The 260,476-nt window shown below is 44.8% G+C and overlaps 4 protein-coding genes and 1 pseudogene across 11 annotated transcripts; 3 read left to right on the forward strand and 2 right to left on the reverse strand.

The window, feature by feature from the left end:
- Window positions 1-1,893: 1,893 nt before the first annotated feature.
- Window positions 1,894-53,502, reverse strand: LOC146021192 (radial spoke head 10 homolog B-like; annotated as a pseudogene). The gene is made up of 9 exons (XR_014450869.1): window positions 53,445-53,502; window positions 52,886-53,131; window positions 51,190-51,265; window positions 51,044-51,112; window positions 49,937-50,110; window positions 49,593-49,808; window positions 43,619-43,825; window positions 30,975-31,116; window positions 1,894-3,240 (listed from the first exon to the last, which is right to left on the reverse strand). The product of XR_014450869.1 is annotated as a radial spoke head 10 homolog B-like (transcript).
- A 120-nt stretch (window positions 53,503-53,622) lies between these two features.
- EIF2AK1 (eukaryotic translation initiation factor 2 alpha kinase 1) lies at window positions 53,623-94,476 on the forward strand. 3 transcript variants are annotated; one of them, XM_083153197.1, is made up of 15 exons: window positions 53,624-53,925; window positions 67,188-67,343; window positions 69,145-69,281; window positions 71,833-71,870; window positions 72,306-72,405; window positions 74,204-74,284; window positions 75,087-75,186; window positions 76,211-76,268; window positions 77,534-77,888; window positions 84,190-84,298; window positions 86,858-86,964; window positions 88,413-88,530; window positions 90,038-90,117; window positions 91,933-92,166; window positions 93,773-94,476. In XM_083153197.1, exons 1-15 carry the CDS (start codon window positions 53,820-53,822, stop codon window positions 93,893-93,895), a joined length of 1,902 nt encoding a protein of 633 aa, XP_083009323.1. In that variant the 5' UTR covers window positions 53,624-53,819; the 3' UTR covers window positions 93,896-94,476. The 3 variants fall into 3 exon arrangements, with proteins under 3 accessions (XP_083009325.1, XP_083009323.1, XP_083009324.1); XM_083153198.1 differs by having other exon boundaries at window positions 53,625-53,925; window positions 93,776-94,476; XM_083153199.1 differs by lacking the exons at window positions 71,833-71,870; window positions 72,306-72,405 and having other exon boundaries at window positions 53,623-53,925.
- Window positions 94,477-100,972: 6,496 nt separating this feature from the next.
- Window positions 100,973-107,531, reverse strand: AIMP2 (aminoacyl tRNA synthetase complex interacting multifunctional protein 2). Of its 2 annotated transcripts, none has more exons than XM_083153202.1 (4): window positions 107,353-107,531; window positions 103,241-103,447; window positions 102,281-102,512; window positions 100,973-101,570 (listed from the first exon to the last, which is right to left on the reverse strand). In XM_083153202.1, the coding sequence occupies exons 1-4, from the start codon at window positions 107,395-107,397 to the stop codon at window positions 101,185-101,187; spliced, it is 870 nt and encodes a 289-aa protein (XP_083009328.1). In that variant the 5' UTR covers window positions 107,398-107,531; the 3' UTR covers window positions 100,973-101,184. The 2 variants fall into 2 exon arrangements, with proteins under 2 accessions (XP_083009328.1, XP_083009327.1); XM_083153201.1 differs by having other exon boundaries at window positions 107,284-107,529.
- A 354-nt stretch (window positions 107,532-107,885) lies between these two features.
- On the forward strand, window positions 107,886-157,223 carry PMS2 (PMS1 homolog 2, mismatch repair system component). The gene is made up of 15 exons (XM_083153200.1): window positions 107,886-108,126; window positions 109,965-110,104; window positions 113,724-113,810; window positions 116,222-116,324; window positions 116,961-117,144; window positions 118,652-118,822; window positions 131,061-131,158; window positions 131,622-131,721; window positions 133,129-133,213; window positions 137,845-137,997; window positions 146,014-146,818; window positions 150,792-150,959; window positions 152,322-152,422; window positions 153,513-153,682; window positions 156,603-157,223. The coding sequence occupies exons 1-15, from the start codon at window positions 108,113-108,115 to the stop codon at window positions 156,738-156,740; spliced, it is 2,517 nt and encodes an 838-aa protein (XP_083009326.1). The 5' UTR covers window positions 107,886-108,112; the 3' UTR covers window positions 156,741-157,223.
- Window positions 157,224-161,663: 4,440 nt separating this feature from the next.
- On the forward strand, window positions 161,664-208,499 carry USP42 (ubiquitin specific peptidase 42). Of its 4 annotated transcripts, none has more exons than XM_083153203.1 (16): window positions 161,664-161,795; window positions 163,172-163,274; window positions 165,398-165,607; window positions 167,490-167,600; window positions 174,827-174,929; window positions 182,075-182,139; window positions 184,325-184,395; window positions 188,086-188,168; window positions 190,353-190,464; window positions 192,007-192,147; window positions 198,197-198,297; window positions 199,511-199,643; window positions 200,465-200,923; window positions 201,326-201,366; window positions 202,103-203,047; window positions 206,496-208,499. In XM_083153203.1, exons 2-16 carry the CDS (start codon window positions 163,181-163,183, stop codon window positions 206,509-206,511), a joined length of 2,685 nt encoding a protein of 894 aa, XP_083009329.1. In that variant the 5' UTR covers window positions 161,664-161,795; window positions 163,172-163,180; the 3' UTR covers window positions 206,512-208,499. The 4 variants fall into 4 exon arrangements, with proteins under 4 accessions (XP_083009329.1, XP_083009330.1, XP_083009332.1 ...); XM_083153204.1 differs by having other exon boundaries at window positions 200,468-200,923; XM_083153206.1 differs by lacking the exons at window positions 161,664-161,795; window positions 163,172-163,274 and adding an exon at window positions 166,055-166,331 and having other exon boundaries at window positions 165,471-165,607.
- Window positions 208,500-260,476: the final 51,977 nt, after the last annotated feature.

Here is a 260,476-nt window from a genome sequence, read left to right on the forward strand (position 1 = left end):
ACCTGTTAAAACCATATTCAATTGTTCTTTAGCCAAATTGATTTTCAATATTTTTGTTTCTATCTCTGCATGACTATTTTGTAAACTGTCAATATCCATGTTATGTTCAGTCCTCAATAACAAACTTTAATAATAAAAAAAAAAGGAAGAAGGGGTTTTCGGATGCCGTTATTAAAACTATGATTAAGGCAAGGAAGCCGGTGTCTTTGGCCAATTACTATAGGGTATGGAAAACATACATTAGGTGGTGTGAGAGACAAAGAGCTCACACTTCCAGGTTGAAGATTTCCAGGTTACTGTCATTTTTGCAGGATGGATTTTCTTCTGGACTGAGTCTACAGTTGTTGAAAGTGCAGAGTTCGGCATTGTCCATTTTCTTTCAAAAGAAGGTGGCATTACTGACTTTTCTTCAAGGGGTCATGAGATTAAAACCCCCTTCTAAACAGCCGGTGGCTCCATGGGATTTGTCTCTGGTGCTGGCGGTTTTTCAAAAACATCCTTTTGAACTGTTGAGGTCGGCTGATTTAAAAATTTCTCACGTGGAAATTAGTTTTCTTACTGGCTTTCACCTCGGCTAGGCTAGTTTCAGAGTTGGGAGCATCATCTTGTAAGACTCAATTTTTGATTTTTCATGCGGATAGGGTTGTATGGAGTACAGTCCCTAAATTTTTGCCTAAAGTTGTCTCTTCATTTAAACCAAGAAATTGTCCTTACGATATTCAGTCCTCCGGAGGATTCTAGGAAAAGGGACAAACAAAGGAATTTGGATGTTCGCGCTTTGCGCATTTATGTGGACAGGGTGAAGGATTTCCGTTAGACGGATTCTTTGTTCATCTTGTTTGATGTACACAAAAGAGGCTGGCCTGCTTCGAAACAGACCATTGCTACGTGGTTGAGGTCAGTTATCGCATTTGCATACATTAAAGTTGGAAGACCAGTTCCTGCTAGGATAAACACTCATACCACCAGGTCGGTTGCAGCCTCTTGGGCGGTGCACCATGGAGCTACAGCGGAGCAAGTATGCAGGGTGGCCACTTGGTCATCTCTTCACACTTTTATCAAATTCTACAGGTTCCATGAGTTCGCGTCTCATCACGCAGTGATGAGAACTGCAAACCTGAGCGTACCCTCCCAAAGGACCTGCTCTTGAACGTCCCAATGTGAGCTGTCACCAGGACAATTGAAAAGAAAAAAGGGATTTTTGTAAGAACTTACTGTTTGAATCCTTTTCTCTGATATTGTCCTGGTGACACCGCGATCCCTCCCTTCTGCTCAGTAAGTAAGACCATTTCATGTGTTGTCTTGTTATATTGGTTATGTTTAAAATGTTATTGTGCAGGCGTTGTACTGAGTTTATGTATCCTAGTGTGCTCGTGAAGTTGAGCATTGTGGGATTCCGATGGGAGGAGCCTACCTCTCAAAGTTTTAGCGTGGGTGCCTGGCTCCGATGGACCCTCCTACATCCCAATGTGAGCTATGTCACCAGGACAATATCAGAGAAAAGGATTCGAATGGTAAGTTTTTACAAAAAAACTTTTCTTCTGACTGTCTCCTTGGGCCAACTCTCTTTCACTCCTCCTTCGCTCTCTATTACTCAATGTGCCCTATAACTGATTTTGAAAAGGGAGGAGGGGGGGCAAAAATATTGTGCCTAGGGATGGCCTGACCTCTAAATCTTGACCTGCCTCTCCTTGTACAATGCAACCCCACAGCCGCCCTGCGCTCTCCCCAGTCGGACTCAGCCCCGTGTACACAGCAGAGCTGCTTCTGAAGAATAGGCCCCACTTCCTGGAGGCCTGGTGCGGGCTGGCCAATCTAGGGGTGCTTGATGCCAGCTACATCTAAAGAGGACCCCTGCGGTACAGAATGCAGTGCTGTGGGGGGGGGGGGGGGTCACTGAGGCTCACTCTCCTGGACTTCTAATGTCTGAGGAGGGAAGGCAGCTGGTGTAAGGTATGTGCCATGCTGGCAGGGAAGGGGAGAGGAGGCGGATGTGCCATGCAGGAGATGAAAGAGAATAGGCTGCTATAGCACTGTAGGTAAGGAGAGCACTTGTGTAGCATAATATAATAGGCATTATGGTGTGTGGTATGATATGTATTGGGCACTACGGTGTGTGGTGTAAAGTGAATTGGTACTATTATGTGGCCACACCCCTTCCCCACAAAGCCATGCCCTAAATTATATGTACCTTTCTTTGTTAGTGGGCAAATTGATACTCCTCCCCCCCCCCCCCCCCTTCCTTCCCAGACCCACATGTGCCATGCTGGGGATAATGGGAGAGAAGGTTTTATTCCATTGGGACTCAGAAAAGGTCAGGTAGGACCCCAATTTTTCTAAGTGAGGGTTCCCAGGGACCCACTATTTTTGGGTTTTCACGATCACTGGAAGCCCTCTCTAACCACCCCTCTAACTCTCTTTCCCCGACACCCTCTTTGCCTCTCAATCTTATCAGAAGCATAATATGTCACAATCCAGAACGAGTGGAATAGGACCCCATGTTTGTAATGAGCACAAGGAAAAAGGATCTCAATCTATTGAAGAAAAAGATAACGGCGCCTGTGATATAGGTTGGTCCTCAAAAGCAGCTGCTAGGTTATGGGGATAGTCAATCCCTATGAGATAAAACATGGAAAAATATATAATGATAGCAGCGCTTAGCTACAATGCATACAAACTACACAACAAGTATAATGAAAATTTTATGTAAGAAAAATTGTTTAAAACATACACATGAAATGAATTAATGATGGCTGATTGACAAGCTTCCTCTCAGGATAAGTTATGAAATTGCTCAAATAGGTCTTTCCTGTCTGGTGACTAAATTCTGACCTGCCGTCTGCTCAGGAGGGAGATAGGACACAGCGGCGTGTCCTAGCTCATCTCTTGCCTGTCTAAGCCACCTCCTCTCAGCATATATATCAGAGATATCTTTCTCCCTCCCCCTTCACCTGCGGACTGGTTGCTGGGGATCCACTGCTGACCTGTCTCATGGAGCTGTCGCTGTGTGCGGCTTCGCTGTGCCCGGGTCTCGACAGTGAGACTTGATACTGCAGCCGCGTGAGGTAAGCCCAACTCCTTGCCGCTTCCTCTCTTCCCGTAACTGCCGGAGATCCTCTGCTCTACCCGGCGGTGGGGACGCGGTGGGAAGTTATATGTACAGCGGCTGCTCCACTATTTGCTGCAGCTATGTGCGCTTCCTCCTGCACATCGGCGGCTGCTGGCTCTGGGTGTCTGCCTCTGAGGTAAAACAACGAATACAGTATGAAGAATAAATGCTAAGCCACTCCATATACTTTGCTTTTAACTGTACATGTTTGTATCTCTTCTGCATTTACGAGCAATCTTTTTATATCCTCTTTGCTGCAAATATCTGAATTTTTTTTTCCTTTCCTTCCTCCTCCTTTGTACAACAATTCCAACTTTAATACTTTAGAGGATTGATCCGCATTTATTGTATTGTATTTTTAAAGTGTCCATTTATATAAAATAAATATTTTTTAATCTGTATATATTTATACTACTCTTTTTATATTTATTACTATAGTCGCCGGTTTTAAATACTTTTTACTATATATAATGTCCTGGGACGGCACTCCCCAGATGAATGCAGGCAAGCTCTCCCCCCTAGGGAGTAAGACGGGAACCGGTGCGCTCCGTGCTAGCTATGCTAGCAGCCAGAAATATATACACATATACACAGATGGGGAGGCGGCGGCACTCGATTGTGAAACATGCACCTTGATAAAGGGACCTAGCTGTCTCGAAACGTTGGTAAATCTGCCTGCTGTGTCTTTATTCAAGTGCCCCTGCCTCCCCATCTGCATATTATTTACTTTGGCTCCTAAATTTTTGTCCTGGCTCCTAAATTTTAGAAAAATTTGTCAAGCCCTGGCTTATGTGTAAGTTGCTATAATGCGCAGAAACAGTCCTCAGTCTCAAGCCCTGTACACACGCTTAGATTTGATGTTAGATTCGATTTCCTATTAGATCTGGCATTAGATCATCCCATTCGATTTGGCATTAGATCTGTACTTTTGCATTCGATTCGATTTCACAATGTAGGCACAATGTACTCATTTGATTTACTGGATCGAATTTGAGATTTCCTTGGCTGCACAGTAGATTTTTCTATTCGATTTTGAGAAAACGGGAGCGCGCATCGAATTGATCAAAAACTGGGAAAAATCTAAGCGTGTGTACAGGGCTGCTTGGTCTTGGCTAGTAAACTATAATCTGCACCACAGCAGTCTGTGATAATGTCTAATGGGCCCCACACGCAGGGTGACATTCAGGCATTTTCTGAGCAATTTGACTAAATCACTCAGAAAACGCATGTAAACCACTTCGTGTAGACCCCCCTCCCCCACTCGCGGCACCCAGATCCCTTACCCTCATTAAACTCACCCTGGTTGTGGCCGTGGCTAGCCAATCACAGCTTGCTGTGTCATTGCCACGCCCCCTAGAGCTGGCTGTATTAGCCTGCCCCAGACAGGAGGCAGCCAGTCCGACAGCGGAGGAGCAGAGAAGAGCTCCAGAAGAACAAGCCCTGGGAGGTGGCAGCCATGCAAAAGAGCTCAAAAGGCCGCAGCACCCAGGTGAAGAACACAGATGAAGAAGCTGAAGCCCTGGGAAGCAGTGGCCATGCAAAAGAGCTTAAAAGGCTGCTGCCCCAGGTGAAGACTCTGCAGAAGACCTGGGGGGCATAGGTTCCCCTGGGTGTAGACAATGTGCAGTTTCATAAAATATTTTAAAACCTGTGTTTTTATTTGAATATTTCCTTTACAGGGGGCTATAGGTGCTGGTGGGCCTTTAATGCCCCACATGCTGGTACCTGTGGTTCTCCCAAGTACCAGCATGTGGGGCAGGCTTGCTGGGACCTGTAGTCCTACTGTAAAAAAAACCAGCTATCAACCCTGCGAGGGATAGTCCCAGGCTTCAGGTCTGGGGTGCCCTGGAGAAGGGGACTCCCCCTCCCCCAAAACTCCTGGCCTGGGCTGACTAGTTAGGGTGGGTAATGTTTTGTGCCAGGGGACCCCATCAAACTTATCTCCTGGCTATGGCATTACACCTGCTTGTGGAGCCGGATGCTAGTCCCCAAAATATGTGTGACCCTCACTCATTTTGTCCCCATATTTTGGGAACCAGGGCCGGCTCAAAAGTCAGTTTCTTGAGTATAGGCAGACTTTGGTATTAGAGAATCCAGGTCTGGCTCAGAGCGGTAATGCACATGAGGGGGACCCCACACCAATTTTTTTTACATTATTTATTTTTGTATTATAGACATCCCCCATGCATTATTCAAACCCATTTAAATTTGAAGACTTTGTTTATTCCCCTGATGTTGCCTAAACACTTTCTGTGACAGGTTTTAAATCTCTCACAGACTCTCCCATTATTAATCTCTGGCACAAATCTCTCCGTGTGTAGGGCCCTTTAGAGAGAACTCTGGGATAGTATGATGGGTTTTTCTACATGTGGCCAATGTAATAGAAAGTTATTGTGGACAGTTTGATACTGGGTCATTGTGCTTGGACTGTCACATCAGGTCTTGTGTTGCATTAAGGGACTTGGCCATGGCCCTGCTCTGGTAGAACCCACATGTGCACAGGCTTTGGGGTGATTGGTCTCAGCACGTAAGTCTGGGATGAAAACTTTACAATTACTTGCCAATTGTACAGATGCAGAGGGGGAGATCACTGAGGCCGTGCATATTGCTGTTGGCTATGAGCATTGGTAGCATGCGGCTGCTTCAGCTGTTGCCTTCCGCCAGCCGTGGATTCCAGCTCCCATATTTTGCTGTGCTTGCATGATGCCAGAATTCTGCTGGCCGGAATGCTGTTGTCTTTAAATTGATAACAGGCATCTTGAAGGGCGCTAAATCATAGGACTCCCATCTGCAGATGTATTGGCGCATGGTGCTGGGTGTACAGGCAGCCTATGTATTGGTGCTGGGTCTACAGGCAGCCTATGTATTGGCGCATTGTGCTGGGTGTACAGGCAGCAGATGTATTGGCGCATCGTGCTGGGTGTACAGGCAGCAGATGTATTGGCGCATGGTGCTGGGTGTACAGGCAGCAGATGTATTGGCGCTGGGTGTACAGGCAGCAGATGTATTGGTGCATTGTGATGGGTGTGCAGGCAGCAGATGTATTGGTGCTGGGTGTACAGGCAGCAGATGTATTGGTGCTGGCTGTACAGGCAGCAGATGTATTGGCGCATTGTGCTGGGTGTACAGGCAGCAGATGTATTGGCGCATGGTGCTGGGTGTACAGGCAGCAGACGTATTGGTGCATGGTGCTGGGTGTACAGGCAGCAGATGTATTGGCGCATGGTGCTGGGTGTACAGGCAGCAGACGTATTGGCGCATGGTGCTGGGTGTACAGGCAGCAGATGTATTGGCGCATGGTGCTGGGTGTACAGGCAGCAGACGTATTGGCGCATGGTGCTGGGTGTACAGGCAGCAGATGTATTGGTGCATTGTGCTGGGTGTACAGGCAGCAGACGTATTGGTGCATGGTGCTGGGTGTACAGGCAGCAGATGTATTGGCGCATGGTGCTGGGTGTACAGGCAGCAGACGTATTGGTGCATGGTGCTGGGTGTACAGGCAGCAGATGTATTGGCGCATGGTGCTGGGTGTACAGGCAGCAGACGTATTGGCGCATGGTGCTGGGTGTACAGGCAGCAGATGTATTGGTGCATTGTGCTGGGTGTACAGGCAGCAGATGTATTGGTGCATCGTGCTGGGTGTACAGGCAGCAGATGTATTGGCGCATGGTGCTGGGTGTACAGGCAGCAGATGTATTGGCGCTGGGTGTACAGGCAGCAGATGTATTGGTGCATTGTGATGGGTGTGCAGGCAGCAGATGTATTGGTGCTGGGTGTACAGGCAGCAGATGTATTGGTGCTGGGTGTACAGGCAGCAGATGTATTGGTGTTGGGTGTACAGGCAGCAGATGTATTGGCGCATTGTGCTGGGTGTACAGGCAGCAGATGTATTGGCGCATGGTGCTGGGTGTACAGGCAGCAGACGTATTGGTGCATGGTGCTGGGTGTACAGGCAGCAGATGTATTGGCGCATGGTGCTGGGTGTACAGGCAGCAGACTTATTGGCGCATGGTGCTGGGTGTACAGGCAGCAGATGTATTGGTGCATTGTGCTGGGTGTACAGGCAGCAGATGTATTGGTGCATCGTGCTGGGTGTACAGGCAGTAGATGTATTGGCGCATGGTGCTGGGTGTGCAGGCAGCAGATGTATTGGTGCTGGGTGTACAGGCAGCAGATGTATTGGTGCATTGTGCTGGGTGTACAGGCAGCAGATGTATTGGTGCATCGTGCTGGGTGTACAGGCAGTAGATGTATTGGCGCATCGTGCTGGGTATGCAGGCAGCAGATGTATTGGTGCTGGGTGTACAGGCAGCAGATGTATTGGTGCATCGTGCTGGGTGTACAGGCAGCAGATGTATTGGCGCATGGTGCTGGGTGTACAGGCAGCAGATGTATTGGCGCATTGTGCTGGGTGTACAGGCAGCAGATGTATTGGCGCATTGTGCTGGGTGTACAGGCAGCAGATGTATTGGTGCATTGTGCTGGGTGTACAGGCAGACTGCAAAAGACACAGATACAAGAATGAATCCTGCTCCAGTTTTAAAGTTTAAAATTTATCATACAAGAGACCCTCTTCACTCCACATTATATATATATATAAATTTATTTACAGTTTCTTATATAGCGCAGCATATTCCGTTGCGCAATATATATTCGAAGGAGCAATGCCTTATAATTCAATTTGAAAGTGCTACCCACTGTCCTAAAATACCCATACAAGAATAGTAAGTAGAGATATGGGTGCACTGAAAGTCCTGTAATACTAAATAAAATGTAACTTTTAAAATGAAATGATTCTGATTGACTCGCTAAGCAGTGAGAATTCGCTGCATGACGAGTCTTCCAACGCTGACTGCCATAATCCACTCATCCCCGCCGCTTTGCGAATGGATGTTTTGCATTAACATCCATTCGTAGGGTAGCTTAACTACCATGGCTGCCAACCATCTAATTACTTTTTCCCCTGCTCGCAAACCAAAGTCAATCTGGACTGACCTAGACTTGCGGCATTTGGGTCCGAGTATGGGGAGGTGGCTAATGTACTGTGACATCAGCTGCCCACCCCCAGAAGGCAAGTGCCTGTCTGCATTTCCTGGGCCCATCCATAAGGACCTAACATCTATGAGACCGTAAAGTTCCTTAAGGCTGGGCTCGACAAACTCCGGGAGCCAGGTCGCCATGGTGACCAGATTTTCCTTCCCGGCGACCAGATACTGTGGGTGCTGTGGCCTGCTGATGAGATAGGTCATAGGACGTGGCAGTGCCGCTACGCTCCTTTTATAACATTGTAGCCCACATACCCATTGTTACTGGTCCAGCGGACAATAGTAGCCCCTTCGTAGGTGAACTCCTCGTGGCATGTGGGTAGGAGATCCTTCTGAGCAACATTCTGCACTCAGATGCTGGGGTCTGCCACACGCTGTGAAGCCACCCCCCCCCCCCAATTTCCGTAAGCCGATGATGTCTTCTGAACCTCCAGCCAGCACACTCGCCTGCAGAAGCACCCGGAGGATGATGACGAGGTGCAAGGGCAGGCGGCTCGCTATTGCGGAGGTCCCTGCTGCTGGCGAATAGCATCAAGCGGTGATGTGTCATCCATGACCGTGCTGGCAGAGGGGCCGGGCAGTAGAGGTAGCGCTTGTCTTGCAGTATGGAAGGCTTGTGCTCTGCATGGAAGATGGGCACCGTAGACGGAGGGGCCTGGTAGCCCAGTAATCCCAGGGAGCTTGCCAGATAAGGTTGCAGAAGATGAATGCGTGCCGGGCATCGGCGGTGGGAGGCTCTCTCCTCCTGCACCCCTACTGGAGAAGGTGAGCGGGGAGAGACACAATGCGTGCCGTTGAGGTTGTCCCATCCCTGGCTTTTCTCTGCTTGTTTCATGGCAGATGGTGCCCCTGCTCTGTGCACAATGCATCGGCCAATGAGACCCTGGAGGGCAAGGGGTGACCAGGCAGAAGCTGCCCACAGGGGGCAGGGTGGAAGGAGGGTGCCCAGAAAGGGGATAATTATTAAGGGACAATGTGAGAAAGGGATCAGGTTGTAGAAGGGTACCCAGAAAGTAGGGATAATCATTAGGGAAGACCAACCAGTAGGGACAATCATTTAACAATGTATGCAGGGAACACAGAAAGAGGGATCAGGTGCAGGAGAGAGTCCAGAAAGTAAGGAAAGTTATTTGGGCAATGGATGCAGTGTGGCAGCGTCCCTCTGGCACAACTGGATGTCATCAATGCAGTGATGGGGAAGTGATGTATAGTTCGGGAGATTTAGTCCCACCGTGGCTGGTTTCCTGGCAGTGGGTCATCTGTAGCTGCGCCCTGTCTGCCGCCGGAGTCGGGGTGAGCGCCCTGTGCACAGCCGGTGTTAGTAGCCTGAGTCCATCATGCGCTGCTGCTGTCATTCTCCTGGCTGCGGCCACTACCAGCCCTCATATGCCACTCTCACAGTGCGGCAGTCACAGCTGTGGAACCCAGCGCCATCACAACAGCCTCCATGAGTACACTGTATGGCGGTCTGCCTTTTTAAATCCTCCCCTGGCCAATACTCCCTAGTTGTCAAACAAGCAATTATTAATGTCGGTAACAGGATAGGCAATGTCAACTAAATTATTGAGATAAGCTATAAATGATGCATTTCTAGAATGAAGCACATTTTTTTTGGGGGGGGGGGGGGTGATTTAGTGTTTTAGTGTGTCTGGCTCCTACACTTTCATGCTGGCTCCTAGATTTTAGAGAAATTTGTCGAGCCCTGCCTTATGGTGTAGGGAAAATAGCAGTATCACTATAAAGCTGGCCTATTTCCCATCACCATAACGACCTAACATCTATGGGTCCTTATGGTGAAGGGAAATAGCATACATAAAGTAAGGCTGGCTAAATACCCTTCACCATAAAATAGCATTATTACTAGAAAGCTGGCCTATTCCCCTTCACCATAACCACATTACATCTATGGGACCATAAAGGTCCTTACGGTGAAGGAAAAATAGCATTATCACTGTAAAGCTGGCGTATTCTGCTTCACCATAAGGACTTAACATCCTTTGGTCCATAATGTTCTTATGGCGAAGGGAATATAGCATTATCACTGTAAAGCTGGCTATATGCCCTTCACCATAAGGTCTTAACATCTTTTGGTCCATAATATCCTTATGGTGAAGGGAATATAGCATTATCACTGTAAAGCTGGCTATATGCCCTTCACCATAAGGTCTTAACATCTTTTGGTCCATAATATCCTTATGGCGAAGGGAATATAGCATTATCACTGTAAAGCTGGCTATATGCCCTTCACCATAAGGTCTTAACATCTTTTGGCTCATAATATCCTTATGGCGAAGGGAATATAGCATTATCACTGTAAAGCTGGCTATATGCCCTTCACCATAAGGTCTTAACATCTTTTGGTCCATAATATCCTTATGGCGAAGGGAATATAGCATTATCACTGTAAATCTGGCTATATGCCCTTCACCATAAGGTCTTAACTTCTTTTGGTCCATAATATCCTTATGGCGAAGGGAATATAGCATTATCACTGTAAAGCTGGCTATATGCCCTTCACCATAAGGTCTTAACATCTTTTGGTCCATAATATCCTTATGGCGAAGGGAATATAGCATTATCACTGTAAAGCTGGCTATATACCCTTCACCATAAGGACTTAACATCCTTTGGTCCATAATGTTCTTATGGCGAAGGGAATATAGCATTATCACTGTAAAGCTGGCTATATGCCCTTCACCATAAGGTTTTAAAATCCTTTGGTCCATAATATCCTTATGGCGAAGGGAATATAGCATTATCACTGTAAAGCTGACTATATGCCCTTCACCATAAGGTCTTAACATCTTTTGGTCCATAATATCCTTATGGCGAAGGGAATATAGCATTATCACTGTAAAGCTGGCTATATGCCCTTCACCATAAGGTCTTAACATCTTTTGGCTCATAATATCCTTATGGCGAAGGGAATATAGCATTATCACTGTAAAGCTGGCTATATGCCCTTCACCATAAGGTCTTAACATCTTTTGGTCCATAATATCCTTATGGCGAAGGGAATATAGCATTATCACTGTAAAGCTGGCTATATGCCCTTCACCATAAGGTCTTAACATCTTTTGGTCCATAATATCCTTATGGCGAAGGAAATATAGCATTATCACTGTAAAGCTGGCTATATGCCCTTCACCATAAGGTCTTAACATCTTTTGGCTCATAATATCCTTATGGCGAAGGGAATATAGCATTATCTTTATAGAGCTGGCTAATTTCCCTTCGTATGCAGGATCTGACCACTAGGGGCATAAAAGTCCTTACGGTGAAGAAGCCTCGTAGGCGAAACACGTGTACAGCCGCCCCCCACGTCAGCCAGAGAACCAGCAGTGGGACAACTCAGGATCGGTTCCCCAGTCAAGAAGCTCCATACCCGGACACTCACGCCAGGAGCTTACAGCCCGCCATTGCGGCTCATCACTCCGGGATTTTACAGCCGGCATCCGCACATACGGAAGCCTCCCAGCAAGCCACCGCCTGCAGAAGTTCCAACTCACCTGCCGGAGACATAGCAGGTTCAGGTACGGGAGCAACCTCAGACCAGCGTCTGAGCCTTGCTCCGCACTGATACGTCTGTGTGACAGTATTACCCATGTGGGACAAACTACTAATATCAGCTTTGAAGTGATATGCTACATTACTAACTACCATTTACTGTTACAATGTATATCCACTATACCGTTTTGTATCAAGTTATCTAAATCGTGCTAACGGATACAGTTGTGTTCTTCTGTATATGATTACTTCTAAAATCAGCACTGAAGGGATATACCGCACTATTTATTACCACGTGCTAGGATATTAATGGAAAACAAAATTCAACGATCTTGCTCTGTGTATCTACCTGCAGATAATCTCCACATGTGCAGAGGTTTTTCATCCCAATTAGCTATCTGCAGAAATCAGTAGATTGTGACTACAGATACCAACCTTCCATTGTTATTGTACCTCAAATAGACAGGTGTATGCAAACTTACCATCAGGTTGACTAACTTCTATATTGTATGCAAGTGGTAAATTCATTGTATGCCTTATCTGATATATCCCACATCACGTTACCTACCGCTGGGTTGCCGTGCTATTCCAATTGCGGGCACAGTCACAATTATATAATTACTATTGTAAAACCATTTCGGGTTCCATAAGCAGTTGACTGGAGCCGTTGTTTGTGACCCGAGTCCCCACTGAGTATACCACCATACCTCACTGGTCTGCCCAACATCCTTCCGAACTTGGAAGCCAAGCAGTGAAGGGCCTGGACAGTAATCGGGTGGGTGACCCCTGGTGAAGTCCAGGTGTGGTATCATTTTCTGTGGGGTCCCGGTGTCACTACAATAGCGGCATTGGAGCCGCCTACTGCCTTGTGTTCCTGATAAAATCAGCCATTTGAGCCAAAAAATTGTACCTGCACGACGTGGGGCAGCGAATCCCCTTAAAAAAATATTTTCCATTTTCTGGGGATCTAACTCATTTTGCAGCCTACGATCACTCTGGTTTATATATCTGAGATGATGAAATGCAATAAATGATATACAAAAGTGTGATTTAAATTTTCTTTATTTTTCGTTTTTGAAATATAATTTCCTCTGCCTCCGCCATGGCAGCCATCATGAATGGGTTTCTCCCTGCTGGGTAGTGCTTTTGGAAAGGAAAAAAAGACCTCTGGCTCCTATAAGAAGACTCCTCCTCCATACACCAGTGTCTTTTTTTCCTTTCCGGGTAGTGCATGTGTGTGGACACCAGCTCACCTCAGGCTGCAGACTGTCGCTCCCGGCAGCTGCTTTGGCTTCATGCAGGGGAGAAGGAGAGCTTAGGCTCTGATTATGCCGAAGGCGGGCCCCATGGGGTAGCTGTGCGGCGGCGTCCAGGGGAGCGAGGTACTAAGCCATGCAGTATTGTTTGCCGGCACGCGCTCCCCTGCCCTAGCTCTGTGCTAAGGGCGGGCGCCGGGTAGTGCGCGTAACGTGTACTCAGAGGAAGCGCGTCATTAGGGCGCGACTTCCGGTACGCGTCAGGGATATAGCCGTAGCGGCGGTTGTCAGTGTCACGCTGATCTGAGGTCTGGGAGCGCGAACACCTGCTGCAGGGGACGCTAGCTTCTTAGATTTTGGACTGGTCAAGCGTGGCGAAATCTGCGCGGACACGGAGGTGAGTTGTATCTTGCAGCTGAATTATGCCTTAAGTTACTGATTGTGGCAGTACTTCATTAGACGTGACTGTGTGTTTTAGGGAAGCGCACTACCAATTATGGAGGAAGACAGGCAGTCGGGCGCAAAAACTGGGTGAGCAATGTGCGGGTGTAAGGGTGTCCACACGGTGTTGTGTTAAATAGTTCTCAGTGACTGGTTGATGTCATTGTAGATCGGAGTCTAGCAAGGATAAAGGGAAAAGCAAGCAGAAGAAATCTGTGCAAAGCAAATGTACATCATGTGACAAGACGCTGCCGGACAAACACGTGGGGGCTGTATGTGAAGGCTGTAAGGCGTCTCAGCTGTTTCCCCCGGCTCAAATGGCGAGCCTGGTACAAATGTTGAAAACGGCCCTAGCTGATACGTTTGCACCTAAAGAGGATATGGGCAAAACGCCCATTAAACGGAAAAGTTATGTGCTAAATGAGGACATAGAGGATACAGCGGGTCAGTCGGCCGGTGCTAGTATGCTTGGAGGCGACTTAGATGATGAAGAGGAGGATGATCCAGGGCAGGATAGGTCGGACTCAGACTTTAATGCCGACATGGTTGACAACCTTCTGGTCCGGATTTATAAAGCATTAAATATTGAGGACAAGATGTGAGTTTGCAGGAAATGCTGGTACTTGTTTCCTAGCACGGCCACAATCGTGAGTAATCGTGTCCCTTACTTAAGGGACACGATTACCCACGATGGACCCGATTTCTTTTGAAATCAGGTCCATTTTGCCGGCTAGGATAAAATATCGGGGGCATCGCGTCGGTCGGGACCATTAACATTGGTCCCGACGCGACCGACGCGATGCCCCCGATATTTCCATAGACTTCAATGTTAAAAAATATTTTAACATTGAAATCTTGTCGGGAAAGGTAAAATATCGGGGGCATCGCGTCGGTCGGGACCATTAACATTGGTCCCGACGCGATGCGACGCGATGCCCCCGATTTTTGCATAGGATTCAATGTAAAAAAAATTTTTAACATTGAAATGGTGTAAAAATGTCAAAAAATGTGAAATGGGTCCATATGACCCATTTCACATTATAGATGTTGTGAGGGTACGAGTTCCTCAATCACTCAGACACCGAGCAGATGAAACCAAAATATGGTTTATTTTTATCACAGCACACGAAAGTAGATGAAGACAGGAAAAAGAGTCAAATGTAGCATATAAACGTTATCGGGTAGCAGTCCAATGGCAGTCCTTGTAGCAGCAGTTCCAAAGCACAAAACTATCACTTAATCCACACAGCAGTGATAGCCGAAACCTGTGTAAATCCACACAACACAGACGCTCCACACCAGAGCTTGGTAGGATGCCCCCTTCCCGGGCAAACGATGTGTTCCACAAGATCCAGTGAAGGGTAGGACCCCTGAGACCGGATTGCGACTAACAAACTGAGCTGGCAGGTGTACAAGTCATTTTAAAAACTTCCAATTTCCCACGCTTCTCCATACCATCAGTGGGCTTGCACTCAATCCCTATTGGTGGATTCAAGTCAGGTTTATCCCCCCTCCCAGGTACTGCTGCTGCCCATCTGCTTCTGCCCCCTGCTGGGGTCGGTTCCAGAAAGTCTGGAAGTAGCCAAGATATGCATAGCAGAGTCAACACAAGATATAAAACACAGTCTGATTACATTATGTGGTGGTCACCCCCTGTGGACAACCCTCCTGTTGATAGTAGGGGAATTTGATCACCCCCTGTGGTGATTGTCCTTCAGCTATCCCCCTCATGTAAACAGCAGGAACAATAATCGGCTGATTACATTATGGGCTGATCACCCCCTGTGGTGGCCGGTTCCACAAAGTCTGCTAGAGCCCAGAGGTTTGCAAAGAATTGTAAACCCCCCTGTGGAGATTGCCCCTCAGCTTCCACCCTCCTGTGATAGCAGGAACAAAAGTATGGTAATGGGACATAACCTTTTGGTGACTTATTTCCTGGGTATTTCCTGGCAGACCATATTAGGGCGAGAGCGATCTGATCTGGAACTACACACACATATAGGGAGTATATAGACATATATGGAGAACAAGAGGGTACCGACGGACTAAAATAGTACATTAATTACTACACCTAATAAAATATAGTAATTACAGATTTACAGTGAATCTGATAACCTCACATTCCTTCCCCTACTATTGTAGTCCCGGTACCCAGCTGTTCAGGAACCAATAACAACCTGGAATAGCGGGATGCAGAGCCGAGAATCTGGGGTTTGGATATACCACCTGAGTCCCACAGGGTGACATCATACCAAACCCATCTTGTAAAAGGCGGCTGGTTTGCAGAACCAGCAAGGGCATGATTACAGTCTAAGTCATACATTGGAACTAACAAGGGCTGTAGCAATTCCTCTTCTTCGGATTCTGGGTACCCCCCCTCTGCAACATTGTAACCTACTAATACTTTTGCCTCGGGCACAATGGGGCAGGGACCACTTTCCACCTCCCCCTCTTGCCCAAGGAACAGGGGCCAAACAGCAGGCCAATATAGGGGCTCTGGCCCTGGCACTTCCACCACCCCGTCATGTCCTTCCTCCCCCAAACCCAAACTAGGGGCATGGCAAATTTCAGTCCAGCATTTGGTCTCAATGTCCAGGGCTGAGGAGGGACCCTCCATCACAAACAATTCCGCTGGTGGCTGCAGGACAGGCTGTGTCAGCTCTGTCCCCTTAAAAGCCAGATGCTCACCTGCAGCTACTTCTGCGCACACCTCCTTCTCCGCGATAGCCTCCTTCCCCAGCTGAGTATGCTGGGCAGCCCGAAACACGACGTCATCTGTGACTGGTGGGCTGGTGGTCTGGATGTTGTCGAACACTCCTCTAACCACGGCGATCTCTTCTTGGACGCAGTCCTCATAGATCCCCTGGCAGCAGGATAATAACTCTTCATCTTCCATCTCAGCAAAAGGGAAGCTGTAGTGCAGCTCCTCCTGAATAACCTCTTTCACTTTGGGGATAACCTCCCCCTGCAGAGAACACTGAGCAGCTTCCTCCCTAGGATGGGGGAGAAGCAATTGCAAACGGTGCCTTTCATCACGCCCCCTGCGACACTGATCTTGCCATGCTGGGGTATCCAGGAGCCCCCGATCAATCGCCTCTTCCTCTGCCACCACGAAGCACTCCTCCAGACACTGCAATTGTTCCCACACACTCAACTGTGCACCGAAATGGAGAATCCATGCTCGGTAATCAGCAAATGCATTTGTAGGATCTCCCTGATCGTGAAGGATCTGCTGAAGGATTTCCCCGCGAGTGCAGGATTGGATGGGTATACCTCGCAGCTGACCTTCTGCTATCAGCTCCTCCATACTCATTTCTTCAAGGGCAGTTAGGGGCCCCCCTGACAACGACCCTTCTCTTGCGGTAACAATTAATTCTGTGGCAGACCCCTCGGTTGTCTGCCCAGATTGCAGTAGCCCCCTTCTAGACCTTTCCTCTGGTTCTATCTGGGGCATCAATTTATTCTGGACTTGTCCTTCAGCCTCAGAATATTGTCCTCTTTGTAGCATCTGGGTAACTGTAGCAATCACTTCCTCTGTAAATTCTACAAACTCTGGCTCTCCTAGCAGATTCCAAGAAGTGGCCTCACCTTTACAGTGCAGGAATGCATCCCCCAGGTAACACACTTTGTCCTGTATGCTGGATACTCTCCACCCGCTGACCATCTGCTGAGCGTCTTCCCAGTACTTCCAGATATACTGCATTTTACTGACAATAAATAACAGATTCGGCTTCCCAGCCTGCCGATACACTGAAGAACCTCCATCCCTGAGCTCCTCTGCTCCTTCCCTTGGAAACATTTTCCCTTTCACAGGACTGACACCTGCTCACTTGCAGAACTTCACCTTATTGCATTTTCCGTTTCCTTACATACGGTCTGATCCTCTGTTCTCTGCGCTTTCTGTGCTCGATGGTTGGTGTCTGAATGATCCCACTGCTGCCACCAAATGTGAGGGTACGAGTTCCTCAATCACTCAGACACCGAGCAGATGAAACCAAAATATGGTTTATTTTTATCACAGCACACGAAAGTAGATGAAGACAGGAAAAAGAGTCAAATGTAGCATATAAACGTTATCGGGTAGCAGTCCAATGGCAGTCCTTGTAGCAGCAGTTCCAAAGCACAAAACTATCACTTAATCCACACAGCAGTGATAGCCGAAACCTGTGTAAATCCACACAACACAGACGCTCCACACCAGAGCTTGGTAGGATGCCCCCTTCCCGGGCAAACGATGTGTTCCACAAGATCCAGTGAAGGGTAGGACCCCTGAGACCGGATTGCGACTAACAAACTGAGCTGGCAGGTGTACAAGTCATTTTAAAAACTTCCAATTTCCCACGCTTCTCCATACCATCAGTGGGCTTGCACTCAATCCCTATTGGTGGATTCAAGTCAGGTTTATCCCCCCTCCCAGGTACTGCTGCTGCCCATCTGCTTCTGCCCCCTGCTGGGGTCGGTTCCAGAAAGTCTGGAAGTAGCCAAGATATGCATAGCAGAGTCAACACAAGATATAAAACACAGTCTGATTACATTATGTGGTGGTCACCCCCTGTGGACAACCCTCCTGTTGATAGTAGGGGAATTTGATCACCCCCTGTGGTGATTGTCCTTCAGCTATCCCCCTCATGTAAACAGCAGGAACAATAATCGGCTGATTACATTATGGGCTGATCACCCCCTGTGGTGGCCGGTTCCACAAAGTCTGCTAGAGCCCAGAGGTTTGCAAAGAATTGTAAACCCCCCTGTGGAGATTGCCCCTCAGCTTCCACCCTCCTGTGATAGCAGGAACAAAAGTATGGTAATGGGACATAACCTTTTGGTGACTTATTTCCTGGGTATTTCCTGGCAGACCATATTAGGGCGAGAGCGATCTGATCTGGAACTACACACACATATAGGGAGTATATAGACATATATGGAGAACAAGAGGGTACCGACGGACTAAAATAGTACATTAATTACTACACCTAATAAAATATAGTAATTACAGATTTACAGTGAATCTGATAACCTCACAGATGTCCCCGTCGTCGCCCCACGATAGACGCCAACCCGAAGCGTGGCGAGCGCAGCGAGCCCGCGAGGGGCGGCGGTACGCGTCCTCCGACCTTTTCATGCCCTACTATCCACTAGGGCGTGGAGTGAGAATAGAATAGTGTGGCGAGCGCAGCGAGCCACCGAGCCCGAAGCGTGGCGAGCGCAGCGTGCCCCGCGAGGGGACGCGGATACCTTCACAGTTATACGCGTCCCCTTGCGGGCTTCACAGGTGTCCGTGGCGACGCGGACACCTGTGAAGCCCGCGAAGGGACGCGTTTACCTGTGAAGGTATCCGCGTCCCCTCGCCACGCTTCGGGCTCGGTGGCTCGCTGCGCTCGCCACACTATTCTATTCTCACTCCACGCCCTAGTGGATAGTAGGGCATAAAAAGGTCGGAGGACGCGTACCGCCGCCCCTCGCGGGCTCGCTGCGCTCGCCACGCTTCGGGTATGCGTCTATCGTGGGCTGCTGTTTACGCGCTTCAATTTGGGGGGGTTGGGAATTTTTTTCATTGAATACAATGTTAAATTGGGTCCCAGGGACCCAATTTACATTGGATTCCAAGGAAAAAATCGGGTCAAAAATCGGTCGGTCGCGTCGATCGCATCGCATGCGACCAAATCGCATGCGATGCGATCGACCCGATTTTTTTCAGCACGACCACCCCGATCTTAATCGGTGTGGCCGTGCTAGGAAACAAGTACCGAAATGCTTTTTAAGGATAGGAAACAGAAAACTAAAACGTTTCCCTTGTCACAAACTCTGAGGGACATAATAACCGAAGAATGGAAACAGCCAGACAAAAGAGTGGCTATTCCGGGGAAGGTTAACAAAATGTACCCTTTTGACAAGACGCAGGTACTATCATGGGAGGAGGCACCTAAAATAGATGCTGCGGTGGCGAGGCTGTCGAAAAAGACGACATTACCACTAGAAGAGGCCAACGCCTTTAAAGATCCAATGGATCGTAAGATTGAGCTGGGCCTAAGGAAGCAACATTTAATTTCAGGGGCTTCCCTGAAAGCAGCGTCAGCAATGGCAGTAACATCCAGAATAGTAAGAGGCTGGTGCCAGCAACTAGAAGGAGATATTCTGGATGACCTTGCAAGTTCGGAACTGTTGAAAATTGTACAAGATGTACAGCTGGCAGTGGAGTTTGTTTGCGAAGCATCTATGGATGCGGTAAGGCTGGCGGCCAGAGCAGGGGCAGCAACAGCCGCGACAAGAAGGGCACTATGGTTAAAACCATGGGCAGCGGACGTTCAGTCCAAGAATAAACTCCTGTCCATGCCGTTCCAAGGGGACTATTTGTTTGGCAAACAATTGGACGAACTAGTGGCTAAGATATCAGGGGGGAAGTCGGTCTGGCTTCCTCAGGATAAGGGAGGCAGAAGAGTACCTCCGGCCAAGTTCGGAAGATTTCAGCCTCAAGACTACAGAGAGTCACGGGCATATAGACCAGGAAGGCCCTATAGAAGGGGATCCTGGGTCTCAAGGGGCAATTTTCGTGCCCAAAGAAATAGAGATAAATTCTCCTCCAAAAAGGAGGCACAGTGACGTCGGGTCACAGACAGTGGGGGCCAGACTGCTGAAATTTGCAAGCGTTTGGTCCGGGACCACCGGAGACAGGTGGGTCCAAGAGGTAGTATCCTCCGGGTACAAAGTGGAGTTCAACAAAGTTCCCGGAGAGTTTTTTGTTCATTCTCCAATTCCCAAAAACAGGGAAGAGAGAAAAGCCTTATTAGCAAGTTTGCAAGAGATGCTGGAACAAGAAGTAATCAGCATTGTTCCAGAGGGTCAGGAATTTCGGGGATGTTTTTCCCGTTTCTTTTTAGTAAAAAAAGCGACAGGGGGATTTCGGACCATACTAGATCTGAGACGACTCAATCAGTTCATAGAGGTAAAATCCTTCAAAATGGACAGTATCAAATCAGTGATACTAGATTTAAGTCAAAAGGACTTTATGACGTCGATAGATCTCAAAGACGCCTATTTGCACGTCCCAATCTGCATAAGCCATCGAAAGTATCTGAGGTTCAGGCTGATGGGTACAAGTTATCAATTCAACGCCCTACCATTTGGGCTGGCGACATCTCCGAGAACATTCTCCAAGGTGCTGGTCGTGCTGGTAGCAGCACTAAGACAGAGCGGGATAAGATTAATTCCTTACCTCGACGACATTCTAATAGTCGCAGACTCCAAGGAGAAGGCCCAAGAGCACACAGACAGGGTGGTGCAGTGCCTGGTACAACACGGTTGGTTGATAAATTACAAAAAGAGCCAGTTGATTCCTGCCCAAGAAATAACATACCTAGGGGTAGTAGTCAATACAAAGGAGCAAAAAATTTCCTTAACAGAAGTCAGAAGAAAAAAACTGATCCACCAAGTAAAAAACCTGCAAAGAAGACGCGTTGTATCCTCACGAGGCTGCATGGAGGTGCTAGGCCTAATGGCATCAGCTATAGAGGTTGTCCCTTGGGCAAGGTTCCATACAAGGAAACTACAGAACTGCTTTCTTCTGCAATGGAACAAAAACTCAAAGGACTTGTCCCAAAGAATAGTCCTGTCCACAAAGGCCAGACAGGACTTAGACTGGTGGGCAGCAGAAGACAGGTTGGTGGCAGGAAGATACTTCGGCACGGAGCGGCAGGTTACACTAACCACGGACGCAGGGAAACAGGCTGGGGAGCAACCTTCAATCATCAGGTGGCTCAAGGAAAGTGGCAGCAAGATTGGAGGGAAGCTCACTCCAACCTGAGGGAAATGGAGGCAGTGGTCAGAGCATGCAGGTGGTTTCAAAGTCAACTACAAGGGACAGAACTAATCGTGAGGACCGACAACCAGGCGGTAGTGGCCTATGTGAATCGGCAAGGAGGTACGCGAAGCAGAGCATTGATGGAGGTGGCCGCCAAACTGTTCGAGTGGGCGGAAGGCCGGGTTCTGAGCATCACTGCAGTATATCTGGCAGGAAAAGAAAATGTGGTGGCCGACCAATTAAGCAGAATAGAATGCCTGCCAGGAGAATGGGGTCTCAACCAAATGGTATTCGAGAGCCTGGTGGAAAGATGGGGACGTCCGCAGGTAGACCTTATGGCGACGGCAGAAAACAAAAAAGAACCCAGGTTTTTTGCCAGGTTCTGGGAGCCGCTGGCGGAACAAGTAGACGCACTGTCAGTGCCCTGGAACATAGAGAGGGCTTATGTTTTTCCCCCAATACCAATAATTCAGAGGCTATTGAGGAAACTGCAGAGAGAGCAGATCGAAGTAATAACGATCCTGCCATATTGGCCTCGCAGAGCATGGTTCAATACAGTACAGAAGTTGGCAGTAGACGATCCGTGGAGACTACCTTCGACCAAGGATCTACTAGTACAAGGAGAGGTATTCAAGGAGCAGCCGGAATCGTGGAAACTGACGGCTTGGTTGCTGAAATCGGAAGTCTGAAAGCAAAGGGGTTCAGTGAAGGAGTAGTGGATACCTTGCTTAAGGCAAGAAAGCCGGTAACCACGAAAATATATTATAGAGTGTGGAAAAAGTATGCTTTTTGGGCGAAGGAAAATAGTAAGAATCCTCGTAGTGTGGTCACCGTACTTTCCTTCCTACAAGAAGGTCTGCGAATGAATCTCTCCCCAAGTACTCTGAAAGTGCAAGTCTCGGCTATATCATGCATCTTGGATTGGGACATAGCCAAGAACAGATATGTACAAAGGTTCATGCAGGCAGTAAAAAGAATTAAACCAAGGGTAAGAAGTCCGATACCCTCATGGGACTTGAACCTGGTGCTAGGGGTGCTAACAGAATCACCGTTTGAGCCACTACAAGAGGTGGCCTTGAAATTTCTGTCATGGAAAGTATTATTTCTAGTGGCCATGACCTCAGCTCGTAGAGTATCAGAACTCCAAGCACTGTGGATAAAGGAGCCGTACTTCAAAATATATACAGATAAAGTAGTCTTAAGGACAAATCCAATGTTTGTACCTAAGGTGGCGTCAGATTTTCATATCAATCAGGAGATCATATTGCCTACGTTCTGTACAAATCCGACAAATAGTAAAGAAAGCAGGTTACATTGCCTGGACTTGGTCAGAGCCCTGTCCATTTACAAGCAAAGGACGGCTGAATTTCGTAAAGCCGACAATTTATTTATATTGTCAGAAGGAGAAAGAAAGGGGCAAAGAGCCTCTAAACAAACCCTATCGAGGTGGATTAGAAGTTGTGTTCGACAAGCATATGTCATAAGGCAGCAGGAGCCACCTGAAGGGTTTAAAGCGCACTCAACGCGATCAATGGCGTCATCGTGGGCAGAGAAAGGATCTGCATCACTGACAGAGATTTGCAAGGCTGCAGGGTGGTCCTCAGCCCACACGTTTACAAAACATTACAGGGTGGACGTCTGGTCCTCTGCAGATGCCAAGTTTGGGAGGAAGATCCTGAGCGCGGCAGTAAACTAGGAAGTGAAGAAACGTTCCTCTTTGAGTTATAAATTATGTGGCCGGTGGCCTGTTCTTATGTTATACGTGAGTATACCCTCCCTATGAAATACAGTACTGCTTGGGCATGACCCATTCATGATGGCTGCCATGGCGGAGGCAGAGGAAATACCGGGTTATTACCTGGTAATGGGTTTTCCTCTACTCCGCCATGGCAGCGGTATTTCCCACCCTTAAAAAAAAAAAAAAAATGTGTTCAAAAAGGGGTGTGTTACGTGGAATAATGATGTCCGTTTGTTTTAAAGCTGAAGAAATGTAAAGACACTGGTGTATGGAGGAGGAGTCTTCTTATAGGAGCCAGAGGTCTTTTTTTCCTTTCCAAAAGCACTACCCAGCAGGGAGAAACCCATTCATGATGGCTGCCATGGCGGAGTAGAGGAAAACCCATTACCAGGTAATAACCCGGTATATCTTATTATATTACAGTATATATAATCACACGACAAAACCTAACTAAAACAATTTAACATATCCTTTCATTGCGCCACTTCCTTTTAAAGAGTTTAGAAATAAAAGCTAAGTTTTAAATTAATTCCACAACCTACAATTTAAATATTGATTAATAACTAAAGAGTGCGCCCACAAAGCGTTTACTGTCTTTTGCTTTGTTTCTCTGCGAAGACAAAAAAACTCCTCTTTCGGTGAAGGGGAATAAGCCTGCTCTGTAGTGATTTAGCTATTTTCCCTTCACCATAAGGATCACCTCTTTTCCACGAAGGGCATATAGACACAACCATGCTAATATCGGGTCTCCTCTCCGGGCTTCTCCCGGAGAGGAGTACACAAAAGTCTGCAAGTATGCAGTAGAGATGATCCTGGGAACAAAGCATGGGCACCATTTCTCTGATCTATGCGTACATAGTAGACTCTGGCACAATGCCAGTGCCTACTGCATTGCCAGAGTCAAAGAAGCCTGATCGGAGGTTGCACAATATATACAATGACAATAGTAAATCAGTTTTCTACAGTTTGTTTACTGTATACTGTTTCCTGACTCAGCCTCACATCTGTGCAAACTACCATCAGTTCCATTCTGATTATCCACAAGCTACCATCCATACCTGTATTCTGTCTGCATCCGGTCCTGCTATCACCAGAGTTCCGCCAGATCCTGGACTACAGTGAAAACTCAGATCAAGCCTAGCTATACCCCGCCAAGTTCTGCCACTTGATACTCCAAGAAAAGCTTCACCTTGTTACGATCCGCTTCCAGCGGATCGGTGTTATGTACCATTCACATTTTCTGTGTGTTCTCCCTGGGTTTATCTCAGCCTGTGTGTGTGTGTGTACTCGCTAGTGACATCCAGTGGTCAGCCTGGGCCATTGCAGGTTACTTTCAGTACTTTGTGTTCTGGACTCAGGTGTCTTGATTAGGCTCCTAGCCTGCAGTGCACACCTTCAGGCTATGTGTAATCAGCACCACATTGTGCTCTCTATATAAACCCTCTGGTTGTTCAGTCCCGTGCCGGTTATAGCTTGTACCTCAGGGTCTCAAGTGTTCCTGGTTCCTGCTTACCCACTGCTCCTGGTTCCTGTGTCCAGTCATCCTGCATCCTGTCATTGATTCCCAGCTGTGTCCTCCATCCAGTCTCCTGTTCTCCCGGTGTCCGTGTGTCATCCTTTATCCGTCTCCCGGTCCCTGCAGCTCCTGTTGGTCTTTGTGGGATTCCTTCTCCAGATATTGATATCCCTCGGTTCCAGATAAGTTGGGAAGATTCCCCCTCTTTGTCTCCGTACTATCATTTGCTTACTGTGTCAGCGTATAGTGTATTGTTACACCTGTCAGCGGTTCTTAGTGTGTCCGCATATCGTGTATTGTTACACCCGTCAGCGGTTCTTAGTGTGTCAGCATATCGTGTATTGTTACACCCGTCAGCAGTTCTTAGTGTGTCAGCATATCGTGTATTGTTACACCCGTCAGCAGTTCTTAGTGTGTCAGCATACTGTGTATGGTTACACCTGTTAAGCATTAGCACAGCGGGTTCCTGTTTAGAGTGCTATCCACTGGCACCCCTCTCCGCAGGGCAGGGTGGTTCTCGCCTCTTTGTTTGTAGATAGGTTTCCCCTTGTTCATCACTGGCCTTGGCGTGTGTGTTGTCCTAACATAAGACCAGGTGGCATCGAGGTGGGAGCCTGACTAACGGGCTCCCACGAACGCGGCTATTATTGGTGAAGCCTAGCACCCCGCACACACACGTCAACTCCATCTGGGTTCAACGGAGTCAGGTTGGCGAGGCTGCCCTGGTCCTGTCTCTATCTCCTTCCAGCCAGTGTCACGTGGTGTCTCGCCAGACAGCGTGGCACAGGAGATCCTAACATTATAACCGGCCATACAGCACTCTGGAGCTGAGTTCTGCCCTCTCAGTCCAGAGATTTCAAGCCGTGTCAGCTTTTTGCCCGTGTCAGCTTTTTGCCCGTGTCAGCTTTTTGCCCGTGTCAGCTTTTTCTTGTGTCAGTTTTTTTCTTGCTGGTGTATAAACTTGCATGGCCATATCATGCAGGCCATGCAAGAGTCATTAGCGGCTCTAAATTTGGCATTCAATGCCGTAAAACCTGGGCAGTGGGAGATTTTGCAGCAGTCTCTTCTGCAGCTGCAAAGACTCATCACTGATATTTTTCTGATCCTCCCAGAGGTCACTGGGGTTTGTTCAGCCCCTAATGAGGCCCTGCCTAGGGAAGTATTAGGCAGCAAGTCCTCAGACCCAGAGGGTCAGGTAAAGCATAGAAGTTATCTACGACCGAAGCTTCCGTTAGAGGAGCGTCAGCGGCGTAGAAACCTTAACCTATGCTTATACTGTGGAGATTCTGGCCACTTCTTGCAGACGTGTGGCTTGCGTAATTCCGGTGGTGCCGTCAGGGTATCTCCTCTGGCCAGGTCTGAGCAGGTTGTCAGATCTAAGCCTGTCTCCACTGTGGCAGAGGAGCTCTCTGCCGAGTCTCCCAGTAAAAGCACTCTGCCTTTTTCTACTGGTTCCAGTGCTGATGTTTTATTGACCAGGGAGTCAGAGTTGCAAACCCTTGAAGGGAAAACCCAGGTGGTTGACTCAGATACCGGGGGCCCGCTGAGCCAGTCTGATGCCGGGGGCCCGCCGAGCCGGTCTGATGCCGGTGGCCCGCCGAGCCGGTCAGAGGCCGGTGGCCCGCCGAGCCGGTCAGAGGCCGGTGGCCCGCCGAGCCGGTCAGAGGCCGGTGGCCCGCCGAGCCGGTCAGAGGCCGGTGGCCCGCCGAGCCGGTCAGAGGCCGGGGGCCCGCCGAGCCAGTCAGAGGCCGGGGGCCCGGAGGCCGCAGCCCCGAGTGGGGGCCCGGAGGCCGCAGCCCCGAGTGGGGGCCCGGAGGCCGCAGCCCCGAGCGGGGGCCCGGAGGCCGCAGCCCCGAGCGGGGGCCCGGAGGCCGCAGCCCCGAGCGGGGGCCCGGAGGCCGCAGCCCCGAGCGGGGGCCCGGAGGCCGCAGCCCCGAGCGGGGGCCCGGAGGCCGCAGCCCCAGAAGGGGTTCAAGTTGGTGTCACCCCAGAAGGGGTTCAAGTTGGTGTCACCCCAGAAGGGGTTCAAGTTGGTGTCACCCCAGAAGGGGTTCAAGTTGGTGTCACCCCAGAAGGGGTTCAAGTTGGTGTCACCCCAGAAGGGGTTCAAGTTGGTGTCACCCCAGAAGGGGTTCAAGCCTGTGTCGCCCCAGAAGGGGTTCAAGCCTGTGTCGCCCCAGAGGGGGTTCAAGCCTGTGTCGCCCCAGAGGGGGTTCAAGCCTGTGTCGCCCCAGAGGGGGTTCAAGCCTGTGTCGCCCCAGAAGGGGTTCAAGCCTGTGTCGCCCCAGAGGGGGTTCAAGCCTGTGTCGCCCCAGAGGGGGTTCAAGCCTGTGTCGCCCCAGAGGGGGTTCAAGCCTGTGTCGCCCCAGAGGGGGTTCAAGCCTGTGTCGCCCCAGAGGGGGTTCAAGCCTGTGTCGCCCCAGAGGGGGTTCAAGCCTGTGTCGCCCCAGAGGGGGTTCAAGCCTGTGTCGCCCCAGAGGGGGTTCAAGCCTGTGTCGCCCCAGGGGGGGTTCAAGCCTGTGTCGCCCCAGAGGGGGTTCAAGCCTGTGTCGCCCCAGAGGGGGTTCAAGCCTGTGTCGCCCCAGAGGGGGTTCAAGCCTGTGTCGCCCCAGAGGGGGTTCAGGCCTGTGTCGCCCCAGAGGGGGTTCAGGCCTGTGTCGCCCCAGAGGGGGTTCAAGCCTGTGTCGCCCCAGAGGGGGTTCAAGCCTGTGTCGCCCCAGAGGGGGTTCAGGCCTGTGTCGCCCCAGGGGGGGTTCAAGCCTGTGTCGCCCCAGGGGGGGTTCAAGCCTGTGTCGCCCCAGAGGGGGTTCAAGCCTGTGTCGCCTCAGAGGGGGTTCAAGCCTGTGTCTCCCCAGAGGGGGTTCAAGTCTGTGTCTCCCCAGAGGGGGTTCAAGCCGGTGTCGCCCCAGATGGGGACGCTGTCCATCTAGTCCCTAAGAGGGATTCTGATTGTCCTGTCTCTGAACAGAGTTCCAGCCATGTCGGTAACATGGAGAGACCATCTGTTGGTCTTTTTGTTGTTGCCCAGCCAGAGTTTCACTATAGTGCTGCCCACTTAGAAGTGCATCACAGTGGTGATCAGCCAGAGACTCATCATAGTGCTGCCCAACCAGAAAGACCATCAGACTTGGAAGAGGTCATAACCTCTAAGGGGGTCCCTAAAGTCTCAGCCTCAAGGGCCATAATTCCAGCTATACAGTCCAGTCAGTTAGCGGATAATGAAGTTACTGTTGATGCTTTGAACGATATCTCTACATCTATAGTTTTTGATGGGGACCTAACCCAATTTGTTGCGCTCACTGAATTTTTTGTCACTATTTTGGAGTCCAGACCTTTTTTAGGTATCACTTCAGATAATGTGGTGCTCTATTTAATTTATTGCTTCAGAGGTGAACCTTTCAAATGGGCGTCCAAGTTTATTGAATCTGAGGATCCCATTCTTAAGAATCTCCCAGCATTCAGTGATGCTGTATTGAAAAAATTTGGTCCCAATAAAAGTGGTTCACCTGCCTCTGGACTGACCATCTTCTCTGCAGAGACTCCATCATGCACAGGAAAGACAGTACAAAAGTCCCAGCCCATAGCTATGGTCGCTGGGTGTGCTCGTTTTAACAGGAATGCCCCTGGAATCTTAGCTTTTACACCAGTGGAATCCAGGCTTGATTCTGTCTTGAATTCAGAGATCGATGGTTGTCCAGTGTCTTGTCCAGTGTCTACTCAATCTGTCAAGAGTCCTGCCTATGTTCAGTCTTGCGATACTACTTCTTCTCCAGTGCCAAATGTTACCAAGATTGAAACCATAATCCTTCCCTTAGATGCGGACTCCAACTCAGATTACAACTCTGAAATCGATGAAATGTCTTTAGTTGAGGGTACCGTTAGTTCAGACAATATTTTTGGTATTACTGTGTTTACTCCCAGGCAACCTGGGAAGAAGAAGAAGAAGAAGTCTTGTCGGAGACATTGAGTCTGTTTTTGTTCTTGGTTCCCCTTGATCAAGCTGGGGTGTCCGGAGTCCACCTTTTTTAGGGGGGGATACTGTTACGATCCGCTTCCAGCGGATCGGTGTTATGTACCATTCACATTTTCTGTGTGTTCTCCCTGGGTTTATCTCAGCCTGTGTGTGTGTGTGTACTCGCTAGTGACATCCAGTGGTCAGCCTGGGCCATTGCAGGTTACTTTCAGTACTTTGTGTTCTGGACTCAGGTGTCTTGATTAGGCTCCTAGCCTGCAGTGCACACCTTCAGGCTATGTGTAATCAGCACCACATTGTGCTCTCTATATAAACCCTCTGGTTGTTCAGTCCCGTGCCGGTTATAGCTTGTACCTCAGGGTCTCAAGTGTTCCTGGTTCCTGCTTACCCACTGCTCCTGGTTCCTGTGTCCAGTCATCCTGCATCCTGTCATTGATTCCCAGCTGTGTCCTCCATCCAGTCTCCTGTTCTCCCGGTGTCCGTGTGTCATCCTTTATCCGTCTCCCGGTCCCTGCAGCTCCTGTTGGTCTTTGTGGGATTCCTTCTCCAGATATTGATATCCCTCGGTTCCAGATAAGTTGGGAAGATTCCCCCTCTTTGTCTCCGTACTATCATTTGCTTACTGTGTCAGCGTATAGTGTATTGTTACACCTGTCAGCGGTTCTTAGTGTGTCCGCATATCGTGTATTGTTACACCCGTCAGCGGTTCTTAGTGTGTCAGCATATCGTGTATTGTTACACCCGTCAGCAGTTCTTAGTGTGTCAGCATATCGTGTATTGTTACACCCGTCAGCAGTTCTTAGTGTGTCAGCATACTGTGTATGGTTACACCTGTTAAGCATTAGCACAGCGGGTTCCTGTTTAGAGTGCTATCCACTGGCACCCCTCTCCGCAGGGCAGGGTGGTTCTCGCCTCTTTGTTTGTAGATAGGTTTCCCCTTGTTCATCACTGGCCTTGGCGTGTGTGTTGTCCTAACATAAGACCAGGTGGCATCGAGGTGGGAGCCTGACTAACGGGCTCCCACGAACGCGGCTATTATTGGTGAAGCCTAGCACCCCGCACACACACGTCAACTCCATCTGGGTTCAACGGAGTCAGGTTGGCGAGGCTGCCCTGGTCCTGTCTCTATCTCCTTCCAGCCAGTGTCACGTGGTGTCTCGCCAGACAGCGTGGCACAGGAGATCCTAACACACCTAAGCAAGTTTTCCTCACACTTGGTGTCCCTTCAACTGATTCAAGAGCAGAAGGAGGCCCGGGTGGCTTGGTGCCACAATATGCTGGCCAGGTTTCATAGCGGTTGCTCAAATTCTGTCTGAGAGATCACCAGTGGGGATGAATTCTGGATCTACAGTTCCTACCCCAGACCAAACAGCAGTCGACTCAGTGGACCCCAGTTGGAGGTGCGCCACAACATTATTCCAGCGTGATCACAGTGTGGCTGAGCAGATGCTTTTGTGGCCAAGACTAGTCAAATAACTAGTGTACCACTCATACAGCAGCGCTGGCAGATATTTCCAGATGCCATTCAAGAACTCTCACTTTTTGTGCCCTTCTCCATCATGACAATGCACCTGCACACAAATCCAGGAACGTGGTGGATTTTCTGTATCATAAACACATCCAGGAGTGTGGATATCTGTCATACAGTCCAAGCCTGGACCCCTGCGACTTTTTTGTGTTTCCGAAAATCAAGCACAAGAGGCATCCTTTTGAATCATTGGAAACTGCAGCGGAGACCGTCATACAGCATGTAGATGCAGTGCTGCCGAGAGAACTGCTGGGCCCTGGTATCATTTTTGGGTGTGTGGCCTAATAGCGGTATGTGTGGCCATATCCCCCTTGGGGGGGAATCACACAAGAAAACCCTGTGTAGAGATACAGAGCAGGGGACAACCTGTCCATCATCCAGGGCAATATGAGTGTGGATTGCCATCAGTGTGTGATCACTCCCCCCTTTACCTGCACAGCAAAGAGTAGAAACTCAGCAGCAGCAGCAGCCTCTCTGCAGCCCCAGCACACTACAGTGTGTGCTGTGCTGACTGCATGAGAGCTCAGAATGGTGCTGCTCCTGCTTACCGGAAAGGGGGAAGGTGCAGTGGACCAGGGCCCCTCCATTGGGCCTGGGTAATTAGTACCTGCTCCCCCTCTCTCGACAGCCATGCGCAGAAGACATACCTGTTTTAGACTGGTCCAGCTGGTTCACTTAGTAGTTGGAGCGCATGCAACTTTGCACAGACTCTGGTGAATACAGATGTGTCTCACAGCACGTGACTCACGCTATTCATTAACTTCACTGAGGCTGGCGGGTGTTGTGAATATATACTAAATGCAGTATACTACTATAGAATGCCTCAGTATGCCGCAAAGATGCACCTGAACTTATCTGTAATTTGGGCCTTGGGCCTGATTCAGAGCTGATTGCAAATGCAAAATCTCTCTCAAATGGACAAGAATCATGTGCGCTGCAGGTGGGGCAGATGTAACATGTGCAGAGAGAGTTCTATTTAAAGAAGTATCTCTAGAAAACACTGTGTTATTTAAGAAATGCTTAAAACTGCGTATAAATCTGCTGTACTTCCAATCCAGCTTTTTACCTCCAAAAGCTGGACTCTGGGTCCGAATTCCACTCAGATCTGGGGTATTCACTCTGTCATATTTAAAATTTGGATATTCAGATATTCGATCTTCCACAAATTCACCAACATAGATCTTTCCATTCTTAAAAATAAACTTGCCCTAAAAATCACAAAGAAAAAGGAAATGATTATGGGAGAAATTTACTAAGAATACGACTACGAAAAATTGTATTCATATTCTTAATACAAATGGCTACGACTGCATACGGCTGTTTTAGCCGTATGCAAATTCGTATTCCCGGAGGAAAATTTACTAATCAGTCGTATTTGACTGATTCGTATTTTCCAATGGCGTATCCCTTCGTATTTTAGCCATATCGGCTTCAGTGTAAAAAAATTAATTAAATAAATAAATAATTTAACCGGTCCCAAGCTCACAGAGCCAGTCCTGGTTGTAAAAAAATCAGGGAGCAATTTGTGTAGGGTTCCCCTTCTTTTTTACAACCAGCACCAGGCCCAGGCCGGTCCTGGTTTCTAAGATACGGGGGGACAAAACGAGTAGGGATCCCCCGTAGTTTAAGAACCAGCACCAGGACCAACCAGCCAGCAGGGTAATGCCACAGCCGGGGGGGAGACTTTTTCTACAAGTCCCCCAGGCCAAGGCATTCATCCCCCTGACCGATCAGCCTGGGGGAGTGGGGACCCCCCCAATGAGGGGTCCACCCCTCCAGAATTACCCTACCCAGGCTGATACACCTGGAGTGGTGGGCATCGGGCTGATAAAATGGGTAAAAATAGAATGAACCTATTGTATATTGCTGTGAAACTATGAGTCTCAGCAAACTTCCCCCGCATGCATGGACTTGGAGAACCACAAGTCCCAGCATGCTGGCATTAAAGGGCCCACTGGAACTTGTAGTTCCACAGCAAGACAAATAGTTAAAAAAACACTCAGATACATAAGAAAAATAAAGCTTTACTTACCTATCTTGAGCCTGTAGGTAGCTGTCATCCATCCATCCATCGGTGCCTCCGCTCCTGAAGAAATCCAAGGTGTACCTGTGGAAGGAAACCATACTTACCAGGGTCCACCGGCGTAGATCTCGTCCTCTTCGTTCCAGTAGAAACCCCCGGGGAGAAGAAAAATAACAAACCGCTGAAACCTGAACCAAGACAGACTTTGGAGGAGCAGCCGGAGGAAGTTTGTTTGCCTTTGGTGGCTCCTCCTCCCGAATGCCGCTAAATTATTTATTTTTCAATTGTTTACACAGTAAAGCCTGCACGTCTCTGACTGCTCCGTGCAGGCTTCTACCAAATACGCCAGGAAAATAAAGTGTATTGGTGTGTTTGGCCGGCAATTAGCGGCCGTTTACTGCTAATTAGCGGCCGTTTTTTCAAATAGTGATTCCTATTCGTATTTTATTAATGGCGTATCCATTCGTATGTATATTTACAAATATGAATGTGCGATCAATACGAATTTACGTATTTTCAGGATAATAAATTTTTCAGCTATATTTAGCTTAGTAAATTCCCCCCTATATATTTATCTACTATCATATCCTTAAGGTGTCCATAGCATAGGTGTCCGATAGCACCCGCACGTTTTGTACTAAATTGCATCGTATCGGATTGCACGTGTGCATTTTGCATTTGTGTGCAATTTGATCACATACTTTTTGTACAGCACATACTGTTTTGTACTGCGCGATGCAATGCCCGCGGGAGCGCGCATCGCATTGCACACTGCTATCGCACCGTGTATGGGGACCTTGAGCCTCTCACTGTTAATGTATTATAGCCTGGTAAGAAGGCGTTAAGTCTAATTAAGAACACAGACTATGGACAACCATGATTCTGGTGTTTAGTGTTCTTTTAACACTCATGCATGCCTGATGAATGATATTCCCTGGAGACTCCAGAATTGTGTGATGTTCTCCGGGGTCCCAGGGTGAGTAGACCAGTCTCCAGGATTCCACCTGTTTCCTCAGTGATAACACTAAAGCCCCTCACACACGGTGCGATTTACTTTCTATTCAATCCCGATTTGATCCCAATCGAATTGCACAGCGCTGCATACACATTCGATGTAGACTATATTGTACAGATCTGTACTATATAGTCTTGCCTGCACGGTCTATTTTTCTATTCGATTTCGATGCCGCGCATCGGGATTGAATCGAAATCAAATGCGTTCAATTTTGATCAAAATCGCATAGAAAAATAGACTACATCGAACCATGTGTACGCACCCTATTACATCTCTCTCTCTCAATCTAATCCTAGTTACCAGACAATATTGCTATTAAATACAGATTATGGGTCTGATTCTGGGGGGGGGGATTTAAAATGTGCAGGGAAACTTAAATGTGAGAGGGGCGTGACCAAACTCTAAACAAAATTGCATTAAAAAATAAAGCTAACCAGCATTGGTGGGATTCATGCAAAAGCAGCCAGTATTTACCTTGCTGGTAAGCATAATAAAAGTATTTGCAGTCATTGCAGCATGGTTTATCCATGTGCACAGATACCTGCTCTTTTTGCTTTACTTACACCTCAATCAGGCTCTGACTGTAACAAAATTGGGATAATGGTCCTCATTCAGCTTGTGCCGCAAAATACAGAAAATCAATATTCACTACCCCCACAACGCTCTGTCACCACACCAATAATGCCTCGTCGCCGTCCCATCACCGCCACCTGCATTTTTTGCAATGTGACCATGGTCTTAGAGCCAGCAGGTGGCGGTGACAGGATGGCAACCTGGCATTATCGGGGTGATGACAGAGCATTGTATGGGCACATTCTAGGCAACACATGCATGTCTGCCCCATTTGCGGAGCGTACTGCGGCAGTTGCATGTTGTCCACAAGAGATGGCAGCCCAAAGGATGGCTTTGCAGCTAGACAGGGCAGCCAGGGGGCTACCTTCAAACTGAGTGGCCCATTTATCATTGGCCAAGATCACATTGCAGAATATGATCACATCGGCGGGATGTATCAACTGGCACCTTCAGGGACCAAAGCCTGCCCCTGCGATGTGCCGGGGCACAGCGCCTATTTCTAGCAAGGGTTCTGGGGGAACCCTCTGCCAGCTTCAAATGCAAAGCGTAGCACATGGGCTATAATGGGCTACCACTATCTTCAGATGGCGGCAGCTGCGGAGGTCAGGGGGGTGGAGAGGGGCAGGGGCGACCATCGAAAGATGTAGGTGTTCCCCGTGTTAATGGCGATTATATATGACCAAAGAAACAATAAGTGAAAAGCGTAGGTTACGTATTATGTCCGTAACCTGCGTACCCTTTATATATAGCTACGTGCGAACAAAACGTAGCGCAGCGTAGCGTACCTTTATTGTGTATTATACACAAAATAACCAATACCTTAATAAAAGATCCTTTCGCAGTACTCTGACTCTAATCTGCGAATATACCTTTAAGGACAGTGTCCGCAATATACCTTATCGCTAAAATGCGAATAACGGACACAACCACAGTATAGAAGTAAGGAGATAGGAACTCCGTAAAAATATGTATTTAAGTCCCTAATGGACAAAAGGGGGTTACAGGAATAGAAAATACAGGTATAACAAGTAATACAATAGACTAACAATGAATATAATAATCAGGCTCTACTAAGGGAAGAAAACAGATACAGGATACAATCATAATCAGCCACATTACATAAAAGGGGAATACGAATTTTACCTTCAGGGGAAATAGCGCAGCGCAGTCCGGTCAGAGCTCACTATGTTCAGGTTTGAACATAGTCCGGTCAATGGTCAGGGAAAGGAAGATGTGCCGAAGTGACCGAGGCCGCCCTGGGTCACCTATCTCATAGGGTCAGAAGGGGGAGGTCAAAGGCCATTCCTATTGGTCAGGGTTCGTATGTCAAGTCCTCTGTGATTGGGGCAAAGTAATCCAACTGGTTTGCAAAGGTGCAGGAGGAAGGTGAACTTTGGAGTCCTTTGTTCTGTTGGTATCGTCGTCAGGGGTTGTAAATAGCAGTGAGAACCGGTTTTAATAGATTCCTTTGTTACACACTTTTTAACAGAAACTGTCTTTCACATGTGGATTTTGTCCATAACTATCGGACCGTATGGATTGTGATTTATTCGCAATGACCGGAATACTGCGCATAAGAAACGGAACGTAACGGTACTAAACATTATACAGACGGATGTATGCAATGCTAACTAAGCTATGTGTGGCGTTCTAAACCTTTAACTATATTTTATTTAGTGTCAGTATGTTCTTATGAATTTATGTGTAATAGTATGGCTGCGCTTCTGGTCCACTTTGTCACACAGACTCGGGTATGGAAACTTTATTTGCGCAACTCTGCGAACCAAAATGGCGGCCATACTATCCTAAAATGGCGTGTATGCAACTCGACTTTAACAGTCCACCCTTTAACAGTAAATATAAAACTGTTACAGTACAAACATTTTACATAACAATACAGAAATTCATAATCCCAACAGAGAAATTGGGATCCGTGAATTAAACATATAAGGGGAGTAAACCATCTGCTCTTTGGCCGATCCTGGATCATGGATAAATGATGGGTCGCATTTATCGAACAATCTACTCAGGGTGACGAAGGATAATGTACAAATCTTGGGATAAAAATAAAAACAGGGGAGGTTACACTATATACAATTGTTTTTCAGATATGGCATCCTTTGGTAGGTATGGTTTGTGACAACAGACCCTTGAACTCTTTGTTGTCTCTCTTTTTGGTATGCTTTTAAGTATGATGGTATTATCACTATCAAACATCCGGTCCTGGGTAATGTGTCAAGTTTATAGATTCTACCTTGACCTAAACTGGGACGGGTAACACACTCTCAGAACTCTGTATCGTCTGTCCAATGCCTGGCAGCAGTGCGGCGGCGGTATCCTTGATTTTGAAGATAAGAACGGATAGTGGGGGGGGGGGAGACAAGAATAGGACCCACAACAATAGAGAAAACTGAGAAAGGAAAAAAAATTGTTAGTGATCCTTCCAACCTGTTACCAGTGGGGTGTGTCACAGTCCCTTTTGTAGCTTGTACAGGTTGCTTGACCTTAGCTGCTCTCCAGTCCTCCCGAAATGGTGCCTCTTAGCGATTTCTTTCTTTCGCCCTCGAGTGTAAGGACCTTCTGGGTTTCTGGTCTTTTGGCAGTAGGACGAACGTACCCGAATCTCTCTCTCTGCGACTTTGTTATTGAGGTAGTGCTGGTCAACAAGACTTGGGGTGGTTCTTTCCAAAGGTCTATCAAGCAACCTGTATATGGCAAAGCAGGGGAAACAACAACATCTCTTGGTTCATGGTTATGACAGTTCACAATAGGTGTCAACAAAGTCCTTTTGCTGCAGTTTTCCAGGTGTGGATACATCACTTGCATTACTTTTTTCCGTGGTGAGGTCTGGGATCTCCTTGTGGGATTACCATAACGTGTGGCTGCCCGCCAAGCAATGTTTCGATGGGGACAAATGAGGTGGAGTTCTGAGAGTGATTCTACTACTACAAAAAGAGATTGTGGGGTGTACCATCAGTCCCTACAAGGTACACACATGACTTAAAATCTTTCATATAAACTTGCATACTCAGGGGTGTTTCTGGGCTGCCATATCTATACACACAAACGTCAACACATATATATATATATATATATATATATATATATATATATATATAAAAATAAGTAAATAAATAACTAGAATGCTTCTAGAGTGGACTGTACAAAGCCAATTTTGTATTACCTGCAGAGGATCCTGCTGGAGAAGGGATGTGGAGATGGCTCTGTGGGAACAGCCGTTGCAGTTTCTTTCCCCCAGACAAGTAAGGCATGATCCTGTCGTCTTACCTGTCTGTGGGCACACCAGTAATTTCGGACTAATTTTCCACATACCTTCCCTGTCAAGACAAGTCAGGCCATGGGCTATCTCTGCCCTGACAGTTTGGCATGTTCTCAGAGTCACTGGCTTTCCTTGTCCATCTTTCTTCTCCTGTCCACATCCCTTCGGCTTCCAGACTGCTTCTCCTGCAGGGGACACAAATCTTGTATTTCTATGTGAATACACTGACATTTACAGGGGGAACACAAACATTATCCGCAGAGCGCATGGCTCACCCAGCTGCCTTGCCAGCATGTTCATTATCAAGTGACACTGAATCCTTATCGAAGGTGTGGGCTTTACACTTGATAACAGCCACTCTGTCCGGCAGCTGTGTGACTGTCAGGAATCTTTTAAACTTACAACGCTTGCGCCACTGGAGTGCCAGCTACTGAAACAAAACATCTCTGAGGCGCCATAGGGCCTAAGATCTTCTGCATTACCCCAACAAACGTACTTGGAGTCGGCATGAATATTGGCTGTTTTTCTCTCAGCCCGCAGTACTACTAATGAGACTGCTGTTGCTGAGTGAGACGTCCAATGGGTTCAGCCTCTACTATGCCTTTTCCATCTATTATGGTATAGCCAGTGTACAATTTTCCCCTCTCGGTGTTGTGGAAAGAACGAGGGAGAGAGAGAAAAAAAATGAATTACCTCTTCCAATGGGTTGTTACCACCCTTTGGGGGCATGCTGCAAAGGTCTGATTCAAACATGTCATGCAATCATATTCGTCTCGGCTCCCACTAAATTCCACCATTCCAGCAACCTCAGCACCAATCCACCCTTTGTGCCTTGGAGGGCACACCTGGTAAGAGTGTTGCTGGGTTTACAATATTACCCATTTTACTGGTAACATTTATAGAATTCATCAATGCAAGTTCCCATTTAGTGAACTTGGCTGATGAATATTTTTCCACATGTTTAGGCAGAATTTTAGGAGTGTCCAGACTATATGAGGAGCATAAACAGTTAGAACACACCCCAACACCACATTCTCAGTTTTGTTTACCAGTAGTGCTATGGCAACTACACTGTGTAGACAAGTAGGAAGTGCTCAAGTAATAGGGTTTAATTGTACACTGCAGTACGACATTGGTCAGGCTGGCATCACCAGGTTTCTTACGTCACTATATCTGTCGCCCCCTCAGCAGGTCTACTATTCTAAATCACATGGTCTCTTGTGTCAGTCATACCCATGGCAAAAGGCTGTAATCAGGCCTGTTTCTTCTTCTTTACTATCCACATCTGTCTGTGAAGACATGGGTTTTGTGATTGCACCTATTTATATGTAAATGCGTTTTACAACCCTTTTCATTCTGTTGAAGGGGAATGCTTTGTGCACTACTTGGACTGCTTTTCACAAGATGGTGGCTGTGGTTGCCCTGGGTAACATAAAGAGCAATGCTTAAAGTTACTGGGACTTTGTTCAAGATTTACTGAAAAATATATATATTGACTACTCGCTTTATGGGGTACCGCATATTCAAAATAGGTATTTCTCTGCTGGGAGTGCGACAGATTTTTCGAACTATTTTTCTATGATTTGTGGGTTTATGGTTACTAATGTGTCCCAGATTCCCCCCCCCCCCTTGTTCAGGCGCAACCGCAATCCGTCCTGAGATACCTTATGTCCTGCCTCAGGAGGATACACCAGAAGTTGTCTATCGCCATCTGCTGGTGTTGTGGATGAGGAAAGGACATAACAATAGATCATTAACCCATTGTATTGGTATTTACCCATTGGTGGGCCGTAAGGACAGTGTGCGATCTTGCAAGACCCGGGGGAGGGGCTTGGTGGCTCTCTGAGGTTTCTGGAACAGAAGAGTAGGGGAAGGAGAAAAAAATTGGAAAAAGAGAGAGAGAAAAACTCAAAAAGGGTAGAAAATATTAATGACAGTAATGTGTACATTTATTTTCAACAGGAATTTTTCTTTTATTTTGATGACACCAGGATTTAGCACTATGGGGGAATTGGCTCTCAACTATTTGGTTCTTACCCTTTTCAACTCCTGTTCTGATTTGTAAGCCCTCCCTTTCTTTCTCTTTCCCAGTGTGAATGTAACTATGGGCTGTGTCTAGGGGTATTTAGCTAAAAGTTCTCTTTTGGGAACCTTGTTATTTCACTGGGTATTTTTCCAGCTCAACCTCAGATTTCAAATGGTGAAGCTGTACTTTGGGGCGCTATACTTTCTGTTTTTAACAGGGTTTCTATTGAAGCTATTGTTGCCATTGATCCTGTGTCCTTCCCATCTTTAGTTCAAAGGGAACTCGTATTTGTGCTGTAGTTTTTTAGCTACCTTAGATGGGTTAAAAAAAAAAATCTATAACAGTACAGTGCAGCATTAGTCATGGGGGTATATCTAACAATTTTGCATCTAGTTCGTGCATACTGATCCTGTTGTCTCTAAGTTATGAATTCTCTGGAGTCCAGTAGCAGACATAACTTATATTTCAAGGTAGTTCTGTAATTTGAAGGTCAATCGTAGCCGCTGCAGTCAATAAGACAGAGCATTTGATATGTAAGGGCCCGATTATGATCTCTATTTGTTTTACCAATGGGTAATGCTGCACCTTTCCTGTTACCCCAATCGTAACTGCTAATTGCTTGGCACAACCTAGACCAGGAGGGAATGTTATTAATGGGTTTGATACCAAAAAAAACTTTTACATTTAAACCATTCCACTTACCCATATCTGAGCGTGTCCACGTATTGTGCATGTCACTATCCTTTACAAGCATTACCTCATCCCTGTCTCCCCGTCCACAAGGAGGTTCCACTGTGTGCAGAGGGTGGATCTGTATCTCCCCTGCACCATTGGACAACATCCCAGGAACAACTATCTCTGTGCTGTGTTGTGTGTACTTACCTGTGTCTCCAATCGTGTTCCTGGCATCAGCCATCTCCTCGACCAGAATGGCAGCAGCAGCTTGGGCTGTCTCAGCCTCTCTCTCCTTTCCGCTAGCTTCGCAAGGGATGGCTGATGTCAGGAATCCCCCCTGTGGATCTGTATCTTGCTTATAGGGGGTAAAAACAGTACACAAGTTATTCATTTTCAGGTTAGTTTTGGTTTCACTTCGGACTTAAATTGTTCCCCTTTTTTTTATATTGGTGAGTGGAAACATTCGTATTCCTGTGGCTGATTACACTTGCATCTGACAGATTGTACTTTCCTTCTGCCACAATTTAAGAATTTCTATGTGCTTCACTCTCTTCTTACGACTGGAAAGTAGACATATTTCATCTTTTACTGCCGATAAGATTTCTGGATCAAAGCTACCACTGGGAAATTCTAACTTGCTGCCTTGTGTCATTTTTCTCCATTTCTTTTTGTAAACAACTGCTCGTTCACTGTGCTCCAACACATTATGGAAGCCGCCGACCCTTTGGGTCGACTAGATTCCTCCCTAACTGACTCGGTATCTCTGTGTGACCCGTTATTACCCATAATTACAGGAATAAACGTTCACAGCTAGTAGATACCGGTGGGTTATTACTTGTCTGAGAGCTCCCCAAACACTCACTTCTCAGCTTCCTAGAACAGTCCCACAATCAAGCGGGTGCGAAGGCTACGAGGTATGATACTCAATCACCAAGTCTTTCAACTAGCAGCGAACTTCTAGTCAACTTGCAAGGTGCGGCCTAATTTTTCCAGGGCACAACAAACTTGTTTTCCTGTACCCCCAAAAACTGTTTTTTTCTAAATCAGCTAATCGGATCACTGGGTTCCGATTTAGCTTCTTGTACCCTCCTAGTGGATCAAAATAGGTAGTTCCACTGAAGGGGCAGTTCCTATGGGCACGTCGTCACGTGCACCCTGTCCTAACTGGACTGTCCTACACTGGACTACACTGCGCTTGAGTCATGCCGTCACACACCCGTTCGCCTCAGTTATGTTTCACACTGGGCGCTAGTTACACCTTGGTCTTATGCTTAAATTTGAAATATTTCTGTACAGAAAATCTTCCCAGGCTGGTAGCTTTTCACTAGATACTTATGCAGGTATAAATCCCTTATAAAAGGCTATAGGAATCTATTAAAATAATGCTTGAGTTGCTTGTTTTTGGAAAATGAACAAAAAGAAAAAAAAAATATTTTCTTTTATTAATCACCGCCGTATCCACAGTATATTACTATACTGTTTAAATAAAGCTAGTGGTTTAATACTGTTCACCTTTGAGTTCCTATGTGTGCTGCATGTGCAGTGCCAATGAACAGCCACGTGTGTACGTGCGTTGTTCACAGGCCGCCGATGAATCGGCCACCCACGTGTTCTATAGTGTATTTGCAAGGTTGCGCTCGAGTTTCGCTATATGCAGTAATTGCACCTAAATGTGGAATAAATCCCTTAACTTCGTCCGAAAGTTACGTATCAAGATGCGAAATAAATCCCGCACTTAATCCGTAAATCACGTACAAAGATGCGAAAATTTCCCGATATGGGCACGTGAGCGCGCACCTTGCGTAATACACAATAGACACTTTACGTTACAGTAAAAGGCCCAGAACTTATCGCCACGTGGCGGAGTCCCTGGCCTTGCAGTAACTAACACTAAAAGTTTATAGTTTTGCACAGAGGTGATCCTCTATGTACTATAATAAAACACAGGCTTTTGTCTCCACGTGTGCGAACTTTATCGCGTGTGGCACATATACTGTAATAAACAAGCAACTCAGGACACTATACCCCGTTAAACTACTTGTGGCAGGCAGAAGTACAGTTTACTAAACACTTAATATATGCTTTAAAACACGTGGCTTAATGTTTCACTTATTGTACTTCGGGTTCAACGCTAGCACTTCTTGAACCCCGCACCGCCGCGGACCTGGCCTATCCAGCAATGGATAATAAATACTTCCACCCTTTTGCTGGTATAGGTCAAGCCGCGCGCCTGGTACTGAGTTCCAGAATGTGAAACGGCCAGACGATGCCCCCAATTGTTAATGGCGATTAAATATGACCAAAGAAACAATAAGTGAAAAGCGTAGGTTACGTATTATGTCCGTAACCTGCGTACCCTTTATACCTAGCTACGTGCGAACAAAACGTAGCGCAGCGTAGCGTACCTTTATTGTGTTTTATACACAAAATAACCAATACCTTATTGAGAGATCCTTTCGCAGTACTCTGACTCTAATCTGCGAATATACCTTTTAAGGACAGTGTCCGCAATATACCTTATCGCTAAAATGCGAATAACGGACACAACCACAGTATAGAAGTAAGGAGATAGGAACTCCGTAAAAAGATGTATTTAAGTCCCTAATGGACAAAAGGGGGTTACAGGAATAGAAAATACAGGTATAACAAGTAATACAATAGACTAACAATGAATATAATAATCAGGCTCTACTAAGGGAAGAAAACAGATACAGGATACAATCATAATCAGCCACATTACATAAAAGGGGAATACGAATGTTACCTTCAGGGGAAATAGCGCAGCGCAGTCTGGTCGGAGCTCACTATGTTCAGGTTTGAACATAGTCTGGTCAATGGTCAGGGAAAGGAAGATGTGCCGAAGTGACCGAGGCCGCCCTGGGTCACCTATCTCATAGGGTCAGAAGGGGGAGGTCAAAGGCCATTCCTATTGGTCAGGGTTCGTATGTCAAGTCCTCTGTGATTGGGGCAAAGTAATCCAACTGGTTTGCAAAGGTGCAGGGGGAAGGTGAACTTTGGAGTCCTTTGTTCTGTTGGTATCGTCGTCAGGGGTTGTAAATAGCAGTGAGAACCGGTTTTAATAGATTCCTTTGTTACACACTTTTTAACAGAAACTGTCTTTCACATGTGGATTTTGTCCATAACTATCGGACCGTATGGATTGCGATTTATTCGCAATGACCGGAATACTGCGCATAAGAAACGGAACGTAACGGTACTAAACATTATACAGACGGATGTATGCAATGCTAACTAAGCTATGTGTGGCGTTCTAAACCTTTAACTATATTTTATTTAGTGTCAGTATGTTCTTATGAATTTATGTGTAATAGTATGGCTGCACTTCTGGTCCACTTTGTCACACAGACTCGGGTATGGAAACTTTATTTGCGCAACTCTGCGAACCAAAATGGCGGCCATACTATCCTAAAATGGCGTGTATGCAACTCGACTTTAACACCCGCAACATGCGAATGGATGTTAATGCTAAACAACCATTCAGGCTGAGTGGGAACACACACTGCGAGGGGGGGGGGGGGCAGACAGCCCGGCATTCGCCAGGAGGGGTTTGGTGGACTCGCAAGGCTGCAAATTCGTAGCCTTGCGCATCAACCAGAATAACCCCCAAAGTCTGCAGGGGGGTGGGGGGCTGACTTCACATGCAAGGGGATGTGTCTTCTTAACACATTCCCTCACATGGTTGGGAAAACGGCAGCAGCGGGGGGTGTATTCGGCGGGGTGGCGTCACGAGGACTCGGTAAGCAGGTTTATATAATATCCTCTAGCTGCACCTCCTTAGGAATCAAGTGAGATTCCAGTAAATCTGATGAGTAACTAATGAATTAGTAAATATGTTTTATTTTTAGTTGAGAGTGAGAGACGGGTAAAATGTACAGGCACATACATCAATTAAAAAATGTATATGTTCAAGCTAATGAATTAATTAAAATGACAAATCTGGCAAAGTTTCTTTATCAGCAGTCTCCTCCATGGCCTATAGAGGATCCCGTACCTTTGCTGATGCAGCTGGTCATGTGACTTTGGCTGTACCTCCTGATTACATTCAGAGCTTATCAATTACAACAAACATCTAAATATGCTTCAATGACATCACTCACCAGGCCATGCTTTTTATTATTTTTCCACTCTCCATCGTACATTGCACCATTAGCATAGTAATACCGGCCTTGTCCATGACGTACCCCATCTACAAAGCTCCCAACGTATTCATTTCTTAAGGAGTACTGTGAGCCAATCACTCTTTTTAGGAACCAAGTGTGAGTCCCGAGACCATTCTGGTTGAAACAAAGAAGCACAATACATATTACAACCATTTATCTAGGTCTCTTATACAAGCTTATTAGCTATCCTAACTTACTAGTGGAAGCCATCAGAAGCAGGCCCTCTAGAATTGGACAAATAGCTAAGTGAATAGAGTATCTTACTGCAGTGCCACAGGCGATGGGTTCAAATCCTGGGTATGTTAGCATTTTGAAATGTAATAAAGGACAGAGTGACTGAATAAGAAATAGCTCTCATGAATGAAGGGGGGAAAAGGAGGCTTCAAAGAAGAGTGAAGCTACAAGTGAAAGTAAATAAAACAGATACAGCATGGCGAAAATACTATGTGTACTGAATTCAACACATTATAAGATACATCTGACTCAACATACGCACAAAAGCAAAATTTGGTATTATGGGGGACATTTACCAAAATGGATTCGAAGAAAAAAAATGTATTCGTAGGGAGAAATACACCTTTTTTTTACGAATTTGTATTTTCGGGATTTACAATCCCAAAAATACAACAATTCGTAGTCCTAAAGATGGAACATTCGTATTTGTAGTTACAAATACGAATGCCCTACACCATCGATAGGATACGACAGAAATCACCATTCAAAAGAATGGTGGTTCCTGATGTACTAAGCAGCCGTACTGATAATACAGCTGCTTAGTGGTGTAAAACACCCACGCAAATACGACAGGAAAATAGAACACCATTTTCCTGTTCTATTTGCGTTTTAGCCTGCACGGATCAGTCAGATCCGTGCAGGCTGCAGTGTAAAAAAATAGAAAAAATAAATAAATAAATAAAAAAACCGGCGTGGGGTCCCCCCCACAGCCGAAACCAGCACCAGGCTGAAGGAGCCGGGGCCGGTAATTAAAAATCAGGGAACCCGACAAATAGGGGTTCCCCGATTTTTAACAACCAGCCCCAGGCTCCAGGTCCGGGGCTGGTTCCCAAAATACAGGGGACAAAATGACTAGGGGTCCCCCGTATTTTAAGAACCAGGCAAAACCAGCCAGCAGGGTAATGTCACAGCCGGGGGACACTTATAATATAAGGTCCCGCGGCCAAAACATTAACCCTACCGACCAGTCAGCCTGGCCAGGGGCCCTGGGGGAGTGGGGACCCCCCCAATGAAGGGGTCCCCCCCCTCCAGGACTTACCTGACCAGGCTGAAGCCTGGTGCTGTCCTCGATGCCCCTGGGCGGTGGGCATCGAGCTGATAAATAGTGTAAAAAAATAGATAAACTATTGTTTTTTACTGTGGAACTACAAGTGCCAGCAAGCCTCCCCAGCAAGCTGGGACTTGGAGAACCACAAGTCCCAGCCTGCTGGGCATTAAAGGGCCCGCTGGCACTTGTAGTTCCACAGTTAAAAGAATAGTGCACAAAACACACTGACACACATTTAAAATAAAACTTTAATACACACATTACACACATACTAATACTTACCTATCTTCTTCCCGTAGGTAGCCCTGGTCCTGATGTCCTCCGGTCCTGTGTCGGCGTTCCTCTTCATGTCGACGTCCCTGTCGGCGATGGCATCCGGTGTCCGGGTCCGACGAAATCCATGGAGGAAGCTGTGGAAGGAAACCATACTCACCTGTCCCAGCGCGACGTAGTCCAGGTAAGGGTCTTTGCAAAAAAACAAACCGACACCCCGAATCCAGCCGGACAGAAAGCCGCACGGTGTTTACATCGTGCGGCTCCGCCTCCCGAATGCCGCTATTGGCCGCCTTGCGGCCTAGCGGCTCCTGATTGGCCGCTAGGCCGCAAGGCGGCCAATAGCGGCATTCGGGAGGCGGAGCCGCACGATGTAAACACCGTGCGGCTCTCTGTCCGGCTGGATTCGGGGTGTTGGTTTGTTTTTTTGCAAAGACCCTTACCCATACTTGCCGACTTCTCTTGTGCCCTTTCCGGGAGAGCCTGCAGCAAGTTACAAAAAGTAGGGGGCGTGGACATCGAGCGTGATGTAAATGGGGCGGGGCTAACCAAATTACATTTCGAGTCACATTTTAAATCCTTCCTCCTCGCTCGACGCTTACTCCCTGCAGCTTTATAAAAATAATAGTTTCCTTTCCTCCTGCACCCTCATCATTATTCCTCTCCCCCCTCCCTATTGCTTCATAAATATGATATAAAGCAGTGGGGAGGGGGGAGAGGAACAATTTTGATGAAGCTGCGCTGCTGCAGCAGCAGCGTGGTGGAGGTCTGAAGGGGGAGGGAGACAGAGCCTAAGGAACGTTAGTAAATAAAACAGCAGGGACGCCAGGGAGCTGAGTGGGAGAAGCAGAAGGCAGCACCGTAGCAGTCAACCTCTAGCTTACTCACCATCTCTTCTGTGGTGCTGCCTTCTACTGCTCGTCTGCTCCTGCTCCCAAGGCTGCCCCGTACTGTGCTGCTGCTGCGGCCAGCGATACCACAGCACAGAATCCCCGCCGGCATTATTAGGACAGCCGCGCAACGTCAGTCATCCTCTACTACACTTTGTGACTTGCGCATGCGCAGTCACTGGTTTTCGCCAAGTAGCTGAAAAAACGGGAGGATCCTATATATTCCCGGGAGACCGGGAGAAAGGACCAAAAAGCGTGACCCTCCCGCTGAATGCGGGAGGGTTGGCAAGTATGCCCTTACCTGGACTACGTCGCGCTGGGACAGGTGAGTATGGTTTCCTTCCACAGCTTCCTCCATGGATTTCGTCGGACCCGGACACCGGACGCCATCACCGACAGGGACGTCGACTTCAAGAAGGACGTCGACATGAAGAGGAACGCCGACACAGGACCGGAGGACATCAGGACCAGGGCTACCATTCTGACCATTGCTCCCCTGTGCGAACTGAGTTACGTGGGAACGACAAAGCAATTCAAGTGTTGCTCAGTTCGGCAGCACACAGCCGGCGATGCTGACATTACTGTTATGTTAATAATTAGTTAAAGAAACGCAGAAATATATACAACAGCATACAGCTCCTGATATCCCCCATAACAGCGGAGATCACCAGGAAACTGCGCAAATAAGTAACTTAGTGGTGGTGTAGAAACCTAGATATGATTGGGAGCAGCTGCTGTCTTTCCCTGTAAACATTCACTGTTGAATCATGTCACCAATGCATGTAGGGGCGTAGGGATTCAAATACAAAATATAGCCATACCAAGGATGAGGGCGAAGGAAATTACTCCATGCTAGAGCAGATGCTATAACGCATGACATGATTAGTGATACCACCAACAGGCCTACTTACTAAAACATAGGGCAAGTATTCTATCACAGAGATAAAACTGTATACTGCCCTGATGTATTTATTATGTCAGCAGAAAAATACAGGTGGGAATGAGTATGAATTTACATACTGTACCACTTCAATAGGTCAGTCAGAGGCGTATTTACATATATATATATATATATATATATATATATATATATATATATATATATATATATATATATGTGACAAGGAACCCCATACACTGGATAAGATGACGTCTTGGTCTTTATTTTGTAGCAGGTTAACAGCATAGGCAAGAACGGGTACAGCATTGCAGCATACAGGTGTCACAGCATAGTTCAAACTCCTCACAATGGGGGTTATTCTAGTCCATTCTTTCTGACAAAATCCTTCTTAGATGGACAAAACTATGTGCACTGCGGGTGGGGCAGATGTAACTTGTGCAGAGAGAATTAGATTTGGGTCAGTATTTTCCCTGCACAGAAACAAAAAAACTCACCAAATCTAATTCTCTCTGCACATGTTACATCTGCCCCCCTGCAGTGCACATGGTTTTGTCCATCTAAGAAGAATTTTGTCAGAAAGAATGAACTAGAATAAACCCCAATGTTCCATTGGTCCCTACCGTAGCCCACACCACCAGCGGCTATTCCACCATAAGGGACATTGACAATCTGCCCTGAAAACACTCATATCAGGAAAGCACAGGTGCTGCTAATCAACCCAAACCTGATCACATAAGTTTTCATGCCACTACTGCTGTTACTCTAAAACAGTGGTTCCCAACCTGGGGTACTAGTACCCCTGGGGGTACTCTGCAGACCAGTTGGGGGTACTTGAAAATAATATTGGTAATGGCGGATGATGAAAAGGTCTTTTGATGGCTGAAGAAAACCCATTGCCATGGAGACAAACCATGTTGTGTCATATGCCTGACCAACAATCCACTGGGAGCTTCCCACGCTGCCCTCAGACATCAGCAGTCATCTGCCCAGCACTGACAAAGGTGGAGGAAGCAGCGGCATTAATCCTACCGGTGTTAGCGGGAATCCTGGAGATAATACACAACCAGTGTCTAGACACAGAAGGGCATGATTCCTGGCTGTGTACTACTCCTCCGCTCCTCCTTAATATAAGGACATGCATAAGGATCCGCATACCGCTAAGTACTGTCCATATTTCAAAATGAAAGGGGGTACTTATCAATGAAAAGCCTAATCAAGGGGTACGGGAGAAAAAAAAGGTTGGGAACCACTGCTGTAAAACCTTAATGTGGAGGTATACTGTCCCTGCCACCCTATATATAAACGTGCGTGCGCACACAATGTGGCAAAGACAACATATCTCCACATAAGAGTAATGTGGGGGATCCAGACCAGGTTTTGGAGTAGTAGCAGAAACAGGGTTGTGTAATCAGCAGCACCTGTGATCTCCTGATGAAAGTGTTTCCAGGGCAAAGGGTAAATGGTCTTAATGGTGAATTAGCTGCACAAGCGATAGGCCTGGGTGTGGGCTATGATAGGGACCACTGGACCATTTGCAAGAGTCTGTTATATGCTGTGATTACCTGTATACTGCTGCCTGTAACAACGCTTGCCTGTGGAATCTATTGCTATTCCAAGGCTGTGGGGTACACAGCATTTTTTCTCTCCACCTCTATTTCTGTCAGTTATTCTAGTCAATAAATCTATGGTTATTTGAAGTTCTGCCCAGCGTGCGCAAATGGGAGGTCCGACTGGAGCCTCAACCCCCTACTATGTCTTCTGGGATCCAATGTTACCACTTTATGAAGTTTTCTTCCAAATTCATCCAAAGAAAACCCAGCAGAGGCTCCATAGGTCACACTCTGCTCAGTGCATTCTAATATGAGGTCTGACCAGGACCCTGACCCATTAGTATGTCTTCTGGGTTCCAATGTTACCACACATGCTTCCTGGGTCAATGTTCTTCCAGACACATTCCGCCCTTAGGTCCATCTGGGACCCCAACCCCCCTAAAACCTTGCCAGGATCCAACGGGACCACCTTGTGTTGGTTCACTTTAATGGGCAGCAGGGATCGTGTAATTGAGAGCATTACTGCCTCACAGCACTGAGGTCATGGGTTCAATTCCCACCATGGCCCTAACTGTGCGTGGGTATCCTCCGGGTACTCCGGTTTCCTCCCAAAATCCAAAAATATACTGGTAGGTTAATTGGCTCCTAAAAAAATGTATCTAGAATGTCTGTGTGTGCGTGTACATGTGGTAGGGAACATAGATTGTAAGCTCCACTGGGGCAGGGAATGTTCAAAAGCACTGCAGAAAAACTGTAAATAAATAATAAAATCCACTATGCAAAAATCCAATCATGAAAACACGGTAAGTAAGGACATGTTTGTGGGTTGAAGGCAGCATTTTAAGTTTCAGTTAAAAAAAATGTATTAAAAATAAAATGCTCAGAAAAGTTAGTGATGTGTAATATAGTCCTAGGAGTCTGTTGTCAGAAACTAGACAGGATAGCACCACATAGAGTACGTACCAGATAGCACCACATAGAGTACGTACCAGATAGCACCACATAGAGTACGTACCAGATAGCACCACATAGAGTAAGTACCAGATAGCACCACATAGAGTAAGTACCAGATAGCACCACATAGAGTACGTACCATATAGCACCACATAGAGTACGTACCAGTTAGCACCACATAGAGTACGTACCACTGCACTCCCCATCCTTCCTTGGTCTTATGTTTCCACTCCCCCTCATACCACAATGTTTTTTCAGCATTGTAGAAGATGGTACCCTGCAATGATATGTCGTGTTATAGGCAAGAACATCCATCCACATAGCCTGCCAACCTAATTAAGCCTCATTATATTTTTACTAATTAGATTATTTTTTATTCATAAAGTAGACTAAGTTACAATGTACCTTTCCATGTCTTATGCCCTTGTACCATTCTCCTACATATGAAACATTGTGATCACTAGCCACATAGATGCCAGTGCCATGTCTGAGTCCCTTATACACCTGTCCTTCATAGCGACTGCCGTTTGGCCATGTATATACACCATATCCCATTGGACAGTTCATGGAAAATTCTCCCTGGAGCCAAAAGAATCAAATAGAAAGAAACATATTAGATTGACTTCGATTTCCAGTTTACCATGTATTCCTCAATTACTATGGGAAACCATTATTCATATAAAAGGTCAACAACATTTAAATGAACCCATCATAGCCAATGTTCTGAATATAACTAACATTTCTAATAAATTATTCCGTAGACAAGTCAATTGTGGAAAACAAATATTTTAGAGAGTACACACAACACCCTTCTGTTACACACCTGACCTCTTCCATTGTGCCAAGAATTGCGCCAATCAGAGTGGGTGGTCGTGACACAGCCCAGTCCAGTCCTGTTGTTGGCTGTGGGCATTACATAAAGAATACAGTTCGTGCCAGTGTTTGGAATGGCATTGCAGCTCTGCCTTCATTCCCTAAGCTACCACTATGTCATCCCAGTGGTAAGGGCTGAGATATTTTATTTACAATGGAATATAGTTGACCTTTACTAGTTCTAATGCAGTTCTCATTGAGTTTTATACATTGGCCAGCCAGCGCATTACTGTGGTATAAGGCTAGAACTGCTCTTAACCGCTATGGGGGAAATATAAGTGTTGTTTACACTGGTGGATGCTAGATGGCTACCAACGAGGCAACTCAAGTTTATGTTGTTCCATTTTTTAGCAGGTTGTTAACTAGAAGAGAGAGAGGTCAGACTATGTATGAGACCGAGGGGGTACTCAATCCCAGATTCCGACTGTTGGGATGGAATTATTGTTGTTTGGGTAACTAACCATCTTCATTACAATTGAATGCTGGTTCATTACTTTTTTCATGAAGTGAGGAGCTAAGTGCTTCTATATCTGTATATATCTCTTATATAGTAAAAAGCTAGAACTCAAATACAGACCATAGGAATGCAGATACGCTCTATAAAATATTTCAACAATATCAAAAGATCACAGGTTTTACCTCATACTTCAGCCCATCTGTCTAAGTGTATGTTCCTTTTCCATGTATAAAGCCTTCAGAAAAGATGCCCTGGAAATGAGGAATCGATTACACAGATTTTCTAGGCAAATACATGGAAATAAAATAATATATGCAAATAAACTCACTCTGTAAACATTTCCATCTTTGTAATAAGCAACACCTTCCCCTTCATATAAGCCATTCACCAATTCCCCTTCATACCTACAAAACAAGAGAGAAACCCATTAACACGGAAACATAATGTACACTGTCACGATCCGAGCTGTCAGACAGACTTTCTTACCGGCTAAGTGCCTCCGCAGGTTCAGCTTGCGGTCCAGATGTCATCTCTGCCGGCCTCCTGTCTCCCAGTGACAGTCCCCAGTGCACGGCAATCCACCTGTCCGCCGCCATTGCTCCCAGTATCCAGCATGGTGTGCACAAACACACTTTCCCGCCATAGCAGACATGGGGGCTGCCATGTTCTTCCCAGTCACATGTCTGTGCTGTCCAATCCTGTTGGTTCTGATCTCCCTGTCATACTTCCTCGGCCAATCCTGGCCACCCAGTGGGGATAAGTATGCTGGGAGCGCTCAGAACCATTGCTAGTGCTTCAGTTGTCTCCAGTGTATGGTCAGCTGTCCTTGTCTCTGTACAAGTGTATTCTCTGCTGGTGTTGTCTTCCATGCTGCAGTGTGTTCCAGGTTGTTCCATCTCCTGTGAAGTCCAGGTTATTCCACCGCCTGTGATCCTGCCTCTTAGCCCAACGACCAAGCCTAGCTCCGGGACTCTGGTCCTTCCGATGCTCCAGCATCATCCACCATCGATGTTTCATCGCTAGTCCGATATTCCGGATCTCCTGCTTCCGTCCGTCATTCCGGACCCACAGTCATCTCCCGTCCGTCATTCTGGACCCACAGTCTCCTTCCATATCCGATACCCGAATCCGATGTTCCCACATCATCCTCGATAGTCCGATATTCCGGATCTCCAAGCCAAGCTTCCGTCCGTCATTCCGGACCCACAGTCAAGCTCAAGTCTTCCGTCCGTCATTCCGGACCCACAGTCTTCACATCCGATGTTCCACCATCGATCCTACATCACATTACATCTGTAAAGTATTGCAATCTGCATGAACTCTGTTATTTCTCCTGCATACTTTACTGTCTGTTTATATTACAACCATCTGCAAATAAACTCCGGTTGTATTTTACCTCTGACTGCTTATTGGCTCTGGGTGCACTGTCGCGCACTCCATGCGCAAGGGTCCTCTCCAACCTCCCCGGTCCAGGTCCCCACCAGAGGTCTCAGTCTCGTCGACTAAGCCCCCTGGTGTGACATACACTAGGAAATATAGACAATACTGTAGCTATATGCGCATCGTTAAGGAATGGGGTGTGTACATTAGCCACTATGCAGAAGGCATGTCCAAACTGTGGCCCTCCAGCTTTTGTGAAACTACACATCCCAGGATGCCTTGCCATAGTTTTAGCATTCCCTAATAGCAAAACTGTGGCAAGGCATGATGGGACTTGTAATTTCACAACAGCTGAAGGACCATAGTTTGAACATGCCTGCATTATACAAATGGCCATAAGCATTTGAATATAAGCTGTATGCACTGTAAAGACAAATGTTCATTTACAGTGGATTGGATCAGTCAACACGGTCAAAACTACTTTTGCAAGAAAAAGAAATGTTCCAAACAAAATAAAAATAGATCCTAAATAACCCTTTATATAAAAAAGCACCTACAAATATGCATAAATGATGATGATGTGATAGGGACTATAGAATAATTACAAGTACTTATTTATAATCAATATAAATGTGTGCACTTACTTCTGAACAATGAGCTGATTCAGCACTGGTTCCTCTAAAGACTCTGTAGCGACAAATGTGACCAGAGGCTTCTCCTCTATCACAGGTTCCGTAAAAGGAGTCATGATAATGGATGGCGAAGCTGGTTCTTCAGTAGAGATTACAGACACAGATGACAATTTGGAGCTGGTATCCTCACAGAATTCCCCTGTCATCTTCTCTGTCTTCTTTGCATCTTTTTTCTTAGATTTCCCCATATCCAGAGCTCTTATGTAACAAAAAAGTCACAAAACAATATTTACAAATCACTTGAAACATATTACTGTAACCATAAACAACAGATGTTGTAGCAGTAATACATTAAGGGCACCATTACAAGTTATTACAAATCTCGACACAATTATAACATATGGGGTTGTATCAAACCTTCTGAAGAGATCAGATAAGGTTGCACGTAGCTTCTAGCTATCACTTATCTAGTACATTCTAAAATAATACAACAGATTGACTGCTCTGATTATCAGGCTTGATTCCCGTCCCCTATGTTGTGTGAATAACCAGCAATAACAGCTTTCATTACCATTAAACTCTCCTAGTTGAAAAACTTAAAAAAAGTTCAGCGTCCCGGAAATGTCACCGTTACCTAGGCAACGACTACCCATGTGATGCTTTTTCACCTATGGCGTCCGTTTCGCCATATTGTGGCTGGCGTACGTCAAAATAATCCGTCAGTGTTTTCCTTGGTTGTCCGGATGGCGAACGTCACTTCTGTCGCTCTGGCTAGCTCTGCGCGTTGTCTATGGTGCGCTGTGGAAGTTGCTTGCTGGATGACCGTAGTAGCGGGGTCGGGTTGTGTTGGCTGCTGGTAGTAGATCCACTCCCCCCCCCGACCTGCACTAATTTTGTGCAGTTGGAGCTGGACTGAAGCCTGTGGCCCTCGGGGTGCCCCCCTCCCATGTCTGAGAGCCAGGGACCCCTATTTCCCAGTCAGGCTATCATGAAGAAGGGCGAGAAGATCCCCATTTTTGACTACCCAGATGAGTCCGAAATGGAGTTAGACGGTGAGTCCTTGCAGAGTAGTTATTGCACAGCAATGTGCCGTATGGTCGCTGCAGAGGAATTGTGACTGCTGGGCCCGCAGCCAGCACAGGGAGGTGTATGGGGTGACAGGTTGGACCTGGTGGTGGACAGCTGTTAGGGCAGTGGAGTGGTAGTAATATTACAGTGTTATTCATAAGTGGTGATCTATGTATGTATGTATGTATGTATGTATGTATGGGGATGGCACGGTACATTCAGCTCTGCTTTATATACATTATAATGTATAAGGGATCACACCCCCTGTACTGTATTTGTTAGGTATGCTCAGTACACCCAACCTGTCTCTGCTGTGCATGCCCTGTGCCTGTATATGGTAAAGGTGTTTGCACTGGATTAGTATGTTTTTTTAAGTACCCCAGTCACGGCTGGAGCTGCTCAGATTGACGTATCGGAGTAGGCGACCGGTGGGTCCGTGACGTACCAATTGCTATTTTTTATTATTATTATAATTATTATTATATTACTAGACATTATCTGATAACATTTATAAATACTGATGTAAATATGTTTTTTTTTGTAGCCTAAAACATTTCAATAGTAGTTCATAGCTGGATGTATGTTTGAAAATATCACAATGGTTTATTGTACATAGTTGCTGCGGGAATAAACTTGTTTCTTGCTTCCATTATTTAATTGTTTGTGCGCCCAACTCCCGCTGGCTGTGAGATCCTAATTCGTGTGCCCAGTTGCACTGCGTTCGCATTGTGCATGTGTCAAGGTGCCGCTGCGCACAAATACTGGTTTGCAGGAATATATGACCTGTAAACTGGATTTGTTCTAGGGAACAGGATTGCCACCTAGCAACAGCAGGTGGGTTAGGCAGCAAGCCTCCCGAATTTGCTGAGGGAGGGTTTAGCGAGATGATAAGGTTTTCTACAGGTGATAAAAAGTTGTGAGATATTATCTCTAACTGGTGCCGTTAAGGTAAGGTAAGCCACTAAGCATGAGGGTACACCTATATTAGGCTCTGTGGGATCTTCTGTGATATCGAATTCCACTATTGGGGTATTAAAGGAAGATATTTTTGTATGTCCCTTCAGGATGATATGGTATCCCGTTGAGGTTCGTGACAGCCATGGGTCTGAGATGTGGATGAGGGTTAGTTCAGCCCCTCTTGCTGCTATAGCCAAGGCTAGTAAGGATGATAATGATATCAGTTTACTTTACTGTAAATTATCTGTTTCCTGGTAGGCCAAGAAACATAAGATTGGCTCAATGTCCCAGGTATTGGAATTTTTAGCTATAATGGGCCTGGAGAGGTGGATACATCGGAGTAAGTGGAGGAAAAGTTTATCTGTTAGGTTAGGGATCATAATGGCCAAAGCTGAACCGTATTACCTTATGGTAGCTTAGGCTAGCCCTGATTGGTATTTGAATGCTAGAAAATCCAAGAATAGATGGAGTGGTGAACCCAGAGTGTTAGAATTATGTTGGCATCTCCAGAGATCAAATTCTTTAATGATCGCACAGTATTTGGCTCTAGTGCGGGGGCTAAAGGCAGCATTAATTATCGCTCTTCTGGGTTATGCTAGGGCATGGCCGGTTAGAAACCCAGTAATATTTCCATCCATATGCACTGGGGAAGGGTCTCTAGTATGTCTGGAGTTCCCTGGAAGCATTCCCTGGATAGTCCCAGGGGAATCATGGGGCCTATCCGTAATTGGTTGACTAGAGGAAATCACACTCTGGATGGCCAAACAGGGTATACCAACACTATGTGGGGTACCCGGTCTTCCCTAATTTTCTGAAGGACTTTCAGGAGGAGGGCTGGAGGAGGAAAGGCAAACGGGTGAGGCAGATATGTCCAAGGGAAGGACATCGCATCCATGCTCCACACCCCTTCGGTCCATATCCTGGATACGAAGCGTGGAGTTTGGGCATTTGTAGGGCTGGCGAAGAGATCTATTTCTAGATTTCCGAGGGACTCTATTATTTTTTGGAAAAGTTGGCTTTTTTAGTGCCACTGAGTCAAGGGAAATTGTTTGGTTGACCTGGGATGTAGGATGCCACCAGGATAATATCCCTCTGGGTTGCCCATTCCCAAATCTCTAGGGCTTCTCTGCAGAGGGAAATAGATTTTGTGCCTCCCATTCTGTTTATGTAAGACACCGCTGTCAAGTTTAGTGTTCACTCTAGAAGTGACAGCGGGCAGGGCGCCGAACCGGGCAGGCCGACGGCACAGCTGGGGGCTTGCCCGGGCCGTCGACGCCATGAAGGGGGCTTGCCCGGGCGGTCGACGCCATGAAGGGGGCTTGCCCGGGCGGTCGACGCCATGAAGGGGGCTTGCCCGGGCCGTCGACGCCATGAAGGGGGCTTGCCCGGGCCGTCGACGCCATGAAGGGGGCTTGCCCGGGCCGTCGACGCCATGAAGGGGGCTTGCCCGGGCCGTCGACGCCATGAAGGGGGCTTGCCCGGGCCGTCGACGCCATGAAGGGGGCTTGCCCGGGCCGTCGACGCCATGAAGGGGGCTTGCCCGGGCCGTCGACGCCATGAAGGGGGCTTGCCCGGGCCGTCGACGCCATGAAGGGGGCTTGCCCGGGCCGTCGACGCCATGAAGGGGGCTTGCCCGGGCCGTCAACGCCATGAAAGGGGCGTGCCCGGGCCGCCACCGTCATGAAAGAGGCCACTGTGCTGCCGGGGAAGCGCCGGGCATCGCCGTCTGCGGCAACGCTGGGCTTCCCCATGAGGCTGTTTTAGCTGGGTGCTTCGAGAGGGGCAGGGCGCATTTTGCCCTTTAAAAATCGGGCAGGGCGCAGCGCACCGCTAAAACAGCCTAGCGGGAACACTAGAGTTGTCTAGACATAGCTGTATACAAGTATTCATTATGTGTTTGGGAACTAGGGCTTTCAAAGCTAGTTTCGCTGCCCATAATTCTAAGATGTTTATAAACAACTAAGCTTTTTCAGCCAACCAGACTCCTTTGACTGCTGTCTCTTGTGAGAAGCCTCCCCATCCTGTTAGAGATGCATCTGTGGTTATTGTAATTGATGGTGGGGGATCTATGAGGGAGGAGGAATAGGAAGACTGTTCCATTGAGATAATTCTGTCCAAGTATATATATTGTGCATGGATTAGTGATCTGGGGAGACCCTGTATCTCTCTGCACAAATGGGGGACATGTCGAAAGCCTGGGGAAATGGCGATCATCTTGCAGATGATTGTCGCTAAATCCCATTGGGTTAGCCTGCGTTTGTTTATAATGTTCTGTGTGTAGGTTTGTGCGTCTAACCATTTCTCTGGAGGTACCTCGAGGGAGAAAGAATGGGTATCCAGATTGAACCCCAGAAATGTTAGAATTTTGGTTGGGTTGAGGATGGACTTATGAGTGTTTAGAGTGAAGCCCAAGGTGGATAGCAGGGAAATAGCTAGGTTTCTGTGTTTTAGAATGGTATCAATGTCCTGGTGCATCAGTAATATATTGTCTAGGTAGATGATGCTCTGCTGACGCAGGTGGGATATTAATGTTTGATCTGTTACCGAAGTCTCCAGTCTGGGCTCTTCTTGTGCCGTGAAATTCTCAGGATGGACCTGTGGCTCTCGAAGTCTAGCCCCCTTGGGGAATAGGCCTTTTAAACTGCTTGTTCCCTTTTTTGAGGTCAGAAAAGGATTTGCAGGATTTACGGGCTTTTTGCCATATTTTTATTTTTTTTTATAAATTGGGGACCAAAAAGGTTGGCGTTATCTAGGTTTGAGGTTACTTTTATCCCTATTATTGCGCTAATTATCAACAGGGTGCACAGATGGCTGAATCAACACTACACACAATATTTTAAAAAGTTGTTTTTTTATTTAAAGTTAATATAATAAATGAAAAAATAATAATTACCAAGCTGCTTATAACAGAATCAATATATAGTTTAATAATATTACCAATGTAAAATAAATGCATATATCCTCATAAATTCCGCTCTTATATATCAGGTGGCCACCTGTAAATCTATATGACTGATCTTAAAAAATGATAGTTTTGATTTGTAATAAAAAGTCTGAATAATATAGAAATCAAGTAAAAAATATATATATTTGAAAAAAAATGGACCCCGGGATGGTTCTCCTCCAATTTTATATATGAGGGAAAGATGTCCACTGGTAGGTTGGAATGGATTTAATATCCAAGTGCCATTGTGGCTATTTAGTAGATATGCAAGTGAAGACTCCACACAGAATTATACTCACGGACTCCACTTGAAATGTGCGTGTGTTGAATGGGAGCAGTGCAGGGAGACGGGTGGGCTATTCCGTGTAGATTCCACTGCCCTCCTTTCTACTACCTGCACGTCGCTGGGAGATGCGGTGCCGGGAAAGAGACCACTCTGAGTCCAGCGGTATGTTATCTGTCCGGATCAGCCGCATCTCTCACATGCGGCGTGTAGTGGTCTCACTTCCAGCAACTTGCTAATACCTGTAAGGCAAACAGGTCCGCGTCCCTCACCAGCTGCTCCACTGTCCGAGGTGATTGAACCAGTCTGTGTGTTGGAGGGGATTCGTTCCGTGCGTCTATTGTTGTAGACAAGTGATGGAGCGGAAACGTGGAAATAGCAAATGGACTTTCAAAAAGAGTGTGTCCTGATCCCCAGGGGTGCCGGATCCTCTAACGCGTTTCGCTCAGGTATGAGCTTTTTCAAAGAGTATCCATATTGCAGGCTGTCTGCCCTAATATACCCAGCACCTTATTGGGATCACAATCCTATTGGATCAAATTCTTTCACACATCTGTTGTATATGTCTAATCAGTCAAAATCCTGTGCACAACACATTCAAAAGCACGTTCTAATTGCGAGCGATATTTACATAGGTAAATTTCTTTAGAAAAAGTGTTAAGGCCCATACACACTTGAAGATTTTCATTTCAAAAGACTTTGCCAAAATCTTTGATAGCTATATCTTTCACCAAAGTAGTGCGTACACACTGAGCTATTTTCCCCAAAGAGCGAGAGATTTTCAGGAGGCGAAAGACTTTGCTGAAAATCTTTCATTATAAATGGGCTGGGTTTGAATTTCAAGGGTTCCATATATATACAGTATATCGGTGGCAGTGGGCATATAAATATATAAACATTGGTGGGCAGTGTTGGCACTAATGTATGCATTGCTGGCACAGACCAGCAATATATACGTTACCGCCAACACTGCCCACCAATGTTTATATATTTATATGCCCACTGCCACAAATGTATATTTATTTAAATGACCCCCCCATGGGCCCCTGGAGCGACTCGGAGGCCATCACCGCATCACCCTCCAGCCCCTTCCCTCCCTCGGAGAGATGTTTCCGCATAATTTCCCTGTGGAGCAACGCGGCAACCCCCCCCCCAGTGGAGTGGGTAAGCGCCAAAGCGCCCTCCCTCCCCGCCTGGGGCACCCCGTGCCCTACACTATCCATGGCTGTCCCCAGCAGATAGCGACGCACACAGCTGCCCACCAATGTATTTAAATGCACCAACAATATATTATAATATATAATATATATATATATATATATATATATGGGATGCAGTTAAGATCCCGGTGGTCGAGATCCCGGCGTTCAGAATCCCGACCGCCGAAATCCCGACATATTCTCCCTTCGGGGGTGTCCACGACACCCCTGGAGGAAGAATAATTTAGTGTGCCGAGCGTAGCGAGGCACCGGGCCCGCAAGGGGGGGCAATCCACGTCCCCCCCTTGTCGGGATTTCGGCGGTCGGGATTCTGAACGCCGGGATCCCGACCGCCGGGATTCAATACTGAATCTATATATATATATATATATATATATATATATATATATATATATATATATATATATATATATATATATATATATATATATATATATATTATAGGTGCATTTAATGAACACATTGGTGGCAGTGGGCACAATAATATAAACATTGGTGGCCAGCAGGGTGTTAGCACGGAGCAGTGCTGTCTGCTCCGTGTGTTTAGCCAGGCTGGGGGCGGGGCTAGCCTGGCCGGGGAGCAGGGCTCTGCAGCAGCAGCATCCATCCAGCCGGCCAGCCAGACGGAGCACAGGGTGAGTATGACAGGCGAGGGGGCGAGGGGGCGGGGGGCGGTCCGCCGGGCTGAAAGTGGTTAATCTTTCAGCCCGGCAGGCGTACACACACGGCGATGATGGATGGAAAACCATCCATCATCGCCACATCTGCTGGTAAAACCAGCAGATGACCCACTTTCCTAGCGATGATGCGGGAGCGCGCATCATCGCTAGTCGGCAATCTCCGGGGCATACACACTGGGCGATTTTCGGACGAAAATTGCTCAAAACGGCTGTTTTGAGCGATTTTCAGCTGAAAATCGTTAAGTGTGTATGGGCCTTTAATGGGCACATGTATCCCCAAACATACACATCTTTATCCAGGAGAGATTAAATGAGAACAGAATAATAATAATAAAAATAACCAAACTTTGCCTTCTATATAATATAAAATATATAATAAAATATATACAAATGCAATTCGGTATTTGCTGCGGTTCGAACTCCCCGCCTCAGAACTATAAGCTATACACTTTACCTCTGCACTAGACCGACAGTCCAATCATTGTACTGCTTGCAGGGCATACTTATGACAGAATTTTTCAAAACATTTTTTGGATCAGTGGTCCGTGTTCTTAATAGCAGATGTATTTATCTCAGAATTATCACGCAAATGACTCAAAATCTATGCTATCATTGAGACCCTGTGGAGCCAGGGTTCCCAATTGAAACATCCAAAATGCTTCTTTGTTGCACAGTGTCCTAAATCTATCTCCTCCTCTTGGTGTGTTACCGATATGTTGAATTCCAACAAACCTGAGACCTTCAAGTTCGCCTTTATGGGTTTCTGCGAAATGTCTAGAGTTTATCTAGGTTTGAGAATTCTAGCAACTTTGGAGCGAAGTCTGCTAGGCCTGTGGTAGTGAGCCATCTGGATCTACGGGTATTAGTGACATGATTAAATGTCTGGCTTATAATACGCATTGCTATGCTAATGATTTAAGTAAAGCATGTTTGGATGCTACCAGTAAATCTAGGGAGACGCTAGATTCCCCTTCTCTTTCTGCTTTGTCCAATATGTATAAAAGGGGGCCAACTTACTTTTACGGTCAGTGGGATCTCTTTTTGCCTACTATGGATGCTAAAGCTGGGTCGATACCAGGCGCAAATAGAGTGGGTACATCTGGTAGCCACGCATTAGAGCGCAACACTAGCTCATCTTCTTTAATCAGTGTTGCCCTAAATGCTAGCTGGGCAAACTTTTGTACCTCAGATTTGTGTTTTAGTGCCCAGTGAGTGGCATATAGCTTTGGTGGAGGGGTTTTACCCGCAAGGGCCACTCTAGCCATTTGTATGGCACTATATTCGCCACGCTGAAAAGAAGTTGATGTTCTGGTTACTTCTTCTGACTCCCAATCCACTGAGGGTGGTAGACTATGGGGTAGATGTATGAAGCAGTACTAAGGGAGGAGAAGTGATAACGTGCCTGGCACTTTATCACCGGCCAATCAGCTTCTGACTGTTAAGTTACAGGCTGGGTTTAAAACAGGACAGTTAGGTCGGTGATAAAGTACCAGGCACTTTATCACTTCTCCTCTCTTATCACCGCTTCATACAACTACCCCTATGTTTCCTATGGGAATGATGTGGCTGTTTGATAGGTGACCCTCTGTACTGGGAGCGGGTACCTTCAGGCTGCCTGCTACTTGATGTGGCGCTGGAGCTGTGCAGGGAGAGGTAAGTGAAATTTCTTCACGTTTCTCACTCTCAGCAAATTCGTGAGGCTTGCTGCCTAACCCACCGACTGTTGCTTGGGGGGAAGCCTTCCGAGGAACGAAGAAGAATGCTTCCGTAAAGGGATGACAGAAAGGGACCATTTGAGGATGTTAGCGGGAATTGGTTGGAAAAAATGCAGACGTGTCTTTGCTGTTCTCAGGGCATGCATCTGACATCAGCATAAAAACATGACATCTGCGTTGTTATTGTTACAGCCAGTCTGCATAGCCATAGACCTACTTGAGCGATTAAAGTTTCCTGTTCTTGTTTATAGGGTGTATCAATACCGATATAAATACTGTGTCCGTTAACCTTTTACTCCTAGCTACGTGCGAACAAAGCGTAGCGAACCTTACTTATTATACACGCTAAACAGATACCTATAATTTGGTATCCCTTCGCAGTAATTAGTACCCAAAACAGTGTACACCTTTTTAAGGACAATGGCCGTATAACACCTTTGTCGCTATATGCGAATAAGAGTCAAGACAAGGGATTAACTCAAAGTAAGGAGATAGAGTCTCCAAATAATGTATTTAGTCCCTAGCGGACAGCAGGGGGGTACAGAAAGAAGGAACACAGTATAACACGTGATACAGTTAGTTTAACAATACTAAATATGCATTAAACGCTACTAGGGGAAAGAAAACAGATACAGAATACAATCAGCCATAATAATATAAGTAAACAAAAAGGAATGCAACCGTTGACTGTCTCATCTAAAATGCGCAGCGCAGTCCGGTCGAACTCGCTAGGTTCAAATAGAACTTAGCCCGGTCAGGATGGAGGGAAAGAAGCAGTGACGAAGTGACCGAGCCAGCTCAGGGATTGCTACCTTTATAATGTTCAAACAAAGGGGGGTCAAAGGGGATTTCCCTTGGTCAAGAGTTCAAACGTTAGGTCCTCGTGGATTGGAGCAAAGGGAATGAACTTAAAGTGGATTGGTGCAGGGGGAGTGTACTTTGGTGTCCTTTGTCTGTTGGCATCGTCATAGGGGTCGTAAATCAACCACAAGAACCGGTTACGACTGGATCCTTTGTCTTCCTCAGTTCATATGGAAAAAGTACATGGTTTATGGATTTGTCCGTAATAATCAAACCTTTGGACTTGCGAACGTTTAGCTACGACCGGAGTGCTGCGCATGGGACACGGAACATAATGATACTAAACATGTACATAAACAGTTGCGTAATGTGGGTTGTGCATAGGGATGCCAATCCCGGGGCATTTTTTCAATCCCGGATTCCGGGATTGAAAAATGCTCAATCCCGGGATTCTCGGGATCCCGGGATTGGCATCCCTAAAAGAAAAACACACCCTGTCCACCCCTATATGGGTGGGCAGGTGCGTGGCAGCCGGGCGCGGGGCAGAGCAGCGCTGCGGGGGTGCAGATTTACTTACAGGCTGGCGAGAGCGGGGCAGACAGCGGCGCTGCGGTGATGCTTGCCTGCCTCCAGGCAGGTAGCGCTGGCACCAGAAGCAGGAGGGGAGGCTAGGTGTCGGCCGGGAGCGGTCCTCTGTAGCAGGACGCTGGCCTGCGCAGCGTGACGGTCAGAGGTCACGCTGCGCAGGCCGCACGCCGGGGTCGGGAACAGCCGGGCAGCTTCTGAGCGGGTGCTCAGAAGCTGCCCGACATTAGACTGCGCATGCGCAGTCTAATCCCAAAATCCCGGGATTGGATACTCAAATCCCGGACATTTTGGGGCCAAATCCCGGGATCCCGCCGATCCCGATCCCGGGATTGGCCACCCTAGTTGTGCACTAAACCTCTAATTAATTATATTTTATTTTGTGTCAAGAGTGGGATATGAATTTATGTGTATTAGTATGGCGGCGCTTAAGGTTCGCTTCGCTACACAGAACTTGGGTATTATACTTTATTTGCGCAACTCTGCGAACCAAAATGGCGGCCATACTATTCTAAAATGGCGTGTATGCAATTCGACTTCAACAGGTGCATATGCAAGAGAGTTACTCTAAATGAATTCTCTCTTCAATTAATATAAGGTAAAGAAAATAAATAAACAACCTTGGGTTTATAATGTAGCGGAATTATGTGTTAAAGAAGGATCCCAGAGTTTGGAACAGCTGCCAGCTGATGTAATAACCTTTGCAGAATGTGAAATCCAGACTGGAAGTCAGCTAAAGAGAAGTAATATGCCAGACACATGCAGTGAGCAGATAACCTTTATCTGCAGGACTTGGACCAGACATTGATCAAGAACCACCCAGTTTTGGGCTGATCCCTGTGGGTGTAAATATTACAAAACTTTAAAAAAAAAATAATAATAATTTAAAGATAACTTCTTGATTCGGAGGACACGAAGCATATATTATGCAAGGGCTTTGTTGTCATCAAGCATATAATATGCAAGGGATCACTACACAGGTGTAATTCTTAAATTAATTGAAAAAATAGTATTTATAGCTAAGGGCTGACAGGGGCAGATGTATCAAGCTTCGAAAGTGATAAAATGGAGGGTGAGAAACAGCCAGCCAATCAAATCCTACCTGTCATGTACCTGCCATGTCACCCAGCCTGTGACATGGCAGGTAGGAGCTGCTTCTGTACTGTTTCCTGGCATTGTTTGTGTGCTGTATTTCCCACAGAAGGTAATGCTGGGTACACACTAGAAGATCCTGGATCCTGGCTGACTGTAGAACAGACAGTACAATATGGGGGGTCCCTGCGGCGGATGGGAATCCGCTGCTAGTTCCCATATTCCGCAGGGACCCTGCTGCCGACCCCGCTATGGTGCTGCCGCTGCCAGGATCTACGACGGCGAGCAGCGGGTGAGTCCCAGGGGGGTAGTCTGTGGGAGCACCCACCGGACAAAAAGTAAATTGGTGCCCTTGCTTCCAGTTATACAATATGTTGGTAAACAGAAGTGAATCATGTTCCTCACTACATAAATGGACCTAAGGATAAAATTTATTCCCAATTCATTTAATTTAATATTTTTTTCTGAAACTCTCAGTAGCAAACTTTTTTTGCCTAGGGGTGCCGTGAAAAATATTATGATACTGTAGGGTGCCGTGATTCAAAAAGTTTGGGAACCACTGGCATATTGTTTGAAAGCGAGGACCTTTTTCAAATGAGGTTGTATTCTGCCAATATGGCATTTAGTGCCCCCCGACTTCATATCGAAAACATAAGTCATTTAAAGAGGAGACTTGCCTGTTTCAAAGATTGGTGCCTTGAAATGTTTGGAAGCCAGGGTGATCTTTGCCCATTTCTGGACTGCCTCAGATTTCTGCAGTGAATATTGTCTGGAGATCACCCTGAACGAGGGGGCCCTCAACTTTCTGTGTACCACTATGAAGGATGTAAGCCACTTGAAACCACCTGTCATCCCCTACATAATAGAAAAACATTTTCTGGACTGCAGTGGAGGTTAGGGTGCTCAGGTTTAATATATATACCAATCCTTAAATAAAAAGTAGTGGTAAGTTACTTTATGTTAAAAATGTGAATAATGAAAATGGAGTATTATAACAGCTATATTATACGTAACTCCTTTAAAACATTTAATAAAACATGTGCTCCCCACACACTTGGTTTCTAAAATGCTTTCACCTGCAACATATCCCCAACGTCCTCTTTTTTTTATTTTTCGTCTAAATCTAACATCTTAGAATTCAACTACCCTGCTGGAATGTACTTGCGGGGCGGTTTGCCACACCACCTTCGCGAGGTTCCTTTTCTCTTTTTTAATAAAAAATATTGGATCACTATTTGGTAAGCCAAATTATCACTAATTTGTAAATGCCAAAGTATTATACTTGTCATTTATATGTGATTCATTTAATAAACAGTGTTAAAAAAAAAAAAAAAAAAATGTGAATAATGGATATGGATGCGGTGACTAATTATATAATATATATAATAAATGACTGGATAAGAACAGTTTAAAATGTAAAAATATGGTCAGGATTCAATGTGCGAATAAATATATAAGTAGATAATTGTATAAAAAGTAAAGTTACATTTATTTAAACACGGTTAAAAAGACATTGGGTGCCTAAAAATACAATTTATAAAACAATCATAAAGACAAGTGTAGTAATTTTATTTATTTACAGTTTCTTATATAGCGCAGCATATTCCGTTGCGCTTTACAATTGAAAACAACAGTGATTTAACAAACTGGGTAGATAAAAACCGACATGGAGGTAGGAGGGCCCTGCTCTATAGTAATGAGCTTATCTTTTAAGTAGTAGGCAGGAGGCAATGGGTTACCAATGCGTTTCGTCAATCTGACTTCAGAATTGCAACCAGAAACCCCCCCACCTGCATTTGCCTGTGACTTGCACCATTATCCAGTTACATGTATATTCATTAAATATAATACAAATAAGTCTATTGTAAAAATGTTGTCTTCTATTCTGTACCTGTTTTACCCTGGTCCGTCACAACAGGAGCCATTTTATAAGATAGATATACCACTCTTGGGTGTGTGGATGCCTTTGACAGCACACCTAGGAGTGGTTTAGCTATTGTCATAACTGCAAAAGCTATTGTAATATTTCAAATATTGGTGGCTTTAACCCTTTGAGTGCCAACATCTTTGAGAGATATTAAAATTATTCTCTAAAAATGCCAGCGTCGCTCACATTTGTTATATAAATTCAAATAAAAAATGTTGTGTAAAAAAAGGTGGTACTCTTTACCTAGCACGGCGCCCATCGCGGGCATTGAATGCACTTAAAAATCGGGTGCGATGCGATGCCCGCGATTTCCCATAGGGAACAATGTTAAATTTCTCAATTGACCCGATTTTTCTGTTCAATGCCTCAATTGACCCGATTTTTCCATAGGAAACAATGTTAAATGGCCCACAGAGGCCAAATAGGCACCCTAAAGTGTGAAATGGCCCCCACAATTGTTAACGCCACCCCACGATCAACGTGAACCCGAAGCATGGCGAGCGCAACGAGCCCGCGAGGGGCGGCGGTGCGCGTCCTACGACCTTTTCATACCCCCACTATCCACGTCGGCGTGGAGTTGAGAATAGAATAGTGTGGCGAGCCACCGAGCCCGAAGCGTGGCGAGCGGACGCGGATACCTGTGAAGCCCGCGAAGGGACGCGTTTACCTGTGAAGGTATCCGCGTCCCCTCGCGGGGCTCGCTGCGCTCGCCACGCTTCGGGCTCGGTGGCTCGCTGCGCTCGCCACACTATTCTATTCTCAACTCCACGCCGACGTGGATAGTGGGGGTATGAAAAGGTCGTAGGACCCAATTTTCACTCCTATTTCAACAACTTCACTTGGCACTCAAAGGGTTAAAAGATAGAGAATATGAGCCTATTAAATTTCAAACTCGATAAAAAAAAAACCTCTGAGGCGCACTGTATACGGATTTATCCGTATTATACAGCTTAGAATGTTCTAATTCTGGAATTCCTGTTAGTGTTTTTGCTATGTGCTAATTGTTTCATTTGTGCAAATTATACTTTTTTTTCCTCCGTAGAATCTGATTCCCCATCTGATCTTCAAGTGGTAAATGGCATACGGCGGTTCCCAAATGTGAGCACAGTCCCCAACCAGCTACTGCTTGTGTCTTTGGTAGAACATCTCTGTCACGTTCACGAGGAAAACCCTCACCGCTCCAAGCTTCTGTTCAGACGTAAGTGTATGTCATTGGATGAATGCCAATATGCTGTAGTGTCCAACACTGCGCAGTATTACCACACACAAATACACAAGAAAAATTTAACTCCTATTATAAAATGTAGTTCCGTTATGTAACTGCATGTTTAATGGTTCCACGTTGCAGTCTGCTCTCATTATGGTTTAACACAAGCTTAATACACACTAGGCGACTTTGAGCTGAAAGCAGATCAGTTTCATCGTTTGAGTTGCTTCCCGTTTCAATGCAGCTCAGTGTTTATGGGCAGTCGGTGAGCGCTGATCTGCGCTACCGCGGGCGGCCGCCGTTTGTCTGCTGTTTTTACCAGCTGACCGAACGGCTTTCCATAGCAAACTGCTATGGAAAGCCGTTCACGGTGAGAAAAATTGCTCTGTGTGTATGCATGAAGCAATTTTCAGCCCAGCGTTCATTGCTATCCATACACGCTGGGCAAAATCGCCCAGTGTGTTTTGACCTTTAGTGGGGGATTCATTCCTTTCCCATGTACATTTCATTTATCTGAAATGCTTCACTAAAATGTAATCCTGACCTTAAATATCTTTTAGAATTGAAACTCCGCCCATAGATATTGGTGTGCCCATATATTTTTTCCCAGCACCTCAGTTTTGCTCTGATAAATGACAAGAGTTTATTATAAATGATTTTGATGAGCACTGTTTACAGAGCTGGATTAACCCCTTCAGTGGCAATCCCGAGAATTTTTCGGGCTGTGCCTCAGTGCCCAGTCTGGCAAGCCTGGTAAATTCTTGGGATTGCCACGGTTTACAGCCGGGCAGCGCTGCGGAGTTCAATCACTGAACTCAGGCAGCTTCAGCGCTGCCTGGCTCCCTCCTCCTCCCCCATCCCCTCCGGGTTTTGTATGAAGTCCCCGGCGCCGGCTGCCGGGGACAGGGACGCGGTGCGGGGGCGCAGGTCCGGGCAGCTGCTGATTGACAGTGCAGCGGCGCTGCCCAGTCCCAGGGAGGCAGTGGTGTTTTTTTTTAAGGGAGCGCTCCCCATAAAAAACTCGCCCAGTGGGGAGCGCTCCAAAAAAATGCCTCATGGGACTGGTGCTGGCAATATTAAAGGAACTATTATGAAAAGCAGAGGGGGTGTGGCCAATGCTGTATGGGTGTGGCCAGTGACATGTACACATTTTGATCCTGTATCAATGTCTCCCTAAACAGTAGAAATACAATTCAATACTTCTGGTTTGTGGCCAACCATGTGGTCAGCTGCTGGCTGGTGATCATCCTGTTGTCATGACGATGAGCCTATTTTAATTTGGAGGCCTGGAGCTTCATCGGCCCCATTGTTAATCCGGCTCTAATGTTGAGTACTATAAAGTGTGCACCTGCATTTCCTTTTTTTTCTGGGTTGATGAACACTGCTGCTCAGCCCTACAATGGTACATACATCTAGCATCAGTACGCGTTGCAGCATGAACCACCTCATCCTGTGTAACCCTGCTAAATCATTTTTTTTTTTTTTAAATGTGTTGTATTCTCAGTGGAATGTGACTAAGCATTAATAATAATGATAAATAATGTGATATGACACTTGGATATTGTGCAGATTCAGAGACTCAGTCTTGCATGTCATATATCAAACCAGCCAGTCTCATGTGCCCTAGCTGCATTGCGTTGTGACTAAGACGCATTTCTTTTTTATTTTAAAAAGAGGCAAAATGATGACCGCAGCTAGACGTGACTACAGCAAAGATGTATGAGCACATATTTGTTGTTGATGAAAAAACAGTTTGGAAGCTCCCCCATTAATTGGTCCAATCTCTTCCCAGTGCTCTGTCAGACCTTCACCAGAATGGGCCTCCTGTCTCAATTTGCCTTCAATGACGAGTTCAGCTCAGTGAGACTCCAGCACAGGACGGCTATAATAGAACTGATGAATGCTGCTCAACGGCACATGCATACAAAGGTATGTGACCACCTTATACCCCTTTTCCACATGATTGTGTATCAACACAGAATTCTCCCTGGTCCAGTCACTTGGGAAGCTATCAGCCTTTTACATAGGAAGGAACTATGGGGTTGATTTATTAAGCTCGGACCGGCACTCCAATATAAGCAAAGATGTCTATAGACTGGGGTGCTGCATGTAGCGACATGCAGAGGGGGTAAATCACAGCACTCGCACAGATTCCATAAGAAGACTCCACACAGGGATAGAGTCAAAGAGTCGACGTTTTGGATTTTATTCCTTTTTCAAGACCACAAATAAATATATATATATATATATATATATATATATACATGTGTGTATTTGTTATCCGGAACTCTCTTCAACAGAGCAACTTCCCTGGTGCCTTACTCTTGATGTAGACGTATATATTACAATCCACGGACCTCTAGCAGGGTCCCAAAGACTCAGACGGCACTCAGTTGGCTTTTTGGTGAAAAACGTATATTTGTAAAAATGACATATCCATACTTTATCAACGTTTCAGGTAAGTGGCTGTCCTTTCCTCAGGACACATGAATACGCAGGAATAAGGTGAATGAGTTCTGCACAGCACTTCTGCACCTTATTCAGGCGTCCTGATGAAAAGACAGCCACTTACTTGAAACGTTGATAAAGTATGGATATGTCTTTTTTTTTTAAACCCAATTTATTTGAAGTTTGTCAAAATTATAACATGAAAGACAAATAAATGGATACATTTTACAATTGAGAAATCACATGTGGTTAGCTGTAGTAACTCCGCGTTACGACACCTGACATCGTAGTACAGTACACCAATGTCAGTTCCAATCATACAGGTGAGATTAGATCAAAGGAAGTCCCCTTTCCGGCAATTTCCATTTTAGTGAGCCCACTAGCCCTGGCTCTGGGGGTAACTCCGGTAGTATGATGTCTTCAAGTGTTGTGTCACCTCAGTCCAAGGGTGAATAGGTGAGAGATGTAGAACAAGACATGGGTCCTGATAACAGGGTTAGTGGAGTACTATCAAATCTTGAATCAAATATAAATCTATCTCACAGCGATTCCATGTATAACTAATAACAAACTAATTTAAGTAATAAAGGTGGAGGGGGGGGGGGGGAGCAGGGGGAGAAAAGGTAAACAAACGGGAGACAAGACAACTAGAGAATCCTCTAGAGAAGTCCTTACGTAGGTCTGGGTCTTAAGTGATCTGATGTAGCATAAATCAGATGGTGTTCTCAAAGATGTTTTGTATGGACAGCTGCATATCATTATCTAGTGTTTGTATGTAAATTTCCCATTTAGCTTAGAAGCGCACAACTCCTTTCTCAATATCGCATAATGCTGCCTGCCGCTCATATATATATCTATTATCCAGGTGTGCCCGGCACTCAGACCCCCGAGGGTTAACTGGCTCAGTTGCCTTCTGCACAAGCAAGCTGCTTGTCACGTATAGCAGGCAATTTGTTGACATTACGTTACATGATTATTGATCATGTACCTGCCAGCATACGTGGTGGGAACCGATCACGAAAGTTGCTGCAAATCGAATCCAAATATATTGCCTCATCTTTGATGTGTATCGCCATTACAGTATCAGCTTCTTTATGTATACTTCGTTATATTGGTGTTACTAATTGATTTGCTATTTAAATACATTACCTTTCTGCCATATGTTTTTAAATAAAGTTTTTATTGTATGGAGGCGTCCGCGGTTACTATGGCTCCGGTGGGAGAGGGGATGACGTCACTAATTGGGCACCCTCCTTCCGCTGTTGAGCCGGCGTGCCGGGACGCACATACAGCACGGTGTGGGGTATAAAGGTGAGATTCTTGTTTGTGCATATTGTTATTGCCTGAAGATGATGTGAATATTAAAGACATCGAAACATTGCATCACTTGCGCCTCCTGTGAATTATATTCGAGTGCCGCCTAACACTGTGTACCTGTGGAGCTCCTGCACGGGGATCTCCTTTTGGAAGGCACCGCGCATTTATGCCTATTGTACTGGAGTGCTACCCCCTTCCAAGGGATATATATCGCTATATCCAGGTGTGCCTGGCGCTCAGACCCCCGAGGGTTAACTGGCTCAGTTGCCTTCTGCACAAGCAAGCTGCTTGTCACGTATAGACCTCTGGAAACTGCAGCGGCACTCTGAGACTCGATAAAGGTGGACAAAAGTGTAGTTTAATGGTCTACATGTTTCAGGGCAACTTTCCCGTCTTCAGGACAACCAAATAGTGAACACACAGTGAAATAAATACCCCAACAAAAACTTACCCCACCCGCCGGCATTCCCGCGTTTCCAGAGCCGCCTCCCATCATCTCCGTTCGCCGGATATCAGTGCTCCGGAAGTGACTGCGCTGACCCCGGCGGTTGTCAGGGCAACCAGAGGACTTCTTTTTTTCTAGGCTCCCTTTGTGTAAACCTTTTGCATGTACTTTAGTATTGGACTTAATAACTGATTTGTCCAGGATTTTTTATTTTTTTTGTAAAACTTCATTTAGGGGTATTTAATGCCTGTGTTTTGGCCATTTCTACAGGAATTAACCAATGGCGATTTAAACCTACATTTGAACAGGTAAGTGCTTTTGGTAGGACATGTCTGTCCGTGAATGTAACTAAGGGTGCCCATACACTTATGCGATCTCTCCGAGGGGAGAAGTCGCATAACCTCTCCCTTGAACTGCCCAGCAGCTTCCAGGGCGGTGTACCGGATGCAGTCCTTTTGCGTACAATGTATCGTATGCGATCCGAACCAAGCCTGCTGGAGGCTGCCAGACCCGAGAAATCTTCAGTGCAGCCTGTGCGATCTATGACTCCGATGCAATGCGCACGGGCCCGCGGAACGGATGTCAAACACATGCGATTTTGTCACTTTTCATTCCATTTCTCGGACCAATGCGTCGGATTTGGATGAAAAAGGGCTAAAATCATACTAGTGTATGGGGGCCTTTAGATACATACAGCATTGTAGAATCTCTCAGCTACCTACCAGTAAATCTCTATCCCTCAGGGCAAAGGATATGCTTGCTGAGGCTCAGACTTCCCGGTACCTAAATGAATTTGAAGAAATTGCCCAGCTTGGTAAAGGAGGGTATGGTAAAGTGTACAAGGTAACCTTTACTGTTGTATAATAGCACAGCAGCATACTGTATAGCTTGATAACAAACCTGTATTGAGTTACATTGGTGACTGTTCTGTAATTTCTCTTCTTAAGTTGCATAGAAAGCACACAGGTCACTTTCTATGCTCCGATGTTATCCGCTCGTGCTGCTATGACAGAATTGCATCTAATGTATAAACAGTTTCTGTAAACCAGGGAAGAGGTTGTATAATATCACAGCAGCATTCACCTTGGCATTGATTCAGATACGGTTGCAAGGCAAAGTTGTACATTGCACATGGGCCGGACCCATACTGTTCATGTGCGGTACTGTCCTGCATCGTCGGCTGTTTGATGGCCCCTCTGGTTTGTTGCAGTGCCAAGGCCATGGTCTTTGTCTTCTCATGGAAATTTCCTATCTTCCGTGATGGAGCTGTTGCTTTTGGTCTGTGTAACCTCATGTGTCACTGGTGTAGCAGCTGACCTGCTGCATTCCCATATTTCAGCATCGCTGCTGCTTCCAAGCAAACCGCAGCAGTGATGCTCTTTCCAGCAACATCTGAATCAACCCCCTTATGCCACAGACTGGTTATATATGGCAAGATAATGTTATTGGGGAACAGTATATTTGACCTGAGCCATCAGCATGGAAGAGGATTCCGTATGTTCTGCATTTCCTCCTATGTGAGCTCTTACGAACAGGGCCCTCTCTCCTCATGTGTTTTTCTTACAATATATATTTCTCTGCCACCCTGGTAATTGATTCGGCATCCTGTCCCCTGGTGCATCTCTCCTTATTTACCATGTAATTGTCCTAAATTGTGTTGTATTGTCATTCGTTATTTGTTTTATTTGCTCATTTATGTATTGTTAGGCGTTGCGGAACCCTTGTGGCGCCATATAAATAAAAGAAAATGATAATGTGGTTTCATCAGATTTATATTTGTCCCAAACCCTCAGAACTATTTTTTGTCTTTATTTATTCATGTGAGGGTCAAGCTTTTAGCCATGCGGCTCCGACTATATGAAACTCACTCCAGTTCGAGAGGCCCCCACTCTAGAATCATTCAAAAACAGACTCCAGACTTTCCTGTTAACTCATCATTTCTGTAATTGCATGAAGTATCTCTATGCCCCCTGTAGTTTTTGAAAAGCTTTTCTGTACTTCAATGTTCCTCTACTGTATTACATTAATTCTATCTGTTAAGCGCCCTGAGTCCTATTGGATAAAGAGCGCTAGATAAATAACATTATTCTTGTTTCTGTGTCTATTTTCTTTCTGCCTGACTAGCTGACTAGATAACTTATGGCAGGCATATGCATACAGGGAGGTCGGACGTGATCGTATGTACAGACCGTCCGACCTCCCTGATCCGGTCCGATGCGCACGGGACCGCGCATCAGATCGGATCAAATGTCACATACCTACGATTTTGGGCCGATTTCATCCGATTATCGGCACAAAGTGCCGAAATCGGATGAAATCGTCCCAAAATCGCATAGTGTATGGGGGCCTTTAGAAACGGAGCATTGATATCTCTTTGTCTATAGCCCCGGGCTATGCGTGATACCATTCATAGCTATAGCCCACAGGGAAAGCTAGTGCTTGCACTGGCTTTCCTGCTAGATCGCAGGGCTTTGCATATAAACATAAGCACTTCGCTTAACAAAAGACCCGGGTCGCCCTGTATCGTACGGGGCTTAAGATATTATATCAATTCCAATTGTAAATCACAAAAGAATATGCTGCGCTATATAACAAATGGTATTGTATTGCAAAATGATTGTATTTTATACTTTTTCTATAGGTCAGAAACAAACTTGATGGACAATTCTACGCAATCAAAAGAATTCTTATTAAAAAAGTTTCCAGGAAAGATTGCAAGAAGGTACGTTTCTGCAGGATTCTCCCTTCAGTGTGGGACTGCTGTCAGTCTGTAATCATATCTAGATACAGTACATGCATGATATTTTACCACTTGCCTGGCATAGATGCATTGCTTGGACTGCACCAGGCTGCGTTTACTGACCTGGTTGCATACATAGCAACCAGTCAGAAATGTAAAGTGGGCATTTGCTGGAAGATTGTCCTCTAATCACAGGGCATCCCTGCACTCGCCCCAAGTGTCCGATCACTGCTGAGCGAGCGGCATGGCCGGACCCTTTCCCCCACCTGATGACGGCACAGAGGAACAGCCTTCTGGGAAATCTAAATAAACCCTTTATCTCAGTCCCCTGGTCTGTACCCTGGGCGGGTGCTCCGAGGAGCAGATGCCTGTAGGTTGCACCCAAAGCTTGGAGGCATAATAATGGTATTTTTGGTTCCTGACCTATACAAGAAGAACATTATATGAGATGGTCTTTTCATATAGGGGTCTTCCTGTATAGGGCGGGAACCAAAATAAAACCATTATTATGCCTCCAAGCTTTGGGTGCAGGCACGTCATCTGCCCATATCATTTGTTAGCTAATGTTATCCCCCAAAAAATATATGGACTTAATTAATCCTCCTGACCTTTACACCGTAAATCTGAGACTCGCCGATCAATGTGCTCCTTTAATAACTCAGGGCAGTAGCCTATAGGAATCGTTCCAATTTACATTTTGATTATGTTGTTGTTGTGGTTACCGCATATTGGTGATATCCGCTTGTGTATAATATAGGTAATGCTGTTGTTGCTCTTGTCACAGGTACTTCGTGAAGTTAAGGTCCTGGCTGGGTTACAGCACCCTAATATTGTTGGGTACAATACAGCTTGGATGGAGCATGTACAACCTCCAAATTCTAAATGTATGTGCAAATATATTTTTATTTTATTTCTCCCACGAACTGACACCACAAATGTTACATACTTGGGGCCTAATTCAGATTGTATCACAAAGCACATTTGTCTCTAGTGGAAAAAACTGTGTGCACTGCAGATGAAGCAAATGTAACGTGCAGAGATTTACATTTGGGTGGGGTTTTACTTCAAAGTGAGATCTATATTGCAGTGTAAGAATAAAGCAGCCAGTATTTACCCTGCACAGAAACAAAATAACTCGCCCAAATCTCTATCTGCACATGTTACAATTGCCCCACTTGCATGGTTGTGTCCAGTAGAGAAAAATTGTGCTTTGTTATCCAGTCTAACATAGGCCCTTGGTGCGAAAACAATGTCATTGTCCTGCAGTCACACAGAAGATTTGATTCTTTTCTTCTGTCCCCTTCTACATGGCCTGATAAATTGGGTGTTCTATGGCTGTTTTAGCTTAATATTACGGTTTAGGACCTTATTCTGGTGGCTTGCAGCTACATCTACCGAGTTGTAGTAAGCTGAGCATGGACTGCAGCGATAATGTACATCTTGATGTATCTCCAATAGATTTGAATGGGTCTCCTCCTTTTCTATCCACCCATAAAATGGCTGTGTCTAGACTGTTGGAAGAGACCATCTCCATAGAGCATTTGTTTTGAGTTGTCTACACCCAGAATGGGGTTGGAGTTGGGTGCCCAATACCAGTAATGATGACCGCAGACTGAAAAAGTAGGGCCATGTGCGTACATTGACTTATATAGTCACTGACGCAAAATGTCCTCATACCCAATGCGATCATAAACAGGCTTTTATTCTGTCTATTCTAAAATAAATAATCTGTTGGTAGGTACAGGTATTTTATTACGGAGATATGTCTACTTGGCATTACAAACCATGCTTACTATTACCTGTACACCTCCAAGTACATTTAATTTATTTGATAGAACTCTTCATTTTAAATAATGTTATTAATTACCCATTGCCTTGTATAACATGCATCATTTCTGGTTTTGCTAGGTAAGCCTAATCTCATATTACAAGCTATTAAAGGTTTTTCCAGCAACAAGTCTGAGGAGTAAGTATTGCACCACACGATGGTATCTGCTCATAATTATACCATGTCCCTCTCCTAGTACAATTACACCCATCAGCCATAACATTATAGTGTTCACACCCGAGCTGGGGCAGGGCACTGCGTTGTGGAGAGACTATGTCTGCTTATCCACCCTGTTCGTCACACTAGGGGGCATGCCCCCTTACTATGAGAAGATGGATGCGGTCATCTATTAGAATGAACTTAGGTCTACAGTCATTAGGTCGACCCCACTAGGTCGACTGGCAGGAAGGTCGACCTGACTTAAGGTCGACATGGGCCAAGGTCGACATGACTTAAGGTCGAATTTGCATAAAGGTCGACATGAGGAAGGTCGACATGGGTTTTTCACTGTTTTTTGAGCCGACATGTGCCGACAGGCGGTATTTCATGCCCTACCATCCACTAGGGCGTGGTGGGAGAATAAAATAGTGTGCCGAGCGCAGCGAGGCACCGTGCCCGAAGCATTGCGAGCGAAGCGAGCGTTGCGAGGGTCCGATTCTCATTGCCAACTGCGTCCATGTCGACTGTGTCGACATTCGGATAAAAAAACAGTGAAAAACCCATGTCGACATTATGACCAGTCGACCTTCCTCATGTCGACCTTTATGCAAATTCGACCTTAAGTCATGTCGACCTTGGCCCATGTCGACCTTAAGTCAGGTCGACCTTCCTTCCAGTCGACCTAGTGGGGTCGACCTAATGACTGTAGACCTAAATGCAGTCTGACGAATGATCCTATTCCGCCTTGCTCATGATATCTGTTCTCAATAACTGCTGCCAGTGGGTGGGGACTGCACAGGGCTGACTGCTTGAGCTGGGTGCAATGATAAGTGCAGTGCACATTTTGCCATTTAAAAACTGGGCAGGGTGACGTTCCCTGCAAAACCAAATTAACATGAATACTGCATTAGTAACGGCATGTCTGTTGGGTGTATGTGTTCCTTCTTTTTACCCTTTATGGTTTCTTTTTTTGTCTCTCCATAAATAAGAACTTGATATAGACGATCTTGGCTCTTTAGTTACGTTTCAGGGATTACAACCTTGGTGCTTGCACCTTTTTATAGACTCCTATATTGGTGGAGGACTATTCTTGCTTCTTATTAAGGGCTTCATATATTCGTCTATAATGTTCTTGCGATTGAACGTCTCCTAAATTGCGATTGAACGTCTCCTAAATGCTCATTTTATTGTTAGGCTATTTTTTTGCCATAACAGTTACTGAATATTTCCTTTTTCTTTTATAGAAGTATGAAGGCTATAAAAGGTGTGGAGAGCAGCGGTGGTTCCATTGTATTTGCTGACTCCGCAGAGGGGAATCATCCTGTCTCAGAGAGCATTCATTTGTCTTCCATTGAAAAGAAATATGAGTGCAAAATGAAGAGCGTTAGCATGTCTGACATTAACCCGCGTCGAAAAAAGGACTCAAACGCCAACATCCGGTCTAGCTCGAGTGTTTGCCATAGACGTGATGTGCCCAAAGAATTCTGTCCCAGGGACCAGTGTCCATTCAGTTCTGAAGACCACATGGATGATGCCACTGATTCATCATGTGATGAGGAGTGCCCTGAGAAGGATCTCTGTTTACATCGACATTTTGAGGTGTGAGGAAACGTACCAGATAACTGATGACATCGCTGCTTTCAGAGTAAAATAATATGTATATAGTATACACTACAGTTCAAAAGATTGGAGTCACTCAGACAATTTTGTGTTTTTCATGAAAACTCCCATTTATTGAATGAATAGAACATATAGTCAAGACATTGGCAAGGTTATAAATAATGATTATTATTTAGCTTCTTGAGATTCGCTCTTCAGGCCGAACACTTCCAATTCAGGGCGTTACCCTTTGGTCTGTCTACAGCCCCCAGAGTGTTAACAAAGGTGATGGTGGTTATGGCAGCATACCTTCACCAGCAGGGGGTCTGAAGGATTACATACTTTTTTCGACTAGCCTATCCCTCCTCCTAACCTCTTTTGATCCTCTTATCCTGCCTCCGTTCCCCTCCGTTCCTACTTATCCTATTGTTTTTCGTTCGTCCACCCACCTATTTTTAGTATGTTAACTCTTATGAGTAGGGCCCTCCTTCCTCACGTACTCACCCTACCTCTTTACCTCACCTGTGCTCCTGTCCTGTTCTTCCCTTCCTCTACTTCATCTTTAGTCTCCTTGACAATTTTGACACCTACTTCTGAACTGATGCTGATTTTAGTTCTACCAGCTATACCCCCATTTATACTGTATTTTTCAACACACCCTGTACGTTACCTCGTCATTTTTTTTTTGTTTGCTATGTACGGCGCTGCGGACACTTTGCGGCGCCATATAAATAAACGTACTACTACTACTACTACTGGATGACCTGCTGCTGTTAGCCAATTCCCCAGACCAGCTTCAATGTCATACAGCTGGCAATCACTCTTCTACTATCTTCACCAGAGAGCGCTTCTGGAGTCTCGGTCACAGAGTGTTTTCCTGCTGGAGGACAAGGTCCGTTCCCTCCAAAAGAAGATTCAGGTTTTTTTTTAAGTCCACGCAAGGTGTCTATTCACAAGTGCATAACCATCCTGGGCTCCATGGTGGCTTTGTTTGATATGGTGGAATAATTCCATTCGTGCCCACTCGTGTTGCAAACTCTGTCAGTAAAAGTGAGACCATGCTCGTCTCATAAGTCAGATGATCATTCTGTCTTAGGATGTTCGCCTCTCCCTCACATAGTGATTAAACACAACCAGCTTATCCCAAGATCATTCGTTTTTGATCCCAACCTTGATCATGATTACCACGGATGCCAATCTAAGGGGCTGGGGGGCAGTCTGCAACTCAATCCTTTCAGGGTCGCTGGACGCCTCAAGAAAGTAGTCTTCCCATCAATGTACTGGAATTAAGGGCAGTTCTTCAGGCTCTCCGGAGTGCGAGTTCCCTCATCTACAGTTGCCCGGTCAAACTACAATCTGACAATGCCACAGCCATGATGTACATCAACAGATAGCGCGGAACATGAAGCCGGGGAGCAATGCTGGAAGTCATCTATATCTTCAGGTGGGTAGAGAAACATATCCCATTCGCCAGGACATCAATGCGGGCGAATGAGAACTGCATCCAAACGTGTGCACTTGGCTGACGTCTCAGTGGAGGGTGCTGGACATAGATCTGTTGGCGTCCAGGCACAACTTCAAGTTTCCTATTTACGGCTCAAGAACCAGAGATCCCGTGGCCTTTCTGATAGGCTCCATGGCTGTTTGCCCTCGTCTATGAATTTGCTCCGTTTCAACTTCTGCTTTGTCAGCGGGAGGAACGATGATCCTGGTGGCCACAGATTGGCCACGTCGAGGGTGGTACGTAGATGCTTGGAGCCTATCCGTAGCATCTCCACTGAGACTGCCTCTATTACCAGATCTTATCTACCAGGGTCCGTTCCTTCACCCGGATCTGAGCCGCCTGGCTTTCGCGGGATGGCTCTACAAATATCCCTCTTGAGAGATAAGGGTTTCTCTTCAGAAGCCATTCAAATGATGCTTCATGCCAGGAAACCTTCAGCACGAATTTACTACTGGAAGACATATTTCTCTTGGTGTTCTACCAGAGGATTCCAGTCAAAAAAATGTTGCCTTTCTCACCTACTGTGAAACTGCGTTTTCTTCAAGCGGGCCTCGATTTTGGGTTTGCATGCCTAAGGTCTCTAAATTTCACCTTCACCAGGAGATTGTAGTTCCCTCTTTTCCTGGGGCCTCTGAAGCTGAGCCTTCTTTTGATGTGGTCTGGATTTATGTACGCATTAATAAGACGACTCGTAAATCGGACTATATGTTATCAATGATGTTAGTAAGCAGGGCTAGCCCACTTCCAAACAATCCTTCGCGAGATGGCTTAGGTTGACTGTACTTCAAGCTTACCTTTCTGCGTAACTCACTCCTCCGGGGGGAGTTACGGCACATTCTACCAGGTCTGTGGTACTTCCTGGGCAGCTGGTTGAGGCACCTCGGCTAAACAGCTCTGTAGGGTGGCTACTTGGTCCTCCACCTAGACCTTTTTTCAAATTTTACGCCTTTGATACCTTTGCATCGGTGGATGCACAGTTTGGTAGACGTGTCCTTACCGCAGTCCAGGAGTGCCTCCCACCCTTGAGGGGACAGCTTTAGGACGTCCCAGCATGAACTCCTGTATCCTCTACTGGATGAAAAAGAAAATAGGATTTATGGTCTTACCTTGATAAATCCTTTTATTTGAGTCCGTAGGGAATGATTGCGGATTTTTCTATGTAGGGAAGTGGCTCTGCTCCTACCTTGGGCTTCCTAACAAAATTGGTGACCCAGGGTCTTGGTGTGGGGTATAGGGGAGAGGGGAGGCAGGGACCATAAATCCTCTTTTTGTCCTTCAAACTTTGCTTTACTTAAAGAGTGCTCATTGTGCAGCAATTACAGCTTTGCTGGCCTTTGGCATTTTAGCTGTTCATTTATTGAGGTAATCTGGAGAAATGTCACACCACACTTCCTAAAGCCTCTCCCACAAGTGATGGGCACTTCTTGCGTACAATACGGTCAAGCTGCTCCCACAACAGCTCAATGGGGTTGAGATTTGGTGAATGCGCTGGCCACTCCATTACAGACAGAATATCAGCTGCCTGCTTCTTTCCTAAATAGTTCTTGCGTAATTTGGAGGTGTGCTTTGGGTCATTGTCCTATTGTAGGAGGAAATTGGCTCCAATTAAGCGCTGTCCACAGGGTATGGCACAGTGATAGCCTTCCTTATTCAAAATCCCTTTAACCTTGTACAAATCTCACACTTTACCAGCCCCAGACCATTAAATTACCTTCAACATGCTTGACAAATGGCGTTAGGCAGTCTTCCAGCATCTTTTCACTTGTTCTGTGTCTCACAAATGTTCTTCTCTGTGATTCAAACACCTCAAACTTTGATTTGTCTGTCCATAACACTTTTTTCCAATCGGGTGTGGTATAGGGGTCCGACAGTCATTATCCCGACAGCATGGCGAGCGCAAAAAAGCCCCTTGCGGGCACGGTGGCTCGCTACGCAAGCCACCTATTCTATGCTCCCTCTATGGGGGTCGTGGACCCCCACGAGGGAAAATAGCCGACGGCCGTCGGTATCCCGACGTCGGGTGAATGCCTGTCAGGATCCCGACTGTTGGGACCCCGTCCGGCACCCTTTCCAATCTTCCTCCGTCCAATTTCTGTGTTCTTTTGGCCATATTGATCTTTTCCTTTTATTGGCCAGTCTCAGATACGGCTTTTTCTTTGCCACTCTGCCTAGAAGGCCAGCATCCTGGAGTTGCCTCTTCACTGTAGATGCAGTTTGTGCCTGTAGTAGTAAAAACAGGGCAGCTTGGAGTTGATAGCAGTGGTGTTTTGCGGGTACCATTTAATGAAGCTGCCAGTGAGACATCTATTTATCAAACTAGAGACTCTAATGTACTTGTCTTCTTGCTCAGTTGTGCAGAGGGGCCTTCTACTTCTTTCTACTCTGGTTAGAGCCTGTTTGTGCTGTTCTCTGAAGGGTTTAGTACACACCGTTGTAGAAAATGTTTAGTTTCTTAGCAATTTCTCACATGTAATAGCCTTCATTTCGAAGAACAAGCATAGACTATCGAGTTTAACAGGAAAGTTCTATTTTTCTGCGCATTTTGAGATTATGATCGAACTCACAAATATGATGCCAGGGAGGGAGGCCAGTTTTATAGCTTCTCTAATGAGCAAACACATTTACAGCTGTGCTAACATAATTGCACAGGTTTTTTTTTTATTTATTAGTCTTCCAACGCGATTAGCAAACACAATGTACCGTTAGAACACTGGAGTATTGGTTGCTGTATATGGGACTCTATCAGTGCTATTTTTGTAGGAAAATAGGTTCAGGAACTGTGGGCGGGGCAGATGTGGGTGGAGCTACTAAAGGGGCGGGGTATCAATTGTTGTGGCTGTGAGAGGAGAGGGTTCGTTCGGCTGTCAGAGGGAAGGGAGGTTAGGTAGGCTGCAGGGGGGTGTTCGGTTAGATTTAGCAGCACATCCAGCCTCTTCTCCCACTATTGCCAGCAGCAAAGAATTCCTTATGTACAAACACTCAGAGCTACTAAAATTTGACCAATGCCCCTGATACTATGCCGCACACCATAATGCCCCTGCACAATATGCTGCACACTGTAATGCCCGACACATTATGCCACACACCGGCATTTCTCTGAAACATGATGCAGCACACCACAATGCCTATGATATTATGCTGCACACTGTAATGCCCCTGATACATTATGCCACCAATTGCAATGCCCCTCACACCTAATACATACCTCCCAACTTTTGCAGTGGAGAAAGGAAAACTATATGTGCGTGTGGTTAATGCTCGTTGCCAAGGGGGGTTAATTTCCGTTGCCAGGGGTTAATGCTCATTGCCAAGGGGTTAATATGTGCCCGGCCACCGGCCCATCAGTTGCCCCTGCCTTACCCTGCACATAGAGACAGACGCTAGAAGTAATTTTTCACTTCCAGCGTCTGACAGGAAGCACAGCTCTGCAGCGTTACCAGGAAGTTGCAGAGCTGTGCTTCCTGTCAGACACTAGAGGTGAACTATGACTTCTAGCGTCTGTCTCACTGTGTGCAGGGGCAGCTGACGGGCGGGTGGCCGGACACGCAGCGGCACATCAGTGGGGCAGGCCGCGGAGGTCCCGGAACGCCGTTCCTGATGAGGTCATTTAGCAAAAGAGCTTTAGGACCGGCGTTCCGGCACAAAAATAGCCCTGGACTCTATACACCTATGTAGATATTCTATGAAAAAACACACGTTTGCAGCTAGTATAGTCAGTACCACCTAAACAATAGATACAGTCGATTACTGGTTAATTTAATGTTATCTTAATTGAAAAAACAAAACAAAAAAACCCTGCTTTTCTACTTAAAAATAAAAAAGGAAATTTCTGTGCCCCCAAACTTTTCAACAGTAGTGTACACATACTTGTGCTTTACAGGATTGCTTCTGCGTTTGGAGCAAAATTAAAAGGAGCAAGTAACTTTGCACATTGCTGTGGGACAGATATAATGTGCTAAGAGGTGTAGATGTGAGATGGACCAAACTGAAATCTAAATTATAATGTAAAAATAAAGCTGTCCAGCATTGGCAGACTACATGCAGAAACAGCCAGTATTTACCCTGCAGCCCAATGTCAAGGGACCCCATTTCACTGCAAGTCCTACTCTAACACCCAGCCATGGGTGGTATTCAGTGCTCTAACGGCGAGCTAGGATGGTGAGTAGTATTGATAGCTCGCTGTCAGAGTATTCAACTGCCCCCCCCCCCCCCTTCACTCCCTGGTTATTTTCAGCAAGGTGGAAACGGCGAGTGTGCCCATTAAAACGCCACAAAATGCAGCGGACTCTGCTATCACATGTCTTGCTGCAGCCCTGGGAGTGCTGGCTATATCTATCTCTGTGTTTCCACCTGAGTGATCGTGTCCTGACGAAGGCTGCGTACACTGGCCGAAATGTTAACAACCTCTTTATGCCTTGAACAATAAATGGATTACTCCATTACTAAGTCCCTGGTGAGCACCTTCATCAATACATTGACTACATCTGGATGCATCGCATTGGGTGAGCAACCTACGCAGTTTCCATACTATTTCTGAGTTCCAACCTGTTCTATAATATATATAGACCGGTAACCCTAGTGTCTGCCTGTGTGAGAGGGAATAAAGAGAGTACGCTCTGCTAGAGCAGGGACTGATGGAGGAATATTCTCTGGAAAGCACTGTGTCATGTGTTCTTTACTCGCATACTTTTTAGTTCAGTTGTCAGGCAGAACATTTATCTAATTGCTGGAAATACCATACAGTTTGTGTTCCACACTGCTAGAGACAACTCACAATGATGTGTTTGCTTTCCACAGATTCAGTATCACTTAATGTTGTACATACAGATGAAACTATGTGAGAAGTCCTTGTGGGACTGGATTGACGAGCGAAATGATCGTTACAGAAAAGGGAGAGATTCTTCAAGTATGTTTCTGACTTCTTTTTTTGTTTTTTTGTTAAATGAAGTGTACTTTTTATGAAAGGCCCTTATACTTAAGGTGCATACACACGGAACGATTTGAAGGACATTGTGGGCGTTCCCAATTGATGGCAACAACCAATCGTTCAAATCGTTCCATGGATCGTTAATGATGCGCATACCAACCGATCGTTAATGATGGTCTATGATCTTCCCTGCCTGCAGAAAGATCATAGACCAATCTTTTGTGAAGTGTATGAAATTGTTCTGTGTGTATGCACGATGTATGATTTGATACACTCATGAACAATGTCAGGACGCTTCTGGCATTATTCCTTATGTGTGCACCTTTAGTAAAGGCAGCATCCTGTCCTTGTAAAGACTTTCTGTAATGTCGCTAGCATAAACCACGCACCAATGTAATAGACCATGATTTGAAGAAGTTGGTGCAATTCCTGTGAGTCGCTATATTTAAAACACCATTTAGGTTGAGGGCCAAACGAACCTGCTTTTAATTATCTGGTGACTCTCACTGGAATTGGCCTGGTTCTCCTTGCATATCAGTTTGACTTTAGAGCACATACACTACAGTGCTGGGGATCAGGTAGGAGAATCAAGTATAGTACAGACTTTGGGGGTTATTCTGGTTCACTCGCGACGACAAATTCCTTTTTAAATGGACAAAATCATGTGCACTGCATGGGGGGGCAGATGTAACGTGCAGAGAGAATTAGATTTGGTTGAGTTATTTTGTTTCTGTGCAGGGTAAATACTGGCTGCTTTATTTTTACACTGCAATATAGATCTCACTTTGAAGTAAAACCCCACCAAAATCTAATTCTTTTTGCACAGGTTACATCTGCCCCACCTGCAGTGCACATGGTTTTATCCATTTGAGAAGGAATTTGCCTTTGCAAGTGAACTAGAATAAGGGCCTTTATGTGGCCTTTACATCTAAGGAAGAACTCACAATGATACACAAGCATAGGGGATGTCCTAAATGAATGGGCAACAGGATTTGGTAGGGGAGCCGGCATCGGCGGCTGGCCTCACTAGTGATGTCTTCCTTCATGCAGGGCCAAGGGTGGATGTTGGTTACGACGTGCGGAAGTCAACATAGTACATACACACTGGAAAATTTTGAAGGAGTTGTTTGTTTCGATCCGTTAAAAAATATAATCTTGTGTGTAATGTAATGGACCATACACACAGGACGATTATTGCCTATTTTCTAAGCGCTCTGTCCAGATCGCTCAGAAATGAAGCGCAAACTGCTTTGTGTTTTCACAATAGGTACACACGAAGTAGTTTGTGCTTCATTTCTGATGTATCTCCATCTCAGATCTTTAGTACATAGAGTTAGAATCTAGATAGATCACCTAGCAGGGTTTTTATTTTTTATATATATATATATATATATATATATATATATATATATATATATATATATATATATATATATATATATATATATATATATATATATATATATATATATATATATATTTAGCGAAACGGCTTAGCGAAACGGCTTAGCACACATTACTGTGTGTGTATGGGCGATCTAGACTATAGGCAAGTTCAAGGGAAATCGCCTAGTCTAAAGCGCTTCGCTCACATCGCTAAGCACACATCTCACAGACTCATTTTTGAATTATTATTATTATTATATAAATACAAACTTACTGTACCCAAAGAGAAAACTTTTTTCAATAAAGCACAGCAGATGATGAGCATATATACATTTTAATCAATATTTCAAATACATAAACACAACAATGCTGCTTACACCCAATAGAAGTATACACTATGAACCTTATTCTCCACATACAAAGCTGTGTATTGTAAGGTGTAAATGTCACCCAAACATCCCCCCCCCCCCCCCCAGTAAGACACCTCTCTGGTGTCTTACTGTACATCTACGAGCGCCCTGTTATGGGCGCATTATCATGGGAACTCTCAGCGGTTTAATGGGGATGCCCATGAAATGCTGTGCCGACGCGCGGGGGAGCGAATAAACCAGAATAACACCCTATGTTGGCTCAACCAATATTTATGAGAATTCAGATGTCAGTCCTTTTAGTAACCAGTTCTGGTATTGGGGATACTCTGTTTGCTACGGACTGACCATAAAGCCTTATGAAGAAATCTCAAATAAACCTATTTTGTAGCATGGAGTCACAGCCTTATAGTCTGCTGAGCATGGAAATCTCATTCTTTGCCCGTTCAGAGGCGTGACTGTACACCAGATTGCAAAGGCATGAAGTCGCAGGTGTGACTGCGGCAAAAGTTGCACACACATACGTGTATGAATCCATCTCAGAATCAGTCCCTATTCCTGTGCTGAGGAGTGTCCAATTGTAGCCCATGCCACCCTGCCACACAGGCTGCGATGACTCTTTGCCATCACAATAATTAGGATAAGGATTAGGGTGGCAATGTTATTACATGGTCTTCTCTAGCTACATTTCCTGGTGGACCCCTCGTAAGAAAGTGAAGACCCGTCTGTAATTGCTGGTGAGCGTTCTCTTGTATACCATTCATTGCTTCTCTCCTGTTCACAGGGTGCTTTGAGTTTGTTGATGTCCGATGTGCCCTGGGCATATTCTATCAGCTCTTGGAAGGCGTACGATACATCCATTCAATGGGTCTCCTTCATAGAGATCTAAAGGTAGACTTTTTATTAAACAGAGACTTTTTTTAAGAAACTTCACACATTGGGGCGATTCAGACTTGAACGCAGGTCAGCCGTAATTAGATACGCATTGCATGTATGAGTCACATATCTATGAGACTGAAGAACGCAAAAACCCATAAAGATGCGCTAGAAACAATATATAGAATAAAATAAAGATATTTATTATACTATAATTCACTGGCCAGTGAGAAGGAAAAAATGCACAACATTATAGCAAATACATAAAAAATTGACATAAAATATAAAAAAACAGAGGGGGAGCCTCTCCACAGATGGAATATGGAGAGTGACTAGGGCGCCAGGACAACTCACCATGTATTGTTCCACTGTATGGGGAGAGGTTCCTTCCTCTGAAAACAACACCAACGCGTTTCAACAAAAGTCTTTTTCAAGGTGTAAAAATAATTAATTAGATCATCATATATATAATATTTAGAAGGTATCTGTGTAAAAAATGTGACACAACTAAATGTAAGTGCCAATCCCAGATGTTATGTATAAGGGTTGTTGTTTTTCCAATTAAGTTTTATTCCTCTGGGGGGTGGATATGAAGATGTTGAAGTCCACTATAAGAGAGGCATGTGCCCTCTAAATTATGGTCTGGCCAGACATGATATAAAAACAAAATGATCGGAGCGTTCTCCCTGTACCTGCGATAATGAGCCGGATTTGGGGTCCCTTGTAGCTGTATTCAGAAAAGAGTCCCGATCTATATATTCTTTAGAGACCTGACTCCTTTATAAAAAATAAAAAAAAATCAATGGTCCCAGGATGAGGCAGCTATATGCAGGTAACAGAGGGTGGAACCTCCTGTACTCCGGAGATGATCAAAGGAATGGAAGAAAAATGCTCAAATGATGCGTTTCCCCGTCTCCGTGGGGACTCGGCGGCTTCCTCAGATATTGAGCTGTGTATTTGCATTTCTGGGAAATAGGCATTTTCTATATAGACGCCGCTGGAACCTGCTGCAAATACTTTTTGTATACATTATTAAAGGGTATATAAACACAGAAGTATATATGGTCTACACCAAAAATAATTAATAGTGTGTCTTTGGAGGTTTAGCGCTGATATAATTTTTTTATCTATGAGACTGAACTGCTCTACCTATATGCTTTTTCATTGCCGCCATCATTATCTATGCACACTTGCACTGTCCCAATTCCTTAGTGTTGGAGATCTGCTCTCTGCACTTTGCCTATGTGCGAGCATCATATTACCAGCCTGTTCTGTTCTTTCAGCCACAAATGCTCACATTATGGAAACATGTAGGATATATCTGCAAAACTGACTTGGGTCCAACGTTTTTCTCAGTAATACCCGTTCACACATTGATCTCTAGTGTGCATTGACTTTTAAAACATCTGTTCAGTGATTAAATACGGTCACGCGAGTCCTCAGTGAGCTTTTATTTTTTATAGCCAAGAAATATTTTCCTCCAAGGACCAGACCTCCATGTACGCATTGGGGATTTTGGACTTGCCTGTCACGATATTCTACAGACCTCAGACTCCTGGTTAAATAAGGATGGGACCAATGGTGAGTGTGTATACAACTAAAACAATTTAGCAAACTATGGGCCTGATTCAAGTCCCGATGGTCTTACAGCATTAATTACAAAGTGCTTATATTCTGTACATGTCAAGTACGTCCTTACCTTACATTGTCAGAAGCCCCGCCTCTGTTTTGTGGGAGTGCTGTGGCCGAGAACAAATGATTTTATGGCATCTTGATAGGACCTTCGATGACCAGTCTGCATGACTTCATGGGTCACTCAGCGAGCCATTGGAGTAGCAGGTGATCCGATGTTGCTTCCTTGGCCATGGCAATGGATCACAAATGCATCTACTTATACCAGACGCCTCCTGCAGCATTACCGTATATAAGCATCGCTGCTGCTTACTTGCTATTTCCTTCCACATTTGAATCTGGTTCTTTATAACACTTACTCTTATATATTACACCTTTATAAAATACATACGTATGTGATTTTATATAATGGAGACCCTGACATTGTGCCTTAACAATGTGTTTATAAAATGAATATAGACTGGCTACAAATTGTGTAACTATTAATAAAGTGGAATTAGGCGCAGCAGAATGTTTTTTTTACAGGGCTCTACATTGGGATTTGGAGATGAGGCTGAGTTGCTGTTTCATGCTATTTGTTCCTCACTCCTGTTATTGGGTCTGTCTAGCCATTATAGGAACCCTAAATCAAATATAAATATAGTATTTGAGGGTGCTACATGTCAAAATGGATCGGATGTAGCTCAAATTTGGCTTTCCTGAAGGTCCCTGTTTTCATGACATCACTCTTCCTTCAATTATGCAATAGATTGTCCTTTAATAAAACTACACCTATGTGCACTGACCTTGATTTAATGTTTTGTTTTAGGGAAAATACTTTTAGTTTGGCCATGTTACATTCTGAGAATGTGTCTGATGTCCCCGTGCAATACTATACGATAGGCGGCACCACAGATACCGTTCACTATATCAGCAGTGCCACAAAGCTAGCGATCCGCAGGAAACATATTGTTCTGGGACCACACCAAAGATCCAGTCACTGACGATATCATCAGATTTGTCTGTATGTTCAGACAAACTGAGTTATCGTTATCAATCCGTGGGGATGGGGGGGTTTAATTAACAATATAGTGGGTACACACTAAACAATATGCAAAGTGCTATCGTTAACGATATTGTTATTGTACATATCGATCACGGAAATCATATAGTGCAGGGATTCTATTATTCTGTCCTCAGGACCCCACACAGTTCATGCTTTCCAGATCACCCGGCAGGTCACAGGTGCATCCATTGCTCATTGACACATTGTTTAAAGATCCACAGCTGTAGCTAATTATTTCACTTTTGATTCTGTGAGAAGACCTATAAGACATGCACTGTGTGGGGTCATGAGGACCGAGTTTGAGAACCTGTGGTATAGTGTGTACCAACATTGTTACTCATTTTACTGTATTATTACTGTATCATATGCTTGGCTCTGTTTATTACACAAATGTATCCTTTTCGTATGTAGACTCAACACACACTTCTGGAGTGGGTACCTGTTTGTATGCCGCACAGGAACAGTTACAAGGATCACACTATGATTTTAAGGTACATGGCAAACAATATTTTATCTGAATGAAAGATACTGACATTACTTTTAAATCTGGATATATAAAGTAAAGAGCCCCATACATCAGCAATTAATTGTGACAATTTTCAGATATGGAGATGATTGCCACAATTAATTTTAGATGTGTGGGCTCCCCCTTTTGGCAATCCCAATCAAAATCGCCAATCAATTGCTTAATCGGGTTTTTAAACATGTTTAATAATCTGGTATTATCTGCAGATCTTTTTTATATGTGTGGGCATTCCCAATTCGTCTTCTTCATCTATTTACATTATGAACAGCAATCGATTGGGCAATTTCCAGATATGAAGATGCAATCTTTAGATGGAAAAATCTGCCGATCACTGAAATAAATCTGTAATGTGTGGGCAAAGTCAGATAGATTGTAAAATCCATTTATCTGGCCAAAAAATCCCTGTATCTGGAAATCCATAAATTGTGATTGCTGATGTATGGGGCCCATAATGTGACATTTTCCCTGAATGTGACATACATTACATTTGATTCAATTCCTGTTAGTTAAACCTTAATCCCCTTGAGTGGTTGGTTTTCCTGGGGCCGGACAAACCTTACCAGGGAAAGTTTGTCCTGCCCCAGAAATACTCAACACTGAAGGTGTACTGGCAGCCACTACTGCCTTCTAAAGCAGCCCCTGCTCCCCTGGGGCTGCTGCTTCTGGCTTCGGCTGTTTGCGGGAGTTCGGGGCCATTTGGGTGTTCAGCCATTCATGTGTTCAAGTGCCCGAACACACAAGGGCTACCAAGTGGCCCCGAGCTTCCCCGAGCGGCGCGGGGGAAGGATCAGCAGCTGGGTGGAAACCGGTGTACGATCAATGTTGAGTGGTGGTGGGGGGATCGCGGTGTGGACCAGCTGGTGGGGGGGGGGGGGGGGGGGGGGGGGAGCGCTGGTGCTGCACACCTGGCATGCCCGGAAATTTTCCGGGAGAGCCTGCTAATGTAGAGCAACTCAGCCCGGAAAACTTCTGGGAATAACACGGAAACGGTTAAAACAGATACTTCTAGAATTTGACGGCAGATAAGAACCACTTAGCCCATCTAGTCTGCCCCTTTTTTTAAACATGTTACCTCAAACCATATTTGATCCTTATTTTTTTGTAAGGATATCAATATGCTTATCCCAAGCATGTTTAAATTGTACTACTGTATTTGCGTCTACCACCTCTGATGGTAGGCTATTCCACTTATCTACTACTCTTTCTGTGAAATAATTCTTCCTCACATTTCCCCTGAATCTTCCTCCCTCTAGTTTCAGTGCATGTCCTCATGTTCTGTTGCTCCTCTTCCTGTGAAGAATGTCTCCCACCTGTACCTTGTTAAAACCCTTGATATATTTGAAAGTTTCTATCATGTCCCCCCTTTCCCTTCTCTGCTCTAAAGTATACATATTAAGATCTTTTAGTCTTTCCTGGTACGTTTTGTGATGTAGGCCATGCACCATTTTAGTTGCTCTTCTTTGTTCAGTCTCTAATGTATTTATATCCTTCTGGAGATATGGCCTCCAGAACTGAACACAATACTCTAGGTGAGGTTGTACCAATGACCTATACAGTGGCATTATTACTTCTTTCTTTCTACTGCTGATACCTCTCCCTATGCAACCAAGCATCTGACTTGCCTTCTTCATTGCTTTGTACATTGCCTACCTGCTTTTAAGTCCCCTGAAATAGTGACACCTAGATCCCTCTCTTCCTCAGTAGTTTCCATTATAGTGCCATTTATACTATATTGAGTCATTGACTTAGCTAATAATAATTCCACATGTCTCTTTTGCAGTCTGATATGTACAGTGTTGGTGTAATATTACTGGAACTCTTTCAACCATTCTGGACTGAGATGGAAAGGAATGAGGTTCTGACGTCACTAAGCAGCGGCATCATCCCAGAAGTCTTTCAAACTCAGTGGCCGGTGCAAAGCAAATACATTAAGTTATTGGTCAGTGCGGACTGTGCAATACGACCATCTGCTGACCAAATGCTGAGAAGTGAACTCTTTCATCAGAGGGAAGATGTGAGTATTGTGGCTGTATTTGTATCCCAAACATTGGTCCTCAGGGCACACCAAAAGTACAGGGTTAAGGATTGCCATACCTGAGCACAGGTGACTTAATTAGTACCGGTCTGTGCTCAAACAAGGATATTTTGAAAACCTGGACTGTTAGTGCACCTTGATGACCGAAGGAGACAATATTTTACATAGGTCATACTCCTGGAGAACTGCAGATGGAAGAAGATATATTTAAAACATTCTATACAGAAATAGTTTCACTAGTATCCAAATAGATGGGATTGGATGGCTCAGGCACATGGCTGGCAGTATTTGTATAGTCCTTATTAAATCTTCTGGCAAGTCACCTCTCCCAGGTCCCTTGCTCTTAGTGTAGAGGTTTGGGCAAGCTCTTAAGGTGCATACACACTGTACAATTTTTTTGACCAAGTTTTTTTGACCAATTTTGTTCATTTCGGCCATTCTGAACGAAACTGGTCAAAATATCTTTCAGTGCGTTTGCGTCGAAAGACAAATGATGATGCGCATACCCGCCAGTTGTTCATCAACTGTGCATGCAGCTCAATTTGGATATCTTTCAAAAAGAGCCTATAAACTGTAGCTAGTTCTTTCGTCTGTCGTCAACATCTTTCGTCCAGGACACTGGGTTCAAGGGAATTGTCTTTCCACAAAATTGGTCAAAAAAATTGTACAGTGTGTATGCACCTTTACCCTATACATTACCCCAGTGGTTCTGCAGTGTGATCCACAAGACCCCAAACTGTTTTCCAGGTCACTGAGTGTGTGCACAGTTGTAGTCATTACTCACTGACCCATTTTAAAAGATGCACAGATTGAACTAACTATTTCACTTGTGATTCTGTGAAGAGACCTGGGAAACGTACTATATCCTGAGGACAATGTTTGATAACCTATGTTGGGATCCCAACCAATGTCATCAGAGCACTCTAGTAGTTCAGGTTTTTAATGCTGAACATACTTGAGCACAGGTGACTTAATTTGTACCTCAGTTATTTTGATTTAACCATCTGTGCTCAAGCATGGATATCACTAAACACTGGACTGTTGTATGTATATTCGTTCTCACCCCTGATGTGAAGTACCGCCACTGACCTTTAGAGGCCACTCGACAGACCAAATTAATCCTTTGTGTGCTAAAAGATGTCATAATAGAATGTGAAAAGACTTTAAGCAGGGACACTAATCTGTTTCAAACTTGCTTAGAGAGAGAGAGAGAGAGACAAAGAGCTGTGAAGATAGATTGGAGGTAGGTGAAGAGTTTGTGGGCTAAAAACTGTCACTGCTCAAAGTGAAAGTTCATTGCAGAAGCCGTCGTTTTGACGGGCCTTTAACTAGTCCGGTATAAAATATACATGTTTGGTTCATCCATGTATTTAAACAAGCGAAGTGAACTCTTTGAACAAATGGTTTGATCTGAGTGTTTGAGGATTGGTAAATAGTAAAGTGTTAAGGAATGTGTTCAACAATACTATAGTGAGTGTGGACGTATGGTGACATATGAACACTCATTTTTGTATGACTATCCATAAGATAAATGATTGTTTTATCATTGCCTAAGCATTGTAATCTAAGATTTATATTTTACCAGCAGGTAATACAGGAGCTCCAGCAAAAAGTTCTTAATTTGGAAGAGGAAAATGAGAGGCTGAAGAAGAGCTTACAGTTATTACAAGGACAAACATCAAGCAAAGAGGAGCCAGATCTATATTAAATTTATCATCAACAGATGCGTAGATGATGATCACCAAAGAATATACTGCAGATTGTAAAATAACAGATATTAAACTATGTACAGGTTGAGTATCCCTTATCCAAATATCCGTTATCCAAATTAATCCGAAAACCGTAGTCTCCAAAATGTACCTTTTTTATTTTTTATTTGTTGCTAAAAACCTCCTGGCTACATCTGTAACTGGCACTACTGGGGAAATAACATAGAACTGGCAATAAATATGTGCAAGGACATGATTGCTTGGCATTCACATTCAGTGCCTGAGATAGTAGATACACTTTGTTTCATATTTTAAAACCTTGTTTCATGCACAAATAAAATATATTTATGTGTTTTATGTGTTGTTGCAACGTAAATGCAAGATACCTCATTCAAATATAAAAATATTCCAAAATACGGAATAATCCGTTACCCAAAATTCTTCTGGTCCCAGGCATTTTGGATAAGGGATACTCAACCTGTATAAATATACACGGTTTCTGAATTCATTACAAAACTATGCTGAAAGTAATTCTGCATAGATTTACATTCTAATAAAGTTTCTAATGGTCCAAGATTGATCCCTGAATACATGCTATTTTACAGTGTCAGCCATTAAGGATTCTCTGATTATTGGAAGCAGGTAGACCCCAGTGACGGAGCCACCGTGCAGCAGACCCCGCAGTGGTTTGGAGGAGCGAGCGCCAGCGGGGTCTGTGCCAGGCGCCGGCACCTATTGCAGTGGCAGGCTGGGCAGGGGGCCTGCCCCTCAGGCAGTTGTAATTATGCAGCAACAGGCCGCCTCCCACCTGCTAGCGGTGTGTACAAATAGCTGACAGCCGGCTGTTATGTCAGGCTGCTTCACAGTGCACTCAAGCTGCTGTCCTGTCCAGCATCATTCAGTATGAGAAGGTGCTGCTGAGCGCTGGCAGATCCGGATAGGGACACCATAAGGGAGGTACAGAATTTACTGCAGGGACAAATAATGAGAACTCTACCTACCCTGGAAAGGCCCTTTCACAGACCGGTTCCGCCCTCAGGACCCCCCAGCACTAGGTCAGCTCTCTGTCTCTCCGTGCTGTGCAGTAGCCCCGCCCACAACTCTCTTCCTCCTGAAACTTCAGTTCTTCCTCCCTGCTAATACTGGCCCTGCACAGGAGAAGGCTGGGCCTGGCACTCTGCCTGCCAGCTGCGGAGCACAACACAGAGATACCACCTGTCCCCTGCAGCATCTTTCATTATATCCCTATCTTCTGCAGTCTCTATCTCCTAATCCTTTGCTGTCTCTCTCCCTGTCCCCTGCAGTCTCTCTCGCTCTCCACATTCGCTGCAGTCTCCCTTGCTCTCCATATCCCCTGCAGTGTCTTTCACCCTCTGCATCTTACACTCTTTATGTCTCTTGCAGTCTCTTTCCCTCTCTCTGCATCCCCAGAAGTCTATTTTGCCCTCTCTGCATCCCCAGAAGTCTCTCTTGCTCTCTCTGTATCCCCAGAAGTCTCTCTTGCTCTCTCTGCATCCGCTACAGTCTATTTCCCTCTTTCCGCATCCACTGTGATCTTTCAGTCTCTCCTCGTCACCTATGGTCTCTTTCGCTCTCTTTGTGCCCCATATGGTCTTGCTCTCTCCACGTCCCTTGCTGTCTCTCATTCTCTCTGAGTTCCCTGATTTCTCTCTCGCTCTGCATCCCCTGCGGTCTCTCTGCATCCCCTGCAGTCTCTATCTCTCCCTGTCGTCTGCAGTCTCGCTCTGTCCATGTGTCCTGTGGTATTGCTCTGTCCATGTCTCTTGCGGTCTCTGTTGCACTATCCCTGTTCGCTGTATTCTCACTCTCTCTCTCTGTTCCCTCTGCTCAGCGACCATATTGCCAGCGATTTATGCCCGTGTGTACAAAGCTTTACTCCTGTGATCTCTCCCGCTGTCTCCCTGCCCCCCTGCGGTCTCCATCACTGTCTCATGTGGTGTCTCCAGTTATCTCCAATTCACCTGCGGTCTCTTTTGCTATATTCCTATCCCCTGTAGTCTCTCTCATTATCATCCTTTCCCCAGCAGTTTCTTCCACTACATCCTCGGTTTCCCAGAATCCTACCTGTTTCTGACCTGCTGTTCTCGACACACAACTTCCCCTCGTCATTGGAATTGGCGGGGCCACTGCAGGACTGTAGAGCCCAGTTTTTTTATTTTGTAAATAAAGCAACCCCAAAGGTGTGTACACACAGTGTGAAAGTCGAACTGCGTTTGGCCACTTTTGATCCCGATGTGCGGCAGCACGGTATCGGAATTGAAAGTAGAAATAGACTGTGCAGCATCGTCCCTCCTTCTCTGCCAGACGATTGCCAACGCGCGCGCGTGTATGTATATATATATATATATATACATATACACAAACAAGTGGCATATAGACTCAGGGGCATTATGGTGTGCAGCATATAGTGTACGGGACATTACAGTGTGTGGTTTAAGTGGCATTACAGTTTAGGTCATATAGTGTCATGGGCATTACAGTGTGTCATATTGTGAAATTGGCATTGCGATGTGTGCAATAATGTGTAATGGACATTATGGTGTTTGGCATAATGGTTAAGGAACATTACGATAGGTAACATTGTAAAATGGGCATTGCAGTGTGTGGCATATTGTGTAATGGGCATTACGGTGTGTAAAAAAATTTGGAGGGTGCGCCCTCCCGTTTTCACCCCCTAATGGTTGCTGGTCGGAGGAGCATGCTCCTCCGACCAGCGACTTCCCCTGCCTCTTCTACCGGCAGTGTCACATTTTCATCAGCGACCATCTCTGGTCACTGATGAAAACGGGACACTGAGCAATGATTGCTGGGCAGTATATGGCCAGCGATCATATTGCTCCATGTCTACACAGCTAAAGTCCCGGGTTGCGGCACAATAACCCAGGATTTATAGGTCTGTGGAAAAGGGGTATTCTTTAAATATGTTCACAAATTAATGAACTAGATTTTCATAAGGAGTTGAAAGTCCAGTTCATTATTATATGATACAGGGCCTTAATCAGCGTGGATCGCAAGAGCATAATCTTTCTCTAATGGACAAAACCATGCTGCACTGCTGATGTAACATGTGCAGAGAGAGTTAGATTTGGGTGAGGTGCATTCTAACTGAAAACTAAATTGCAGGGTAAGAATAAAGTAGCCAGTATTTACTCTGCACAGAAACAAAATAACTATGCACATTGTCTGTTACATTTGTCCCACTTGCAGTGCAACATGATTTTATACATTAGAGAAAGATTGTGCTTTTGTGAACCATGCTGAATCAGGCCCCTAGTCAACTGGTTCCCTTGAATTCCTGGTCAAATCTGCCTTCAGACTGTAATCGTCCAAACGACCAATGTTATGTCATCACTGGCCACGTCCAGGTGTATGCTGTCGTCCACTATATCCTTAGGTTGAGCTGCATGTATGGATGATCAGCTGTTGTCGCTGACCCATGGCAGCACACATAGATTCGATAAGAATCTTCTCTTCACAATAAATTGATCATAATATTGCATAGTGCATACCCAGCTTAAGAGATTCAGCTATTCTTGATATATATATAATCACGTGTCAGCAGTGTTTTGTTACACACGATTTGCTGGCTTCGAGAGTGAAACGACATCTCTTTTACACATACAGAAACACAGAGGCAATCACAAGGTAGCAGACTAGCTTTCAAAACCTTTGCTTTGAGCGGGCTTCGCTAGTATTTACATAACCACCTAAATGTGTCAGTGTAAAATATATTTTGTGCAAATTTATGCAGCCTCTATGAACAGGTTTCAAATTAAAACCTATTTTAATGACTCAAAATCAGTCTAGTGCCTTAATGGCTAACCTTGACAGATGTTGTTGAACTACACATCCCAGCATGCTCTACTACAGTTTTCCTAGTTGGTCATGCTAAAACGGATGCAGGGCATGCTGGGATGCGTAGTTCAACATCATCTGGAGTGTCAAGGTTAGCCATCAAGGGTCTAGTGACTGCTATTCGATGTAACCCACCCAATATCTGGTCCTGAGAATAGACTCAAATTGACCTAACTGTACCTGTCCTGCAGCTCCACACTGTAGTATTACTTTAAGTCTTGTAGTTTGCTCCTCCCCACTCTATACCTCATAACACTAATTTTAGATTAACAACAACAAGTAATGAGCACTAAGAACCCAAAAATAAATCAATTACACCTGCTAACTATGCAGGATAACCAATCCCTAAAGACAAGAAAAAGACACTAACAGTCGCGCTAGGAACCGATGCACTAAAATAATTAAGAAGATATTACTAATCAAAAGATCAAGTGATCTTTGATAAAGCCGCCGATAGACACAAGCGGGGAAACGCGTCAGTTCTCACTTGCCTTATCCATCCAGTGTCCGGCTTGCACACGGGAGTTTGGACTACCAACTTTGACCGGAGCAAACTACAAGCTAAGGTACTCTGGCTGTCTCTCAGCTGCATACAGCCGCATTTAATAACACTCCCTCATTGGACTTATTGGCTCATCATGCCAAGAAATTGAAAAACTAGTGGATTGTACTGCTGGGACTGTGAACAGAAAAACAATTGGTGTCCCTCACCAGGGAAGATAACAACACCCCCACCAGTTCCATTTTTTATCCATTTGTTCTTACATGCACACACAATTTTTCTGTATATTGTATCGGCCGGTACACTTTTTGTTTTTAAATATTATGTAATTAAATTATATGTATCTAACATGTTTTTATTTGCATTGAGAAATTAACATAACTTTATTTTTCTACTATTCATATGACTGGCATGTATTATTAATTTATTCCTATTTTGATTAGTAATATCTTATTCATTTAATAATCATTTTAGTGCATCGGTTCCTAGCGCTACTGTTAGTGTCTTTTTCCAATTTTAGATTAGTTTTGTGCAGGTTCACAGAGGGCTTCGCTCGCCACCTGATTACTAAAGGCAACCGGTGGTGGCGTGGATAGTGAAGGAGCAAACTCCCCAGCCTTGCTCCTCCCCCTGGGTGTGGAAGGTCCTTTAGCCCACTACAATTTAGTATCTACCATATACAAAGGGATTAGTGTGCACTTATGCTGCTTTCAGACTGCAAAATTGGCTTTGACCAGGTATTTTAAAACGTTTCTAAAAACGGGTCTGCCAGCTCAAACCCCTTTGACACCGCATGTCTTGAAACAGTATTTCAGTTCCGTTTTTGTCCTTAAACGGTATTTCAATGCAGTTTTTGTTCCTTCACAATTCCAAACCCGTTTTAACCCATAGAAAACAGTGGAGGAAAAGAAAACGGGGCTGAAACGGGTAGGAACCTGTTTTATTGCCGTTTAGAAATACCAGTTCAATAGAACCGGTAAATTCACACTGTACAAATTACAGTTTTAAAACGGTAAAATAACGGGTAAAAAGTGCGGTCTGAAAGGGCATTATGGGATCATAATTAAATGGAGGTCTTTATATGTTTTAATGCCAATTTTGCTTAGGGATGGTAAATAGAACCACTCTCATTCTGTAGTCAGCAGCCATCAGTCCATGTCATTCCCCATGTAACATGTGTAATTGTCTTAACAAAATGTGCTGAAGATATAGTGCATAGGTTTCAAGTTCTACGAAATATGCATAACTATTAAATGCTCCAATTCTAGCCCATTGGTATTCCTTTTATGCAGATTAGAGCAGTCATTCCTTTTAGCATGTGACTCCAAATACGCATCTGTGTATATACTCCAGGGTCCCTTAGTGGATGAAGGAGAAATGCTCCATGCCAACTAGACATTTTTGGGTAACTTCCAAACCAATATGGGCTGTTAACATGAAGTATGTTGAACTACTGACAAACTGTCCCTGGTGGTCTAATGGTCTTACCTACTACTGGCAGTATGTGACAGTTACATCTGGGTCAGAGCTCTGAGGGATCAGAAGTTTTGGTACTTGTGTATCATCACGGGGCCCAAGTTTCTTACGTACGGCACCGTAGGAATATCGCATTGCATGGGCCATTTTAACGGCCGTGCGATGCGATCCGATTTTCCTATGTAATTTTTTCACCCTTAGCCCCAGGGGATCGCATCACACCTCCCGCATATATAGGGTGTACAATGCCATTACATTATGTATGACATACAATGTGGTTTTAGGCACCCCCCCCCCCACTATCCACGCAATCCCAAAGCGTGGCGTGCAGCGGCGGCACGCGTCCTCTGACCTTTTCATACCCCTACTATCCATGTCGGTGTGGAGTTGATTTTATATAGTGTGGCAAGCGCCACGAGGGGACGCGGATTACTTTACATGTATTCCGCGTTGCGCTCGCCATGTTTCAGGCTGGGTGGCTTGCCACACTATATAAAATCAACTCCACGCCGACGTGGATAGTAGGGGTATGAAAAGGTCGTAGGACGCATTCCGCCTGCACTCGCCACGCTTCGGGGTGGCGTGGATAGTGGGGGGGGGGGGGGTGCCTAAAACCTCATTGTATACCTAATGGCATTGTACACCCTATACAATATAAATAAGAGAGCACTGAATACATTACATAGGAAAATCGGATCTCATCGCATGGCCCTTAAAATGCCCCATGCGATGCAATTTCCCTACGCAGAATAGCCCACTAAGCAAATAGCTTAGTGGGCGCCGTGAGAATACATAAGTACCGAAGTTTTTTCTAAATATCCCCCCCCCCCTCCCCTCCCATAATCCTCCCCATATTGCCTAAGGGGCAGATTAGATTGGCAAAGTGGTTCTGAACAGCATTTAACTGCTGTATTCCTAGGTTTACCCTAAGACAGGCATGCCCAAACTATGGCCCTCCAGCTGTGGGTAAACTACGAGTTCCATCATGCCTTGCCACAGGTTTGCTATTAGGGAATGCTAAAACTATTACAAGGCATGATGGCATGTGTAGTTTCACAACAGCTGGAGGGCTATAGTTTGGACATGCCGGGTATAATATCCTAACTGTCTGCATTCTCAGAATGTTAACAAGGAAACTGGATTCCCTCTTTCAGAACACATCCGTAACCACGTTTTATTACTATTTGTATTTGGAACAGTCTTTTAGAAATTAACAAGAAAGCTTTGCAAAACAGTCTTTATTCTATGTCTGATGTACCATAACAATTGCCATTTTATAAAATGGTTTATCACAATACAGAGATCGGCTGCATTAGAGCAGAGCGTGACGCACACACGTCCCCTGTAAGAAAAGCCTGCTGCTTGTCATACCTCTATGGCACTGTGCTACATTACACACAGCTCCGATACCCCACAATTGTGCACTGTATTTTATTACTTTAATAATGTCAGCACCGCATTAAAGGAGACGAGATTTTCACAAGATTTCATCCATTTTTGGACATTTGCCGGGATGGCGGTGGTGTTACCAGATTGCTGAATGGCACACCAACTGACTATATCTGCTACGGTTAGTTCAGAGCCGACCAGCCAGTGGGACTTTCCGAGTGCAGAGTTCATCGCCCTCAAAACAGCAGCTCTCTCCTTATTACTCCCTTCCCTAAACTGAAATAGGGCGGTATCCACCCAGCTGTCAATCAACGTAGCAGTGACTGCGTTATACACATTTCCCAACAATGAGAACAGGAACCTGGCTATATTGCCTTCACCCTCTATTGGACACATGTTTTGAATGCTGAATTTCATCTGTGGCTTAGGCACTGAAATAGAAAGGATAAAAATCTTTAACGCACAAAATAACTTTGTTAAGGAGAACGTGGTCATTGACAAGATACAATGGTGCTGCACGTACAGACGACAGAGGGGATAGTTAACGACCCAAGGGAGCAAGCATCGTTAATGATATAGTGCGTACACGTTAGCTAATATGCATGAAAAGGTTTGACTTTAAAACAAGTTGGATCTGTTTTGTCGGAAACTGCCGCAGATTATCAAATTATTGCCCTTCTTCACTGGCACTGACACTTTTCGACACTCAACAGGCAGAACATTGAATTCCGTCAAGCAGAGCGGTAACGGCACGGGATTCCGACTTTTGAAATGTTCAGACAGTGAGAAACCCGGATTGAATACCGCCCTTAGTGAGAAAGTAAATCCACACTAACATTAAAGAGGAAACCAGTTATTTTCCAGTTTCCAACCGCTAACATTTGCATATATTTCTACTGACATGCTGCTTTAAGTAAAATGGGGATAGCCTATTATCCCAGATGCCACTTTGGTCGATATCACGATGAACGACCAATGGTCATTATTGCAGTTTTCAATTAGCGTACGATTTAGGGCAAAGGTTACAGTATTTACCAGAATGTGTCTGGGTTATGACCGCTGTCGTTATTTTGACAGTTTTGTCAGCATCCTGACTGCTAGGATCCTGTACCTTACCCCCAGTATCACCCTTCTCACCTACCGTCTTTCCAGATGAGGGTAAATCCAAGCTGATAGTCCTGCCGGGACTTCTTATTGACCTGATCACCGAAGCATTTCAGCAGTGGCTCTGGAATGTGGGTGACAGAGGAATGTGTGTGCACCGCAGACAGCACCTGGTACTGTTCACACAGCAGATTGTGTAGGATCAGCAGAGAAAGTGGCGGCACAGTGGGATTTGCATTGATAACAATATCTCTCAGCGCACCGTAGTCCTGAATGGGAGAAAGGATTATAAGACTGTTACAATTAACCCTCGACTACTATATATTACAGCTTTGCTTTATCAAGTTGGTAAAAATAATCTTACCCATCTAAAAGAAAAATTTGGCTTATAGATGGGAGACCATTTCCCAGCTGAGGTTGCAACAACCAAATAAGCAATAATACCACGGTCATCAAGGAGAGATTAGCCATAAAGCAATCAATGTAAAGAGAAAATACAATTCTAAATGTTCTATTAATAATATCAGAGCGCATCTGTAATACTCTTTAATATGGGAGCAAACTGAGTGCTGAGAGACTAGAGACCAGCATCATACAACGCTATCCTTATATTATCCCAGAAGACCATGTAACGAAGGCAATAGCATAGGCTCCTCCTTGCAGATATCAAACTGTATGTGGTTCAGCTATAGAGCTGGACAGAGCGTTCTAATGTAGACAGCCATATCTGTGGCCAAGCTGACCAGAGGGGAAGACACTCTGGTGGCTGAATCCTTCTGCGTGTGGTCATTCTTATGTAGCCTGTATTAAGAGTTCTAAGGACATGTGGATAATTAGCAGTAGAGCCTGGATCAACCCCATGCTCAAATTCTATACCCAGTTTCCCATCACCACCCATTGTCTACAGTTGTTAGTGTGCCATCGTTCTGTGACAAGCTGACAGTAGCCAATAGAGTGTATTGCACATGTATGTAAATTGTGGGCAGTATTAATTTACCTTTCCAAGTATAGAGTCCAGGTCTGCCTTACAGGAGGCTGGAGCAGCCCTCTCATCTGCCTGAATGATGTCGGTCACATCGAGATCTGCATCCGGAGTCTGGATCATCTTAGAGAGACCATCAACCGCAGCCTTGAGTTCATACAGTCGTTTTAAAATGTCTTCTTGTCTGGACTCAAAAGCCTGAAGTGTTGGGTCTGCTTCTTCCTGTGGTATAAATACAGCATCATTAGGGCTGCCGGTCCATCTTTCTTAGACAGAAACACACAAAAAAGGGGGTTGTAGTCACAAACTACTCCAAACCAACACATTTTTTTTGTTGTTGTTTTTTTTGTCTTCTGTTCATCAAGAGTTTCAAATGCTTCGGATGAACCTGCACATGTTGTGTGGTTAGCTTTTTCTTAAGTACAGATATGCCCCAATAACCTATTGCTGCAGTCACATCTGCTGCGCATGCCAGGTCCCAGGAGACTCTGCCTACACCAGGAATCTCATTTTGTGAAGATAAGTACCTTTGTCGCAAGGTAGGAAAACGGCTTTCAAGAGACTACACTGATTAATCCAGGGCCAAGTTGGAATCTCTATATAACGTGCCAACATGCAGCAGCCGTGGCAAAGTTCCATTGTTTCTCATAGTCACACAGACTAAAGCTGGGTACACATATGTACAATTTCCTTTTTCTTGCGACCGTTCGATCGACCGAATACACGTTCGGCCGTCCAAAACATACGACCGTTCTGCGCGTACACATATGTACAATTTTACTTGCGACGTCCGATGTACTCCCGTCCAAACAATCGCAAGAAGAAGTATATGAGAGACCCTGTAACCCTTTGCCTGCTGTTTTAACTAATGTGTGTATAATGCCTCACTGCCCAACACTTTAGAGGCATCACTTTAAGACATTAATCAATGTTGAAGTTTTAATAGTGTGTTATGGTGCCCTGAAAAGAGCTTCCAGCACACTCTATTAAAACTTCAACATTGATTAATGTCTTAAAGTGATGCCTCTAAAGTGTTGGGCAGTGAGGCATTATACACACATTAGTTAAAACAGCAGGCAAAGGGTTACAGGGTCTCTCATAATGCAGCATACCACCATGCTTTGTCAAACTGTCAAGCATATCGATCGAACATGCGTACACACTTCACTTTTGTTCCGATATGGAGCCGTCCTGTCGGATGAAATATTAAGCAGCAAAGAACCTTCGACCGACCGACCGTGGACGACCAAGAGCGTTTTTGGCCGTTTATCGGTCGCACAGCAGCAATTGGGACAGCGTACACACCTATACAATCGAACGGCCGTTTGCCCCCAGATTGGAAGAACGGCCCGACGATTGTATATATGTGTACCCAGCTTAAGTTACATATCTAATTAATCAGTGCAGTCTTGTGAAGTGCTTTTGTTGCATTGCGATTACTGTAAGTAGCGCATGCATGCAGAAAAAAAACACGTGGTGGGGCTCACTCCTGCAAGGCATGTCACGCCATATGGCATATTGAGACTAGGTTATGAGGACACCTCTGATTTTGCAATTTTCCTCATCATATCCACTTTTTAAAAATCTTTATTATAATAATAATGATGATGATGGATCTATGCATTGGCTTATGTTCTTGTCAGCTGTTGGTTATTTGTATGGCCAGTGTAAAAATACCAAATCAGAGGTTTTCTTAACCCTTTGAGTGCCAAGTGAATGTCAAAATTGGTGTGAAAATTGCCAAGAAAACATTTTTCTTTATCATAATGACCTATATATAAATTTTTTTTTTTTTTTTTTTTTTTTTTAACACAATATTTTTTTTATTTCAATTTATAATACAAATGTGAGAGATGCTGGAATTTTTAGCCAATATTTGGCACAGCTCTCACTGAGGTGTTGGCAATCAAAGGGTTAAAATACACCAGTTAGCTGCACACTGTGCATTCGGCCATGTTGTTGAGATCCAATATCCACAGGAATGTAGCATATCTGTCAGTGTCAGGGTCTGCACGCTCATGAATATTAGCCCCTTTGCAAAGAGGAGTGTCTACACGTAGAGCAGACAACAGTTGGGAATTACAAAAATGTGCACAAAACAATTTAAGATGTCACAATAAAAATAAAGTCATACAACTAAATAAGGCCGACATAGAAATGTAAAGCGTATGAAAAAGGTATCATACTAGTTCTCAGGAAATGAATACCATATACTATATCTGGCTATGCACAACATGCTAGATTACAGAACCTCAACATTGCCATTTCTTCTGTGCCTTTTTATAGGGTGTGAGGGTAAAGTAGAGGATGCTGGCAATCAGAAAGTGCTGCCTTTCCGACTGCACATCATCAGCAATTGAATAACCAGTTAAAGTATAAATATGGGCTTCCTAAATACACAGAAATGGTTCAAAACTCATCTACAACCTTATTTATGGTTTCTGAGCTTTATAAATACTTCATTAAGCTAGCTGCTGCAGATTGTAATTGCCATTAGTAATATTGCACCCATTACAGCCCCTAATTTACCCATAATAACTATCAGGAATGCATTTAAATCCAGTCACAACATGAAAATTATTTGCCCGTGGCGGTCAACTCTCCCCTACGCTCAACAGGTGGATGCTGAAAACAATTTAGGTTTAAAAACATTAGAATGGCAAATAATGAGCCAATGGCACCAGCATTATAACAGACAAACATTAAAAAAAAAAAAAAAGTTTAGTTCCAAAGTATATGTGAACTAATTCAGGGTATTTTGGGGTTGCCAAGTAAAAAAAAAAGAAAAAAAAAAAAACTTCTTGGGTACTTGTTTCCAAGCATGGCGCCACCGATTTTGATCTTATGTTATCGGGTTGCATCGCATGCGCCCAGATCGCATGCGATGCAACCCGATTTTTCATTGTACAGCCACCATGATGGCTGATTACTGTGTTAAATGCCCCCCCAGACCCGATTTTTAATTGTACACCCACCCTGATGGGTAATTACTATGTGAAATGCCCCCTCATTGTTAACGCCACCCCAGTATCAACGGCAACCCGAAGCGCGGCTAGCGCATCGGTACGCATCCTCCGACCTTTTCATACCCCCACTATCCACGTCGGCGCGGAGTTGACTTTATATAGTGTGGCGAGCGCAGTGAGCCACCGAGCCCGAATGGCGTGGCAAGCGCAGCGAGCCCCGCGAGGGGACGCGGATTACTTCACATGTATTCCGCGTCCCCTTGCCACGCTTGGGGCTCGGTGGCTCGGTACACTATCTAGAATAAACTCCACGCCGACGTGGATAGTGGGGGTATGAAAAGGTCAGAGGACACGTACCGCTGCGCTCGCCACGCTTCGGGTTGGCGTTGATAGCTGGGTGGCGTTTACAATGGGGGGGGGGGGGGGGCATTTAGCATAATTACCCATCAGGGTGGGTGTACAATTAAAAATCGGGTGTGTGGGTGCATTTAACATTGTAATCAGCCATCAGGGAGGCAGTACAATGTTAAATTTGGTCTAATCGCGACGCATCATATGCCATTGTAATGGCATACAATGCGACGCGATTTTAAAATTGTATAAGAACGTCTTAAAAGCCGATATCGGTCTGATCAGGTCCCATCGCATACCTTAACTAATGGTATGCGATGGGACCCGACGGGCTCCGTGCTTTTTCTTCAAATTTTCAAATGCAAAGTAAAAAAATAAAAATGAAGTTAAAATAAATAATTCATGAGCTGAGATATGCGGTGGCACAAGTAATGCCAGGGTGAAGGCATCACAGTGCAGATATCAAAGGTGATGCTTCAGTCATAATAAATTATGTGTTTCCAAAACATCAGGTTTGGATGCTTCTTTCTCCCATGTTTACAACAAGCATACATACAGTACCATTAAACAAAGACCCATATTTGGTTTCCCCACATTAAATAAAGTGACCCTTATATGGAATGGGGCAGCTGCTAAAACGAGTCCACATGGGAAATGCATGCAGAAATAACCAGTATGGAGACGTCACATAAATAGCATGTAAGAAAGGCTAGGCCAAGGCTGATGACTGGGCGCAGTTACCTGCTCATGGTGTGCGGAGATGGGCTGGTGCAGGTTGGGCACCCTGTACATGCAGCTGGGTAAATCTACCTGCATATCCCCGCTGCTATACGGCTGCACCTTGTACATCAGCATGCCTGCGGCGACACTACTACAGCATACACCAGTCCACACGCGTACAGTCACACACAGACCCCGGGACGGTGCTGGAGAGCTGACGTCATCCTATGCGGAGAATTCATGCGTCTCTGTGGGCAGCTCTCTTGCGTTTTACCTATTCAGGAACTGAACGGCGGCCATACTTGCTTTGGGCTATGCTGCCCTTCTTTTTAACCATGCTGGCAAAAATTTTACAGTGATGCTTGTAATAATTTCTACGTCATATATGCTACGTTGTGAAATGAATGTGCCGATTGCTGTTAGTGTTTTTTATTATGTACATTAAAATATATATATATATATATATTTATTATTATTATTATTATTATTAATAATAATGCGTGCATTTCTCTATTATGTAGCTACAAGCTGTTCTCGTAGTGGAAATGTGGCCATACCATAGCAAGTACAACATGTTCTGTAAATTTTGTGCTAAAATTAATTTTGCCCTAATCAAATATGGCGGCAATAGCTTTGAATGAAGTTAGTCCGGTTTGGCTGGAACTGGAAGCTGAATGAGCGGTGCAGTAATGCAGCATGTGTCAGAGTCTGACCTGAAGAAGTAGTCACGTCAGTCTGGGTGCAAAGGAAACGAAGGAGTGGCGGGAGTCTGTGCGGAGTAACGTGCTGCATTAATATACAGTGAATACCATCTTCTCATGCAGCACAGGCTGCCTGCCAGCTATGTACTATGGAGCCAGCCTGGTGAGTTACACATCTTACTAGCTGTCAAACTACAGGCTGTAGGAATCTTGCATTTCCTAATCTTACCTAATGTGAATGATTAGTGCATCATATAATATAAATCAACTTAAGTTTAGAGTATGGGTTCACTAAAAAATGTTGCAAAGTGAAGGTGCATACACACTATATGCTTCATGAGCAATATCGTTAGTGTTTAACATCGAACTTCAAGGAGAACGAACGTGCAAACACAGTGAACGATATCGTACAGTGATGTCATCCTGACAGGGCACCGAACATGGTATAGTGGTGTAACAATCTAGTGCGTACACACTAGACAATATATACAGATAACTATATCGTTCTGCATATCATTAAAAAGTTTTCTGCAGAATGCGTTCAAATATAGAAGTGTTACTAGTTTATGAAGGTTAGGTTGGTGTACCTCATTTTGGTACTTGTGAGTTATCTGGGCGCCCGATTTTTTGATTGTATGCCTTAAGTTATAGCATACAATCAGATGCGATGCGATATCGCATCGCATCGCATGCGACCATCGGATGCGATGACCCGATTTTTCCATAGGAATCAATGTTAAAATGATTCCTATGGAAAAAGGGGTCCTTTTCATACCCCTACTATCCAAGTGGGCATGGAGTTGGATATAAACCTGTGGCGAGCGTAGCGAGCCACCGAGCCCGAAGCGTGGCGAGCGTAGCGAGCCCCGCGAGGGGACGGTATTCTGTGTCCCCTCGCGGGGCTCGCTACGCTCGCCACGCTTCGGGCTCGGTGGCTCGCTACGCTCGCCACAGGTTTATATCCAACTCCATGCCCACTTGGATAGTAGGGGTATGAAAAGAACCCCTTTTTCCCATTGAATTCCATGTTAAAATGGACTCAGTCCATTTTAACATTGATTCCTATGGAAAAATCGGGTCATCGCATCGCATCCGATGGTCGCATGCGATGCGATGCGATGTGCCCGATCCGACCCGATTTAGAAATCGGGCGCCCAGATAACTCACAAGTACCCTCATTTTTTATTTAGTTAATCGATGAAAGAAGGTAAAGTGTAATACCTGGATGTGGTCACTAGGTTGACATGGTCATTCGGTCGACAGGAGTTTTTCACTCTTTTTTTTTTTTTTTTTGTGAGAAAAGTGGTTCTTCATAGTTTACTATCCAAGCATAGAGTGAGAATATATTAGTGTGCCGAGCGCAGAGAGTCACCATGCTCGAAGAATGGCGAGCCATGTGAGGGGACACGGTACACTTATGTCTACTTAAGTAGACATATACACACAAAAAAACATGGAAAAGTCATGTCGACTTATCCATGTGTTGGTCTGATGACTGTCGACTCTATGACCCATACCCATAATAACAAAGCAGCAGGTCTTTTAAACCAGTAGTTCTCAGCCTAGATCTTCAAGGACCCCCAACAGTGCACGTTTTCTAGGTCACCCAGCAGGTGCACTCATTATTCACTGACACATTTTAAAAGATCCTCACGTGGAATTATTTCACTTGTGATTCTGTGAGGAGACCTGGAAAACATGACCTGTTGGTACTTGACAGGTAGTTTTAAACTAAAGTGTGCCAATGTAGGAAGGAGCTGGGGACTGCAAGTGGGGCCTGGAAAGGCTGCTTGCATCCCCAGCACCACCTGTCACCCATTACTGATATAATTGGTTACATTGTTTCTGCTATACAGATTATTCCGGAATCAAAGCCCTATGCAGGTTACTGCATAAGTAACGATTTTCTTTTCTTATAGTTTATGATTTCAGTGCTCTGGTAAAATATATATATATATTATTACATATATTGTAATTGTAGTTTATTTGACTCCTTTTCAGCACTGAAGCAGCTAAAGCGATAAAGCCGATTGATCGCAAGTCTGTCCATCAGATCTGCTCTGGTCAGGTGGTGTTGAGTCTCGCTACTGCAGTGAAAGAGCTACTGGAGAACAGCATTGATGCTGGAGCCACGAGTATTGGTAAGGGGTTTTAGGATGGAATTTTAAAATCAATCTGATTGCAGACCCAAGATGCGCACTGTTATCACGGGTATGGGTCACAAGGTCGACAGAACCTATGACCGCATCCCATTGAATGCATCTCTTATGGGGCGTACACAGATTTTGAGCTGTTGTCTAAAGGTCCATACACACTGGGCGACTATGCCCAGTGTGTATGGACATCGATGATCGCATGCATCGCTGGGGAGAAAGCTGCTCAGTGCATACACACTGAGCGGCTTTTCCACTGCTTGACGCCGACGGAGGGGGGAGGACGGCTTTGCATAGGGTAGTGCTATACAAAGCCGTTCTTAAAGCCGCTCATCTGCTGGTGTTACCAAGCAGATGAACGTCTTTTCCGGCGATGATGTGGGAGCGCGCAGCAGCGATCATCCCCAAGGCATACACACCGAGCAGCTTTCCCCGTGCTCAGCGCCGACGGAGGGGGGAGGACGGCTTTGCATAGCACAGAGCTATGCAAAGCCGCTCATCTGCTGGTCTTTCCCGGCGATGATGAGGGAGCGCGCAGCAGCAATTAAATGCTGTTTTTCAGGCTTCCTTGAAAAAAGTTCACTAATTCCCCTCTGCCGTTTCTACCTTTTTAATATGGGGAGGGGGGGGGGGGGTGCAGGCAGGCAAGCAATCAATCGGCATTGGCGAAAACATTACGAAAATCAGATGGAAAAAACATTTATCTTCAGTGAATTTGCTTTACGAGGTGGTTTTCGACCATGCCGGATTTTTCAACCAGTCAAAAAATCGGCACAGGTATTGAATAGGACGACTACAGTTCACCCTAAAAAATGTCTGACTATTGCCAATTCTTTTTTGCCTGGTGAAAAGTACAGCGATAATTGAATAGCATCTTAAACCTTCATTAAATTGGCTTCATTGAAAGCTGGTGTTGCGTTCTGAGAATGTACCGCTCTGATTTTCTGCTTAGAATAAAAACCTGGAACCAACTTATTTTTCATATTACCCCTAATTATGAAAAAGTACATACTGTGTGACAGTGCCATGATCCCAAGAATATGGAGGCACTGAATTTACAATTCGGCTGTAAACCATTCTATTTTAAAAACAAGTCAGCAATAAGGCAATTCATATTTTCTTCATCTGTATGTTTCAAAAATAAAATATTTTAGCTTGCTCCTATAGTATCTTATTTTGTTACCTTGGTTTTTTATTCCCTCTTAAAAGATCTCTAAACCTGAAATTTATACTGTAAAGGTCATCTAGAAAGCAGAAATTTAGTGGTAACCTAGAAAAGTCTGTTAGGTGTTGCATCTCCACTATATTACAGACAGCTGAAACTGTAATCACGCCTTTAGAGCAGTGCCCCGATGGAAGTGAAGAATGCAGTCATTTGAGCTGCTGTGACATAATTAGCCCTGCTTCCATTTGTGAATCCACAAAGTGCTTTTCTGCAATAAAAAACAAGCTGAGATATCAGTCACTCTGTGCTCTACCCTATGTTACAGAAGCACCTCCACCTTATCATGTTGGCATATTACTCAGATGTGAAAGAGAACACATTGCTCTATTATGTGATGTGTATGTTGTTCCGCCCAGCAATTCACAGTGACAGCTGTCAATGGGAAACAGTGGCTTTAGTTGTTCTGTAAAGTAGATTTGTCGCCACCGAAAGTGGAACAAACATGCTGATCTCCCAAAGAACAAATGATTGCTTGAAAATAAATAAATATATATATATATATATATATATATATATATATATATATATATATATATATATATATATATAGAAGAAGAGATAGATGTGCGCTCTGTATGTTTCACCACTTTAGTACATTAGCAATCATGCATTGGTACATAAAAGAAGTTTTTTATTATAAATTTCATCACAATAAAAGAGTGTCAGTAAAAGGCTTATACAAAGTTTGGTTCACTTTTCAAATTCAGATCACAGTTTTGTTCAAATAAGTAGCATCAGATCCAACTTCATGATGTGTATAATTTCTTAGGATGCGAGAACCCTACGCGTTTTGTCCCTTTAGGACTTCATCAGGGGTAAAATAAGGATCCAATCTGAATTATATCGTGAAGACTAATTACTTCCGGTAATGAGGATAGATTTGTGAAGGGTTACTGACCACGTTCAGATAAAATCTCTGTCCTGCAGAGGTATGGGACTTCAAAAAGTCCAATTTTCGCTGATAATAGTGAAACTGTCCTGCAGAGATATGGGACTTCAAAAAGTCCAATTTTCGCTGATAATAAAGAAACTGCTCTACCACAGAGGTCACTCCCACGTATGTGTGGATAAAAAACAAATAGTAGTGAACATCCAACTTCTGTGGGTATGCAGCCTCGCTGGGTGAACCAAACTTTGTATAAGCCTTTTACTGACACTCTTTTATTGTGATGAAATTTATAATAAAAAACTTCTTTTATGTACCAATGCATGATTGCTAATGTACTAAAGTGGTGAAACATACAGAGCGCACATCTATCTCTTCTTCTTCTATCTATCCCACCTGGTACCTACATTTAACAGCTAGGTACGGTAGAAGTGCTGCTCACTAACCAGCGCAGAAAAAGGACCACACTCCCCCCCCATTTTCTATCTATATATATATATATATATATATATATATATATTTTACAGTTTTCCAATGGAATAAAACAAGCAGAATTGTGGCTCTAATAGTACAATCCATAAATCAAGGAAACTTTGGAATGTGAGACAAGTTGACTTTGATCTTCTATAGCAGGGGTAGGGAACCTCAGGCCCGGGGGTCGTATGCTGCCCCCGTAGCCGGCCTGAGTGGCCTGGCCACCTGGCCGGGGACTTTGCGGGGAGTACAAGGGAATTATCGAGAGAGGTCGGTAGTTCTCGCGAGATTCCTCTTAATCAACAGCAGTCGGAGACTGTCAGTCCTATTCAGCGGCAGCTGCCAGACCGTGGGACGGCTGCGGCAGGACAATTTGTAAGAGAAATTTTTACATATGACCCCAGAAGGATTTTTGCCCCATACAAACGGCCCTTGGCACAAAAAAAGGTTCCCCACCCCTGTTCTATAGCAATGTATAGTTTCCACAGTCTTCCTGTGCCAGTGGGACAGGGTTGGCACATCATGCGTCTGTCCTGTTACTAACATTTTGAAGCTCAGAATGGGGTGTAACCTTTTTCTATTTCAAACTTAAGGAGTCTACACTCAGAACGCTCAGCACACAGCAATGTATCAGCGCTGAGCGATCTGTCAGGGCCAGTGTTCTTCGGTGAGAACACTGGCCCTGCCCGGCGATTTAACTAGATTTATCCAGCATGTTGGATATTAATCTGCGGGGAATAGCATTGCGCGGGTCTTCGCATTGCTTTCACTATGGCCTCTACACGCAGAGTGATATTGGGGCATTTTCTAAGCGATCTAGTGAAAATGCCCTGAACTCACCCCATATGTAGGCCCGATAACTTGGACATGCATGAGAAGTTTGATCAGTAATACTCTGTGCTGCTGTTTATAATTTGAAAATTCCCTCTCGTCTCTACTTGCCTATGTGTGTCCAGCTTTAAAGAAGGAATAGTTCAACTTCCAGAGATGTTGTTTCATTTTTCTTATTTTTGGTCCTTTAGATATAAGACTGAAGGAGTTTGGGGCAGAACTCATAGAAGTGTCTGACAATGGATGTGGGGTAGAGGAACATAACTTTGAAGGCTTAAGTAAGTAGAAGGTTCTGAATAAATGTGAATGAGATCACAGCATTGCACACTGCCAGCTTTGTTGTGAGTGTGTAAGAATTCTTTCTGTGATATTTATTACCCGATATGGGATTTTGGACTACAATATATGCATGCTGTCAAAGCCACCATATGTTACCAGGTTTGCTCAATGGATTTAATACTGCACTGCAGCCTTCTGCTTGCTTTACCATAGCTAGGTATGCTAAGGAATTTTCTTGATGGAATCCCATAAAACAAAAGCAAGTGATGCTACTGGTATAATGGAGAGTTCATCTGAAATCAAAGAAATTCACATCGCACAAACAACCCGGGTTGATGTGCGGTGTGAAAGGGTCTTTTGAAATTACCCAGGTCCAGCAACCCGGCATTCCGACCTTGGTTAAAAGAAGGGTTGCTGGGCAGTGTTAATGGGTAACCCAGGTCAAGCAACCCGGGTCCAGTTCACACTATAGGAAGGAGGCAGCGTCAATGCTGGATTGTTACCGGGACGGGGCTGTGTCCAAATATTGGTGTGACCCGGGATTTGCGATGTGAAAGGGGTATAATGCATTGCCCATTCAGTTTGCTGGTTTGTTCATACTCTACTGCACCTTTACTAGATGCATGGCTTTTCCATCAGACTTTATTCGGGTGTGGATTGAAAGGATTTACAGTGTCTGGTTAGACAGCAAATAGGTTGAAAGGTCTACAGGAGTATTTCAAATTTTTTGGGTGTAAATGTTGACATCCGTAGACATGAACCCCCAATTGGTGTAACATGTACCCTCGTATGGCTTGCTTTGCTCGTCATGCTTCGGCCTGGTACCCTGCTTCACTCGGCACACTTTACCATTCCCAGTTTTAATCCACGTGGATCATAAAGTATGAATGGTTGTGAAAAACTCATGTCGCCCTGTCCATGTGTCGACATTTTTCATGTCAACCTTTGGACCATTTCTACCTTTTGCATGTCAACCTTTTGGTGTGGACCTATTGACTGTTTACCTAGACACTGTAGACCTTTTAACCACTGTGCTTTCTGGAACACTGGTCTTGGATGTGACACATGTAAGGGTATATTCAATACAACATGGCGAACTATGACGGTGAGCAGTGCCCATAGCTCGCGGGTCAGTATTGACACCCCCCCTTCACTTGCCGTTTCCTCCTCGCTGGTGTTTTTCAGTGTGGAGGAAGCGACGTGTGCGGCCGTCCAAATGGCGAGGCTGGCCGCTATATGCAGCGGGCTTGTTGTATTAGCAACAAACCTTGCCGTTTGGGGGAGAGGATGGCGAGGATTTCCCTGGAGCATAGAATAGGGCGAGGGGGTTAGTCGGCGAGGATAGCTTGTTTTTCGGTGATCCTAGCCGAATGCAAGCCACCCTCGCCGCAGAAACCCCCTCATCGGCAGCATTGAATACCGCCCATACAGTGGTGCCCAGTGTACACAGAATGGCTTTGTGCATTTAAATGAAGTCACGGACATAACAAAGCTGACATTTCTAAAATGGCCGGCAAGATATGTTTGATATATGTTGTTCTATCTAATCCCAATATAAATTTCTGAATCATAAAACCATGTCTATTGCTGACTGCATTATTCCCAGCTTGGGCCTGATTCTGGATGACCCGGTAAGCTGCGCATATTGCAGCTTACCGAGCACCAGTGAGCCCGCCCGCCCGCCAAATCGCCCATGGGAACGACCAGCGTTTTTATGGGGATGCCCCATAAACTTTTGTGAATCATAGTACCCTAGAGCAACGGTTCTCAAACTGGGAGTCCTGACCCAGTGCATCATGACCATCTCCACTTGGGGTTGCTGACCATCAGGCTGATGACTCTAATCTCTGAATGATCCAAGGAGTCTGAAAAATCAGATGAATTGTCTGAGTTGTTCCTCATTTTGTGCCTCCACAACGCTGCCATGCATGTGCCGTCTGCTGACCACACGTGTGTGGAAACCATTCTATGGTAACTTGCTGGGGTCCTGTCATATGTTTTATTGTCTAATGGGGTCCCAGAGCAAAATAGTTTGAGACCCCTGCCATAGAGTATCAGAATTTTTTCACGGCACCCCATGGCTGGAATTTTCGTATTGAGAAGTTTTAAATTAAGTAAATTGCCTTTTATGGGTCCTCCTTGGGTTTAATTATGTGGTGAGGGATAAGATTTACTTCTGTTTGTGCACATATTTTGTGATTGGAAGCCACAAGCTCCAGTTTTGTCTATTGCATTGACCAGAAATAATTTGAATTGATTCTTGACCTCCAACTCAGGGCACCCCTTAAAGTGTCCCGAGGCACCCCAGGGTGACCTGGCATGCAGTTTGGGAACCACTGTTACAGTATATCCTATGATAGTGTGTTTTGATTAATAAGCTATAATTCATGGTTTACTGTTTGCCTTTTAGCCCTAAAACATCATACATCCAAGTTGCAAGATTTCTCTGACCTGATTAGCGTGGAAACATTTGGATTTCGGGGAGAAGCTTTAAGTTCATTGTGTGCTTTAAGGTAAGATTAAGTATGTGTTGCTGTATTCTCAGTGTTCTATTGACTGCTTGATGTTGAGAATATCAAGGGCATTTTTATTTTGGCATACTTTTATTTCTTATTCATACTGCTTTCAGACCGCAAATGCAGGGTCAACCGGGACTTTTAAACGCTTCAGTCCTGGTGCGACCCTGCATGTGCATGACGCCATGTGGGGGCGCGGCGGAGCGTCGGCACATCATCGGCGGTGGGGGAGGAGGCAACGCTTAGAGCTGGCGCTGCTTGAAGCGCTGCCTCCTCCATAGTGGAAATGGGAAACGGGTGGCTCAACCCGTTTAACCCATTCACACTGCACAGCTACACGGCAACGAACCCATAAGAACTCTGCTTTTTCCTGGTTCGGATTTCAGTGTTGCTACCGGTTAGCTGTAACCGGTAACCCATTTCACATCGCACTAATTACCGGATCGAACCGGCAAGAAACCTGCTTATACCCGGTAATTAGCTGCAATGTAAAAGGGGTATTACTGTACTATATTTTCTGTGCATATGTTGTAGTAGTGAAGAAATGTTTGTATAAAGTTTGATGTATTTCTGTAAAACAAGTAACTGACTATTTAAAGTGACATTTTAGTTTTTGTTTGCTCTATCCTGCAGCGATTTGTCAATTTTCACCTGCCATAAGTCAGCTAAAGTGGGTACCCGATTGGTGTTTGATCATAATGGAAGAATCCTTCAGAAATCTCCACTCCCCCGACAGCAGGGAACAACAGTCAGTGTGCAACAGCTCTTCTATACCCTGCCGGTGCGGCACAAAGAGTTCCAGCGAAACACCAAGAAGGTATGTTGCTGGGAATCGGCACAGACTCTGAACCTATTGTAATAGCATGCAATTTGCGGAGCGATTCTGGCAAGAGTCCTGAAACCAACCTGGTTTTGTCCTTAAACAAATTGCCTCTTTAAATCTAATGATTGTTTCGCTGGAATCGTGCACAGGTTACTGCAAGTCACTGGCTATAACATTTGGCCCCAAGCCAGAAAAGAGACAAGTTATTGAGCTGCCGTCCGTTTCCAATTTCAGACGGTCAGCCCTGGGAAATGAAGTATGAAGCTCACAATGGGGCATATGTACTTTATTGAACATATCTTCTGCCTTCAGTGTGCCCAGAAAACACATTCAAAGGCCTAATTTTCTGCAAAGCTTTGCATTGATGCCCAAAACTCCTGCGACTGCCCGTACTGCAGATAATATGGGCACTTTGATTGGTGCCACAGCATCATCGCAACACATGCCTGCTGCGGTCAGTGCATGTGCAATCCTGAAACCATCGGTCAAGTGCAACCAAATAGGGACTGAATTTGCCCCTTAACGCAAATTTAAGTTTACAGATCCAGACTAAGTCAAAAGTATGGAAAATCCTTATTTTAAATGTCGTGACATAGTGCAGTACCCCTGGGTCACTCCTCCCAATTAATAATAATGTATTTATAGGTTTTTAAATAGGAAATTACAGCCTTTGAAGATGTCATTATTCACGTGATTTCCTATAAAAAAAAAAAACAGAAAAAATTGGTTAAATGATAACATGTAGTGTGTATTTTTTAGGGGAAGTTTATGGGAGAGGCAACTTGTATATACACAATTACATATCATTATAGAGACACATTAATGTACCCCAACATACTCTAAACACTTTAATTTCCTGATATACAATTACTGGTTATAATTTTCCCCTCACTGATTGTACCTGCGCCCTGTGCTGTGCCAGATCATACGGAGGGGGCGGGGCCACAGTCACAGGGAATTACAGCCATGCCTATCCTCAGGTTGTTCAAGGCACTGTAAGGTCTGTGGTGTGCAAGACTGAATCATCCTGAGGTGGCACTGCAGTAGTGATTCCGTGTAAATGTATAGGACAGCGGCAGTGCTCTGATCGCACTCCCCTAGTTATTGCCCTGACAACATCTAACAGCCTTCAGTACCTTGCTTATGGCCAATAACGGCCTTCCACACTTTTTTCTATTTATAGATGTTTTATTATTTGGGGGTTCAGTGTGACTTCTCATCTTTCATGGACTTCACATCGGACACACACTGCAGAATTAATGTGTGTGTGACTTGTAATATCTATACAAAAAGAGCATGTCTACTGAAATTATATTGCAGACAATTAAATCAACCCCATGGTATATATATATATATATATATATATATATATATATATATATATATATATATATATATATATATATATATATATATATATATATATATATATATATATATATATATATATATATATTAAGATATATAATAAGCCTCCTGATTTTTCTTTTTTCATTTGAAGGAATTTGCAAAAATGGTGCAGGTTTTACAGGCGTACTGTGTCATTTCAACGGGGGTTCGTATAAACTGCACCAATCAGGTGGGCCAAGGGAAGAAAACTCCTGTGGTTTGCTCAAGTGGCACTTCAAGTAACATGAAGGAGAACATAGGTGCTGTGTTTGGACAGAAACAGGTATTTTTCTCTATGGTCCGCTTTAGCTCCATGAACTGGCAATAATAAAATATAGGTCCTATACATCTTGAAGTATTGCCCTTAAAATGAGCTTACTCCCATCCTATCTGTTCATGTTGGCAATAACAGTGAAATATTCCATATGTACTGCACTGGGAACCAGTTGTGGCTCCTTTATAAATAAAATGTGTAATACCCTGCTAGCAATATATTAGTGTTGATTCTAGCACCCGCTATCTTTGAAAACCCATGTAGTTCCTGTTCCCTGCCTGGGATGTCGCTGTCTGCTGTGGTGTTTCTAGCACAGGTCTAGTTTGCATATCAGTGCTGATATACAGAACACACTGTGCTAGAAGCACTACAGCAGACAGCGACACCCCAGGCAGGGAAAAGGAACTGCATGGGTTTTCAAGGATAGCGGGTGCTAGAATGAACACTAATATATTACGCCTGTCACTGTGAATTCAGTCATCAGTGCGGTGTGGAGAACAGGGGCTGTGCTATAGCAGATTGGAAGAGCTGACAGCTAATGAAATAATGAAAAAAAAAACACCTCCAAGCGCTGGGAACCCCACTCAGTAATTATTTAAAAAGAGAAAGCTAGACTCCACTGCGCTCCCAGGAATCTGCAGCCCGGTATGTATCCAAGGAGCACCACTCCTGTACACAAAGTACAATAATTAAACAAAAGGGATAAAAACCCGGCGCTGATTCCAATGGATTTTTCTTATGTGTGTGATTCGTATCACTGAGTGTTGGTCCCTATGTGCACATAATGTTTTCTGTACACCGTCTTAAATGATAATAGGCTTTCTGCTGTCAACTGGAGATAACTGTACTGTCCTGGGAACCAGTCCCTAATTGCCCATAAAGGCATCTTTCTTAGCAGCCCTTATTTTCATATATTAAAACAGGATACTTCAATTGGTAAAGAAACTGGCCTGGGAATAGTTCCCTATATTCACGTAGCAGGGTCTTTTGTGGGTCCTCCCAAACAGGATGCGTGTTCAGTAATTGTACAAGTACATGTAAAAAAGATGAGGAGCTGATATCAGGTATGGCCAATATTTAGTATAATCAAATCCGTCTCACCCGGAATGAGCAGGAAAGATGTCACCAATGTTCTGGGTAGATATTGAACTTATTTTGAATTACATTAATTTAATATTATAAACAACCTGAACTTTAAAAGTACTTCTATATGGTACAATCAATAGTTGTCATGCACATATAAATGGATTCTCTATAGGTATATGCAAATTAGAATCCAACATTCTTTATAACTTTATGTAAATTATGCATAAATATTTATTTAAGGGGGGTAGGTGTATAATTAGATGACAGTGAAAACTAAATGGTCATGAGACAAGTCTGAATTGAGTCCTCCTGGAACCAAGGTCCTCAATTTGTAAATGGTCCTCATCTCTAATTTTGCCAAAGTGGTATCCCTATCTCTGATCCTCCAATGCCCCTGTGCTAATTTGATATTCAAATTTGCAAAGGTGCATTGGAGGAGTGGAGATAGGATACCACTTTGGCAAAATTAGAGAAAAGGACCATTTACGAAATGAGGACCTTGGTTCCACGAGTTATTTCTGGTGGTAGTTCTGGTTGTATGCACAGAGGATAAGTATCAGTCCCACACCTGGTAGCGTGTGATGGGGAACAGAGCAGGACCCCCCAGCAGCATATATGGTGGTCAGTTGCGGGATGTTCAGCATATATTGTGGTGGCAGCCTGGACCTTTCTGTCGCCGTATCGTGCAGATCAAAAAGCAGGCAGTACGTCGCTGGGTAGTCAGCCACAGGCGTGATTGGTGTTCAGCGTTGCCTTGTCAGACAATCAGTCACATGTGGAAAAGGTGTTCAGTGCCAACACAATCACCAGGCAGCTCCGTCACAATGGTGCTTTGACCAGGTTGCTCAGGAGGAGATTGAGGTTCAGGGGTTGGTTGCTAAATGTCCAGTGGACAGACAGAGGTGAGTGCAGTAGCCCTTAACCCCTTCCTGACGCAGCATGTTTTTGCCTTCCTGACAGAGCCCTTTTTTTCAAATCTGACATGTATCACTTAAGTGGGGATAACTTTTTTTTGCTTTTACTTATCCCAGTGATTTTGAGATTGTTTTCTCGTGACACATTGTACTTCAAGTTAGTGGTAAATTTGGGTCGATACAGTCTGTGTTTTTTTGTGAAAAATGTCGTAAAAAAATGGAAAATTTAGCAATTTTCAAAATGTTAAATTTTCTGCTTGTGAGACAAATAATCATACCACTCAAAATAGTTAATAACTAACATAGACCATATGTCTACTTTATGTTTCCATCATTATTTCAGCCTCCTTTTAATTTTTTTGGACACTAGGAGGCTTAAAATATGAATAGCAAATTCTCAAATTTTCAAGAAAATTTCAAACACTGATTTTTTTAGGGACCAGTTCAGTTCTGATGTGACTTTGAGGGACTTGTATGTGAGACACCCCCATAAATGATGCCATTTCAAACACTGCACCCCTCACAGTATTCAAAACAGCATTTTGGAAGTTTGTTAACCCTTTAGGTGTTTCACAGGAATTAAAACAAAGTGTAGGTGAAATTTCAAAATTTCATTTTTTTTGCAGATTTGCAATTTTAATACATTTTTCTAAGGAACACAGTAGATTTGACTAGAGAAATGTGACTAAAAATTGATTCCCCCAATTCTTTTGTTTTCATAAATATCCTATATGTGGCCCTAGTGTGCACGTTGACCAAACCACAGGCTTCATAATAGAAGGAGCACCTACTTGATTTTGGAGCCTCCTTTTTATGAGATTATTTTTTAGGCACCATGTAGGTTTCTAGGCACCATAAGATGCTAAAAGTTAGGAACCCCCCCACAAGTGACCCCATTTTGCAAACTACACCCCTCAGGGAATTCATCTAGGGGTATAGTGTACATTTCAAACCCCCAGGGGATTCACCAATTGTGGTACAACTGGTGAGTGGAAATGAAAAATTACATTTTTTACACAAAAATGCAGTTCTGGCTCAAAATTTTTCATTTTCACAAGGAATGAAGGAGACAAAGCACCCCAAAATCTGTGCCCCAATTTCTCCCGAGTACGGCAATGCCTCACATGTGACCAAAAAATACCATTTTGGTGCATGGCAGGACTCAGAAGGGAAGGAGTGATTTTTGGATTTTGCAGCTCAGATTCTGGTGAAATGTTGGTGGGTGCTATGTCGCATTAGCAAGACCCCCAAAGCACCAATACAGTGGAACCCCCCACAAGTGACCCCATTTTGCAAACTACACCCCTCAGGGAATTCATCTAGGGGTATAGTGTACATTTCAAACCCCCAGGGGTTTCACCAATTGTGGTACAACTGGGCAGTGAAAATGAAAAATTAATTTTTTTACACAAAAATGCAGTTCTGGCTCCAAATTTTTCATTTTCACAAGGAATGAAGGAGACAAAGCACCCCAAAATCTGTGCCCCAATTTCTCCCGAGTACGGCAATGCCTCACATATGACCACAAAATACCATTTGGGTGCATGGCAGGACTCAGAAGGGAAGGAGTGATTTTTGGATTTTGCAGCTCAGATTCTGGTGGAATGTTGGTGGGTGCTATGTCGCATTAGCAAGACCCCCGAAGCACCAATACAGTGGAACCCCCCCACAAGTGACCCCATTTTGCAAACTACACCCCTCAGGGAATTCATCTAGGGGTATAGTGTACATTTCAAACCCCCAGGGGTTTCACCAATTGTGGTACAACTGGGCAGTGAAAATGAAAAATTTAATTTTTTACACAAAAATGCAGTTCTGGCTCAAAATTTTTCATTTTCACAAGGAATGAAGGAGACAAAGCACCCCAAAATCTGTGCCCCAATTTCTCCCGAGTACGACAATGCTTCATGTGTGACCAAAAAATGGCAGGACTCAGAAGGGAAGGAGTGATATTTGGATTTTGCAGCACAGATTCTGGTGGAATGTTGGTGGGTGCTATGTCGCATTAGCAAGACCCCCGAAGCACCAATACAGTGGAACCCCCCCACAAGTGACCCCATTTTGCAAACTACACCCCTCAGGGAATTCATCTAGGGGTATAGTGTACATTTCAAACCCCCAGGGGTTTCACCAATTGTGGTACAACTGGACAGTGAAAATGAAAAATTAATTTTTTTACACAAAAATGCAGTTCTGGCTCCAAATTTTTCATTTTCACAAGGAATGAAGGAGACAAAGCACCCCAAAATCTGTGCCCCAATTTCTCCCGAGTACGGCAATGCCTCACATGTGACCAAAAAATACCATTTGGGTGCATGGCAGGACTCAGAAGGGAAGGAGTGATTTTTGGATTTTGCAGCTCAGATTCTGGTGGAATGTTGGAGGGTGCTATGTTGCATTAGCAAGACCCCCAAAGCACCAATACAGTGGAACCCCCCCACAAGTGACCCCATTTTGCAAACTACACCCCTCAGGGAATTCATCTAGGGGTATAGTGTACATTTCAAACCCCCAGGGGTTTCACCAATTGTGGTACAACTGGGCAGTGAAAATGAAAAATAATTTTTTTTACACAAAAATGCAGTTCTGGCTCCAAATTTTTCATTTTCACAAGGAATGAAGGAGACAAAGCACCCCAAAATCTGTGCCCCAATTTCTCCCGAGTACGGCAATGCCTCACATATGACCAAAAAATACCATTTGGGTGCATGGCAGGACTCAGAAGGGAAGGAGTGATTTTTGGATTTTGCAGCTCAGATTCTGGTGGAATGTTGGTGGGTGCTATGTCGCATTAGCAAGACCCCCGAAGCACCAATACAGTGGAACCCCCCCACAAGTGACCCCATTTTGCAAACTACACCCCTCAGGGAATTCATCTAGGGGTATAGTGTACATTTCAAACCCCCAGGGGTTTCACCAATTGTGGTACAACTGGGCAGTGAAAATGAAAAATAATTTTTTTTACACAAAAATGCAGTTCTGGCTCCAAATTTTTCATTTTCACAAGGAATGAAGGAGACAAAGCACCCCAAAATCTGTGCCCCAATTTCTCCCGAGTACGGCAATGCCTCACATATGACCAAAAAATACCATTTGGGTGCATGGCAGGACTCAGAAGGGAAGGAGTGATTTTTGGATTTTGCAGCTCAGATTCTGGTGGAATGTTGGTGGGTGCTATGTCGCATTAGCAAGACCCCCGAAGCACCAATACAGTGGAACCCCCCACAAGTGACCCCATTTTGCAAACTACACCCCTCAGGGAATTCATCTAGGGGTATAGTGTACATTTCAAACCCCCAGGGGTTTCACCAATTGTGGTACAACTGGGCAGTGAAAATGAAAAATAATTTTTTTTACACAAAAATGCAGTTCTGGCTCCAAATTTTTCATTTTCACAAGGAATGAAGGAGACAAAGCACCCCAAAATCTGTGCCCCAATTTCTCCCGAGTACGGCAATGCCTCACATATGACCAAAAAATACCATTTGGGTGCATGGCAGGACTCAGAAGGGAAGGAGTGATTTTTGGATTTTGCAGCTCAGATTCTGGTGGAATGTTGGTGGGTGCTATGTCGCATTAGCAAGACCCCCGAAGCACCAATACAGTGGAACCCCCCACAAGTGACCCCATTTTGCAAACTACACCCCTCAGGGAATTCATCTAGGGGTATAGTGTACATTTCAAACCCCCAGGGGTTTCACCAATTTTGATACAACTGGGCTGTGCAAATGAAATTTTACATTTTTTACACAAAAATGCAGTTCTGGCTCAAAAATTTTTATTTTCACAAGGAATGAAGGAGACAAAGCACCCCAAAATCTGTGCCCCAATTTCTCCCGAGTACGGCAATGCCTCACATGTGACCAAAAAATACCATTTGGGTGCATGGCAGGACTCAGAAGGGAAGGAGTGATTTTTGGATTTTGCAGCTCAGATTCTGGTGGAATGTTGGTGGGTGCTATGTCGCATTAGCAAGACCCCCAAAGCACCAATACAGTGGAACCCCCCCACAAGTGACCCCATTTTGCAAACTACACCCCTCAGGGAATTCATCTAGGGGTATAGTGTACATTTCAAACCCCCAGGGGTTTCACCAATTGTGGTACAACTGGGCAGTGAAAATGAAAAATTTAATTTTTTACACAAAAATGCAGTTCTGGCTCAAAATTTTTCATTTTCACAAGGAATGAAGGAGACAAAGCACCCCAAAATCTGTGCCCCAATTTCTCCCGAGTACGACAATGCCTCATGTGTGACCAAAAAATGGCAGGACTCAGAAGGGAAGGAGTGATATTTGGATTTTGCAGCACAGATTCTGGTGGAATGTTGGTGGGTGCTATGTCGCATTAGCAAGACCCCCGCAGCACCAATACAGTGGAACCCCCCCACAAGTGACCCCATTTTGCAAACTACACCCCTCAGGGAATTCATCTAGGGGTATAGTGTACATTTCAAACCCCCAGGGGTTTTACCAATTTTGATACAACTGGGCTGTGCAAATGAAAAATTACATTTTTTACACAAAAATGCAGTTCTGGCTCAAAATTTTTAATTTTCACAAGGAATGAAGGAGACAAAGCACCCCAAAATCTGTGCCCCAATTTCTCCCGAGTATGGCAATGCCTCATATGTGACCAAAAAATACCAGTTGGGTGCATGGCAGGACTCAGAAGGGAAGGAGTGATTTTTGGATTTTGCAGCTCAGATTCTGGTGGAATGAATGGTGGGTGCTATGTGGCATTAGCAAGACCCCCGAAGCACGGTGAAATGATGAACCTAATAATCCATAGATGTGTGGTATATTTTAAAACACTCCTTTATACATAGGCCGGGTTTGTCGGGGCAAGTTTCACAGTGGAAAATAGTATCCTTTCATATTCCCTTTTTATAGCAAACTTTGCACCTTTTTTGTGTCCTGCCCTTTCTTGCAGTGGAGGGGATTTCGTTAGGAAAATGCTGCCCTGGTACAATACGGGGGCCAGTACTAGAAGTACTGGGGCCCTCTGCCTGCTGGTTCCCAAATATTAGGCCCTTTATGACTTCCTCTTGAAAGTGCATAAATGTCCCCCTCTGGCTGGTAGAACGGAATAGCACGTAAGCGTTATACAGTGCCATCTGGATGATATACACGGCCAGCTTCTTGTACCAGATTTTTGTTTTCCGCAGGGGACTGTACGGCTTCAGTACCTGATCTGAAAGATCCACTCCGCCCATGTACTTATTGTAATCTAAGATACAATTAGGTTTTGAGGTGTGGGTACTGGTACCTCGTACAGGGATGGTGGTGGTACTGTCTCCATGAATTGTTGTCAGTATAAGGACATCCCTCTTGTCCTTATATTTGACCAACAACATATTTTCGGTGGATTGTGCCCTGCTTTCACCCCTTCTCAGTACTTGGGCAATGTGCGTTTTTGGGAGGCCTCTTTGGTTCTTGCGCACAGTACCGCAAGCTGCTGTACCTCTTGAACCAAGGGCCTTAAACAGGGGGATGCTAGTGTAAAAGTTATCCACATAGAGGTGATAACCCTTATCCAGGAAGGGGTGCACTAAATCCCAGACAATCTTTCCACTAACACCTACGAGGGAGGGGGGGCATTCTGGCGGTTCAATTCTTGAATCCTTCCCTTCATATACCCTAAACCTGTGGGTGTACCCTGAGGTGCTTTCACACAGCTTATACATTTTTATGCCATACCTTGGAATTTAACCCTTCCTTTAAAATGTATAAGGGACTCGTCGATACAAATACATTTTTCAGGGATGTACATCTCTGCAAATTTGGCACTGAAATGATCAATGACCGGCCTGACTTTGAATAGCCGGTCAAAGGTGGGATCATCTCTGGGTGGGCACTGTGCATTATCGGTGTAATGTAAAAATTTAAGGATTGTCTCAAAACGAGTCCGAGTCATGGCCATACGGTAAAATGGGGTGCTGTACAGAACATCTGTACTCCAATATTGCCTAATTTCTGGCTTTTTTACTATGCCCATATGTAACACCAGACCCCAAAACGTCATCATCTCTACTGCATCTACAGGGGTCCACCTAGCAAATGATGACGTGGGGTTTTGAGCAATAAACTGCTGGGCATATAAATTACTTTGGTCCACCATTAAATTTATAAAATCATCAGAGAAAAATAATTTGAAAAAGTCAATTTCTCTGAGACCTGTTGAATCAAATTGGATTCCTGGGATGGCCGAAAACTCAGGAACCTGGGGCTCAAAATTGTCTGGTGGTGGGGTCCATACGGGATCAATCATTTGGGGGGGGGGGTCTCAGCTGCTCTACGGGGGCGTCTTTGAGGGGGTCCCTCATCACTAGAGGAGGAAGAGGAGCTTAAGACGAATCCTTCAAATTCCCCGCTTGCATCACTGGCTGTGTCAGAGTCAGAGGCAAGCATGGCATATGCCTCCTCCGCTGAATACATTCTTCTGGATGACTGGGATGACATTTAGGATGACATTTGGGATGCCATTTTTATTTTTGTGTTTCTGTAAGTGTAATGTTTCAACACGTGTATAGTGTAGGGGGGGTACAAACTTTATTTCAACACGGGGGTATGTAGTGTGTAGTGTGTATGTAGTGCAGAAAAAAAAATACTTTATACAGGAATTTGATCCCAATAAAAAAAAAAAAAAATTGAAGGGGTTAAAAAAAAAAAAAAGGTCCTGCGCCAAAAATTGAGCACAGATGTTGGTCAGTAACGTCCGTCACTGAACAGCGCTCAAAGGCAACAGGACACCCACAAAAGCAACGTGGGTGTAAAAACAATTTAAAAAAAAATAAACCACAGCACTCTCCAAAAAAAAAACAATTTAAAAAAACTGCAGAAAAAAAATTATATCAACCCTGTGCCTAAAATTCTGTTCAGTGATGTACGTCACTGATCAGCGGCCACAGGACACCCACAAAAGCAACGTGGGTGTAATAAACCACAGCACTCTCCAAAAAAAAAACAATTAAAAAAAACTGCAGAAAAAAAATTATATAAACCCTGTGCCAAAAATGCTGTTCAGTGATGTACGTCACTGATCAGCGGCCACAGGACACCCACAAAAGCAACGTGGGTGTAAAAACAAAACCCCACTGCACTCTCCCAAAAAAAAAAAAAACTGCAGATCAGTGATGCAGTGATGCAACACTGATTAGCAGTGAGGGGCAGCAGGCACACAACTGTGGGTGCAACCTGACAGGGTATATATATAAAAAAAAAAACCTGGACCCCCAAAAAGTTGCTGATCTAAATTAATTTAAACTGATCAGCACAAAAGGGGGGGCAGCAGTCAGTTGCACAGGCAGCACAACCTTTGGTGCAACTGACAGGTATATATATAAAAAAAAAAAAAAAAAGTTGCTGATCAGCACAGATATACTGATCAGCACAAAAGGGGTGCAGCAGACACAAAATATAGCACTCTCTGTCACTATCTCTCACTATCTCTCACGATCTGTGACTCTATGACACTGCAGCAGCAGCACACAGGAAATCACAAGATCCAGGAAGCATCCAGCTGCTGGCAGCACGCTACCAGCGGTGATCAGCGGTGATCAGGTAAGTATCAGGCAAGGTTCAGGTATGTATAGCACGACAGAGTGGCCGGTGACCGCTCTGCACGCAATTCCAGACCGGAATGGCATCTGCAGCGCAGTCACCGTTAGTTTAAATGACGCGCCTTGGCTGTGATTGGTCCGTCGGTCCGACGGACCAATCACAGCCTTGGGGGCAGGTGGGGTGAGGTGTGGTCATCACCGGTGACCCCCTCATGCCCCCTCACACCCGACGGTGATTGACACCTGTGTTACCGAGCGTCTGATTCGCCGGTAACACAGGAAAACGCTGCGACTGGCTGTTCACATTGAACAGCCAATCACAGCGATCGCCGACGGGGGGAGGCATCGCCGCCCCCCCTGGGCATGCAGGGACATGTCTGCTGTCAGGGACAGTAGACATGTTTAAACTGTCACCGCGTCTATAGACGCGGGGACAGTTTAAAGTCATGACGTATATATACGTCATGTGTCGGGAAGTACATCCCGGCCATGACGTATATATACGTCAAATGTCGGGAAGGGGTTAATGCGTTTAGTCACGATTAACGTGCCTTTTTCAAAAGGAGTGGCTCCTGTTCGTATTTGCCGTAATTTATACTTGTAAAGTAGGAGGGATTTAACAGGTGTATTGAAGTCCATTGAATTGGAGGGCGACCTCCGTGGCTATAGATTAAATGTTAAGTCCAATGGGGCAGTGTGATTTCAGAGTACAGTCCTAATAGTTTCAAAGACTCTATGGGGTCGATCCTGTTACACCTGAAGGGTGCGGATGATTCGTGAGTGCAAACCAATCACGACACTAGGCACACTTTACGGCCGGCCGAATTCGCTGAAAAGTGCTCGCACCTCCATAGGGGTGCGAGCAATTTTCAGTGAATTCGGTCCTGTGAAGGGTGCGAGTTAGGCTTAATTCGGATGCCGTTTTCAGTGTTAAGATGGCACCCGAAAGGCAACTCGCACCCTTCGGGTGTAATAAGATCGACCCCTGTATTTTAGAGTTTATTTAAAAAGAACAGAACTTGCAGCATACTGAGAGACAACATAACAAGCATTGTAGTTACAGAAATTAGTTCAGAGAGGAGTCCTACAGATACAATTATTTGTTACAAAGAGCTAACTTCTTCATTGTACATGCGCATACATAATCGGCTGAGAGCAGGCTGATCATTCCTGCATAGTACTTGTGTCTATACGGAAAAAGATATATTTAAAAATGTATGTCAGGGGGAATTTGTTATTAATTATGGTACTTATGTATTAGCAGGGTGCCCAATTAGCATACGTACAGCACCGTAGGGAAATCGCAACCCATGCGATTTTTTTTGCATGCAATGCGATTTTCCTATGTAATTTATTCACTGCTCTCTGTCCTTGGGCGGTGCGATTCCATTTAATGTAGTATACACTTGTATGACATACAATGGGATTTAGGCACCTCCCCACTATCCACACCACCCGAAGCGTGGCGAGCGGCGGCGGAACGTGTTCTCCCAACCTTTTCATACCCCCACTATCCAGATCGGTGTGGAGTTGATTTTATATAAAACCCGAAGTGTGGCGAGCGGACGCGGAATACATGTAATGTACTCTGCGTCCTCGCGGGGCTCGCTGCGCTCGCCACGCTTCAGGGAGGCGTGGATAGTGGGGGGTGCCTAAATCCCATTGTATGTCATACAAGTGTATACTAAATTAAATGGCATCGCACCCTATAAAATCACACACGATTTCATGTGCGGTGCGTTGCATGCAATGCGCTGCGATTTTCTTACGCAGAGTCGCCCACTAAGCTATTTGCTTGGTGGGCGCCCTGCAAAAGTTCCTTAATTATTTATTTATCTATAAAAGAGAATATATAAGCCGCCCCGAGCATGCTTTGCGAGCCTACTTTCACATTTGGACGCCCAGAGTTTTTCTGGGTGCACCCACCGTTTCTGTGGGGTTTCCCCCGGAAATGCTGGGCATCCCCATGCTTCAGCCCCTGCACGACCCTTGTCCTCAACGCTGTGTGCAAACTTCTCAGCGAGTCTAATACTCATCGAAGGCATCTGCACATGCTTATTTTTGCCAATACTCATGAGCAGACCCGCACCATCGGACCCCGCTTCAGGGATTCCAATATTTTGGGGCACTACCCATATTTATTGTAGTGCCTGCCACATAACCTGCCGGAAATCTTAACGGGAACCGTGTTGTTATTTCCATCTGTTACAGTATCCCTTATCCAAAATGCATGGGACCACAAGCGTTTTGGATAAGGGATTTTTTCGGACTTTGGAATATATATATTTTCTTCCCATACTGGTCCCCTGGAGGTGCCCCAATGGTCCTCTGGCGTCCACAGCGGCCTTCAGGATCCTCTTCAGCAGCATGTCCAGTCCCAGGGGTGCATTGCACAATGCATCCCTGGGACGAGATGCCACTGAAGAGGATCCCGGAGGCCGCCGTGGACTTCGAGGGACAAGGTAAGTATGAAAAAAGGGAGGGGGGCAAAAAAAAACAACGAAATATTCTGAAAAACCACGGTTCGGAATATTTCTATTTTTAGACTACACGGATAAGGGAGACCCGACCTGTATTTTATTGTTGAGATTGTCATTGTACAGTACTACTTGGAAATCCATCTGCCAATAGCTGCGTGTCCTAATAAAGGCAAATCTAATATTCTGATTGGTCTCTCTCCCTGCCAGCTGCAGAGTTTGGTTCCATTCATTCAGGTTCCTCCTAGTGAAAGTGTTTGTGAAGAGTATGGACTGAGCCATGCGGACTTGCCCGAAGGTTTCTATACGTAAGTATTGCTGCCTCCCACTTTTTAAGATGCCATTAAAGTTTTCAATCATTTATGTGCGTTACAAGGAGCAAAATGCCAAGTTCCATGCCCACAGCAGTCACTTGTCTAGTTATTGTCTGTTTTTATGTATGATAATAAAAAATTTTTTTGCCATAGTTTTTGTATCCCACAGGAGAAATTGACAAAAGATACTTTAATTGTAGAATAATGGGTGCAAGCACTGGCTGAAGACCTCTGCATAGATGAATCTGTGATCACTAGACAGAACCAAGTGAAATGCTTCAGGCTCTGGTTTTATTGTGTTCCCTTTTACACAGCAGTGTGCCAGAAGTGTGATAAAGCTGCATTCAGTGTGCACATATGTATACATTTGTTGCCCTATCACAATACCAGCAATGATCTTTGATGTACTGTATATTAGTAGCCCAACTCGTCTGAACTGTAATGATCTTCATTCCAGCATTACAGGATATGTATCCCGATCTGACCATGGTGTGGGAAGAAGTGTGACAGACAGACAATTTTACTTCATCAACCAGCGTCCTTGTGATCCCTCTAAGGTAACCTGCTTTCATGTGATTCAGCTTGTTTGTTAGCCATGTTCTCTGAAAGCTTCATGTCACGTCATGTTTAGCTCGGCTTAGTAGAAGAAACCTTGCCCTCTAGGTTCAGATCAGGTTGGAGGTACCATTAAATGCTTCTAACAGAAGCAGTAGAACAAATGTACAGTATTCGTGTTCATTCTAGCTCCCGCCATATTTGAAAACCCATGCAGTTCCACTTCCCTGACTGGGGTGTCGCTGTCTGCTGTTGTGCTTCTCGCACAGTGTGGTCTGTATATCAGCAGTGATATGCAAACCAGACCTGTGATAGAAACACCACAGCAGACAGCGACACCCCAGGCAGGGGAGAGGAACTGCATGGGTTTTCAAATATGGCGGGAGCTAGAATGAACATTAGTATTAATGCAGAAGGAGGCATCTTATACAATCGACGCATCCTGCTTGTATTAGTGCTTGCTGCGTCCTAATACACAGCATTGGATCACCTGTGATACCTTCAGTTGCGCAAACCGGCCATCTCAGATCCAACATAGTGGCCAGGAAATCTCTATCTTTTAAGACCTTACCACTGCCTAAATACGGAGATGAAGGTCAATCACTGAGAGTCTGCAGCCATATTGCATCCGTTGTCACAGACCTGTACTGCACGTGCACAGTATGGTTCTGGCGCATGCACAAAGCAACAAACATCAGTACTATGGGCCCTATTCTGGTTGACTCACTCGGGCGGAATTTACACCCCTGTGAGTCATCCAGAACTCACGCTGCGAATGGTGGTACGCCCACCCCCTTCGTATACCAGGTTCCTTCGCTCAGCATGCCAATGGATGTTTTACATAAACATCCCTTCTCATGCCAGTGGGAACCTCCCACATCTTTCAATGGTCAACGACCATGGAATGATGCTGACAGCACACGCATATGTAAGGGAGGCCCAGACCACTCGTAAATACGGGAATTGGGCGGGCAGCTGACATCCGGTTATGATGCGTCACGAACGCATTTGCATGTGTACGCCCAGCATTTTCATGGGAACGCCCATGAAACGCAGGGCGTTCACATATGCTAATGAGCATGCCCGGCACCCCACGCCCCTCTCCAACCTTTGCTTGAAAGGCAGGTAGCGTGCACTCGGTGAACAGATTAAGTGCAGAGTTTGCACGCGCCGATGTATGCACATGCACTGACAATGCTGCTGCGCATACGCAAAACATCAGTCCACCTTGCAAATGCGTGCAAGAGCGAGTCAACCAGAATAAGGGCCTATGTGCAGCTCCTCCGTTCACACCTAAATCCGGCACAATATGCAGTTGATTCCTTTCTCCATTTATGTATTTGATATCCTTTTAGTTATGTTTTGATCAGCGGGGTCTAATATTACCATGTCTTTTTGCTTTCTGAAAGGTTTCTAAGATTGTCAATGAGGTGTATCATTCGTTCAACAGGCATCAGTACCCGTTTGTGGTTCTCAATATGTGCGTCAATTCCGGTGAGTTATTAATCCATGGAAGCTCCAATTATCAGTGGTTTCCCATGCTGTTCTGCTTAATCTGCAGTTATTCATTGATCAAAGACTATTTAAGCACAAATAAACGAATGTAAGGGCAATAATTTATGGATTGGTTTTGTTACGAGCCCGTGGCACATGTCATGTTTCCATCCAATAGAACTGTTAATAATAGTGTTAAATGATACCAAAGTAAATAACTTGTGCATCAGCTGGGGGCAAGCCACTCCTTTCCTGGAGCATGGAGGTTTTGTAGGCGACACATACATGACTGCATTACCAGGGGCATTGATAGTAGGATACAGGCAATGGGGCAGATGTGTTAAACCTGGTGAAGTGATAAAGTGGAAGGTGATAGCCGGGCCGGCAACAAAATTTTTGGGGCCCCATACACAGATATCTCTCAGGGCCCTCCCCCCCCCCCCCCTCCTTTGTTGGAACATAAACTGGACACACTGCGACCTGCGTTCTTTCCCACTGATGTGCTCTCTCAACCCACGGCTTGTGCTCTATCACACTGGCGCACTCCCTTACCCTGCGCTATATACTGTAACAACAACGCACTCCCTTACCCTGCGCCATATACTGTAACAACAACACACTCCCTTACCCTGCGCTATATACTGTAACAACAACGCACTCCCTTACCCTGCGCTCTATCACACCAACGCAATCCCTAACCCTACGGTCTGCGTTTTATCACACTACCGAGCTCCTCCACCCCATGGCTTACACTCTCTATCACACTGACTCACTCCCTCGCCCTGCAGCCTGCGCAATATCACACTGATGCCCTCCCTCACACTGCGGCCTGTGCGTTAACACACCGATGCCCTCCCTCTGCGGTCTGCATTCTATCATACTGTCACACTCCCTCACCGTGCGCTCTATCATACTGACACACTCCCTCACCCTGCAGCCTGCGCTCTATCACACTGACACACTCCCTCACCCTGTGACTTGTGCTATATCACACTGACGCACCTGCTGCCTGCGCTATGTCACACTGACGCCCTCCCTCACCGTGCAGCCTGCGCTATATCACACTGTTGCCATCCCTCACCCTGCACTATATCACACTGACGCTCCCTCACCCTGCAGCCTGCATTCTATCAAACTGACGCTCTCCCTCACCCTACAATCTGCGCTCTATCACACTGACGCACTCCTTCACACTGTGACCTGCACTCTATCCTACTGATGCCCTTCCTCACCCTGCGGCCTGTGTTCTATCACTCCAATGCATTCTCTCCCCCTACGCTCTATCACACTGAGGCACTCCCTTAGCCCATGGCCTATGCTCTATCACATGAAAGTGGTTCGTAACCCTCCCTACCCCTGCAGCCTAATCCTTACCTTTTTGTATCCTGCACCCTAACCCACCCTGCATACAGTATACACACACTAAGCACTTACTTACTCTCTGTGTGGCCCTGGATTGTCAGCAGCTTCATCTCCCTTTTGGACAGGCTCAGCACAGCAGGAGCCTGAGATCTGTGTAGCCCCACCCCCTGCAGTGACCCATGTGGCTTCGGCCCTTTTCCCCCCCGAGTGTGTGTGTGGGGGAGTGGTTGAGTGGCAGGACCAGGCCAGCCAGGCTTCTGATCCTAGGCTTTTGCTGGACATCAGAGCGAGGGGATGGGGAGGGAAGGGGGACTGTGACTGAGCGGTATGGACGTCTGAGCGGGGGTCTGTCGGGCCTTGGGGCCCTTCAGGGCGCCAGGCCCAGGGCAGCTGTCCCCCCCCTTGACATCCCCCCCCCCCTGTTGCCGTGCCTGGGCGATAGCATACCAGCCAATCAGCCCCTAACTGTCAAGTTACTGACCGTTGCCGGATAAATGCAGCTTGTGCTTGTTTGTCGTACCAAATTCACAGCCATGGCGTGTAATCACCACGCTGCCACGCACGCTGTGTAAACTCAATGAGCCGCGGGAGCGAATTAGACACATGGCTTCAAGATCGCACCAATCGCCCCCGGGAGTTGCATGTGGTGATTGCTACGGCAATGATAAGTGTGGCTCTATCTGTAGGAGCTGATTGGCTGGGTCATTATCACCTTCCACTTTATCACTTCAATGGGCTCATTAAATTTTCCCAATGTGCGCTATGTCCTGTGGACAACAAGCATTGACCCAAAATGCAATGTTAAGCAAAGACAAAAGGTCTCTGCTTAACACATTAATGAACCTGTTTATATATTTAGATATCTCGTTTTACTTACTTTCGTTTTTATAATTAATTTTTCATTGGGGCTTGGCACATCACATCACATCACATTACATCAAAAATGCAGAATCCAATGCAGTGATATTCAAGACCGTAGTTGTGTCAGTTACTGGAAGGAACTGTGTAGACACTGAAACAATTTTAAATATGGACATAAAAGAATACTGCAGACAAACTAAACCATTATGTACACTGTACCATATAAAAAAACCACAGCCATTATTGCATTGGAGGGTTTGTGTATGCCTGGGAAGACTTCAATGCGGAAGAGTACCCTGGGCTCCATGTCTGGATGTAATTAAGGTGTTTAAAGTAGTACATTAGTAAAAAGCAGGAATGGTAGTCCAGGGGATTTATTTTAAGCACATCAATCCTACTAAACCATGTGATGACCACACCACCTAAAGAGGTCCTTCTTTACAGACAAAAAGGATTCTGGGATATTTATATGTAAAGATATTCATGTATGAAGAAAACAAACAGATCTTTTATTTGCATTGTTTTCCATGCAAGCTTGTAAATGGATTTCAGTAGGTCCAGATGAGATGTGGACGGAGAATGAGCATAGTTTCTTATACCGTGAGATATTCCCATACACAGAAAGATTATTGAAGAGGTTTGGCAGTGCTGTGTGGAGAGATGACAGAAAAATAAGAATAAAAGGACTTTACATTTATTTAGGGCTATCCGAACACCAGTGACATCCAGGGAAAGGCAAGTTATAGTGGCCAGGTTTCCCGTAAGTCTGGAACCATAGGCAAAATGACCTGTTCACAAAATGTGTTCAATTTATCTTCCATTAACTGTAATGCATGATCCACGACACGAATAAGGGTGTCTTGAGTAGCTTAACGATATCACTCAGGGTTAAGAAGTAACTGTAAAAAAGAAAAAAAAATGATTTAGCCTATGGTTCCAGACTTAGGGGACACCCTGTAGAACTAAAGCAAGGATTAGGGGTGCATCACTATCTAGTATCATTGGCCATAGAGGGGCTCATAGACAATACTATTAGCTGACATTCTAGCAGAAGGGGTGCAATACAGAGCTTGATTGACTTTGCAAAAGGAGCCATCATAACTGTAGGGGAAAAGGGTTTCTAGAATAAAAGATCAGTTGATCTTGACGAAGACTTTCTCCGTTTAAAGCTAAACCAACAGAGCAAGTGTCTTGGTGTCCTTAGTGGAGTCTATGCTGCTGACACGTCTGGTTGTCTCATGCCTGTATGCCAGGAATAAAATCTACAGAATTGTTGAGGAAGGATTGAGTATAGTTTCTAACATTGGTAATAAGAGCAATCCATCACTGGTCTCTCACTGAGACACTATAGTAGGGATTTTGATACTATCTAGGCCAGGGGTGGCCAAACCGGTTCTCAAGATCTACTAGAGGTCCATGTTTTCCAAGTCACCTTGCTGGTGCACAGCTGTACTCATTACTAACTGTCACATTTTCAAACCTGCTGCATTCATTCCTACTATAGATCCACAGGTTGCCTGAAATACATGAACTGTTGGTAGATTTTGAGGACCGGTTTAGCCACCTCTGATCTAGGCTATTTGAAAAGGTTGAAGAATAGAGACTGTGGCTGTCACCCAATGGGAGTAAAAAGCCAGGTAGTCAATGGTGGCATCCCAAAATACAACACAAGTATCATGCATGCAACCAGGGGCGTAACTATAGCACCGCAGCCCCCGCCACCGCGGGGGGGCGCTGTGCTATGGGGGCGCCGGGGGCTGCGGTGCTATAGTTAAACCCCCCCTCAATCCCCCGCAGACTTACCTATCGTGCTGGTCCCGGCGGCTCCGTTCTTCTGCTGAGGACCACCACAAAATGGCCGCCCCCATATAGCGCACAGTTCTCTGAAACTGTCTGCTGTATGGGGGCGGCCATTTTCTGGTGGTCCTCAGCAGAAGAACGGAGCCGCCGGGACCAGCGCGATAGGTAAGGCTGTGGGGGATTGAGGGGGGGTTTGCATGGGCGGCGGGGTAGGGGTGCTCGGCGGCGGGGTAGGGGTGCTCGACGGGGGGGCGCCCAAAACGTAGCTACGCCACTGCATGCAACAAATGATATACACATGCACATTTGAAGTACTAAAACAAGATTTGGTGGCCACACCGTTGAGCTTCACTGTTGTACAGTCAGCAAGCTCTGTTGTTCAGTACAGATGCTGACAGACTTCTCTTGTCCTTCATCAACCGATTGACATGATGGGATTTTACCACTATGTGTGTACTGTTTCTTTACATTTATTTCTGACTCCCATATTCTATTTTTTTGTTTTTTGAAACACTCTCTGAAAACTACAAGTTGTGTACTCCATTTGCATATAGAGAGTTGAAATTTGGGAATTATTGCATTTTTAAAATAACTGTATTTGTTTGCAGAATGTGTTGATATCAATGTGACACCAGACAAGAGACAGATATTGCTACAGGAAGAGAAGCTGTTACTGGCGGTACTAAAGACCTCCCTTACTACTATGTACAGCACAGGTGGAAACAAGTTACACATAAATCAAGTGCTGGCTGATGTCAAAGGTATGGAAGTGCTGTTATGTCCTGCATATATCTTCATACAGAGACAGTGTGCAGTCATGGAGTGCTTAAGTGTTGTAGAGACAAAGGTCCTGATGGAGATTTGAATGGAACCCAGCCACAGATGTAACACCCTGCTAAGCAATATATTACGCCTGTCACAGTGTGTATTCCCAGCAGCCTCGGGAGCTGCTTAAGAGGTTAGGAGAAGGTCACATGACCAGTGTCTGGTGGTCCATTTAAAAAGGGGGCAGACTAGATGGGCCAAGTGGTTCTTAACTGCCATCAAAGTCTATGTTTCTTTGTAAGGCGAGTGTCAGTTGATGGAGTCATGTACAGTACAAGGCCCAGTGCGTATTTTCAGAGCAGGCGCTGTCTGTGAGGAGCCTGTCCTGAGGTAATGGTTGCTACACAGGTGGCACCGCATTGCTTACATGGAAATACATGACTATATTTGCTTGCATGGAGTTGTACTCCATCATCATCATCATCATCATTACTGTCCTGGATGATATTGGGCATATTTATACTTTTATATGACTGACGCAGGTCTATGGACACGCCCTCTCTGAGTGTTACATGCATTATAGTGCTTTGTCACAACTTGGTTATGCTGCTACAGTGGGGGTGTACGACGTCTCATTCCTGAAACATGCTCCGTGTGGAACCAGGCATATGTTCTGCATCGGCACCTTAACTGTCCTGGGTTTAGTTTAAAGAACAAGTAAACTAATCCACACCCGCTTGTGACCCATTGGTCAGGTCAGAAGCGGGTGTGGATTAGCTTGCAGACCATATCTAGGTCGACAGTCAATAATTCAACACAAAAGGTTAACATTTTTTTTGTGTCCATCAACCCCTGAGCATGTGGACCAACAAATAGTGTACCACTATGGTCGCCATACTTCATAGTCCATGTGGATGGTAAAGCATGAAAAAGCCCCCCCCCCAAAAATGGAAAGAAAATTGTGAAAAAATCATGTCGACCTTGTGCATGTTGATCTTTGTCAAGGTCAACCTAGACATTGTCTGGGAACCATCTGGATAGTGTCGGAAGCATGGTGTCTCTGACAACCTGAAATCTCACTCTTCTCCTTTACATAACATGTTGGATGAGTTGGGATAATTGGATACAAGGAACAAAGGATATGACCAAGGAAGACTTTGCTAAGGGCACATACACAGTTCCTCTGTCATCGGCCAAGCAGTGTCGTCTATGTGTGATACAGTATTTGCTCACTTTGATGATGGTATTTCTAGCGCAATGAGGAACGTGCGTGCGCCCGGATGATTACTCTAGTTTATGTGACCTGTCCGTTGTGCTTCCATATCGGTAACAATCTATCCATTTGTAAATTGCTGATTTAATCTATCTTGTTTCTGCTCTCAATGCCACCTACTGTATTCTATTTTAATTTCTGCCAGGCAACATGAATAATTATATCTTGTACTCCGGCAAAGTACAAGCATTCTTCATCACACAATAAGAGTCTTATGCAATCTGAATATTCATAAAATAAATGCCCTCTTAGCCTCTTCCCACGGAATGTGTGCCCTGTATCTGACTTACATTAATTAGTTCTATTCTTTACTGGAATCCTGGTTGCATATTTATATCATACATGGTCTGTCTGTTTTTTAAGCCGCCTCTTGTATTTTGCAGTTACATAATTATTTATGGCACTGCAGTGACTTGCAGGTACTGCGAGATTTCCTCTGTACGTCTGCCTGTGATCACTGAGGAATAGTGCCTGGCAGTTAATGTTGCTACAATCACTACATATAGCCTACTGCATTAAAACATGTCCAAAAGAGGGGCATAAATGTGCTCCACTATACCCAGCGAGAATTCGGATCTTTGACGGTTTATCTTTCAAGTACTTATTATCTTCCCGTGACGCTGAGGCCTACCTCCGGGAGCTGTTAGGGACTTCTCGCACTTCCTCTCATATGTCCGATTGTGACTGATTTATATTTTTTATTGTGTCGGTATTAAGTTCTTACTAGTACGCTGTTACACATATATCTTACTATTAAGGGCAGCTGACCCTAGGAGTCAGTCTTCTCATATGTTTACACGACCTACTGCCCTTCTCATATGTTTCGGAAGTATAGTTATACTCTGGTGCAGCTTGTTTCCCCCTTGCCCCCTCACTACCTCATTCTTTGCCAACAGACTCTGGGCCTTATTCTTTTTCACTCTTTCTGACACAATCCTTCTTAGATGGACAAAACCATGTGCACTGCAGGTGGAGTAGATGTTACTTGTGCAGAGAGAATTCGATTTGGGTGGGGTTTTACTTCAAAGTGAGATCTATATTGCAGTGTAAAAATAATAAAATAAAAATAATTGTGTACACCTGTACACCTGAAGGTTGGGACTCCTTCAACTTAGAGTAGCACCCCGCCCACCTGATCTGAACATTAGTTTACCAGTTTGGTCCCTGGTAGCTGCAGACTGCAAACTGAGGGCACAATGAAGGTAAGACCTAAAAATGTACACTAATTGCTAGTCTTGGAGATGGATTTGGGGCGCGGCTCCCCTTGGGTTGGTGTAACCGAGTTGCTTTCAGGGTGGCACACCCTAACATTTATTTAGCACTATTTATTTTCACTAATATTATACTTCCTAGCACTACACTTTTTAACCTCTAGCTCCTGCTTCTTTCTTATTAACACACATTTATAGCTTAGTTTTTCACTTGTTTGCTGCCCTGGGGTGACTGGCTTATGCTGGCCTTTTTGGGGTTCTGCGCCCCAGATTCTTAGGGCAGTATTCAATGAGCATTTTGGCGATGTGCAGCGAATCCTGTTTAGGATTCGCTGCACATTCGCCACTGCTCGCTGCGTTCCGGAGCCTGGCCGGCTCCAGTATTCAACGAGTCAGGGGCTCGCTGCCCCTGACTGGCGAATTTTAACTCCTGCGGCAACGCCACAGGGAGCCAGGGGACGGCAGCAGGCAGGGAGATGGAAGTCTCCTTGCCTGCCCCAGAACGTTTGTGGGGGGGAGGTGGGCTCCCCGGGTGCCAGGCAGCACAGGCTGCCCCCCGGGGGTGCCAGCAGGGGACCGGGTATATTCACTACACCCGATCATTCATATGTAATGATCGGGTGCAGTAAATATATGAATATCTAATGAGCGGCTCGGCTCCGGCCCCCTGCTGGCTGGTCTGTGTAAAAAAAAAAAAATATATATATATATATATTTACAATTAAATATATATTCATGTGCTTACAGCACATGAATAAAAATAGCATGCCCCTCCTCAGAATAAAATTCCTGACTTTTTGACACCAAATGTAAAAAACAAAACACTTTATTTTAAAAGTTCACATTCCACTTCACCATAAAAAGATAGCGATTGCTACTCGGTGAATCATGGCGAAAAAAACCTTGAAATGTATTAGCCATCTGGTCATTGAATAGGGTGATTCACCGTTTTAGTCAAAAATTCGCCTTACAGCACAAAATCGCCATAAAAACATGGCGAATCAGCCTCATTGAATACCGCCCTTAGTATTAGGGACCCACCAGAACAGAGGTTACCGTGAAGCTGGTTGGTGGGCAAATATTTCTTGGCCAATGAATATACCAAGAACCTCTATTATTGATTGATTTTGATTAATAATATGGAGTGTGCATCTGCACCACATGTCTTTCTTTGTGTCATATGTTATATGAAACGCAACTATTTTTTTGTATGATGGTTTATGCTCCGAATGTATATTCCAGCATTTCTATTTGAAAATACTAGGGCAGATGTATTAAGCCTTAACAAGAGATAAATGCAAGGGTGATAAAGAGAGATAAATGTCCAGCCAATCAGCTCCTTACTGACTTTTTTCAAACGCAGCCTGTAACATGGCAGTTAGTAGGTGACTGGCTGGACGTTTATCTCTCTTTATCACCCTTGTATTTATCTCTTGTTAAGGATTAATACATCTGCCCCAGTGTCTCTATTTCTACACATGCCTATTATTCTTGTTGATGATCTTAATCTGATTTCCTCATCAATATTGGATAGACAAATTCCAAATAGAAATAGATGCAAAATACCCAAGTTTGGTGTCCAGGCCCTATCCTCTAAATTACAATTACTAGATATCTGGAGAGTACTCCAGTAAGTATAGAAGCACTTTTCGTCAAAATGACCGGTACCACGCCCCCTTCACGCCCTCTTCCCCACCCCCTTTTAGTCCCATTTGATATAAAATGCGGCATAAAATTATATAAGATGATACATTTTTATATTAAAAGATCATAGAGATAAATAGAATGTTGCGCATCGTCGTACGTCAAAACAAGCGGATGAAAGAAGGATATTACACGGTACTAAATCCGGGTAGTTATTGCGGTATTGATTATTGTTTGTCACACCAGGGGGCTTAGTCGACAAGACTGAGACCTCTGGTGGGGACCTGGACCGGTACCTGAACCGGGGAGGTTGGAGAGGACCCTTGCGCATGAACTGCGCGACAGTGCACCCAGAGCCAATAAGCAGTCAAAGGTAAAATACAACCAGATTTAGTATGCAGAAGGTTGTAACGGTACAGGCAGTAAAGTATGCAGGAGTAATGACAGTTCATGCAGATTGCAATACTTTACAGATGTGATGAATGGTATCGATGGTGGAACATCGGATCCGGATATCGGATATGGAAGCTGTGGGTCCGGAGTGACGGACGGAAAGCTGGAGCTTGACTGTGGGTCCGGAATGACGGACGGAAGCTGGACTGGAGATCCGGAATATCGGACTAACGATGATGATGTGGGAACATCGATGGTGGATGATGCTGGAGCATCGGAGGACCAGAGTCCCGGAGCTAGGCTTGGTCGCTGGGCTGAAGAGGCAGGCTCACAGGTGATGGAATAACCTGGACTTCACAGGAGATGGAATAACCTGGAATACACTGCAGCATGGAAGACAACACCAGCAGAGAAATACACTTGCACGGAGACAAGGACAGCTGACCATACACTGGAGACAACTGAAGCACTAGCAATGGTTCTGAGAGCTCCCAGCATACTTATCCCCACTGGGTGGCCAGGATTGGCCGAGGAAGTATGACAGGGAGATCAGAACCAACAGGATTGGACAGCACAGACATGTGACTGGGAAGAACATGGCAGCTATGGCGGGAAAGTGTGTTTGTGCACACCATGCTGGATACTGGGAGCAATGGCGGCGGACAGGTGGATTGCCGTGCACTGGGGACTGGCGCCGTGAAACTACACAAGTACCAAAATCGCAAAAGTCAAAATATCTAATTTTATGACATGTCACCCATCATTTCTGATACTGTTTTTTAGGATTTATATGGTATGTATAAATCCTACTTTTATTATTGTGAACATTCTAATTGCAACACTTTCTGCTGAAAAAGAAGTTTAAAGAACTTTAAAAAATGAACCTTTTGCAGGACATGTGACCCATTATGTACTATACAGTGGACTTTGGTATCTGTTGTTAAATGGCATTCTCTGAATGTAAATTGTGCCAGTGAGTGAGTCATTTAGTGTGTGGCAAATCCTGTAATTTGATGTATTTATAGTTCATAGGAAGAGGTTATAGTAACTAATGTCCCTGGAATTGGGAGGAAAATGCAGATACCTGAACGTTAGAGAGCCACTCTCTATAAATGTTTGTGATACCCCCTTAATGTAACATCTTGTAATGATATATATGGGGCATCACTGTGCATATAACACTGAAATTCATAGGGATATACAGGTATCCCTCACAGAGGGATTATTGAGGGGCGGAGTTATACATAGCAGTGTGTGTGATCTGTGTCTGAGGAGAGAGGCGGAGTGATTTAGGCCTAGGGTGAAGAGTCTCCTGAGGTAACAGAGCAGTGAGAATCGAGTGCCGCACTATGTGTAAGCTCACCTCATGCTGAGCTGAGTGGAGCAGATTCCATGACTTCCTCTGTTTCCTCCCCTTGGAGTTAGCCATTAGCAGACTGTAGAGAATCCCCTGATGACGCCCCTCTAATTGACAGCTGAGCCTGTAAGGAGAAGAGAGAGAGATCGGTTAGCAGCTAACAGTGTTGTATTTGGAGGACAGGTCCTGTGAATTAACTTGACTGCACCCCGTATAAAAATAAATAAATATATATATATATATATATTATATTCTCTATCAGTATAAACAGTCTGCAACTAACCTAGGAAAGCAAATTCCAGTATACAACCTAAATCTGGGACATCTCCAAGACTGCTGCAAATCCAATCGAAGCGCACTCACCATCTAATGATTTTGTCATTGGTTGCTGTCTGTGTGTAACCTAGAACCTACTCTGACTGTTTGATAGAAACAGGCTGATCGAGGCTAGAGCTGATGTCCCAGACCTTCCCTGAAAACACTTGAGAGCGCTATCGTTTTTCCTGAAACTCCAAGAAAACAGCCAGTAAACTCCCAAAAAACGGGGACTTCCTGTCAATTAATTTGTGAACAGTTAACGCTAGATTTTGTTGCTGTTTGGGCTTGCGCATGTGTGCTGCAATCCGTACACACGCGCCATCTTTCAACAATCGTCTGCTTTGTAAATTTAAGCCATAGCGATCACGTCTGAAACGTGGGGTTTATCTTTTAAAAACCGGTAGTGTGTATGCTCAATGTTAACAAAGCATGCACTCACACATCGTTAATGACCCCCTCCATCGACTGAACATGCAAAGCAATTTTGGCTATACAGCCGAAGACCTGTATGTTCAGTGTCGGCAGGTGATGTCACTGAACAATATCGTTTACCGATATCTTTCAGTCTTTATGAGCAATATTATTCAGGGTCACCTAGCGTTTATGGGACTTAATAGATTTGAGCCAGTGAGCATTGTCTTAATTAACTGGTATCACTTAGCTCAGGCTTGTCTAAACTATGGCCCTCCAGCTGTTGTGAAACTACAAGTCCCATCATGCCTTGCCACAGTTTGTACACCCCTTTAAAAATATGATCCTGCCACAAACATCACAAGTAAAGAAAAAAATCTTTTTCACTCACCGCCATAGAAAAAAAATGTCTTCTTTAATCGTGATGTTCGTGACCTGATCATATGTGTTTTAGAAGATACAGAGATGATCTGCTACTTTTGTGGAATGGCAGCTTTGATTAATTTCACAATATATATACATGCATGCAACATAGATTCTTGTATGGAGCCGAAAATTAGCAATCACCTACCATCAAATCTCTGCCTTGAGAAGCGAACCTGTGTAGATAATAGGTAAAGGTGTCCATACATTAGTGTGATTTGGCCCAATTTCACACAATTCCGATGGATAGGCCCGAGAAATCTGGCAAATCGCATTTGTTTTTGATCCGCTCCCATCTGAGGCGCGGTCCCATGTCCATCGGATCTGAGCCCCTAGAGGACAAGTGCTTCACATAGGATCTGTCTGATCAGACAGCTTCCGGCGGCACTTGCTGGAATCGCATGCGATATATCTCATGCGATCCTGCTGCCCGAAAGGTCCTGGGGCATCTCAAGGGAGATCGGCTGGCTCTACACTGCTGCGTATGGGCACCTTAACTGATGTGAATTGTTATAGATGTGTGTATATAGAGCCTTATGGTGTGTACACACGGGGCGATATGCCGTGCTACGCGAGATCGCATCAGGACTCGCATCGCATGGCGGGGCACAATTTAGACTATATAGTGCAGATCTGCACTATCTAGTCTTGCCTGCCCTCTCTATTTCACTGCCGATTTTGCGCTGCGATATGGCTTCTGATGTTCACTATATCGGCAACATCGGAAGCCATATCTTACCGTCTGTACACACATTACATGTACCTTACTTCGTACACTTTGCGCTGCAATATGAGCAGTAACTTCATAGCAACATTGGATAATACAAATCTGCAGTAACAACCAGGCGTGTGCATTCTGTTAAGCAGAAGTCAGATACGTATTGCTATGAATGACAGCAGATTTAGTAAAGTTGTACCTTGGTATTGTGACAAATCTAGATATATGCCTGTCTAAAGCATCATTTATCTTTATTTACTGTAGGTTATGTCAGAAAATTAAGTGCAGAAGCATCAGATGGTCCTAACAACTTAGAACAACCCAATATATTGGACAGGGGGGCACTTTCTGTATTTAGACTGCGAGAGGCCTACTCCATCAGCCAGAGGACTGCAGGCAGCTCCCCGCATACACAGACTGACCGAACGCAGAGCTCTTCCCCCAGTCAAAGGAAACTCCAGTCATACTTTAACCTTTCACCAAAAGTTCTACAATCTAAAACTGTGTTAAATGTAAGTGGTGAAGCAGAAGAGCCTGGAACACAGGACTACGGTGATGATATTCATGTGGAAAATGACTGTGATTCTGGCAGGGGTACGGTTACCACCTCAGACATTACAGCATCAGACTGTTTTGGCACTCCAGACTTCTCCAGCCGCATCAGTAGTGAAAGTATCACAAGCTCGCCAGACACATTGATGAAAACTGATGAAGTGGAGTCCTTTAAGGCTTTCGATCCTCCATATATAGAAACGGAGGTGGAATCTGAACATCCTGACATAAATGGAATTCTAAACAGTGATCCGGCTCCACGTTGTAAGCGGTTTAAAACACGGGAAGAAAAGCCGACAGATGGACAGTTACTACCCGGTACAGTAGATACACCTGTCAAACTTGTCAAGAAAACGGTGCCATTAAACTTCTCGATGTGTCGCCTGGCTAAGCAGTTGGAAAAATTAAAGCAGCAAAGGCAGAAGAAGGAGGAATTGGAAAAGTTCCGGAGGTTCCGAGCAAAGATCAGTCCGGGGGAAAATCAGGCAGCAGAAGCTGAGCTTAACAAAGAGATCAGGTACTTTATTTGTTGTTTAATTCCGGTGTTTATATATAGTACATTTTTTGTTTATTTTAAGAACAACCCCCTCTTACACCCAGGGTTGTTACTTTTTAACTTGGTTCTTGACCCTCATCTTAGTCTGCTGTATTCTTAAATTTCTATCCATGGAATAACATTTGATAGGTAAAGGTCACCACTCTTTCAAATGACCTACTCCTTTATATATGAAACCCTCCTCATGCCCTACAATTTCTATTTGATAATCTCCACTTTCATAGTAAATAGGATAAGTCTTTAGCCATATTTATGATACTACTTTTTTGTATACGTGACTGCATTATTCGCTCTTTTTCTATTCTTGCAATAGGTCTTGTCCCCTTTCTCCACTCAGCTCAGTCCACACTTTCCCAAGTTTATTTGGATAATCCTTGATGGTGATGTCTGCCTGGACGGTTTGTCTGCGTCTTTTAATAAAAGTCGCGCTCTCTGATACTCGGATTCCCCCGTTCCTCTCTAATCCTGCCTTTCAAGTTAGTGTTGCCTCATATCCTCCTTTTGGGCAACTACGGGTCTTACTCTTTTTGTTCTATTTTTCTCATCTCCAAACTTTGACAGTGTCCAGGTGCTAGCTTAGTTTGAGTTACACTCCACCCATACATTTACCATTTCTTGGTCCTTCTTTACTCCTACTCAGTTTTTGCTTCCTTTTCTTTTGCTGACTTGTCAAACAGTCTAGACTCCTTACTAAGTCGTCCATTTCCAAGTAGTGAAATGAGTTCCTTATTTTATTGCTTCCTACATACTACTTTTGATTTTTCTGAGATTGCTACAGGACTGTCTAATTGGATGTTCCCTATCTTCTCTTTAGAACATTTGTTTCATCTATTCCTGTAAGGTTTTGACAACCATCTACTATAGGGAGAAATACCATTGTGCCAGCTCCTATAGGGAGATATACGAGTGTTGTTATTTGTCTCCTCATCTTCATCGTACCATGCCTCTTGGACCCTGGGGATTGTCTAAAATGTGGGCAAATGGAGGCTTCTTTTCTACATGTGGGATTATCTCCTTATGGAATAGTTCTGGCGTCTCGTTCAGGACTATGCAAATACTCACTCGTCTGCCTTATACGTGCAATGCGTCTGCCTTACTCCTGAACAGAAAGTTTTCGAAATATTTGACCTAACTTTAAAACTGACCTACTGTGGCTATTGGAAACTTTTCTAAATAATCTCGGTTTAGAACGCAAATGTATTTAGCAATACAGGTGGAGTATCCCTTATCGTAAATGCTCGGTACCAGAAACATTTTGGATAACAGATTATTCCATATTTTGGAATATTTTTATATTTGAATGAGGTATCTTGCATTTATGTTGTAGAAACACATGGAATACACACACATTTTATTTGTGCATGAAACAAGGTTTTAAAACATGAAACAAAGTTTGTGTATAATCTCAAACACTAAATTTGAATGCCAAGCAATCATATTCTTACACATATTTAGTGCCAGTTACATATCATGTCCCCAGTAGTGCCAGTTACATATCATGTCCCCAATAGTGCCAGTTACATGTCATGTCCCCCGGTAGTGCCTGTTACATGTCATGTCCCCGGTAGTGCCAGTTACATGGCATGTCCCCCGGTAGTGCCAGTTACATGGCATGTCCCCGGTAGTGCCAGTTACATGGCATGTCCCCGGTAGTGCCAGTTACATGGCATGTCCCCGGTAGTGCCAGTTACATGGCATGTCCCCGGTAGTGCCAGTTACATGGCATGTCCCCAATAGTGCCAGTTACATATCATGTCCCCAGTAGTGCCAGATACATATCATGTCCCCAGTAGTGCCAGATACATATCATGTCCCCGGTAGTGCCAGATACATATCATGTCCCCGGTAGTGCCAGATACATATCATGTCCCCGGTAGTGCCAGTTACATATCATGTCCCCCGGTAGTGCCAGTTACATATCATGTCCCCCGGTAGTGCCAGTTACATATCATGTCCCCGGTAGTGCCAGTTACATGTCATGTCCCCGGTAGTGCCAGTTACATGTCATATATCCAGCAGTGCCAGTTACAGTTGTGCCCAGTAGTGCCAGTTACAGATGTACACAGTAGTGCCAGTTTTATATCCTGTCCCCAGCAGTGCCAGTTACAGATGTACCAAGTAGGTTTTTAGCAACAACAAAAAATATGTTCTGGAAACTATGGTTTTGGAATAATTTGCATAAAAGATACTCAACCTGTACTCATACAGGATGGCCTTCCTTCTTTTTAATCTCTTTGTTTACAAATTTATATTTTGGTTTTCCGCATGGACTGGGTCGAGGCTTCCCTCCAAAAGGAATGATGGTAATTTCTTGGTATTTGGAAAAGATTTGTTTCTTTCCTGTTCTGTCTGACTCTGAATAGTCACCAAATGCCCTATTTCCAGTCTACTGATTGGTATTTCAGATAGAAACTTTCAAATATATCAAGGGTTTTAACAAGGTACAGGTGGGAGACATTCTTCACAGGAAGAGGAGCAACAGAACACGAGGACATGCACTGAAACTAGAGGGAGAAAGATTCCGGGGAAATGTGAGGAAGAATTACTTCACAGAAAGGGTAGTGGATAAGTGGAATAGCCTCCCATCAGAGGTGGTAGACGCAAATACAGTAGTACAATTTAAACATGCTTGGGATAGGCATATTGATATCCTTACAAAAAAATAAGGATCAAATATGGTTTGAGGTAACATGATTAAAAAAGGGGCAGACTAGATGGGCCAAGTGGTTCTTATCTGCCGTCAAATTCTATGTTTCTATGTATAAACTAGATAATGTATTCATGTCCTTCCTGGATACGGTGATGCTTCCTTTCTCATAGACTACTCCCCTCAAATATAACTAGATAGGTGTATAAACAATTTGTTTGTTAATTATTTACATTGCAATCAAGCGCTATGGTTAAGTGACAAATACAATTTGAATAAATCGTTGTCAATAGTGCCCCTCTATTATTATTTTTTGGGTGAGACCCTCACCCCAACTCCCCCTCCACAACAACTATTTGTGGCTCCTTATGGTAAAATCTTGTAGTCGAGATGTTGTGAACCCATACTGTAATACTACTGGGGAGGCGGGGTTAGCCACTACTGAGAGAGAACCTCTTTAAGTGGAGCTAAATAAATGCCAGTGAGTAGGTATGGTGATGTTGGAATAGCATATTATAGAAATATAGCCTTGTATGGTAGAATATCTCCAGCATGGTGTTCTGAATTGCTGGAGAAAAGGCACGACAGCAAAGATCAGCTTCCACTAAAATTGTATGGAACGTAAAAGTGCTTTCATTTTATACTAAATTATTGCAGTGAACTATCAGTGTACCAAAAAATCCAAGGCAGTATACTCAGGGCTATTTTTCTGCAGGCTCCAGCAGGAACTGAGGCCCTTATTCTAGTTCACTCTTTCTGACAAAATATTTCTTAGATGGACAAAACCATGTGCACTGCAGGGGGGCAGGTGTAAAACCCCACCCAAATCTAATTATCTCTGCACAAGTAGTTACTTGTGCAGAGATAATTAGATTTGGGTGGGGTTTTACACCTGCCTCACCTGCAGTGCACATGGTTTTGTCCATCTAAGAAATATTTTGTCAGAAAGAGTGAACTAGAATAAGGGCCTCAGTTCCTGCTGGAGCCTGCAGAAAAATAGCCCTGAGTATACTGTATATCAGGCATTCCCAACCACGGTCCTCAAGGCACACCAACAGTGCAGGTTTTAGTGATATCCAGGCTTCAGCACAGATGTTTTAATCAGAATCACTCAGGTACTAATTAAGTCACCTGTGCTCAAGCCTGGATATCTACAAAACCTGCACTGTTGGTGAGCCTTGAGGACCGTGCTTGAGAATGCCTGCTGTATATGCACATACATTTAAATAAGGGTACAGTGTATACATATAAATATAGCACCATCATTTTCTCTTCTCTGACTTACAGCAAAGACATGTTTGCAGAAATGGAAATTATTGGTCAGTTTAATCTGGGTTTCATAATAACTAAATTGGATTCTGACCTCTTCATTATTGACCAGCATGCAACTGATGAGAAGTATAACTTTGAGATGTTACAACAGAACACCGTTCTACAAGGACAGAGGCTTATCATGTAAGTGGAAAACTTGCAGACTCTCTGGGTCTCCAACTTGCGCCATTATGTGTATATGTAATGCATATAGTCCCTTCTATGGTTAAGACGTGTTTTGCCAATAACCAATAAATACATATTGGATATACAGGTGTGTCCTTGTAAACTATTGTCAATGGTAGCATCAAGCATCCTTTCTCTGTATCAAGTATGTTTTCAAGGTTTTTTTGCATGCTTTTGCTCATTTTAATTGCAAGGCAATGCAACAAAACTGCTTCATAAGACTGCACTGATTAATTTAAGATGCGACTGAGTCTGGACCTGGGCTTTGAGAGGGGCTGTTTGATGCAACTGCAGCAATGTTTTATACTGACACATTTGTGAGCAGTGCTATGACATGGCGGCAGCACGCCAAGTTCCTATGTGCTTTGTCTGCGACTTTTGTACATATGTAAAACTATTTGTCATTGAAGTCGCAGCCTGTCCTCTCTGGTACAGAATGTGTTTTATTCACACCATAGATGCAGCTCAAACATTATATCTGAAGGTCTCTATGCAACCCCACTAGGTGCAGTACACTCAATCCACATGGTGTATTGAGGCTAGGTGTATCAGCACACAACAGTATAAACAACAACAAAACCAAATTCCAGTAGCAAAACTATAGTGGATGCAGGGTAGTCTGCAGGGGTGAGTTTAGTAGGACCAGGCAATTCTCTGTAACAAACTTTTTCCTTGGGGGGGAAACCATTTAAAGCAGGGATAGCCAACTCCATCCCATGAGAGCTACCAAGAGTTCACGTTTTCCAGGTCTCCTCACAGAATCACAAGTTAAGTAATTATCTCTACCTGTGGATCTTTTGTGATTTGTTAGTGAGTAAAGAGTGCACCTGTGCGCCTGCTAGGTGATCTGGAAAACATGTTGGTAGCTCTAGAGGACTGGAGTTAGCTACCCCTGATTTAAATAGTACAGGTGAAGTACTTGCTATAATTTGATGGAAAAGCTGGTTAGTTAATACTGTCTTTTCCCCCTCTCCTGTTTAGACTGCGCCCCGTTAACTTTTATTGTTTTTTTTTTTTACACATTTTTGTATGCATAATGAAAAACATAACATGTACAGTTTTTGCAACATACTTATCATACTAACCAGGAAAATAGGGGAACAGAGATGGAAAGGGGGTGTCACCATCGCAATGGACAAACTTATGTTGGTAGTAAAGAATTTAAAAGGAGTCTCCTACCAATCGGATCTCAACATGTGTCCTGGTTAGGGAGAGATGCAGGGGGCTATACAATGTTGTTTTTAGTTTTGCTCGTTTGAACATACAGTAGTTGCTGTCTCTTGAAAAACTTCCCTTATTTTTATCGCACTGTTATCCCAGGCCTCAGAAACTGAACTTAACTGCTGTCAGTGAAATTGTTCTGATGGACAACCTAGAAATATTCAAGAAAAACGGCTTTGATTTTACCATTGATGAAAACGGTACGTGTGATGATACTAAAAGCGGGATTGATTTTGCTTCTCGTTTTTACCAGTTTAAAGGCATTTCAGTAAATTATTTGTAGAAGCAGAAAATTATTAATTTTGTTTTACCCCTCCTTTTGTAATAAGACTTCTCTCTTTAAGGTATTCACAAAAAAACAACCTTTTAATGAACCATGGGCATAAATAAAATTTGTGTCACTTCTTAGTTCATTGTAAATAGGATATAGGGAAATTATAGGCACTTCACTGGGTTGTACCTCAAAATTGAAAAGATGCATAAAAAAAAACTTACAACTTTATGGGTCAGCCTTCAAACTTTGCAATGAATATGCATCTTCAATAGCACAGCTAACCCATGCACACACAGCCTTAACCTATGCATACAATTTGGCAATCTAGATTCTGGAGTCTTGAAAGGAAGAATTTAAAGGACTGCAGGGTCGTGTTTGTTTCATTGTATGAAGTGGTGCTCAATAGTGGTGCTCAATAGATTGTTGCAATTTTAAATGACAACATTGAAAATCTGAAAACTTGGCGCCGTGCGTCTGAGTCCCCTTGCGGGCTCGGTGGCTCGCTACGCTCGCCACGCTATTTAAAATCAACTCCATGCCAACATGGATAGTGGAGGTATGAACTATCCATGTTGGCATGGAGTTAAGTTACTTTTTTGGACATATTTCGTGGCGAGCGTACACCCAGAAGTAGCACGGCGCCGTGAAACTACACAAGTACCAAGATTTTCACTAACAATTTTAAGCTTGAAACAATTGTGAATGGTACTTCCTGGGTAGTATAGTTAGTCGATTTCTGCAGAATGGGGAATCAATTCACAATCCACGTAAAAGGGTACAGGGTGAACAGATGAGACATTACCATAGTAGTTACAATCCTGAATGGTCTAAATGGCAATAGTCTGAGACATTGGGGTGGCGTAGTAGTTCTTCTCCCGAATGATAGTTAATATACTCTAAATTATTAATTATTGTAAGGGACAGCTTGACAGCTTTGTATGGCAGGTAGGTAACACTGTATAAGTACATGGGCTGTGTGACCTAACGGACTGTAACTTGCTATTTCTGTTTTTCAGCTCCCATTATGGAAAGAGTTAAGTTAGTCTCTTTACCAACAAGCAAGAATTGGACATTTGGTCAGCAAGATATAGAAGAACTCATCTTTATGCTCAGTGACTCCCCGGGAGTTATGTGCAGGCCCTCCCGAGTAAGGCAAATGTTTGCCTCAAGGGCTTGCAGGAAATCTGTAAGTACAATACGTTGTCTCTTCAACCTAACTTGCTCTAAGTAACCTGCGCACAGAATCTGTATGAGCAATATTGTCCATCATTCATTTAGCATAACAATCAGCACACTTAAAGAATAAGTGGTCTATGTAGAATGCATTGGAGTGATATAAAGTACCAGCCAGTCAGTTCCTAAATCATTTTCAGCAAGTGCTGGGCCAAGGTGCAAAAAACGATTTTAATACCATGGTCCCAAGGATGGGAATAATCAGCCTTGGCTGAATGCAAGCTTTGTGCCCAACACGTCCTGCCCAAGCAAAACCCACCACAGAAACCCGCCCCTCATCTCCACTCCGGCGGTCGTACACCGGAGCTCCCCTGCCCCAGTTGCCATTTACAGCAGACAGTGAGCAGGTGGCAGGCTTGGGAATGTTCGCGACTGCTCGGGGGGACTCAGGCGCCCGAACTCCCGAGCGTTCCCGAGTCCCCCCAAGCCGCGGTGAACAGCCCTGAGCCTGCCGTCTGCTCACTGCAACTAATGGCGGCATGGGAGCTCTGGCGTACGATCCCAGAGAGGAGGGGCAAGGGGAAGTGGCAGGAGGGGGAGCTACCACTGTGGGGGGTGCCCGAAGAGGTGATGTGCATGTGGTGCACTGCAGGCACCACTGGCGCACACCTTCATATTTGGGGTATGCCTGGAAATTTTCTGGGACAGCCCGCTGCGTCAGCACACTGAAGTGGTTAAGCCTGATAAAGTGATAAATTGGAAGGTGATAATGCACCAGCCAATCAGCGGTGTTTGAAAAAAAAATACAGTTAGGAGCTGATTGGTTTGCACTTTAGCACTTTACTACACTTAATGTATCTGCCCGAATAAGTTCTATCAAACTAATAGCACCACCTGTGACTGAGACAGAATCAGTAGGGTTAGCATTATGAACTTCCAGACATGCAATGAAGTCAGTCATTACTGTCATAGGCTCTTCCCCAGAGTAAGGACCTTTATACTAGCTGTGCCTGCTGAATGTGTGTCCTGTCTGGTCATTAGGCTGCTACCTAGAACTACAGTATAAAATCTAAAAGAATCTTTCCTCCGCCAGTCTGGAATTTGGATCTGTGCCCTTTCTCCAGGCATCCTAAAACAGGAAAAACAGGGATGCAACACAGTCACACAAATTGATCTGACCTTCATAACTATACTCAATCATGTAATTGCAGTCATTTTACACTATAAAGAATTTTTCTTTAAAATAACGGTGAGGGCTGAATGAAGTCATATGAGTAACAAGCGAGTGAAGTGAAGATGTACTTAGTTCCTTATGCCAGAAAAGGAAGGACCTCCTAGGGTAGAAACCCCATTTCTACAGGAGCTTCAGGTAGAAGAAAGATGGATTGTGAGAATCCTGGCGCTTCCCTAGGTTCTGCCTACTATATACACACCGACGTCTTATCACCATGACCTGAAGTAGAAGCTTTAACCCCTTGAGTGGTGGGTGTTGCTGGGGCAGGACATACCTACCAGGGCAGGTTTGTCCTGCCCCAGCAAAACCCACCACAGATCATTAGGAGCCCCCCTCACCTTCGCTCCGGCGTTAGTATGTCGGAGCTCCCCAGCTGCCGCTGCCCCAGCCGCCTGTCAATCATCACACAGGCGGCAGGCTCGGGGATGTTTTGCGACGGCTCGGGAGGACTTGGGCGCCTGAGTGCTCACGAGCCGCTCCGAACATCCCCGAGCCTGCCGCCTACGTCACTGCTGCAAAATGACAGTCGGCTGGTGGCTAGAGGCTGGGGGAGCGGCAGGGGTTAGAAGAGCTCAGGCGTACGATCGCCGGAGCACAGGTGATTGGGGGGGGGGGCTCGGGGATGTGACCGGGGGGCTCAAGAGGTGGTGCGCCAGTGGTGCACACCTGGACACCACTGGCGCGCACCTATTTCATATTTGTGGTATGCCTGGAAATTTTCCGGGACAGCCCGCTGCGGTGGCACCGGGCATACCACCCAAGGGGTTAATAAAAGGCACAATTGAAGCATACAGTACTGTCCCCTTGAGCTTCAGGTCTTTTGATGGAATACAAGCTCAAAACACATCAAACCTAGCACCATCAATAGTGATTGCAGGCACCCACAAATTGTCAGTACACACTGAGGGACAGACATACAGTATCAGCCCGACATCGCATTAGTGTGTACCCAGTTTTAGTACATAGACCCCTATACAGTATGTGAAACCAAAGGTGATCATTTTCTTTAAATAAATAGACATGGGTTTTTTCAAGTTTTCTTTTAACTGACATGTGGCGACAGGCGGTTTTTCATGTCCTACCATCCACTAGGGCATGGAGAGAGAACAGAGTGCCGAGCGCCGCGAGCCATGCGAGAGGACACAGCGCACTTATTCGGTCGACATTCGGGACAAAACCCCATGTCAACCTAAAGCCTGTCGACCTTTTTCATGTTTCAACCTTCAGTGGTCAACCTAATGGCCCATACCCTGTTAAACATGTGTCTGTGTGTGTGTGTATATATATATATATATATATAAAGGTAATAAGTTATATGTTCTCAGTAAATCTATCCATTTAGCCTAATGCTGTGTACACATGGTGAGATTTGACATTAGATTTTGACTATATAGTCAAAATCGCATGCAGATCGTATGCAGATCGAATGAAGATCGCACAGGTTTTTTACCTTGCGATCCCGATTCGCGCTACCGTGACAGCATAAATCAAAACCCAGATAGACAGGGCAGCAATGACTATATAGTGCAAATCTAATGCAGATTGTATGAATTGTATACAAATAGTACGGAGATAGCAAAGATTGCCTAGCACCCGAATCTTAAGTCGAATAGCAAGGGGATCTCACCGTGTGTACACAGCATAAGAGTTTGTGATACTGTTAATACAATTTTTGTTACGGTCTCCTTTCCTTAAACAGGTGATGATTGGAACAGCCTTAAACGTCCATGAAATGAAGAAACTGGTGACTCACATGGGAGAAATTGAACAGCCATGGAACTGCCCCCACGGGCGGCCAACAATGAGACATATCGCCAGTCTGGATATGATCTCTTAAGACTGACTTTTCAGTAGTATTTTGAAAGTCTGAACTTAATGGGGGGGAAACAATGCACATGCTGTTTTCACACTTGAAAAAAAAAAATATATATTTAGTAGGTTTTTATAGATTGTTACCATGGCAATTGACCGGTCCATTTTTAACGTTGGAAATGACAAGTAGGCAGTATTTGTAAATGTTAGTGTTTTTGTATAGTAAACATCCTTCTTTTCAATGCCAAAATAGCAAAATCCTTGAAAGCAGCCCCGTTTCAGGACCACAGTGGCTGAAAACACACAGGTTTCACTGAGTCTGTGTGGTTTTTGATAGAAAATGTGTCTTCTATCGCTCAAATTAATGGGATAGACCAATTAAAAAGCGAAATATAGCAAAAAAACAGACTTTCGCTCCCAATTTAGCAAGGATAATTGGGTACCCCCCATATGTTCTTTTATTTTGTATCTGCCAATGTCCCGAAATAAAAGTTTTTATATGAAAGAATTTTGTGCATAATGAAGTCAAGAATATATTTCTAGTTTGTAGATTACTTTATTTATCGCTATCTTCTTTTTTTTTTTAATTACTAAAATCTTTTAGCTCATTGGGCCACTTCTGCAGAGGTCAAGATTTTTAACTTTCTCTATCAAAGAAAAATAAAAAAAGCCAATGTATTAGATACCCTTGTGTGGGGAGGTACTAAGCACAATGGGGCTGATACATATTATGTATATGTGGGTTATGCTAAATTATATGCAAACCTATCACATCTCCAGCTGCACTTGCAGAGGTGTAACAGGGCATTCTCACATACAGTTCACAACAATCACTGAGGGTGTACGATGGAACTGAGGCCTGGGCAGTGATGTGCTCACACTCAATTTTGTATATTTTCAGATGGCTCTCTTGTTGCAGAGAACGAGCTGCTGTAAGTGCTGGTTGATGGGGATACATACTGTATAGTGTACTACTAGGGTAGTCTGGCTGCACAGACACATACTGAAAAACTCTGAATATGAGCAAATACACACTTGCTGGTGCAATTATGGTCGACTTGCTTTCAGTTTTGCGTCAGCTCCATTTGTTGGAAAGTGAGGCGGAGGAACTTTAATAAAATGACATCTCCAGTTATGTGTATAAAATATATTCTTGTAACTAGAAGGACGATGACTTATACAGTGACGCTGTTATACACACCTCTCCCCTGGTAGGCTTATACAGTAACACTGATACACTAGGAGGAGTGACGGTGACTGACACAGTGACACTGTTATCCCCCCCCCCCGGAGGACATTTACAGTAACACTGATACACTAGGAGGAGTGACGGTGACTGACACAGTGACACTGTTATCCCCCCCCCCCCCCCCCGGAGGACATTTACAATAACACTGATACAGTAAGAAGTAGTGACGCTGAGTGACACTTATACACACCTCTCCCCTGGTAGGCTTATACAGTAACACTGATACACTAGGAGGAGTGACGGCGACTGACACAGTGACACTGTTATCCCCCCCCCCGGAGGACATTTACAATAACACTGATACAGTAAGAAGTAGCGACGCTGACTGACACAGTGACACTTATACACACCACTCCCCTGGTAGGCTTATACAGTAACACTGATACACTAGGAGGAGTGTCGGTGACTGACACAGTGACACTGTTATTCCCCCCCCCCCCCCCCCGAGGACATTTACAATAACACTGATACAGTAAGAAGTAGTGACGCTGACTGACACAGTGACACTTATACACACCCCTGGTAGGCTTATACAGTAACACTGAAACACTAGGAGGAGTGACGGCGACTGACACAGTGACACTGTTATTCCCCCCCCCCCGAGGACATTTACAATAATACTGATACAGTAAGAAGTAGTGACGCTGAGTGACACTTATACACACCTCTCCCCTGGTAGGCTTATACAGTAACACTGATACACTAGGAGGAGTGACGGCGACTGACAGTGACACTGTTATTCCCCCCCCCCCCCCCCCCCCGAGGACATTTACAATAATACTGATAAAGTAAGAAGTAGTGACGCTGACTGATAAGGTGATTTATAAAGCCACACTACTATGTTATACGCAGCCCCCCCCCCCCCTGTACATCTGAAGGACTCTGTTACCATGACTGATACAGTAACTCTGCATTCTGCACAACATTCCTCTTTTATGCTAGGAGGACTCGGTGACCGTAATGTAGGGTACACACCAGAACGATCATGATCGCAAGCAGAACGTGAGTCAATCATACGATGCTCGCACAATCTTTTGGAGCACACGATCTGCTCACGTTCTGCATATCATCCGATCATGATCTGTTCCCAGTTGAAAGGGTCGTTTTCAAATCCTGACTGCCGCAGATCAACCAAACGACCAGCGGGGATGTGCATCGGATCGGAATTGGATCTAAAACATGCCAGAACATGCCCAATTTACATACAATCGGTCGAGATCGAGCCGCATTCTGACAGAGCCTTTTACCAGTGCACATCTCCATAAAGTGGGAATTGCATCCTGAATAATCCTGACTCTGTACAGAATTTATCAATATTTTAACTGAGTATAGTTACCTCAGAATTCTTTACAAGGATCTATTAAATCACTCTATTGTGGATATACTCCGCGTGTGAAGGCTGTTGGAAGTAACGTTTTTGTTATCTGCGAACCCCTAATGAAGTCCCGTGTAGTGACGAAATGCGTTGAATACTTGTTTGCTAATTTGAAGTATTTGAACCTTATAACGGTCTGGAACAGCCACTAACATTGTGTGGATAAAGAGACTTTTAAATAAACGTTTGAAATTTATGGACTTTACTTTGTTGTTCTAAAACAATTACAAGGCTATACTGATTACAAAGGTCACTATAAAGGGCGCCATCTTACAATTGCTACACACTATCTGGCTCAGCCCGGACAGCAAAACTTCATACACACAAAAGCTTATTAATCATGGCAACTACAGTTTAATGCCAAAAAATGCTAAATCATGCATGGGTCTCAAAAATCCAAAGACTAAATATAGTATAAATGGCACGATAATGGAAACTACTAAAGAAGAGATGGATCTAGGTGTCACTATTTCAGGTGACTTAAATACAGGTAGGCAATGTAACAAAGCAATGAAGAAGGCAAGTCGGATGCTTGGTTGCATAGGGAGAGGAATCAGCAGTAGAAAGAAAGAAGTAATAATGCCACTGTATAGGTCATTGGTACAACCTCATCTAGAGTATTGTGTTCAGTTCTGGAGGCCATATCTACAAAAGGATATTAATACATTAGAGACTGTACAAAGAAGGGCAACTAAAATGGTGCATTGCCTACATCACAAAACGTACCAGGAAAGACTAAAAGATCTTAATATGTATAGTTTAGAGCAGAGAAGGGAAAAGGGGGGACATGATAGAAACCTTCAAATATATCAAGGGCTTTAACAAGGTACAGGTGGGAGACATTCTTCACAGGAAGAGGAGCAACAGAGCACAAAGACATGCACTGAAACTAGAGGGAGGAAGATTCAGGGGAAATTTGAGGAAAAATTACATCACAGAAAGGGTAGTGTATAAGTGGAATAGCCTCCCACGAGAGGTGGTAGAGTCAAATACAGTAGAGCTATTTAAACATGCTTGGGATAGGCATATTGATATCTTTACAAATAAATAAGGATCAAATATGGTTTGAGGTAACATGTTTTAAAAAAAGGGGCAGACTAGATGGGCCAGGTGGTTTTTATCTGTCGTCAAATTCTGTTTGGGTACTTGTGTAATATCTGTGCGCCCGATTTTTTCATTGTATTGCATCGCATGCAATATAGTGGCATACAATTCATGCAATGCGATTTTTCATTGTAAAGACACAATTTTTAATTGTATAGTCACCCATGGGAGATTTCATACCCCCACTATCCAACTATGCATGGAGTTGATTTTATATAGTGTGGCGAGCGCAGCGTGCCACCAAGCCTGAAGCATGGCGAGCGGACGCAGAATACATGTAAAGTAATCCACGTCCGCTCACCATGCTTCGCGCTCGGTGGCTCGCTACGCTCTCCACACTATATAGAATCTGCTCCATGCGTAGTTGGATAGTGGGGGTATGAAATCACCCATGGGTGACTATACAATTAAAAATCTGGTCTTTACAATGAAAAATCGCATCGCATGCCTTAAGTAGTGGCATGCAATGAAAAAATTGGGTGCCCAGATAATACACAAGTACCTCTGTTTCTATTAGTGACCGCTTACGGGTCCTTTCAGCCGGATCTATCCATGAGTAGGGCCAAAGCCACACCGTATATATATGGCCCGTCCTAAACATATCAGTGTGTGCGTAGGGAAATGGGAACCTTTCATACAAATCTGTTTTTGGTGTGCTGGTGCAGCTCTCCCCCACCCCCAACTTGTCCATCACATTGACGCCGGCAACCAGAATTAATGTAAAAATCATGGCCAAAATTGGTGTAGGTATATTATATATATTTTTAGATTATATTTTTAATTTTATACTTTAAAAAAATAAATAAATTTGGCCACAAACAGGTGCATGTGAAAGGCACTGCTGTCCTGCAAAAATACATTTTTTACTATCCGGTCTCGCAAGAACGTCGCCCCCGCCCTAAAGAAAACATTAGATCCACTGCTTATTGAATAAAAGCAATTACTTTAATATTATTATTCACTGTGTAGCTCAAATGCCATAGCGAATAAAAACATTGACGTCATACTAGGTTTCCTTGACATCACATTACTTAGGCATGACGCCCTGTAGAAAGGAAACCAATGAGAACTTAGCACTGCCGTCACGTGTTGTACTGATACCTGGATTCTATACACTTTTACGTTATACGCAGCGTTCCATGCGCGCTCGCACGTGACAGACCGTCTCCTTCGGTGACGTGTGAGGCCAAACCCTCTTGCCATTGTCCGCCCTGTAGTTACCGTGGTTACGCCGGATATGGGTGGTGGTCTGTGACGTTGTTCTTCTGTACGCCTTCCCCGGCGAGGAGATGAGAGGATGGGCCGCAGCTGCCGGGGGGATCTGGCCGATTTAATGCGTTCAATGAGTCAAGGTAATTGGGGCAAAGGCTGCGGAGGTGCCGGCCGGGGGAAGGGAAAGATGGACTGGATTACTGAGGGAGGCTACCCTCATGGCCGGGTCTGTGCCGGTTACTTAGGCCCTGCTGCTGCTGGTAGTGTTGCTCTGGAACCCATGCTGCCCTGATTTCCCGGCATTACTGGCTCCCAGTGTGTGTGTGCTCTGTGGAGCAGAAATCGTATGTGTGTATGTATATATATATATTTTCTCGTATTTGGGTCCTATCTTTTTTATGGTCTAAACCTCTGTGGTTAAATTGTATTCTAGTCATTTTCAATGGACTATTCAATGCATTTCTCTTTAGTCGTGTGCACTCGATGGCTGACTGGATTGTGTAGTGTATTGTCTCGGTTAGATTTTAAGATCCATGATACAGTACCTACTGTATGTCTTTATGATTTCCACTGCCGCAGCCACTAGACTGTCGGATTGATGGATCAAACAATGAAAAGAGTGGACTCTTGGACCAAAGGAGTAGTTGCCCATCGCAACTAATCTGCATGTATCGGTACTTATGTATTATCTTGGCTCCCATGTTAAATGCACTCCATTTTTTCATACCCCTACTATCCAACTACGCATGGAGTTGATTTTATATAGTGTGGCGAGTGCGGCGAGCGGACGCGGTCTCATAAGAAAAACGGGAGCCCAGATATTACATAAGTACCCATGTATCTGTTATGTTGTAGAATGTACTTGTTAATTGCTTCCTCAAAGCTGCTTAGTTGTGGTTCTCCAATCATCCACTGTTTTTTGCTGAGCGATATATCCGCACCTCAAGCTGGGTGTCCACTGTCTGATATATCGGTCGGTTGGCAATAAAGTGAATGGCCAAGATATTGCTGCCCAGTGTGTACATCTTATGTCTCTAAACATTGTTTAGACATATTGCGTCAGCTGTGCAGCACAGCCGATGTATCGCAACATATGGCTGTATGTAAGGCGCACTTGCTGCAGGGACTGACATTAGAAGTGAGCAGGCATTTCAATTTGCCTGCCCAGCTGTACAATCTAGATGACAGGCCTGACCTATCTATTGGCCTCTGTCAAATCGTTGTTGTGTGTACCCAGCATTAGTCTCTAATTATTTTGGAATCTTTATCCATGGTAGCCACTATTATATTCCATAGTGATGCTGGTGATTTCTGTGGCCCATAATCTATAAGATAATAGAGAGATGTTCCAAATGAGCAATACATAAAAAAACAAAAAAAAAAAACATTCTAGTTGGGAAATGGATAGTTAATGATACCCAACATGTCAAATATTTTGACAGATTTTTTTTTTTTTTTGTGACGTTTTAGAAATTAAAATGTTGCTAATTGCACTTTTCATACGTTGTTTCTGCAGTGTCAAACAATGACCATAATGCATGAGGCATCTCCAGGGACCTCCTCGTGTCAGACCCAGATGTGCAAGACCATGGCGCCTTCTTCAGGAAACCTAGACACAGGTTTGGCACTTACAAAAATTAATAGGCTTAGCTAGACTGGCTCTTGGACAGGTGGCTAGAGCTGCATCCCCTGCTAGACTGGCTCTTGGACCGGTGGCTAGAGCTGCACCCCCTGCTAGACTGGCTCTTGGACCGGTGGCTAGAGCTGCACCCCCTGCTAGACTGGCTCTTGGACCGGTGGCTAGAGCTGCACCCCCTGCTAGACTGGCTCTTGGACCGGTGGCTAGAGCTGCACCCCCTGCTAGACTGGCTCTTGGACCGGTGGCTAGAGCTGCACCCCCTGCTAGACTGGCTCTTGGACCGGTGGCTAGAGCTGCACCCCCTGCTAGACTGGCTCTTGGACCGGTGGCTAGAGCTGCACCCCCTGCTAGACTGGCTCTTGGACCGGTGGCTAGAGCTTCACCCCCTGCTAGACTGGCTCTTGGACCTTGGGCCCCTCCTCAGCTATACTGTAGGCTTGCATGTATCAATGAGAATTAATATGTGGTCCTCATTGCTTTGACCTTTATTACCACCGTTCAGCTATTTAGGACACAAACTTAATTTCAGTATAGTTCCCTTTATTTACACATTACTTTAAAGATTGGCCTTAATGCCTAATGATACTGTTTGTTATAAACGCGCCACCCTATTTCCAGGACCGGCTTCCTGTAGCCCAAGGAGCATAGGAATACTTAAGGTGTATTCTATACACCCATTTTGCACTGGATTTTTTTCATAACAAAAAAGAAAGTTATGGACATTGTGAATATATTAGTACACATGATAAGTAGACCTAGACCCTTCACATAGCAATCCTAGAGACATATATGCATTATAGAGGTGGAATGTAGAATCAACTTGCATCATAATGTTAAAAGATATCTGATGAAAATTGAGGTAATGTTCCATTGACTGTAACCACCACTTTTTACTTATTACTTTTGTCTTATAGAGTCCTTTTTATGCGTCTGCTTTTTTGGTTGCTTGTGTGGCCTCGTATTTGTGAAGCGTCCAAAAAAAAAGGCCTTTTTTTTTAGGACTGTATAACTTCATTACCGAACCCTCATCATACTACTTACTAGAGTTATCCTTACAAACCACAAGGACACTGGACCAGCCCGAAGATAATCATTGAGGTTGAAAAAAAAATTGTTTTATTGTCATATCCAGTGTTGTGAAATTGGGATTTAAAAATACCAAAATTATTCCCCCCCCTTCACCCAGTATTTAATAAAGTGGCAACACATTATCTGTCTTTGTTTTTTATGCCCGCAAGTGCAGTTTTGGGATGCTGCTTAATGGGACTGACTGATTGGGAAATGCCACTTGCTCTTTCACATTGATCTATCTGAGTAAAATAAACCTATGTTTTGTTTTATATAGTATATGTAATTTTAAAAATCTCTATCTAATGGATACAATTGTCCTCAAGATCTATCAACCGTTCATGTTTCTCAGGCAACCTGTGGGTCTAGAATAGGAATGACTGCAGCATGTTTGAAAATGTGACAGATGGTAATGACTGCAGCTCTGCACCAGCTCGGTGATATGGAAAACATGGACTGTTGGTTGATCTCGAGGACTGGTTTGGCCACTCCTGATCTAATAGAGAAGATAGATATGTGGGGAACCTCTTCACAATATAAAAAAACACATTGGGGTTGATTTATTTTAGCACGCTGTGAATAGTGCTGGGAATTTGTACCTTAACACAGAGCAAACAGCAGTGTGATGGGGCACAAGTCAGAGAATGCCAGCTCTCACAGCTAAACGCCAGCAGGTACTGCCATAACAGCGCTATTCACAGCACACTGAATTGAATGGACCTCATTGAATTGGTTCGGTGGTTTCAGAATTTATCGCAATCACACCAAAACTCAGACCTTCTCATTTAGAAATGATCTAGATATTCTGTATTAGACATTCTTGGGTCTGCTTTTGTTGTAGCATAAACTTAATTTGCGGAACATTCTAATACAGAGCATTTATTTAATGTCACATTTTGAGGTGCTTTTTGCAAATCAGAAACTTATATCTTCGCTCTCATGTGGTCGGCAATGAAAGTGCCATTTGCCCTGTATGTCATAGTATTTTCTTTCTTGCTGCAGTTGCATTAATATATCCACTTCTATATTTTTCAGCATTGGCAGAACCTGCTGATGGAGTAGATGAGGAGCACATTGACCTTTTCCCACCAGAGGATCTTGGCTTGAGATGGCAACGAGTCCAAAAAGTTGGAGCTGGTCTCCAAAACCTTGGCAATACTTGCTTTGTGAATTCTGTTCTGCAGTGTTTAACATACACTGCGCCTCTCGCTAACTACATGCTCGCACGTGAGCACTCCAAGACTTGTGAGTATGGCTTTTCATACAGTTTTCTCTAAGCAGTTGAGCGAGTGTAGATCAGGGGTGAACAACGCGCTGCCCAGCTGTTGTTGCTGCAAGACCACTCTCTGCTTGTTGCAAAGCATGGTGGGAGTTGTGTTGCAATGGCAGCAGGTGACCAGCCTGTTGCTTACTCCTGTTGTAGTTTTCAGTATTAAGAAAGAAGTTCTTCAGTAGTGCATTTTTGCATATAGCGTCTTACAGGCGCATCTCATACCAGAAGTTGAGACTTTTTTTTTTGACCCCATACACTAGCCCTATATACATTCATACACATAGTTTAAATAGACTTCAGTGGGAAGCAGGATACTTCTACCTGACTGAAAGCCTGCAGCGAGGGAAATTGGAGGAAAGTGATTTTCTTTTTTCAATTCAATTTCTACTCTGATCTCCCGTTTCCTTTAATGTTTCCAGCTGTAAGTTCTTGATGCTAAGCAGCACTGGCTTCAAGCAAGATTGCAACCTATTGCTAAACTTGTCCACTCTAATCCTTGCCAGTGTCAGCAAACTTGCCCTGCTGTGCTGTGACACTTAAGTCCTTCCTTAAATGGGGAGCGTGAGCAAAGGCTCGGGAGAGCAAACACTCACCTTATCTTGCTCTTCAACACCTACAAGCTATTATTGGAGTTTTTTGGCCCTGGACTCAAGGAGCAGCCCAGGATTTGGATGATACAGCCACCAATTTGGGCAGGTATATATTTTCTCCACATGAATGTCCAGCAACAACTGCCACAAATAATAATTCTTTATACGTCTATTTCCATATAGAGCATTCTTCTGGTAGGACACTCCAAATTGGTAAAAGTGCTCAACACCCAAATAATAACAATCCATCAGTACTGATACTAGAGCAAGGTCTCTGAATACTACGGAGAGCGATAAAAAATTGTCATACAAAGATTGTTTATTAACCAACAAAGTCCCTTTGGGAAAGCGATTTGTTTAGCCGTAAATGGTGATCTTAACGGCCACATTATACCATTTTAATAGTGGCAGACTTTGAGTTTAGACCACTGTACCCCTTAAACTGTTCAAGAGCGATTAATAAATATTAATATTTGTATATCTTTATATATAACAAAGACTTAATTTATCCCCTCCATATACTGTGGCCAAACGGCTGCCTTGTTAACAGACCGTAACGGTCACTTCATATAAAGCTTGTCTATTTGTATATAATCCTTGGTCAATTAATTTGTAGGATAAAACCCCAAAAAAGGCAGTTGGTTAAGGTTTGTCATTTTTTGAGAGCGTGTACAGCCAGAAATGAATCATTTGAATAGATACCTATATGGTAAAGTTTCTTTGGTGATTTAAACGCTCTACAATTGCACCCCATCCCCTACTCAGGGTATACTTTGCTCATTCACTTGGCTTTTGTAAGTGTGGATAAGCTGCACATAAAGTTTTTTTTTTTTTATTTCCTGGCCTTACAAAACCAGGTTTTATCGCTGTAGGCTTGTAACATACAGTCACATGAACACAGAAGGTATTCTACCAAAAGTGCTCCCACGTATACTAGAAATATATATTTCTGTTTTCGTTCTATTAATGTATAGTTGTCAGTCATCGTGCATTCTTGAGCGACTTCTCCCATTTATGCGTTCTAAGCTAGAAAGCTGCTTAAGCAACGCAGCTTTCCAGCTGTTAAGGTATTGCCAAGTCCCCAGCATGCAGCGCAACAGCTGTGAGGGCCACATGTCGCAGACCCTTGTTAGGTATTTATAGTATAAATATTTATTTGTATCTTATTTAAATGACCTGTTACATCAAATTAAGTTATATGTAAGGCAGTTTTGTATTATATTTATATGTATTAATAATTTTATTTCTATCAATTTGCTTTTAGGTCGTGAACAAGATTTCTGCATGATGTGTGTGATGCAATCTCACATATCCCAGGTTCTGTCTAACTCTGGCAATGTCATCAAGCCTACTAATGTGATCAATGACTTAAGACGTGAGTAACTTTCCTTCCAGCTCTAGTCTGTTGTTACCGTTGTCTTTCACATGAAAGATTTAATTTATGCTCAATTTGAAGTCTTATACATGGTAGAACTTGACATTTAAGGTGGTCTATACGCTCTCTTATTTAGAGACGTTTACCTCAGTGGTGGCTAACCTTAACAGTCCAGCTGTTGCTGAACTACACATCCCAGCATGCCCTGCATCATCAGTTTTAGCATGGGCAAATAGTAAAACTAGCAGGGCATGGTGGGATGTGTAGTTCAACACCAGCTGGCGTGTCAAGGTTAGCCACCACTGGTCTACCTAAAGAGATTTTTTCATTTAATATCTTGGTAGCTATTAATATATTATGATCTGACATACAGAGCTGGAAACACCTTTATTTGTCATATATGGGGAGGGACAACTAATCTAATAAATGAATAACTACATTTCCATAACTTTGTTTGGAAGGGTAAAAAAAAAAAGTCTCTTACTAGTTTGACTAAACTACAGCAGTAAGGAAAAAATGGTGACATTAACTTTCCCATTGTGGTCGGCTATAATCAGATGGCCCTTTTTTCGCCATTTAAGAGACTGGATTCAACACACACAAGTCTACACAGACACAGTACCGGAACAGGGAATCTTAGCCAAAACACATCTGGTTACAGATGCGGAATTAGAAGTAGCTGGAGCAGCTTGAAGCAATATTTTTTCTACATGTTGGATGAAGGTCTCCACTGCGGCTTCCAATGACTGAAAATAAAAAAATCCTGAATGTCTTGCGCTTGATTCGTGGGAACATGAAGTCTCAGAGGGGCAGTTTTGAACTGTGCAGTGGATGAGTAATCTCCTGGATGCATTGATGGGCCAGAACTCCACCAATGTTATGGACAAGTAGAAGGTGCATTGTGATGGAGAAGGGCACCACAAGTGCAGGTTCTTGAATGGCACCTGGAAATTGCTACCAGTACTTGAGGCAGATGTTGGTTTGCTTACCATTCCCCAGTGATGGTGTGCTGCTGCCTGATTTGTATATAGCTACGTGCCCAGTCTTGTCCACAAATACAGGCAGCATCTGCTTGGTCCCACAGCACTTGCCTCAGAACTTCTGTGGTGGTGCACCTCCAACTGGTATCCTTTTTGGTCAAAACTGTAGATCAGTGATCATCAACACTGATGATTTCAGAAGGAGTCTGGCCAGCATGTTGCGGTACAGGAGTCGTGTGGCACCCAGCATACAGAAGCCTCGACATTTCATAGGAACTTTTAGTTGGCAATTACGGTCTACAACCAGGCAGGCTGATTGTGTCTCCTCTGCTCAGATATATGGGTCCTACCACACAATAAAATCCCGATAGTCTTTTAAGGGTATCCATCTGTTCTTTCTTTCATCCATCCACACTCCATAAACATAAAAAATTAAAATACAAAAAATATACAAGGATCAGTCCCAAAGTCCTACACAACAATCTTCAAGTAGGGATGGATGTTGTATTTGTTCCTTTACACCCAGTGTGTTCCGATTTATTCTTTAAGGTTCACCACGTGTCGTCAAATTGGATCTAAACTCACATGTATGCTTACATATATAAAACAAGGCATATACTCCTCAAGGTTTCTTTACAGGGGATAGGTTTAATCTCCGTTCATACCGCACACCATGGACCTCAAGAAATTCTTACATGTATGCTTACTTTATTTCTCGCATGGATCCTCCCATAAAGGTTTCTTTCAATTGCAAATAAAAAAGGTATTCCCTTATACGGTGTTGAATGTTTAAAAATGTGTTTATTTAAAAAAAAAAAAAATCCACAAAGACAAAAATCACGGTAACAGGTTATCCATCTCCACTTGCCTGCCACTGGGAGTATAAAATGGTAACCCGGGATCACTCACCAGCTTAGGGCAAAGGTTCTAGATACCACAAATATGAAAGGCTGAGAGGCACACCGCCAACACGTTTCGACCCGTTGGTCTTTTTCAAGGCTGTGCCTCCATTACACTAGTACAGATATATAAACACTTGTAGAACTCCTCTCCTTCCTCCCTCATTGTTCATGATAAAACATACAAAAATGGGATAAGGAACCAATTAAGGTACTTCTTTGACCAAATATTTAAATGTACAATGGGTGTTGGTAATCTAAATTATTTTAAACGATAAAGGGCTTTAAAAACCATGAAATTCAGTCACGGAAAAGTTAATGAACAACGGAAGGCTTACGTCTCCCCGTCATCAACATAAATAGTAACATCTCCATTGGGGTCTTTACTGACCGTTTATTTATATGCTGATTCCCTGCACTTCCACACCGGTCTCCTGTGAACCGCATACGGAACGCATTCAGTTTCCAGCGGAGATGATGTGTTTTACGGTCTCTCTCCCCGGACCCTGTTTTTTCTCCGCCCCCTCCGGATGCGATAAATGCTGGTAGGCGTGATTCCTCACGGCCACATAGGGAAGTGACTAATGCAAAGCAACCCGGAAATGGAAGACCTCTCCGGGGCTAGTGAAACTACTTGGAACGCTCCTGGAATGCAAAACCCGGAGAGCTATACTTGATAGGATTGGAGTAATGGGCTCTAGCAAAGCCTGGAGGGCTCTGAGCCTCACCGTATTCAGCTGGCTAAGGCCTTGTTGCAGCTGGATAAAAAATCTGCAGTACAAATTGTGGACAGTTGCACTGGACCAGGCTATGTGCAGCAGTGGGCCCTTTCAGGCTGAGACATTTGAGGAACTGGCAGTGGTGATTGAGCGATATCTGACCCTGGGAAAGTTGAGTTAAGCCAGGTCAGGATTTGTGCCAGTACCAAAGGCTCCACCTCCCACTGTGTGCTTTGAATGCGGCAAGACTGGTCAGGTGCGGCGGCACTGCTTAAAACAGGGAGAGGCGATGGATTGCAGTGCTGGAAAAGCTGCTTGGCTAATGGTCAGCATGGCTTCTACGGATGTATCCCAAGTGGGGTCCACCCTATTCCGGATGTTGGAAGGCCCAGAGATCTCTGGGCACTGGTGGATACTGGCAGTAAGCACACCCTTGTTGCTGCTGACAAGGTCCTGCATTCTGTCAGGGTGTTGTGTGTCCATGGCGATGTTGAGGAGTGCCCATGTATTTACCTACCCCTGACCATAAAAGGCTGTCTATTAAAGGTGGTAGCTGCCGTGGCCTCCAGACCACCTCATCCATTAATCCTTTGCCGTGACTTCCCGTTGCTGCAGGAGCTGGTTACGCGGCTAGACACCAACAGTCAGCCGCTGTGGCAACTGGGGGGGGGCAGCAGAGATCAACACGCAGCAATCTGGTACATGCCTTTTGAGACTGTAAAAGTGGCTAATGGTTGGGTGATTGCTGCTTTACCATCAGAGGGTGCGCCATATTTTGTGTAGAGAAATGGATTGCTTATATTGTGTTACAACTTTACAGGGGGAAAGATTAGATCTGTTATTCGTCCCCCGAAAACTTAAGCAGTTTTACATTGGAACTGGAACATACACATTTGTGGGGTGGCAATTTAGGGGAGGAGAAAACACTCCAGCAGGTACAGTTAAGGTTCCTTTGGCCAGGCATCTATACCTCATTCCAGAGTTATTGTCAGGAATGCCCAGTGTGCCAGAAAACTGCCCCATGGCCAGACGTTTAGTTTCCAATAGTATAAAGGTTTAATGCCGATTTGTTAAAGGCAGACACTAACAGATGGTACCGTTTTTTTTTTTTTTTTTTGTTTTTTTTTTTTTTTGTTTTTTTTTTTTTATATCAAACCCCTAAACAAATGATAGAGGGCAGTGCCTCAAGAAAAACGAGGCTGGGATTTGCTCCTACCTTATTCGATGTGACAGGTACCCTAATCCTCTACTGGGTTGAACTTCTCCATGGGAGACAGCCCAGAGGAATTTTGGATCTATTAAAATAAAGGTGGAATAGCACCCGTGTCGGGATCCGAACATAGTTTAGTTTGTATCCCAATTGTACGGCCATTTAAGGCAGATTGCGCCACTCATTAACAAACACATGGGGAGGCCTCAACAAAGTCCGACACAAAGTTATGACATCGCGGTCCTTTTAAACTGGTAGCCAAGGTGCTAGTGCCTACACCCACTACAGAAAGTAAGATGTATGCTCAATGGCGGGACCCATATGAGATCATAGAGGCTGTGGAACAAGTCAATTAAAAGGATTGACAGGAGGGTAATCTACCGTATAAACCTGTTAAAACCCTTGGAAGGAAAGTGCCAGTTAGTCTCTGATAGCAAAAAAGGTTCCAGAATGACCGGTACCCAGTGAAGTCACACTTCACTGGGTACCGGATACACTGTTCAGAAACAGGAAGTGGTAAATTTGGTGGCACAGTACCAAGATGTGTATTCTGCCATTCCGGGAAGGACACAGATCATCCAACATAGGCCATATCGCATACCCAAAGTAAACCAAGAGGTGGAAGATAAGCCTAAGGGTCATATCGGAATCAAGCAGCAAATTGAATAATCCCATTGTTTTAGTATTTAATCTTTCGGGTGCTTTAAAATTCTTAAATTACTTCCATAAATTTAATCAAGTTTCTCGCTTTGATTTGTACCCTATACCCCAGGTTGATGAGTTGGTAGAAAATCTAGCCAAGAGTCAGTATCTTGCAACTCTTGTTTTGACAAAAGGATATCGGCAGCTTCTTTTAAAAAAAAAAAAAAAAAACAGCCTTCTCTACCCCAGAGGGATTATTCCAGTATAAAGTACTCCCATTTGGTATACATGGTGCCCCAGCAACCTTCCAGAGAGCTATGAATAAGTTGCTGCGGCCCACAAGGAATCTGCAGCTGCATATTTAGACGACATCGCTATTTTCAGCTCTGACTGGGAATCGCACCTACTAAAGTTAGAAGCCATCTTAAAGTCCTCTACTGGTACACGGCTTTACTGCCAACCCTAAATAACATGCCATTAGTATGGTGGAAGAAGTATTTAGGGTACATTGTGGGCAGAGGACAGGTTATACCCCAGCCTAGTAAGGTAGAAGCAGTTCTCAGTTGGTCTAAACCCAAATGTACGTCGCAACTTGGGACATTTCTCGGTCTGGGGGGTTAATACCGCATATTCAAAAGGGTTTTTGCCACTAGAGAGGCTCTAACAGAATGTTTAAAAAAAAAACAGTTTCCAGACAAAATAGCATCGTTTAGACCAGTGGAAACTGGTTGGAAAGATTTAAAACAAGCTTAATGTACAAGTCCTGTCTTGCAAGCTCCTGTGGCCCATTGGTGTTTGGCCTTACAGCCGTTTAAAGTTTGAGGTACGGCATCATCCTGGGAAACAGCACCTCAATGCAGATGCCCTTTCCAGGAGGTCTCTAGGTCCTGATCCTCCAAGCAACTCTATGGTGAAGCTAGGGGAGGATGAAGAGGGGCGAGGTGGGTAACCTCTGGAAAGCGGTGCAGGGCTGTGTACCCAAGTGGATGACTCCAATATAGGTGGGCAGGGTGGAGCTCTTGACTGAAAATTTGTTAGCTTCACCTGGGTGGTTGAAGCTAAGGGGGAAGGAGTGTCCAGGACAGAATACCTCCACATGAAGAGAAGGTGGAATATTCAGTCCAAGTTTTAGAGCAGCAGCAGCACCACCAGGGAAACTGATGTGATTAGAGTTAGGCTAAGTAGCAGCACCTGTGTTCTCCTGATATAGAGGTATATAGTCAATGGCCAGACGGCGAGCTGTGCTGATAGCTCGCCATCCGTATTCAACTTGCCCTCCTTCACTCACCATTTCCACCTCGCGGGTTCTTTTCAGCGAGGTGTAAAAGGCAAGTGTGCCCATTAAAATGGCGAGGCTCACCACAAAATGCAGCAGATTTGCTGCGAACCTCGCTGTTTAAAGACATCCTCGCCGTTCTCTGATGGAGAGGATTTCCCTGGAACGTTGAATAAGGCAAGCGGCCAGCGAGGATGGCTTGCTTTCGTCGATCCTCGCCAAAAACATTGAGTACAGCCCATAGTGGTTTCCAGGACAGAGGATCATTGCTCTTGATGGTGGAATAGCTGCCGAACTGATAGGCTGGGGTGTGGGCTATGGTACGGACAACTGGAGCATTCTGAAGAGTTTGTAGTGTACTATGTATGCTGTAACTTTCCTTACTTATGCTGATTACCTGGTAATCGGTTTACCTGCTTCAAAATAAAGATTGTATTTTTTTTTTTAAACACAATTTATTGGATGAATCACAGATAAATATAATCTTGACCAAGTACAAAAACAGTAATAGGTATACAAATTCTTATTACTAAACACTGGAGTGATCCAAACGTTTTATATAAAGAAATAAGAGAGAAAGAAAGAGGCCTCGCAATGGCAGTGTGGCCAGCTGCCAGCAGAAGATTCTTAGCGAGGCGGTTGAGAGAGTTGGGAGAGCGATAGAGAAAAAAGAGAGAGTGGTGAGAAGAGAGGAATTAAGTGGAAAAGAGAGTGGTGGAGGGAGAGGAGGGAGGGTGACCTCCAGTCCTAAAAATCGAATGGGGGGGGGGGGGATTTTGAGAGGAAAGCCAGGGAGAACAGATTTATGAATTTTTTTAAGGGAGTGGCGTATGATGGCCATCATGTATTCCATTTTATGAATATACCAGATACTAGAGATTACTTCTTGTAGGGGGGCTGGGGACTGCTATTTGACATGTCATGGCAGAAGATATGTGGCAAAGTAATTTGTTCTGATGGTGAGTGAGCAAGGGGAAGGTTAAGGGGAGAAGGAAGTACCTGGGGTCAAGGGGGACGGCAATACTAAACAAGCTTGAAAGTCTAGTTATTACTTCCTGCCAAATGTTAGCAGTCTTCGGGCAAGACCACCAGATGTGCATAAAGGTTCCCTTCGCGGCACAACCTCTCCTCCAGCACCTATCTGAGGAATCTCAAAATAAAGATTTTTAAATGTATATAAATGTACGCTGCACCACACAGAGAATCACCCAGTAGGATTATATGTATTTTTTTTTGACTACCTGTAATCTTAATCGTCCACTGATGGTCCACTAATGGTACCTATATTGGTAAAACGAGGGTTCTGCTACTCCTCCCTACTCTCTGGGCTCTATCTTGAATAAGTCTGCATTGGTGAAAAAACTAGACTCGAGAATTTATATTTTTGAGAACATTCAGGGTTACTTTGTATATAGAATAAATCCAAAATTCCGTGCAGCTTATGTTAAATGATCCAGTAATTTTTGCTGAAGGCTAGCTGATTTTACCTGTTCTCTTTAGGTATTGCAAAACATTTCCGCCATGGAAGTCAAGAAGATGCTCACGAATTCCTTCGGTTTACAGTGGACGAAATGCAAAAATGCTGTCTAAATGCTTGTCCCAGGTATGTCAGATTTTCTCTTGAACACACACTGTGGTTTTCTCTATAATTTCCTAATGTCATTCTTATAACTAGTAAGGGTACATTTGGGTATACTTGAGCCAGTGACATCACTAGTTTTAAGAGCAGCATACTTGAGAACCTTTTTTTTTTTTTTTCACCTTCCACTCCTCTGCAGTATACCACAAGCTAACTCTATGCAGGAAGTGTTCTTCTCTTAAGCCCTAGTAGTGCATCATATGATGCAAGCAGAGGATAGAGCTAGCTACTTACAGTGGTATTCCAGTGCTTTAGACTCAAATATGCAACTTCATATGCACGTATCCAGTGCAGGATACGTGGTCATGAAAAGGGAGGAAGCTCTACCGAACTGTATTGAAAATGAAAATCCTATGCTGTTGGAACATCTTCATTAAGTGTTCCTGGTTAAGTCACTTCTGAGTATTCTCAGAACAGTGGGGGCCTCTAGTCAGCATGGAGGCACCAGAAGCAAATCTATGAAGATGGAACTCCCCTGGGTAGGGGTTTGTCCTCAAGCACTTAGCAAACAAACTATCTAATTAGCCTACCAAGCCATGCAAAGGAAGTGCAAGAGCTGTCTTAAGGCCCCCATACACTAGGGTGACTTGTCCTAAGGACAAGTCAGCCCCGATTTACCCTGAGCTTCCCCGGCAGCTCCCCGGGGGAGCTTGATAACATTTGGCACTTGATGTGCCATATTTTACATGTGATAAATCGGTTGCGATTTATCACATGAAAAATCCGGGGAGCTGCAGGCAGGGGGGGGGGGGGGGGGGGGGGGGGGGGGGGGGGGGGGGGAGCGGCAGGATGTGAGTGGGGACCATCCGGGGGTGTGACAGGAGCAGGCTGGGGGCGGGGTCCAGTCCTGGGTACCTGTAGGTGCAGGCTGTAATCTGTATTGTGCACTGGGAGAGCCTCAGCCTCTTCAGATGTAGTGGCGCTGCGGCAGGCAGGGTCAGGAGCGGGCACCACAGATGCAGAGAGACCGGGTGGGCGGCACGAGAATAGAAAGAAATCCCATTCAAGGACTGGGCGGCCGCTGATTGGCTGAGAAAACGGGAGCGCGCACCCCTGATGCTCTAGGGTACTATTATAAATTGGATGGTTATGAAGCCTTCAAGATAAATGCAGCCTTTTACCTAAGTCTCCCAATGGAAATATAATATCTCCTCGTGAAAAGACCCATGCAAAACAAGTATTGGGGTATTTTGTGGGGGTGACCTAAATTTGTGCATCATGTTTGGTATTGCATGCTGCTTGCCCATGGAAATAGGATCTGTTGGTGTGGTCTCACCTTTTATGGGGTTACATTTTCAAGGACCAAAACTACAGGCAAATCTCCTTAGTCAAAAGGTCTAGAAGGGAGAACAGGATTGAGCTGCTTTACCATAGAGAGCTGGAATACGTTCAACATCCTTTTCTTAGCTGGCGTCTGCCTACTAGTAAATGCTCTGTAGCTTCATAACTACTCTGTCAACACTGAGTAAATACTGTCTATTCGTTGCACATGGGAGGGAGTCAGTCTTGTTTGTTTGGTAGACACCGTTGTAGTTGTCTTTTTTGCCTATATGGGCCAGATGCACCAAGCTTGATAAAGTGGAGAGTGATAAACAACCAGCCCATCAGCCCCTAACTGTCATGTTACAGGGTTTACAAAAGGCGTTAAAAGCTGGTTGTCTATCACTCTCCATTGTAACACTTTTTCTAGCTTGGTGCATCTAGCCCAAATAGGGCAGTATTCAATGAGAAAATTCTCCGTGCATGGAGAGCGTTTTATTTCGCTCTCCATGCACTCTCCGTGTTTTTGCGGAGATTCTCCATGTTTGGAGATTCTCCGTCATGGCACTTTATCCACTATTCAATGTGGCTGATGCTCACCGCCACTCGCGGCGAGTCTTAACCCCTGCAGCGGACGAGCGTCTGCGGCAGGGAGCTTTCAGGGAGCCGGGGGACGGAAGCAGCCAGAGAGATTAAAGTCTCCATGGCTGCTCCAGAGGAATGTGGAGGGGAGGTGGGCTCCCCTGGACCCAGGCAGCACAGGCTGCCCCCCCCCCTATAGCCAGCGGGGGACCCAGTATTCACTGCACCCGGTCGTGCATATTAACGATCGGGTGCAGTGAATATATGAATATCTAATGAGCGGCTCGAGCGCTCCGGCCCCCTGCTGGCTGCACTGTGTAAAAAAAAAAATATATATATATATATATATATATATATATATATATATATATATATATATATATATATATATATATATATATATATATATATATATATATATATATATATAACATGCCCCTTCACAGAAAAAAAAAACCTGATTTTTTTTTTTACACCAAAATTAAAAAAAAAAAAACCTTTTAGTTTAAAAGTTCACATTCCAGCTCTCCATCAAAAGATGGAGAATTTCTACACGGAGAGAGACGGCGAAAATCACTTAGAAAGACGGAGAATATATCACATTGCATAGGGTTGCTCGCTTTTGGAGAGCAAAATGCTCCGTCCAAGGCGAACAAAGCACAAATTCTCCATAAAACACGGAGAATTTTTCTCATTGAATACTGCCCATAGAGACGGTGGGGATTATTAGATGGACCACTGGAAAGATCAACATCTTTAATTAAGAGTCTTTCATTATTTATTTACCTCTCTACATAGACCCCCAGTTAGTGCAATGTGGACCATTGCATGGCTAGTTTCGCTCGCCATGCTTTGGGCCTGGTGCCTCGCTTTGCTCTGCGCACTTTACTATTCCCAATTGTAGTCCAAAGGGATGGCAACATAGGAAAAAGTCCAAAAAGCGAAACATTTTCGGGGGAAACTCCTATCAACCTTTTTGACCCTCTAGACCAGTGATGGCTAACCTTGACACTCCAGCTGTTGTTGAACTACGCATCCCAGCATGCCCTGCATCGGTTTTAGCATGGCCAAATAGTAGAACTGTAGCAGGGCATGCTGGTATGTGTAGTTCATCAACAACTGGAGTGTCAAGGTTAGCCATCACTGTTCTAGACACTGTAGTACTATCACCCGGAACCAATGAGCTGTTACCTGGGTATTTGGCCTCTCTTGCTTTTTTTGTGTAAAATGTTAAAATAAGTCTCTAACCTCTTCAGGGATATTGGCACATGTACTTTTACTTTAATTTTATTGTATTTTTCAATTGCAAAGCTTTTTGAAGTTTTGAATAAAAATTTAGAACTAAATTGGTCGTATTTAACATTATCTAAAATCTATTCAGATATTGCATTTATAAATTCTCTACATTTGAATGGGACATCACAAATATTCAGCAACAATTTGGAATGGTGTATTTTTTCCCCACATAATATAATTAACATTTTGGGCTATAAAAAAAAAAAAATTTACCTACTCCTAGATAGTTGGAGGAATTGTGATCATAATCTTCTAATGGTATGCATTGTCTATTCAATTTAACTTGAATCGTAAACGTCCACATTTTGCTTTTGTGGGTATTTTGTGTGACTGTATATTCTAGATCAGCGGTTCTCAAACTCTGGGTCCTGACCCCAAAGTGAGTCCTGACCTGTTCAGCATCGGGTCACGACTCCATGCTGCTGAGCATCAGGCTGATGACTTTTCTAATGTCAGTCAGTGATTCAAGGAGTCTGAAAAATCTGTTGAATTGTCTGTTATTCTAGACTCCTCCCTCAGTTTGTGCCTCCACAATGCTGCCATGTATGTGCTGTCTGCTGACTACACATGTGATTTGATGGCCTTCTGCAGTAACTTGCTGGAGTGCTTTAATTATAATTATTGTCTGATGGGGTCCCAGAGCAAAATAGTTTGAGGACCCCTGTTCTAGATCTATCTTTTTGCTAATGGTCGTGCAGTTAGCTGACTGTGGGACCGTTACAGGGGTGTGTGTGTCTGTGGGGGGGGGGGGGGCCATAGCTGTTAAAGGCTGTACCCTGATTGCTAGGTTTGAAAAAGTGACAAAGCCAATGTTCTTTTGCCTAGAGCAGTGGTTCCCAAACTGTGTGCCTAGGCTCCCTGGGGTGCCTCAGGACACTTGCAGGGGTGCCTCGGGTTGGTCGTTTAGGACCAATTCAAATTATTTATGATCAATTATTTCTGGTCAAAACCAGTGCTGGTGGCTACCAATCATAATATATGTGCACAATCAGAACCAAATCCTGCCCTTTACCACATAACTGAACCTAAGAAGCACATATAAACACAATCTACTTCATTTGATATATATTTTTGGGGGCCTAGGGGTGCCTTGGAAAAATTCTGATACTCTAGGGTGCCGGTATTACAAAAAGATTGGGAACCCCTGGCCTAGAGGCATCCTAGGGAGGGAAGATGTCATCCAAAATTTTGGCAGCAACATCAATAGACAATAGTAAATCTATGGTTGGCAGATACTGTTAATACAAATATGTCTACTTATGATGTTGCTGCCAGCGCTGCACCGAATGCAAAACATTTTTTTCATCCACTAGGGGGCACAGAATCATTGCTGGTGGTGTAGGCTTGGCTGGTGGGCCAGAAAAGAGTTAAATTAAAACTCCCACAGTGTCTGACTCCTATACTCTGCCCCCAAGCCCTGACGTTTTTTTTTGTGGTGCAGAGATAAATTTCTTTTTCATGGCATACATGCTACTGCGTGCCACAGCACAAGCAAATATATAAAAGGACACCTCAGTATGATCTCTATGTATGCAAGAATAGAACTGACATTGAGTCTCCAGAAGGGACTGAGAATAAGACGTGCATGGTGGCATACTGCCTGGCCTGTGCACAGAAATTTGCATGCAGTGCCGGGCTAAATGCCAAGATCTGGAAGTAAACATCCGTATGCCCAAGCAACAAGAGCTTTCACTTTCAACCAATACAACCAGTTTATGGGGGGAGTACATCTATGCCATAGGATTGTGTGGGAATGTTGCCATAGTAGATGCATGGATCCTTATTAAATATGGCAATAAACAAACATGATTTTACCCGGACTCAAAGCGGACATAGCAGCAACATTCATTCAAATGGGTGAAAATGCCCAATAAAAATGGAAGGCCTTTTAATTTTAATGTGGAAACACCACCAAAAATAGCAAAATGCTGGCAGAGGGTGGTATTCAATTCCGCTGGCGAGGAGGGGGTTTGTGCGGCAAGGATGGCTTGTTTTTGGCGAGGATTGCCAAAAACAAGCCATACATGCCGACTAACCCGCTCGCCGTGTTCTCTATTCTAGGAAAATCCTCGCCGTTCTCTGACAAACTGCGAGGTTCGTCGCAAATGCAGCGTGCCCGCTGCATTTTGTGGTGAGCGCCGCTGTTTTGACAGCCGCAATTCGTACGGTGAGTGAAGGGGATGCCGTTGAGTGCTCTGACTGTGAGCTATCGGCACTGCTCGCCGTCAGGGGCTCGCCGGCACCATTGAATATACCCCAAAATGTTACACCTCAAACAAGATTCCATCCTTGCCACATCTACTAAAAATGTATTAATTAAATGTTTCTTAAATACTTCCTGGTATCTCACAAGATTAATGGCCAATAAACCACCAATATAACATGGTGAGCCGTCACATGATATGTCCCACAAGCAGATGTGAAATGGATAGGAAATCTATGGTATAGAACAGGGGTGGCCGGAATTTTACAACCCGGGATCTACACTTACTTACTGGGGATCTACCGGCATCTACCCCTGCGTAAAATATACCCTGTCCCTTACACATTGTGCAACACGTAATGAGACAAACTTAGCATTACAGTATGCCACACATGAGGAGTTAAAATTCACGTTCCAGATAGGGAACGTGCCGGAAATTCACATTCCGCCATTCGGAATGAGCCGCAAACTTCTTTTATGTGGCGGGAGGGGGGAGGGTTTCTGTTTACAAAAGTTCATTTGAAATTGCTGCCTGTGATGGAGTTGTGTCCCCTTTTTTTTTTTTTTTAAGGGGGCACACAACACCATCACAGGCAGCAATTGGGATGAACTTATATTTGTAAATAGAGCCCCTCATATAACACAAGAATAAAAAACCTAAACCTGTGGACAAAATTATCCTCTCACATGCAAGTGCAATAAAGTAACAACTTAATTTGATGCCTGCCGTCTGGGTGCAGCTTCCGTGCTGTCACTGTGCGCTGTGCTCAGAGTCCTGTCCCGTCGCTGCTGATCCTCCAGTGTGTCTGCCTGGCCCCTGTCCCACGGACTCTCACCGCTGCTAAGCCTTCCAGTCGGCTCATACATGTGCTTGCAGTGCGCGGGTGACGTCACACGTGCACCTGCGCACTGCATCCCTGGGAACCCTGAAGCCTCTGTTCTGTCAGAGGCTTCAGCACAGGGAAGGGAACTTGATTGCAATCTACCCACGGGACCTCCGCGATCGACGGGTAGATACCCCTGGTATAGAAGAATAATGGTGCATCCACAGTGTGAGATTTACATTCTATTAGCCCACTATTAGATCTGGGTTAAGGTGCATACAAATGGTGAGATTTGCTTTCGACCACTATTAGGTCTGGATCTGAGTGTACACACTGTGAGATATGCACTATTTTTCTATTCGATTTTGCTTATAGTATCAAAACGAAATAGAAATCAAATAGATCAATAGTCTTGGCAGGCAAGACTATATAATGCAGATCTGTACTATATAGTCAAATCGAATGTGAACACTGTTGTAAGACTTGTAACTAAAGCCACTAAATCACTAATAAAGAAGTTCTAATATAAACAAGATTGGATGGAGTTGCACATTATGACCTAAAAAAAGTTGTCTTAAAAATCCTCCATGATGCCATTACCAATACGAAACCAGACGCATTTGTTACATGTGTATGTACAATGTGTGGCATCATCTAATTCTTAAACACCAATGACAACACATGCCTAGTAAGCATAGCCCAGCATATATATAATCTTTTCCTGGTGACGGGTTATAATTAAAAAAAAAAAAAAAAATCAAACCCCGAAACCTAGAAAATATAAAAATATATTTACATTTGCTTAACAATCTGTTACATAAAATATACTCAATTTAGTTTTTATGTATATTTTAAATGATCACTTTGTCTCTGAAGAGGTTGACACAATTGTTATAAAGTATGAAGATAATGAAGTCTAACAGAAAAGTTTTCCTTTGTTTCAGCCTAGACATAAGTGCACAAACAACTTTTATACATCAAATATTTGGAGGATGTCTCCGTTCTCGAGGTAAGTGTAGACCTTGCTTATGTAATTCTCTCAGTAATATAAAGATACTGTTTTGTAATAATTTACTTATAGTTAGTGAGGCACCTATACCAGTGACACATGTCTGCACTTTGTGGCCCTCTCATTTCAAAAGGGCCACACATTACTCTTAATTGTAACCTAAATGTAAAACCTAATCAGTGAGAGAGACCCCTATCGGCAATCCTTTTTCAACATAACATGTTCTAAAATTGTAAAGAAGACCGGAGCATCATACTTTTACCTCAAAATTTTAATTCATTATTGATGAGGCACCTACTGTACCTCTAATTGCTTTAAATGTGGACATCCTGATGCAGATATCATACTGTCTCTGGCATTGCCCTCGGTTCATTGATTATGGTTGGCCCTTCAAAAGTATTTAACAAATGCTTTAAGGCCCCCATACATTAGGCAAGTCGGACCCAATTCTCCTGTAAGCCGCCTGGCAGCTCCCTGGGAGGCTCACATATGATTAGCAATTTTTTATATGTGATAAATCCTATGCGATTTATCACATGTAACCGGGGAGCAGTGGGGTGGTCAACCGGTGCTGAGTGGTAGTGGGTGGTGATTAGCAGGACGGGCACGCCTGGCAGCGGCGGGTGTTAGAATTTAAAAACAAAAAACAAAAACTGAGCACTCTTTCAGCCAATCAGAGGCCAACCAGCCAAACATTTCACATTTTTTATTTTTTTTAAATTCTAATACCCGGTGTGCCCATCCTGCTGATCACCGCTCAGCACCCGCTGACCGCCCCACTGCTCCTCACTGCCTGGAGGTAAGACTAGCAGAAAGGTGTGTGCCAGAGGTGCGGTACCGCTGGCACACACCTCGGAATGGGACCAGATACATTGCGGGTGCTAAAAAGCACCCGCAATGTGCCGTAATGAGTCCAATCCCACAGATTAAACCTGCAGCAGGTTTAATCTGCAGGGTCAGACCTGTTGAGCCCGGGACCAGGCATTTGGTCAGATGAGGTGTAAAACACATCCGATTTGGGCCAATTTCTCAGCCTGATCCATCCAAAATGGATAAGTGTATGGAGGGCCTTTACATTTGACATTTGATGAATCTTGGGCTGTTTTGGGGTTTATACCCCCATGGGATGAGCTGCACATTGTCTAGAGATAATCGTATACTGCTGACAAAACTATAATGGATCTCTCCTGACCTGTTGCCCATATCCTTGGTTTACCCCAAGTTTTATGTTCTATTTTTTTATTTTATGGATTGGACCCAAACCTCTACATGTAAACAGAAGATGGCAAAGAAATACTTTGATGTATGACTTCCATATGCCTGTATGATGTCAATTAGTTTTAGAAGAAGCTTTAAAGAAAAGTTTCCATTTAACCACTTGGTATAACTTACAAGTGTTAAGTGGCGATTTCCCTTTTATAGCCGTATCTTTACCTTATATGATCTATACCTTTTCACGACTGGTATTTAATGTTTGAGCAATCATTTTAATCTGTCATGAGCAGGGCCCTCCTACCTCCATGTCGGGTTGTATCTACCCAGTTTGTTTAATCACTGTTTCCAATTGTATGGCGCAGCGCTTCTCAAACTGTGGGTCCTCACCCCAAAGTGGGTCCCAACCACCTCAGCATGGGGTCACGTCTCTATGTTGCTGACCATCAGGCAAATGTGTCCGTGGAGGGTGGACAGGGTATAAGTAAACACCCACTGCTTCCCTCGTCCATCCTCCTGTCACCCTTTTACATCCCCTCCATTACCCACTGCCCATTACCATTTCACAAAAGTGGTCACTTCACTGACCACACGTGTCGGCAATTCAATAATAACTTGCTGGGGTCCTGTATTAGTTTTTATTGTCTGACGGGGTCCCAGAGCAAAATAGTTTGAGCACCCCTGGTATAGCACGGCGGAATATGCTGCGCTGTATAAGAAACTGTAAATAATAAATAAATGTGTTGTGAAGAATGTTTTATTGTATTGTTAAATCTAAATAAAAGTATTTGATAGAAGGCAAGAACAAGCTGGGTGCTGCAGGTGTAGGTTTGGAGAACGGCCGTATACACTTTGCACCACCTACATACCCACTCATTTTACAATTTAACCATAGAAAGCTCTTTGAATTTGGAGTCAGCTGTAATTCATTATTATGCTGTTTAAAATATATATATTTTATTTCTTTCGGCAGTGAAATGTCTAAACTGTAAAGCCGTTTCCGACACTTATGAAGATTATCTCGATATCCCTCTTGAGATTAAGGTAAAGTAAAACTATTTTGCATGGAAATATTTGTAAAATTGAACTGGACAGATTATAAAACTGCTATGGAATTCACAGATATCACCTTGTACTACGCAGTGGCTGTGATGATTAAATCCATTTTTCTTTTGGCTGTATTGAGGGTTGCAAATGTATTCGGGCTAAACCAGTGATTCTGGAATTTTCTAAAAGAAGTAAATACATGTGTAATATTCAGAGTATTTTATAATCCAGTGAATGTTTCAGCACCAATCCCAAAGATCCCCCAGACCATGATTTCAGGATTTTTATATACAGTATCTATATCTTGTCATGCACAGGTGACTTACTATATTATGCTTGGTCCGAAGTTATTCCACCTACAGATGGAGCCTTCTTCAACTAAGCCATCTCTGGATAGCCATGGTGAGCCAAGGCGCACCAAGTCCTATTGTTCTCAGCTACAATACAATACAGTAGGGGATTAGCATAGGATTAAGTCTGACAGCTCTGGCTCACTTAATCAGTTATTCATAATGTATTCTGTCTTTTGAAGGCACATTGTAATTTTGGTCCTGTATTCGCTTGTAATGAGAGAGGAGGGCTACTTTTTTGTTTTGCCTTACAATAAGAAGGGTATAGTCTTTATTTTACATCATTAATTTCATAAAGTTTTTGTATACTTTTAGACTAGAAATCCCACTTAAAAAAAAAAAAAAAAAAAGCAAGAGGTTGTTGAGGTGTAAAGTAGTTACAAAACCATTTCCCACCTGACGCCGTGCCTATAGGAATCATATTGAATAGGTTTAATTATTTTGATGTGTCATCAGCGGAAGGTTGACTTGCTTTTATATTGCTGGTGTCCCTAGGACTATCATGCAGTATATTCTCTGGGCCTGCTTGCGAGGTGGACCTGTGAGTCTTCCACAACATATGCTTAGGTTAATTAGAAGGCTCTGTCCAAGTCTGCTGCATTCTGCATCATGCAGGGCACTGAAGGTTTGACGTGCACACTTCAGGGATAGCATTTCTTCTCTGATGGCCTTTGGAGCATGCACTGAAAGCGTTCTCATATATGTAACTTTGTTGGGAGATCCCACTCCCTTCCTCCATGGAATGGTTCCTCCTGCAGAGACTGATGCTTATAGCTGGAATTGTATATGTTGCGACAAAACTGCTTTGTGAGACTTTGATTTTAATTCGGTATGTGACCATTTTTTATATCTGTGTGCGACTGAGCCTGCATATTATTACGAAGAACAAAGGAACTTGCTGGGGCTGCTGCCTCGTTGCACTTTGTATACAGATTTATGCAACACTTTTGTATGTCTGTGTGTGACCATCAGATTTATCAGTGAAGTCTTGTTGCGTTATTTTGCAAATGAAGCTTAGTGCAGGAAGACGACTGCAGGACCTGTTATGCGGAGAAGGGATGTTTGTCACAACTGCAGCACTAGTGTGTGAGGACATATCTGTAGGTGAAGCTTTGTTTTTGTAGGGCTCTACTCAAGAAGAGGGTCAATTAGCTGAGGAACCAGACTATGAGAATGACTGCTAGATGCCATTGGTTAGATGGTTTGGTGTAGGTGATGTGCCAGGCATTGCATATCCAGGAGAGCAATCAGTCTTCAGAGCCTGACGCAACCCTTTATCCCTTACCAGAAGCAAATATTAATGCAAGAGTTAAGGCAGGGACGGGGAACCTTCCAGCTGTTGTTGAACTACATAACCCAGCATGCCCTGCAACAGTTTTAGCATGGCCAAATAGCAAAACTGGAGCAGGGCATCCAGGAATGTGTAGTTGAACAACAGATGGAGGCCCGAATGTTCCCCATCCTTGCGTTAAGGATAAGTATTGATTTTAATTATGATCTAAGTTTTACCATTGGTAATTCTTTCACCTCTGTTTCAACCTCCGCATAGGAAATTGAGGGTGTTAAAAACTGGCTGGATATTGCAAGCTTTAGTCTGGTGGCCTAAGTTTGGCTTAGTTACTTTGGTTTGGAGCGTGCAAGACTGAACTGAATGTGAACTGGGGGCGGTGAATCTGTTTTAGGGCTAGGACTTAAGTTTCAGTGGTCTCAGTGGTCTCCTTAATCTATTGTAGTAATATGAGCGTACAGTAGATGGCAGTAGTGATCCATGGATTCTGTGTGAATCCAGAAGGATCAGCCCACACAAAAACAAGGTATAAGCAGCACACCTAATGGCTGCTATCAAGTGGGACTGAGGCAAGCCCAGTGGGTCAGCCAAAGGTTTTGAGAAATGAAGAGTATTGGTTTTCACAAAGTTTGCTGCTTCACTGTTTTTTAGACCTTTTTGGCAGATGTGGTTATTTTATACTGTAGTCAAACTACAAGCATTTCATATGTGTCCAAGGTTTTTATTGACAATTAAGTTTATGCAAACTGAACATTTGCAGTGTTGACCCTTCTTTTTCACGACCCCTGTTATTAGCCCTGGCAGGCTGTCGGTCAACTTCTGGGCCGCATACTGACTGCCCATTCTGGCCTAATCAATGCTTGGAGTTTTTCGTAATTTGTGTGTTTTATCTGTCCACCTGCGTCTTGAGGGTTGACCACAAGTTCTCCATAGGTTTACTGTAGGGCGAGTTTTCCTGGCCATAAAAACAATTTCACTGTTGTATACCCCGAGCCACTTAGTTATGACTTTTGCTCCATCCTGCTGGAAAAGATGTTCGTCACCAAACTGTTTTTAGATGGTTGGGAGAAGTTGATCTTGGTGGATGTTTTGGTATCAATGTTTATTCATGGCTGTGGTGTTAGGCAAAATTGTGAGGCACCCCCTTGGCTGAGAAGCAACCTACACATTAATGGTCTCAGAATGCTTTACTGTTGGCATAATAGAAGACTGATGGTAGCACTCCTCTTTCCTTCTCTGGACAAGCTTGTTTCCAGATGAACCAAACAATCTGAAGGGGGATTAATCAGAGAAAATAACTTTACCTCAGCAGTCCATTCCCTGTACCTTTTCCAGAATATCAGTCTGTCCCTGATGGCTTTTTCCAGGAGAGAAGTGGCTTCTTTGCTGCTCTACTTGACACAAGGCCATCCTTCAAAAGTCTTTGCCTCACTGTGCGTACAGATGCACTCACACCTGCCTGCTGCAGTTTCAGGGCAAGCTGTGCTGGTCGCAATACAATGCAACTATTCTTTAGTACCCGTACTAAATCTAGTACCCGTTCTAAACCCACGGTATCAAACCCATGACTTCAGCGCTGTGAGGCAGTAATGCTAACCATTACACCATCCGTGCTGCCCCCAACTAGGATGCACTGTAATGATTAATGATACTTTTATATCTCTGTCCGACTTGTACACGTAGTGCAGCAGTGTAGCAGCCACAGCTTTTCCCCCCAAACAGTACTGTTCTGCTCTGTATACAGGCTGTCATACACAATATACTAGTGTCATACACCATGTTAATCAGCACCATATGAGGACATGAAATTTGAAGTGCAAATAAAGTTACCACCAAGTGCTTGTGGTGTATTATTATTATAATATTATTTTTTTATATAAGTTTTTCCTTAAGTCATTGGATTGTCTGGACAGATTATTATTTTAAGAATCTGCTGTATTGAATATTAGTAAGTTGTTGAACCTTTTTTGTTTTGTGCTATGTATACTTTTATGTTTGAGAAAACTTTAAAATCTGTTCATCCAGTCTTTTTTGGTTTCTGTTATGCAGACCTCGCACAGTGTAAATAAAGCTTTGGAGGAGTTTGTTAAAGCGGAGCAACTAGATGGAGACAATGCATATAACTGCAGCAAGTAAGTCTTAAGAAATGTCATTTTATTGTGTAAAAGGAATATGATGACATTACATTGCAAGCTAGATCCAATGTACTAAATGTAGCATTCTCCACACTTGGTTTACATTTGGCTTTTGTCTATTTATGCAAATGTGAGTTTAGCTAGGAGACATTACTGTGGAGAGTGACACATTGCTCTGAAGGATTAGTTTGCCTGATTATGATATCTGTGCTATTAAGAAAAATATACTGAACCACAGTACAAACTCCTATTTACGGTTTAATCACACAATTTCCAGTTTCGGGCGCTCTTCTTTGGTTTGGTGTATGTCTGAGGATAAACAAAACCAATACCCCAGATCTCAGAGTTGTGGCCGTGGCAGCGACCATCATTATGAACACCGGGCTTTCATAATATGTTTCTGCTCTCCTTGCCGCAATATTCTCGCTTTCCGTATGGATACCCTTGGGTGTGTGCTAGAGAAACTATTATTCCTTTGGCTCTGCTGTGCCTGAGTGCCTGGCCGGAATAATTCGTATCTCCTACACCTGTACTTATTTTTAGTTTGTTTTTATATGTTTTGGGTTATATGGAAATTCTTTAATATGTTGTATATCTGCTATTCTACTGATCCCCTCTTCAGCGGGTGTGGTATGGGACTCCGACAGTCATTATCCCGGCATTTTGACAGTCAAAATCCCGACGTCGGGTAAACGACTGTCGGGATCCCGACTGTCGGGAACCCGTTCGGCACCCCTCTTCAGCAAGATGCTGTTGTAATGCCTTGTTGTACAACAAGACATAACTAGTATATTTTATCCTGTTCAATGTATAAGAGTTGGGTTTGTCCTCAAGTTCACTGCCCCAGCCTGTCTATATTGTTGCTATCCTTTAATTGGGTTGGATGGAAGGAGATAATTAGATTGGTATAGATTAGCTATGATGAAGATATTGGGGGAAATTTAATAGAATGAGAGCTTCAGAAAGTGAGAGATTTGGTAAGAAATCTCCAGGTTTTTTTAAAGCGGCAATCATTGACACTGCAAAACCAGTTTGATTTTGCAGTGTCAATGATTGCCACTTAAAAAATCTCCAGGTTTTTTTTTTTTTTTACCAAATCTCTCACTTTCTGAAGCTCTCATCCTATTAAATTTTACCCATAATTATCCAATCGCTGATTTTGGGAGTACTTTTTAGCTGTGTACACAGTGTCTCAGGGGCTGTGTACACACAGGGGCGTTAGGGGCTGAAATAGCTGGAAGTATGGTCGCTGGCAACCATATTGCCAGTGATGGGAGTGTGCCCCGGCGATAAATCGCCGGGTGCGCGCTCCCGTTTTCAGCCCCATTCTAATCGCTGATTACCTCTGCGGCACCGCCGGCAGAGGTTCCTTCTCATCAGCGACCATCTCTGGTCGCTGATGAAAAGGAGACACTGAGCAATATATCTCCCCCGTGTGTACGGGGTTTTATTCCAGCTAAAGACCACTAGTTTACTCTGGATGTTTGGGGAGGGAGGGGTTAATTATATAGTTTTTTGTTAATAGGGAAGAGATCCAGGATCCAAGTATATCTGGGTTGGGGTTATGTCATACAGGGTGTGGGGGGGGGGGGGTGTATGGGAAACTTTTAACTTTTTTGTACTTTTTTTTTTTTTCCTCTATTGATAGGCAGACTCTAATATTCTACTCGATATGTATGTATTTTATGCAGTACTAGTTCAGGTTGGTTTTCTACATTTCATAACGCAAATAATGCCTTTTCCTTTTATACTGTTTTACCTCTAACTCGGGTACCCGAATGGCGCCTTTGGGTGTTTGTGTCATTGGAATCCTGCTACGGAGACCACTTGTCTCTTCTGTCTCCCATACCTGTCCATTACCAAACCTTGTACTTTGTACACTTGTATCCGGTCTGCGTACACTGATTTTTTTTTTCCCCCTATGGGTGTGTTTATGCAAAATCAATACATTTTTAGGTGAGATGTGCGAGTTTAGTGTTTTTGCAAACTCACACCAAATTGAATTCCCTTCTAATCCTATTTCAGCAGGATTTTGTAAACTGCTGACAAAATGACTATTGCAAAAAACTAATTCTACTTTGGCATAATTATTTAAAGCAAAAGTAGTTTTCTATTTTGTCACTGCTTTTTCCTATAATTATTATTTCTTAAATGTTTTAATATTTTTGTTTTTATTCTTAGGTGTAAACATTCAGTGACTGCAACAAAGACCTTTACAATACAACGTGTATCTAATGTGCTAACACTGTCCCTCAAAAGGTTTGCGTGCTTCAGTGGGGGAAAGCTTACAAAGGTACTTGTAGCCCTTTTTATGGCTTTAATCTAGCTGTGGTCTATAACCGTTTAGAGTTAGTAGTCCTCTGGTTCTCCAGCTTTTGAGTACAAGTTCCTACGTTTCGCTGCTGGAAAATCCTGCTGATAGTTACGGGTGGGATCTCAAAATTCACAACCCACTAGTTAAGGTCATGCTTGAGTACCATGCTGGACAAAACATACGTAAAGATAAGGTCCATTATAATAAACTCTCTAACATGTTGTCTAAGATCCATCTGGACCATATACGGTCATATCTTAGATTCCGCTTTTTGGGCAGTATACAAATAATGTTCATGCTGCACCATTGCAGTAACCAAAGACGGACAAACATGAAAATCAGGACCTTCAGTGGCCATCCAAAGTCTTGCTCTGCAGATTTTGGCCAATGAGCACAGATTTACAGCATATTGTAAACTATTCATCTAGTCAGCTATGTCCCCAAGACAGCAGAACCCGGAGTAAGATTGGATGATGAAATACCAGTGTCAGATAATGCCCAAATAACCCCAAAGTACGGTACCTTCATACATTCCCAAATTAGGTGCCAAAAGGTAACGGAAGGGGACCTAACATTTGGTGCAGACATCAGAAGCTCTGCCACTGATCCTTACCAATCTAATAGGGGTAAAATATATAGTTGAACCTGCTGGAAGCGGACAGAGGCAGTAGATAGATGGGGCAAGCGAGGCCACTACTCCATTTATCGCCAGAGAGATTACCCACCTCTGCTTTCCAACTCTGTTGTAGGCGAGGTAGAGAAGAAGCATAGTGATAATGACATTATAAAGGAGTATAGACAGCAGATAGTCCGCCTGGGGGTCAAATAAAAGAAAAGATTTTAAAGGGGAATGTTGCGTACAAGGAGGATTCTCAACAAACTGGATGTTCAAGGTATGATGTAACTAGAAATAAATAAAAAAATGTTGAGGTAAGCTTAACTTCATCCACTAGCTGGGTAAAAGATTGAAGATCGAAAGATGCTACTCTTGGTATACTGTCTAATCGTAGCATTAAACATTAAACCCTACTACCCACACTGTCCTAGGGTAAAATGAGGAAAGTTCCTTCAACTGCCGGGATTTCTAAAAGGAAGTGCCCAGATCAACCGCATAAAATTTCAGTTAAGGTGCCCATACACTGTGTGATGCGCGCTCCCACAGGCATCCCATCACCCCTGCTTTTTTAACTAGGTCCTGATCGCATCGCATGCGATGTGTCTTCGATCTGATGAGGACACCTGGAATCTGCCTTCTGTTATGCCCTGTTCACATAACAATGCTGGGTCAGATCCCGGGTCTAACGCTTTCACATTAAACCCGGGTTGCCAATTATACAGTGGGCAACCCGGGTCTAGTTGCCGGGTTGGTTGACTCCCGGTTGGTTATAAGCTGCAGTGTAAACGACTAGTGCTTACCACCTCATTTGGTGGCTGGATTTTCTTTTTCTTTCAACTACAAAATCTTCCTTTGAACTGTTTGCTAACTATATTTGTTTTCCCTTGTGTTTTGTTTCTATGCAGGAAATAAAATATCCAGAATATATTGATATTCGTCCTTACACCTCTCATCCTAAAGGAGAACCAATAATATTCAAGTTATATTCTGTCCTTGTACATACTGGTTTTAGCTGCAATACAGGGCATTATTATTGCTACGTTAAGGTAAGGAACTTTTCCAATGCATAGTAAGTACTATAAAATAAGTCTCACACTGTCTCGGGGAGTTTGCGGAGGTTTAGGGCTTTTGGTGGCGGATTGGGAGGGAAACTATGTGCCATTTACCCCAGAGTGGGCCTTCCTGGGCATCTTCTCGAGGGATCAGAGACTTACGCCAGGCTGTAGAAGATTATTGCTCGCTATTAGTACTGCTGCAAAAAAAAAAATATTACAAGAATGAATTCACCCAACCCCATTAGCTTTCAATTATACAAGGAGAATCTATGGTAGAAACTATGTTTGACAACGAGAGGAGTGCATCTTCCTTTTTTCTATACATGGGAAAGGTAGAATTATACTCACCGATAATTCCTTTTCTTCATAGAGATCCCATGGCAGCCAAGACCTTGGGATTTCATCCCTCTCCCTTCAGATAGACAGGCTGTTTTTTTCTAGGACCTCCCCCTTCTAGCATAAATGGGCGCACCTCCCCTTTCTCCTTGTCTTTTTGAGTGTCTCCTCATATCCCAGTCCTGAAAAAAACACAAGGGGAGGGCAAACTAATGGCTGCCATGGGATCTCTATGAAGAAAAGGAATTATCGGTGAGTATAATTCTACCTTTCTTCTACGATCCCCATGGCAGCCAAGACCTTGGGATAATACCAAAGCAGAAAAGAGGGAGGGACACATAAGTGCTGAATAATAATTTTTTTATTCACTCATGGTGCTATGGAGAACCTTTTCCCCAAAGTTTGATCGTGACACATTCAGTGCGTAATGCCTGGAAAAAGTGTGTAATGACTTCCAGGTTGCTGCGTTGCAGATATCCTTCACCGACGCCTGCGCCTTCCTTGCCCATGAAGTCGCCATGGCCCTAGTGGAGTGTGCCTTTATGATACCTGGAACTTCTTGTCCTTCTTGTTTGTAGACAAATGAAATGAGGTCGCGGATCCACCTTGACATGGTCTGTTTTGAAGGAGACATTCCCTTCTTTGCCCCTTCTGTGATTATGAATAAGTTTTTTGATTTTCTTATCTCCTTAACTCGATCCATGTAGATCGTGATACTTCTCACTAAGTCAAGGGTATGCCATTCTTTTTCCATTTCTCCCTTTGGTTCAGGGTAGAAAGCTGGAAGTGTTATCTCTTGATTGAGATGGAAGGTACTTACTACCTTAGGTAAGAAATCGGGATGTGTGCGTAATACCACTCTGTCCGGAAATATTCTTAAGTAAGGTTCTTCAATGTAAAGAGCTTGTAACTCGCTGATCCTTCTAGCGGAAGTGACAGCCACTAAGAACAATATTTTCCAGTTCATATATTTCATATGGACTTCCTGTAAGGGCTCAAATGGTTCTTTTGTCAATGCTTTTAACATCATATTGAGGTCCCAGGGAGCTACCAATGACCTTACTGCTGGACGTAGTCTTTTGACTGCATTGCAGAATTTTCTTATCAGGTCTTCTTCAGCCAATTTTTTATTGAGTAAGACACTGAGAGCTGAAATTTGTACTTTCAATGTGGATGTCGCCAGCCCTGAGTCAAAACCTAAGTACAGGAACTGCAGAACTTGGGCTGTGGATGACTGTTCTATGTCAGTAGCCGACCCTCTCCAACGAATAAAGGCTTGCCAGACTCGGTAATATACCAGCGATGACACTTCTTTCCTGGCTTTTAATAGTAAACTGACTACTTGGTCGGACAGTCCTCTGCTTTTTAGTAGCCCCCTCTCAATTTCCATGCCTTCAGAGATAATTTTCCTGGATCTTGAAACAGAAGTGGACCTTGGTGCAGTAGGTTCGGTATGCTCGGAAGAGTCAGGGGTTCTTGAATTGCCAACTTCAGAACTGTGGGGAACCATGACCTTCTCGGCCAGAATGGCAGGATCACAATTACTGTCACTTGATCCTCTATAATCTTTTTTAACACCCTGTGGATCAGTGGGAAGGGGGGAAAAACATATCCCAGGCGAAAGTTCCAAGGAACTGAGAAAGCGTCTATTGCAGATGTCTGATGATGATAATATCTTGAATAGAATATCTCTACCTTTTTGTTGGAGTTTGATGCCATTAGATCTATGTCTGGCTTCCCCAATGCTGCAGTTATGTGTTGGAATACCTTTGCATCCAATTCCCATTCTCCGGGTGATATTTTGCTTCTGCTCAGAAAATCTGCCAGTGTATTGTCTTTCCCTGGAACAAAGACTGCGGTCAGTGAGAAGACATTTTCTTCTGCCCACGTCATAATCTTTGAGATAACTGACATGAGGTCCTTGCTCCTTGTCCCGCCTTGGTGATTTAGGTGTGAGACCACTGTGAGGTTGTCTGAAAAAACCCTTAAGTGTTTTCCTTGAACTTCCCGACAGAAGTGCTTTATCGTTCTCCAGACTGCCTCCGCCTCTCTCCAGTTGGACGATTTGAGACTTTCCGCCCTTGTCCATGTCCCTTGGGTTGTCTGATGAGTCATATGAGCTCCCCAGCCCAACGAACTTGCATCGGTTGTGATCACTAGGAATTGAGGAAGGGCAAGAGACAACGCTCTTCTCTCCATTTCTGCTTCTTTCCACCATCTGAGTGACTCTTTCACCTGTAGAGATAGTTTTATATTTGTTTCTAGATCTGTTCCCGCTTTCACATAAGGAAGGATGGCCCATTGGAGAGTTCTGAGCCTCCAGTGAGCCCACGGTACAGTCCCTATGGATGACATCATCATACCCAGCATTTTTAGACATGTTCTTAGGGGTACACGACTTGATTGCATCAGTTCTTTGGCATTCTGTCTTATCTTTTGACATCGCTCTTTCGACAGTTTGACTTCGAATTTTCTGGAGTCTATTATTAGCCCTAAGAATTGAATGGACCTTGATGGCTGCATCTGGCTCTTTTGGAAGTTTATTATCCAACCGTGTTCTTCTAATGACGAAACCACTACTGCTAGATCTTCCTGGATCTTTCTTTCCGATGACGCGGCGATTAGTAAGTCGTCCAGGTACGGCCAAATACGAATATTCTTCATTCTTAGGAACGCTACTAACGTGATCAGGACTTTTGTGAAGACTCGAGGTGACGTGGCCAAGCCGAAAGGAAGACATGTGAACTGGAAATGTTGTTTCATTACACAGAATCTTAGAAACCTCCTGTCTTGATGTCTGACTGGGATGTGGTAATATGCATCTTTTAAGTCCAGTGATACCATAAAGTCTCCCATCTCGACTCCCGCCAGTATCGATTTTTGTGTCTCCATTCTGAATTTTTTTACATTCACGTATGAGTTCAATTTTTTTAGATCCAGGATGGTGCGATACCCTCCTGTGTTCTTCTTTACTAGAAAGAGATTCGAGTAAAAGCCTTTTTTCTCCTGTTGTTCTGCTACCGGTTCTATAGCTTTGATGCTTAATAATTGGGATATAATCTTCTGTAGTTCTTTCTTTTCTAACCGAGCTTTTGGTTCTCTTGATATCCAAAAACGATTTTTTCTTGGAATCTGTAGGAATTCTATCGCATATCCATCTTGCAGAATCTTCAGCACCCATCTGTCTTGAATGGTATTTTCCCAAACACTTGAAAACTGGAACAGACGAGCTCCTACGCAGGGGCCACTGTGATTGTCATTGCCTGGGCCCTCTCCTGAAGTTCTGCCGAAAGGACTGCTTGGATGACTGAAAGGATCCTCTTTGATTATATGGTCTTCCTGGTCTGTAGCCTCTTGCCGCTCTATATTGAAGCTTTGCTGGATTCTGGAACTGAAATTTATTTTTCTTTTCCTGTGGCAATCTGAGAGATTTTCCGCCTGTTATCCTGTGTATTAGTGCATCTAGCTTTGAACCAAATAGCTGTGATCCTTCGAAAGGAAGAGAGACTAATCTATTTTTTGAGTGTGCATCGGCTGACCATGACCTTAGCCATAACGCTCTTCTTGCTGATACACCTGCTGCCATTGATCTTGCAGCGAATGAGACGGTATCCAGTGATGCCTCACAAATGAAATCTATGGCCTTCTGCATCATCTCTAGATTCTTCAGCAGGTACTGCTTGGAGATCTTGTCTTCAATATCATTATGTAGCGACGCACCCCAAAGCCTCAAAGCTCTCGCTACTGAGGCCACCGATACTCCTGTTTTTAGCGACACAGCTGCAGAGAAATGTAGTTTTCGGAAGGAACCCTCCATTCTTCTGTCCATAGGGTCCTTGAATGAGGCCCCGTCTTCCAGCGGAATTGTCGTTCTTGATGTTAGTTCGGCCACTGCCGCATCCACCTTTGGCAGCTCACACCACTTTAGAAAAAGGTCGTCCTTCACTGGGTACATACGGTCGACTCTAGACAGTTTACCTTGTCTCTTCTCAATATTGGACCATTCCTTCGATATCAGGTCTTTCATCACCTTGTGAACTGGAAAATTACGGCCTTTTTTAGATCTGTCTTCAAATAAGATATCCTCTCCTTCGACTGGTGTGACTGGCTCTTTAATATTCATGGTCTTATATATGGCTTTCAATATACTCTCCACATTATCAAAATTAAAGACCCTTGTCTCTTCTTTAATTTCTCCTTCCTCTGCAGACGTATCCTCAGCTTCCTCTAATAACTCTTCTGATGATGCTCCTTCATCACTAAACCCTGCCTGGTCCCTTGACCTTTTACTGCCTTGGGAATCTATGAACTCTTCTTTTGAGACAAAAGATCTTTTCATCCAATCCATTAAATCTTGTAGTATTTTAGGCTGGTCAGAAACCGGTTTGGGTTTAATTTCACATTTTTGACATAGATTTTTTCCTTCAGTTGAAGAAAATATCGCATCACAGGCCATGCAGGTTATATTCAAGTGCTTCTTTTTTGCAACTTTCTTCTTTGGAATAGTAGCTGTTTCTTTAACAGGCACACTATAAAAACAAAAAAACTTTCTATCACTATTTTGAAAAAATAAAACATACTAACCTATTCTGTCAAAAAATTCATACTAGAGCTTACCTCACAGGGGCACTATCAAGCCTAGGGGGGGAAGGCGTATCCATGTTCTAAATCTGCAGCAGTACACCTGCGTGATTTTGATATATATATTAATAAATATTAATATAACTTCTGAGCGATACAATTATATTATCTGGTCCATATAACTATACAGTAACCAGCTTCAATACCTTGTCTTCAAGAAAACTGCGGTCTGGCAGGCACACACTCAGCGCTCCTCTCAGCAACAGCAGAAAAGTTTTGTGACAGCGCCATTTTCCTTTGCTGCACCCAGAACATATATCCGTTTACAGCTGCAATCACTCATTTGTAATTGCTATTGCCGCCACTGTTCTGCGCAATGTATTCTGGTATCTGTAGTTCCGTCTGTGTACTAGCGCTCGCGCTCGTTGCGCATTGCACTATGGACCCTGTAGTCCTTTAGCTGGGTATCTCCGTGCTCCGGCCGCCATCTTGCGGGATCCACCGCACGGGATTATGGGATCTGTAGTCTTCCGGTATCCGGCGCTGGCGTCCCGGAAGTCTGTGTAACTGGACACAGAACTTCTCTTTCTCTGTCCACACACGCTGTAACCTCTTTTTACCTGCGGACCGAATGGAGCGCCAGCCAAGGGCTTTTATCCACGTCTGGGACCCTGGCTCCATTTACCTGAACAGACTCCGTTTCTCAGGCACGCTTTCAGGTTAGTTTATGGGCAGGAACCTTTGTCAGGTCACGCTCCCATGTCGCTCACTTCCCCCAGAGTGAACCCTGTATTTGAGGCAAGCTCCTAGAAAATAAAACAACCTACTCTGCCTAGTCTAACTGTATAACTAGGAGACAGGAAAAAAAGACAAGGAGAAAGGGGAGGTGCGCCCATTTATGCTAGAAGGGGGAGGTCCTAGAAAAAAACAGCCTGTCTATCTGAAGGGAGAGGGATGAAATCCCAAGGTCTTGGCTGCCATGGGGATCGTAGAAGAAAGCTTTATTTCAACCATGTCCGTCTCAGATTCATTTTGTAGCAGACTTTTTTTGCAGTGACCAAAGCTGTGCCATTTGCTTCCTTCTGAACCTGTGGTTAACTTCATGTACCTTCTTATTTTGTAGGCCAGTAATGACTGTTGGTACCTCATGAATGATTCTGTTGTGTCCCGTGTAGACATCCGGACAGTTCTCAACCAGCAGGCGTACCTTCTTTTTTACATCAGGTAATTGGTTCTGAGACTGTATAGTAAGATCTATATTCTCTAAGAAGGGATTGTAATTAAGATACCTGGGTATTTAAATTGGACCGAGCAAGTTTATTAATGGGGAATTGGGGCATTTACCCCTATGGGGGGCCATTAAAGGGCTTATCCTGAATTTACCTGAAGGCCTGAGTAAATCCGAACTTGTGTTATCTGTAGAAATTTTGGCATGGAGGCCACATAATTCGACAAAATAACAGGAACACTATAGCTTTATATGCTGATGATGGATCTGTCGTTTCCCATAGTCCTCAAATACTGGAATGGGCACATTCTACATGCCAAATGCTCGATAATGTGAAAAGGGAGCTCTTGTTGCGTACCCCGGGACCAAGGGCATGAAGTAAATGTCCTACTTCAAAATGTTGCATAACCTCCCATATAGGGATGCCAATCCCGGGGTATTTTTTTCAATTCTGATGGAAAAAGCTTGATTCCGGGATTGGCATCCCTAAAAGAAAACAGCCCTTTTGCCCCACACTGACTTATTTTGGGGAGCGGCGGAGGGGGGCAGGCAGCAGCGGGTATGACGCATGTGGCTGGGAGAGGCCCGGCTGAGCCTCTGCAGCGTGACCTATGACCAGTGTGTGATCCACACTGCGCAGGCCACATGCCGGGTCGGGAACATCCGGGCAGCATCGGAGCAGATAGTCAGATGCTACCCGGCATTAGACTGCGCATGCAAAGTCTAATCACAAAATCCCGAGATTGGATAGCCATTTTGGTGCCAAATCTCGGGAACCCACTGATCCCAGGATTGGCCACCCTATTCCCATAGGAGGGGCCACAGTGTCCAAAGCTTTCATATCTAAGGGATCAATAACCAAGGATGGCTTTTTCCCCAGCAAATGGGTGTAAATGCTTCTTAGATTTTCTGGGGGGGGGGGGTTTCCCAGCGTAAATCTTGTCTGTATGGACAACAGTGGTAATTTCTTGATGTTTAAGCCAGATAGCTATGATTTCAGCTAAAAAATGTTTGCATCTGTAGGTATGAGAAATAAGGCAATATGATATGAGGGGCCTAGGATCTTTCCTGGATTTAGGCAACTTAATAATTGTTTCAGCCTTAAGCAGGAAAGAGGCTTTTGGTGAAATGAGTATTAAAACTTTTTGTGACCATTTTAGCTTAATTTTTTTTCATGTTGTAATACCATTATCTATTCTGTTCTATAAGATCCCAGAATATGCAGAATGGAGACTCTCATTACACTCTCCAATCATCCAGCCTAAATTCACCACTGCCCGGTAGTAGCCAACAAGCTGGAGCTACAAAGCCACCGTTCATTGGACCTCAACCGAATATCAAGGTGCGTGCCTAGCATATAAAGAGTTGGTTTACTGGGTTTCTCGAAGATGTGGTCAAGACTATCGGTAGAGTGAACGGGGTGAAACTGGCTCAAATTCAGGATCTTGAGAGTAGATGGCTAAAGAGAGCCAGAGATATTTTAGCGGAACCTAGTCCTCCGAATGATATGCTTTTTGAGAGATTACCATCGGAGTATGATGGAAATACTTATATTGCTTTTTTTTTTTAAATGTCTGAGTGTTTTTTTTAGCCAGTTCATTGTTTTGTTAATGACAGGTGCTTTTTTTCTTTATATTCTTATTGTTGGGTTTATTCTATATTCTCTGTGTGAAGAACATTGTTTTTTATTCCTAGTTCTGTCCTAGAGGCTTTGTTAAAAGGAGTCTCTTGCTTCTTGAGTAAAGAGATAGAAACATCTGAGATTTTAGTGTGAAATTTTTTAATTTTTCTCTGCATCCCTCTGAGGACTTAGAGGAAAATGTAGATTTAACGCAAAAATAAAAATACCTTTGTGTGTGTGTGTGCACTCTAAGTAAAAAACATTTCAACCCTTAGGGTGGTATTCAATCCTGGGCAAAATGTCCTGGCCAGGTGAAAAATCGGCAATAATTTGCCGATCAGTGTTCAATTTCCCAGATGAATTTTCACAAAAACCATGTGAATTTGCTGCAATTTTGCAGATCCAAGTGGTTTTCCAGGCAAACATCAGCCCTGGGATTGAATAGGGCGAGTCGAATTCAGATTTTTCGCCTGCCATTGAATACCCTCCTTAATGAAGATGTTTAAACTTTTCATTCATTGACAATTTTTGTATTCTCTTAGCAGAATGTAAAATACATGAATGGCAATCCGTCTCCTAAACCATCATTGAATCGTTCAGTACTAAATAACTGTACGCCAGTGAAAAGGTCTTTTGCTGCTGTGTCGGAAAACCTGCAATCAAATGTTGATGAAAAAGAAAATAAGAACGGAGAACCTCTAGTCAATGGCAAAACTAAGCCTGGTTGCAGCTCGCGGGATCATTTTGGCATGGAATCTGTTGCAGGGTCCGAAGAACTAAGATGGGGTGGCATAAAATGGCATCGGAAGCATCTCAATGGAGTTGTTGCTACAAATGCTTTTAGCCCTTCTAAAAAGTTTAAGACTTCTTCAGAATCTATTACAACTGCTCAAAAGAATCATCTCTCCAATGGGCATGATGCAGTAACCAATAATTCCAATGAGGAGAATCGTACCAAATTAACCTCTTCCATCAAGAAGAGCCCCTTGGCTGATCAGTCTGTAAGTGCTTTCACACGTTTTATATATGCGAGTGGTTTGTTGGGTGTCGGGAACTTTCAGTCGCCCTATATACCGTTGTATCCGAATAGCTGATTATACAGATATTGCATTCCACTACCTTTGTTCTGTAACCGGTTTCCTAAAACCAGTCAGTTTAATAGGAAAAATGTACTTTGTTTAACCCTAACCTTTCAGAGGTAGGTTGTTTCACAAGACCAGTTTTATTATGTTATTGCATTAGCTGTTTTTGTTTCTCTGCTGTTCTCTTCTATGGCTTTACCTGTTCTTGATGCCGCATGCAGATCTTGGTCTCATCAATTGTGCTGGTGGTTTCAATATCCTAGTTCATTTGTGCTTTAAATTGAAGGGTTCTAAATAGCGATATTTCTTTGTCCTCTTTAGGCTGGTCCTGCAAATTTAGCCCCGGAAGTCACAGACAAAATGTAAGTGTGTATTTATCATCATCATCATATATTTTTCAAAAATCCAAAAATTGAATTACTATTTTGTCCACTCGGGGGCACAGGGACTTACACTTGTTACACCAGCTGGATGGGATGGAGTCCGGGCACCAAAGGGTTAAAATAATTGTACTCCGCATCCCTCAGTCCTCCAGTCCCTATGCCCTGGCTGAGGCCAACCAGTTTTGTGTGGTGCCAGCAGGTGCAGGCACTTCCTCTTGAGGGGGGGGGGGGGGGGGTTTGGTGGTGTGAAGCCCGTAGATGGATGCGACCGGAGCCAGGAAGGTAGGTAGACTGTCCCCCTGAGACAGGAACAGACCGTAGGAGCCAGGTGCAGTGGGGTACAGGACGCTGAGCTTTTCCACTTTGGAAGATGCTAAAGTCAGCGATGGGGCCCCTGGAGGTTGGAGCTTCTTGGGCAGCTGAGCATGGGGCCTCTGCAGAGCAGCTTTGTAAGGTGGCCACATGGTCTTCTGACCAGACCTTCATCAGGTTTTATGCATTTGACACCTTTTGCATCTTCTGACGTTGCCTTTGGGCTATGGGTCCTTAGTGCAGTACAGGAGCATTCCATTCAGCCTATACCCACTGTAAATCCCTGTGCCCCCTATGAAATCAAAGAAAAAGATTTATCCAGGTAAGTCAGTAAATCCCATTTTTATCTACACCTTCTAGTAGTCCAGTCATTAAACACAGTATATGTCTCTACTTTTGATAGGTTGCAAAATTCAGAAAACATTGTACCAAACGTACACAAGGTTGGCACAGACAATGGAGACCAAACGGCCATGATCTGCAATGTTACAGTACCGGCATGCCACATTAAGGAAAGCGACACTCCTAGTAACAGCAGCACTACATCACATGTGGTTAAAAGAAATGGCAGTGATCAGTCATCCATTGCGTGTCCAGCATATAATTCTGACACCATGTCAACAGCATCACCTGCCCCTCAAATCAAAGAAAGCCATTCTGCCCCATTTGTTAATGATCATGACCGTAAAACACTAATGGAGAGTCGAAGGCCATTTGTTGACCGAAAGGAACATCTTCACAAAAGAGGTCGTTCTCCTAGCAGTGACCGGGAAAGATACTCCTCCTATAGGACCTCCAACAGTAATGGAGAAAAACATTTAAACAACTTTAAAAGGTCCAAGGCTAATACTTATAGACCATCCCATGTTCCCAGGGATTACCCTGCAAGAAATAACCATTTTAGCTACAGGGACCATGGGAGACAATGGTCACGGAAAGGTGATCATTCCTATCAATCCAACCATTATCACCGGGAGCGGTCACGTAGCCAAGAGAAATACTACCCTGACGATTACCGACAAAGGAATGGCTATAGGGCAAATGATTATTATTCATCGTGTGACTATAGGGTTAATCGGGACAAAGCGTTCTATAACAGCAGAGACGGTTACAACAGGCTTTCCAAAGATCACAGAACGAGCTGGTCACACCAATCTAGAGAGCGAGATTATTACCATGCCAAGTCCAGCAATTACACCGACCACCACCAACATGGAGACTCAAAAAAAAGAAAATTTTATCCTATTCATGCAAAGGGATCCGACTATGAGCCTTCTTCCAAGAGCAAAAATACTTTTGCGAGCTTAGTCGTGGAGAAACACAGCTCCCACATTGGAGAAAGAAAGATGTAAGTTTTTTTTATTTTGGCGATTTATTATTTTAGAGACTTGTCTTTAAATCTTCCTATACAGTCACCATGATAGTTGGCCATCAGGCACTCGTTGATAGTATGTCGGCTGCAGACCTTGGTGTGTCCCTGAGTAAAATAGCAACTACTCTGTTACAGAGGGTGCTGGGTACTTGCTGGTACCTCATTGGTGGTTTGCTTTAGCTGACGACTGTAAAGTAACAGGCAGGAGGAGTAAATTGGGATATAGTATGGGATACAGGGAAAGCAACCATCAGGGGTTTGTTAATTAAAAGAATTGCTCAAATAAAAAACTAGCCAGACAAAAGAAAATGGAGTTGGAAACATGCAGTAAAATGTTGGAAGTAACTTATTGGCAAGAAAGAACAGAGATGGATAGAACCAAATCTAGAATGGCTGGATGAATTGCAGGTGTGTGCTGTGAGACAGGAGTCTTTCCTCGCTCACAGCAGATATCTGCACTATGACAGACCTGGTGGATAGATGGCACATCTGGTTAGAGGTAGTGAACCACCCAAAAAATATAGTACAGATTGAGTCTGGACAGGGAATTACGGTAGATACAACCCCTGAAATTGCACAGGTATCTGTGCAGTATTTCCAAAAAATATATGCGAATATAGAATGTGAATTGGTGAGAATACAACAATAACTGACGGGGATAGATTTACCTAATGTAAGTAGGAAGGAGTGTGATATGATGGAACAACCCATTAATATTGAAGAAGTTAAGCTATTAGACCCTCCCTCAGTGGGAAAGAACCGGGGTGTGACGGATTACCCTTGGAAATATATAAAAGTTTAGTGATGTCATCTCCCCTAGATTAACTAAGTGAAATGTTCAATATGAGTATGCAGGTGGGGAAACTACCAGACTCATGAATGACACCATAATTGTGCTTCCATTCCAAATGAGGGTTAAGACCTCAGGCTACCTGATTCATATAGACCAATTTATCTAATTAATACATATGCAACGGTACTGGCTACAAGACTAGATGGGGTGTTATTTATGAGGATCAAACGGGGTTTTGCAAAAACATGAGTACAGTAGTAAATATTATTTATGCCCAGGTTGAACGAGATATAAAGCCATTACATCACTAGATGCTGCTGAAGCATATGTCTGTATAGAATGGGAGTATATATGGGCTGTACTAAGAAAGTTTGGGTTTGGCTCACACTTTATAAAATGGGTAAACTTTTGTATCGCGTTCGGAGAGCAAGGATTCAGGTAAATGGGTATATTACGTAGCCATTTGAGTTGGCGAGGGGAACAAGGCCAGGATGCCCGTTGTCCCCTGCCTTGTTCAACCTGGCAATTGAGCCCCTTGCATGTGCTCTCAGACAGTGCCCGGGTCTGGGAGGCTGAATCAACTGATATCATTACATGCAGACGATATGCTGATATATCTTGCTAATTACCTAGTGGAATTGCCAATAGTACTAGCAATTATAGAAGATTTTGGTAAGCCCTCCGCATTAAGAATTAATTAGGGCAAGTCCAACATTAAACCCCTAAGAGGGAAATGTCCTAATAACAGCGAGAATTTAGTAGCCCTAAAATGGTGGACAGTATGAAATTATTAGGGGTAAATATATCTAATCAACCTGAAGACTTTATAAGATTAAATGTAGATCCTGTTATTAAGCAATACCGGGAAGAAATTAAAATATGGGTAAAATTCCCCCTCAGTCACAGGCAGAGTCAACTTAATCAAAATGGTGATTCTTCCCAAATTCCTATTTTTTTTTTCCAATCCCCCATTTATATCCTAAACAGGATATTTAAAAAAATCAGTAGTACTGTATCACTTCGTCTTTTATTTGAGGTAATAAATGGGTAAGGATAAAATTAGGCACCTTGATTCGAAATAAAAATCAGGGAGGATTGGGGCTCCCCCACTTAAAATGATGCTATATGGCCTCCCAGTTATGGTGCATCGGGAGATGGATTAGAGGAGAGTGTGGGAAAACTTAAATGATTTGGTGGGATTGGTAAAAAAATGGATACACCCTGAAACAGCTATTACTGGTGAATCAACCGGATTAAAATAGCCCACTCATTAAACAAGCAAAGAAAATCTGGGGATAGGTAAATAAACTAACGGAATTTAAAGATGTCGACCTAGAAGTGCCAATATTGATAAGAAGGAAAGTCATAAGATATAGGGGGATATTCAATCTCCGGATAGCACCTCCCATCGGGGAGATGCCCGCCGGGCCCTATTCAATGCTGTCTTCCCCGACAGCATTGAGCAGGGTATCTTGGCAGAACGAGCCCGACATCACTAGCTGTCGGGCTCGTTCTGCCTAGAACAGCCGGGAAGTGAAAAGCTGCCGGCTGCAGCTCGCCTCTTCCTGGCCGCAACTCGCGGCCACGCCCCCTTTTCGCTCCCTGGCAGGCGGGACATTGAATCCCGCCTGAGTGTTCTCGGTCGAGCTGACCGAGAACGGGACTGGGTCACGGCGGTCGAGCAAGCTTGACTGCCGTGACCCTGACATTGAATACCCCCCATAATGAGAACAGGTCATGTTGGAGGAAGTATGGGATTGAGAATATTGGCCAGAATTATACAGAGGGTAACATAAAAACATTTGATCAATTGGAAAGACAATATCAAAGTAATAGATGAGTGATGTGGGGCAGACACCGACTGCTAATGTTTGTGTGGATAGTGTAGTGAGGTAGCAGTTATCTCTTATACCGCTTTACCTGGGTTTTTGCTGTGTCTACCAAGGTCCCAGCTTGTTGTAAAGCATGGGTCTTCAAACTGTGGCTCCCCAGATGTGCTGGAACTACATGTCCCAGCATGCCCTGACAGTTTTGGCATGCTCTTATAGAAAAAATGTGGTAATGCATGTTGGAACATGTAGTTTCACAACATTTGGAGGGCCGTAGTTTGAAGACCCATGGTATAAAGGGTCCAAAATAATTCGTGACCTGCGAATCCTACCATGGTAATAGTGCCGTATTATGCTTACAAGCAGCTGATTCAGCTCTGCAGAGGTTCGCCTTAAGGGAGTGTCTGTGAGCGACATGCAAGCCAGACTCGGGCGCAGTGTAAATGGGTCTGACCCAGGTCTAAGGCGCAGTGTAAACAGGGTGGGAACGGTGTCAAGAAACCTTGGTCAGACTTGGGTTTTTGGTGGAAAAGTGGAATTATTTTGAATGTCTTTTGATAAAGACCGCTTTCAGCTTTGTTTTAGATACTTTACCACCTGCTGCAATAACCCCCCCCCATATCCCTTAACTTATATCTATAGTGTGTGTTTCTTTTCCTTCTCTAATGTCTGATTTTGTAGCCTATTAGGAGAGGTTTGCATTGTAAATATATGATTAGTAAAGAAAATTGGAAATGGGTGGTTTTGGGGATTCTTATTAAGCTGACGTAGTAACCATGTTTTGTTTTTTTTCCTTTTGCAGATTCCTGAAAACATAACGTCTTCTGCTCCATAGAACACTGCATTTTATGTCATCCGAACGTGGCTCAATCCATTCAAATAACCTTTTTTTAATGAGCACCTTGCAAACTAATATTCCAAGTTAAATCAAACTCCAATATCTGCATTCTAACCACTGGTTTCTATATACAGGGTGATTCAAAAGTCGCAGTACACCCTTTTCTTTCCAAAACTATATACTCCAGTAAGGTATGTTCGGTACATATCCGAAACGATAAATACACCACGCCTTACTGGAGTATTTAATGGTTTAGGATATGTACCAAACATACCTTACTGGAGTATATAGTTTTTGAAAGTGTACTGCAGTGGCGGCTCTTACCTCTGCGGAGGTGGGGGGCTGTCCTCAAATGCCACTGCTGCTGTGCCCATGTAGAGGCGACCTGGAGGGAGGGAACACCTCCCAATGGGACTGCCTTGGTAGACTGGCAGGTCGGGTGTCCAATAAGAAGTCAATGCCAGTCACAGTGAAGCCAGAGCAGTCTCACAGACTGCATCTGGCTGCACTTAGGCAGAGAGCAGTGGTGGATTTTACCTGGGGGCTGCAGCCTATAAGTGAAAACTGCCACTGGTGTACTGTGACTTTTGAATCGCCCTGTAGACTATTTAGAATAAATAAATACATTTTATTATCTGTGCAAGATTGTATAGTTTAATAGCTTTCTGCTATTCTATCTTAACAAGGTATTTGTGGTTGTTTTATGACGTTACACTACTGCAGGTGTACACCAACCGAGCCTGTGTGGTAATATTTAAAGTTAGTCCACCTAGATTGAACAACAGCTGGAGGGCGACAAGAACAAGTGGGTTTCATCTGGTGTGGAGACGACTAAAGCTTTAATGCAGTGCCTGATCCATAGATTCTTCATAACCTTTTAATAACTAACCCGTTCGTAAAATGCAGTGTTTCTATTATTGGGAGCAATTATACTTCGCCAAAATCATCATCCTGGCCGAACGGATCAAGACCAACTACTTTCCAATTCCAATGAGTGGAATGAACAAAAGTATCATTTCTTTTGTTCTTAGTGACGGCGTTCTGTGTACTACTTTGCCACAAGTATTTTTCCAAGTGATTTGTGTTATTAACTTCGTCTAAACTTCGCAAACGGTTGATCACGGCGTAGAATCCGATCGTAAGCAGACGTGGGAAATACCCTGGACATGTGCTCTCAAATGCTGCTTTCTTGAAGACTCAGGATTATATTTGTATTTCACAGCATGTTTTACTTTACGTTTATTATTCCACCTGTGACATCTGAACAGAAACTTGAGGAATCTTTTTTTTTTTTATTATTATACAGTTTGAAGCAGGGGGGAAAAAAATACAATATTTTTTTTTTTTATTACATTTTTATTTTGTATACAATATTGGGACGTTCCTATTGCTTCAGGCTGTTGTCTTCTCCTGACCATTTTGTGAATTTAAAAGAAAAAGTACAATTATTTAGTTAATACATCATGAATGTTGATCGGTCCTGCATCACAAATGTGTTTTTTTTTTTTTTTTTCTCTTCCACAGACCTGGATTAACCCTTTTTCTGCTGCAAATATTTTATGTGGGTTCCAGGCTGTCCTTTTAATGCCTAACGAGTCAGTTACTCATACTGTGATTTTTATTTAAAGATCTGAAATTTGAAGAAAACAAAATTCATGTGTAGAAGTGTACAACTCCTGTATCAGGAGCTGGAAATGGATACAGTGCAAGTAATAACTGTATAATATGTTGTTCATCTGTGTTCCACAAGTGTCAGACTGCATTCGGGGGGGAAAAGACTCCACTTTTATATGTTTTTTTTTTTTTTTAAGACGTTAGCATACAATGTACATAATAGGGCAGCTTGCTGACCCAATATGTGGGACGAACTTTCACATAAATATGTCAACTGAGCAATGTTTCCATGACTTGTGTGTAAATATTTGTTCTAATATTAAGAAATGGATTACAGTTTACAATTATATATAATATGACTACGGTGTGGGTTTGCTTTCACTGTAACAATATCTTGCAGTGTCATTGGTTGGAGTTTGCTGCATTGTCTGTGCTCCAGTGCTGGATTCTCCTGTTAGACAGGTATAGGTACATTTATTTGGAAGGAGTTTAAAAGGGTATAGGTCATGGGTCCTCCAACTGCGGCCCTCCAGATGTTGTGAAACTACAAATCCCAGCATGCCTTGCCACAGTTTTGCTATAAGGGAGTGTTAAAACTGTGGCAAGGCATGCTGGGATTTGTAGTTTCACAACATCTGGAGGGACGCAGTTTGAGGACCCATGGTATAGGTCATTGGGTCAATCAGATAAAGGTCAAGATACATTGGGTCAACCACTGAAGGTCAACAGGCCTTAGGTTGACACATGAAAAAGTCGACATGGGTTTTGCAAGTTTTTTTTATTTATTTTTTTGTCCCAAATGTTGACATGGGCACAGAAAAAGTGCACTGGAATTCCTTGCATGGCTAGCTGCCTTGCTTTGGGCTCGGTGGCTCGCTCTGCACACTATAATGTTCTCCCTCCAAGCCACAGTAGATGGGAGGGCATGAAATACCACCTGTTGGCACATGTCAGCTCAAAAAACAAAAACCTGGAAAAACCCTATGCTGAACTTTTGACTGGTGACCTTCCTAAGTCTGTCTGTCTTCCACCTGGAAAAAAATTAAGGTATCCGCTTTTTCTGGTATTTGAATTTTAACCAATATCTGTGAGATGTGCAAAATATCTGCTAAAAATGCTGGCGTTGTTCACATTTGTTATATAAATTCAAATGAAAAATGGTTTTGTAATGCTAATCAGCTATTCAGCATGCACTATGCTACTGGGTGACTGAACAGTTGGGCTGAACAACCATTTACACAGAAGACAATGTTGCGGAGGGGCTGGCTAGGCCTTGGTTACGTTTTTGGGGCATAACTTAATAATGGGAGCTGTGGCAATGCCTCTCTGCAGAAAATTGAGTTTTGGTGCAGGGGGAGCTAGGGAGCCTCTCTGCTAGGTGCATCTCTTGATGCAGCAGCAGTTGTCTCTATGCTGTTGCCTGGAAGGGAGGTGGAGTGGATGTGGCAGACCAGAGCTCCTACCATGCCTCTCAAACAGCCTTGTGCCTGGCTATTAGTACCCACCCACCCTCTCCTCTCTTTCACCCATGACAGTAAGTGCCAGCAAGCACAGGGCCAGAGAGCTGCCCAGAGCAGGAAGTGCTCTCCCCATTACACAGGGGCAGCTACACCAATGTCAGCAATTATGGGCACTGCACAACCAACGGTGGCAATTTCCTAAAAGTGCTCAGAATAATTTCCACTTGGGGTTTTGATCCGATATCAAGTTTGGGGCAAGATCGCTGCAGTAGTACACTAAGAATTGATGTGTGTTAAGGGCCCCATCTGCCTGTGTTAAACACTGTCATGTGAGGATTGCCCGGCTGCTACCCAGGCCGTCTGAAATAACCCTACACCCCATATTATACAAAAACAACCCACCCCTAAATGGGTTAAGGGGCTTGAAAGTTATGACCAGCCTATTGTGAGTTGCCACAGTGAGTGTGCCCAGTGCCCTAGGCTTTGATGTACAATCTGGATGCAGTGTTGGCAGGGCGGGACCTTTGTTAAATTGCATGCCATGATGTTCTGCAACATGGAGAAGAAGGTGCCAGGTGTCCGTGAGTATGCAGTGCAGAAAGGGCTAGGAAAGCCTTCCGCTGCCATCATAAACTTAACGGTGATGACATTTGTTCCTCCAGCGAAGGGGTGGGTTTTGATACTGAAGGGTGCAGGTAGGCAATTGTCCAGGCCTAGCACCCTGCAGATGGAGGAATAAAATTCTTATCTACAGCAGCACAGATACCAGCTGCCAATGTGTTGGGCCTATTTTGGAGTGCGGGCCTGGAGCTGCAGCTCCATTGCCCCATTGTTAATATCACTTTGCTGAGAAGCGAGGGTTCGCCGGATCTGTCCGAATAGAGTGAAATTTGGCGAAATCGCACTAGTTTATGGCCAGCTTTATTATTATTACTGTTCTTACCCAGCTCTCCTTGAACTACCGACTGTGTAACACTAATTATTGTGACCAGCATGGGATGGGCTGTGACTTATGGAAAGATGAACAATCTAAACGCGCTCCAAGAAAAGTTATCTCCCTAAGTTGCAATACCAATACAGTCACCCTATTGTACTATAAATGAAGTAGGAAAAAAGAGAGGGGTGGTATGCAGCTATGGCGTTATCCTTCGGATCTATAGTGAAATAGATAAAAGCGAATACTTCCTTTCTGTTCTATAGTGATGGTTCTTTTTCCAGAATTTTGTGGTACATATATGGAAATAAAGAAAACTGGGAAAAAGGGTCTGTATGGGTAAGGCTGGAAGTTCGATGTTAAGAGTATTGATTATGGGTGAGTTGTTAGGATGCATACCCAACTCACATCTCGATAGTATATTATAAACACATCAAGGTATCTTTAAACAGCTTTATACAGTGAGGGCATACCTGTACTCCCGGTGAAGCCTCTCTGATTTCAAGATAAAAGCAATTTTATTTAAACTATCTATAAAATGGGGTATTGATCCATAAACATTGGGATAGGGATACACACTATAGCTATATTGCAAATAAAGACCTTTTCCGGATCTGGGTGATGTTGGATTTTATGTAGTCTCTCCTTGATGTTAGTATGGTGAAAAATCCCCTTATTAGACCAACTCAGGGTTTGTGCAGAGTGGCTTACATATGGGTGGGGGTATTTATACCAAAATGTTCTGAGGTCACTTCCTGTCTCCAACTATTGGTCCAAGTCCTCAAACATTTCCCTAATTCATCAACATATATACTAATGTTACAATAAATGTCCCCTTTTTCAAAAACATTCCTTTCGGAACAAAAGATGATTGCATCCTGTTGTATAAAGTTATGTACAGCGTGGTTGGAAGTGTCCAGTATTGTGACTGGAATTCCTACGGCCATGCATACAGTAGACAGGGTGCCAAGAAACCTTGCACTGGCCCTGTATACCTGTATACAGATATATTTCGCTACTGGAGTATTTCTTTGGATGGAAACATGCAAGCAGAGTCCTCAACTATTGCAGAGATGTGTTTAATCCAAATCGAGCTGAAAGAAATCCAAACGGTGATGTACTCAGCATATGGATGGACATGGTTGGTCCAGATATATAACATTAGATGACAGACCAAATGGTGCTTTTATAGCGGCTTATGGATGCTCCTTAGGCCCCCAAGCTTGTTTAATCTTCATAATTATTATTATATACTCCATGTACACGACTATTTCTGTAGCTTAGGAACCCTGGTTGGAGAACAGGATCTGGGCCTTAGAGTACTTTAATATTCTTTGTCAGATTCTACACAGCAGAGATTGTCTCCGGTCTCCAGCACCTTCACGCGATGGGCTTCATTCATCGGTATGTGTCTGTCTCCTCATTTACATAACACAGAAGAAAGGTGGAATGACCATGCTCATCCAGATGTGACCGCTCTTTACCCTTTGAGTACCAATGTTTCTGTGAGAGATCCTCAAAATATCCAGCAACGTTGGCACTAAGAGGGTTAAGCCGGATACACATTAAATGATATGCTGCATGAGCGATATTGTTAATGATTTACCTTGAACTACTAGGCAAGGTATAGAGCATACACACTTATCGTTCTAATATCGTTAACAATATTGTTTGGTGACATCATCCGGACCCTGCTCTGAACATGCAGCAGTTCTGAGATAGTCAAAACTGGGTGTAAAGACAACAGAAGACCTCATTAAATACCTGCAGGAGTGCGCATCGTTAATGTGTACACATTGTAAATATTATATTAAATTATAAAAGTGAGCTGTTGATAAATAGAAAACAATGGGTCTTATTCTTGGTGGCTTGGTAGGCAGCAAAGTTCGCTGCTTACTGAGCGATGAAACGTCGCCCCGCCGAATATGGTTGAATATTGCAAAATTATTTATTTATTATTAAAAAAAGGAGTAAATGCAGCGTTATCTATTCAATTGCGTAATCGGAGGTTTACCAGATGTGACACAGAGCCATCTGATGTTATCCTATGGAAATGCAGGCTACGGAACCGATCTCTGGACTCCCTGAAATCTAGGTCCTCTCTTCCCAAGATTTACAGGTAGCACTCTTGTCTCTGCTGCAGCAAATTGGGCCTGTTTCACATAGATTCTGGTAAACCTTTCATTTTACAAACAATATTGCTCAGAAGAGCCATAATAAGGTGATCTCATTCAAATTTTCAGGGCTTGCCAGTCTGGGCATTGAGGCATAGCCCGGAAATTTCTTGGGACTACCAGTAAAGGGGATTAAACCTGGTGAACAAATAAATTGGAAATACAGTAGCAGCTGCTGACGCACTAGCCAATCAGCTTTGTTTTGAAAAAATGGCAGGAGTTGATTGGTTGGTGTGTTATCATCTACCACTTTATCCCTTCACCAGGCTTAATACATCTGCCCCAACATTCTTTCAGAATTATAAGACCACATAATTCACCACATTACACCCCATACAGTAATGGCCATAGTGCCACATTACACCCCACAAAGTAATGCCAATTGGGCCACATTACACCCCGCACAGTAATTCCCACGGCCCCAGATACCTCTGTGAATGGTGGAGCGTAAAGCTGAGCAGCCAATCAGCAGTAGCTTGTTTAGTGTCACATTTAGCTCTATTAAAGTGTAGGAGTGGGTATTTAATCAAGATTATCCAGTCACAGACTCCAGGTGACGGTACTTAGAATGGCCCGGGGGTGGAGCTCATGGTGACCGGAGGGTGGGGGGGATGCAGAGGCGGGCTGGGCCGGGGGGCAGGGTGCCATGTGCCCCCCCGGGCCACTTTATCGCCAAGTGCCACGGGCCGCCATGTAGAGCTAAATGTCCCTGGTGGTCCAGTGTATATTCTTATGCTGCCGCGGCTGTGCTCCGACTTCACTGTCAGTGGCAGCCGCGGTCTTTTACTGTTTCCTACAGGGCTACGGATGCCCTGTAGGTCCAAAATAAAGTAAAAGCAATCTGTGATACGGCCGCGTTGCCGCGCATAGGCGGCCGTATCATCACAGAAGGAACTCTTGCACGGCGGGTTGTGTGCAGCAGCTGGCTGACAGGTGAGCAGAGCACACCGCGTACACAGCAAGCTGGGGGGGGGATCTCGGGACAGTAAGCCGCAGCATGACACAGTTTATTAGTTATATGGTCGCCCTGCTGCTAGCGCCACCATCATCGCACATTAATACATAAATAAAATAAAAGTAGTTGTAAAAATGCCCCCCCCCCCCCTATTAAAAGGAAGCTTTCATAAATATTCAATTAATAATAAAGATATAAGTGGCCCTACTGTGGGACTACAAATTCCAGCATACTCTGTCACATTTTTGTATCAGGGCATGCTAAAAATGTGTTAGGAATGCTGGGATATGTAGTTCAACATCAGTTGGAGTTTATTATTATTGCCCACCCCTGGTAGCCTCTGTCATTAGGTGAATCCCATATAGGCAGGGCCATGTATCCTGAATCTGAAAGAAAGTGGAAAGGAAAAGAAATAGGGGAAGAGCAAAAGGAAAGGAGAATAACCCAGATACAGGAGAAGAAATGGGGACTATGTAAAAACCGGACCCGGACTACACTCCGGACAACCGGACAGGACATCAAAATCTGCAGTCCGGAGCTTGTAGGGTCCGGTCCGGGGGTTGTCCTGTTCGGGGGTGTCTTGTCCGGGGGGTCCCTGATAGCTATCACCAGGGACATGGGAGAGGGGAGATTACAGCCTCCCCGTGTGGTCCGGACCGCCGGGTTTTTGCTACATGCCCGGACCATACAGGGAGACTATTCTCCCCTTCTCCACTCCCGGATGACATTGGATTAAGGATAATGTAAGCTCTCACAAGCAGGGCCCTCTTCCCTAATGTGCTTTTTCTTCTCTTAAACCACTCCATAGTCCCTTCAACGGCACCAAATCCTGTGGTTTTCTGCCACAATAATCTTATTTCAACATTGTCTGCTGATGCAACTACGGTTATATACCCTGTATTTGTCCTTTACTATCTTGAACTGTAAAGCCCCCTCCTCCCCCGCATACACACTAGGGTGATTTACATGCTATTTGGGCACTTGTCATGCGATCAACCACATGAAAAGTGCCCAAATTGCATGTGACTGACAACAGGTCTGATGCGGTGCACTGTCCCATGCGCATCGCACCAGAGCCTGCGAGTCACACTGGCTGCAGGAGCAATCTGCTAAATTGCTTCTGAGCCCAGGCAGCCTTGTCTGGGATCGCATACGATAGATTGCATGCAAAATGACCACATGGGATGTATTGGATACGATCCTGCCGCCCAGGAAGGTCCTGGGCGGCTCAAGTGTATGCCCAGTTTAAGTGCTTCCTGTTTTGCTTATTCTGTAACTGTGCTCTGCGGATCTCTTGTGGCACCATACAAAAAAGTATAATAATAATGATGCTCTGTTACTTATGGGCTGGTGTCCTGGACTTGCCCTCCAGGCTAAAAGTTGCCAGCCAGCCCCTGGGGGGATGTGTGTTTGGGGGTTATTTTGTCAGCTCTCAACAGACCAGGGAAAAATATGGGCAGGGCTTCTGGCTGGAGCACTTATTGTGGTTTGGAGGAGTGGCTTAGCACAATCCCAGAAACTGCAGGAGGAGGGGTAGTGTGACCTCTCTGCTCTGCTGCAGCAGAGCTCAGAGAGTGACAAGGTGCAGGGCGAGCAGCAGACACCCGGATCAGCTTGGGCCCCAAAGCAGATGCACCCTCAGTATACAGTATATGCCACTGGATGCACTGCCACTGCACGTCACAATTCTTAAAACTAACCCCATAATAGGATAAATGCCTGCTATACTTGGCCAGACCATGACTTTCCTATGTTCCCACATTAGTAAATGAGCCTTACTTACGATACTGTGTATTTAATCAATAAGTGCTTGTGCTATGACCATTTAGGATATACATTCTAATTGCAAATTGTCTCTTACAGAGATCTGAAACCAGAGAACATCCTCATTGATGATGCCGGACACATCAAAATCGCCGACTTCGGGCTGGCCATACAGAACATCCCAGGAGCCACGGGCTATGCAGGAACACGTGGCTACATTGCCCCGGAGATGCTGTCACATCAGCAGTATGATGCCGGGGTGGACTGGTTTTCCTTCGGCTTGGTCCTGTTCCAACTGATCACAGGAAAGCCCCAGCTCTGCTGCAAGCTCCCAGTGTTGTCGCGCTACCACCTGAGCGCATGTGCGAATGACATCCTCGAACAGGTGAGTGTGAGTAGAGACTTAGGGTTCAGCACTAGATATAAGGATATCATGTGTCCAGGGGCGGGCTGGGCCGGGGGGCAGGGTGCCATGTGCCCCCCAGGCCGCTCAATCTAATGTGTGCGGGCCGCCTGTTTGTTTCTGAGGCTGCTGCTGCAGCCATGGCTAACCAGTCTCCGACTGGTCTTCGGAACATGGCCGCCGGCCTCCTGCACTGAGGACGTCTAGTGCAGGAGGCCGCTACAGAGAGTGGCTGTGGACTCTCTGAGGAGCTCAGACCTCTGTGGCTGCCAGCAGCTGCTGCACCTGTATCACACTGCATTACAGGCAGCAGCGTGGACAGCACAGAGGATCCCTCCCTGCTCCTGTTCAGCGTCCCTGTAGGGATCGAAAAAGGGGCGGGGCTAACGTCCGGAGGGGGCGGAGCTACACGACTGTGAAGGAGATGATGAGCTGCCAGCCTGAAGTGCCCTGAACCAGGTATGTAAAATGTGAGTGTACTTTAACTGGTGTGGGCATGTGTACAAGCAGCGCTACTAGTGTCGGCAAGTGGTGTGGGCATGTGTACAAGCAGCGCTACTAGTGTTGGCAATTGGTGTGGACATATGTACAGGCAGCGTTACTAGTGTCGGCAACTGGTGTGGGCATGTGTACAAGCAGCGCTCCTAGTGTCGGCAACTGGTGTGGACATATGTACAGGCAGCGTTACTAGTGTCGGCAACTGGTGTGGACATTTGTGCAAGCAGCGCTACTAGTGTCGGCAACTGGTGTGGGCATTTGTACAAGCAGCGCTACTAGTGTCGGCAACTGGTGTGGGCATTTGTACAAGCAGCGCTACTAGTGTCAGCAACTGGTGTGGACATATGTACAAGCAGCTTTACTAGTGTCGGCAACTGGTGTGGGCATATGTATAATCAGTGCTACTAGTGTCGGCAACTGGTGTGGACATATGTACAGGCAGCGTTACTAGTGTCGGCAACTGGTGAGGGCATATGTATAGGCAGCACTACTGCTGTTGCGTCTGGTGTCGGTGTGGGTGTTACGTATAAGTAGCACTACTACTGTCAGAAACTGGTGCGGTTGTTATGTATAGGCAACGCTACTATTGTCGGCAACTGGTGTGGGTGTTACGTATAAGCAGTGCTACTACTGTCAGCAACTGATGTGGACGTTATGTACAATATAAGTTGCGCTGCTACTGTCGGTAACTGTGTGCGATATATATATATATACAGCGCTACTACTGTCGGTAACCCTGGGCCATTATGTAGTCATATGCAGGTGTACTCGGGGCATTGCGTGGAGCATAATGTGTGTCGTAATATCATATGGGCATTATGGTGTGCGGCATATTGTGTAAGGGGCATTACGCTGTGTGGCATAATACATAATGGGCATTACTGTGTGTGGTATAATGTGTTATGGGCATTACGATGTTATTAGTACTTTTATAGGGCCACACCTCTTCCCCATGAAGTATCGCTCCTACATTTTGGCGCGCGCCTTTGGCGCGCACTCTCCTATTTTTGGTGTGGTGGTGGGGCAAGCACCAATTTCCTTTCTGGCACAGGGTACCAAAGTGGCTAGCAATGCCACTGGTTCTGGCATAACTAGCCAGCGGGAGCAGCCTGTGGTGTCCTATTATTGTTTTTTTTTTTTTTATTAATACATATACGAAAAACCTCCATTTAACGATACGCTGTTACTTATGGGCCGGTGCTCTGGACTTGCCCCCCAGGCTAAAAGTTGCCAGCCAGCCCCTGCATGTGTCCCAATGGTCGGAGTGTTATTTCTATAAACCACCCATTTACTATTACCTGTCATGTTCCTGCTATGAATGGTCAGGCAGCTATATATGGAGTAACTGTATTACATATAACACATCACACTGTCATTTTAGTGACATTCACTTTGCTCTTTCCAGCTCCTGTGTGCACCGGAGAACATCCTCATTGCTGATGCCGGACATATCAAAATCGCCGACTTCGGGCTGGCCATAGAGAACATCCCAGGAGCCACGGGCTGTGCAGGAACACGTGGCTACATTGCCCCGGAGATGCTGTCACATCAGCAGTATGATGCCAGGGTGGACTGGTTTTCCTTCGGCTTGGTCCTTTTCCAACTGTTCACAGGAAAGCCCCGGCTCTGCTGCAAGCATCCCGTGTTGTCGCGCTACCACCTGAGCGCATGTGCGAATGACATCCTCGAACAGGTGAGTGTGAGTAGAGACTCAGGGTTCAGCACTAGGTATAAGGATATCATGTGTCCCAATGGTCAGAGTGTTATTTCTATAAACCACCCATTCCCTATTACCTGTCATGTAGTTGTTCCTGCTATGAATTACCAGGCAGCTATATATATGGAGCAACTACATCACACTGTCATTTTGGTTACATTCACTTTGCTCTTTTCAGCTCCTGTGTGCAGATCCTGACAAGCGTCTGGGAGAACATGGTGACATCCGCCATCATCCCTTCTTTGCTGGTCTTTGAATGGGATGAGTTGGAAGATCTACAAGTGCATCCCCCATTCATACCCGCAGAGTAAGTACGTAGAACCAATGCTGTAACTTAATGCCCTGTGCCAGAAAGGGAATTTCCCCCCCACTTCCCCAATATTTGAAACTAGAAAAGTGCACGCAAAGGGCCATGACTTCATTGAGAAGGGGAGTGGCCACAGTATACTACCAGTTTGCATTACACCACACAGTAGAGGACAAAGAGGAGGACAGAGAATGAATGAACAAGATAAGAATGAGGGATGAAGAGGAGGATGCATGAGGAAGGAGGAGAATGGAGGAGGAGGACAACAATGGAGGAAGTGAATATAACTAGGCTAAAAGTTGCCAGCCAGACCCTGGGGGGGATGTGTGTTTGGGGGTTATTTTGTCAGCTCTCAACAGACCAGGGAAAAATATGGGCAGGGCTTCTGGCTGGAGCACTTATTGTGGTTTGGAGGAGTGGCTTAGCACAATCCCAGAAACTGCAGGAGGAGGGGTAGTGTGACCTCTCTGCTCTGCTGCAGCAGAGCTCAGAGAGTGACAAGGTGCAGGGCGAGCAGCAGACACCCGGATCAGCTTGGGCCCCAAAGCAGATGCACCCTCAGTATACAGTATATGCCACTGGATGCACTGCCACTGCACGTCACAATTCTTAAAACTAACCCCATAATAGGATAAATGCCTGCTATACTTGGCCGGACCATGACTTTCCTATGTTCCCACATTAGTAAATTAGCCTTACTTTTGATACTGTGTATTTAATCAATAAGTGCTTGTGCTATGACCATTTAGGATATACATTCTAATTGCAAATTGTCTCTTACAGAGATCTGAAACCAGAGAACATACAACACATCACACTGTCATTTTAGTGACATTCACTGCTCTTTCCAGCTCCTGTGTGCACCGGAGAACATCCTCATTGCTGATGCCGGACACATCAAAATCGCCGACTTCGGGCTGGCCATAGAGAACATCCCAGGAGCCACGGGCTGTGCAGGAACACGTGGCTACATTGCCCCGGAGATGCTGTCACATCAGCAATATGATGCCGGGGTGGACTGGTTTTCCTTCGGCTTGGTCCTTTTCCAACTGATCACAGGAAAGCCCCGGCTCTGCTGCAAGCTCCCCGTGTTGTGGCGCTACCACCTGAGCGCATGTGCGAATGACATCCTCGAACAGGTGAGTGTGAGTAGAGACTTAGGGTTCAGCACTAGGTATAAGGATATCATGTGTCCCAATGGTCGGAGTGTTATTTCTATAAACTACCCATTCCCTATTACCTGTCATGTAGTTGTTCCTGCTATGAATTGTCAGGCAGCTATATATATGGAGTAACTACATCACACTGTCATTTTGGTTATATTCACCTTTGCTCTTTCCAGCTCCTGTGTGCAGATCCTGACAAGCGTCTGGGAGAACATGGTGACATCTGCCATCATTCCTTCTTTGATGGTCTTTGAATGGGATGAGTTGGAAGATCTACAAGTGCATCCCCCATTCATACCCGCAGAGTAAGTACGTAGAACCAATGCTGTAACTTGATTCCCTGTGCTAGAAAGGGAATTCCCCCCCCCCCCCACTTCCCCAATATTTGAAACTGGAGAAGTGCACGCAAAGGGCCATGACTTCATTGAGAAGGGGAGTGGCCACAGTATACTACCAGTTTGCATTACACCACACAGTAGAGGACAAAGAGGAGGACAGAGAATGAATGAACAAGATAAGAATGAGGGATGAAGAGGAGGATGCATGAGGAAGGAGGAGAATGGAGGAGGAGGACAACAATGGAGGAAGTGAATATAACTAGGCTAAAAGTTGCCAGCCAGCCCCTGGGGGGATGTGTGTTTGGGGGTTATTTTGTCAGCTCTCAACAGACCAGGGAAAAATATGGGCAGGGCTTCTGGCTGGAGCACTTATTGTGGTTTGGAGGAGTGGCTTAGCACAATCCCAGAAACTGCAGGAGGAGGGGTAGTGTGACCTCTCTGCTCTGCTGCAGCAGAGCTCAGAGAGTGACAAGGTGCAGGGCGAGCAGCAGACACCCGGATCAGCTTGGGCCCCAAAGCAGATGCACCCTCAGTATACAGTATATGCCACTGGATGCACTGCCACTGGATGCACTGCCACTGCACGTCACAATTCTTAAAACTAACCCCATAATAGGATAAATGCCTGCTATACTTGGCCGGACCATGACTTTCCTATGTTCCCACATTAGTAAATTAGCCTTACTTTTGATAATGTGTATTTAATCAATAAGTGCTTGTGCTATGACCATTTAGGATATACATTCTAATTGCAAATTGTCTCTTACAGAGATCTGAAACCAGAGAACATCCTCATTGCTGGAGCCGGACATATTAAAATCGCTGATTTTGGGCTGGCAGTAGAGAACATCCCAGGAGCCATGGGCTGTGGAGGAACACGTGGCTACATTGCCCCGGAGATGCAATTGGATCAGCAGTATGATGCCGGGGTGGACTGGTTTTCCTTCGGCTTGGTCCTTTTCCAACTGATCACAGGAAAGCCCCGGCTCTGCTGCAAGCTCCCCGTGTTGTCGCGCTACCACCTGAGCGCATGTGCGAATGACATCCTCGAACAGGTGAGTGTGAGTAGAGACTTAGGGTTCAGCACTAGATATAAGGATATCATGTGTCCCAATAGTCAAGATTGTTATTTCTATAAACCACCCATTTACTATTACCTGTCATGTTCCTGCTATGAATGGTCAGGCAGCTATATATGGAGTAACTGTATTACATACAACACATCACACTGTCATTTTAGTGACATTCACTTTGCTCTTTCCAGCTCCTGTGTGCACCGGAGAACATCCTCATTGCTGATGCCGGACACATCAAAATCGCCAACTTCGGGCTGGCCATAGAGAACATCCCAGGAGCCACGGGCTGTGCAGGAACACGTGGCTACATTGCCCCGGAGATGCTGTCACATCAGCAGTATGATGCCGGGGTGGACTGGTTTTCCTTCGGCTTGGTCCTTTTCCAACTGATCACAGGAAAGCCCCGGCTCTGCTGCAAGCTCCCCGTGTTGTCGCGCTACCACCTGAGCGCATGTGCGAATGACATCCTCGAACAGGTGAGTGTGAGTAGAGACTTAGGGTTCAGCACTAGGTATAAGGATATCATGTGTCCCAATGGTCAGAGTGTTATTTCTATAAACCACCCATTCCCTATTACCTGTCATATAGATGTTCCTGCTATGAATTGCCAGGCAGCTATATATATGGAGTAACTACATCACACTGACATTTTGGTTACATTCACTTTTCTCTTTCCAGCTCCTGTGTGCAGATCCTGACAAGCGTCTGGGAGAACATGGTGACATCCGCCATCATCCCTTCTTTGCTGGTCTTTGAATGGGATGAGTTGGAAGATCTACAAGTGCATCCCCCATTCATACCCGCAGAGTAAGTACGTAGAACCAATGCTGTAACTTGATGCCCTGTGCCAGAAAGGGAATTCCCCCCCCTCACTTCCCCAATATTTGAAACTGGAAAAGTGCACGCAAAGGGCCATGACTTCATTGAGAAGGGGAGTGGCCACAGTATACTACCAGTTTGCATTACACCACACAGTAGAGGACAAAGAGGAGGACAGAGAATGAATGAACAAGATAAGAATGAGGGATGAAGAGGAGGATGCATGAGGAAGGAGGAGAATGGAGGAGGACAACAATGGAGGAAGTGAATATAACTAGGCTAAAAGTTGCCAGCCAGCCCCTGGGGGGATGTGTGTTTGGGGGTTATTTTGTCAGCTCTCAACAGACCAGGGAAAAATATGGGCAGGGCTTCTGGCTGGAGCACTTATTGTGGTTTGGAGGAGTGGCTTAGCACAATCCCAGAAACTGCAGGAGGAGGGGTAGTGTGACCTCTCTGCTCTGCTGCAGCAGAGCTCAGAGAGTGACAAGGTGCAGGGCGAGCAGCAGACACCCGGATCAGCTTGGGCCCCAAAGCAGATGCACCCTCAGTATACAGTATATGCCACTGGATGCACTGCCACTGCACGTCACAATTCTTAAAACTAACCCCATAATAGGATAAATGCCTGCTATACTTGGCCGGACCATGACTTTCCTATGTTCCCACATTAGTAAATTAGCCTTACTTTTGATACTGTGTATTTAATCAATAAGTGCTTGTGCTATGACCATTTAGGATATACATTCTAATTGCAAATTGTCTCTTACAGAGATCTGAAACCAGAGAACATCCTCATTGCTGGTGCCGGACATATTAAAATCGCTGATTTTGGGCTGGCAGTAGAGAACATCCCAGGAGCCATGGGCTGTGCAGGAACACGTGGCTACATTGCCCCGGAGATGCGATTGGATCAGCAGTATGATGCCGGGGTGGACTGGTTTTCCTTCGGCTTGGTCCTTTTTCAACTGATCACAGGAAAGCCCCAGCTCTGCTGCAAGCTCCCCGTGTTGTCGCGCTACCACCTGAGCGCATGTGCGAATGACATCCTCGAACAGGTGAGTGTGAGTAGAGACTTAGGGTTCAGCACTAGATATAAGGATATCATGTGTCCCAATAGTCAAGATTGTTATTTCTATAAACCACCCATTTACTATTACCTGTCATGTTCCTGCTATGAATGGTCAGGCAGCTACTGTATATATGGAGTAACTGTATTACATACAACACATCACACTGTCATTTTAGTGACATTCACTTTGCTCTTTCCAGCTCCTGTGTGCACCGGAGAACATCCTCATTGCTGATGCCGGACACATCAAAATCGCCAACTTCGGGCTGGCCATAGAGAACATCCCAGGAGCCACGGGCTGTGCAGGAACACGTGGCTACATTGCCCCGGAGATGCTGTCACATCAGCAGTATGATGCCGGGGTGGACTGGTTTTCCTTCGGCTTGGTCCTTTTCCAACTGATCACAGGAAAGCCCCGGCTCTGCTGCAAGCTCCCCGTGTTGTCGTGCTACCACCTGAGCGCATGTGCGAATGACATCCTCGAACAGGTGAGTGTGAGTAGAGACTTAGGGTTCAGCACTAGGTATAAGGATATCATGTGTCCCAATGGTCGGAGTGTTATTTCTATAAACTACCCATTCCCTATTACCTGTCATGTAGTTGTTCCTGCTATGAATTGCCAGGCAGCTATATATATGGAGTAACTACATCACACTGTCATTTTGGTTATATTCACTTTGCTCTTTCCAGCTCCTGTGTGCAGATCCTGACAAGCGTCTGGGAGAACATGGTGACATCCGCCATCATCCCTTCTTTGCTGGTCTTTGAATGGGATGAGTTGGAAGATCTACAAGTGCATCCCCCATTCATACCCGCAGAGTAAGTACGTAGAACCAATGCTGTAACTTGATGCCCTGTGCCAGAAAGGGAATTCCCCCCCCCCCCCCCACTTCCCCAATATTTGAAACTGGAGAAGTGCACGCAAAGGGCCATGACTTCATTGAGAAGGGGAGTGGCCACAGTATACTACCAGTTTGCATTACACCACACAGTAGAGGACAAAGAGGAGGACAGAGAATGAATGAACAAGATAAGAATGAGGGGATTCAGTATTGAATCCCGGCGGTCGGGATCCCGGCGTTCAGAATCCCGACGCCGGAATCCCGACAGCCAAAATGCCGACAAGGGGGGGACGTGGATCGCCCCCCCTTGCGGGCTCGCTGCGCTCGCCACGCAGCGGGCCCGGTGCCTCGCTACGCTCGGCACGCTATTTTATTCTCCCTCCAGGGGTGTCGTGGACACCCCAGGAGGGAGAAAGTGTCGGGATTCCGGCGTCGGGATTCTGAACACCGGGATCTTAACTGCATCCCAAATGAGGGATGAAGAGGAGGATGCATGAGGAAGGAGGAGAATGGAGGAGGAGGACAACAATGGAGGAAGTGAATATAACTAGGCTAAAAGTTGCCAGCCAGCCCCTGGGGGGATGTGTGTTTGGGGGTTATTTTGTCAGCTCTCAACAGACCAGGGAAAAATATGGGCAGGGCTTCTGGCTGGAGCACTTATTGTGGTTTGGAGGAGTGGCTTAGCACAATCCCAGAAACTGCAGGAGGAGGGGTAGTGTGACCTCTCTGCTCTGCTGCAGCAGAGCTCAGAGAGTGACAAGGTGCAGGGCGAGCAGCAGACACCCGGATCAGCTTGGGCCCCAAAGCAGATGCACCCTCAGTATACAGTATATGCCACTGGATGCACTGCCACTGCACGTCACAATTCTTAAAACTAACCCCATAATAGGATAAATGCCTGCTATACTTGGCCGGACCATGACTTTCCTATGTTCCCACATTAGTAAATTAGCCTTACTTTTGATACTGTGTATTTAATCAATAAGTGCTTGTGCTATGACCATTTAGGATATACATTCTAATTGCAAATGGTCTCTTACAGATATCTGAAACCAGAGAACATCCTCATTGCTGGTGCCGGACATATTAAAATCGCTGATTTTGGGCTGGCAGTAGAGAACATCCCAGGAGCCATGGGCTGTGCAGGAACACGTGGCTACATTGCCCCGGAGATGCGATTGGATCAGCAGTATGATGCCGGGGTGGACTGGTTTTCCTTCGGCTTGGTCCTTTTCCAACTGATCACAGGAAAGCCCCGGCTCTGCTGCAAGCTTCCCGTGTTATCGCGCTACCACCTGAGCGCATGTGCGAATGACATCCTCGAACAGGTGAGTGTGAGTAGAGACTTAGGGTTCAGCACTAGGTATAAGGATATCATGTGTCCCAATGGTCGGAGTGTTATTTCTATAAACCACCCATTTACTATTACCTGTCATGTAGTTGGTTCCTGCTATGAATTGCCAGGCAGCTATATATATGGAGTAACTACATCACACTGTCATTTTGGTTATATTCACTTTGCTCTTTCCAGCTCCTGTGTGCAGATCCTGACAAGCGTCTGGGAGAACATGGTGACATCTGCCATCATTCCTTCTTTGCTGGTCTTTGAATGGGATGAGTTGGAAGATCTACAAGTGCATCCCCCATTCATACCCGCAGAGTAAGTACGTAGAACCACTGCTGTAACTTGATGCCCTGTGCCAGAAAGGGAATTCCCCCCCCCCCCCACTTCCCCAATATTTGAAACTGGAGAAGTGCACGCAAAGGGCCATGACTTCATTGAGAAGGGGAGTGGCCACAGTATACTACCAGTTTGCATTACACCACACAGTAGAGGACAAAGAGGAGGACAGAGAATGAATGAACAAGATAAGAATGAGGGATAAAGAGGAGGATGCATGAGGAAGGAGGAGAATGGAGGAGGAGGACAACAATGGAGGAAGTGAATATAACTAGGCTAAAAGTTGCCAGCCAGCCCCTGGGGTGATGTGTGTTTGGGGGTTATTTTGTCAGCTCTCAACAGACCAGGGAAAAATATGGGCAGGGCTTCTGGCTGGAGCACTTATTGTGGTTTGGAGGAGTGGCTTAGCACAATCCCAGAAACTGCAGGAGGAGGGGTAGTGTGACCTCTCTGCTCTGCTGCAGCAGAGCTCAGAGAGTGACAAGGTGCAGGGCGAGCAGCAGACACCCGGATCAGCTTGGGCCCCAAAGCAGATGCACCCTCAGTATACAGTATATGCCACTGGATGCACTGCCACTGGATGCACTGCCACTGCACGTCACAATTCTTAAAACTAACCCCATAATAGGATAAATGCCTGCTATACTTGGCCGGACCATGACTTTCCTATATTCCCACATTAGTAAATTAGCCTTACTTTTGATACTGTGTATTTAATCAATAAGTGCTTGTGCTATGACCATTTAGGATATACATTCTAATTGCAAATTGTCTCTTACAGAGATCTGAAACCAGAGAACATCCTCATTGCTGGTGCCGGACATATTAAAATCGCTGATTTTGGGCTGGCAGTAGAGAACATCCCAGGAGCCATGGGCTGTGGAGGAACACGTGGCTACATTGCCCCGGAGATGCGATTGGATCAGCAGTATGATGCCGGGGTGGACTGGTTTTCCTTCGGCTTGGTCCTTTTCCAACTGATCACAGGAAAGCCCCGGCTCTGCTGCAAGCTCCCCGTGTTGTCGCGCTACCACCTGAGCGCATGTGCGAATGACATCCTCGAACAGGTGAGTGTGAGTAGAGACTTAGGGTTCAGCACTAGGTATAAGGATATCATGTGTCCCAATGGTTGGAGTGCTATTTCTATAAACCACCAATTTACTATTACCTGTTATGTAGTTGTTCCTGCTATGAATGGTCAGGCAGCTACTGTATATATGGAGTAACTGTATTACATACAACACATCACACTGTCATTTTAGTTACATTCACTTTGCTCTTTCCAGCTTCTGTGTGCACCGGAGAACATCCTCATTGCTGATGCCGGACATATTAAAATCGCCGACTTCGGGCTGGCCATAGAGTACATCCCAGGAGCCACGGGCTATGCAGGAACACGTGGCTACATTGCCCCGGAGATGCTGTCACATCAGCAGTATGATGCCGGGGTGGACTGGTTTTCCTTCGGCTTGGTCCTTTTCCAACTGATCACAGGAAAACCCCGGCTCTGCTGCAAGCATCCCGTGTTGTCGCGCTACCACCTGAGCGCATGTGCGAATGACATCCTCGAACAGGTGAGTGTGAGTAGAGACTTAGGGTTCAGCACTAGGTATAAGGATATCATGTGTCCCAATGGTCAGAGTGTTATTTCTATAAACCACCCATTCCCTATTACCTGTCATATAGTTGTTCCTGCTATGAATTGTCAGGCAGCTATATATATGGAGTAACTACATCACACTGTCATTTTGGTTACATTCACTTTGCTCTTTCCAGCTCCTGTGTGCAGATCCTGACAAGCGTCTGGGAGAACATGGTGACATCCGCCATCATCCCTTCTTTGCTGGTCTTTGAATGGGATGAGTTGGAAGATCTACAAGTGCATCCCCCATTCATACCCGCAGAGTAAGTACGTAGAACCAATGCTGTAACTTGATGCCCTGTGCCAGAAAGGGAATTCCCCCCCCCCCCCCCCCCCACTTCCCCAATATTTGAAACTGGAAAAGTGCACGCAAAGGGCCATGACTTCATTGAGAAGGGGAGCGGCCACAGTATACTACCAGTTTGCATTACACCACACAGTAGAGGACAAAGAGGAGGACAGAGAATGAATGAACAAGAGAAGAATGAGGGATGAAGAGGAGGATGCATGAGGAAGGAGGAGAATGGAGGAGGAGGACAACAACGGAGGAAGTGAATATAACTAGGCTAAAAGTTGCCAGCCAGCCCCTGGGGGGATGTGTGTTTTGGGGGTTATTTTGTCAGCTCTCAACAGACCAGGGAAAAATATGGGCAGGGCTTCTGGCTGGAGCACTTATTGTGGTTTGGAGGAGTGGCTTAGCACAATCCCAGAAACTGCAGGAGGAGGGGTAGTGTGACCTCTCTGCTCTGCTGCAGCAGAGCTCAGAGAGTGACAAGGTGCAGGGCGAGCAGCAGACACCCGGATCAGCTTGGGCCCCAAAGCAGATGCACCCTCAGTATACAGTATATGCCACTGGATGCACTGCCACTGGATGCACTGACACTGCACGTCACAATTCTTAAAACTAACCCCATAATAGGATAAATGCCTGCTATACTTGGCCGGACCATGACTTTCCTATGTTCCCACATTAGTAAATTAGCCTTACTTACGATACTGTGTATTTAATCAATAAGTGCTTGTGCTATGACCATTTAGGATATACATTCTAATTGCAAATTGTCTCTTACAGAGATCTGAAACCAGAGAACATCCTCATTGCTGGTGCCGGACATATTAAAATCGCTGATTTTGGGCTGGCAGTAGAGAACATCCCAGGAGCCACGGGCTGTGCAGGAACACGTGGCTACATTGCCCCGGAGATGCGATTGGATCAGCAGTATGATGCCGGGGTGGACTGGTTTTCCTTTGGCTTGGTCCTTTTCCAACTGATCACAGGAAAGCCCCGGCTCTTCTGCAAGCTTCCCGTGTTGTCGCGCTACCACCTGAGCGCATGTGCGAATGACATCCTCGAACAGGTGAGTGTGAGTAGAGACTTAGGGTTCAGCACTAGATATAAGGATATCATGTGTCCCAATAGTCAAGATTGTTATTTCTATAAACCACCCATTCCCTATTACCTGTCATGTAGTTGTTCCTGCTATGAATGGTCAGGCAGCTACTGTATATATGGAGTAACTGTATTACATACAACACATCACACTGTCATTTTAGTTACATTCACTTTGCTCTTTCCAGCTCCTGTGTGCACAGGAGAACATCCTCATTGCTGATGCCGGACATATCAAAATCGCCGACTTCGGGCTGGCCATGGAGTACATCCCAGGAGCCACGGGCTGTGCAGGAACACGTGGCTACATTGCCCCGGAGATGCTGTCACATCAGCAGTATGATGCCGGGGTGGACTGGTTTTCCTTCGGCTTGGTCCTTTTCCAACTGATCACAGGAAAGCCCCGGCTCTGCTGCAAGCTCCCCGTGTTGTCGCGCTACCACCTGAGCGCATGTGCGAATGACATCCTCGAACAGGTGAGTGTGAGTAGAGACTTAGGGTTCAGCACTAGGTATAAGGATATCATGTGTCCCAATGGTCGGAGTGTTATTTCTATAAACCACCCATTCCCTATTACCTGTCATATAGTTGTTCCTGCTATGAATTGTCAGGCAGCTATATATATGGAGTAACTACATCACACTGTCATTTTGGTTACATTCACTTTGCTCTTTCCAGCTCCTGTGTGCAGATCCTGACAAGCGTCTGGGAGAACATGGTGACATCCGCCATCATCCCGTCTTTGCTGGTCTTTGAATGGGATGAGTTGGAAGATCTACAAGTGCATCCCCCATTCATACCCGCAGAGTAGGTACTTAGAACCAATGCTGTAACTTGATGCCCTGTGCCAGAAAGGGAATTCCCCCCCCCCCCCCCCCCACTTCCCCAATATTTGAAACTGGAAAAGTGCATGCAAAGGGCCATGACTTCATTGAGAAGGGGAGTGGCCACAGTATACTACCAGTTTGCATTACACCACACAGTAGAGGACAAAGAGGAGGACAGAGAATGAATGAACAAGATAAGAATGAGGGATGAAGAGGAGGATGCATGAGGAAGGAGGAGAATGGAGGAGGAGGACAACAATGGAGGAAGTGAATATAACTAGGCTAAAAGTTGCCAGCCAGCCCCTGGGGGGATGTGTGTTTGGGGGTTATTTTGTCAGCTCTCAACAGACCAGGGAAAAATATGGGCAGGGCTTCTGGCTGGAGCACTTATTGTGATTTGGAGGAGTGGCTTAGCACAATCCCAGAAACTGCAGGAGGAGGGGTAGTGTGACCTCTCTGCTCTGCTGCAGCAGAGATCAGAGAGTGACAAGGTGCAGGGCGAGCAGCAGACACCCGGATCAGCTTGGGCCCCAAAGCAGATGCACCCTCAGTATACAGTATATGCCACTGGATGCACTGCCACTGCATGCACTGCCACTGCATGTCACAATTCTTAAAACTAACCCCATAATAGGGTAAATGCCTGCTATACTTGGCCGGACCATGACTTTCCTATGTTCCCACATTAGTAAATGAGCCTTACTTATGATACTGTGTATTTAATCAATAAGTGCGTGTGCTATAACCATTTAGGATATACATTCTAATTGCAAATTGTCTCTTACAGAGATCTGAAACCAGAGAACATCCTCATTGCTGATGCCGGACATATTAAAATCGCTGATTTCGGGCTGGCAGTAGAAAACATCCCAGGAGCCACGGGCTGTGCAGGAACACGTGGCTACATTGCCCCGGAGATGCTGTCACATCAGCAGTATGATGCCGGGGTGGACTGGTTTTCCTTCGGCTTGGTCCTGTTCCAACTGATCACAGGAAAGCCCCGGCTCTGCTGCAAGCTCCCCGTGTTGTCGCGCTACCACCTGAGCGCATGTGCGAATGACATCCTCGAACAGGTGAGTGTGAGTAGAGACTTAGGGTTCAGCACTAGATATAAGGATATCATGTGTCCCAATAGTCAAGATTGTTATTTCTATAAACCACCCATTTACTATTACCTGTCATGTTCCTGCTATGACTGGTCAGGCAGCTACTGTATATATGGAGTAACTGTATTACATACAACACATCACACTGTAATTTTAGTGACATTCACTTTGCTCTTTCCAGCTCCTGTGTGCACAGGAGAACATCCTCATTGCTGATGCCGGACATATCAAAATCGCCGACTTCGGGCTGGCCATAGAGAACATCCCAGGAGCCAAGGGTTGTGCAGGAACACGTGGCTACATTGCCCCGGAGATGCTGTCACATCAGCAGTATGATGCCGGGGTGGACTGGTTTTCCTTCGGCTTGATCCTTTTCCAACTGATCACAGGAAAACCCCGGCTCTGCTGCAAGCATCCCGTGTTGTCGCGCTACCACCTGAGCGCATGTGCGAATGACATCCTCGAACAGGTGAGTGTGAGTAGAGACTTAGGGTTCAGCACTAGGTATAAGGATATAATGACAATGTATCCCAATGGTCAAGATTGTAATTTCTATAAACCACCAATTTACTATTACCTGTTATGTAGTTGTTCCTGCTATGAATGGTCAGGCAGCTACTGTATATATGGAGTAACTGTATTACATACAACACATCACACTGTCATTTTAGTTACATTCACTTTGCTCTTTCCAGCTTCTGTGTGCACCGGAGAACATCCTCATTGCTGATGCCGGACATATTAAAATCGCCGACTTCGGGCTGGCCATAGAGTACATCCCAGGAGCCACGGGCTATGCAGGAACACATGGCTACATTGCCCCGGAGATGCTGTCACATCAGCAGTATGATGCCGGGTTGGACTGGTTTTCCTTCGGCGTGGTCCTTTTCCAACTGATCACAGGAAAGCCCCGGCTCTGCTGCAAGCTCCCCGTGTTGTCGCGCTACCACCTGAGCGCATGTGCGAATGACATCCTCGAACAGGTGAGTGTGAGTAGAGACTTAGGGTTCAGCACTAGGTATAAGGATATCATGTGTCCCAATGGTCGGAGTGTTATTTCTATAAACCACCCATTCCCTATTACCTGTCATATAGTTGTTCCTGCTATGAATTGTCAGGCAGCTATATATATGGAGTAACTACATCACACTGTCATTTTGGTTACATTCACTTTGCTCTTTCCAGCTCCTGTGTGCAGATCCTGACAAGCGTCTGGGAGAACATGGTGACATCCGCCATCATCCCTTCTTTGCTGGTCTTTGAATGGGATGAGTTGGAAGATCTACAAGTGCATCCCCCATTCATACCCGCAGAGTAAGTACGTAGAACCAATGCTGTAACTTGATGCCCTGTGCCAGAAAGGGAATTCCCCCCCCCCCCCACTTCCCCAATATTTGAAACTGGAAAAGTGCACGCAAAGGGCCATGACTTCATTGAGAAGGGGAGCGGCCACAGTATACTACCAGTTTGCATTACACCACACAGTAGAGGACAAAGAGGAGGACAGAGAATGAATGAACAAGAGAAGAATGAGGGATGAAGAGGAGGATGCATGAGGAAGGAGGAGAATGGAGGAAGAGGACAACAACGGAGGAAGTGAATATAACTAGGCTAAAAGTTGCCAGCCAGCCCCTGGGGGGATGTGTGTTTGGGGGTTATTTTGTCAGCTCTCAACAGACCAGGGAAAAATATGGGCAGGGCTTCTGGCTGGAGCACTTATTGTGATTTGGAGGAGTGGCTTATCACAATCCCAGAAACTGCAGGAGGAGGGGTAGTGTGACCTCTCTGCTCTGCTGCAGCAGAGCTCAGAGAGTGACAAGGTGCAGGGCGAGCAGCAGACACCCGGATCAGCTTGGGCCCCAAAGCAGATGCACCCTCAGTATACAGTATATGCCACTGGATGCACTGCCACTGCATGCACTGCCACTGCATGTCACAATTCTTAAAACTAACCCCATAATAGGGTAAATGCCTGCTATACTTGGCCGGACCATGACTTTCCTATGTTCCCACATTAGTAAATGAGCCTTACTTATGATACTGTGTATTTAATCAATAAGTGCTTGTGCTATGACCATTTAGGATATACATTCTAATTGCAAATTGTCTCTTACAGAGATCTGAAACCAGAGAACATCCTCATTGCTGATGCCGGACATATTAAAATCGCTGATTTCGGGCTGGCAGTAGAGAACATCCCAGGAGCCACGGGCTGTGCAGGAACACGTGGCTACATTGCCCCGGAGATGCTGTCACATCAGCAGTATGATGCCGGGGTGGACTGGTTTTCCTTCGGCTTGGTCCTGTTCCAACTGATCACAGGAAAGCCCCGGCTCTGCTGCAAGCTCCCCGTGTTGTCGCGCTACCACCTGAGCGCATGTGCGAATGACATCCTCGAACAGGTGAGTGTGAGTAGAGACTTAGGGTTCAGCACTAGATATAAGGATATCATGTGTCCCAATAGTCAAGATTGTTATTTCTATAAACCACCCATTTACTATTACCTGTCATGTTCCTGCTATGAATGGTCAGGCAGCTACTGTATATATGGAGTAACTGTATTACATACAACACATCACACTGTCATTTTAGTTACATTCACTTTGCTCTTTCCAGCTTCTGTGTGCACCGGAGAACATCCTCATTGCTGATGCCGGACATATTAAAATCGCCGACTTCGGGCTGGCCATAGAGTACATCCCAGGAGCCACGGGCTATGCAGGAACACATGGCTACATTGCCCCGGAGATGCTGTCACATCAGCAGTATGATGCCGGGTTGGACTGGTTTTCCTTCGGCGTGGTCCTTTTCCAACTGATCACAGGAAAGCCCCGGCTCTGCTGCAAGCTCCCCGCGTTGTCGCGCTACCACCTGAGCGCATGTGCGAATGACATCCTCGAACAGGTGAGTGTGAGTAGAGACTTAGGGTTCAGCACTAGGTATAAGGATATCATGTGTCCCAATGGTCGGAGTGTTATTTCTATAAACCACCCATTCCCTATTACCTGTCATATAGTTGTTCCTGCTATGAATTGTCAGGAAGCTATATATATGGAGTAACTACATCACACTGTCATTTTGGTTACATTCACTTTGCTCTTTCCAGCTCCTGTGTGCAGATCCTGACAAGCGTCTGGGAGAACATGGTGACATCCGCCATCATCCCTTCTTTGCTGGTCTTTGAATGGGATGAGTTGGAAGATCTACAAGTGCATCCCCCATTCATACCCGCAGAGTAAGTACGTAGAACCAATGCTGTAACTTGATGCCCTGTGCCAGAAAGGGAATTCCCCCCCCCCCCCCACTTCCCCAATATTTGAAACTGGAAAAGTGCACGCAAAGGGCCATGACTTCATTGAGAAGGGGAGCGGCCACAGTATACTACCAGTTTGCATTACACCACACAGTAGAGGACAAAGAGGAGGACAGAGAATGAATGAACAAGAGAAGAATGAGGGATGAAGAGGAGGATGCATGAGGAAGGAGGAGAATGGAGGAAGAGGACAACAACGGAGGAAGTGAATATAACTAGGCTAAAAGTTGCCAGCCAGCCCCTGGGGGGATGTGTGTTTGGGGGTTATTTTGTCAGCTCTCAACAGACCAGGGAAAAATATGGGCAGGGCTTCTGGCTGGAGCACTTATTGTGATTTGGAGGAGTGGCTTAGCACAATCCCAGAAACTGCAGGAGGAGGGGTAGTGTGACCTCTCTGCTCTGCTGCAGCAGAGATCAGAGAGTGACAAGGTGCAGGGCGAGCAGCAGACACCCGGATCAGCTTGGGCCCCAAAGCAGATGCACCCTCAGTATACAGTATATGCCACTGGATGCACTGCCACTGCATGCACTGCCACTGCATGTCACAATTCTTAAAACTAACCCCATAATAGGGTAAATGCCTGCTATACTTGGCCGGACCATGACTTTCCTATGTTCCCACATTAGTAAATGAGCCTTACTTATGATACTGTGTATTTAATCAATAAGTGCTTGTGCTATGACCATTTAGGATATACATTCTAATTGCAAATTGTCTCTTACAGAGATCTGAAACCAGAGAACATCCTCATTGCTGATGCCGGACATATTAAAATCGCTGATTTCGGGCTGGCAGTAGAGAACATCCCAGGAGCCACGGGCTGTGCAGGAACACGTGGCTACATTGCCCCGGAGATGCTGTCACATCAGCAGTATGATGCCGGGGTGGACTGGTTTTCCTTCGGCTTGGTCCTGTTCCAACTGATCACAGGAAAGCCCCAGCTCTGCTGCAAGCTCCCCGTGTTGTCGCGCTACCACCTGAGCGCATGTGCGAATGACATCCTCGAACAGGTGAGTGTGAGTAGAGACTTAGGGTTCAGCACTAGATATAAGGATATCATGTGTCCCAATAGTCAAGATTGTTATTTCTATAAACCACCCATTTACTATTACCTGTCATGTTCCTGCTATGACTGGTCAGGCAGCTACTGTATATATGGAGTAACTGTATTACATACAACACATCACACTGTCATTTTAGTGACATTCACTTTGCTCTTTCCAGCTCCTGTGTGCACAGGAGAACATCCTCATTGCTGATGCCGGACATATCAAAATCGCCGACTTCGGGCTGGCCATGGAGTACATCCCAGGAGCCAAGGGTTGTGCAGGAACACGTGGCTACATTGCCCCGGAGATGCTGTCACATCAGCAGTATGATGCCGGGGTGGACTGGTTTTCCTTCGGCTTGGTCCTTTTCCAACTGATCACAGGAAAACCCCGGCTCTGCTGCAAGCATCCCGTGTTGTCGCGCTACCACCTGAGCGCATGTGCGAATGACATCCTCGAACAGGTGAGTGTGAGTAGAGACTTAGGGTTCAGCACTAGGTATAAGGATATAATGACAATGTATCCCAATGGTCAAGATTGTAATTTCTATAAACCACAAATTTACTATTACCTGTTATGTAGTTGTTCCTGCTATGAATGGTCAGGCAGCTACTGTATATATGGAGTAACTGTATTACATACAACACATCACACTGTCATTTTAGTTACATTCACTTTGCTCTTTCCAGCTTCTGTGTGCACCGGAGAACATCCTCATTGCTGATGCCGGACATATTAAAATCGCCGACTTCGGGCTGGCCATAGAGTACATCCCAGGAGCCACGGGCTATGCAGGAACACATGGCTACATTGCCCCGGAGATGCTGTCACATCAGCAGTATGATGCCGGGTTGGACTGGTTTTCCTTCGGCGTGGTCCTTTTCCAACTGATCACAGGAAAGCCCCGGCTCTGCTGCAAGCTCCCCGTGTTGTCGCGCTACCACCTGAGCGCATGTGCGAATGACATCCTCGAACAGGTGAGTGTGAGTAGAGACTTAGGGTTCAGCACTAGGTATAAGGATATCATGTGTCCCAATGGTCGGAGTGTTATTTCTATAAACCACCCATTCCCTATTACCTGTCATATAGTTGTTCCTGCTATGAATTGTCAGGAAGCTATATATATGGAGTAACTACATCACACTGTCATTTTGGTTACATTCACTTTGCTCTTTCCAGCTCCTGTGTGCAGATCCTGACAAGCGTCTGGGAGAACATGGTGACATCCGCCATCATCCCTTCTTTGCTGGTCTTTGAATGGGATGAGTTGGAAGATCTACAAGTGCATCCCCCATTCATACCCGCAGAGTAAGTACGTAGAACCAATGCTGTAACTTGATGCCCTGTGCCAGAAAGGGAATTCCCCCCCCCCCCCACTTCCCCAATATTTGAAACTGGAAAAGTGCACGCAAAGGGCCATGACTTCATTGAGAAGGGGAGCGGCCACAGTATACTACCAGTTTGCATTACACCACACAGTAGAGGACAAAGAGGAGGACAGAGAATGAATGAACAAGAGAAGAATGAGGGATGAAGAGGAGGATGCATGAGGAAGGAGGAGAATGGAGGAAGAGGACAACAACGGAGGAAGTGAATATAACTAGGCTAAAAGTTGCCAGCCAGCCCCTGGGGGGATGTGTGTTTGGGGGTTATTTTGTCAGCTCTCAACAGACCAGGGAAAAATATGGGCAGGGCTTCTGGCTGGAGCACTTATTGTGATTTGGAGGAGTGGCTTAGCACAATCCCAGAAACTGCAGGAGGAGGGGTAGTGTGACCTCTCTGCTCTGCTGCAGCAGAGATCAGAGAGTGACAAGGTGCAGGGCGAGCAGCAGACACCCGGATCAGCTTGGGCCCCAAAGCAGATGCACCCTCAGTATACAGTATATGCCACTGGATGCACTGCCACTGCATGCACTGCCACTGCATGTCACAATTCTTAAAACTAACCCCATAATAGGGTAAATGCCTGATATACTTGGCCGGACCATGACTTTCCTATGTTCCCACATTAGTAAATGAGCCTTACTTATGATACTGTGTATTTAATCAATAAGTGCTTGTGCTATGACCATTTAGGATATACATTCTAATTGCAAATTGTCTCTTACAGAGATCTGAAACCAGAGAACATCCTCATTGCTGATGCCGGACATATTAAAATCGCTGATTTCGGGCTGGCAGTAGAAAACATCCCAGGAGCCACGGGCTGTGCAGGAACACGTGGCTACATTGCCCCGGAGATGCTGTCACATCAGCAGTATGATGCCGGGGTGGACTGGTTTTCCTTCGGCTTGGTCCTGTTCCAACTGATCACAGGAAAGCCCCGGCTCTGCTGCAAGCTCCCCGTGTTGTCGCGCTACCACCTGAGCGCATGTGCGAATTACATCCTCGAACAGGTGAGTGTGAGTAGAGACTTAGGGTTCAGCACTAGATATAAGGATATCATGTGTCCCAATAGTCAAGATTGTTATTTCTATAAACCACCCATTTACTATTACCTGTCATGTTCCTGCTATGACTGGTCAGGCAGCTACTGTATATATGGAGTAACTGTATTACATACAACACATCACACTGTCATTTTAGTGACATTCACTTTGCTCTTTCCAGCTCCTGTGTGCACAGGAGAACATCCTCATTGCTGATGCCGGACATATCAAAATCGCCGACTTCGGGCTGGCCATAGAGAACATCCCAGGAGCCAAGGGTTGTGCAGGAACACGTGGCTACATTGCCCCGGAGATGCTGTCACATCAGCAGTATGATGCCGGGGTGGACTGGTTTCCTTCGGCTTGGTCCTTTTCCAACTGATCACAGGAAAACCCCGGCTCTGCTGCAAGCATCCCGTGTTGTCGCGCTACCACCTGAGCGCATGTGCGAATGACATCCTCGAACAGGTGAGTGTGAGTAGAGACTTAGGGTTCAGCACTAGGTATAAGGATATAATGACAATGTATCCCAATGGTCAAGATTGTAATTTCTATAAACCACCAATTTACTATTACCTGTTATGTAGTTGTTCCTGCTATGAATGGTCAGGCAGCTACTGTATATATGGAGTAACTGTATTACATACAACACATCACACTGTCATTTTAGTTACATTCACTTTGCTCTTTCCAGCTTCTGTGTGCACCGGAGAACATCCTCATTGCTGATGCCGGACATATTAAAATCGCCGACTTCGGGCTGGCCATAGAGTACATCCCAGGAGCCACGGGCTATGCAGGAACTCGTGGCTACATTGCCCCGGAGATGCTGTCACATCAGCAGTATGATGCCGGGTTGGACTGGTTTTCCTTCGGCGTGGTCCTTTTCCAACTGATCACAGGAAAGCCCCGGCTCTGCTGCAAGCTCCCCGTGTTGTCGCGCTACCACCTGAGCGCATGTGCGAATGACATCCTCGAACAGGTGAGTGTGAGTAGAGACTTAGGGTTCAGCACTAGGTATAAGGATATCATGTGTCCCAATGGTCGGAGTGTTATTTCTATAAACCACCCATTCCCTATTACCTGTCATATAGTTGTTCCTGCTATGAATTGTCAGGCAGCTATATATATGGAGTAACTACATCACACTGTCATTTTGGTTACATTCACTTTGCTCTTTCCAGCTCCTGTGTGCAGATCCTGACAAGCGTCTGGGAGAACATGGTGACATCCGCCATCATCCCGTCTTTGCTGGTCTTTGAATGGGATGAGTTGGAAGATCTACAAGTGCATCCCCCATTCATACCCGCAGAGTAGGTACTTAGAACCAATGCTGTAACTTGATGCCCTGTGCCAGAAAGGGAATTCCCCCCCCCCCCCCCCACTTCCCCAATATTTGAAACTGGAAAAGTGCACGCAAAGGGCCATGACTTCATTGAGAAGGGGAGCGGCCACAGTATACTACCAGTTTGCATTACACCACACAGTAGAGGACAAAGAGGAGGACAGAGAATGAATGAACAAGAGAAGAATGAGGGATGAAGAGGAGGATGCATGAGGAAGGAGGAGAATGGAGGAAGAGGACAACAACGGAGGAAGTGAATATAACTAGGCTAAAAGTTGCCAGCCAGCCCCTGGGGGGATGTGTGTTTTGGGGGTTATTTTGTCAGCTCTCAACAGACCAGGGAAAAATATGGGCAGGGCTTCTGGCTGGAGCACTTATTGTGGTTTGGAGGAGTGGCTTAGCACAATCCCAGAAACTGCAGGAGGAGGGGTAGTGTGACCTCTCTGTTCTGCTGCAACAGAGCTCAGAGAGTGACAAGGTGCAGGGCGAGCAGCAGACACCCGGATCAGCTTGGGCCCCAAAGCAGATGCACCCTCAGTATACAGTATATGCCACTGGATGCACTGCCACTGCATGCACTGCCACTGCATGTCACAATTCTTAAAACCAACCCCATAATAGGGTAAATGCCTACTATACTTGGCCGGACCATGACTTTCCTATGTTCCCACATTAGTAAATTAGCCTTACTTACGATACTGTGTATTTAATCAATAAGTGCTTGTGCTATGACCATTTAGGATATACATTCTAATTGCAAATTGTCTCTTACAGAGATCTGAAACCAGAGAACATCCTCATTGCTGGTGCCGGACATATTAAAATCGCTGATTTCGGGCTGGCAGTAGAGAACATCCCAGGAGCCACGGGCTGTGCAGGAACACGTGGCTACATTGCCCCGGAGATGCTGTCACATCAGCAGTATGATGCCGGGGTGGACTGGTTTTCCTTTGGCTTGTACCTTTTTCAACTGATCACAGGAAAGCCCCGGCTCTGCTGCAAGCTCCCCGTGTTGTCGCGCTACCACCTGAGTGCATGTGCGAATGACATCCTCGAACAGGTGAGTGTGAGTAGAGACTTAGGGTTCAGCACTAGGTATAAGGATATCATGTGTCCCAATGGTCGGAGTGTTATTTCTATAAACCACCCATTCCCTATTACCTGTCATGTAGTTGGTTCCTGCTATGAATTGCCAGGCAGCTATATATATGGAGTAACTACATCACACTGTCATTTTGGTTATATTCACTTTGCTCTTTCCAGCTCCTGTGTGCAGATCATGACAAGCGTCTGGGAGAACATGGTGACATCCGCCATCATCCCTTCTTTGCTGGTCTTTGAATGGGATGAGTTGGAAGATCTACAAGTGCATCCCCCATTCATACCCGCAGAGTAAGTACGTAGAACCAATGCTGTAACTTGATGCCCTGTGCCAGAAAGGGAATTCCCCCCCCCCCCCACTTCCCCAATATTTGAAACTGGAAAAGTGCACGCAAAGGGCCATGACTTCATTGAGAAGGGGAGTGGCCACAGTATACTACCAGTTTGCATTACACCACACAGTAGAGGACAAAGAGGAGGACAGAGAATGAATGAACGAACAAGAGAAGAATGAGGAATGAAGAGGAGGATGCATGAATGGAGGAGGAGGACAACAATGGAGGAAGTGAATATAACATCTGGGGATTAGGGCTACTTGGCGATACCCCATTAAAAAAAAACGACACTGGGCAGCCACCTCAAGGGTGTGTTGGAAGAGCTGCTAATTATCTTTAAAATGTTGACAGTGCCCTTCAACTCATCAATAACTTAATAAATGTAAGGTTTAAACTCAGGCAACACCAGGTTTATAAGCTAGTTTGGCTGTATATTCAGAGGAGGTGGAGACCAGAGCTAAAATGTTTCATTTAGACCAATTTGTATAGTGCAAATAAGCAATAGTTAGATAAAATCGATGTTATCGTTATAATAATAATAATAATCCTATTTATATTTCCGCTCATCGTTATCGACCCCAACCCTCGTCCTGCATGTACTGACGAGGGAGGTCCTTGTTAACAATGGCCATGCTGCAGCCCCCACTCCCCCACCATCGGCAAATGTTTACGCACTGACGGCACCCTGCCTAGTCCCCACCGACTATCAGAAATATCACCACACATTGACATCTGCCCTCCCTAAGAGACATTGTAGTGACAGTAATGGGTGGCTGGGGGACCCTCATTTTTTTCACTGAGTGCAATCGCTGTATATGCTTTGCTTAGGCAGGCCCAAGGCCTCATAATTCCATCCACTTCATAACACATCTCCCGCACCCTGGTCAGACTGGCCCTGCTCCTCACCATGAGATAAGACCCAAACATGACTCCCAGACCAGCTGCTAGCGAGCAGTGTAAGCCACTGTCATAAGCAGTGATTGGCTCGTGGTTGGAGCCAAATTAAAACCACTGGCTTTTTCTCATTCGCTCCCAGGCTGTGAGCCGTAATTTACTCATGACTGGCATCCAATATAAACTCTGTCCCAGCCAGAGCCAGATTAAGGTCTAAATGGGCCTGGAGCTGAAAATGATCAAGGGCCTATTATGCGCAATAATAGGGGTGGTGGCCAGCACCTAATAATGTGGGGGGGCATGACCAGTGTTCTGGTTGGGTGGTCTGCTCATGGGTGTGTCTCTATTAGTGTAAATACTTTCAACTAATTATATATGCCTGGAAAAGGCAGGGGGCTGGCATAGGAAAAATGCAGGGAGATATATTAGCGGGTGCCCTCCAAAGGTGCACCCACAGGATGCCAATGTCCTAAGATACTTGCGGGGTGAGGCGGCATTCAAGTCATAAAAATAATACTGAAAGCCAAAACTTGGTAGACAACATTTCAGCACCTTTTATATGGTCACCTAAGTTTACCACACCATATACCCCTTATACAAATCATGCAACACAATCGTAACCCCCTTATACTGTACTTGCCTCTTACACATTATGCCACATGGAATGAGCCAAAATTCACATTATGCCACACAGATTAAGGCAAAATTCACATTTTGCCACATGGATCAAGCCAAAATACACACTATACGAGGCATGTCCAAACAGTGGCCCTCCAGCTGTTGTGAAACTACGCGTCCCAGCATGCCTTGACATAGTTTTAGCAATCCTTAATAGCAAAACTGTGGCAATGCATGATGAGACTTGTAGTTTCACAACAGCTTGAGGGACATGCCTGCACTATACTAAACAGATTGAGCAGTAATACACAATATGCTTCATAAATAGAGGCATTGCGCATTAAAAATTTACACCATAATGCCCATTACATGACAAGCCTCACACCATAATCTCCAATACATATTATGCCAAACACCATAATGCCTAGTAAAAATTATGCTACATACAGTAAGGGCAGGATGTACTAAAGGGAAAATGCGGTAAACCCCCCGTTTTACCGCATTTTTCTATGTACTATTACCCGGCCGCATCGTTATCGCAGGGTGGCGATACCCTATAGAAGCCTATGGGCTTCTTTTCGCCGCGTCGCCGCAACCCCGCCACCTCGCCGCCCCCCCCCCCTCTCCCCCTCCCTTGTGCTTACCTACTTGCAGGTCCTCCTGGACCCCGGAAGGTAAGCAATTCCTCCCCCTATCAACGCAGACGGACGTCCTTCCGGCTGCAGGGGGGAGGAGTAGGCGCCGGGGGCAGCCTGCTTAGCTGTCCCCGGCGTGTAGGCATCAGGAGCCGGCTGGGAGGTGACGGAGACCCCCCCGCAGACCACAGTACAGGTATCGCGGGGGGTCTCCGTTACCGCACCGCGATGCCAGCCGCATATGTTAGTACATATGCGCTGGCATCGCGGCGGACAGCCGGCGAAGGGCGTCGATGTATATTAATACATCCCGCCCTAAGTATTGCTTACCTACATGTTCATTGCCAGGGGTTCCATGCTTGTTGCTATGTGGGATTACAAGATCATTGCCAAGGGGAATAGATGCTCGCGGTAACTGGGGGACAGCAGCTGCCGGGCAGAAATGACAGCCATTGACAGCCGGGCAGAGAGCAGGGGGCTACCTGACTGTATTCAGAGCACTGCATGTCCTGGCTATTTGAAATAATACCCCTTTCACACCAGAAAATGCAGGGACTTACCTGGGAATATGGTCCCAGGATCATGCAGGGACATTCCCGGTATGGCCCCTTTTACACCAGCCTAGTCCCTGTATTTTCTGGTGTGAAGGGGAGAGAAATCTGCCCCCCTTTAAACAACCAGCTATATATATCTTCAGAACCAACTGACCCATTTACATGTAGGCTTCAAATGATTTTGGTCCCGTGAAACTGGGCCGTTTGGTTCCAGAGAAATCTCTCCTCAAACAACATGAACAGCCATGAAATTACATTTCAGAAATGCAAAAAAAAAAATTGGTTTACCCGCAATATCTCTAGAACCAATTAACCCATATGGACCAGCCTGGTATTAGATTAAAGGCCCAGCCATATGGGTTAGACTGAGATCAACCTCGAGCTTCTGTGATGCCGGCGGAGGAACTGGCAGCCGTTGGAATCGGGTGGAGGTCGCAATTAGCGGTGCCCATGTTATCCTATGGGGAAAACGTTCCAGCTTGGCGGTATCTCTTGTTCCCGGGGGGCTAGCGACGCGGGGCCGGGCTCGTCGGAAAGCCCTGGCCCTCAGCTACAAAATGGGCCTATTTGGAGAGTGGGCCTGGAGCTGTAGCTCCATCAGGCCCATTGTTAATCCAGCCCTGGTCCCAGCCAATATACTGTATATACATTTGGTATCCGGACTGATCATAGATTGAATCAAGATAGACAGTCATATGGTCGACCACTAATGGTCGACAGGATCAAAAGGTCGACAGGCAATAGGATGACATGGAAAAGGTCAACATGCATTTTTTTTACTAAATTAAGCGGACAGGCGGTGTTTCATACCCTAGCATGGAGGGAGAATAAAATAGTATGCCGAGCCCGAAGCATGGCGAGCGCAGCGAGCCATGCGAGGGGACATGGTACACATAGACACCCGGAAAACATTAAAAACTAATGTTGACCTTTTGATCATGTGGACCTTTTGGATGTCGACCTTTTAACCCCGTCAAATTTTGACCCTGTTGACCTTTAGACCCTGTTGACCATATGATTGTAGACCTAGACACTGTAGATGTTTTATACCATAACCATACAATTATCGGTACTTGTTTCCTAGCACGGCGCCCATTGCATCGCATACCATAAGGCATACGATGGTATACAATGCGATGTTAGCCGATTTTAAATTGTATACCATCGAATTGTATGCCATTGTATGGCATATACAATGGTATACAATTTAAAATTGTATGAGCACCATAATTGGTGTTTTCAATGTTAAATGTGCCCCCTATAAGATAAATAATTGTATAATCACCTTAATAGGTGCTTACAATGTTAAAAGCACCCCCACGCCACCCGTACTATCAACGCCAACCCGAAGTGTGGTGAGCGCAGTGAGCCCGCGAGGGGCGGTGGTACGCGTCCTCCAACCTTTTCATACCCCCACTATCCACGTTGGAGTGGAGCTGATTTTAAAGCGTGGCAAGCGCAGCGAGGGGACGCAAAATACATGTGAAGTAATGCGCTGCGCTCGCCACGCTTCAGGCTCGGTGGCTCGCCACACTATAAAGGGATTTTTGTAAGAACTTACCGTTCGAATCCCTTTCTCTGATATGGTCCTGGTGACACAGCTCAACACTGGGATGTAGGAGGGTCCGAAGGAGCCAGGCACCTATCCTAAAGTTTTAGAGGGTAGGCTCCTCCCCTACTGCATCCCTGGACTCTTCAGTTCAATCTTTCAAAGCCACTGGAATACATTAACTCAGTACAAACGCCTGCACATATTATATGCACATTTTATAACAGAAACTTTTAACCATTTTAACATGAACATCATGAAACTTCTGGCATACTTACTGAGCGTAAGGGAGGGATCGCTGTGTCACCAGGACCATATCAGAGAAAGGGATTCGAACGGTAAGTTCTTACAAAAATCCCTTTTTCTCTTTCAATGGTCCTGGTGACACAGCTCAACACTGGGACGTTCCAGAGCCGGTCCTTTGGGAGGGTACGCTCAGGTCTGCAGCTCTCAGCACTGCTCGCCCGAATGATGCGTCCTCCGACGCGAACTCATGGAATCTATAGAATTTGGCAAATGTGTGAACAGATGACCAAGTGGCAGCTCTGCAAACCTGCTCAGCTGTGGCCCCATGTCGAACCGCCCAAGAGGTGGCAACTGACCTGGTGGTATGCGCATTTATTTTGGCCGGTACTGGTCTACCCACTTTGGTGTATGCAAAGGCTATCACAGACCGCAACCACCTAGCAATAGTCTGCTTAGATGCAGGCCAACCAATTTTGTGTACGTCATACAATACCAACAATGTGTCAGTCTTCCTGACACTCTTCACTCTGTCCACATATATGCGTAAGGCACGCACAACATCCAAAGTTCTCAACTTGTCCCTTTTCTTAGAACCCTCTGGGGGTTGAAACACAGGTAGAACTATCTCCTGATTTAAATGGAAGGTAGATACCACCTTCGGTAAAAACTGAGGCACTGTTCTTAAAACAGCCCTGTCATCATGAAAAATTAAGAAGGGAGATTTACATGACAAAGCTCCCAATTCTGAAACTCTTTTAGCAGATGCTACTGCTAACAAAAACACTAGCTTCCACGTGAGAAACTTAAAGTCAGCCGACCTTAAAGGTTCAAATGGTGCCTTTTGAAGGCATTCCAAAACCAGTGATAGATCCCAAGGTGCTACTGGTTGCTTGTATGGAGGTTTCAACCTGGATACTCCTTGTAAAAAGGTTTGAATTTCCGGCAAAATGGCTATCTTTTTCTGGAAATAGATGGACAAGGCCGAAATCTGCACCTTCAGTGACTGAAGGCTTAGCCCCGATGAAAAACCATCTTGTAAGAATTCCATCATTCTTGATAGCTTAAAATGAGATGTATGAGCCTTTCTTCTCTCACACCATCGAATGTAAGTCTTCCAGACTCTATAATAATTTGCCGAAGATACAGCTTTTCTGGCTTTTATCATCGTCTGTACTACTGCCTCAGAAAACCCTTTTCTTTTCAAAATGGTGGTTTCAATAGCCAGGCCGTCAAAATCAATCGATCTGAATCCAGGTGATTGAATGGGCCTTGTCTTAGAAGGTCTGGTCTCAGAGGTAGACGCCATGAGTCCACAGACAACCTCTGAAGCCTCGAGTACCAGGACCTCCTTGGCCAATCTGGGGCCACTAAGATCACTGGAACCTTCTGCCCCTGTATTTTCTTCAGAAGTCTCGGTAACATTGGTACTGGTGGGAATGCATAAAGGAGATCTCCCTGCCAGTGAATAGTCATGGCATCCACTGCCTCCGCTAGTGGATCCCTTGTTCTGGCATAGAACCTGGGCACTTGACGGTTGACCCTGGATGCCATCAGGTCCACATCCGGAGTTCCCCACATCGAAGTGATTTGGTGAAACACCTGAGGGTGTAAGCTCCATTCCCCTTCCTTGAGCTCCTCCCTGCTCAGGAAGTCGGCTTCTATATTCTCTATTCCTGGAATGAATATAGCCGATACAGCTGGAACATTCTGTTCCGCCCATAGGAAGATTCTGGACACCTCCCACATGGCCAATTTGCTGCGTGTACCTCCCTGGTGATTCAGATACGCCACAGCTGTGGCATTGTCGGTCTGAATCCTCAAAGGGAGGTTCTGTAACCTGTCTCCCGCCAAGGAAATCACTTTCCAGACAGCTCTCAGCTCCAAGATGTTGATTGGTAACGCTGATTCCTCTGCCGTCCACAGGCCCTGAAGCCTGAGATCCAGGACTATTGCCCCCCAGCCCCTGAGACTGGCGTCGGTAGTTACTATCAACCAGTCCCAGGTCTGTAATGACCGACCCCACTGAAGGGAATCTACTTCTGTCCACCATTTCAAGGATTCTCGAGTGTCCGAAGACAGCACTATCATCTCGGATTTCATGGTCAAAGTGTTTCCTGACCAGGCTGACAAAATGTTCCATTGGAACCTCCGAGAGTGGAACCTGGCAAATTGAAGCGTCTCGAATGACGCCACCATCTTCCCCAGGAGCTTGAGGCACCTCCATACTGAAATGCTCTGAGCCCTGAGAATCTCCTGGACTAGGGTGACCAGATCCCTGGCCTTTACCTCCGGGAGGAATACCCGATGAAGATGGGTGTCCAGTATGACTCCCAAGAATTGGAGCCTTTGTGACGGTACCAACTGAGATTTTTGCAAATTTAAAATCCAGCCGTGAGCCTGCAAAAAACTGATGGCCTCTGCCAAGTGACTCTGCAGCATGGCTGCTGACTCTGCTTTGAACAGGAGATCGTCCAAATAGGGTATTACTGTGATTCCCCTGAGCCTCAGCACCGCCGCCATCACTGACATTATCTTTGTGAATACCCTTGGCGCGGTTGCTAGCCCAAAGGGTAACGCCCGGAATTGTAAATGCAGGTCTCCTATGGCAAACCTCAACAAGGTCTGATGCTCCGGGTGTATAGGGACGTGCAAATATGCGTCCTGGACATCCATGGACGCCAAAAATTCTCCCTGGTCCAGACTCAGGAGTACTGACCGTAGGGACTCCATTTTGAAATGGTCTACCCATAAATGAACATTTAGGGATTTCAAATTTAGTATTGGTCTGAAAGACCCGTCTGGTTTGGGCACCAGGAACAGCGTGGAGTAAAAGCCTTTCTTCCACTCTGCCCTGGGGACTGGTGTAACCACCCCTTTTTCCAAAAGGGAGTGAGCTGCCCTCACAAGAGCTGTACGAAGCCGTGCCTCCTTTGGTAAGGATGTGGGGATGAACCTCTTCGGAGGCGGCCCTCTGCAAGGGATTTTGTAACCCTGTGTTATAATATCTAACACCCAGGCATCCTGGCCTAGAGAAGCCCAAGCGTCCCTGAAGAGTGTGAGACGCCCCCCCACTTTTGTCACTGTCGGGCGAAGCCCCTGACAGTCATGCAGAGGGTTTATCCTCTCCTTTTGTGGCAGGCTTCTTGTGAAAAGAGCCAAATTTTGACTTTTGTGTCTTGCCTCTAGAGGACTGAAACCTTCCCCTGAAAGACTGTCCTCGAAAGGACGCACCACCTCTAGGGGAGGGCCGAAAGGACGGCTTAAAAGCAGAAAATCTGGACGTCTGCTTTGCTGAGGAGGCCGGCAGGAATGTACTTTTGCCGCCCGTGGCCTGCTTTATAATCTCCTCTAATTCGGTACCAAAAAGTACCTTTCCTTTGAAGGCTAATGTTTCCAGAGCCTTCTTGGACTCATTGTCTGCTTCCCAGGCTTTAAGCCAAAGCACTCTCCTGGCATTAATGGAGACTGTGGACACTCTGGTTGCCATTTTAATAGCTTCCTCCTCTGCTTCCACTGCATATTCTGCAGCTGCCTTAATCTTTTCTGCAAGCAGTAACGCACCAGGGTCAGCCTGCAGCATGGTGCATAATTCACCAGCCCACTCTATCATGGCCTTAGAGACCCAGGCTGAAGCAATAAGGGGCCGTAAGGTAAACCCCACCCCTTCAAAGATAGCCTTGAGGTTACCCTCCAGCTTTTTATCCACAGAATCTTTGAAAGCTGCACCGCCCTGTACTGGTAATACAGTAGCCTTGGACAAACGTGCCACTGAAGCATCCACAACTGGGACCTTTTCCCAGAGCTCCGCATGAGACTCTGGCATGGGGTACAGACTAAGGAATCGCTTAGGCATCCGTAGCCTCTTATCAGGAGTTTTCCAAGCCCCTTCTAACAATTCCTGTAACCCCTCATCTGGAGGAAAAGTAACAGCCTCCTTGCGCTGTCGCTTAAAAACACCTTTAACAGGAGTCTTATCCTCCACAGACAGCTTTAAAGCCTGCTTCACAGCTACAATGAGATCCTCTATACCAGCAGCAGAGTTCTCTTCCACATCATCACCCTGATCCCAGGGGATGTCAGTATACTCTCCTTCCTCCTCATCTACCACAGTAGTCAAAGCATAAGACCTTCTAGGGGTCCCTGCCACATCATCCATTTTGTCCAGCATTTCACTGAACCTGTTGATCCCTTTAGCAGTATCCTGCATCACCTGAATCAGCGCAGGATCTGCCTGGGTAAGAGGCAAGGAGCCAGACGACTGCTGAGATGATGGCATAGGTCTCTGTGATTCTACCAGCCCATCACTCTGCCTGTCCAAAAGCTGCACCAAAGCGTTAACTGACCTGCCTAGGGCCCTGGCCCACGCAGGTTCCATCTGCTCTGCCCTATGGGGTTCACTGCCCATGGGTCTCACATCAGCGCAAGTAATACATAAGCCCCCCTTGGCCATCTGCTCAGGGACAAACTTTTGTGTGCAAACATTGCACGCGCTCAGTGCACTAAGGGCTCCCTCCCCCAAAACCACAGCCTGATGCTCAGACATGATGCAAGTGATAAATGTATATCTATCAGTATACACAGTGCAAACAATGTACAAGCGTTTATACAGAGGCAATGCACCCAATCACTTATCTGTCTGTTGGTTTCAACTGCGGGGAAGCGATGCCCAGGAAATCCAAGTCACTCTGCCAGGATCAGTAAGCCAGCTCAGCTCCGCTGCAAGCGTTCTGAAAGGCGCCAAAGTCAGAGTGAAGGAAGAGACCACAGGTCCCTGCTGCTGCGGGGTCCGTGACCTTTTGGCGCCAACCACCCCCAGCCAGCCGCTCCTCAGGTAGGATTTCCTAGTTCCAGTGTCTCCCCCTCAACTGGGGATCACTTGGAACATGCCTGTCACAACGCTGCTGTCCTCTCATCTAGGAGCTCAGCGTGTAAGCTCCGCATAAAATGGCCGCCGCCATCACAGAGCGCCTGTCCCCCATGATCCCCACCTAAATGTGGAGCCGGTTTCAGGGTACTCCGGAGCCCAGGCAGCCTTTTGGAAAAGGCTATAAGCGCTGCACAGGGAGACCAGACAGTGTCTCCCCTGTGCACAGTGAGCTGACAGGACGCGCTTCTGTCAGCTCCTGCTGCGCTAGCAGTGTGAGGATTCACTATGAGAATCCTCACACTGTGCCTACCTAGCTAGGGTAAAAGTTAATAAAACAATAAAAATCCCCTAACTACTCTAATTCTTCGGCTGCTCCTGCAGCCCTTTAGAATAGCACCCACTCCAGTGGGCACCTAACACGAACTGAAGAGTCCAGGGATGCAGTAGGGGAGGAGCCTACCCTCTAAAACTTTAGGATAGGTGCCTGGCTCCTTCGGACCCTCCTACATCCCAGTGTTGAGCTGTGTCACCAGGACCATTGAAAGAGAAATAATATCAACTCCACGCCGATGTGGATAGTGGGGGTCCCCTCGCGGAGCTCGCCACACTTCGGGCTCGATGGCTCGCTGTGCTCGCCACACTATATAAAATTGACTCCACGCTGACGTGAATAGTGGGGGTATGAAAAGCTCGCCATGCTTTGGGTTGGCATTGATAGTGGCGGTGGCGTGGGGGTGCATTTAACATTGTAAGCACCTATTAAGGTGCTTATACAATTAAAAATCATATAGGGGGACCAATTTACATTGAAAAAACCCATTAGGGTGCTTATACAATTTAAAATCGCATCGCATTGCATTGTATGCCATATACAATTTTAAATTGAATACAATGCCATACGACTGAATATCGTGAACGCCGTGCTAGGAAACAAGTACCCAATTATCTATTTATCTACACATATACATATAGGAATATATAACTTGTGGTTACCTTCAACTAACTTTGTGGTCATATTTCGCACCTGTATAGTGCATGAGGTGTAAATCTTCTTTAACAAGAGAACATATGTTTCAGGATAAATGTTTATTCTACAAATTTGTAATAATTTATTATATAACAACAGCATTGCTAAGCGAGATTTGCTGTGGTGAAAGTGTATTCACAGGAGCATGCACAAAAGTAATATAAATGTAACGTTAAGTTGTACAGAGCAATGGAAGCCATATTTCTAAGCAATCTGACTAGATCGCTGTGATCACGATTCACTGTGTATGTGTGTGCACACCCTATGGCAGTGGTTCCTAAACTTTTTTGAATCATGGCACCGTAGAGTATCAGAATTATTTTGCAGCACCCCTAAGTAAAACAAAAAGTAGAAAATAAATATAAAATTAAGTAGATAGTGTTTATATGTCATCCTTAGGGCTATTTCACACAGTCCGGCTCCTGCCGGGTGGCGAAATCCCGCATGGCCAAAAGCCATGCCCTGCATAGTAGTTGTCAATGGACACTATTGTGTCCCTTCACATGGGACGGCCCCGGCCCGGCCGTCCGGTTGCAGCCGGATCCCACCACTGGACGGCTGCCAGGCTGTGGCATCACCTCCATTCTAAACTGCTGAGTGCGGCACGGCTTCCTGGCCGTGCGGATTTCGCCGCCCGGCAGGAGCCGGAGTGTGTGAAATTGCCCTTAGGGTTAGTTATTTGGTGGTGGAGAGGGCTCTGCTTCTGTTTGCACACATATTTTATTTTTGGTAGCCACAAGCACTAGTTTTGTCTATAACATTGACCATAACAATTTTTAATTGTTCCTGGACCATCAACTCCGGGCACCCCTGCAAGTGTCTCAAGGCACCCCAGGGTGCCAAGGCACACAGTTTGGGAACCATTGCCCTATGGCGATGGCCTTGCACGGTCCCGCACTTAGCCATCCCCTGCAGAGATATACAAGCATAGGCAAAACCCTGCTCTGCACAGATCGCTCAACATAAGTTGCAGGTGTATTGCGCCTGTGCAGCCATGTTTTCTGAGCTATCTGTGCTTAAGTACCTTGCTTAGAACGGGGGTGCAGACACCCAGTGTGTACAGGGCTTTAGTTATATAAATATACTAATCATACATTCAAAAGATATTTTGTATAATCGTAAAATGTATATATGGAATTACCCTTATGTATCCAATAAATTGTAGCAATCAGGTGTGATCATTGTCCATCAGACACGTTAGAAGATCGAAAGATATTGGTGAACAATTTCCCTTGAGCTGAGCATGAAAGATATTGTACATACACACTGAATGATTTTATGAAAGACATGAAAGACAAAAGATATTGGCACCAATCTTCTGAGACACTTAAGGCCCATACACACTGGGCAAGTTTGAGCTGAAAGCCATTCAAAACAGCAAGTTTGAGCGGCTTTCAGCTCAAAGCCACCAAGTGTGTATGGCCCGGCGATGAGCAGTGATGCTCACTCCCGCATCATCGCCAGGAAAGCAGTTCATCTGATGGTATTACCAGCAGATGAGCGGCTTTGTGGACAGCTTTCCATAGCGCTGCACTATGCAAAGCCGTCCTCTCCCCCCACTGACCGCACCGGGCAGGGGGAAAGCCGCTCCCCCAGTGATGACAGCGCTGTCCATACACACTGTGCATATGGACCTTTACAGTGACTGCATATTTAAATAATGGGCTGGTTTAAAACCCTGAAATTTAAATAAAAGGCTTGCCAAAATATAACGTACATGCAGTGCTTAAATGGTCCTGGAGAGGTAGTGGACCTCAATTCCCCCACCTCTCCACCCCATATGACAGCCAGGGTGGGTGCTAGGGTGTTCCACCCCCCTGCAAGCTTTACATTTATCGCCTATCCCACACACCCATGAAAATAATTATGCAGACTAATTAAAATTATGCCCCACAGTGCAAAACAACCCAAAACCAAAAAGAAAATGGAACAGTGCAGCACATTCCATGGCTTTGTGGGACAGGGGATTATGCATATCCTAATGCCCATTACACATTATGCCAGACACCATAATGCCCATTACACATTATGCCACACACCATAATGCCCATTGCATATTATGCCACATAAGTGCTGCTTACCTACATGCTCATTGCTAGGGTTTTCTTCCTCGATGCCAGGGGTTTCATGCTCTTTGCCAGGGACTCGAGTCCGCTGCCTACACAAGTTATGACCCCAACACAAGTATTAAACATCCCCGATGTGTACAAATCCCCCAGGGTCACAGCGGTCTTTACTGTGCTAATGCATGGGGTAGCAGTGGTTAACAGCCCTGCACACTCCAAAGGTGTTTTGCTGACAGTGGCAGATTGGTTGCTTACTTCTGTGCCCGGCCACATGGTGGAGAGACATGCCTAGCCATGAGAGAGATCTGGCAAGGAGACACACAGGGTCCTTGCGGGGGACCGGCAATCGCAGGGGCTGTGGGCGTGTTTTTTTAAATCAGGGATGCCGATTCCAGGAATCCTGGGACTGATCATTTTCCAATCCCAGGATTGGAAAAATTGCCCCAGGATTGGCATCCCTAGCCTACGTGTAAGTTGTATTTTACATGCTGCCGACAAAGTATAGCCTACACTTACTGCATGTGGTAAAAGACAGCATACAAGTACGCTATATTTTACACGCTGCAATAAGTGTAGGCTGTCAGGAGGGCGCATTACATAAACATTGGTGACCAGTGGGCTATAAAGTGTGCATGCATGCAAAAATATTGGTGGGCAGTGGGGAGATCAAACTATTGAAAACATTGATGGGCAGGGGGAAGGAGAATTTATTTATGCATTGGTGGCTAGAGTTCTCACACTGCAATTGTGTGGAGTTTCGGCATCAATGTGTAGCTGTGCTCCTCCCACAGGGGAGAGGCGGCAGCAGCACAGCTACAGTGGAGGGCGAGGCGTTGGGGGAGTGGATGCGATAAGCGGGGAAGATGTGGCAGCAGGGGAACAGAGGTTGGCGACGGGGGACAGGAGGATGTGGGTGGCGGGGGAGTGGCTACAGGGCAATAGCGTTAACATCGTTAGTACACACATAACGATGTGCCTAACGATATTGGCCAGATTGAGCTGCAGGTTCGGCAGACATCAATCTCGGTAATGGTGCGCAAGGGCGTGCATTGCTAATGAGATTACGTATACACACTAGAAGATATCATCACCAATATCGTTCAGAAGCCCCTTTCTGAACGATATTGGTGCCAATATCTTTTAGTGTGTATGGACCTTCAGTTCTTAGTATCAGCGTGATTGGGTAGTTGGTGTGGTGGGCCTAATGTAACAATAAGAAGATACAACTACAAATAATGATAAAGTGGTTCAAGTTAAAAAAAAAACATTGAAAAATTGTAGACAGTTTGACAATAGAATATAAGAACACAGGTAAAGTACCAAGTCGGCCACATGATGGCAATATTGTAATATGGTCACAGATAAATGCATTGAATATGTAACATACCAAAGGAACCACTAGGTGGTGATGTATCATAACGCAAACCCAGGGAAGCAAGCCACCCAGATGGCTGTCCCACAACCTGCAGAACCTTATCTCTGTATATGGCCCATTTATCATTGTATGTTTGTGTTTAACCGCAAATATTAAATATCCCCTGAATGTATCACTGTGGGATACCTGCTGCATTCCTACTCGCAGTCGCATCCCTTATTGGTTTCGAATGGGAATGCAATGTATTCTGGAGCTTGGCCCCTGGTAGTAGCCTGTTGCAGTCTATGGGCTACACATCGTGTACAGTTCCTCTGGAGCCCACCACTGGGAATGGACGCCTTGCATGTGCAGTAGGCAAGACCAGAAGCCCCGAGATCCTTTACATCACATTGCAGGGACAGGTTGTTTCTGTGGGCATTGGACAATGCATTTAACCAAAGTAATCTCATATTGCAATTCGATCCTCGACACTAACATCAATCCCAGATCACACTGAATTTGCGATATATTATACATGGGCCCTAATGTGTCATCGTTGTTCCCCTCAAAAGGACAGCTGGAGTCATTTGTTTGATCACATATTTCATCCCCTCATCACTACTGACAAAGGGATGAGACAGATCTGGAAACTGCAGGGAGTAGAAGAGGTAAAAGGAATAGGTCAGGGGAGGCAATATAACTATGATGGAGGAATAGGTAGGGAAGGTGGGGAAGAGGAGCAATGGGAAATGGCACAACAGATACCCTCCAACAGGCCCAATGTCTGGGGGAGACTCCAGAGAGAGGTAGAAAGGCTTCACAATCCCTTATTCAGATGTATGCATTGGGCAGCACGGATAGTGTAATGGTTAGCATTACTGCCTCAGCACGGTGGTCACGGGTTCAAACCCATGTGGTTTGTATATACTCCATTATTTGCAGGGGTTTCGTCCCACAATGCAAAAATATACTGGGTGGTGAATTGGCTCGCCCAAAAATGAGTTGTGTGTATGTGGAAGGGTATATACCCCTGGGGCAGGGACCGATGTGAATGCTCAGAATATTCTACGGAATATGTGTGTCATATATAGATACCTGATAATATAATGCAGGGAGATAACTATGGGCCTTATTTTGGTTCATTCTTTCTGACAAAATCCTTCTTAGATGGACAAAACCATGTGCACTGCAGGGGGGGGCAGATGTAACATGTGCAGAGAGAATTAGATTTGGGTGAGTAATTTTGTTTCTGTGCAGGGAAAATACTGGCTGCTTTATTTTTACACTGCAATATAGATCTCACTTTGAAGTAAAACCCCACCCAAATCTAATTCTCTCTGCACAAGTAACACCTGCCCCACCTGCAGTGCACATGGTTTTGCCCATCTAAGAAGGATTTTGTCAGAAAGAATGAACCAAAATAAGGCCCTATATGAGAAGGCTAACAGAGAATGAGGTGGGTTTGCACAGGTGGCTCTGCTAGATGACCCGCTCAACATAAGCCCATAGACTCACTTTCTATACGTTGTAGCTGCCAACCATTTACCAGGGGTATGAGTCATTGGGTCGACATGCATTAGGCCGACCACTGAAGGCTGACACCTGAAATAGGTCAACAATGGGAAGGTCAACACGAGTTTCACATTTTTGTCCCGGATGTCGACATGCACACTAAGTGTACCACGTCCCCTCGCATGGCTCGCTATGCTACCCCAGTGGATGGATGCCACATTAAAAAAAACGTGAAAAACACGTCAACCTTTTGACTGTCGACCTAATGTTTGTGTCGACCTTCTGACTCTGTCGACTCAATTTGATCTATGGCCTGTTGACCATAACAGGGTCGACCTAATGACCGTATCTCTTTACCAGGTGCGCAGCCCAGGGCCGTATGCGGTCATTAGGTCGACCCATAAAAAAGGTTGACATGAGTTTTTCATGATTTTTTTGTTTTTTGTTTTACACAGACTTGTTGCTTACCATTCCAGTGGGCATAGAGGGAGAATAAAATAGTGTGCCAAGCGCAACGAGGCACCGTGTCCAAAGCATGGCGAGTGCACGCGGTACACTTAGACACCCCCAAAAACTGTGAAAAACTCATGACCATGTAGACCTTTTAAATGTCAATCTTTTGCTTGTGTTGACCTTTTGACCATGTAGACCTTTTCCACGTGCCGAGCTACACACTGCTGACCTAATGACCCATCCCCTCCCCCACAGGGACTGCCTGCCACTTGTAACCAGTTCCCGACCACGTCTGAACTTCGTCTGCTCCATATATTTACAATATATCAAACAATGATATTACGACCACACGTTTACTGAACACTTGTAACTCACGGATTGATCTAATGACTTAGAATACTGGCTATTAAAAACCTTTATATAGATTGGTTGCTATAGGCAACATCACCTCTTTTTAATTTTTAGAAGCTTTGGTAATTTTAGCTTTTCACATTCCCCAATCTTTCTTATGAGTTGATTTCATGACGGACTGAAGGGCAGTTAGCACAGGGAGACCAATAGAGGTTACCAGTCATTCCAACAATGATTTATGCCATGGGCCGGTCTGATTCAGGAGTTTGTACAATTGTGGTCTGGATGATGAATCCTTCTAGCATTGCATGTAACGGTGTCCTCATCACATGTACAATGTTTACTTACACATTTAGTGGAACATGTACTACTTACACCAGAACGGGCAATGCTAGACATCAATGAGCTTAAATTAACCAGGGGGAGTAGGACAATTCTTAAGGCCCATACACACAGGGCAACTTGTGCTTAACGATGTGCGCCTAGTGATCTAGGGTAGGAGACTTCCCTTCAGCTTCCCGATGGCAAGATCTCTGTTACACACACAGTGATGTGTGCCGATCAATCTGTGCTCACCAGTGTTCTTTATGTACATGCTAGGCGATTGGTCTAGATTTATCCTGCATGTGCTAAAGATCTGAGCTGGCGATGGCGACATGCTGGACCACCCATCATCATCATCCCCATGGGGTGTACACATGGAGCGATTTGTGCTTCATTTCTAAGCGATTTAGACAGATAGCTAACAAAATAGGCGAAAACCGACCATAACTATTGTTTTGGCAGCGGCAAGGAAGTATATTCCCCAGGAATGAGTCAGATATCACCTTTCTCTTATGCCTTTGTAATACCCCTTTCAGACGGTATCCGGACTGATCATAGAATGACTCTAGGTCGACAATCATAAGGATGACCACTATTGGTCGACAGTCAAAAGGTCAACAGGGTCTAAAGGTCGACAGACAATAGGTTGACAGGGTCAATAGGTCGACAGCTAAAAGGTAAATTTTTGAGCCGACATGTGCCGACAGGCGGTATTTCGTGCACTACCATCCACTAGGGCGTGGAGGGAGAATAAAAGTGTGCCGAGCTTGAAGCATGACGAGTGCAGCGAGCCATACGAGGGGACGCTGTACACTTAGACAGTGTCCATGTTGACCTATGTCGACATAGACACCCTTAAAACATTAAAAACGCATGTCGACCTTTTCAATGTGGACCTTTAGATTGTGGACCTAGACACTGTAGATGTTACCTTTCAGACCGCACTCTCAACCTGGGTTATTGCTGAGTATTTAAATCACCAAAGATTTCAACCCTGGTCACGACCCTGGAATTAGGACACTGGTCCGTCCCAGGAGCGACCTGGCATTTGCAGTCTGTAAGCTCCCTATCCTGCCTAACTTATTACCTGGTGGCTGACGTCTCACAGGGGGCGGGGTGGAGCGGTAGCGCACAATTGGGGGGAGGGGGGCTGGGGGGGGCGAGGGAGCGCTTGGAGCCAACAGCACTGCCTCCTCCATACTGTGAACGGCACCCGGGTTGCTCGACCCAGGTTACCAATTCACACTGCACCCGAGCCCGCAAGGGGCTTAGTTATGCTCACCATGCTGTCTGGGTCCGGCCAGTCGGGATCCCGACGTTGGGCTAATGACTGTCGGGATCCAGACTGTCGGACCCCTGTACTACACCCTCTGAGCTACAGTAATGCTAATTCATGACTGTTATCATAGAAGTACGTGGTATGAGACCAGGATTTTATTCAAAGGCTCAACTACTGTGGATGGTGCCATCTTGCTGCTGTAGACTTTTTATAGCACCTCTTTAGGTTCTTGTACTTGTATGGGTCAGTCTGTGATCAGAGTCTCTGATACAGTACTGTCCTGTTACATGTTGCACCTGACTGTAATCACCACTGTTGGTGTCTATTACATTGGATGTGCATAAATGACATTAAGCTTCTGCACAGTTGAGTCGATTGAAAAAAAAAAAAAAAAATGAGTCAATTATGTTTGAACAATATACGTCTTTAATTATATTCCAAGAAAGGTAACAGTATTTGCAAATATTTTTCCTGTAATAGCTTGTCTTGAGTTTATATACTCTGAAAAGATACAGAATTCTTCATGCAAAGAATTAGGTTTACATTTTGCACATAAGCTATGTAATATACAACTGTACAATATTTACATTTTAAAATTAAATTTTACTGCTAATAGAAACATTCTGGATTTACTACAAAATAAATAAGAGCATGATACTACACATTTCAAATGCTAACCTCGGTCTATAAATGACCCAATAGCACATTTAAGGTACATAGAAATTAATTTTACCCAGTATGCATTGCTGTACATTGGAAACATAGATCGCATCTGTAAAATACAAAGGTTGTATTGTAAAAGCACAAACTGTTAAAACCACATTAAAAAAAAGTTCCCAATATCTGTTTTCTGAGCACAAGATTTAGGCCAGCTGAATCTTGAAAACTATATTTGCTATATTTATATATTTCTGCAAGTGTAGATTGTAGTCTCCAGACTTTCTTTTTTTAAATCTTGAAAAAACAAATGTTGGACAGTGTCCTGGAAAAAAAAAAAATCAATCACAAACCCCCCAAAAATGGTTGGAAATTGCAAACCTTAGGAATAATGGGAAGTCACAGTAAACCAAGGTCAGTATTTTTCTCATTTATAAAGAATTAAAAGTAATGCAAATTCTAGATTGCTCTTCCTCATCGAGACTTGACAGGAGCCATTATTTTGCACAATAATGGACTGTTGCAAAGTGGATACCTCAGTAGAGATCACTGCACCTATCTGTGGAGTTTATGAGCCGGATTCAAAAATTGCAAAAGCAGCCATGGGTGTTTTTTTTGCACACTGCATGTCTGAGGTGGTCGCGCCCAAAGCCCCATCTCAGCTCACCCGGTCCGATGTGACTCTGCTTGCACATAGCGCCTTATTTGCTCAAACATGCATTTTTGTTGCAGTGCCATATTAGGAGACTGCACTGAGTAATTTCATAGGCAACACTTGTACATCTGGGCACAAATGAGCCTGAATCTCTATAACAAAGCGCTACGATGCATTGGTCATGGTTTTTGTTTCATGCCAAGGTACGTTGTGCTTCATGTGCTACTTTGTACATATTGTAAACCAATTCCTGTGTGGTTAAAGAAACAGCCCGCTGTCTCTGGTGTAAGTTCTGGGCGTGAAGATGGAGTTGTGGGCTATTTAGAAGTCAGCGTACACAGAGATCTGGCAATTTAAATTCAGATGCATCTTTTGAACCAAGAATGGAGCTGGTGCAAAAACGCTCACAAATGGATGGATCAGAGTGGTGTTGATGTGTAAAACACATTTATGGAAACAGATGCAACTTTAATCAAACCTTATAAGACCAATAACATAAACTAGTCTACTGCTACCTAAAATGGTGGTGCCAATTTTGTGTTCGGACCCAATATTCATAAAACTGCCACCTATTAATTCACTGGAAACTGTTGACACCAAGACCAGATCAACAAAATGGCTTCCTCCACTGTGTGTAGGCAATAGATGCACTATAAATAGATGTGGCAGTCCCTTTAAGAAAGACGACATTATCCAATTTCAAAACCATATTATTAATCATTTGCAAGGTTCCTCTTGTAGGACCTTGAGAACATTGACAAGTGGGCAGGCACATGGCAAATGGTGGTTTCTCTGCAATGTATAGCGCCCAGTTTAAGTAGCGTTTGACATTGAATGTCTTATATAATACAATCTTATTTGTTTAGACGTCACAGTGTAGTGTCTTTTTTTATTTTTTAAGTTCATCATGATGCGACCCATCATCACCATCATTGTGTCACTGGCATACGACCCCCTCACCTGCACATTTCTGGTCAGTCTACAAAATTACCAAATCTATGAGAAATTCAGAGACACCAGCAGGGTCAAATCGTACAGACCAGACTGCACAACAATGAAGGCACCGATGCAACCACAGACACATCAATGAAAGTCAGTCAGATTTGATCTTACATTGCTACACAAGACAATGCCAGCTGACAAGAATAGCACGCGTGTCAAGCTTATTTTGTCTTACATTTTAATATTAATAATGAAACCTTCATTGATATGGCATCTAACCACATAGTAATAACTGGAAGCAACACAACATAATCTAACTATTAAAGGCAATAGATCACTATAGATGAACACTGGAAATAGCCATTTTAATGAGCACAATAGATATAAATTCACGGTACTTGTTTCCTAGCAGGGCGCCCACTACTCTATTTACGTAGTGGGCTATTCAGGGTAAGGAAATTGGATCGCATCGCATCGTATGCCCTTAATGGCATCCAATCAGATGAGATCCAATTTATTATCTTATCCTATCTTTTTAATGGGCTAAGTCAGAGAATACATTAAAAAGATAGAAATCGGATCGCATCGCATCGTATGCCCTTAATGG

This window comes from Crinia signifera, chromosome 7, assembly GCF_055691185.1.
Source record: "Crinia signifera chromosome 7, ASM5569118v1, whole genome shotgun sequence".
NCBI classification, from domain to species: domain Eukaryota; kingdom Metazoa; phylum Chordata; class Amphibia; order Anura; family Myobatrachidae; genus Crinia; species Crinia signifera.

What these genes read in the sequence shown, in the direction of transcription:
- EIF2AK1 (XM_083153197.1), top strand. Translation starts at nt 53,820, where the DNA reads ATGTCTGAGAGCCAGGGACCCCTATTTCCCAGTCAGGCTATCATGAAG. An exon ending in ACAACCTCCAAATTCTAAAT is followed by an intron (nt 75,187 to 76,210) that starts GTATGTGCAAAT and finishes TGGTTTTGCTAG; the next exon opens with GTAAGCCTAATCTCATATTA. An exon ending in TCTTTCATCAGAGGGAAGAT is followed by an intron (nt 92,167 to 93,772) that starts GTGAGTATTGTG and finishes ATATTTTACCAG; the next exon opens with CAGGTAATACAGGAGCTCCA.
- AIMP2 (XM_083153201.1), bottom strand. Translation starts at nt 107,397, where the DNA reads ATGCTGATGTACAAGGTGCAGCCGTATAGCAGCGGGGATATGCAGGTA. An exon ending in TCTCCGCACACCATGAGCAG is followed by an intron (nt 103,448 to 107,283) that starts GTAACTGCGCCC and finishes TTTATACCACAG; the next exon opens with GAAGAAGCAGACCCAACACT. An exon ending in TGGACTCTATACTTGGAAAG is followed by an intron (nt 102,513 to 103,240) that starts GTAAATTAATAC and finishes TCTCCCATTCAG; the next exon opens with GACTACGGTGCGCTGAGAGA.
- PMS2 (XM_083153200.1), top strand. An exon ending in TGCTGGAGCCACGAGTATTG is followed by an intron (nt 110,105 to 113,723) that starts GTAAGGGGTTTT and finishes TTGGTCCTTTAG; the next exon opens with ATATAAGACTGAAGGAGTTT. An exon ending in AGTGCTGGCTGATGTCAAAG is followed by an intron (nt 137,998 to 146,013) that starts GTATGGAAGTGC and finishes TATTTACTGTAG; the next exon opens with GTTATGTCAGAAAATTAAGT.
- USP42 (XM_083153203.1), top strand. Translation starts at nt 163,181, where the DNA reads ATGACCATAATGCATGAGGCATCTCCAGGGACCTCCTCGTGTCAGACC. An exon ending in GACCTCAACCGAATATCAAG is followed by an intron (nt 199,644 to 200,464) that starts GTGCGTGCCTAG and finishes GTATTCTCTTAG; the next exon opens with CAGAATGTAAAATACATGAA. An exon ending in CCGGAAGTCACAGACAAAAT is followed by an intron (nt 201,367 to 202,102) that starts GTAAGTGTGTAT and finishes TACTTTTGATAG; the next exon opens with GTTGCAAAATTCAGAAAACA.